General features: G+C 45.7%; 1 protein-coding gene across 1 annotated transcript; it reads right to left on the bottom strand.

Moving 5' to 3' along the window:
* Nucleotides 1-148,479: 148,479 nt before the first annotated feature.
* On the bottom strand, nucleotides 148,480-273,462 carry LOC138528063 (cingulin-like). The gene is made up of 7 exons (XM_069639506.1): nucleotides 273,289-273,462; nucleotides 256,458-257,257; nucleotides 164,124-164,151; nucleotides 158,404-158,475; nucleotides 158,288-158,358; nucleotides 156,045-156,115; nucleotides 148,480-148,766 (listed from the first exon to the last, which is right to left on the bottom strand). The coding sequence occupies exons 1-7, from the start codon at nucleotides 273,460-273,462 to the stop codon at nucleotides 148,480-148,482; spliced, it is 1,503 nt and encodes a 500-aa protein (XP_069495607.1).
* Between the last annotated feature and the right edge of the window lie 14,896 nt (nucleotides 273,463-288,358).

Below are 288,358 nucleotides of genomic sequence, written 5' to 3'. Positions count from 1 at the left end.
TCAAACCCGACTAACTAAATCTCCAAAACCTATCCTAGTTGAGGGAGAACTCGAGTTTGAAGTCAAAAGCATTCTGGACTCCAAGATCTCCAAATCTAAACTATTTTACCTAATTGACTGGAAAGGCTACGGCCCCCAAGAGAGATCCTGGGAACCTGCTGAATATGTCCACGCTCCTCGCCTAATCAAAAGATTTCACCGAACATTTCCTGACAAGCCAAAACCCCCGGAGAAGCCCGGTTTGGGAGGGGCCTTGAGGGGGGGTACTGTCATGATCTCTGCTTCCAAAAGGTCAGGGTTTTCCCAACTCCCTTGGAAGCAGATCCATAACCCCGGTTCCGAGTGCCAACCAGTCCCAATTGGGACCTTTTGGACCCAGTCCTGGCGCCAGTGGCACCAGGCTCATAAATATGCCCAGTCCCAGCGATGGAAGCGCCGGGCTCATAATGCTTGGGTTGACTTACCTGCAGCAGACCATGCTGCTTACTTGCCTGCCAGTTGAGCCTCTGATCCTCTTCTGTTTGGAACTACTTTTCCTGTTGGGTGGGGCAGGAGCCACTCCCTAGATTCAGAACACTGGAACTCTTCTGGAAAGCAGGAACTCTTTTCTTACCTAGGCGTGGCTGTGGAAGGAGACACCTAAGCACTACAGGAGGCTATTTAAAGCACACCCGATGGATGAATCTTGCTTTGCGTTATTCTGCATCCTCTGCAGCAGAACGCTCATTGTGTCTTCTGCATCTGATCCTGGGCCTAAGGAAAAAGGCTTACCATCCTGAATCGAGTCTTCAGCAACACCTATAAAGACAAGAAAGAACAGGTTAGCATTACGGGCTTCAGTGATGGCTCTTCACTTACCTGGTCCATCGGCTGTCACCAACGCCTCGCGCTGCATTCCGGCATCTGAAAACAAAGGCTTACCTACTCTTCGTGCGCTCCGGAGGTCTTCACACTGCATTCCGGCATCTGAAAGACAAAAGCTTACCAACTCTTTGCACGCTCCGGAGGCCTTCAGCGCTGCATCCCGCATCTGAAAGACAAAACAAGGTGCGTTTAAAGACATTGGGGAACTTTAATACTCACGTGCCATTACTCCTTTCCACATCTAACCCAGTGGGTATTCCGGCACCCTGCAGCCGCTCCGAACTTGTACCTGCAAAATAAAAAGACAGTTAGAGCGCATCGTGAAGCAGGCAACAAGCGCTTACTTACGTGCTTCCAGGCGCTTCTATTCATCACACGGGCTCCATCTTCAACTCACTTCAGCCCGTCATCCGCCATCGCCGGAACCCTGCAAAACAAGAAACATCATTACTAAAGACTTTAAAGACATTAGAATTACTCGAAACTTACCGTTCGTGCAGTAAACGACGGACAGCAGTCCTCTGAAGTCAAGAGGCCTGCTCCCCTTATCCAGTGAAGAAACTGGTTACAGCACCCTGCCCCGAGGCAGATGGAGAGCGCGGCGTTCACTTACCTAAGGTGAGAGCGTTAACCTTTGGGGTTCTACAGGAGAAGAGAAAGGGAAGAAGAGAGAGACATTCAATAACCCAGTTCCTTAATCCCATATTTTCTATCTGCAGACATCTTACCCTTCAAGTCAGACATACAGTGCACAGAGGTCCAGCCCAAAGAGCCAGCCGTGTGTTACACATCACCTTTGAAGATACGGTATACGCCCAGTCAAGACCGGCGCCTCTACGGGAATCAGGTGAGCGTTACAAACATTACACATCAAATAATACAAACACGTTCATCAAAAATACACATCATGTCTGTCATCAAATATAAAACAATTATCAAATACACAATTTCATTTTTTTTAAATCCCTTCATCTTTAAAATCAATAAAGGAAAAATAATTGTCATATAAAATAAGGGAGATATTACTATTTATTTGTTGGTGTGTGTTTCATTCCATATGTACTTTTGGGGGCAAATATGATTTTGATTCATGAACGTTTTAGGCATACATGTATATTTGAAAACACGTTGATTCATTATCCTTTTTTAAAAGGTATATATTTAATTATGCATATTGTTATGTGTTTTATATTGTTCATAGTTTTATTGTTTATGAGAATGAGTTTGGTATGGATCCTAAATTCTGTCTAAGAAGTGTTCTGTTTTCTATGGGGCATGGATCAGCATTTTGAACTAAAGTATGGTGGGCAACAGTTGGTATTTTTAAGGTGACTTACTTTTAAGTTATTGATTTGAGTCGGCTTGGTAAGGGGAGACTTTTACCCTGTTTGGTATCAATGTTTATGTTCCACCAGAGTTCTTACTTTGCATTTAAGTGTTTGATGATTCATGATTATTTAAATAGAAATATGAAGGTTTTAGGTATAGAATTATATTTTGAATTATGATTCTGTTAACTAAACTTAGTTTTATTATCAGAAATGTTTTAAATCATAATATTGTTTGTGTTCGTTTTCTGTGTTTTTTAAGATTCATTTTTCCTGTGGGGCTTGGAAATTTACAATGTTAGCCTTATTACAAGTATGGTGGTATTTTGAGAGGCCATTTTGCCCAACTTGTTTTCTATTACCGCTAAATTACGAGTGGCATGGTAGCAGTTATAGGCTCCACTGGGGTGTTGAGCATTTACCAGAGCAGTAATTCTGGATGTGGCAAATCCTCCATTATTGAAGAGGAATACTGCCTGCCAAGTGCAGGAATGATCTCCTCATACTTACCTCCAAATCTGTGTTATAGTGCTTCAATAATAATAGAAGTAATTCCTTGATGGTGACTTGACTTTTTTATCTCAACCACCATACCCATCACACAGGCCTCTATATTTTGGATTTAAGGACATTCCACACGAAGGTTCTCTCTTTGATATGGCTTAGAACTTGGAAGTGGACTTAGAGATGCACTTGCACTTCATGGTGCACCATTGAAATGGGAAGAATTGACATTGCCAATTAAATGTTTGACTCACTTGCAAGTACTGTACTTTGTATATGAGCAACATTTCTCCTGCTCTGTTGATCATTTATTGCTTCAGTGAATATATTTATGTTTTTTTTTATATATGTGACCTTGGTACATTGTATGTATTTCAAGCCATGTCATTTCCCCTCTGAGTATGATGTGTTATGTGGCATCACTTTCGATCTATTGACCCCGCAATATGATCACATGATGTGCATTGTTCAGACATTTCCTTTTAGTAAAAGTCCCTTAGATGTTTCATACATTGTCTGTTGTTGTATGAACAAGTAACATTGGTTGAATAGTACTGAAGGTATGGTATGTTTGTGTGGGTGAGTGCTAGGGGGTCACTATAGAAGGCTTTTGCGTAGTACATTAAGTAGTTGTTTGTTAATGTACAGGAGATTCCCTTTGAGTCAGTGAACATTCATCTGATTTTTCAGACTTCTTCGTTGGGATATGAATGTGTGACATATGCATGTTTGTGAGTGATTTGCATGAGATATAGGGGATTACGTATCACTCTTTGAGCAATACTAATTGTTTGTATTTAAAGCTTAGTATAGTACATTTGGTGGGGTGTGAGTGCTGGAGAGATAGTATGGGATTCCATGTCGCTTGGTGAATAGTCCTCTGATGACACCTTTTTGGTGTTCTATGAAATTGGGACATATGTATGTTTGTGAGAGAAAATAAGCTTGAGAAGAGGCTGGGACTAAATCTTGAGTGGGAACTGTAGAAGGAACTGGAGACCGAAAACTGGAGCAGATCTCTTGGGGGTAATTCATAGAATTCAGCGCACAAGTGGCGCACGCGGCTGGCGCACAGTGTGCGCGTGCGAATCCCTGCGCCAGCCGCGTGTGCCAAAACCCATTTCCGCGCACAGCGTATTCATGGACTCCAGCTACCAAAACCAGCCGTGGCGAACAGTGGCGCAACGACCCTGCAGCAGCGCCAGTTACGCCCCCAAGAACGCCTCTCGCGCAGGGAAAAGCCATCAAAATCCCCAATCCAGCGCAAAGGGCTGCGCTAACCCTGTACCAGCACGGCAAGCGGGCTACGTGTATCACTGGGTTGCGCGGGAAGTACCTCACGTCATTTCAGCTGGGTACGTGTATTTCAGGGGTGCGCTTGAAGTTCCACACGTGATTCCATCAGGGTACGTGTACATCAGGGGTGCGCGGGAATTTTCACACGTGAATTCAGCAGGGTACGTGTATATCAGGGGTGCGTGGGAAGTTCCACACGCGAATGTCCTGGCTACGTGTATTTCGGGGTGCGCGGGAAGTTCCACACGCGATATCAGCAGGGTACATGTATTCCAGGTGTGCGCTGGAAATTCCACACGTGAATGTCCTGGCTACGTGTATCTTGGGGTGCGCGGGAATTTTCACACGCGATATCAGCAGGGTACATGTATATCAGGGGTGCGCGGGAAGTTCCACACGCGAATGTCCTGGCTACGTGTATTTCGGGGTGCACGGGAAGTTTCACACGCAATATCAGCAGGGTACGTTTATTCCAGGGGTGCGCGGGAAGTTCCACACGTGAATGTCCTGGCTACGTGTGTCTTGGGGTGCGCGGGAAGTTTCACATGCAAAATCAGCAGGGTACATGTATATCAGGGGTGCGCGGGAAGTTCCACACGCGAATGTCCTGGCTACGTGTATATCGGGGTGCGCGGGAAGTTTCACACGCGATATCAGCAGGGTACATGTATTCCAGGGGTGCGCGGGAAGTTCCACACGCGAATGTCCTGGCTACGTGTATCTTGGGGTGCGCAGGAAGTTTCACACGCGAAATCAGCAGGGTACATGTATATCAGGGGTGCGCAGGAAGTTCCACACGCGAATGTCCTGGCTACGTGTATTTTGGGGTGCGCGGGAAGTTCCACACGCGAATGTCCTGGCTACGTGTATTTCGGGGTGCGCGGGAAGTTTCACACGCGCTATCAGCAGGGTACGTGTATTCCAGGGGTGCGCGGGAAGTTCCACACGCGAATGTCCTGGCTACGTGTATCTTGGGGTGCGCGGGAAGTTTCACACGTGATATCAGCAGGGTACTTGTATATCAGGGGTGCGCAGGAAGTTCCACACGCGAATGTCCTGGCTACGTGTATTTCGGGGTGCGCGGGAAGTTCCACACGCGAATGTCTTGGCTACGTGTATTTCGGGGTGCGCGGGAAATTTCACACGCGATATCAGCAGGGTACGTGTATTCCAGGGGTGCGCGGGAAGTTCCACACGTGAATGTCCTGGCTACGTGTATTTCGGGGTGCGCGGGAATTTTCACACGCGACATCGGCAGGGTACGTGTATTTCAGGGGTGCGCGGAAAGTATCACACGCGATTCCATCAGGGTACGTGTATTACAGGGGTGCGCAGGGAGCACCACACGTGAATTGCACGTGTGGGTCCTCCCAGGTGTTCCCTCTACACCCTCCACGGCCCCTGCAGGTGGCCCACACCACAGGGGCCTACCCTGCACATGTCCTGCAGGCACCCCATCCACCATGGCCATGCCCCCCAGCCAACCCACATGTCAACTTGCACTACTGCCCACCAACGCATGTCCCCCTGTACCCCCAGCCACCAGGGGCAGCCTCCACCAGGCCCCCACCCATGTCTCCCACCACCCCCACCCCCCAGCAGTGCAGGGGCAGCCTCCACCAGGCCCCCACTCATGTCCAACTCATGTTCCCCTGCACCCCCACCCCCCAGCACTGTGGGGCACCTACCAGCAGGCCCCCACCCATGTCCAACTCATGTTCCCCTGCACCCCCACCTCCCAGCACTGTGGGGCACCTGCCAGCAGGCCCCAACTCATGTTCCCCAGCCAACATGTCATCACAATCTAGATCCCTGGTCCCTATGGTCGGCCTCCAAATACAAAACACCCACCCGAGTATTGCATCCACCCACTCAGAAATGGCAATAACATGACAGAACACCAATTGCAAGTTTGGAAACAAACACATGTCCCTCACATACACCCAATGGGTGTCAGTGAATCTCAAAACCCATATCATGATATGCATGAAACCAATGAGATGATACTACACATTGAAGTTCGATCAAAAAATATGTATTAAAGGAAACATAAATTGAATCAAAAATAAAGAAACAGAAATGGGAATGTACAAAAATGAAAAGAAGCATGTCTGTGAAAAAAAGCAAAACCAAAAATCATAATCCAAAGGAATGGTGTCCAAAGTCACAGTCCACAAAAGAAAATCCAATGGAAAATTATAATTGAAAGCCATTGCTCCATGGGTAAATTGTGAAAGAAAAAGAAAATCCAACAGTGAACTATGTACAGACGAACAAGTCAGGGTCCATTATCCGAACAAAAGAAATGAAACCTATCTAACAACACTAACTAATAAAAAAAAACTATATACAAAAATGTGGCCCATTGTCCAAAAGGTCCAAAATAAATTAAAAAACAAAGGAAACCTAACACTAACTACATAACTATTTACAAGGGCAGCGGGCTAGTCTGATGGCTCACTTTTGGATGTCCCGGGCCAGGGCATCATCAAACTCCTGCTCAATGTCCCGGAGGCGGTCCTCCTCCATGGCCCCCAGGGTCCGCAGGGCCATCGACGTGTCCACCTCCAACACCCTGCGGATTGCCTCGAGGCACTCGGCCCGTCTCAGGGCCCTCCGCATGGAGTTCTCCGCCCTGACCATTGTGAGCCGTGCCTCTTCCGCCCGCTGCCGCTCCGCATCTATGGCGTGGCTCAACTGCTGCCACACAGAAGACACTCTCTGTGCTGGGTCCTCCTGCCCTCCGGCCGATGTCTGCCCCTCCGATGTTGAAGGCCCCGAGCCTTCATGGCTCCCACCACGTTGCTGCTGTGCCTCTGCCCTGCACTGCCTCCTGCTGCCTGCACATCCTCCGCCGGCTGGGGTGCAGTCGTTGATGTGGCCACCCCTGCTGGACGTCTGACTCCCGACTGTGGCAGGGATGCCTCCTCCACCAGCCTGGCCGCACCGTCAGAGGCAGCTCCACAGGGCACCCAGGTGACTGATGGGTGGGAAGATGGCACGGAGGACGACTGGCGCATACGGGGTTCAGTTGAGGAGGGGGTCGTAGCAAGCCCCATCAAACGGAGGAATCCGGCCTGGGTGACCTGTCCCAGTAGGCCGACACGGTCAACGAGCCATTCGAGATGACGTGCAGTCTCCTCATGAAAAGACTGCAGGTCACCTCGCATGGCCCGTTGACGCAACGCCACACCAGTCAGGACAGGCTCAACCTGGACCCGGATAGCCACGTCCGCAGGCAGAGGAAGGCCAGTTGTCGTTAGCTCATCCCCTGCCTGAAAACGGGTCTGGACGTAGGCATCCCTGCTGGTGCAAGATGATGCAGGGACAGGATTGCACACAGGCACCTCCGCGGCGGCCTGTGCTGCCTCCTGTCCTTGGTCCTGCACTGCACCACTAGCACCAGTGGGATCCCCACCTCCAGGCCCCGTCTCTGTTGCTTGCACGGCCTCCTCCTCCACCAAACCCCCCACCAACCTGGATGACTCCGTGCCATCTTCCCCCGTTGGGCCCTGTGGGGTCCCAGCTGCCCCTTCTGCTGCCGAGGAGTCCAACTCCAACCTCCGCCTCTTGGACCTCCCCCCGGCAGCTGCGGCCTGGGACGCGGCACCGGACTCCTTACTCCCCGACGAGATCACAACATGGGAGGGGAGCCGGGCCTTGCGTCTCCGGCTGGCGGTGGGATCCCTGCCGTTGTGCTCCACAGCACCTTCTCCGCCCTCTTCATCAGTTGACGCTGCAGACAGGGAGAAATAAAACACAGGCATCAGGGCACTGTACAATGGACACATACACACATGACAGTTGTACATGAGTGGCATTGGCAAACCTCAGACATGCCATCACAATCCCCAACACACATGTCATTTCAACTCGCACACATGAGCCATACCACAGCCATATCACAACTGCCAGCCCCATCCATACACATACAACAGCATGAGCAGGCAAAGCTGAGCCAGACATCACATGCAACACAGGAAGTGCACTACACATGTTCACACACCACCACACTTGCATGCATGTGTACACCTCTGCCAAGTGTCGCAGTGTTCAGATGGGCATCCATGTCACATCTGCCAATCAGGCTTCCACATCCCGCTGTCACATGCATCCATGTTGCATTACTGTTGCACCCTTGTCAAATACACACAAATGCACATGTACACAGTGCTGATACATGCAGCTGAAAACAACATACATGCGTGACATCACAAACATGTCTACTTACATACACATTCATCCAAACATGTGTGCCCACACAACTGCATTTGGCATGCAAGCCTACACACACAAGCACCATCCATGTCTCACACATTACAGCCCTTCCATGTGTTAGCCTCACGGCCCTGTACACCCCCACCCATACTCCACCCCATACAAACAGATGTGCAACCTGCACACTACTGAAACATCACCACACGCACAGCTCACAATCATGATGCATGTACACTTACCGTTCGATTCCAGACGGGTCTGCCTCTCTAGGACATGGACGTGGAGCGCTGGGGATATGCGTTCCAGGACCCTCATCTGATCTTCCGACAAGTGGCCCCGGCGCCCCTTAGCATCCGCTGCCTTCAAGAGGCGCCGGGCCTTGTTCAGGGTCCTGGACCTGAAGTCCTTCCAGCGCTTCTTGACATGTTGTAAGTCGCGGACTGCCACCCCCTCCGCGTTGATGGCAGTCACAATGTCAGTCCAGATCCGAGTCCGTCCTTCCTTGTCGGCGCGGGAACTTCCGAAGAGGGCATCATACTGCCCCAGGACTTGCTCCACCTGGACACCAACTTCCCTGGCACTGAAGCTGGTGCCCCTCTGCTTCTCTGGCCGGGGATTGTCAGTGGTGCCAGATGTTGCAGTGCCCGACATGACAACCCCAGAGGCAGGAGTGGGTGGGCAACTGGGTCCTGGGGCTGGGCTGTGGAATGATGGAATCCCAGTCGGGAGTCTTCGGTTCCAGCAGGGGTGGTCACAGCAACAGCACCCCTGGCTGATGTGCAGGCAGCAAATGGCAGGGCACGTGGGCAGCAGGCAGTCAGGCAGCAGCAGATGGCAGGTGGGAGCGTGCTCGGGGCTCTGGGGGGCAGTAATTCGGCCTTCTGGGCAGGAGCATGGTCATCCGTGTGCTTACGCGTGGCCAGCTTGATACGGAGTGATTTGGCACATGAAAATTCTGCACGTCAGCGTGTAATTCGAGGAAAGGCCCTTAGCGCGTAAGCGCGTCTGCACGCATATGCAATTTCACTGGACAGAAGGCTCCTCAAGCGCAAGCGCCCCTGTGACGTGACGCGCACAGGCGTGCATGGGCATTTCAGCGTGCGTGAAAAACTGCACATCCGAGTGTAATATGAGGAAAGGGCCCATGCGCGTAAGTGACGCGCGCGTTCGTTTCCCTCAGCGCGGGTTAAAGGTGAGCGGGCCCAGCAGTTCGCTGTACGTGCCTTTCGTGGAGACCGACGTGTGTTGCTGCTTCCTGTTGTTCTGCGCGCCATCACAACTTCACAGCTATCAAGGACGTATCTCTTCTTTTGGCGGGGGTATTGGCTATGCGTGTTTTTCTGCATCGTGCTAGTCAGACGGTGAGTCGCACACGCTCTTTTTCCCACTGCGGGTGCCCCTGTGTATCGCACCCATTTTCGATGTCATAGTAGCCTGTGTGTCCCACGCGTACGCGTTATTCGTGTTACTGGGTGCCACCGCGTACTGCGGGAGGTTGAATCCACGCACGTAGGCTGCAGGGTTGCGTGCACGGTTTTACTGCAGTTCTGGGTTGCCTGAGCATTGCGTGACCCGTCACTACATCACCGGGGTCACATACTGCCTTGCAGGTGCAGGGGGGCTCTTAACATCTTGCTTACCACCCCCTTCACCCCAATTGCCCAGGTCAATTGTGGTGTACACCTCCCATTGGCACCACTCCATCTGTGCCTGCACTACTACATCTGTGCCATGGTTGGGAGGCCACCAAAGGTGAGGGGCACCTCAGCTGGGCGTCCTCCTCGTGGTGGGCGTGGTCGGGGACGTGGCCATGGTGACCAGGGAGTAGGGGGACTCCAGGGTGTCCAGGGCGGCCACAGAGGGGGAAGAGGCAGGGGTGCGCCACTTGAGCACAATGTAGTGCCATGTGTCGGTGCAGTCATGCCACCACCCCCTGTGGTTCCGGGGGATGTAGCTTCTGCATCTGGCTGCCACGGGCCCAAGGGTAGTGGTAGCTGCAGGTGCAGCTGTGGACACCGCCACCCAGGCTCGGGGTCTGCCAGCGCAGGCTGCGTTGGCACTTGAGGAGCCCTTGGTAGATCTCCAACAGGCCAGGAGGGAAACCATAGGGGCAGGCCGGGCTGCTCAGACCAAGACACGTGTCCCTGGGCAGTCATGTCATCTGCTGCCCCGAACAGCCGGGTGTTGGCAAGTGCAGGGGCAGATGCACCCAGCAGCACCCCGGTTGTGAGTCTGCCAACCGGGACCGTTGCGGTCAATGACCCTGTCCATTAGTGGGCACCCAGCTGCCACTGACACAAGTCAGGCTTTTGGTCATCCCTCCACCTGCCACTCCCTTGGCTCAATCCACCGAACCCACTGGCCATACTGGTCAGGGCGGCATTAGCCAGCCAGGGTCTGCGCCACAGTCCAAGAGGAGGAAGGTTGCACCTGCAGCACAGGCTGGGACCCCACACACAGCCACGACCTCCTGCACGTCGAGGAAGAAGCCTTTCTGTAAGCAGGAACTGGACTTCCTCGTGGACTACGTGCGGGGCGACAGCCGTGACATGCTAGTGGGTGCCAATAATCAGACTACGGCTGCCCAACGTGACACCCACTGGAAGCATGTTGCGGAACACGTCAGTTCATTCGCCATGAGGTGCGCACAGCGCAAGAGTGCAAAAAGCGTTGGAATGACATCAAACGCAGCACTAAGGCTAAGCGTACCTCTAATTACAACTTGACTCTGGTGACTGGCGGTGGGCCTGCACCAGAGGAGGAAGAGCTCACTCCGCATGAGGCACTCGTTGCGGAGTTCATACCACCTGAATTGGTCGAAGGAGTGGGAGAGATGCTGGACTTTGATGCCCAGTCCAGTGAGTGTTGATGCACGTTTGTTGAGGACGTGTGTGTTTCACTTGTGGGATGTGTTGTGCATGATTGCCGCTACATGTGACGTGTACATGGTTCTGATGTGTAAGTAATGCAATGCTTCCGTCATGCATGTCTCCTCTGCCTGCATGCGGGACTCCATGTAGGCATGCTCCCTTGCCCCTCCTCGGCCACTCTGTACCCCAGTTCCACCTTTGCACTGGTGTTCTTCGATCTTGCCAATGTGTACTTTCTTGTTCATGCGTCCTGTGTAGATGCTAACTTCCAGTGTAGAATCTGCCAAACATATGCCGTGTGGTACAGCCTTAGTACTTGATGCAGGGTATCTCACTTGTACTGTGCATAGGTCAGATGTCCCGCGGGCACATGAGTGCCCATTCATCCTCCATGTTCATTGCACGCATGCCCCTATGTGTCCTTCACTGGATGATCACTGTAATACAAGTCCTTGGTTACATACATTGCCTGCCATCTCATCAGCCTTCCCATGTCAACTGTGGCTCAGTCCTGCGTTGCACACATGTTTAGGGTCTGACAATCTGTGTGGCTCACAGGCCTCAGCCTGTTCAATGGCCAATGACTCCTGTCCAACTGTTGTTGTGTCTTCTTCACACATGGGCGGAATCCAGAGTTTTCATCATGTGTCCTGCTTACTGTCCCAGCATCATTTGCAGTGTTGTCACTTGAATCACATTAAGCTGTTGATGCCAGTCAACACTGCCTGTCAATACACAGGTGTATGGTCAGCCTTTTGATACCATGCTAGGCATCCCTGCTTTGGTACTGGGGTGGAGGGGTGCTTGGCTTCTAGATATGGTACACATTGAATGCACAATGCATGTGATGTCTGAATTTGACATTGCACTGCCTTCACATTTCCTGGCACACACCATGGAGTCCTTGTACATGTAGGTAGTGAGTGGCGTACACATTTTCTGCACTGCATAGACCCACTTCCATGGAAACTGCCACCTTTCAACATGTCTGATCTCAGAAGCAATTCAAAGTTGACCCAGCATGCATGCCAGGTTCTATGTTGTGTGTCACATGTCTGTCTGATGCGTTTGCTGTCGGTGTGTGTGTGTGTGTTGTGTGCTTCTTACATGTGTAGTGACCTTTTTTCTCTCTATTTTTCAGGTGATGACGCAATGGAGGCGGAGGATGGTGTTGTCATGCCAGACACAGGGTTGTTACCACTACATCAACCCGGCACTAGTGGGGGTCGTGGGGTGGTAGGCCACGAAAACCCCCAAGTGCTACAGTCCATCTTGTCTCTGGCTGCCTATGAGTCCAGCCTTGATGACGACTCTGACGTCCATGTTGAGTTGGATGAGCATCAAGTCCATGTGTCAGGGGTGAGTGATTCTGATGTGGACACTCCTCTGTCTGCGACACCTGCACTGAGGGATCAGACAGTCTTGGTTCCTCCGCCCGTGGTGGATCGGGACGCAGGGTCACCCTCCACACCAGTCACTGATGTGCCTGGGACATCACGTCGACGGGGGCATGTAGTCGTGCAGCCGCGGGCGGTGCCAACACAGTGAGGACCCCCGGTCCTTGGGTCCCGCAGGGGTCAAGCCCGGCAACGCGGTCGCTGCGCGCAACCGCAGTATACTGAGTGGGAGCAAGACATGACTGCCAATTCAGAACGCCAGGGGGCAGCAATGGAGAACATCGCTGAGAGCATGGAGCGTGTGGCCCGATCTGTACTCCCCCCTGCTAGGCAGGTGCTTCTCCAGCAGCAGGCGGCACGGTCCACGGCCCGCTCGCTCAGGCTGGGCATGGCAGCCTCAGACAGGGCACGCCAGGCTGAAATGTCTCTGCGTCAAGCAATTGCTGCTCACGCAGAGGCGCACATGGATGCCCTGAGGGAGGAGTATGTTTCCCTCAGATCCACTCTGGGTGTCCTTATGATGTCCCAGAGGCAGCAGGCAGAGGAGAGATTTGCACAGCTTGAACGTACCATCTCGGCTGAGCTACAGGCTTGCTGGGAGGTGCAGCGGTTGTCCAGCCAGGCCTTGCAGGAGGAACTCCGTGTTACACGTGCTACCTTGCAAGAGGAAGCACGTCTATCACGTGAGGATCTGCATGCAGACCTACGTCACATCGCCACACAGAACCAGTCTCACCTGTCTGGCAGACTTGCTGCCGACGAGGTGCAAGCTGCGGCTAGGCGTGGCCAGGCTACTGTGCCACGTCCTCCTTTACAGGATGAGCCAGACTCGGACGACCATCTATCTCCCACATAGGTCGGGCTGTGCAGGCGTTGAGCCCATGGAGGTTTTTTTTTGGCTCAGCATCACGCCATGTGGATGTTGAGCAGCACCCTGTACCTCCCCCCTCCTGGGTGCCTCCCCTCCCCCCCGGGTCGTATGTGGCCATTTTTGATTTTTCTTTTAGTTTAGTTAGTTAAGTTTCTGTTTGATAGTTAGTTTAATTAGGTAATGTAGGTTTTCCATAGTTAGTGTAATTAGTTAATAGTTAATATAGTTTAAAATTGCTTGTCTATTGTGCTTTCATGTGACGGTGCGGTGCTTTGTGGCTTTTGAAGGCATCCACTGTCTGTTCCAGCTGGGCCCTTCAGGCTTGTCTTGTGTATGTGTTTGCTGCTTGGGGTCCTTGACTCACATATGCCACTCCTGCCTCCCTTATCCATGGGCTCGCAAGGATGGTTCGGTGTCACAAACTTTTACACAAGGGCTTTGGACTGTCATATCTGTGGCATGTCTGGTGCTGTGTGACTTGTGTTTACACCCCTAGTGGGGATGATTTTGGTGTTATTGTCCACTGTTCAGCTTTTGCTAGATGGGGTGTTTCATGATTAATGTGTACATTAATTGCTATGCATTGTGTAGTATGTTTCTTATCTTTACTGTACACGTGCTTGTTGCAATTCATGCTGTAGATAGTGTTCCACACTTTGGATGTGAAAGACGGACCGATGGTGTGATTTATGATGTGACTCTCTGACATGGTCAAGTAATGAGATGCCTGAAGAGACACACACAGATGACTTTGAACCATTAATCATGTGTTTCATGCCCTTTCTGCAGGGGGATGAGCCTCCAGAGCACCTTTGCCAGCAGACATGGCCCATTGGACGACGGAATTCTGGACACGTTTGTTGGTGCCCACATGCACATGTGTGCACAAGCAGAGGCACAGGGATTGCAGACCTACATCCTAGAACTGCTGACGTGTTCCAAGGAACTCCAGGCAAGGTGAGCAGCACAGGGGGGCCACAACACAGCAAAGCTTTCACCAGGCGGGTTGCACATGCAGGCTTAGTCACAGCACTGAGGGTGAGCTTGGACGAATATTGGTGTTGAATCACACAATGCAGCTCAGATGTGTTGGTGGACTGATGGCTGTTGATTGTAAGGTTGTCTGGGACACCTGCAGGGGCAGTGGCACATACCCTCCGGTACACCAAGGTCCATTGAGGCACTTGTATCAACCATGTAGCCTTCCGAGACATGGAGGCAGCTCACAGGGACATACAGCAAGGGACATACTCGGGTGCAGTGCATTTCATTTCCATGTACTTTATGATAAATGCACTGCCAACTTTGTTTCGGTCATGGTGGTACGCAACTTGCTTTGAAGTCATGGCTTGCTATATGGGTCTGTCCCCAGGGAACATTGCATGTTGTGTGAATTGTGACACATTGGTGTTCCATTTGCCACGCACCGACCGGCGGCTGACTTACTGCATTGATTGTGTATGACCCGTCACAGGGGTAATGTTATATATGGGTACGAAGCATCTACACCAGATTGTCTGTTTGTAGAGTAGTTTGTTGCTATGGGGCATGTTTGGTGGTGTGTTTTTGTGTAATTGGCACGTACAGGTTGTTGACTGTGGCTCTCTTTGCAGCATTGCAGTGCTCCTGTAACCGGACCTGAGAGTGCGCAGGCAGGAGGCCAGCACTCAAAACCAGAGCTAAGTGTCTTGTTGTTTTTCTTTCAAACTGCTCTGCATAGGCTTGCTGGGGGGTGCACTAATGCATGGATGTAAGTGTGATTCAATTTGGTATGTTTTTTCCCCCTAATCACCTGGAATCCTATGCAATTCTGAACCCTGTACCCTCTACCCGGTGTTCCTGCTTCCCGTACCTATCCAAGCAACGTTCCCTAATCCTCTTTCCCCGCTGGGGTTGCGGATGCCTGTCTAAGCCCCAAACTTGCAGGCGCCAAAACCCTAGAGGGGGTGGTTGGTTCGTACCACTCCTAAGCCTGGACTACAGAACGCCATGACAATGATGTCCAAGTTTGTTTGGATTGTGTATGTGTTCATGCAGGTAGTACATTTTCGTGCATTCCCTACTTTCCTGTGTCATTCCTCCTCCCCTCTCCTGCCACTCATTCCAGTTATCCAGTGTGCCAACACCTATCCCGACTGCATATCCCTGAACCTCCTTCCCCACCAGGGTCTCAGGGGCCTGTGTGAGTTTGACCTTGCAGGCACCCGGGACACGGTGGGGGTGGTTGTTTCGTGACACTCCCGTGCCTGTACACGGGACCTGTGACAGTACACATCCGTTCATGGTGCCTCATCCGATGTTATGTACCACACATGGTTCACATCCTGTTGTGACATTGTTTTACTGTACTACCTTGGTTGTTGCATCATTGTGGTAGTACTTGGCCTTTGTGAGGTACTGCTACGTCAAGTCATCTACTGGAGGGTGTTCTGGTTCGTTTTTATGCCTTGGATTTTGTGATTTTGGAAATGAGTGTGGATTCTGAGGGTGCAGGCACCTTTTTACACACAAGGTGCGAGATGGTGATGAAGGGTAAAGGTGATCCTGTGGCCAGGTGGAATTGAGGGTTGAAGGCTCCATGACCCAGGTGCAGTTGTTCAGTGGGTCATGGTCATTTGTGAGGGAGGGGGGTGTTGTTGTTGATAGTTGCCTTGCCCTGCAGTGTGATGGGAACCCTGATATTGTAATGGTGGTATCCTATGTACATGTGTTCTGCTGATCAATGCCTGTTCATGTGTGGTGTTTACCTTTCAGGTGCGAGGGGATAGTTATGGTTTGACATGCTGGGGTGTACACATGGTGAATGTTCACATGTGATGTGTAGAGAACACTGATGGTCACTTGATTGCACATGCATATGTTGAGTGCATGTCCTTGCTGACCCACACACTTGCACTCTGATGCACTACATGTACTCCCACCCTTGCATATCCACGTGTACACTGTTTGCCTTCTGGTGCCCACTGTGTCCCTGCAGCACATGTTCTGTGACCAATTATGGATCCTGTACATGCCTAATTTGCTTTTTGATGTGGTCTGTCGCTTAGATGTGATGCTCAGGGTGTGCATCACAAACAATGGCTGTTCACTGTGCTGTGCGCTGAGCAGTGTGTTGCAGGAGTAGGACACAGCACACAGAAGCTGCAGTGTTGATTTTGCAATGCACAATGTGGATGTAGACAGGCATTCATTGTTATGTTACGTCTACAACTCTTGTAATGCATTTGGAAATGACTTATTTTGTGTGGGAGGTTGTTGGTCTGTCATTTCATCTGATTCCAGGTCAGGCATCATTGTCTGATGCCACTGTACATTTTGGACATGGCAATGTGTACCTTATTGTTACTGTGTTGGTGTATGGGTATTGCTTGCCATGTCATGTTGTGGTTTGGGAGGGTTTGAGTGACATAACAGTGATGGCCATGGCCTGTTTTGCAGGTGTGTGTGATGCACACCTTGCATGTCAGGGTCATCCGCTTCTCAAAGCAACTAGCTGGGGGTAGATCTCTCTCCGCGGCAGGGCCCTCCCTCTGGAACAGCCTTCCTGCCTCACTGGAACTTGAGGGGAACCATCTCCGGTTCGGGAAGCACCTCAAGACCTTCCTATTTGCTTCTGCTTTCTCTCTGCCTCTCCCTTGCAAAATTCTTCACTGGAACTGCACTGGATCTGCAACTGGGCCACTCTCACCGACCTCAGTCCCTGGGCCAGCCACTCTCCACTTGCACTGCCTCCCTGGCAACCCCTGCACTGCGGTACTGTCTCTCTATCCCTACAGCGCCCCCTTCCCAGCACTTGTCTGCACTTACCTTTGCAGTTGCCACCAGCTGGCCTATGTATTTGTTTTTTGGTCTACTTCCCCTGTACTGCACTCCCCCCTCCCCTTCCCCTTGCACTTTTTCCTTCCCCGTGCCCCTGCACTTGCACAATCTAAATGACACCTGTCCTAGTAGTACCGTTGTCTGTCTTCCCTTGTTCCCCCCTCCCTGCCTCATCGCACCTTGAAATACTTGTGTATAGGCCATATCATGTCATGCCATATGTGTGCCTTTTGGTCACTTTTGGTCACACAGGAGAGCTTGTGTTTAAGTAGCTAGGGATGCAGACAATGTGGCACTTCCATGGCAACTATCTCAGGGTGGTAGGGTTGTGACAGTTGACTGTCTCTTTGTCATCATCGATTGTCACCTGGTATGTGCCAGGCCTGTGTGCACTCCGCAGGGGTGGGAGTTTAGGTGAAAAATGTGGCCACAAGCTGGGTCCGGGCTTCCTCGCCACGTGCCCTGTCCCCTCCCATGGGCAGCGCCTGTGGTTGGGGATGTGGGGGCACCACCATGTCCACCGGAACGCCCTGCCGCGTTGCAACATTGTGCAGGACACATGCTGCCACAATGATCCTGCACACTACTGGTGGTGCATAGAGTAGCTGCCCGCCAGAGCGGTCAAGGGAGCGGAAACGTGACTTGAGCACTCCGAATGTGCGCTCCACTATGGCCCTGGTTGCAATATGGGCGGCGTTGTATCTTACCTGGGGTGGTGTGGTGGGGTTCCGGATTGGCGTCATCATGTGGTTGCTCAGAGGGTAGGCACTGTCCCCTGGGGAGGTGTAAATGGTTGTGATTATTGTGGTTTGTTTATTTGTGTGTGTGTGTGTGACATGCATGCATGTGCAAGGGCATTTGTACTCACCTAGGAGCCATGTGTCGCCATGCTGCCCAGCTTCCAGGGCCCGGCTCAGGGCAGACATTCTGTATATGAAACTGTCATGGGTGGAGCCAGGGTAGTTTGCATAGACAGAGGTGATGATTCCCTTTGCATCGCATACCACCTGTACATTGATGGAATGCCAGTGCTTGCGGTTTCGGTAGATGTGCTCAGTGGCCCTAGGTGGACGTAGGGCCACATGGGTGCAATCTATGGCACCGAGCACTTTGGGGAAGTGTGCCACCCTGAAAAAATCCAGGACAACGGCCTGACTTTCTGCGGGTGTTCTGGGCATGTATATGTGCCTGCGGACTGAGGGGCGCGCAGTCATGATTGCCAGTACCTGGTGTAGGCAGCGTGACTGCGTGGCCTGTGAGACCCCACCCACTATGGCAGTAGCCCGCTGAAATGACCCAGTGGCCAAAAAATGCAGGACATTGAGCAGCTTCTCCAAGGGGCTCAATGCTTGGGAGCAAAGGGTGGGGGATGTAAGGTCATCTTCCCACTCCCTGACCAGGTCTAGGATGATGTGGGGTGGAAACCTATACCTGCCATAGACCTGGTCGTCAGGTATCCCAAAAAGGTTTGTCCGTGGTGCGAAAATGCGTGCCCTGGCTATTCTCCTCCTCCTGCGGTGTCCCACGATCAGTGCTGCGACAAATGGGGCATTCATCGTAGCTGTATATACGTGTTTGTTGTTTGCGCTCACTTTTATACTGTGCGCGGGGACGCTTCCGCCTGCCTTCGTGTGGCGGACGCGTTGACGCCTGTGTGCGTCTTTTGCCGTGCGCGGGTTTCCCGTATTCGGATCCATGAATACGGGTTGTTCACGTGCGTGTGGGCGTTCCGTGTAGTTCCCTGCAGTACTTCCCCAGTTACGCCTTCTTTTTCACGCATTATTCCCCATTCCGCGTGTTATGCCCACTGTTCCGCCCACTTTGGTTGTGTGCGCTGCGTTATATGCGCTTTTGCTGTTCGCGTAGCGCACGCCGTGTATGCCTGCGTGCGCCATGGCTAGATTGGGCGCACGGACAGCGGGAAACACGCGCAGCGTCTTCCTTGAATCGCACATGTGCGCGTGCGCTGCGTTTCTCGCGCTTGCGCTACCTTGCGCCTGCTTGCGCATGGATTTTCGGCGCACGTTTGTTCCATGAATCGGCCCCTTGGAGTCTGGTGAGAGCAGGATGCTGGAAGAGATGCACAGAAAGGTGGGGTAAGGAGGAGATGGTCCAGAAGGCTGTGGAAAGGAGTGGAAAGGTAAGAGCCCTTGTGAGGTGTGAGAAGAAAAACCCAGGGGTTGAATAAAAGAAGGTCAGAAGGTAGGAGTGATAGTAAAGAACTAAAGAACCATGTCCTGTACATACAAGGTCCCCAGAGCTGGGAGGAAGGGACCCACAGGGGAGAAGAAAGTGGGAGTAATATTACAGATTTAATGACTCTTAAACATTCAATTCAGGATGCCCATAGGTACAACTGGCCATTAGGGATTAGAAAGGCAGGAATGATAGTAAACAACTAGAGGCTCAGGGCTGTTACATAGGGGCTACCCAAGAAAGTGAAGAATTTAGGAAGGAGAGCAGTCAATAGGAAAATACTAATGGGAAGTGAATAAGAAAAGAACAGTAGATAGAGAAAAGAGAACCAACATTGGTGGAAGAGTTGATGAAGGAGGCATAACAGGTGACAGAGAGGAGGCAATAGAAATAAGTGAAGGGGAAACACTGGGTAACAATAAGGAGGAGGTTTTAGAAGCAGCTGAAGAGAAGAAGTGAAGGTGAGGACCATTAAAGGACTGGATATGGAAGTGTGAGAGAGAGGTGCAGAGTGCAATATTGTTATAGAGGAGGTGGTAGATAACACCCAGCCTTACAACAGTATTGTGTCCTCCTGTGGTGCTGCTCCTTGATGAAATGCCTTTCACACACGACCCCACTAACACAGTCTACCAAAAGGCTTCAATCTTAAGCTGAAGGTAGGGTGGAGGCTCTGTATCATAAAGGAAGGACTAACTGTGGGAAACAGGGTGCGTTAAACTTTAAAACAGACTGAAAACTAAGAAGAAGGGAGCCAGGGGAACTCTGGGGAAAGGGTTGGGTTGAGAACCCCTCATAAGCCAGCAATGAGAAGGACTAAATGTAGAACATTCACCACTTGACATGTGGTGACACGGCTTCATTTGCATGTGCTTGCAGTATAGGTATGTGTGGATTTGTGTTGTTTTCTAGTTCATTGTTTGTTCTGCAGATCATTTTTTGCATCTATGCTTGCATAGCATTTTAGCCTGCTGATATGTCCCTCGGGTTATCGATCATCAGTGACTCTTTGACCCACTGACTTCAATGCTATGCTACATTAATAAGTCTATTTGTGCGATCATGCAGAGTCAAAGCATTTCTGTTATACACCTGTCAGACATCCACAAAAATGACCCCTTGTTTTCTATGTGGACATTGCCTATTTAATGTGTTGGTTTTTCATGTGAACGTTGTGCATGTTCACTGTTCAAGTGAATGTTGTAACGTGTGTGTGCATTGCGTCTTTAGTGCAGGTAACATATTTCAACTATATATCTTTTACTTCTATTTACTTAGGTGTTTTTTCCATTGAAAGGATTGGGTGGTGGTGTCTGTGTGTATGTCTTGGTATCTTTGTATTTGTCTATCTGTGCATGCTTGTGTGTGCATGGTGGGGGCATCAGATTATCTTGGGTTTTCCCACTGTGTATTTTTCATTTCATTGTGTCCCTTGGGCCTACTGCTCCTGTTTGTATATAGTGTTACATTATTTTCAATATCTCAAGTTTTAATTATCCAACTTTTAAAATGATTGCAACATTCCACTTAAGGGCTAGATGTATGCCAAAAACTTAAAAATCGAAGTTGAATATTTTGCCATATTTATCCTAAAAATAGGTTTTTTCAGGATATCCCCAAATCGTATTGCAGTGATTTGGGAGTAAGAACATATTTATGAAACTTAACCAAATTTGGCATGGGAGTTTGGAATTGGCTGGATCAGTTACATGCTAAATTTTGTGAACTTTCACGGATGAGAACAAAAGGTACAACAGAATGTTTTTCCTTTTCCTATTTAAAGTGTCATGTAATCTGAAAAATAGAACTGTGATTCTATGACATCCATACGGAAGTGGAAGATTACAAAAAGATAGCTAAGCAGCAACGTGCTGCTTAGCTATCTGGAAGCAAGACAAAACTAAGCAACATAGGTTCAATCCCCAGGTCCGCACTTATAAACCTCTGGGTATTAAGCGTGTTATAAATAACGTATCATATCATGTTAATAACCAGAAAAATCTTCATATCTTTAAATGTTTGAAATGCTAATGTTGAGGTTTGACAAATTGTAAAACACTAAATCTGACTAAACTAGCATTGCTGAAACCATAACTGACCCTCTATTGTTATTTATTTTTAATGTGTGAATGTGTTCATGTGTTAAATGTATGTTATATTTAGACTCCATACTGATGCTATATCTTTGTTCTCTTGTACTTCACATGTGAATGTTGGTTATTTGGTGTCAAATGTTGTATGTAAATGGCAGTGAGAGTATTTGTTGTGAAGTAGCTATTTTAGTGTTGGTGGATGCATATTTTCAGCTAATTTAATTGACAGCAGCGCTAGAGGTGTATCAGCCACTTTTACTCCCTAAAAATAAAAAAAGGGAGTAAAACTACTCCAAACAAAAATAAGAAAAAGACACATAGAATCTTTTTCCCCTACTAGCACCTGTTTGGACATGTTGTGTATGTAGTATCAAAGGAAGGAACTACTATTATAACTACCTGATCAGAAGAAGTAAACCTGTTTTTAATGTGCATGAATATCCAGGGGCAAAACAATAATTATTACAAAAACATTTCAGTTTTTCAGTTAAAACATATATTTACTCGCTTATAGAATACTCTCATTGGGAACTGGATTTACATGTTACTCCTTAATAAATAATTTTACTCCCAACTTTAAAAAATAGGGAGTATAATAACACAACTTCCAAATCTTATCTGGAGAACTGAGTAAAAGTGTGTATTAGAAGTATTTAAATGAAATGGCAATGCTGTGTGTCATTTTAAAATAGATGCTTGCAATGTCTTTTGGTTTGTTGGTGGATTATTTTATAAAGTTAAACATATGTTCTGATGCTGCTGTTTACTTGTTATTTGGGAGTGTGATTTAAGGTTCCAAGAATGTTGATTTTATTTCATGCTATGTTTAGTGTTTAATAATTTGTTAAATCTTAATGTTAGCATTCCCAACATTTCAATCAATCTATCAAACAGTCAATCAATACATTAATCAATATTTGCTTTATTCTGATTAAGAAGAATCATAAAAGCCAACAGTGCGAATTCACTTGGAAAATAATACATGATAATATATGATTTCAGATAGAGATATAAAGTTACCTTTTTTAATTCTCCAAGTATTTCCTAATTTTCTAAGTAGAAGATGTGTTTTTTCACATGCATGTGTTTGTACTTATAAGTTCTTTCTGATGTGTTTGTGAACTGACCATTGTAGGTACATTTCCTGGTGATTGTGTATAATGAGACTCACATTAAATGGCATTTACTCAGTGTAGTAGTACAAGTTATACATATGACTATGTCACCAATCCAGAATTTTTTTATGGCGCTACTGTGTTTATTACACTACAACAAGTATCATCTTTTAATGCATTTTGATTTTTCGTCTGCCACTGCAAGCACATATTACAAATGGAGGCTGTCAAGTTTATAATACAGTTTTCTCCCATTGCCTCTTATGTAACAGATACACATTGAGGAGCGAATTTTCAGCCTGATGGTAGGACTTTGACTCTTGAAGTTAACAGTGCATCCCTTATTCCATAATTTGCATGGTGGAGATGAGAGGCAGAATTCAACTTGCGTTCGTGCCGCTGCCTTCCTCTCTGCCTTACAAATACTCACAGCATCTGCGCCTCCATGCATTTTCATACGGGTGCAAATGCTGGAGATCCCTATGTAGTCAGTCAGCTTTATGCTCTATCAAAAAAGCAGGCGGTCCTCGCAGGGATCCATTGTAAATGCTTCCTTCCATGCATACATGGTAGGCAGAGTTTACTTCATTGGCACGGCTGAGTACAAAAGTGCACGGCAAAAAGCAGATTTGTATGCTGCCTTTTGCCCTGCATTTATGCACCCCACTGCAAAAGTTCAGCGGAGGGGATCTGTACATGCCAAAGTGTATGAGTACAGGTCCCTGCTGCCGAATTATAAAGGGACTCCAATATTATCCTTTGTGTTTGCTCGTTGCACTTATGTACATTACAACAATGTATGCAAAGATATAGTAATATTGTAAAGTTATTCAATTTTGTTATGCTGCATTTTTGGAATTCAAAGTGAGATAATATCATATGTGTTTGTTCAAGATCCGAGTGCATATTTTTCTCTGTGTGACCTCTCCCTTGGGATTGGTCTCCATGTGAGGGTCTACAGGTGCGGATGTGAATCAGGGAAAGGCCGCGATTGGTTAGCAATATTTAGTTCACTTGTGTATTGCATGGTGGTCTGCGGCTTGACCAATCTTTTAAATGGCTCACCAGCCATTTTGTTTTTCCCTTTTCGATTGGACTGTTTTGGAGATGTGTTCATGCTCGGTGGGAGAGGATCCTTGAGGTGAATAGATTGCAATTTTTCTTATTTTTGCCAATGTGTCCTTGTTCAGGTTCTCCTGGCTCATGCCAAATAGACACAAATGAGGCATCCCTACCATTGACGCTCTCACTAAGTGATCGCAAGGAAAAGGTGCACCCCGGTCACAGAGCGAGCTGTATAGTCATGATGTGTCTGATACTCAGGCCAGGTGGCAAAGCTAGTGCCACAGGAGATAGTGGTGTGCCAGGTGGCAAAGCTAGTGCCACGGGAGATAGTGGCGTGCCGCTTGAAACTGTTCTGTGCCCCTGACATTCGGGCACACATGCAATGGCAGGGCCGGGAGAAATTGCAGTCTGTCTCTTAAATCTGCTCGGGTACATGGTGTCTGTTTTGGATAATTTAATTTCCTTTGTTGTAGATTATTTTCCCTCAAAATTCAGCACTTAATTCAGCTCCGTTCTTCTTTTATTGGTAAATTTAAGATACACCAAGCACAAATATGCAACTCATGAAACCATTAGACAACAAGAATGACAACAAATATTCACAAACATAAAGTACATCATACATTGTGATCTGCAAGATTAGAACGATCAGCTAGTACAATCATTAACATAAAAACGACATAAACACTGCATAATTTGACCCATCTAAAACACATTAAAAGATGCAGATTAGGTTAAAAGAATAGAACCACACAGTATATTGAATATATGGAATGTAAATCAGACTTGTAAACTAAATAGTAGCCGCACTGTACATGCTGACTCCTCAACATCACAATACAAAATATTTAAAAATCAAGAAGTTCATGCAATGTGGTTCTAATGATTAGGGCCTGTCTTACAACTAGTTTATATAAGTCAGAGTGAGAACTTAGAGTGAGCAGAAACTTCATGGCTGAGATATATATATATATATTTTTATTTAAAATGTTTTGTTTGAGTTTACAAACTTTTCATTTCTACATAACAGATCAATGAAGAATAAGAAAGGAGAGAAAGAACAAAGGGAGAAAAAGGAGAGTGAGAGTATCAAGAGTATCAAGAAAATCAATATTTATGTTTCATTCATTCCTTTTGAATTTCCCTTAGTAATTGCCAACCAAAATTTAATTATTGTCAGAATTAGGTTTTTATCTTGTCCTCTTAACAAATTGTCCCATCTTTCTTCGGTTGTCAGTTGCTTCCTCAATAACCCGAAATAGTCTCTGTGCAAGGATCTTTGGTCCTTCAAGGCCGGGCAAATCATAATCAAATGGTATAGAGTTTCCTTGCAGTTTGTGTCTTTACAAAAACGACAGTGAGGACTTGTTTTATTTGTTTTGTCCATCATAGAATGGTAATCCCGAGTTGGTAAAATGTTAAACCTAAATCGGAGAAACAGATCACGAATGTTACAATCTGGAAAGAGATTTAAATAAGCAGGCAGCTCATGGAGACCTCTAGCTTCTGTTTGGCATTTTAAATATCTATTATATTTATTTTGGTCAGCTATGGTTTGGATCCAATCATTGGTCTGTATTCTTCTCTTTGCGTGCTGAGGTCTATTGATCAACATTTATTCAGAGATATCTTCGGTTTGCATCTTCATTTGGATTTCAGAAACCCATTTTGATAATGCTGTGATGTGGAGAGCTGTTTTTTTTTCTTTCAATATTTCCAGTGACAGGATCTTGTCTTTGGAGATTATTTTCCTGAGAAGGTCCATTTGTTTCCACAAAACTATTGATTTGATGGACTGAATAGCTAGTTCGTAACGGTTTCTTGCCATTGGAAACGACTTTGGGAGAGATAGAGTTTTCCTCCAAAACAGTGCTTCATACCTGGTCCAGTTTATGGTTTCTTGGTTGACCAAGGACTCAGTTGCATACATCAGGATCGGGATTACTTTTTGTTTATACAAGGCTATTGTAGGTTTTATAGAGTATGTTCCATACTTTCTATGAAAGAAACAGCCTTGTCTGGCCAGGGATCTGGCTTTTTCCTCGATATAATTCTTCCATTCTTGTTCATTAGCGGAAGAGTCGATCATCATACCCTGATATTTCATTGAAGTTGTTACAGTGATCACGTTACTTTCTAGATATATTTTCAGAGTTGATTTATTATTTTTACGCGAGGCAAGTTTCATTGTCTTTGTTTTATTGCCGTTAATCACCAGGTCGTTCTCATGCATGTATTCTTGAGTTTTATCTAAAGATTTTTGTAGCCCCGATATGGTTTTGTCCAAAATGATAATATCATCAGCGTATATTAATGTCTGAATAGATTTGTTGTTGATTTTTGGCGGGTTTGCAGCTGAGTTTTGGATTTTCTCACTAAAGTCGTAGGTATACAAATTGTAGAGGCAGGCTGCCAATGGGCATCCTTGTTTCAAACCATTGGAGGTGTGAATGGGAGATGTTACCATTCCGTCATTGGTTAGCCGGACTCTAACCAAGGTATTTGAATATAGCTGCTTGATGGGATTCAAAATAGAGGCTGGACAACCCCAAGTTGTAAGTTTGGACCAAAGCTTTGACCTGTTCACTGAATCAAAAGCCATCTTTAAATCTATAAAGATGGCATATACTTGATGTTTCTTGATTATCGCTTCATGTTTAATCAGATTCAGTAGCAGTAGATTGACGTTTGTTCCAACTTTCTTAACAAAGCCAGTTTGCCTTTGTTCTTGTTTTGCATTCTCCTCAGTCCAAGTGTTTTAACAAGAAATCCTGCAAATAATTTACCCACGGGATCCAGCAGGGCAATGGGTCGGTAGTTAGTCGGGCTTTTGCGATCACCAGCTTTAAAGATAGGAATCAAAACGGCCAAAGTCAAACTATGAGGGATTTGTTTCGTTTTTTTGATAAGTTGAAGAAGCAGAATGAAGAATGCTGCCCATTCGTTCGGATTTGCTTTGAGCATAGCATTTGAAAACCCATCAGGTCCCGGAGCTCTGGAGGGATTCAGATTCATGATTGTATTTCTTATATCATTAACATCCCAATTGAGATTCCAAGAATCCTCGTTCTGTGTTGTAGCGGTTAATGAGACATTGGGATAGGGATTATAGAGTGCTGTAAAGTGCTTAGTCCATTCTTGAGCTTCCACTTCTTGGATCATAGATGTTGCTTTGGGACTGGCGTTCAATAGAGACCATAAATGCCTTGTGTTTTTCTATTTGAGTGCAGCTAGGATTGCTTCAGCATCATTCTGTTTTATTTGGGCCTTGATTGCTTTAATTGCATTTGAGTATTTTTGTTTTTCTTTTTTTATTTTAATTTCAAAATCGGATTCTTTCAATTTTTTTTATTTGCCTAATTTGCCTTTGGAGAATCTTTTTCTTCAGTACAATTTCTGAATTGAATTGATGTTTGTGTACGTTAGTAGATTTATTTATCTTATGGCACGGTTGTTGATATTTCTCAAGAATCCAACCGTAGTTAAGTTTTGCTTGGTCCTGAAGCAGGGACTCTTTAAAAATTGATAATAAGCCAGGTATTTGATGGTTTTTGATACAGAGTTTATTAAGACCGTTATTGATCTCCAAAGATGGCAAATTTTTACGTGGATATTTTGTTCTTACCGTGTCCCATGTGATTCTTATTTGATGGTGGTCTCTGGTGGATTGAGGAGTGTTGTCAGTAGAAATGATTAGGTTTCTTATCCCTTCTGATGTAAAGATATAGTCAATGATGGATGTTGAATTTTCACGTGACCATGTCGGGAGAGGCACTCCTTTATTGTTCACAGTGGGATCAATTAGTAGAATATTACAAATGGATAATTCTTTGACCCATTTTTTGGCTCTGGCTGATAATGAATTTGACTCCAATTTAAGGCCTTCTTTATCAAATAAATGGATGTTAAGGTCCCCTGTAATTATGAATTCTGCTCCATGATTGACTGAGGCAATATTATCAATTTCGTCATATATGGAATCGAGGAACTTGTTGTCATTCATCGCAGCCGGATTCCAATATATATTGAAAATGGTAACATAGATGATTTTTATACGTTGATCTCGATCTTTATTAGGAGTTGGTATGAGAATGGTCATGTACTGGGCCCAAGGGTGAATGTTCTTTCTTGATACAATTGTCCATGTAGGGTTAATTTTTACAAGGATCAGCATGCCTGATGCCGGTCGGCCTTGTTGAGAAGAGATCGCAGGATTTGTTAAGGTTATAAAGCCTTCACATACTACCTCTTCTTTTAACCAAGTTTCTTGTAGGCATATTATATCAAGTTCAGCAAGTGCAATTGAGCCTTCAGTAAAAAGGTGTTTATGGCCCCTAGTATTCCATTAGCATAGAGAGACTGTGCACGCCTGGGTTGGATGTCCTGTTGGTTGTTATAGGTAGGTTGTCTTGTTCAGGGGCCAACGGTCTTGGCTCATATTGGATCTTGAATCAGTGTCAGGGATCCACTCTTGCTCGCGCCATATCCCTCGTTTTTTCGCAGCCTCATTTGTATAGGTCAAATAATTTTCTCCATCGTTATGTTTTGGATTAACAGACAGATCGTTATGTTTTTTCTGTGTGTTTCGGACCTCTTTATGTGTGTTCGTTTTATTGTAGTGGTAGGAATCCATCATCGCAAGTTTATTGCTGCATTTGTCCCGAGCCATTAAACTCGACACAGTAATTTCTTCAGCTTCAAAACCTAAGATTTCCAGTTGCTGGTTAGTGGATAATACGCGGTACATTAGTTCTTCACAATAAAAATCAATCTGTACTGATTCCATTTTTTCTTTGTTGGGAAAAAGAATCACATCGATGTCTCGTGATTTGATGTCCGCCGTTTGTGGAATAGCATTTAGTAGTCGTAGAACATTAGCTCTATTCAAAATTACAGGCTCATCAATATTTGTTGAACTGGGAGCTAAAGAGATTCTAAAAGCGTAGGACCTTTTTTTCGGGTTGAAAAAAGTTGGTCTGACTAGAGGTAGATGTGAATGAGGGGGAAAAGTAGTGTTATTGCTTGGTTTCTTTTTCATTTCTGAATGGGGCCATGGATCGTCATTTGACACCTCTGAGTAATCCAAAGAAATGTTCGAGGAGTCCTGAGTGGCCAAACTCATATCTGAGTAATCAAGAGATGAATCTTTGCATTCATCAAGAACGAGAATGGGGATGGAAGAGTCACTTTAGAAGAGGAGTCTTGTTTTATTACTGCCAATAAAACGTCTAATGGTTCAGACAGTGGCTGGTCCGCTCTTTTGCTCGGCGAGTTCGCTCTAGTATCAGTTGGTATGGTGGCAGTCACAGCTACCGAATTAGTGGGCTTTGGCGTTGTTTTAACTACGTTCTTGATTGTGTTCTCTTGCAAAGATTTTTGTACGTTTTGCATTTTCCTTAAGAAGCCCCGCAAGCCTGTTTGAGATTTTTTTGGGATTTTCCTTGCATTTGGTTTGGAATGAAGTTCTTTTCCCACCAAGCCTCATTTGGTCAGGTCAAAGATATCAAATGGAGTACATAATGCCGGTTCAGCATTAGAAATGGGTATATGATGGTTTGGGTCCAGAAGACCATTGTTGAATGGTTGCATCTCGTATTGGGTCCAATGATCTATTTTTGGAACATCTATTTGAACAGTACTAGATACAGTTTGGGTTTGTTTTGTTGTCCAAGCAGGTTGAGGCAACACCTGTGACTATTTTTTGATTTTTTCATCCATCATTTTTTTAGTAATGGAAGATACGGTCTCCATCAGGTTTTGTTTGTCAGCACGGTCGACTCTTGCCACTTCAGCCAGACGGCTTTGCCACAATCTTGATGCCTCCGCTTCATATTTTAGTTGTTCCTGTAAGGTTCCAATAAAACTTTCTAAATGAGTTTGTTTTGTCATAATCATAGCAAGTACAGTAGCTTGATCTTTGGCTGAGTCCACCATCGCTTCTTGTAATTTAAGAAAGGGGATCATAGCTACAGATAGTACAGCTACTAGCGAATTTTGTAGGTCTAACATCTTGGTTGGTAGTCTTTCAGGTAGTTCCGGAGCATCATTTGATACTTCAGAGATCTTATGTGATGAAAAAGAGTCATGCTCTATGAGGTCTTGAGCGGACTTTGGTGAGTTTTATATGGTTACCTGGGGTCCTTTTGAGGCAATTGGGGTTGAAGTATTGAATTTTGGAACTGGAGTATGATTCTGGATTGCTCCAAAGACTTCCTCTCTTTTTTGTTGTGAATCCATAATCGCATCGATCTCAGTTATATCGAGTGATAGACGCGCAATGCGAACTGAAAGTGGTTTGGATTTCTTGCTATTTATTGTATCCATTGGTAAGTAAACAACAGCCAAAAACAGCTGCGCCCTTTACACCACTGCGGGCTTCACGCCGCAAGGGCCGCGGCTTGCAGTTTTTTTGATAGTTTCCTGTGGGAGTGGCAGGAGCAGGTCATGTGACTCAGGTCACGTGGGAAACCAGGAAGCAGCAGGACGTAATTCGCTCTCTTCAACTGCTGACGGCTCCAGCCGTCAGACTCACGCGAGTCGGAGCAGGATGATACTATAGATCAGGTAAGCAGACAAGAGCCAGCAGGGACAGCACAGTGAGAAGTCCAGCCGCACAGCCAAAAACAGCCGCGCCCTTTACACCACTGCGGGCTTCATGCCGCAAGGGCTGCGGCTTGCAGTTTTTATGATAGTTTCCTGTGGGAGTGGCAGGAGCAGGTCATGTGACTCAGGTCACGTGGGAAACCAGGAAGCAGCAGGAAGTAATTCGCTCTCTTCAACTGCTGACGGCTCCAGCCGTCAGACTCACGCGAGTCGGAGCAGGATGATACTATAGATCAGCTAAGCAGACATGAGCCAGCAGGTACAGCAAAGCCAGAAGTCCAGCCGCACAGCCAAAAACAGCCGCGCCCTTTACACCTCTGCGGGCTTCACGCCGCAAGGGCCGCGGCTTGCAGTTTTTTTGATAGTTTCCTGTGGGAGTGGCAGGAGCAGGTCATGTGACTCAGGTCACGTGGGAAACCAGGAAGCAGCAGGACGTAATTCGCTCTCTTCAACTGCTGACGGCTCCAGCCGTCAGACTCACGCGAGTCGGAGCAGGATGATACTTCCAGATCAGGTAAGCAGACAAGAGCCAGCAGGGACAGCAAAGCCAGAAGTCCAGCCGCACAGCCAAAAACAGCCGCGCCCTTTACACCACTGTGGGCTTCACGCCGCAAGGGCCGCGGCTTGCAGTTTTTATGATAGTTTCCTGTGGGAGTGGCAGGAGCAGGTCATGTGACTCAGGTCACGTGGGAAACCAGGAAGCAGCAGGAAGTAATTTGCTCTCTTCAACTGCTGACGGCTCCAGCCGTCAGACTCACGCGAGTCGAAGCAGGATGATACTTCCAGATCAGGTAAGCAGACAAGAGCCAGCAGGGACAGCAAAGCCAGAAGTCCAGCCGCACAGCCAAAAACAGCCGTGCCCTTTACACCACTGCGGGCTTCACCCGGCTTCATGGCTGAGATATAACTAATGCAATCTGTAGATACCAATAAGGGAATAAAAAGAGTTTTCTTAATTTAGAGTACCAGTCTCAGAATAAAAGGCAATGGCTCATTACGATTATAGTGGTGTGGGAAAATTGTGTCGGTAACGGAATAACCACAATTTTCCCCGCTATGCCATGCTATCAGTATGGCCCTGTAGTGGGGTAGTTACCTCCAGCATCAAGCTGTAGGTATATCCTTTCACTTCCTGCTGAAAGTTGGCGAAATTGCCTGAATTACTGCAGCTGTAATTCCGTCTGTGGTAATTCTGCCAAAAATGCTCCATAGAGTCCAAAGGACTCTCAAACAATTGGGATTAACTCCACCACCACCACTTGTAATCCCGCATTAATTCTGATGGACCAAGTGGCAGTAACGGTAATTCTGTTAGGCGGTATTCTGGCAGATTTACCTCCAGAATACTGTCCAACTCAGGATGAGCCCCAATGTCTTCTTCCTTTTCCAAACCACATTCACATGTTTTATGCCCAGATTTTGCATGATCCCAACTAGCAATATTAGATAAAGGAAACTGGTACAGACATTAGGCCTCATTATGAGTTTGGTGGTATCTGGGTGCTAAATCCGCCCAGATAACACCAAACTGTATTACCGTTACTTCCACTTGGTCCTGCTGTATTACTGTCGGAGTACAAGTGGTGGTTTAAATCCCCATTTTGGCGGTAATTCCACTGACATTTGGCCAAAAACAACTGCCATATTTACCTCCAGCTCATAGCTGTAGGTGAATCCTCCTACTTTTCATCAAACCTATGTGTGATGCAGCGGTATTAGGTGATGCAGTAATACCGCCGCATTTAACCCACACCGCCCAACTGGTAATGAGGCCCATATCGGATCAAGATAAGAAAGCCAGTCATCATGGTTTGCAACATACATATATCTTGTTGACAAAGACATAGTTTGGCCTGAGACCAATTATCATCTCTTAGGTCAGCTAAAAGGATGGCATTCAAGTACTGCTTAGCATTACTTGGACTCTGTGTAAGAAACAAAGATCAAGACTCCTTACCAACAGAATCATGAGTTTGCCACATATGTTTAAAACAAGCCATTTGCCGACATGTGCATGAGTGATTCGATAATCAGCTAATTAATTCTGCAAAGTGCAACTCATTTCTGTCCAAAACTTCAAACATTATTTGATTGCTCCTTCCATGCTCATGCCCTATGTCCAGGAACAACAAGCTTGTTATTTATAACAATGTTGGTGACTGTTCAGTACTATTAAAGGGCTAGTGTTCAACTTTCTTAGAGGGTGGAATATCTATATAGTTCCCTATGATAGGAACACTTAAAAGGAACCTTTTGGGGTGTATGGAAAGCCTTCAATTACTAGCTTCAATTACTTGGCATATTCTTTCCAACGCTCAGACCTGGAAGCTGTTGTGCTAAAGGGTTTGAACCCGTGTGCTCAACACACTTATGCCCTTTAAGATGAGGCATCAATACATAGAAATAGATGAGAATGCAGAATATACTCAAATATCAATAATCAGACTGACTCAGGGAGTTGGCAAAGTAAGTCTGTTTTAATAGCAATTTTTTAAACCAGGGAGTACAACGAACATCAACGAATACACGCTTGATCTTCTCACTCAGCGAGTTTCATAAAAAATACTGGTTATATAGTAAAAACTTGTCATCACTGATGTCAATCTACGTGGCAAACTACAAAAACCTACTTGGGAAAGTTATAGGCTTAACGGGAACATCTAGGTATACGTTCCATACTTATCAGGGAAAGTGATTGGGTCTCTAACATCAGGTGGGCAACTAAGCCTTCCTCTAGTGCATGTCACTACGAACGTCATCAAATACACAACGTCCCATTGGTTATACAAACTATAGGGCTCTTTGATACGTGGCCCTCTATAATTGGTTGCCACCCTCGTACCCCTCTGTACTATTCCACACACGCTAGCAGCATGCAGGCTGGCACCCAGGTGCTGGTGGGCTGGTCTTGACCACAGCTTCCCACCTAATTAGCCTGCCATCTATCATCACTCTTGCCGTCTGCCAGTCAATTAGCCTTTCATCCTGGCCTTGGTTCTATACTTTGTGCCTGTGAATAAAGATGGAGTATGGGCATACTCTGTCGCTTGGTTTCGGTGTAGCTCGTCCCAATATATATTTTCATCCGACCACGTGACTGGAGACCATTTTTCAGAGCTTTTTGTATTTAAAATACTAATAATTGATGAACGTCTGATGTCCTTCATGTTCTCGTACCTTACTTTGGCAGGAGTTTGTTCTTTTCAGGCGTTTTGTAACCACTGCATGAACATCCAGGCTTAAGGCGGCCTTGACTTGTTGGTGCTGGGCCACAAAGCCTTTCTTAGATTAACCTCCGTCATTAAGCCAGTTTCTAACTGCGCCACACTGAAAAACCCTTTTGTGTTCGCTGTGCCCAAGCTCTGCTAAAGTGCAAATGTAAAAACACTGATGATCCACAGTGGATCGCAGTTGAATGGTTCAAAATGTCAAGGAGAATCCTAATCTGCAAATGCAATATGTGAAAAGACTTCCTTACTGTATTTCTTTATTTTTAACTCTAAATCACTGTCAAAATAAATCTTGCTGCCCTGCCCAACATAACCTTACCTGTAGATGGACGTATTAAGTCAATCTACAGGTAAGGTTATGTTGGGCATGGCCATAACACGCGCAACGCCACGGATCCCTATTATTTGGAGGATGAAAAAGCTAGAGGTAAAAACTCCCATTTTCTGCCGAACTCGATATTGCGCGGAGCGGTAAATGAGGTGCTAAAACTATTACTGCTCTGCCCAACTTGTGATGAGGCCCATAGTCTTTTATATATGACTGAAAAAGAGTGTTGGTATATGTGTGTATGTGTTTATTTGAGGATCCAGATTTGTTTGTGCATTTTAGGGATTGTTGTAATTCTTTTTTTTTCATTTCATTTTATTCCTCGGACTTTCATTTGCACCTATGTTGGCTTTTTCGCCGAGTTTGCTGCAGCAGACGTTCCTGTACATTTTGAGGAATTGTGACAAAGCAACTTCCAGGGGTGAATATCGGTTTCCAAACCATCAATCAGCCCCACACCTCTAATACACCAGAGGAGATCCAAACATATTGGAATAACAAGCAAATTATAAAACTCTTTTTCCATTTTTGGTAATGTGACGGAACAGCAGGCTTATCTCTGAAAGTTCATGGATCGTTGGTTAATTGCAACACAGTGAAAATACAATTGTTATCCAATGATAAAAGGAATGTCCAGTCAATTTGTATTACAAATATCGACTTTATTAATCACAACAGCCAGTCTAACAACACTACGAAATACAACCCACTCTGATAAGGAATGCAGAGGACATTTTCAAAGAAGGAAATGGGATGCACTCTGGAGGACGGTAGTCGGTATGGTTAATAACTACAACAGTTTGTTACGGTTTCTTGGCTTTAGCGCAAAGGAAGCAATTGCTCTTGAAATGTCTCAAGGGGCCTTCTGGGAAGGAACAGTGGGACATAACCACAATGTAAATTGTGCTGTAGATGTTCTTGGTGCTTGAAATCGTCGAGTCAGCTTCAGGGCACTTTATAGGCTTCTGTGGCAGAGTCTGAGATGCGAGTCAGCTGTGGGTATTAGGTGGTTCAGCGAGCGAAGCTGGACAAACGGCTACCCGCTGGGCTAAACGGTGGCTTGGAGTTAGGAATCATCTCAGAGATGATTGTCTGTTTGTAAACACTGGCCGTTATGTCTTGGATTTCTTTAAGCAACTGTGGCTTGATAACGGTCAGCGTTGCAGTCAGTTGCGGATCGAGGAACTCAACTTGCTAGAAAATGTCATTAAAGGCAGACAGCGGTAGATGCTCATCGAGGCACTTCTCCCAGCTTCTTCAATGGGCTTGTGTCATACTTTAAGGCGGACGGCTCAAATCTGAGGAGTGTGTTGGAAGCAGCTGCCTTTTCCTTGGTTGTAGGATCGGAGACATTCTGGCACTTCCTAGCCAGGAAGCTTGCTGCAGAGCCTAGCAGTGCATGCTGTGTTCTGGCTGGGTACCAGTTCTGGAGTGGCTGGAGGGTCCTCTGAGTTATGTATCTCCCTCTGTTCCCTGTGAGATGTTTAGGGGAGAGATCTTGCTTCCCTCTTTGGATATCCTGGCCATCCTTCACTGGCGGAAAGATGGAAGGCGGACTGTAACTTCAGCCAGGGTCCAAGGATGAGTTCTTCTTGTTAAGTGGGCCACAGTGATTGGTGCAGGCTAAGCCTACCTTAATGAACCAATACTGGGGTCCCTGCCAAGAATCTTCTGTATGTGTGAGACCATAACCAGTGTGCTATGCAACATAAAAGGGTAAGGGGTGAAAACAGGAACAAGGTGTGCCCCAGAACTATAATGGCTGAACACTTCTCTCAACAGGACCTCGAAAATGTCAAAAATACATGTACATATGGTATAACTGTTCGAATTTTGGCTGCACTACAATTTCAAATAATTATACAATACTATGACCCCTTATAGCGAACAGGGGGAGTAGGAGTTTACTGTGGTGTCCCCATATCCCCTTTGTATCAGGGGTTCTGGGGGTTTCCCTCACTTTCACTAAATGGAAAGCAGGCGGGGGAAAATAAATATTTTAAAATAAAATAAACAGACCCTGCAGCGCCCGTTCCCCTCCACGTAAGTGAGGGGAACTGGTGTTGCAGGGAGACAGGGGAGTCGGCAGCACAAAAAGTGCGCTGCCAAAAGGTAAGTAGGGTGAGGGTGTAATGGATAAGGGCTTGTGGAGAAACCTAATCTGCATGATTACACTGTGGCATGATATTCGAGTTTGAATCTGAAATTTCGCACTGCAGTGTAATCATGTAACCAGCTGACTCTGTTGTACTACTAATTCCCACCTATCTTCCTGTCTGTTGTGTTCAAAGAATCTCTCTGGTTAATGGTCCTTCCTGTGTGGTTCTTACTAAAGCAGCTGGTCTCCCTGAAGCTGCTGAAAGGCCCGACTCTCTGGCTCCTGCAAACCACATTCCTGTGCCTCATGAATGGGGCCCCCCGTAGCGGGGTGGACTACTGTAAACAACAGACCCGGACATAACAGTTCATTGCCATCGATACTGAGAGGCGGGACCTGGCTTCAGTTTGACAATATGAAAGGTTGTTGGGTTTCCTGTCTCTTTTGTCATCCTCTGCAGCCAGGCCCAGTGTGGGCCTGTTTGAAGTACCCCCTGTTGGCATGATAATTGCTGCTACCAGCTGCAGGCGCTAACAAAAGAACAGGGCAGTGCCATGGATACTTTTTCAGTTAATCAGGCTGACCATGGTAGGGGTAAGGTTTGGTCTCCTCCTTTTTAGGGATGACATTGTGCCCTCCTTGTCTGTCACATGCCAACTAAATATGACAGGGGCGGATTGCTTCTGTAGGCGGTGTACATGGGTCAGTTCCTAGTGATTGTTTCGAATGACAAAGTCGCGAATGGCAAAGTTTTGAAAAAAATGCATTGAAAAAATGCTTTTTTTAAAAAAATGTAATGGGGGTCCCCTAACCCCTGTTTATTTTTCACCCCTTAACACCCACTTTAGTAAAAAAAATAAACCTTTACCTACAAAAAAATGCATTTTTTCGATGCATTTTTTTCTGAAATTTTGGCATTCAAAACTATATATTCGAAACAATGCCTGGATACCAGATGGGTCTATGCTTTTGTTATGGTGTGAGCATATTGTTACACTCACCTGGATCCCACAGGGGCGTCGATCGGACCCAGACAGCTGCGGCCTCCTCCAATGTGAAGCGTGGTGCAGAGATGGCAGACTGGACTGGACCGCCTAATCTCGTCTGCTTGACCTGTAGAAGTATTCTCCTTATGTTTTTAAATGATGAGCTCTCCATTCTGCGTGGAATGCAGGGGCGCGCAGATACCATTTACTTCACTGGTTTGAAGGCGCTGGAAGAGTTCCGGATTAATATTGACTCTGAGGTTCCAGGCGAGAACCCGTAAGTATAAAGTTCAAAGAGTTCAATATGTCCGATGTTCACTCTTGTACATTCCTTTCTTGTGTTGCAGCTGGATCCAAGGGAAGATTGTCTTGTGGCAGCTGATGGTGTTCAGGTAAGAGTCTGTATTACCCAACACTGTCCGGTAAAAGATGCGTGTATTTAAATTGCTGGTTTCTCTCTCCTTACAGGTGCGGCGTATGAAGTTGCGGTTTGTTGCAGAATAATGCCTCTGGTTGTTAATCAGGTAAGTCTATGGCAGAGAGGTTGTATTTGTTGGCTCTCTCGGCTCACCTTATGTTTCTTTTGTCCCCTAGATGGTGGAATTCGGCGAAGAAAATGATGGAGGCTGCGCCGGATCGAAAAATGCTGTGAGGACTGGTGAGTATGGCGCGGCGCTGCAGCTGGCGATGCGTGTAGAATAATGTCCTTTTCAAGTTCGAAGACGTGATGGATCTGGAATTCAGGTAAGGATTGAAATAATATATGTGTTCTAACCTTTCCTTCTTCTTTTTTCTTTTGCTAGGAGCTCTGGATTTGAGACGGGCGTAAGTGAAAACTGGATGCTGACTGCAGGCACGGTGAGCGTTACGCTGCTGGATGCAGAATAACACGAAGCATGTGCTGCTGTTCAGGCGTGGTTTAAATAGCCTCCAAAGTAGTTCCAGGTAAGAAGTCTCTAGAACCACACCCGAGTAAAAAATAGTCCCCGTAGTAAAATAGTCCCATCCAGGCCTCACGTTGGCTTGGATTCATTTGCAGCATGGTCTGCATGAGGTAAGTAAAGTCTATGAGCCTGGCGCCTATGGCGCTAGGACTGATTTCTATTATGAGCCTGGCGCCTAAGGTGCCAGGACTGAACCCAGACAGCCCCGAGCCGGCGCTGCTGGGGTTTTATTAAATATCTGGATGCCTGCTCCCGGGGCTGATGGGCTTGATCCGGATGCCCGGGGGTAGGCATCATGACAGCACTCCCCCCCAAGGCCCCTCCTAAAGTTGCTCTTCCCCTTGGTCCTGGTTTGTCTGGGAAGTTCCGATGGAATTTCTTCACCAACCGAGGTGCAGGAACGTGGTCACTAGGCTCCCATGACCTTTCTTGTGGTCCGTAACCTTTCCAGTCGATTAAATAAAAAAGTCTTGATTTAACCATCTTAGAGTCCAGGATATTTTTTACCTCAAATTCAGGTTCTCCATCTATTAGGATGGGATCAGGTGGTTTTGTTAATCTTGTCCCAGGTTGAACTGGTTTTAGAAGTGAAACATGAAAGACAGGATGAATCCGCATATTAGAGGGTAATTCCAATTTGACGGCCACCGGGTTGATAATGGCCTTAATGGTGTAAGGTCCCAAATATCTAGGATTCAAAGTTCAAGTTCCCTTTAGAGGTATGTGTTTTGTAGCCAGCCAAACTTGATCTCCAATCTGATATTGTGGAGTTTCACTTCTATGTCGATCAGCATTTTTCTTGGATTTCTCCTTTGCTTGTTTCAAGTGTTCTATTGCTTCCTTAAACGCTTGTGTAATAGTAGATTGCAGATGAGTCACTGCAGGCATTTCTAAGTGTTGAGGCGAATCGAGTTCTGAGGTTCGATGATGATGTCCATATATGGTATAAAAGGTGCTTTGTCCGGTTCCTGAATGTACGGAGTTATTGTATGCGTATTCGGAAATCCATAAAATATCTTTCCAATTGCTTTCGGTTTGGTGTAGCATACAACGTAGGTATTGTTCAAGAGTCTAGTTGGTCCTCTCCGTCTGACCATCAGTTTGGGGGTAGTGACTGGTTGATAGCCTTACGTCGATTTGCGCCAATTGACAGCATTTCTTCCAAAATTGCGAAATGAATTGATTACCTCAGTCAGAGACCAATACGGAAGGAAATTCATGGATTTGAACAATGTTTTCGAGAAATTCCTTGGCCAAAATCGAAGCGGAAGGTAATCCTTTTAAAGGAATAAAGTGGGCCATTTTGGGAAAAAGATCCACAATAACTAGAACGGTGTTAAATCCATTGCACAGAGGTAGATCTGTAATGAAGTCTAAAGACAAGGTGTGCCATGGTGTAGGTGGAATATCCAAAGGTTGTAAAAGGCCAGCTGGTTTTTTCTTCTGACTTTTGTTTTGGGCGCAGATACCACAAGACATCAGAAATGACTTTACGTCCTTTCGCTAAGTGGGCCACCAGAATTGTCTTTTCATTTTAGCTTCAGTCTTTGCGATACCTGGGTGTCCTTCCATAAGGGCGTCATGATAATTGGAGATGATTAGTTCTTGTAGTTCCTTGTGTGGTAGAAATAGACGTCCTTGATAGTAAGGTAGGTCATTGATGACTGAATAATCTTGGCCTTTCTTTACCCAGTCCTGCAGGGCTGCTCGATCGAAAAGTTGTTGGATTTTTAAATGAATGTCTTCTAGAGTCTGTAGAGTAGTTATGCCAATAATTCTTTGTTCTGAAATTATAGGCACCGGTTCCGGGTTTGAATATACTTCTCCCATCCCTATTCGGGATAAGGCATCTGCCTTGCTGTTTTTACAACCGGGTCGATAAGTGATCACGAAATCGAATTTGGCAAAGAATAATGCCCACCGAAGTTGACGCGATGATTGGGCCTTGGCTGTTTTCAAATACTGCAGATTCCTGTGATCGGTGATTACAGTGATGGTATGCCTGGCACCGAGAAGATAATGCCGCCAAGCCTTGAATGCGGACTTGATGGATAATAACTCCTTATCAGTAACCGCATAGTTTCATTCGGGTGCTGAGAACTTTCTTGACCAGAATGCTACTGGATGAAGTTGACCGGTTTCAGGATCCTTCTGGGACAGGACAGCTCCCATAGCTAAACTGGATGCATCGGTTTCAACTATATATGGAAGCTCAGGCTGTGGATGCTTTAAGACAGGTGCAGACGTGAATTTCGATTTTAGCTCTTGGAAGGCTCTTTCAGCCTCTTCAGTCCACAAAAAATGTTTGTTTTTTCGCAAATGTGCTGTGATGGGGTGTACAATATGTGAGAATTCAGGAATAAATCTGCGATAGAAATTAGCAAATCCAAGCATGCTTTGTACCCCTTTAATTTAACTGGGTGATGGCCACTTGAGGATTGCGTCCACCTTTCGTGAGTCTATTCAAACTCCTTTTGGAGTTAGGATAAATCCCAGGAATTCAACTTCTGTAGAATGAAAAGCACATTTCTCCAATTTTGCGTATAACTTGTGCTGGCGTAGTTTCTCAAGGACTGCACGAACGTGCTTCACATGGTCTGATTCTGAGGAGGAGTACACTAGAATATTGTCTATGTATACAACAACACAGACGTCAATGAGTTCACGAAGGGCATCGTTCATAAAATACTGGAAGGTTGCTGGTGCATTGCACAACCCGAAGGGCATCACCTGGTATTCGAATAACCCGTACTTGGTGCGAAAGGCAGTCTTCCATTCATCGCCTTTCTTTACACGTACCAGATGATATGCGCCTCGGAGGTCTAACTTAGTGTAGATACAAGCATCCTTTACTTGGTCTAGTAATTCGGGGATCAGAGGCAATGGGTATTGGTTTTTTACCGTAATCTGATTTAATGCGCGGTAGTCTATGCACGTTCTAAGGTCACCTTCCTTTTTAGGCACGAAGAATAGAGCTGAGGATGCAGGAGATTTGGATGGACGAATGAAGCCATTAGCAAGGTATTGGTCCAGATATTGTCGCAGGTGAAGATTTTCAGGTTCCGTAAGGGCGTAGATTCTACTGCATGGAGGTTGTGCACCGGGTACTAGGTCGATTTGACAATCGTATGATCTGTGAGGTGGTAAGGTATTTGCCAGTTCTTTTTGAAAAACATCCTGAAATTCTTGATATTTCTGAGGTAACTGCACAACTGGATTAGTGACTGTGGCCAGGCTTTTGTTCAAGGTTTTTTCCGGGTAACAGGTGTGTGCACAATCTGGGAAGGTCACTCTCTTCTCTCGCCAATCAATACAAGGATTACGTGTTTCCAACCATGGCATTCCCAGAATTATTTGGAATTGCGGGGCCTTGATTAAATCAAACACAATAGTTTATCGATGCCCATCTTGACCCAACAGTGTCAGCTCAGTAGTGGAATGAGTTACATGCCCAGAAGCAATTTCAGTTCCATCGACTGTAGTAATGACATCCGAAGCGGTCTTTTTGCAAAGGGGTAGATTCATCCTTGAGGCCAATTCGTGGTCCATGTAGTTTCCTACGGCCCCGCTATCAATGTATGCCCTTACTGCGTGCATGCGTGATGGCTGCCTTGGATCAATTAGGACCATTGGTGCAATTAGGTGGGAGGTCTGAGTGTCCTTCTTTAAGCTCGGCAAGCGGACCTCTACGCTTGTCGGGCGTGGTCGTTTCCCGAATCAGGCTCTATTTGACTTTTGTCAGCAATCTTGGGTGTTTTTATAGGGCAATCCCATAGAAAATGTCCTGCGGTTCCACAGTACAGACACAATTGCATCTGCCGTCTCTTTTCTCTTTCCTTTTCAGTTAAGGGTCCTTTAACCCCCACGATCTGCATAGGTTCTGATGCATCTGTTCCTTTGGGGGTAACATTGGGTTTAACCCATGCCCGACTCTCGAACTTAGCTCGATCAGCCTTTCTATTCTGAAGTCGGTGGTCTAACTGGACTACTAAGTCTATATATTCTGCGCAATCCTGAGGTGGGTTCACAACTTGAGCCAAAACATCTTTGAGTTCTCCCCGAAGCCCACAATGAAATAATGTAATTCGTTTCTCCTCTGGCCATCCGGTTTCCACCACCAACCTATTGAAGGTTGCGATATAGGTTAGCAGATCCTGATTACCCTATCGTAGGGATAAACGCTCGTTATCCAGGGCCTGTCCCTGTGAATGTCTGGCAAATAGTCTTTCCATGCTTCTTTGAAAACCCTGAAAATCCCGAAGAAGAGGGTCATCCTGGTTGACTAGTGGAATTGACCAGTCAGCTGCGCTGCCACTAAGATATGATAGTACAAAGGCTACTTTGGCTTGGTCATTTGGAAGGTCTGCATAAAAAGTGCAAGCAGTATTGATTCATAAACACTGCAAACCTTTTTGGGTTCCCAGCAAAGCGTTCGGGTGGAGCTAAAGGAATAGCCCCTGGTAGGATTACTTGCACAGGATTGTTTGATGAAACAGGAGCTGGGTTTCCCCCGAGTCCCGGTAGGGGTGTTTGCCCAGCTTGATTTTGCAGCAGTTGTCTAGCAAGATCATCTGTGCGTTCCTTTGACACAATCAGTTCTCTCCTGAGGGCATTAGTCTCTTGGCACGCAGAGTGCACTTCCGCCATACGTTCCCCTAATAATTGGGCTAGTTGGTCTGTTTCAGAGGTTTCCATAACTCCGGGTGGGGATTTGTAGATAGGCTTCGCGTTCTGTTACACTCACCTGGCTCCCACAGGGGCGTCGATCGGACCCGGACAACTGCGGCCTCCTCCAACGTGAAGCGTAGTGCAGAGATGACAGACTGGACTGGACCGCCTAATCTTGTCTGCTTGACCTGTAGAAGTATCCTCCTTATGTTTTTAAATGATGAGCTCTCCATCCTGCATGGAATGCAGGGGCGCGTAGATACCAGTTACTTCACTGGTTTGAAGGTGCTGGAAGAGTTCCGGATGAATATTGACTCTGAGGTTCCAGGCGAGAACCCGTAAGTATAAAGTTCAAAGAGTTCAATATGTCCGATGTTCACTCTTGTACATTCCTTTCTTGTGTTGCAGCTGGATCCAAGGGAAGATTGTCTTGTGGCAGCTGATGGTATTCAGGTAAGAGTCTGTATTACCCAACACTGTCCGGTAAAAGATGCATGTATTTAAATTGCTGGTTTCTATCTCCTTACAGGTGCGGCGTAAGAAGTTGCGGTTTGTTACAGAATAATGCCTCCGGTTGTTAATCAGGTAAGTCTATGGTGGAGAGGTGGTATTTGTTGGCTCTCTCGGCTCACCTTATGTTTCTTTTGTCCCCTAGATGGTGGAATTCGGCGAAGAAAATGATGGAGCTGCGCCGGATCGAAAAATGCTGTGAGGACTGGTGAGTATGGTGCGGCGCTGCAGCTGGCGATGCGACGCATCTAGAATAATGTCCTTTTCAAGTTCGAAGACGTGATGGATCCGGAATTCAGGTAAGGATTGAAATAATATCTGTGTTCTAACCTTTCCTTCTTCTTTCTTCTTTTGCTAGGAGCTCTGGATTCGAGACGGGCGTGGCTGAAGACTGGATGCTGACTGCAGGCACGGTGAGCGTTACGCTGCTGGATGCAGAATAACGCGAAGCATGTGCTGCTGTTCGGGCGTGGTTTTAACAGCCTCCAAAGTAGTTCCAGGTAAGAAGTCCCTAGAACCACACCCGAGTAAAAAATAGTCCCTGTAGTAAAATAGTCCCATCCAGGCCTCACCTCACGTTGGCTTTGGCTTGGATTCATTTGCAGCATGGTCTGCATGAGGTAAGTAAAGTCTATGAGCCTGGCGCCTATGGCGCCAGGACTGATTTCTATGATGAGCCTGGCGCCTAAGGCGGGGGCTGCTGGGGTTTTATTAAATATCTGGAGGCCTGCTCCCGGGGCTGATGGGCTTCATCTGGATGCCCGGGGGTAGGCATCATGACACATATGAAAATGTGTGTTGGATTAGCCCGACACATTTTCCTCAGGTACGTCTACCCTCATTCCATTTAATAAAACATTTCAAAAAAGGCCAGGCGAGCCAACGCCCACTATGCGGGTGGTCGAATTCCTCACAGGAATAGTGTTCATTTTGCTGTTTTATTTTCATTTCATTGTGTCTCCTCCTCTGTGCCTTTATGGCGGCCCTACTGTGTATTTGTTCTGGCAGTTAAGCGTGTGCATTTAGCAGAATATTGTTTATTTTGCAATAATGTTTATTCTGCAGTATAGTTTTCATTTCATGATTTCCTCCCAAGTCCACTTGCGTGTACAGTGGCTCTACTGGTGGTTTGATGAGGTTGATCATCGTGTCTCGTTTGCATAATATTTTCATTCCGTGGTATATTATTTCTTAATTGTCTCCCTCTGACCCTACTACGCATGTAGCTCATCGTGTGAGTGTTGCAGAATACTTTCCATTCCTTGCTATATTTGTTATTTTGTCCCTCCAACCTTACTGCCCATCATTAGAAGATGTCAGCCTGTCCCGTCCTAGTACTTATTAGCATAATAATTCTGGGATGTGTGTGGTTGGGTTGTGGTGTGTGCTTGGTTGGGTGTGGTGCATTGTATTGTCGCCCTAGGCAAGGATTTTGCTTGCAGTATCTGACCAAAAAAGGCACAGTGACTTTAAGTAATGAAACGAATGCTGCAGAACCGTATGTGGGGAGCATCCTCCCGAGGCTGTTATTGCGCATGCGTGGGATCTCCCAGGAGCGTGCAAGACTGCGAGTGAACCGGGATATGAAAGGACGCTTCCCGGCGCTCCTCCTTGATACAAGCTTGAGGCCTGTGCTACACGCATACTTATCAGACTTCAAGATCCCAAGTTTATGAACCCCAGGCCAGCAGTGAAGAAACAGCTGAAAAAGACTGGAAACGTACCTAAATGTCGCCCTCATTTGTGCGCCCCCACAGTCACTGCGACTTTGGAGGCGCACAAAGGAGAGCACATCCATTACTGTGCCCAAGCAGAGCAGGGGTCGCAAGGCTGTCCCGCGCGCTACTTGGACGCAGTAACAATAGTCGGGGGTTGCGGAGGTGTCCCCCGCTTACCATTGTGGTAACCTGGGGACAAGAAAGAAGAAAAAAAAAAAAAAAAGAACACGCTACAGGCATAATGGAGTGTAAAGGTATGTGGGGGTCCTGGGGGGGGGGGGGTCGGGAAGGCGAATCCAGGTCGGTGATGCGGTGAATTTATCTACTGGATTACTGCACCGCGCCATACATGGGGTCATTTTCTTTGGCGCAGTTACGAGCGGCGCAGTGATCACATTTGAAAGACTGAGTGACTCTTGCAACTTTTCCCCATTTCAACATCCTGTACCCTGTAAATAAAGCCTTCCACCCATAACCTGGCATCCAGCTGTACACCACCCTAATTACAAAACTAGAGCTAAATGAAACGGTGAATGATACATTGCAGTTGCAGATGCCAACCTCCAGATTCTGTGACATGTGTTCTGCTCCAATCTATTATGCAAAGGTTGCCAGAGACCTTCGGAAACAAACATGTTCACTTTACCATCCCGATTCATGTGCAGAGATGTCCCTGCGCCTGGATTCCCCTCGTTGTTTACTTCTTGCCAGGGGCACTCCCCGGAGGCCACCCCGCCGCGCGCGCGTTTTATTCAGTGACACCGCGGCACCCCCACACAGTCTGCACATCCCCTCAGCTGCCTGTCCGGAGCATGCTCCTTTATCTCGATATGAAAGCCGAAGAGGCAGCATTTGTTTCGTTATGCGCAGTCTGGAGGGAATATCTCCATTAGACAAACACAAAGGACGCACAGCGCGGTTACGCAACACGCCATGTTTGCGTTCTCGCCGATGCTCTTTCTGCTGCACTGCGTTACCAGTTTGATCGTGGTCTTTCATCAGGACTGAAGCACTCTGTGTTCACAGCGGATGAGACGGCGGTTACATCAACCCCAGCCTCTCTTGTCCTTTCATAACTAGAGTACTTAGCCCTCTCAGGAGCACTCACCAGAACAGACCTTGCTGACTGAAAGCGGGTGGAAAGGTCAGCCATGGACCGAGTGTATTATCAGGTCGTGCGGAGAAATCACAAACAGCATTCATTTGGCTTTTCTGAATACTACGTTTTAAATATGTTTAATATCGTCCCTGTTCAGCTTGTCCTTTGTAATAAGTCTCTTCCAGAAAGTTTCAGTGCTTTTCCGCAGAAGGCTGTGGCAGGAACACAGAAGGTGCACTGTGTAGGTCAAGTTTGTATCGGAGATAGCTCAGTGGGTTAAGCGCTGGCTGCAGAGATCTGTGTTGATCTGTGTCGCAGGTTTGAATCCGGGCAAGGTCAACACAGCCTTTTATCTTTGCGAGTTTGATGAATGAGTACCAGCATCAGTCGGGTGATAATAATTGCATGTTCTATGTACAGTGCGTTGGTGAAAGGGCGATATAACAGACATGTTCTTTTTATTGATGAGAATATTACTATTGTGAATAAAATAGGCCATACAACTGAAGACAAAAAAAAACATGCAGTCAAAGCTAAATGGAATATAAGAGTGTGTTACAGCACGCTCACACAAAGCACCCTTATGACAGCAAAGCACACCACGTCTGATGAATCTCACCAAGCCTGGAAATGTTTTTGTGCTGGGGAGTGGCATGCGGGTGACGGGTGTCATGGATGACAAGTATGACATGACAGGCAATACAGTAATGACAGTTGCAGGAATGAGGAGACTGAAAACCAGGATGTGAGGTGGAAAACTTTTGGCCACAAGCTTTATTTTAGTACCAGCCATGGTGCAAAAGAAAAAACAGCCATAACATCACATAAGGACAACAATACTATATTTTGGAGACAGAGGCAACAGGTGAGCGGGGGGCCGTAATCCCAATTAGGGGCCGCTCGAGGCTGATCCCCGCCGCCATTCATATGAAAGCTTGTGACAATTGTTTGGCCCCAGCGTGTGAGCTGTGACATGTTCATAAATTGCTTGTCTTTTGGAGGAGGTTCTGCCTGCTTTCTCTTTTCCTTTCCAAGTGAGGTTGGGAGGTGTGCGCTTATGTGCCTTTTATTGCTGTCCAACCTGACCAGGTTTAGCACGTGCGCCCTCTCTTGCTCACAGGGTGATTTTCGCTGAAGTTATAGCTCTTGATCCACATTTCTTGATAAAACAAAACCCCCCGTTGTGAAGCCTTTCACTTGATACTCCTCGGGATGTGTTCTTAGAGCCATTTTGATTTTTTGATCATGTGTTTTGTAGTTTTTCATGGATGGAGGCGTTTTAGCCTCTTGGTCTACTCTTTGGAGATGAATTTGGCACTTTCTACACCCATGATCCACTTGAGTTTTTGAAGCCCCCACGCTCCGTTTGTGGGCTAGTTATTTCCTTGGGGGTGGGTTCTAGGAGCCTTACTAGGGTCTTCCCTGCTCCTGATCCACTTGTGTTATGAGACCCCTTCTGCGCATTAGGCTGCTTGTTTTTACAGCCGGGGTGGGTTCAAAGAGCCTTACTAGGTTTTTACCCAGCTCCCGATCCACTTGCATTGTGAGACCCCCTCAGCGCTTAAGGCTGCTTGTTTTTACAGCCAGGGTGGGTTCAAAGAGCCTTACTAGGTTTTTACCCTGCTCCCGATTCACTTGCGTTGTGAGACCCCCTCAGCGCTTAAGGCTGCCTGTTTTTACAGCTGGAGTGGGTTCAAAAAGAGAGCCTTACTAGACTTTTACCTGCTCCCGATACACTTGTGTTGTGACACCCCTTCAGTGCTTGTGTTGTACTATTTCGCTGCTGGGGTGGGTTCTAAGGGCTTAGCTGGGAACTTCCCCTGCCCACGATCCACTTGCGTACCCCAGTGCGCTTATCTTGGATAAAAAATGCGAGGAGGTGGGTTCCGGAGCCTTACTAGGAACTTACCCTGCTCCTGATCCACTTGTGGTGAGACCCCCCCTCGTCATGCATGGAGGTGGATACTTGAGGCTTACTAGTACATGTTTCTGCTCAAGTTCCTCTCTCCTTTTCAGTTTTGTAAGACCCCTAGAGCTCCCACCTGTATTGATGTTATCTGAAATGGGTTCCTGGAGACTTGAAGAGGGTCTTTCTGCCTCGTGAACCGCTTTTTTTTTTTTTGATGGATTCTGAGCACCTGGGTCTTCTATAACTGTATTTTCCTAGAAGATTAACTAATAGACAAAAGACCCCCCGGTATCTTTTAAAGCCCTTCTTGGAGTTGAATTTTTATGTTTATTTTTAAAGTGAGGCGTTTTAGCCTCCCCTATTATTATGATTGTGCTCCATGTTCTACCTGGCCCTCGCTATAGCTTTCCTTACAGTTATTTGCAGGGTGGGAGGGATGGTTTTTTAGACCTGCAGCCGCCCTGCTGCTGTTCGTGGCTGACGGGGAGGAAGCATGAGAAGGGCCACCTTGCCACCGCCAGATAAAGGCAAAATTCGGCCTGGGGGCAAGGCGGCCCTTTCTTTGAACTTCAAAAGGCCCCCACTCAGCATCCGACAGGATGGGAAGGGGGGCCTTTGAAATATGGAGGGCAAGGTGACAGAGGGCAGGGACTACCGGTTGTCACCTGCCCCTCTCACCTCACCCTCCTGTGCGAGAGACGCGCTGTCTGGGTTCCTATTGTTAAGGGACCCAGCAGCCCGTCCCCCACCATGTGCATGCTAAGTGGGGCAGCGCCAAAAGGCACTGCCCCAACGGACTTAGCACAAACCCCCCACCTCCCAGCTTACGGCCCCGGGCCTCCCATCCGGGTGGGCCGGGTATATAAGCCTGGAAGTGTTTTTGTGCTGGGGAGTGGCATGCGGGTGACGGGTGTCATGGATGACAAGTGTGACATGACAGGCAATACAGTAATGACAGTTGCAGGAATGAGGAGACTGAAAACCAGGATGTGATGTGGAAAACTTTTGGCCACAAGCTTTATTTTAGTACCAGCCATGGTGCAAAAGAAAAACCAGCCATAACATCACATAAGGATAACAATACTATATTTTGGGGACAGAGGGAACAGGTGAGCGGGGGGCCCTAATCCCAATTAAGGGCTGCTCAAGGCTGATCCCCGCCGCCACCCTGAGGGGATGCTGACCGGCGTCTCCCAGGTCCCCCCAAAATAGGAGATTATGAATTAAGTACAGCCTCTGGCTGCCAGGGTCCAGAAAATATTCCTGGTGATGATGTCCATGCCTTCAATGGACAGGTGAACCCCGTCGCTGCAGAACATGGCCTGATTGTGTACCGAGATCCCATGTTTAATAAATTTGAGGCCTGAGAAAAGGCAGAAATTGGCCACAGCTTTGTTCAGTTTGCGCCTAGAAATCTCCATGGCTTTGTTGCACTCTGCCCCATGCGAATGTTGGCGCGGGATGATTTCTGACATCATCACTTCTGTTTGAAGTCTTAGCATGGGGGCCAGGGATCTGAGGGAGGAGCAGATTTCAGCCAGAAGAAGCTTCCTGCCCAGCTGAGGCAAGTCATTGCCCCCGAGGTGGATGATGAGATACTCAGGGGGGGAGCAGGCCCCCAGTAGGCCAGCCAATTTGTTGTGTAGGTCTCCCCAGCGCATGCCCGGCTTGCCCCACCAGTAGGTGATGGTGTCCTGGAAATGCATGCCGTCCTGGGTTTCCTCCAGCCATCTGCTGGCCCTGGTAATGAAAGAGTGACCCACAATCCACGCCGTCTGAGACGGGGGGTAGCCTGTGGTTAGAAAAAATGGGGGGGGAGTAGGATACTATTAGATCAAGTCTTTCCTGATGTATCTTTTGTAAGCCCCCGATTTCCAACCCCCAATCCCCTTTATGGCTTTCTCTTGCAACCCCCCCATCCAGGCTGAAGTGGCTGCTCCTATCCTGAAGGAGTGGGATCCAAACTCAGTAGGATTCCATCCTATAGCTATTATGGTCTTCTTGAGGACAGACCTCACCTGGAATCTACTGAGGGCAGACCCATTTTTGTGTGTGAATAATTGCCCCCCCGGCTGGGGCGCTTGTTCATGAAGGCCCTGGTGGTGCAGATGGGGCAATATTCTGTTTCCTCAATGCAGTACAGGTTGATGATCCTCCCTTTTCCTAATTGGTCAGTTTTGGACCTACACAGTTTCACAGCCATGGAGTCCTTCCCCAGGTGGATGTCACCTATATCCAGCCCTTCCTCTGATCCTGTGTTTTTGGAGGCTATCTCGCTGATCCTGAACGCCCCAAAGTAGTTGAGTGTGAAGGCAGCTCTAAATAGTGAGGTCTCGTAGGCATTGTTGCACACTGCAGGGAGGGTGTCTAGCAGAATTTTTAATTTAGCAAAATTGAGGGGGCGCCTGGTCTGTCTTGACCCCTTCCATTTTGGACCAACCCTTGAGAGCATATCTGGTTAGTGCGCCGTGGGTGGGGTCGGGTGCCCCCGCTAATCGAGTGTAATATGAAACTGCTGCCAGATGGGATGAAGCCCATGCCTTCTTTTTGCTTTGTTTGAAAGCCCACTCCATAAAGTCATTGACATGGCTCTCCTGTATATCCCTGATGTTGGTGACTTTTGTGATGTTTCCAAAATCAGTCAAGCACTTATTGTACATTTTGGCAGTTTTCTGTGCCAGCGCCTTTTTGGCCAGTTCCCTTAGGACACCTTTAGGCTCACCTGTAGGAGTGTGGTGCCGGCAAAGGCAACCCCCTTTGCCTGGGCCCAGAGGGGAGGGTAGAGCTGGGAGCGGGCATCTCATGGAAGAGCTGTGACCGGCTGGCTGGCGGGGGCTGCCTTGGATGTGTCCATGATGGCCCAAACCTCTTCTGGAAGTGCTGTCCTCCTGGCTTCTGCCTGTGGGTTTAGTGCCTTGAAAGTGGAGAACTGAAAACGGGACAGAGCGTCAGCGGCCTTATTATCTTTGCCTGCAATGTGCCACCCAATTATTACAATGTTATTTTCCAGGGTGACTTTTGTCATTTCTCTCAACACTTTTAGCACCAGAGGGCAGGAGGCAGCACCCTTGTTTAAAATGTGTACAACCGCCATGTTGTCTGACCATGTGACCAGTTCTGTGTTGGCCAACAAGTCCCCCCATAAGTAGAGTGCCAGCCATATGGGGAATATCTCTAGCAATGTGATGTTCCTGGTCCAGCCCCTCTGCTGCCAGCAGGGCGGCCAGTGGCCGGCGCACCACTTGTTACCAAAACATACCCCAAAGCCTCTGCTGCCAGCCGCATCCGTGAACAGGGACCTTTTGTCTGCCCCATTCATGGGTTTGCGCCAAATCACTTGGCCATTGAAATTGTTAAGAAATGATTCCCACATGGCCAGGTCTTGTGTTATCTCCTTGCCCAATCTGATGTGGTGGTGTGGCTTTGTAACCCCCCTCATTTTTAGTTCCAGGCTCCTGTGAAAGACCAGGCCTTGGGGCATGATTCTGGTAGCAAAGTTGAGCTTCCCAGCAAGGGACTGTATTTCCCGCAGCGTCGCCTTGTCCCTGCCTGTCATCCGCCTTATTGTCTTTAGAAGGTCCTCTAATTTGTCCCTGGGCAGGCGGCACTCCCCCATGGAAGAATCAATCTCTATTCCTAGGAATGACAGGGTGGTGGTGGGTCCTACTGTCTTCTCGGGTGCCAGTGGAACCCCTTATTCCTGCATGGTTTCACTGAATGTTTTTATGGATGAGCTGCATAGGGGAGACCCTGCTGGGCCAGTGAAGAAGAAATCATCCAGATAGTGTACCATTCTGGCTCTGGGCATGGCCTGTTGGAAAGCCCACTGTAGGAAAGAACTGAACTGTTCAAAATAGGCACACGCGATGGCGCAGCCCATGGGAAGGCATTTGTCAAAGTAGAATTTATTGTCAAAATGGAAGCACAGCCACTGGTAAGTGCTCTTGTGCACGGGCAGCAGCCTGAAAGCTGACTTAATGTCCACTTTTGCCATGAGAGCGTGTCTACCTGACAGTTTTACTAGGTCGACAGCATCTTGCACGCAGCTGTAAGAGACAGCGGCCTCTGTGGCAGGGATGCCGTCATTGAAAGAGCTACCGGGTGGGTGTGATAAATGATGGATCATCCTGAACTCCCCCGGCTCTTTTTTGGGCACAATGCCCAGGGGGGGGGGGCATAAAAACTCAGTGAAGGGGGGGGTGTTGGAATTGGAAGGGGCCCTCAATCCTCCCTAGTTGTAGCTCTTTATCAATTTTTTCGCTTATTATGGTAGCTAGGGATGAGGCAGATTGTAGGTTCTTGGGTATGGTGGGAGATCCCTGGCCCTTGAATGGGATCTGGAAGCCATCTTTGAAGCCCTGAGCCAAGAATGCTCTAGCTGCTGGGTCAGGGTAGTTCTCTAACATTTTTAGCAGTTGGTCAATTTTTATTGGTGAGGCCCCTATTTTATAGCTAGTGCATGTTTTTGCCCTCAGTGACTTTTGGGCTGGGCCTGGAAGGAGAGGCTTTTGTGCAGTTGTTGCTGCTGTGGCCACCATTGCATGTGCTGCATTGGTGCTTGTATCTGCACTCAGTGCCCTTGTTATATGACCCTCTGTTGAAGTACCAGCAGGTCCCCGGTGTGCTTCCTTTGGCCCCCCCGGTGCTGCGGTTGCCAGACTGCCGCTGATTATGCCCTGTTTTTTGCCCCCCTGGGGGCGGTCTTCGAAAGGGGGGTTTGTTTTTGTTAGTATTTATACTGTCTTGTTGAGGCCTGCGCTGGTTATGTTGCCTGTTTCTACCCCTTCTATTATACTGATGCTCATGGTCTTTGCTGCTCTGGGCGCTCCTAGCTGAGTTTTCTTTTAATACATGAAAAAGATACAATTTAGGGTCTTCCTCCTCCCAGCCCAGGTCAGGGAATCTCTGCATCTCCTTCCTGAACTCTCTATCATAGTTCAGTCAAGACTCCCCCCAAAGGTATTGTGAATCTCCAAAATTCTGTGGTGGTAGGCAATCAGTGCAGTGCCCTCTTCTGGGAATTTTTCTAGAATTATTGAGGAGGATTTGAAAAGAGGCCTCCCAATTCTGAATATTCTTCTCCAGTGTGGGCCTCTTTGCTCTCTCTCTCTCTTTTTCTTCCTCTTTCTTATCCCTTTTTGAAATGCCAAAACCTAATTCTTCATATTCCAAATAGGCAAAAAATGTCAATAAATTGCTTTTTCCAAATCTTTCTCTTAATTTTCCACTCAATGTGCCATGCACTGGTCTTTTTTAGGCTTCTATTTACACTTTTGCCGGCAGTGCGCCTCCCATATTTAGTCATATGTGGGATTGGAGACAGTACTTCATTGCTAGGCCAAACCCATGCTTTAAGGTGGCCCTGGTCATCCTCGCCCCCAGATTCCGACTCTGTGTCTGTGCTGTCACTCTCGCTGCTGGAGCTGCTCGAGTCATCCCTGTGCCTCTTCTTTTTCCCAGCACCCGCACCCTTGTGCCATTTTAAAAATTGTTCTAGCATAGGCCCCAAATCATTGATTTTCAGAGTACCTGATTTAGCTTTTCTTTTGGTGCCTGGGTGGGTGTCTGAAGCGGCGGGCATGCTGCGGACGTCACGGCGCTGCTTCTTCCTGGCCGGCTGCTCCCTTTCTGCTGGCACCTCCTCGCCGTCGACCTCCTCTTCCAGGGCCCCTGCGTCATCCTCGTTGAGGCTGGTGGATGCGAGCTCTGCCATTCTTTCCTGCACCACGTCCATGCCATGGACTGCTTCCGCTGCTTTGGCCCATTCCAGGAGTAATGTTTCTTTCAGGGATAAGGCGTTGGCCATCTCTTGCCTGTTTGGGTCTCTGCGTGCTGGTTTGTAATGGGCTGTCCTTGTGTTTCCCAACTTGCTGTGTGGGTCAGGGTACTCTTCCCCCCCCTATTGTAGTTCCCAGGCGATGAGTACTGGGGCTCTGTGTCGTCCTGCTTCCAATGCAGGAGGACAGAAATGCACGCTGCCGCACTGGATTCTGGTGACCCCGCTGCCTTCTGGCCAGCAGTGAGTGCTGGCGCTCTGTGTCTTCCTGCTTCCGATGCAGGTCTACCGAAATGTGCGCCTCCGAAAATTATGGTGTTCCGGTTGCCTACTGTCCAGCTGTGACTGTTGGGGCTCTGTGGTGTCCTGCTTCTAGTGCAGGAGTTAAGAAATGCAAGTCGCACAAGATTCTGGTGACCCGGCTGCCCCCTGCCCAACTGTAAGTGCTGGGGCTCTGTGTCTGCCTCCTTCCATTGCAGGTCTGCCGAAATGTGCGCCTCGGAATTCCGGCTGCCCTCTGTCCAGCTGTTAAAGCCGGCGATCTGTGTAGTCCTGCTTCCCAAGCTGAAACACAGAAATGCACGGCCGCCGCGAATTCTGCTCTGCTCCTTAGCTGCAAGTTGCTTGTGACCTTTGACTCGGTCAGGTTTGGAATGCTGTGGCCTGTCTGTGTCAGCCCGCAGTCCCCCGCTGTATCCCCAAGAAGGTATTTTTAATTTATCTTCGCCGTCGTAGCACAATGTCAGATTAGGACAGGTCTCATACAGCAGTTGTCCAGCTGTACCGTATCCTATGCATGTGCAGCGTTGATTTCCTCGCAAAACACTGGCATCAGCCCCCCACTGTTGAAACAATCACCTGGCTGCAGCTGGGCTCTTTCCTCTAAGAAATTCGCTCTGAGTGCAACAGTGTAGCGCAGCGTTAGTTTCTTTAAAATCCCACTTCGATCGGAGGTGCAGGAGGGGCTGGGGAGCTTTCAGCCTTCTCTCCTAGGAAAGAACAGCAGCAGTGTGCCTCTCTGTCTTGTTGAAGCCTGCGGGGCTGGGGAGACCCACGCGCCGACGGACCTTCACTGCTGGAAATATGTCAATGTCCGCTTTTTCTCCGCTGCCAGGAAAAAATGTCAGCTGGTCCCAGCAAACGGTGCTCCGTCTCATCCTGGTGCTCTGTGTTGTCCTGCTCTTCCAGAGACCTGCAGCCGTCCTGCTGCTGTTCGTGGCTGACGGGGAGGAAGCATGAGAAGGGCCACCTTGCCCCCGCCAGATAAAGGCAAAATTCGGCCTGGGGGCAAGGTGGCCCTTTCTTTGAACTTCAAAAGGCCCCCACTCAGCATCCGACAGGATGGGAAGGGGGGCCTTTGAAGTATGGAGGGCAAGGTGACAGAGGGCAGGGACTACCGGTTGTCACCTGCCCCTCTCACCTCACCCTCCTGTGCGGGAGATGCGCTGTCTGGGTTCCTATTGTTAAGGGACCCAGCAGCCCGTCCCCCACCATGTGCATGCTAAGTGGGGCAGCGCCAAAAGGCACTGCCCCTCCGGACTCAGCACACACCTCCCACCTCCCAGCTTACGGCCCCGGGCCTCCCATCCGGGTGGGCCCGGGTGTATTCACTCTAATGCAGGCCTCTTTACCGCGGATAAACACCCAGCTTTGCCTCACGCGATGACTGCAAGGAGCTGGTGGAGATTGCGCAGGAGGGAGATTGCAGCCTTGAGGCACGAAGCCTTTGCGGGCAGCATCCAGCAACCGCTGCAATTTCCACACCAGGCAAGCATTGAGGTTTAAATACACCTCATTCCCATAGTTGAATCATGTCGAGGCAACTGATTGGACCCATGACTATAGGACATATGACAACAGGAATCGAATTAAGAGCATGCATGCTAAGTCTTTCATCCAACAGGACAATGAGGTAGGTTTCATACCTGGGCAACATGGATTAACTAACGGGAACTCACACTCACAGTGACGATTTTCTCTCAAAATTCTGAGGTGAAAATATTTCTCTCTCGCAAGGGTTCCACTTTAGGCAGTTAGCCTCCACGTGACAACTTTAGCCAGACAACTTGTCAGTACTTCAAGTTCCGACTCAGGGCTCCCGTGGAAAGAGGCGTGAATCTGTGTGTCGTCAGTTTATTGATGCATCTCCCAACAGCCACACATACACATAGGACAGCAGCGGGAGAGGGCTGAGCCCGAAAGGACGCCATCATTCACAGGACCCGCTGGCGCGACCGAAACACCATGCTCGCTCGTTAAGTCTGCTCTCCAGGAACGTGGTGTGCCATTTAAGAACCTTTTCCCAACCCCCACCAGGTTCCGAGTTGGGCCATGCTCACCAGTGTCAAAGGGTGCTGAAAGGACCAACATGACCAGGACTAAAGAGCAACCAATGACGATGGTCCATAGTAATCACGTGCCACACTGGCCAGGAAGGATTCTGGCAAATCAGCTCTAATGCTAGACTGAAATGCAAAAATGATCCTCTTGCAATCCCTTTTTTAATTTGGAAAAACGGGTTATTAATTGCCTTGGACCAATAAAGTCATTGTTATCCACCCCAGGTGTGGACTGCACGTGCTGATGCTATTCAAGTGCCACTTGTTAATGGACCGCAAGGAACTGAGGCAAGCTTGCATTAGAAATTACCTTGTTCCATTGACATTTGCTCAGATACCTGTGAGTTTCTGCTGATCCATGTTTTAAATTCAACAATCAACCAAAGCAAATCATGCCAGGCCCAGGCTGGGGAGAACTTTAGACATGATAGTTTAGAGCATGGAGGTTTGACGCACTAGAAGTGCAAGCTGGCTGATTGTGCCGGTGCGAATGTAAAATTGAAGAACTGTGAAAACGACCATTTTTCTTGGTATTCCAAGAAGAAAAACGTCACGTACCCTCCAGATGCAAAAGTGTTGCAGTTGTCATTTGCACTTCAAGCGATATGCAATTCAATGGCATGGCGGTGTCACCCGCAGCCGCGGTGTGGTGGTTCAGAGTACTGCCTGGCATTTGGAGGGTATTACAAAGTTGCATAGTGAGGTGCTAAATGTCCAACCACCATGAGGGTCAGATAAATTCAATACCTCTCCTTGGGGAACATTTGCTCTTACATGTGCCGCCATCTTGTGAGTGTGCTGATGCGGAAAGGGAATTTCATTCTGTGCATGAGGAAACAGCTATCAGAGAAAGTCTGGGTACTAACTTTGCAACTTTGTTGCTCAGTATTACAGGAGTGGCCACTCGTGTATGTTGCATCGTCTGAAACATGCACATTGTGCCAAAGAAGAGCTAATACTGGATGCTCTTACATGTGCCGCCATCTTGTGAGTGTGCTGATGCGGAAAGGGAATTTCATTCTGTGCATGAGGAAACAGCTATCAGAGAAAGTCTGGGTACTAACTTTGCAACTTTGTTGCTCAGTATTACAGGAGTGGCCACTCGTGTATGTTGCATCGTCTGAAACATGCACATTGTGCCAAAGAAGAGCTAATACTGGAACTAAATGCTCACTGTGTTGCAGGAAGAACTTTTGCAATATTCCCACAATATTCACCAGGATACAGAACTGCTCCTAAATATTTGAGGATCTGCATTCACCTTGTAAGGTAGGAGAGGAAAGCAACTATCCAGGGCAAGTAGTTTGCAAAGATCCACATTTTAGGTGTGTTAACTTATCCCCACACACACACAATCAGACACATAGCTTGACCATGTTCAGCTCCATCTGTTCGTACATAAATAAACCCCTGAGCTAATCCCAAGAACACTGTACTCCCACACATAAAATCACTCTGTATCCAAGCTGTTATTGCACGGCACCATGTGCAACAAGGTAGAAGTTAGTGATAGCAGAGTGTATGCATTGAACTAGTTTTTGTGAGCATATGACACAGGCCAGTTGGCTTTGACAATTTCCACCTGGTCCATGCAACATTTCTGGTTTGCTGATAGGATACCACAGTTCTGGCCCATGCCATGTCACCCAAATGCCTGGCATCTGTCGCCTCCTTTCTTGCCTTGATTTCCTCCTGGTGATCCTCAAAGACATTCTCCAAGATGTTCACCCTCAGCATGTTGGAAGCTCTCCTCCACCTTCTACAAGCATGTTATGATATCTCTTTTGGTATTCACTAGGTCATAACCTCCATGCCTGGCCAAAATCCTTGCAAGTAACACATGTAAGGCTAGGTTACTATATAGTATGATGAGATGGGAGGATGGTGATGGCTGGATCTTCCATAGGTGTCACTTCTGATAAACTGTGATCCCTCTAACTCTTGAAGGATACCTCCTAGGATGGTATGCGATACCCACCATTGGAAACACCTTCAGCACATGCATTGAGCAGTGGTTTTACAGTGAAGCAGATTACCCATTAGGATGGCAGCAAGAGGGTTTTGCACAGTATTAGCTCTGGGGAAATATTCGGCCTAGTCCAAAAACATATGCTTTATATGCATTTTTGCCCTAGTGCTAATGTAGTTCCTTGCTAGCACTAGAGCAAACATGACCTTGGTGCAAACATGCATTGAAAGAACAGGATTTCTACACTAGCTAATACAGTCTACAATTTCAATTGGGTCACTGCAAGTTTCTTTGATATGTTGGGTGGAGGACTCCCTTTGGCATGTGGAGGAGACAAGGGGCAGAAAGGAGGCCGGCCTGATGCAGCAAGGCAAAAGTATTTTATCTTCTATGAGAGTGTAATCAGGTGTTTATTTTTGGCGAAGGGTAATGGTGTGATTTCCCTCTACCCCTTTTAAGGGGTCTGTGTCCTAAATTGGATTTTCTTGAATTTAGCTAATGATGTGCCTGGAGGCTGTGCTGTCCCCCTTCCCTTAGCCGATTGAATTGTTGGGGCAAGTAGCTTTGTCGCATGTGCCTTATAATGGGTAAACATTACAAACTAGATAATTCTTACTATCATAACAATCATTTCATATTAGGGATTTTCTTGGACGAAAATAACAAACTTCTGTGTATACATTTCAATGATGTTTTTGCTCCCTGGACTCCAGAGAGTATGTCTTATTATTATTATTATTATTATTATTATTATTATTATTGTTGTTGTTGTTGTTGTTGTTGTTGTTGTTGTTGTTATTATTGAGCGTGGACTTAGCTTTAAGAAGCAACAGAGCACTTTACAGAGGTAAACACCAATACAGATACATAACGCTTTACAAAGGTTACAACAGAACCGATATGCAGCGGGGGTGGGGAGGTGGTAGGATACAGAGGGGCACAGAAGAGGGGTACAGATGTACCGGGTGGCAGGGAGGAGAGGGGTGGGCGCTGTCTAGCGAGTCAGGTGGCGCCAGGGGCGACCTGATGGCCTTGGTGATCCCATTATGGTGAAACAGGCAGTTCTCGCCACTGGGTATCTTTCTGGCTGTCATCACACTTTGAATGCTGCATTGATTGAAGGCGTCAAGTGCATGTAAGCCTTTGCTTGTGCAGGTGTCCTGCTTTCGTGCACTAGCTACATTATGATTTTGATGCCTCTCACAGTTTTATATTTAATAACGTGTGGCATCCCATCAAGAAATCCCTGATACATTATTTGTGAAACATAAATGTACCTCATGCTACATTTGTTATTAGATAATACTATTTTGTTTTACATTTTTCAATAATCATGATTATTAATTTTAAATTAATTGTATTATTGATTACGAGTTTGTATTATTATTAAAGTGTACTATGTATATTGGATTTAGTATTAATGGGTACATTGTTAGTTGACCAACATCAACTTTTTATACAAATTGTTAATGCAATTATATACGAATAATAAAAAAATAAAAAAATAAAAATAATGGGTACATTTTGTGCACTGGAGTGGAGGTAAATTCTGTCAGAGTAGAATGTCAAAAGATTATAGAAGGATAACTCAAGGGTTATAAAGAAGAAAATTAAGCCTGAGACTGTGGCTATTTTGTCAAAGTTGAAGTAGTGCACACCTAAACGAAATTGGAGCAATCAGTAATGTGTCCACTTTTGGCTTTCATGCAATCTTTGGTTGAGTAAGGTCCAGCCGTTCAGTCAGTTTCACACAGATGTAATACATGTCTAAAGAAATGGACAATCTAAAGCTATTCCTCAACATGTGTGTTTTTCCTATGAAACCCAGACTGCTGCATAGTGCATGCACACTTCTATTTTTTATCTTCCTGGTAGTCATGATTCAATTCTTTGAGAAGCCTAATTGAAACATGGCACTTAATAGAAATTGTGCAAGCAAGGGAATTCCCCATCCAAAAAACAAGCAAGGTGGATCAGTCCAAGACAACCACCACAATTCTTCAGAAGCAGTCTTCTGCAACAGTCACCATCTGGTGTACCTGGTGTCTCCAGAAGTACCAAAGCGGCAGCGAACAGGGTGAACGAGCTGCTGAGCATTGTCGTGGGTCCTGATTTCTCTTCTGGTGGGAAGAATGTTCCTCTTTTGACTGATGCTGTAGTGATGTAGACAGTATAAGGTGGTGCAGTACAGTCCCAGGAGGAGAGGCAAGTACTGGAAAGAGAGCAAGAAGGTCCAGCTGTAGTTGCAGGCAAGGCTATGTCCTCAGATGAAGATGGAAAGCATGGGAAAGTGAGAACTAGTCCACGCGATGCTATTCCTGGCCATTGCACCTTTCAGGTGATGATGCCCGTGACTCTATATGGACCCCTGCAGATGCTGGTAAAATAAAGATGTACATATTGATGATGCACTCTAGTGATGACACTGACAGCAGTGTTGCTCCTAGCCTGGACATGTCAGTGCAATAGAAGCATGCCAAACAGCTAAGTGTATCCGTGGTACCCATCAAATGAGGCAATAGTAGGGCAACAGTAGGGCACATAGTGCAAGTACTAATTCAAGGAGAGTAAGAGCAACAGACAGGATTCAATAAACTTGTAAAGGAGGGGTTCATCTGTGTCCACTGAATCTAACAGCGCCACCACCAAAATAGGAAGCTTTGTCACTGACTTTGCCACTGAGACAAAGAGCCAAATCATGATAAGGGCAGTCTTCACATTGCAATCTGCACAAACTATCAAAAAGCTGTGAGTTTGAGGAAACTGGGAGCAAATTTGCATGGGCAACTGTGGAGGCACTTGGAAAACAATCATCAACGGGAATTGCTGCAGGATAAATTGGGGAAGGAGAGAAGGTTGCATGAGAGCATCAAGAATAGCAAGAGAGAATGGAGCCAGAGGAAAGGGTGAAAGTAAACATCAAGATGAAGAAGATGAAAGAGAGCACTGAGGAGGTGGGTGAGTAAAAGCAGGTTGGAGAGGAGAAGATATGGTGTGCAGTTATGACTCCTCTACAGACAAGAGTATGGTGACCCAACGGGGGAGACTGAAAAAGGGGGATTGCGAGACGATGGCAGTTCCTCAGTCACAAGGAAACTGGAATACAGATTGTAGCCCCCTCCCCACTCCCTGGAGTACTGGCTTCTTTGTGAATTTTGTGGTGTTTTGTGCGCCACTACCAGATTCCAAATTCTGCCATTTCTTGTACCAAACATGTAGGTGTGAGAGGGTCCAGAGTCCATAGAAAAGAGGACTCCATGGAACAAGTGCTAGGCACAGAGGACCAGAGAAGGTGAACCAAGGAGACACGAATGATATGTGACGACCATTTATAACCCTGAGGACTTTTTAATTGTGAATTTTTGTCTACCCCAGGAAGTGAACTCAGAATGAGATTTGCAAGCTAAAAGACTTGAACTAGTACAAGCATGGAAAAGCCATTTTGTTGTTGTAAATGACATTTTATGTTGGCTTTTTCAGGATTTGTCCTAAAAATTTAATTATCCACAAAATATCTGTGTTGCATTATAACAGCACTGTGCATGCAATGATTAATTGCAACTACTACTATGTGCCCTGTTTCATGAAATGCTTGAACACTTACAGTACAGGACTGCTGATAAAAGACACAGCGGTTTCCAATGGCCCTAAGTGACAACATTTGCAGCAATTTCAGCCATTCTGTCAAACCACAGAAGTTGCACAGAAAACTGCAAACAGTGAGTGACAATTCCCAGATTCCCTTAAAAAGGAGATTTCCACTAATGAAAAGAAAACCTATAAATGGTTAAATTCCTCTTTGAGTACTATCCCATATCTGGCCACAGCTGAGTGATACATCTGGTCAGTGGGACATCATCTCACGTTTTACAATGGTAGGGATGCAAGGAAGGGTGTCAGGGGTTGACAGTATAGTGCTTAGTGAGCAGGAATGGTGAGGGTGGCAGAACAGGAGGTTGGGGGGCTCATCCCATACAATACACTGCAGTAAAATGTGGTCAGTTGTCCCATGCATCCAGATGTCACAAATCCCTTTGAACAGCACAAAGCTAATGTAGAGAAGGGGCTAGACCTGCTAGACCCCACGCCACCCCCAAACTGAATGCAGATAACTTGTCAGGCTGATCAAAAGTTCCATTATTGCAAAAATCAAAATTGTAGCACTTTTTAAGCCAAAAAGCACATTTTAGTGTCAGAATGCCTTACGAAGTGGAGGGTATCTCAGGTCCTATACAAACACACATACATTATGGATACCAAACATCTATGCTGAAAGTTTTGCTAAAAAGTAGAGTGTTCAGCCATTTTGATTGGGACAAGGTCAGGCAGATTTTAAAAAAATGTTTGCCAAAAAACAAGATGGTCGAATTTCACATAGTCATGCTGAAATAATGAAATAGTTCTCTAATAGCAGTTCATTGAAAATTCACTGCTCTGTGCCAGCCAAGTGAGACATGCCCAGACATGTTTTGTGGAACTGATGAGTGGCATTCAAGCCAACCAACCCTGGAAGCGAAAAGTGTTTGTCTTTAGTTGTCCGACTCAATCAGAATGCATTGTCTAATACATTATTAAATGACACCAGCTTTGAAACAGTATATAAGGAGCTGATGTTAAGAGCCCAGTGCTGTTATTTTCTGATATCTGACTGAAGATGATGTTCTCAAAATCAGTCCAGGTACCTGTTCTCTGACTCCTTGCATTTGTATCCTGCTTCTGCATGCCTGATCCAGGGGTGTCAATGCCAGGGCCCTCTTCTTCACTTAGCGACCATTAAGGGAACCTGAGAACTGTCCTTCCAGAGTCCAAGAATCCAAGCAGAAGTACATGCTGACAGGACTAGGAGATGGACCTTGGTAAGAGTGGAGGGCTAAGTAAATGAAGCTGCAGTATGCCCATGCATTGCCAGGAGGGGTCTCCTAGAACAGACAGCATGCCAGGGCGGTGCTGCACCTGTGGAGTTTGGTATGTATGAAGGAATGGAGGTAAGGAGTGAGAGAAAAAAAGACGTGCATTGTTAAGCGGTAGCTTAAGATAAGTCATAAAATGGAAAGTAACGGAGGGGTTGTCTTAGTGTTCAGTTAATGATCAACAGAGTTAATGTAAAGGTATACGAGGTGACGAGGAGGGATCCATAAGATAAGCCCAGAATCCTATGTCGAGGGACGTCTAGAAGGAATTTGTCTTAAAATCAGAGCAGGTAAAACTAGGCTGCGCACAAATAGATTTGTGAGAGAAGACAATTCACACTCCGATCGGAATCATTTAGGGGCAGAGAGATAAGTCACGAGGAGCATTTACATAAGTTGTATGTGAAGCCGGTTTGTGTGTCTATGTTGTTGTGTGTCTATTTGTCATGTGCTATGTGTGAAAAGAGATATATTGAGGACAAAAGATCAGGTGTAAATAATTGAAACAGGTTAAGAAAATAAAAATAATTGGCACCAATCCAAAAAATAAGATGAAGAATAAGTGAAGAAAAAGGACAGGTAAGAGTAAGTTATTGATGACAGTCCACGTATGTCCATGATTTAAAAAGCAATTGAAGAAAAAACTAGACAAAATGATGAAAAAATAGCCAGAACATGAAGTCACTTTGAAACCTTGCAGTAGATAGGCAGTGGTAGATACAGGGTTAATTTTTATATTCATGCATAGTAGACATTCTTGGCCAGCCCAAAAATATAACACAACAAAAATCTGCTTTCCGTTTGACAGAAACGAACGACACAAAAGTTTGACATAGCAGGGAAATTAATTTGGCTTTAACACAGCTAGCTATGTAGTTTCAAAGGAAAAGCTTTTAGGAACCGTAAATCAAGATGAAACACAAATTCACCAGCACATTCCTTTCTTGCTTAAAAAAGCAGAGCTAATAAGATGCAGTACATGTATTAGAAGTAACATTTCAAAGAAATAAAGTGTCACGTCCCTCAGTAAGCGCTGGTCCCTTTGACATTGTTGGTCTCGAATGCATGTGTCATTCATCTTTACTCCCAGGATGGTGGAACATGTTGGAAGCAGCAGTCCTGTCTTTAGGGACTCTGTGGACAGGGAAACTCTGCCCCCTCTGTAGAGCTCTGCATATCAGGCATTTTCCACAACGTGCAGACGTGTTGCTGCTCTCTTGCATTAACGCTGAGTGAGTATGAAAACTAGGCTTTCACTCTCTTCACTGTCTTTTCCGTGATCTCCCTCTCAATCTATCATCTCTGTCTTATTTTCCAGACCTGTTCAGCCGCTAGTCCGGATTCCCGCGGCTCCTTTCAGAAATCATCAGAGCTTCTCTCCCTCAGCATACAAGAGCAGACTCCTTCCCGAGTTCTGCAACTTGGCTACCCTCTCCTTCGTGATTCGAACAACCTGGTGCGCACAATAGGGCTAGTATTGCAATTCCAACAGAGCTCTCTTCCATATACTAACTCTGCAAGGCTCTTGTTTACATTGACAGCCGTGAGCCGCTACAGTTCCCGGAATTCACCGGCTTACTTCAACGGCTAACATACCCATCTATCGGCAGTGCAGGCAGTGCCACTCACACTTCCAGGTACATTTGAGGTCTCTCAACCGTTACATACTGTTGTGTTTCCTTCTATCTTTTTCTAACTTCTTATGGTTATGCTAGTGGCACTTATCCAGACATGGCTTCCCAGAAGATAGACGCTGCTGTTAATTTGAGTTTCTTAGAGGGTATAACACATTCAATCATCTTCTTTCCATTTCTGTATCCAACCCTTCCTGGAAGTAACTCTCTCCTCTCCTCCCTCACTCTTCTATTAGACACACATTCTGGAACCTCCTCAAAGAGCAAGCTCCACTCGCCATCTCATCTGAAGAAGACGTCCATCTGGAGCCAACAGCGTTTTATTCCCCAGAGTGTTTCCCTGGAGCTCTTCCCTCCTTCTGGCTATTATTGCCATGGAAGAGGGAGAGGTGAATCAGGGGAGCTACTATATTCTTCTCATCCTCCTTGCCATACTGCATACCCGGGAGTGTCCGAGGAATTCTGCCTATCGGTGAGTCCAGTGGTGATGGTATAATTTTTGCTTCAATCAATCTAACGGATTATAATTACAGTTAGCAACGCCCGTGATACCATAGGAATTGGCCACACCAATTGTGGGTTAACCGGGCATGGACAAAGCACAGCAGCAACTGATCACGGCCGTCCAGTCTTTGACGGCCAAAGTGCAGCCCTTGAAATAGGAGAATGCAGTATTACAGAAGCAAATAGGGCGAGCCCCCAGCTGCCCCAAACTCCCTCCCAGACCGATGCCAGGGGGTCAGTATGATGGGAATCCCCACAAGCTGAAAGAATTCCTAGAGGCCTGCACCATCCAGTTCACATTTAAAGCTGCCTTTTTCTATAGAAATCAAGACAAAGTAGGACATGACATATGATTTCACATCTAACTGGCCCAGCATTGGCCTGGGCTACACCCTTGGTCACCACTCACAATCCTCTGTTAGACTCATACCCTGCCTTTCTGAATAGTTTTAGAACCATGTTTGCCAGACAAGGGATCACTTTCTCAGCCCAGGAGCAACTCCTTGACTTCCGACAGAGATCTCAAGACCTGTTATCAAATATAACCAAATTGAAACAATTAGCACCTGGAATTGCCTGGGCAGACGATGCGCTAATCACATTGTTCAGACGGGGGTAAAACTAGGAATTAAAAGATAAAGTGTCCAGAGTGCCTCGGCCTCCGAATCTCGTGGAACTCATTTCCCTGGTGATGCAAATGGATTACCGGTTGCAAGAGCAGCATAGAGAGTGACAACTGGCCAGGAGTGGACGATATCCTTCTGATTTCTCTTCTGTGGCTACTAAAACCCAAACCACAGACAAGCCCATGCAAATAGGGAGAGCGCGAGGACCCTGGTCACTGGAAGAGCGTAATAGGCGCCGTGTCCAGGGTTTATGTGTGTATTGTGGTGCAAAGGAACATGCTGTTCAGAATTGTCCCATTGCTCCTACCAGAAGGCAGGGAAACGCTTGCACGCTACCATCTGGGGAACCTCGGTCAGGGAATCAATGAGCGGTTCCCCTACTTCACATATGACTTCTCATGTCACTGAGGTTCCAGAACTCCCCATGGTCGTCCTTCAAGTCACACTAATGTTGGGGTCTTCTGAGCGGTGGTAGTGCCACCTTAGTCGACAGCGGAGCAGCCCGAAATTTTATTGACGACCTTTGGGCAGCTAAACATGGTATAACTCATACTTTGAAGTTAGTCTCTATCTCGGTAGAGTCAGTGAATGGTAGCCTGCTGGTTTTCGGCCTGATTACGGATCAGACTAGGCCGTTACAGATGAATATAGCCTCCCATAGCGAAACCATTGTACTAGACGTTATCCGAACCACGCATTATCCAGTGATACTCGGCCTGCCATGGCTTCGGGTCCACAACCCGTACATCAACTGGACCACAAGAACTTTCTTTATGGGTTCGGAGCATTGTCTCTCCTGCTGTCTCAGCGGCAACACCTTGGGATTTCATCCTGCTTCTTATCTCACTAAACAAGGCCCAAAGACCGCCGTACTTAACCATATCCAGGAGATACCTGATGCTTACCATTCCTTTCATACAGTATTCTCCAATGCAGAGTATGCTGAATTACCGCCTCACCGGAGGGATGATTGCGCCATATAATTAGTGCCGGATGCACCCATCTTATATTCTCGCAAAAAGGAAGTGCTTAAGGAGTACCTCCAAAAGAATCTTCTTAATGGCCTAATAGCAGAATCTACATCTCCTGCAGGGGCTTCATTATTCTTTATTCTGAAGAAAGATACTACAGTACTCAGACCGTGTATAGATTTCCACGGCCTGAATAAGATCACGATTCCAGACCGCTACCCAGTGCCCTTGATTCCCGCTATACTCGAGGCTGTCAAAGGGGCAACTGTTTTCACAAAACTGGATCTACGTGGAGCTTACCATCTCATCTGTATCCGGGCAGGAGACGAGTGGAAGGCGTCTTTTCAAACTCCTTTCGGGCATTACGAATATTGCGTAATGCCTTTCAGATTATCTAATACCCCAGCCGTCTTCCAACGCTTCCTGGACCACATCTTCTCGGATATTCTACACACTCAGTCATTGTCTACTTAGACAATATCCTTGTCTTCTCTTCATCAATAGTTGATCATACTCGACACGTCAAGGAGGTACTCGAAAGACTATCGGATAATCATCTGTATTGTAAATTGGACAAGTGTGAGTTTCACAAGGAAAGAGTGGCATACTTGGGGTACATATTGTCGGCCCAAGGTATATCCATGGATCCTCAAAAAGTCTCTGCCATCACAGAATGGGCTCCTCCTGGCTGTGTTAAGGAACTGCAGCGATTTCTCGGCTTTGCCAATTTTTATCGACGCTTCATCCCCAAATACTCGGAGGCTATACTGCCGATGACTGCGCTCCTCAAGAAAGGAGTGATTTTCCATTGGTCCAATGAGGCTCAGCAGGCATTTAATTCAATTAAGAATCGCTTTGTGACTGGCCCGATCTTGCTCACACCTGATCAGACAAAGAAGTTCATTGTAGAATCGGACGCGTCTCACCGAGCCTTGGGAGCAGTTCTCCTCCAAGAAAATGACCAAGGGCTGGAATGTCCGGTGGTTTACTTGTCGAAGACACTCTTACCCTGCAAACTGAATTACACATTCCTCGAGAAGGAATTGCTTGTGATTAAATGCGCCTTCGTGGAATGGTGACATCTTCTGCTAGGAGCCCATCATGCCATTGAAGTTCGGACAGATCACAGCAACCTCCGTGCTTCACAGTACGCACAGACCAGGAACGGTAGACAAGCCCGCTGGGCTCATTTCTTTTGCCCTTACGAAATAATGTTCACATTTATTCCTGGCAGAGTCAACCTCAAGGCAGACGCCTTGTCCAGAAAATAATCCACCTTTTCCACTCCTTTCCGGGCTGAACCCCTTTTTCCCAGGGCTCGGTTCCTTCATACAGTAACAACTTTCCTCCAGCTAGTATCGGAAGCCACATCGCGACTACAAAGGGCTGATCCCACTGCTATGAATGCCCTGGGACTTGTTTTTTCCCAAGGCTGTGCCTACCATGGCAGGCGATTGTTTGTTCCCTGCGAAGATCTCAGGAGATTGGTCCTTCAGTTATCCAACGATTCGCAGATGGCAGGGCATAGGGGTATCGCCAACACCACAGAACTGGTCCAACGTCATTTCTGGTGGCCGAACTTGTTCCGGGATGACCAAGATTATGTCTCGGCCTGCTCTGTATATTTACAAAGCAAATCCCCTCGTTGTGCCCCCCTGGGCTTCTCTCCACAATGCCGATCCCGGTCTTCCCTTGGCAGATGATCTTGACTGATTTTGTCATGGATCTTCCTGTCTCTGAGGGCTGTAAAACATTGATGGTCACTGTCGACTATTTCACCAAGATGGCTCATTTTGTTCCTCTCCCAAAAGTGCCCAATGCCGCACAGATGGCCAGGATCTTCATTGCACAAATTTTCACCCTGCATGTGCTTCCGGAAACTATTGTCTCGGATCGGGGATCGCAGTACACCTCCGGGTACTGGCGTCAAGTCTGTAAGAGCCTTGACATCACCCAGGCCTTGAGTTTGGGTTTACATCCGCAAACCAACGGCCAGACTGAGTGCCTTAATCAGACTTTGGAGGGGTACCTCTGTTGTTATATTTCTGCTTCCCAGGACAATTGCTGTGAACTACTACCATTGGAAGAATTTGCATAAAACAACACTCGTCATGCTGCCCTAAACATCAGTCCTTTTTTTTGCTCCTATGGATTTCACCCTTCCTGCTTCCCTGTGGAACTTACATCTCCTTCAGTGTTTCCTGATGTGGATAGTTTGCAGCTGGATATCCATAACTAACACCGGTCTGCCCATGCCTCCCTTCTGACCGCCCAGGAACGTGTCAAGCGCTTTGCAGACAGGCGCCGTACTCCAGCTCCGTCATTGGTACCTGGTGACCGAGTGTGGTTGGCTTCTCATTTTTTACCTTGGCATTTGGTGCCTTCCAAGCTCTCTCCTAGGTTCTTCGGTCCTTTTCCCATTCTCCAACGCTTGAGGGCTGCTGCATATCGTCTCGGACTCCCTCCTTCCTGGTCCCGGATTCAACCTGTTTCTCACATCTCCCAGCTTAAGAAAGATGTGGTGGACCGTTTCGCCCAACACCCCAGCGCTCGGCCGTCTCCGATCTCAACAATATGGATTTGTTAAATGGGTTTTAGCAAGATTATGGTGCATGAGCATTTATGTTGAAAAATAGGGAGAAACTATTCAAAAGATTGTGAAAAATGTTATGAGACATTGATTTAAATGTAGTAGGATTAACATTAGCATACGTTTAAGAATGTAAGGAAAGTGTTTAAAAATGATTTTTGTGCAATTTTGAGAAATCTGTGTTTTTTAATGCCAGCCTAGAACTAGCCCAGGGCTTATCAGAACGTGTATGAAAATATGGGTTTGAACAGAGATGCATTCAATTAAATTGATATTTTATGGGTTTTTATCATACATATGGGTAGTGTATTTGCTCAGTTGTAGGGGCCCTTAATTATGGGTTGATTTGGCTGATACCTGTTAAGTAAATTGACAGAAAAGCACGTTTTGAAAAAAAAAGCATTTTTTATGAAAATAATTGCATGGTTGTTAAAAAATCAGATGCTGAGAAAAAAGCAATGGTTTTTATTTCATTTGTTTTAATTTGATATGCTGCAAGGTGAGTATCCCTAGTTGCCTAACCAAGCAAGATCCATATTTTGAACATTTTATTTTTCATGTTAAAAAAGTGATGTATAGTTGAACTTTGTTGTGAATACATTGCCATTGTACTAGAGCTGGCTCCCACTTGTTATATATGAGAAAGCTGGGGGGCCTCATTAAGATACTGTTTGAGGATTGCATAAGCCAATTCCCATTTTTTAGGGGGTGGGCTGGTCATTTAATGTGGTAATGATGGATGCTTTGTTATTGAGTATAGAAATAGAAGGTTCTCTTAAGTTGTTGATTTTATATGTAGAAAATGGCTGTCCCTTATTAAAAAGGGAATGGGATATTTAGAATGGACATGGGTTATTGAAATATGCACAGGTTAATTGTGAGAATGAGAAAAAGAGAGGAAAACATATTCCTTTTGTTAAAATAGCCTTCAGTGCACTATGAGAAAAAAAAAGACAGATTACCAAATAGAAGTACCAGAGGAGTGTTTTGGGTAATCACAGTGGCAGGAATATAGGTAGTTAAGCGATAAAGAGAAACCATGGGATATGTATTCCATGTAGGTTTAAAAACATGCACTGAAAATTCAGAGTACATTGGAGAGGTGTAAAGCAGGGGAATAATGTTTACCCCACTATATATTATATCTCTGATATATGGAGACATTTGGAGAAATAAAATTGAAATAAATTGTCTAAAATCACACAAGTTGGAAAAGGAGTTGCAGAGATAAAAAATGTAATTTTGGGTGCAAATTGCAGTAAAAAGCAGGCCAATGTATTAGTGGATGTTATCAAACTAGGCACAGTGAATATCTATGGGGGATGACGAAGCTAAATAAGAAAAAATAATTTTTGAGAAAACATGAGAAATGTATGAATAAATGCACTTTTTTGTATTTAGCATAAGGAAGCAGTGAGTAACGAGGAAAGATGCTTGCAAGGTGTACTGAGTCTAAAAGCACACACAAAATGAGTAAAAGACATGATACATTTAAAACAGATGGATTGAGAAAACTTTAGGTTGAAAAAATATTTTTTATGGAAGTACACATCTTGATGGTCTGGCTTCTAAGAATAAGGAGAACATTATGTAGGAAATGTTGAAAGAATTGTTTGAATGAAAATGTATTTATGAAAAAAGTGCAACTAGGCTGAGGCACGCACATACATGAGAAGGAATGCATACATATATGCATGCACATGGACATACATGAGAAGACATGCATACACACATACACACACACACCCATGCACACATGCAAGCCCACACATGTGCACACATGCATGCACATGAAGAGGCTTAAATGCACACAGGTACACATGATTTTATGGAAGTATAGGTGATCAATGAACTATAATGTATTTAAACACACACACACACACAGAATGCTTTTGTTTTACATTTAGAATGACAGCTGGCACGGAATATAAGAGTAGCTGGTCTTTTTTGGAGAAATATAAAGAATAGAGATTTGGTATTCAGGAGCACTGAATTGTTGTAGAGTGCAAGCAAGGGTGAGAGCAGTAATTATATTTCACCACGGTTTTATGTCAGAAACTGTTTTAAGTAGGAACTCAGGAAAGTGAGTGGGGCGGAAAGCAAGGTCATGAGTAAAGATAGTTGACTTTTGCACATTATCGTAGGCTGTTGAAAGAGGAAAAAATAGAAGAAGAAAAACAATGGTAGGAAAACTCAAGGACACGATGGTAGTTCACAAGAAATGCCCTTTCTTCAAAGTTATTTTGATAAATGGAAGAAGATTGGGAATGCGGTAAGCAAGTTGATGCACCACAGACGGATAATCAGCGCCAAGTAAATCAAAGAAGGAATTAATTCATGCCACGGGGCAGCAAAATGAGAAATAAAGAAAGAGGTGGTCTGAAGAAAAACCAAGTTAGATATCAGAATATGCAGAATGGTAAATGTACAAAGGGGGCTAGTCAGAAGAGCTCCTCCTGTACATTAAATGTATGGTCTAACAGAGCACATTGTGCAAGCATATGGAAGCCAAGACGATGCACGAGATGGTCAATTCTCAAGAGGGGGGACAGTGTATCAGACATAAGCGCTGAGAGTAAAACAGGTACGGCAGCTAGAAAAGTACAAAACGGATTCACTGTAGAGGCAAGAATAGTAAGCCTCTTGCACTCGGACTGCACGTTCATGAACAAAGACAGAAAGGTGTTTTAATGATGGGAATTGTCAGAGGATTGAGGGTTCTTGTGGAGCTACAAGTGGAGTTTCTTTTTATTGATGAATTATCAGTCTCTGAGGGTGAGTGTGTCATGACTGATCTTTGCTATATTTGCGACAGGCACCTTTCAATGTTTTGGGAAGGGATTGGATGAAAAAAACTTAACATGATGATTTTTCATTTTGATTAAAGGTATAGTGTGTTCCATTTTTGGGGTGCACTATTTAAACGTGGGTGAATTCATATTGATGTGCACCGGGCAAGAGGCACTCTGCAAGGTGTTTTTGGTAAAACTAGAGGTTTGATGACCAAATTCAAGGAGCCCAATAAAAAAATAAAAAAATAAATAGAAAATGAATGAAGGACTGAATGAATGAATGATTGGATGAATAAATTATTGGATATTAAATCAGCAAGAAGCATAAATAAATGTTAAAAATGAATTTGGAAAAATAAAGAGCACCATTGAAGTTGCTGGCCATAATTGAAAAAATGTAAAGGAATTTAGTAAAAGAGACAATCTGATTAACAAAGGAGTATGATGGGCCAAGATCATTCTTATTATTTAAGAGAATTCTTTATAGAATTTATTCAAAGAACATGTAAGAGTAAGTAATGTATAAAATTATGGTGATTTTTGTTTTATAGATGTACAGGTAAAGAAGAAAGAGGTGAGTATTGGTTCACATCGCAGTGTGTGCACACACTGCTGATCATTATTAGGAGTAAGAGGAACCAGGTGAGTACAGAAAAAGGCAGTAAGGGATACAGTCTTCTTGAATATGTAGCATTTCCCAAAATAGGTGCAAATAGGTGTGAGTATAGAATAGTATATAGATGCAAGTAAGGCCATCACTAATGACAAAGGACGTAGAAAAATTCAGATAAAAGGTAGAGTAACATCTTTTGAAATGTTGACAGCTGGTAAGATGCCAAAAGGGTAGATTTGGCAGAAGTGAAGGAAATGTATAGAATAGGCAAACAATGTATTTCTTATGACAAAACTTGTAGGCACTTAGTAGGAATAGTGCTGGATTCTAAATCACAGGGGTAGGCTAGATTAGGGTAGGGCGAGTAGCAAGCAGCAAGCAGTAAGCGGTAAGTGGCACACAGCAAAATATGTTTATTATATTTTAACGGGATCAAGGCGCAGTAAATAAGGGAAGATGACTGCTGTCCTATGCGACCAAAAGGAAGACATCGAAATAACAAAGAAGAAAGTTCAGCTAAGCAGAAAGAAGCCAAGTACAGGCCTGAGTGATACGTTAATAAACTATTTTAAAATGTGCACCAACGAGCCAGAAAAGGCAAGCCTGTAGTTCAGTGGGCTGAGAATATCAGAGAAATGATCTTAATAAACCTATTTTTATTAGAAGACGGGAGCAAGGGTGTATGTTAGGGAGAACCCTGACCTGCTTGCCAGTCCCAAATGACTTTTGCCTCTATTTCGGTTCTCTACAGAAAGCACGAATCCGCGCCAGCGTTGTCTTCTCCAGCTACGGATGCACCAAGAAGACAGAAGGAGAGCAACACAAGAAGAAGACATCCCTTTTTAAAATGTTTTTTATCTGTTCTGTTTGTTTGTCATTTGTTATTTTTGACTCCTTTGTCTGAGAATGTCGAACTTAGAGGAATGATGTGTGCTTTAAAAGGATATGCAATTTTTTGAAGAAAACAAGCCCATAAAAAGAATGGCGATACCAGACACAGGTGGATGTATTTATTGCATAAATCCAGTTTATGAGACAGGTCCCAACATCAGCCAGCTTGTATTGGAATGCAAGTTAAAAATGAGTGAAAAGAAAAAGAAGAGTAGTTATTTTAGTATATTAGAACACTCTTTATATAACATCTCCTTATATGTAATAGATCACAATTTATATTTTACCTTGCTTTACTCCAAACAAGCGCCTGTACACATTTTGGGATGCAACATAATGAGCAGACTAAACATGATCATCTCATTCACAGACAAATTGTTCAGGCATATTGTGGCATATTGTGGAAAACACAGTGCAGAGCGGGGAGCCAACTGATCCAGTATGGGACGGACAAAGCCCTCGCATGTTTGCCAGGAACTGCAGGCAAGGTAAGGAGGAGACAAGGTGAGTACTTATTCAGACCAGAGACACCATCAGATGAGGAACATGTATCCATAGACATTGAAGGGGTTGTGGCAAGACAGGATTGGGTTTCAGTACATGCAATAGGTTACCAATGGAAGGCATGGAGGGCCATAATTGCAGTGGTAGAAGGGTGCAGGCTGACGCAAGTGACAGATGAGGAGCTGTTTTCAAAAGACAGAGTGGAGGCAGAAATGATGTTGGAAATGAGTGTGCGCTTCTGGCTACACATCACATGCAGAGAAGTTGTGCAGAAAATGGCAATGGCACTAGAGGTGCCACCATCATTCTGGGAGGAGGATCTGGCCAATGTACCCGACAATTTATGGACCACAAGTCCTTATGATGTGGGGTGCATAAAAAGCACGGGGGGGTGAAGATACATTTGAAACCAGGTGCAATACGAACATGGGTAAAACAATATCCCCTGACGAAAGAGGCAGATGAGGGCATTTATGAGACAATCAACGCCCTAATTGAAAGAGGCATTTTGGTATCATCAGAATCTCCATGCAACACTCCAGTGTACCCTGTATACAAAGTGAACAGGGGGTCATGGCGTTTTATCCAGGATGTGCACCCTCTTAACCACATTGTAGAAGCAGAGTATACTGTAGCAGCAAACCCTGCAGCAATCCTATGTGGCATCCCAGCAGAAGCAACCTGTTTTACAGTAATAACTATGAAAATGCCTTTTTCTCAGTACCTTTACACCCAGACTCACAAGATCTGACCAGCTTCATGTACTGCAACAAGAAATGGAAACACACTAGGTTGCCACAAGGGCACTGCGAGTCACTATCTATCTTTAACAGATTAATACAGATGGACCTAGGGAATGTCCGGACAGAGGGCACAGTCTTGCAGTATGTAGATGACACACTCATCTGTAGCGAAATAGATGAAGAGTTTAGAAAAGACTACACATGCTCACAGTACTAGAAGAAAAGCAGTACAAGTTAGACAGGGCCAAAGTCCAGTACTGTCAAAAGGAAGTGCTATATATTGGGCAGTTAATATCCAAAAACGGTAGGCACATTGCCCCCAAAAAGATCTCAGACAATACAGAACACACCACAACCTAAAACAGTGAGGGAGTTGCAGCAGTTCCTCTGATTGTGTAATTACTTCAGAGCTTGGGTTTTCAACTACTGCTCTTACACTTGTCCACTTCTAATTGCCCTCAAGGAAGCCCAAAAGGGAACAAAACCACTGGGTTGGACAAGAGAAATGACCACGGCATTCAACGAGCTGAAAGAAGCAATATGCACAGCTCCAGTATTAGGGACCCCAGACTACAAAAACAAATCCTTCCTGTTTTCACATGCCAATGGTGTGGTTATGAAAGCAGTACTGACTCAGAAGACAAGCATGGGCCATAACCCAATTGCTTACTACAGTGGACAACCTGACCCAGTAATGAAAGGACACTTTCCATGCGAACAACACTTAGCTTCTTCAGCCGTCGCAGTAGAAAAGGCTTCATCAATAAGAATGGGGTTCACAACAACCCTTTATGTGGAACATGCCCTCTTTTCAATACTGCATAAGCCAAAGAGCACACTGACAACACAAAGAGCATCAAGGTATGAGTTCATACTATCAAGACCAGAATTGAAGATAGTGAGATGTAAAAATTTAAACCCAGCACTATTCATGGCAGATGTTTACCAACCAGGAGAATGGGCTCACGACTGTACAAAAAATATTGAGTTCTTCACTGAAACCCGCAAGGTAGAGGATGACGCACTTGAGGGGGGAGAGGTACTGTACATTGACGGGTCTTCAACTATTGATCAAACTGATGGGCTCAGAAGAACTGGAGCTGCTGTAGTGAGGTTGAAGGAAGATTGGACAAGTGAGGTAGTTCAGAGTGCTCGCTTGTCTCCTCATTATTCAGTACAAGCCGCAGAACTAGTGGCACTAATATTGGCACTACAAAACTGTGTAAGGAAAAGGGTGACAATTTACTCAGAATTTATGTCACCTCCACAGTGCATTCAGGATTGGATTGGCAAGATGGCTCAGGAGAGGGTTCAGGAGGGCATGGGGGATTCCAGTACAGCACGCTTTTAGGAGAACTAAGTGATAACATACCCAGATGAAATAGAAGTGGTGAGGTGCCAAGCACACACCAATGGGGAGTAACCAATCTCAAGGGGTAATGAAGCCACAGACTATCAGGCAAAATGTGAATCATATTTTGGAGAAATGTGGGACCTGAAGGAGAAGCAAAAACAAAGGGGGGGATATGATACATGCTATTGAAGGATGGATACAGGAAGCTGCAGAAAAGAGATGAGAAGGAACTTTGGGTAAAGAGAGGATGTTCTATCTCCCCCACCGATGACCTATGGTGGCAAAACAACACAGGAAAAGTGGTCATGCCACTTGCGCTACTGAAAAAAGCATTAAAACAATTACACCACCCCACGCACACAGGGAAAGAGGTCATTGCAGTACGCATTGATTGGGGAATCATGATTCCGTCCCAACCAAAACGGCCATTTAGCATACTTTGTTAGCAACTGTTTGACGTGCCTGCAGTTCACTTCTGGGCACCCAATGAGAGTTGTGAGAGGAACCGTACCTACACCTGAAGGCCCGTTTCTGCACCTCCATGTTGACTACGTGGACATGATCCACGTATGTCAAGGATACTGCTACATGATTTTGGTGGTCTGTCCCTTCTCGAGATGGATAGAGGCTGGATCATGTTCCCATGCTGACGCCCTCTGAGCTGCAAAAGTTCTGGCCCCGAAAGTATTCCAAAGGTTTGGTGTTTGTGAGGTCCTGTGGTCTGACAATGGGCCTCACTTCGCCAATGAAATGCTCCAGTATATCACTGCCCTGCTAGGAATAAAACACAAATTTGGTTATGCGTACTACCTGCAAGCAAACAGAGTGTGTGAACGCCTCAATGGCCTCCTGAAGAAGTGCATTGCCAAAACTCAGCAGAGCACCAAGAAGAACTGCCTCCACTGCCTGCCTTTAGCATTTTTCGAGCTGCCCAATAAACCAGGGTCCGACCACCATTTAACACCCCACGAGGTGGTGACAGGTCGGCGCATGCACCACCCGCAAGGGCCCTGAGGGACTGTGATAGTGTGGCTGATGTGTTAGCACAAGACATTTTTTTTTTTTTTTAAATATTTATTTTAAACAAACAGGATAAAGTGATACAAAACTTAATCAGTCACGACATATGGTACAAAAGCAGTACAGTTGGTTGCTCTTCCCTCCCCTCCCCTTGGTCTTAATGTTCCTCTACCTGTCCCAGCTGCGAATTCTCGTCCCGTAAGGTTCTCCTGGCTAATTGGGGCTTGTATGTCAGGGCTGGATAATTCTGATCAAAGTCCAGGATCGGGCCCCAGATGTTCTCGAAGCGATGTAGGCGGCCTGCCCCAGCAGCCGTCACCTTCTCCGCGATTAAGATGTCCCAAATTTTAATCCACCAAAAAGGCATTAGTGGTCCTTCTGTGGTTTTCCAAGTGCGAGCTATTACATTTCTGCCTGCCAGTAGACATTGGGACAGTAGTTTGGCCATAGGGCCAGATCTAGGGTAGATCCCGGGGACCGGGGCTCCCAGGAGGATGGGCTCGGGCTCCAGGGGAAGTCGTATCTGAGTGATGTCTGCGATTGTTGCTAGGCATGGTTTCCAAAAGGTCTGGGCCCTCGGGCAGGAACACCACATATGAAAGAAAGACCCTACTTGGCCGCATTGCCTCCAGCAGCTCGGGTTAAGTGTGGGGTTCATATGGTGTAGTCTCAGGGGAGGATAATACCAGCGAAGAAGGATCTTGTATGCGCCCTCTCTGTTCGTAATGCAAGATGAGGAAGTGTGCGCCCGCGACCAAATGTCAACCCATAGCTGGTCCTCGATTGGGTGGCCTAGGTCCGCCTCCCATTGGGCCATGTATCGGGTTTTAGAGGTTAGGAAGTCATTTTGGAGACGTTTGTATAGAGTGGAGATTCTCCCCCTGGTTGGGAGGTCATTTAGGGTCAGTTCAATGGCCGTGGGTGGGCGGGTGGCGGCTTGGCGGGTCTGAGGATGGGAGCACCAGTGGCGCAGCTGAATGTACGTAAATCTATCCTGTTCCTGAAGTTGGAAGAGTTCTTTACAACGCCCAAAGGTGCAGGGTTGTCCCTCTTCGAATAGTTGCCCCAGGGTCTCCAGGCCCCCCGCAATCTAGGCTCTGAAGTTCCGGGTGGACCAGCCAGGGGAGAAAGCTGGGTTCAGGAACAACGGGGAGAAAGGGCTAAGTCCCACTGGGGTTTTCTTTTGTTTCAGCGCTTTATCCCAGACAGCAATAGTGTGTTTGGTGGTCCTCAGGAGGTTCTGCCACAGTCGGCGCTCGGAGGGATTGATGTGCGGGAGAAAACGTAGCGGGAGCGGTAGTTGCGCCTGTTCGAGGTCCACCCATCTCGGGCGGTTGGTAAGTATCTGCCATGATCGGATGCAGGCGAGTTGGGCCGCCATCTGGTATTTTTGTAGATCTGGAACTCCGAGGCCACCCAGTCTAGCATTGCCAAGCATTGTGGACCTAGAGATTCTGGGCTTCTTCCCTTTCCAGATAAACCGTGACATTTTATTTTGTAGATTCTGAAGAGCAGGTGCCGGAATTGGTACTGGAAGCGAAGAGCAGGCGTATAGGAGCCTTGGTAGCAAGTTCATTTTACAGGCCGTGATGCGGCCCATCAGTGAAATCTCTTGTGCCGCCCACCGCTTTAAGTCTGCCTCGAGGTCCGTGAATAGTGGGGGAAAGTTTGCTCGATAGACTTCCCCAGGGTCAGCTGGGATCTGGACACCCAAATAACTGATGCTCTTAGTCGTCCATTGTATCGGACATAGTGGGGCCAGAGCCTCCCGGATCTCTCGGGACAGACCCACCCCCATGGCAGCCGACTTCCGGAAGTTGACAGCAAAGCCTGTGACCTTTCCATAGCTCTCTATCTCAGCTAGGGCCTGAGGGAGGGAAGTACGAGGTTCCGTGATGGTTAATAGGACGTCATCTGCGTAGAGGGCCAGTTTGTGGTGTGTTGTATTCGATTGGAAGCCCTTAATCGCCGGGTTTCGCCTGATCCGTTGGGCGAATGGTTCCATAATTAGTGCGAAAAGCAGTGGCGATAACCGGCATCCCTGTCTGGTTCCACAGGTCAGGTCGATAGGGGGGGAGAGGATGCCATTGACTCTGAGAAGGGTCTTGGGCGCTGTATAGTTAGCCAATGTCATGGCGCAGAACTCTGGACCAAAGCCAAAGGCCTCGAGGGTAAGCCTCATGAAGTTCCAGTCCACCTTGTCAAAGGCCTTAACTGCATCCAGGCCCAGAAGCACCAGCTCTCGGGAGTCTCGGGAGGCAAGTTCCACCAGGTTCAGAGCCCTACGGATGTTATCAGCGGTAGAGCGGTGAGTGATGAAGCCACTCTGGTCGGCGTCGATTATCTCTGGCAAAACCCGGGACAGGCGGGTTGCTAAAATCTTGGAGTATATGTTGGCATCTATATTGAGCAAAGCAATCGGTCTGTAGGACGCAGGATTCTTCGGGTCACCGCCAGGTTTGGGCAGCAAAACTGTGATTGATTCTTGCATCGATGGGGTTATGGTACCTGTGTCCCTGAATGAATTAAACAGCTGTACCAGAGGTGGCACGAGTTGGGGTTTGAAGACTTTATAAAACTTCGTCGTATAGCCATCTGGGCCTGGGGCTTGGGATTTAAGGGATTGTATCGCCTCATCGACTTCCTCATTGGTGATTGGGGCTTCCAACGAGTCCCGAGCTGCGTTTTCCAGTCGGGGGAGCGCCGCCCTTTGCAAGTACTCCCTCTGTTCTTTGACGTCTCGGGCCGGGGCGGTCATTACCTGGGTCAGGTGGGTCGATGCGATTTGAAGCTTGTCGTGATCCAAGTATTGAGTCTTGCCCTGCTGATCCCGAAGGCCCACAATTGTGTTATTCCTTCGTGTCTTGGCAAGTTTAGCCACCAGTAGCTTGTTTGCTTTGTTGTTTTTGGCATAGTAGAACTGTTTAGCCTTCGTCATTTGGTGGGCGGTATGTTCAGCGTAGTGTGCTTCAATTTTCTTTTTTGCTATTCGGAGAGCTCGCTGCGTTCTAGGGGTCCAGCCCTTCTCCTTATGGATCCTCCCCGCCCTCTCAAGTTCCTCTTCAAGACCCTGACGAATCTGTCGTTTATGCCTATGATAGGCTACCCCTCTGGCAATCAGTTCTCCCCGCACCACTGCCTTCATTGCATCCCAGTTGTTGGCTAAGGAGGTATCTCCTCTAAAGTTTTCTTTAAAGAAGTTGTTGATCGTGGTTGCGATTGTGTCTCTGAGTGGCATCTCATTAAGGATGGGATCATATAGAGTCCATCTACGCCTCTGGGGATCCGGGGGTCCCTGGACTCGGATTTTCAAGGTTACTGGGGCGTGGTCGGATAGGATTCTGGAGCCTATAGTTACCTCTTCAGTGAAAGCGAAGATCTGCGGGGATATCAGTAGAAGATCTATCCTAGAGAATGTCCGGTGAACATAAGAATAGAAAGAGAAGTCTTTTTCAGATGGGTGGAGTACCCTCCATGAGTCCACCACCCCTAGGGTTCTAAATAATCGCAAAAGGGCTAAAGCCGTAGTGAAGTCCCCGGTGGAGGGTGGATGCGATTTGTCTTTTACGGGGTCCGGGACCCCATTAAAGTCCCCACCGATCACTATCTGGCCCTCCAGAAAGGGATAGAGGGTTGCGGTTAGCAAATCATAGAAGGGTGCCTGGCCAGAGTTCGGTGCGTACACGGAGACCAAGGAGAACAGCTGTCCCGCTAGCAGGCATTTCAATGCTATGTAGCGTCCCTCCGGGCAGCTCATGGAGTCCAGAATCTGGGGATTCAGTCCTCTCCGGAACAGGATTGCTGTACTGCCCCGCTTGGAGCTTCCAGATGCGAAGAGTTGTTTTGGGAAGTCGCAAGAGTGTAGGCGGCCGAAGTCTGCCGGGAGCAGGTGAGTTTCCTGTAGCATGGCCACATCGGCAGAGTCATTCTGAAGTTTTTGTAGAATTGATTTGCGTTTAGGCGGTGAGTTTAATCCCCTGACGTTCAGAGAGACAAACTTCCAAAACTGCTGGTCCGGGGCAAGACCCGGGGTCGCTGATGAGACTTGTGGAGGGGGGGGAGCCACTGAAGAATCAGCCATTATGTCGTGGGAGATGTGACCATCTGTTATCCTGCTTTTGGGGTTTTTTCTCGGACCGCCAACGGGAAGTCCGAGGTTTAACTGGGGGAGGGGGACCCGTTATGGGGTCAGGCCCTCCCCTGGCCAACGGGGCCGTGTAACAGAGAATAGCCAACATGGCTAAAGGTATAAATAGTCTGAGTGAAATGCTCCAAGGACTCATAGGTGGAATGTACCTTGGAGCTGGGCATGGGCCGTGGGGGGAAGCCCGCTGCATCGGGGATGGAGATCATCTATGTTTTCAGAGGTGGCGGTCGGCTCCACAGCGCCGGGTTCACTAAGCCGGGTCTCAGGGCGCCGAAGAGTCCCTCGTGGGGTCGCTCCGGGTCATTTCCTCCTCCTTAATCTCGGAACCTTCGACCATGTGTTTTGCGTGGGCCTAGGGGAGGCTATAGGGTCCGGGTCAGCCGCCGCTTCAGTGGCCTGTTGGGACGAGGTGTTAGCGGAGTCCGGATGCAATATACTTTCAGCATCGCCCAGATGTTTGATCCTACGCATGGTACCCTTAATGGAGAATTGCAAAGCTGTGGGAAAGAGCCATCTGTAGCAAATTTTTTGGGCTTGGAGGAAGGTGGTTAGTGGGCGGAGGGCTCGCCTTTTCTGAAGGGTCAATGGAGATAGGTCTTGATAGATCTGAAGGGGGGTCCCCTGGAAGGTGATTTCGTCGTTGGAGCGACTTATTGCCGATATGGCTTCCTTTGTCGTAAAGAAATGCACCCTGGTGATAACATCAGGCGGGCTGTCTGACTCCACTCCACAACGGGGATTTAGCCTGTGAGTGCGATCCAGTAGCAATAGCGAGTCCTCCAGATCGGGGAGAAGAGATTGAAAGAAAAGGCCTACATATTCGGCCAGCCCTTGGTCTGGGACTGAAGTGGGAACCCCCCGAATGCGGAGGTTGTTGCGCCGGGCTCTGTTCTCCATGTCCTCCTGCTTATATTCCAGGATTTCGTACTTGTCCTGCAGAAGCCCAACGGAACGCTGGATCTCAATCAGGGAGGAGGCGTGGTCCTGGGCGCGATCCTCAATCTCTCCCACTCTCTGTTCCACCTCCGAAACCCTTTTATCAGTATTTTCCAGCTTGGCAGTAAGCTCAGACATACATGAGGACCCAGATCGCCACGGGAGTCAGCGAGACTGTTGGTGTTGGTGGTGGCCGTAGACGAACTATTTCAAAGCGGATTGCTCCGTAAAAAGGGCGACAGAGCACGGCGCCGCTGACCGGAGCCACGAGCCAGTGGGTCCACTCCCGCAGAGGTGTCGGAGGCAGTAGGGTGTTGCGGCCTCCTCACAGTTGAAGGCAGGGGCGTTCTGCGGCGCACCCCCGAGAACCCTCCGGCCTCGGCCCCCTCTTCCGGAGTGGAGGCGGAGGGATACAGGAGAGGGCGAGAGCAGGGAGGCTGTGGCTGTGTGTCGTGTGTTGGGGTGGCTGCCGGGTTCTATCCCCCTGCGGGTGTCCGGGGAGGTGGGCCAAAACCGAGGAGGCCCGGGGTCCGGTGCATCCACCGCACCCTCCGCTGTCCGTGCTTCTCCGAGAGGGCCGCCCGAAGCACCGTCGGGAGTATCAGCTGGAGTGTAGACGTGTGGCTCGGGTCCCTCCGATCATGTGAGGCGAGAGACGCATGGATCTAGATCGATTCAAGGGTTCACAGGGGGAGCTCCGATGGCGAGGCCGCGTCTCGGTCGTTGTCGCTGGGTCCCGTCCGCCATCTTGGATTACGCGGCGGAGGGGCCGCGGGATAAGAAGAGCCCGATTATCTTCATCTTGGCGATTCTGGGTTCCAGCAGCACCCCGGCAGGGCTCCAAACCCTCTCACACCCTCTCACCTAGTTGGGTTCGAAAAACGCGGCATGGGAGCCTTAAAAAGCTGCGATGCAGCAGGCGTTCCACTGAGGCCATCACGGGAGCGACTGCATAGCCAGCGCTCCAGGCCACGCCCCCCACAAGACATTTTTGATTATGTAACTTCACTTGTCTCTATTGCTTCTTTTATTTCTCGCCAGATACAGATACCAGCAACCAGGAAATACACAAAGAACCACTAGTTCAAATAAGGGACTACGTCCTCCTAAACATTTTTACTCACCGCTGGAATGCGCCCCGCTTCACTGGCCCTCACCTTGTTGAGGTGGTCACTAACAGAACAGTAAAGCTGCAAGGGAAAACCGTCTGGAATCACCTACAGGACATCAAGCACTACAAAGCATAGGCCTCACCCCAATATGCAACTGCAGAAATCGACAGGGCCAATGCTGCATCAATTAATGATCAACAAGAAAGCACAAATGTCCCAAACCCCAATGAACTAGAGACTACTGGCTACCCTATGGACAGACGCTCCCAAGTCCCTGAAATCCCACAGCAACACTGGTGCAAATTGACCAGTGAAGAACATTTCCCCTGTCCGCAAGACATTATTGCCCTGCCCAAATTCCCTCCCACGACCTGGAACAAATATGATGAATACATTGTAGTAGCGTGATTTAACTTGTCCATTCCACACGCACAGTTCGTACTGCCGACTACAGCAGTAGCACTGTCTTAACATTTCTCCTTCTTTGCACATGCAGGGTTCTGTGACTGTTTATGTGAATAGTTAGTAACATTGCAAGTATTTGAAATTCCTTGATGTTGCCTCCTGTTGACCGCCCTGAAGCATTCTCCAACCAATGTGTCCATGCTAAAAGAAGACCCAGACATTTTAGAGCTCGATCACCAGAAATGTACTTCCTAGTATTAATAGAGTACCTGGCCCAAGCAAACACACAACCTGAGCAAAGTGCATACCCTGTCCTACCCACGCTCCGAAACTCATCCATACAGAAGATTTGGGAGGAGATATTTTCATTATTTAGTTCACGGAGATTGAACATACTCACAAACACTAACATAATAACCCTTTTTATCGCGATTTTGAGGCGGGCAACTTTATTGTCTCATCAGCTGCTCAACAGAAGCGTAAGTAATTATGGTAAACATAATAAAAATGGTTATGTCTGCTGTGTGGTTACTGCACTCTACTGCGTTCTCAGCCACTGCCCTCTGGCAGCTATATCTTGCCTTGTATGTCTCCGCTGTATCCCCCACTAACACTTCCCAGACCAAGCTGCACAGACTGCTGTGTCAGGTGGTACAGATGACACTGCTGATAAGGTAAGGAGAGGTAAGCACAGTGTTGGCACAAAGACATGAAGGGATTGGAAACATATCTCACAGACACTGAACACATAACAAACATCTGGTATAAGCACATCTCCAAAATTGGTAGGGGCACAACCGGGGAGAGCTACTATGTCTGCTCATTGATCCCCTATGCCATGAGAGAAAATGACATGTGTGACAACATACAGTCCGATAAGCTCGGCAATAAGAAAGAGTATATTGAAGCACTGGACACTAGTGAATACACCAGATTTCAACCCAGTAAAACCCAGATTTTCATTTAAGAAAACAAATAATCTGAGACAAATTCTGGTGCACACCTATAAGGAGGGTCTGAAATTAAAATGAGATCCAACTACACTTGGGGCATTACCGCCCGTAGTAGGCCATTATAAGTGTGGACAATGCTCAGTGTGATTTAACAACTAACACAAAAAGTATCGATCTAACCCACATAAAGTTGAATCTGAATGAATTTACCAACTGTAAAACACTGTGGGCAATCTACGGCATACAATGTCCCCGTAATTTATGGTACATAGGGAAAACTAAAAGACCAGTGTGACAGCGCATATGTGAACATCAGTCGTGCTTGAAAAATAATGTACCTGATAAACCTCTTGTAGACCATTACATATGGAAAAAACACAACTAAACCAAGTTTAAGTGGATCGTGATTCAAACTGTAAAAGCAAGAATACGAGGGTGAGACAGAGATTTGGAAATAAAAAGACTAGAACAAAGATAGATTCAGAAAATGGACAGTGTAAGGAACAATTTGAATTCAACCATAGAATGGAGTCTATTCTTTTGAGGATTATAACATATGTGAACAATAAGAACATAGTTCCTCTCTTGCATGTTAAGACAAAAATTGAATGGAAGAAAGATGGTATATATATATACATAATGTCACACATATAAACAATGTCATAAAGGCCATAAACAAGATATTGTAGATGTGACACTAGACATGAACATGGGTAACATTCATGGAAATATAGATTTATATGTGGAAATGTATACACTGTATCTAGTGGTGAAGAACAAACCAAGAATATCTGTATAGTAGATGTAGTAAAGCGGACAAGCGATAAAGAAAGAGTGCAGCCTAAAAGGCCAAATCAAGAAGTTATGCTGGAAAAGAACTTAAAAATAAAATGTGAAATAAGTACTTCTGAATGAATGTAAAATATTTGCAATGAAGTTGGGTAAATGCAGATCAATTTAAAACAAATATTGCCACTATGAAAACAAAGGCATAAAGGTTATTTGGCGTCATTGGTTTCTCAAGCAAATACGTAGATATGATGTTTTGATGTCTGATACATTAGAAATATAGCTTTTCCTCACCTATGTTGTCAAATTTACCAACACTACACTAAGTATACAAGCTAAGGTTCGATATGTCCACAATCTTAGTCCTCTTTCTATCACTATGCAAGAGAGAGTCTGATAAGAAGTCATCTAATCCTACAAGCATTAGCAATAGATCTTATACCCCATTTACACTATTAAAAGTGTAACAAATTGCATAGATATACTGCACACACAAATTAAGGTTGAAAAACTTTTAAACGCAGTCCTTTTTCTATCACCATGAACATCACGGCAACGAGAGTCCTTTAATAAACGGCGCCGGTAACAAGACGCAAGTTTCTAGTTACTCAACGTTTCGTTCACTTCCCGTGTATACATGTGGGAAGTGGTTCCAGATACATCGGACACAGAGCCCGCATGAAAAGAACACGAAGTAAGCAGAATTGCACAATTGTAGTGCTGCGAGGGAAGAGGCTTGTCCCCGTTTCCGGCAGCACATTTATTTACATTAAGAATGCATGATGTTATGACTCGTGCCGTAAATTACGCAGGTTGAGTAAAGTAGACAATATGTGTTGGACGCTTCAGTATAACACACCACTACAATTTTTATGTGGTTGCGAAATAGAAAAGAATGCAAGTTCCACAAAGTGGACAATGGGCCTCATTACAAATCGCCCGGTACGGAAACAAAGGTGGCGGTAAACCCGCCGCCACCGTTGTTTCCATGCCGGGAGATCACAACTCCTGCAGGCGGGAGGTGATGTTCCCGCCAGGTCTGACCTGGCGGGTTTAACACCGCCAGCCTGCAGGCGGACGAGGAAACACTGGCAGCATTACGAGATGCTGCCGGTGTTTCTATGATCCCGATTCCCATTGAGTCCCACAGGACTCAATGGGAATGGGGATTAACACCATTCCGCCTCCGTGATTCCTGGAAAACCGGGGTTGTAATGCCCCGGTAATTCCGGGAATCACAGAGGCGGAATGGTAATACGAGTCCGGCGTAACCAGGCGGTTTTACCGCCTCGGTTACCGCCAGACTCGTGATGAGGCCCAATATGTTTTTGCCTTGTAGCACAACACAGCATTACACAATAATCATTTGGCTGTGAAATAGAAAATAAAGCTCCACAGGATCAGCAAAACACTTTGTTATGAACCTGAGTTGAAAAAAGTAAATGTCGAAGATGAAACATGTATTTGTAATAAGAAAGGAAATGATGTGAGGCCATACTTAGCCATCTTAAAAAGAAAAATTAATTATCAGTCACCGCAAGTAAGGTATGTTCATAAACCAAAAATTAAATGCGTAGAACAACATTTGGAAAATAACTTAATCCACAATAAAATAACAACTCTGTATGCTTGTCCAACAGTGTTAACAAGTGGCTCCATAAACAACATGCCCATTTGATAGTGGTCCCTGTTACAAGTCTACCAAAAAGATTAGTAGACTAGACCTACGTATGACACTTTTAATTGAATTGAACAACCCAGTTAGCAAAGTGCTTATTTTTATTCATTATTTTTATTTTTTTCTAGAAATATAGATTGAGGGGTAGACGACTCAAAAGCACCATTTGTTCTGATGAAGGCCTTGGGGAAAATATATTTGAAGATGGGGTTTATCCCATGAGAGAAAGGCCGAAACGAATTGACACATCATCTGAGAAATATATAGCTTGAGAAAAACCTCTATAGGTTGTAAAGTGACAAAAGAATTGGTCTTGATATAAGAACAATGTTTGTAATAAAAAGCTATGTGAAGTGAATTAACTTATGTAAAACCCTTGAAGAAAAATGTATTGTGTATTTATAGGGTGATGTTTTGTATAAATAAAACTGTAACAAAGATATTTCTGTTGAAAATAAAATGAATCAAGCAACAATTATACTTGCTACAAGCAAAAAGCACCGAGTCTGGGTATTTGAATATGATGGTATAGATCACTATCATTTGATGTCACTATCATTTGCGTCACGAAACAGGAGATAGGGGTAGTTTGTGTTTCACACATATTTCTTCTACATATTTGCTGCAATATTGTTTTTATAATTAATATATTATTGAATGCACACTATAATTGACCAATACTTTTTCAATGTATTCAGTGTGGGCCTCATTACGTGTCCGGCAGTAACCCTGCCGGTGCTATTGGTGGGTTGCTGCCGGACATGTAATAATTTACCGGCACCTGACTTCCCGGTGCCACCGGGCTATTACAAGTCCGGTGACCGGTAAGTCAGGCGGTGGTACATTTGTTAATCCCCATTCCCATTGAGTCCTATGGGGCTCTATGGGAGTGGGGACACAGGAGCACCAGCACCGTTAGCAATGGTGCAGGTGCTCCCGTGACAAGTCTGCCTACAGTGGCCGCTGCGCCCAGCAGGGTGAGACCTGTCGGGAACAGCAGCTCTGGCAGGAAGACTTGTATTTTGCCGGTCCAGAAAAAAGGGTGCCAGTGAGCTTACCAGCACCCTTATGTCCAGACCGGCCAACATGTAATGAGGCTGTTGAAATTTAAAATGTAACTCACCATAGAAACAGAATAGCAGATTTAATGAGCTATAGAAGAAGAGACCATTATGCACTTCTTGAGCCAACATGACTTACACCCTACTTCAACCATACATCCTGCCTTCCACTCACATAGGCTGTGGTAAGCGGGGGGCAAGAAAGTAACAAAAAAAAGATAAAGGACCCTGAGGCGTCAGTTCCTCCCACAAAAGTGGGAGGAACTGATGCCGCTGTGATAGTGGGGAATAGGCAGCGCAAACAGAAGTGTGCTGCCCTAAAGGTAAGTGGGGGTGGGAGCGGGTAGGACAATGCGGGATGCAGGTAAAGTGATCTATCTGATCAATGCACCGCATCATAATGGGAGTTAACATTTCCATCGTCGGCATTACGGGCGGCACGGTGATCACATAAATCCGGCTTGAAGCCAAGGATAAACCTTGCTGCCAAATTCTGGAATGGCTGGAGGAGTCGTAAAGCGGAAGAGGGTAGGTCAGGATAAGGCTATTGCAGCACTCTATCCTAGAGAGAACCATTGCTCCGGTAACATTGAGCTTCTGGGGGAAAGCTTGAGAAAGAGGTAGGTGAGGTGAAGGTGCCCAGAATAACCTTGGATGAGCGGTCAGTTAGAAAGTAGGTCAGCCAGTCCAGTGCCCGCTCAGAGATACCCAGACCATCATGGAGCAGTTTTATGAGGATGGTGTAGAGGAGCAGCTGCATGCCTCTGCAGGAAGTCCCGCCGCTCTATCTCCTATATGTTGGTAGTCTGAGACTGTGCCAGCAGTTGGGCAAATACTACAGCGAGTGTTCGAGAGAAGGTATCCACTGAGAAAACCCTATCAAATGTATCCCTGAAGAGACAACAATCTGAGGGAGGAAATCCCTGAAAGAATATGAAAAAGGGTGAAAGAGAGAAGCTAGTGATGTCACAAGAGACGAGTGTGACGCCCTGAGAATACTGGCTGAAGATAATGTATGGATCCTATGGAAACTGATGATGAAGTTAAGAAGCAAGTAAACTTTCAGATTTGAAAAGAAGATTGCACATGTGTGAAGTGTTACAGAAATGCAACCATTCAATAATTGTACAGACGCAGAAACTCAAGTAGATTAAGTAATAATAGAGGCTGGCTATACATAGGGAATAGACTACAGGCAAAGCCACCATTGTGTAGGAGCTGGACATCAGGATCTTGAATTTAGTGAGCTTGTACCCATGGAAAGGAAAGGCAGAGAGTTGTGTTGCAGCAAGAACAAGTTGAGATTGTGGACGTGCCTGGCAAGGCTGTCTGGCCTGGCATCAAAACAGAAGCAGCCAAGGTTCGTTATCTATTCTTGAAAGCAGTGAATGTGCAAAGGATGAATCATTGCTTAATAAGGTGCAAAGAAAGAACACAAAGTGCTATGTTTTATTCATTTAAGACATTTAAATGCTGCAGAAAGGACCAAGATCATGGTCTCCTGTCATGTGAGTCAAAGATGGAAATAGTGTTCAGCTTGGAGTCAAGGATACTTTGCAAGGCGACGTTCAAAGACAATCTGCATGGCAGAAGGCATGGGTGATGATAGATGTTGGGCTAATTGTGTTTGGAGGTAAAGTCAAGGCCGCCTTCTGGCACCTGGGTATGAGCTTACATGCTGCTAAGTGAACCAAATGTTTCAGACATGGCACAAGCATGCCAACCAATTGTAGAGGGCCATATAACCAAGGGCCTTATAGTGTGAGAGCCATTGATAAACTGTGTACTTAATAGTGTTGCAGATTACATGTTTTAGAGGTAGGCATAAGTTGTCCACCTGACTGTAGGCAGACAATCACAATCCTAGTCCCTATAGAGGGTATACATAGGTGTTCCCCTTGAACCAATTATAATCGCTTGTAGGTTTTTCTTATTTGCAACGTAGTATGACATCACTCCTGACATATTTTTAGTATAAAGTCTATGTTTTATGAGAAATTCGTTGAGAGCTGAACAGCAACCTTTGCCATCTTCCTGAGTTGGTTTGATTATTTGGATTCAGAGTTAGTCTGTGAACCTCATCCATTGCATGAACGTTACTAAAGAATCATAAATTCAGTGGAGTGGTTGACCGTGTCAAAGGCAGAGGATAGATAGAGCAGAATGAGGACAGCTGGAGAGTTAGAGTCCAGAGATGCAAACAATTCTTCACGGGTGTTCCGAAGAGCAATTTCTGTGCCCCTGAATTCTCAGAATCCAGATTGATGGTCGTGGAGATTGCCAACAAGTTCAGTGTGTTAGGTAAATTGGGGGAAGAATACAGAAAGAAAGGGTCAGCCGTCAACAACGGCGGACATTACATATGCACACTTTTGCGCTGACACTCAGCCAAGCTATTTCCTTGAACTTAACGTATAAACTGAAATTCTTTTTTTGTAAAAAAATGCAAAAATATAAAAATATGTGTGTCTTTATTTTTCCATTTTTTCTCTTTAACACAGAGTTCTTAACAAGTTTATGATTCACTCATTTAGACCTTCAACAAAATTTCCTATCATTATATACATAATTTGTTTCACCGTCCTAACACATATAACAAAATGTGTGACAACAAAATTTTTTACTATAAACAAAATTCAATTCCACTTGAATACAATAAAATGTTCAAAAAAAGTGTTTCTGATATCCTGTATCTGTTGTTCCAGTATAACTGCCCTAATGACGGGCTTCTGGGATTTCCACTATGTGTTTCGGGCACTTAATAAGCCCTTTTTCAGGTGGGAATATCAGATTTTTCTGTCTTTTTTGTACAAAATTAAATGTAGAGAGGGAGCTCAATTAATATATTTTTCTGTTAACAATATATTTAAACACATATTTAAATCAAAATACCAAAAATCACTACTCTGTTCCATGTGTATAGAGGCTCACACTGCTATGTCAGAAATAGGTAAATGTGGAGCAATCACGGGTGGGACCAGTCGCTAAAAACAGCGCTGGGTCCCACCCTGTGATCACATATTAGGGAAAGTCAATTCTTCACTCGGTGCGACAGCTCGAAATGAGCGCTCATTTCGAGCGGTCGCACCGAGTGAAGCAGACGCCTCCACGGAAGACACAGAGCCACCAGCCAGCTTGCGACAGACAGACCTCCTCCAGCACACAAGGAGTTACCTGGCCCCGTTTCAGACATCTCTGAAACTTTCGGATTTATCTTCCTTTTTTGGAATCACGGTCCTGAGGAAGATGGCCCCAATTACGAGTGCCATCGAAACCGGTCGACCCAATAGGTCATGAGGGCTCTCATGACCTACACCAAATATCTGTACGGAAAGGGATAAGATATTGCCACAGAACAACTACTCCTGCGCGCACCCAGATGAAAAGAGTGTGCAATTTTTACAAGAGCTTCACCTCACCAGTTTGGCCCCTCGGCCACTTTTATTTGTGCATCTCCAACTGTTGACCCCTAAGTATTTCTACGTACCTGTGACCCACGGGAACCATTAAAATAAATAACACAAGAAAACAGAATATGAACAGTTGACCTTTTCTAGGTTGAAGCACCATCATACAGTTACCGTAGTTAATCTTTGGATTTGCCGCTTTGTTGTCACACCTTGCACTTGAGCTTGAGGATATGAACTTCCAGTTTTACCTCAGATATTTCGAATAATTAAACATTTTTCCTATAAAACCGTTGTTTTTGTGCTACCACGTCTAACCCCTTTTAATGGTTAACAGGAAACCAACGGCTTGCCCGTGCCCTCCCTTGCTTTTTCCACAACAATGTAACCCTGTTTGTTGTTCTGGGCTGGAGGAGGTGCAGTCAGAGGGCCGAGGGGACCCAGGTAAGAGGAGAGGAGAAAGTGGTCTGAGCAGGAGAGAGGGTTGATCAGTGGGGGGGGTGGAATATCAGGGTGAATAAGAGCATCAAGAATGTGTCCTGCCAAGTGGGTTGGGCCAGAAGAGAGAATGTTAAGGGAGAGTGAGGTGCAGAGGTCAAGGAAGAGAGTGGATGCTCTGACAGAGGATTCCAAGTGGATGTTGAAGTCGCTCAAGAGAAGGAGTTTAGAGGTGGTTGCGAGGAGAGAGGAGCAGAAATCAGCCCATTCAGAGAGGAACAGGGTTGTAGATCCAGGTGGCCTGTAGATAGTGGCAATAGTCAGAGAGGAGGAGGGCTAGATGTCCAACTTGCACACCAGGCTCTCAAAGGAGAAGTAAGGGTTGGTGGGTATGAGGGAGGAAGGAATCCACTCAGGAAAGATTAAGGAAGCCCCACCCCAGCAGGGTTAGGTCAGGCTTGGAAACTATCTTGTAGCCCTCTGGGAGAAGGGAGTCAAAAGCAGTGACTGGGCTGGCGTTGAACCATGTCTCGGTAATTGCGAGAATGTCGAGGTCAATGCCTTCAAGAAGGAGGTAGATGTCGGCTGAGTGTTTGTTGGCTGAGTGGGCGTTGGGTGTGGCCAGGTGTAGGAGGTCTCTGACTTTGAAGGTTTTCCAAGGAGCAGTACAGGGGGGTGGTACACCAGTCAGAGGGGGGGGCATAGAGAGCGGTTGGTGGAGAGGCCGGTGAGGGAAGGAAGTTAAGGAGGGATGACAGGTGCCGGCCAAAGAGTAAGAGGTTGGGTTGAGGACCCTGAACCAAGATAGAGCCATTGTGGTAGAAAGTAATGCTACAGAGGGATGATGAGAAGCTGGCCAAGAGGGCTTCCCACTTGGTGCCACTATTGATGGCAGAGATGAGATGAGGAGTCCATAGATCAGGAGAGGAGACAGGGAACAGGATATCAGTGAAAACCTGCCTGGAAGTTGCGCTGACATGGGTGTCTGCGATGGGTAGGCCAGGGTTGGCATTTAGGATGTCTTTTTGTGTTTTTTTTTCCAGACTTCGTTAGAGAGGGAGAATAGGTGATAGTGTAGCAGTTAGAAAAGATAGAAGAGATGTTGAGTGTCATTAGGTTGGTAGAGGATAGTTGAAGGAAAGAGTAGTGGTTGCACTGCACAGTCCTAGCCCAAGCCAGTGGCCTAGTAGTTACAGGGGGACACAGAATGCAAATGCAGCAGTGGTGTGCAAGATGCGTTTTTGGGGGGATGAGTTTATACATGTGAGCGATGGGTTTTAACAGCATTTCTAATTGGTAGGTAATTGTATCCACTAAATGCATGTTGCAGGCAAAAAAAGTCTCTGTTGTCATAAGTGTAAACATTCAGTAAACTTTGCAACTTTGCATTTTTGTGAAATTGGGAACACTGGTGGAAAAAAGAACTTGGAACCTCCCTAATAGTGTAACTTTCTATGCATCATGTCACGCCTGGTATTTTTGCGCCATGTTTCATGCAGCTCGACTCCTTGGAAGAAGGAGGGGCTGGTTCCGTCCTGTTGTGCCGTTAACATTGGGTCCTGCAGGCAGAACACAGGTCCCAAGGCAAGTGATTTATTCTCCATGACATCTAAACGATTACATATACATTTCCCTATGGGGTATGCTAAACAGGAAGCACATTTATAATGAAGTCATAAGGATGATTTAGTGCACGTTTGTTTCTCAGATCATGTTTGGGATAAACTCATGAAGAAATTCAGCACACTCCTTATTAAGAAATGCTCACTTTAAAAGCATCACAATTTTAAACTCAGATGGGCTGATGACTGTATGTTTTACCATACACTGCTTTCCATTTGGGACTAACTATTGTTTTGCAATTGATATTAATGAGGCCTTCTGACCGAGACTTTGCTTCAGAGCATGATCATCTGATTTCAGTAATGACACCCCTGGAAGAGAGCAGGGGAGATACACAGAGCACAGGGACAGAGGGGTGGAAGAAATCACAAAGACAAAGCATACACTTGAGTTTTAGGTTTTAGGTGGAACAGTTTCCTTAAAAGACATAAGACTACTTCACTTTTCCCTTTTCCGTAGTTACTGGATTGTTCGTCCCTTGTCATGATGTCAATGTAGCCTGGACGGGGAGAGGTTTAAACAACACTTGACATGAGGAATTCATCTTATGAATTCCCTGGGACTTTGGAACACATAGACCCTAAATGAATCACCTTTAAGTCAGAAGGATACCATGCATCCTAACTGTAACTTCATATGTGTCCCATGAATGGGCAGGTTCCTTTTAGTTCCGAAAGTATGGTGGAGTCTAGACATTGGGATTCAGTGAAAGGGGTGGAGGATGCCATGACTCCTGAGATGGGTGTGCCCAAACAGTTGGCAATCACTAATGCATTAGGGGTTCCGACCCAGAATCACAAATTCTACTCTTGTTTCATAAGCTTGTCAATCATGCTCTACTACCTCGCTGGGAGAAACTAGAAATTGCACCACACGCTGTGGTTCCTCCAGAATGAGCGCCCACCTTGTCTGAGAAAACTAAACAGAGTATTTACTAGAACATTGTTCCTGTTAATTCCTTGGCTAAAGCATTGCTACTGTCTGTGCTTCAAAGATATTCAAATGTCATCCCTTCGTGGATTATAGGTGTTTGGAAAGATCACATTAATGAATTGTCCTCAATTGTCTCTACTTTATTATATGATGTCTCCTGCACAAGGTGCTAATATATCTACTGGTAAGGATTTGCGGGGGCTTACCACATTCTGAACATTAATTATAGAGATGAATACAAGGCACATTTTGGTACCTACTTTTACCATTATGAATAACACAGTGTGCCATTTGGCTTAGGTAAATCATTGTTTCTTTTTGAGAGATATTTTAATTCTAAGCTCTATCATCATGGGTCAACCTATCATTGTATTTTCAGGTGTATTAATCTGCAGCACACTGTATCTATGCAAGTCATCAACAAAGCCAGAGACGTGACTTTAAGAATAAACGTGATACATTTTTGAGATTCATACATTTTTCTGTGGAGTTTATCTCTGGACCCTAATATGATGTCAGTAGTTCAACTGCAATGTCATTCAGACACCCACGTGTTTTTTTTTAAATGTCTAATTTTTATAGTCTCTACTATATTTTTGTGCGAATATGAATGCTAAAATTCATAAAGAAACCTTTGTGATTCAGATGCTGTTCCATGCATGAGGAACACGCTTTTCCCTACCACCACATTGCAATCAGTTTATGGATACATTATCATAAGTTGTGTTGCATTTGTGATCGTTATGGATAAAGTACACATACATTCAGAGTCTCCAGACATGCCACCCATTCACATAAGAACACATTTGAAAGGATGACTCAAAATGGTGCGTAAACCCAACAATACATTAGAATGATTTGCTGGGATTAATACATTATCGAAGGACACCCTTACTGTATAACTGTTGATCATAAGATAAAGGCTTTGCTAGTGGCTACCATTATAGGCTGTAACATGATGCAGATGTAGTTATACCATTATTGTTATATAGAAGAACATATGTCCAGTCAGACAGACGAATGAGGAAAGGGAGCGCAAAATGCAGCATCACTGAATGAGGTCTAGTCAAACTGGGTGACTGAAGCACAAACAAGACCACACAAAGTTGTAATGGAAATCCAGCCTGTAAAAAGAGGGAGCCACAAGCAACACAAATGTGGGGCCGGGCTTCGAAAAACAAGATCACATATGACTGAAAACAAGTTCTAAGCAGACCAGGTGGAGGGATGCAAAGGAGGACACACATGGCTACGCATGAGAACCAAAAGAGACTTTGGTTATGGGAGTGTTCAAAGGAGGCCACACAGGGCTACATATACATCTGGGGCAATGGTACATAGAGAACTGAACATTTTGTGTCACTATCTACTGCTACCGAGGTTTAAACGAAGACAAAAGAATTATGTGAATTTCCCAATCTATTTCTGTTAAGTGCAACTATCATTTCCTCAATAGTATCTTGGTGGGGAATCAGTAACTCTTACCTAAGGATTATCTATTTAAGTAAGATCCAAGCAAATAGGCAAACCTTCACAGCCATCCTGAAGACAAAATGGTCATTGCTTTACCATATTTTAACGGGCAAGGGAAAATGGCTATTTCCCAATGACTACCTCCCTAGCACTGACATGGTCCAGTCATTCCATTCATGCACAATGAACAGTGCATCAGTGAAGTTGTGTAGATGTTGCTTGTTCATCAAGTTGGCCAGAGGCTAAAAATGTTGTATGAATGGCTACAATGAAAGAAATTAGCACAGTAGAGGAGTGAAATTTGAAAAGAGTTCAGGAGAGGTTCCATTGCGATCACAGAAGAAAGTGATGTATTCCATGATATCCATGCAATTCCATTCCATTAATCAAGTTGAGATGCAATGAACTCAAACAGGAAGTCTTCAACATTTTCCGAGACAGAAATTGACTTTAGAATTGCACTAACTAAAGGGCAAGGTGTCAGTTGAGAGCCCACAATAGGCCTTACAATCTGAGAAATTAGGATAAAGCCCCATAACCACTAGCTTGAACCATGTGGGATTTATAGCAGTGCACAAAAAGTCAATCTTGGAAGGGTTTCAGGTCAATTATTTTTTATGTTATTTTGTGCCACAGACTTCATAACACATTGAGCTGTACCTTTATAGAGCTCGGACACTTTATCCAAACAGAAGAGGAGCTGTGTGTAATTTGACTCTATTCAAAAGTAGTAGTCTGCAAGATTATGCATGCATGAATTACAAGTTAAGGCAGAGATTGATGACCACTTTGGAATCCAAGAAATAAGTGGCAGGAGAGGACTCAAAAGGTGGAAGAGCGATGGCAGCTTCTGTTCAGGAAAGATTGAATCTATGCTAATTGGAGCAATCTAATCAAAAAGAACCAAACCATATGGTCAACAGTGAATAAGGACACAAAGAGACTTTCCAAAATAGGAGTACTTAAACTGCCAATAGCTGCAAGCCTCTTCTATTCGAAGTCAACACAACCCGATAGGCACGTTCAAGCTTTCCACCTAAGGTAGAAGCTTAACTCCAGGGTAGGAGCACATGCCTAATTGATGGAAAACACCTACACATCAACCACATTCACTCCAAGCTGCACCGCAGATGGTGCTTATAACCTGTCTACCATACAAAGGAATCCTACAGTACACCAGGAGCAGAGGTAGCTGGGGAAACAAACTCATATCAGGATCATTCAACTCCTACACTTACAAAGAGATGGCCATGGAAATAGTCCAATGTCCAGAGCCCAGAACTGATGCCATTCACAACTGACCCATGGGAAGGAACTAATCAGGGCCATTCTCTCATGAGACATGTTTTCTCCACCAGGTGAAATCAATTTGTGCAACTCCACAGGTGATGTGGAAGCCTCTGCCCTGGTGTCTTTGCCACTGGTCTGAGGTAGATTCTCTGTTGATGTCAGGACAACCAAAATCATGTGTCTTTCTGTTATGGATTACATAACGCCTTGCCTAAAGATTGTAGGTGGTTTGAGTGAGGTTTACTGTTTGTATGCCACTTCCACGCTGGTAGCCTTCTGCACCACCTTCAGGTTTCCACTTGTATCAGGGAGGAGCACCCCATGGTTCAACATTTTATTCATCATTGTGTGTGTGTTTACTACTCTGGGGGAGACCACTGATACTGGGCAGAGGGCATTGTTCCTGTCCCCTAACTGGGCAGTGTCCCCCCTCTCATTCCAGGTCTAACCCATGTCCTTACTTCAAGCAAACATTACCACCTTAACATGTGCAACCTCTTCCTTGGATACCACATCATCACTCCTTCATATGATTCGCAGGTGAGAGATGAGGGATGTGGGTGCTCATTTATTTCCAGGCACCTGTGGGAAAAGGGACTATCTTCAGATATGTGGACGCCTCATGTACGCACCTGAAACTACTAGCATCAATCACAGGAGCCAGCTGGCTTAGAATCCCAGTTAACAGTGATTCATATGGGATTGGGCCACCAGAATGTTTGCAATTAGCTAATTTCTGCAAAAATTAACTGGTTGGCTGGGAAAGTGTCAAATAGCTACTTTTGTCTTGAATCTCCTGGACCATTTCACCTTGCCCCCGCACAATACCTTTGCCCTTTATCTTAAATGTAACAAAAACACACAGCATCCATATATGGGGAAAAGCCATTCTGAGAGGGGAACGCGTGATCCCAAGATTTGCCCATGCACCTTTATACCTCTGTAATGACCTTTGCCTTATTCCTGTCTGACTTCAGGGGCATCTTCCTGAAGAAATGTATATTTTAAATGTTAGAACCGAAAATGAAGCCCTTAGCGCTATATGCAGATTCTGTAATATGCCCGAGACTGTAGAAACCTTGAAGCATATAAGATGTCATTGTTTGCACTTCAGGGGGAAAAAAAACTTATTTTTTAAAGGATTTTAAGAGAATTTACACTATATTGTGAGGATAATTTTGGGCAATGTATTGTAACTGATTCTTCCATCTCGATCATAATTGCAGCTTTGGGATTTGTATGCCATCTAAGTTTCAATAAATTGTAGTGAGAGATACGTGGGATCCTATGCGTGAGGTCTGGATAAGGGCCTATAAATCCACTCTTCTTAATAACACTTTAATTCTGGGTTCTAGTTACTAGGATGGTATTTTCTTTTTTATGATGATTTGATCTTTATTAATATGTTTGGACCGTATTCACATGCTGTATCCATAGTGTTTTATTCTTATGAATTGTACTGTAGTAATGGGTTATTTGTCTATAATTCGGAAAATGTTTATACTTTTGTTAAAGTTTTGTTATTAACCAAATCACAATTTAAAAAAAAAAAAGATTTGAAAGCTTTTTTTCCGTTAAAGTTTTGATTAAACCTCTCAAAACAAGGTTTGCACACTTCAAATGACCTTAGCTTATGAGTTCCATATAGTGCAGATTCTTTTATTGTCATGTGAGTACTTAAGGTTTTTTAAGTCTGCACTCAGTCTTACTATATTTTATTTTAGCTCAATTTCTGTTAGGAATGATTTTTCTCTACAGTAACTGTTTTCACTGATTTCGCACACTAGCATTTTCTTTGTCTTATGTGAGGGGTCAGAAATGAAAGCTAGACACAAATTATCATGTTATTGGTTATAGACTTTTATTCGATTTAAATGGGTTAGGAAAGTGCATCTCTGATCCTATTCTAAAAAGTTTCCCTACTTAAAAAAACTCAAACTAAGGATCTGTCTGTGTCAGGATGTCAGAAATCAAAAGCCAGCCTTGTGTCCAAACGTTCTATCCTGACCATCACATCAAAACAAAAGGTCAGAGGGCTCACTGATAGTCGTTGTGATCGGTGCAGGAGTGTTGGTACTGGAGTGGGGGGTCTGAGTCCTGTGCCCCAATGTGCTTCTGGTTGGCCTGCAGGCAGAGTGTCACAGACTCAGCAAGAGTAGACACCCCCTCATTGCCTTCCTGGACCCTCTGTGCCAAGAGAACAAGGTCTGAGGTTGTGTGGCCCAGGGCATGGCACAGCACCGTCCGTTTGCATGTACAGACTCCTGCATCTGATGCTCACGTGGTATTTCCACCTTTTTTTATTATGACAGACCTCCATCGAATTGATCCATTCATCCATCTCATAAATATTGAGTATAGGTGATTGAGGGGGGCTGTGGAGGGTTGAGAGACTGAAGGTGGGGGAGGGATATGTGCTGCAGTCGGATGAAGCATCACTGCCTTCCCCTCCACTCGCTACCTCGGCATCATCGGAGGTGGTGCAGTGATAGGCGGGAGGCTGATGTAGAATGGGAGCTTTGTATGTGTGCCTTGGCTTTGCCACTGCCTGGGCCTGTGATGTCGGATGTTCTGCCTGGCCTGCTGCCTGGGCCTGTGGTGTCGGCTCTTCCATCTGGCCTGCTGCCTGGGCATGTGGTGTCAGCTGTTCTGCCTGCTCTGCTGCCTGGGCCTGTGGTGTGATGACGCTGTTTCCGGTGCCAGTGTTACCGTTGCCAGTGTTTCCTTTATTGAAAGCAACACTGCTGGTTTTTCCATCACAAAGTGAAATGGAAACGCTGGTACTGGCATGTTTTCTGCAGGTACTCAGGTAGCCAGAAATGGTGCTACCGGACTGACAGTATCACCAGCATCGTTCAGGGAAACTTGTAATGAGGGCCCATGTCTCTGTGTTTGCTTGGGTACTTCTTAGTTGGAAAAACACAGGTTTGGCAGAAAAAGTCACAAAACCACAGCGCTTGTATGAATAAATATAAAGAGTGCACATAGGCTGCAGGTGCCTGAGAGTTGTGGGAGTACTGCTAAGTACAACCCACTGTTGTGGAAACAATTAGAGCATGGGTAATTCTCAGTCGCACTGCGCCCAGGCTGCCCGGGCTGCTTCCTTTCACATCACTTTGGCTTTTCCTGCTGTGCTGAAATTACCGCAATTGCGAAGCCGTGAGAGTGTTTTCTGGCACTGTCCTTCATTCAATTTATTTTAGGTCCCATCTCCCATTTACAGCCTCGGACGAAGAGTGGGTTTAGACTTGAAACACGTGTCAGGCTACTTTGCAAATAAATCCATCGGACTTATAACCACATCTCTCTTCAATTACTTGCAATACATGCCTATATTGCACTCTTGGCAGCAGTGCAACTGAGAATTGCCTGTGCTCTAATTACTTCTTAGTTGGTCACTGAGTAGTGCACTGAGTAGTGCAGTAAGTGTCAATTAATTGTGTGGAATTAATTGCCTGTAGTAGCTAACAAGTGCCTATAATGCTTGAAGTTATTTTATTTTTTAAGCAGCCGGGATGGCACTAACAGTAGATATACTGCTGGACCATCCAATTTGACATTGTACTCAGCTCGACAGAGCAAATCCTTTTCTTTCACAAAATATTGTCCCACTTCTTTCTAACCCTCTTCTAGCGATGTAGTTTGGTCAAAGGCAGCCCAAAGTGATGGATCATTTCTTTGAAGTTAGGTCAAACTCGATAAAGGTCTGATAAGTCTCGTATGAAGATGCAAATACCATTATCATCTCTTCTGTGGCATTTGCTCAGTCTTTGTTGGGCAAGGGAAGTGTGAGCTATACGTACTGTATCATATGAGTAAGGTAATACAGTGACATTGCAATTACCCATCCGCAAAATAGCTGCCCTCATTTTAGAAACGGTTGTCCTAAAGAATTCATTAAACATTAAATAAGAGTTGAGTGACAGTGGTACACTTGCAGACACCTCACTCTGCCCGAATTAGTCTACCGGAAATAGTGGGGTGATCATTCCATACTGAACCACAGCCACATTACTGGTATGTAACTCCATTATTATTCTCAACATGTCAATTGGGATATATAGGTCATAAAGTATGTTCCATGGGTTCTTCCTGTTCACTGATTTTGTTGTTGTTGCAAGATCCATGAAAGACACTGTGACCAAGTCCCATGCCTGAATTTGGGGACCCATAGTGGGATGACCAAGTGAGCCAGGTGCCATCTGAAGCTAGTGGATGGTGGACCTGGAGGAGGTATTTGGGGATACTCCCAAGCACCTTGTACTACGTCAGGGCCAGTCATAGGGAATTAATCCCCTACTAACCCTAGTGGTTAACAACAAACAGGGTATCACAGAGCCACCGGCACTCCCCGAACCACCCCAAAACTCCAGAGCGGAAGAGAAGCCTATCCCTTTAAGGAAACATTATTACAACACTGCATCCCCAATCAGTTAGGAAAAGCATGTTTCTCTGAAGTATGGGTGTTAGAGAAATCACTTTTCATTGTGACTCATACAGACACCAGAGACACCCTGTGGTTACAAAAGTTATGTCTGAACAGTGAGAGGGTGATTCACTCAAAACTCACAAAGAGGAATAAAAACACAACATTCTCCCTGAACCTCTGTGATTACTAACTTGCAAGTTCTCTCTGATGAAGGAAGGTTAAATGTGGAGAACAGTTTATCACTTCTCATTCACATGCTAGGAAGTCAGAGGGAACCAGACCAAAGATAGCAACTACACCAGGGCTTCTCTGGGAGCCGAGGGATACTCCACGTCTACCCTAGTACCCTCTGAAAATGGTGCCAGGCATTCATGTAACCTCAAACCACATGACATCTTCTTGATAGATGGTAGATGTACTGCAGTTTCTCTTGATCAAAGGATTAAAGTATCAAAAGAAACTGCAGTACATCTACCATCTATCAAGAAAATGTAACTAAACTTGAGACCAAATTTCACCAAAGAGGATATAAGTTAAAGACTGTTAACCAAGCAATACGAAGAGCAGAACAAATACCCAGGGACTACCTTTTGACTGATAAACCAAAAAGAACCAACACAGAAACCTCTCCAAAATTCATAACAACATATAGTACGGAAGCAATCAAAATTTAAAAAGTTCTCAACCAATATTGGAACATCCTTCTGACTGATCCGATTTTAAATAAACATCTGGAGAATGATCCCAGTATTGACTACCGACGTGCACCAACTATTGCAAATCAAATTAGTCCCAGCTTTGTAAGACCCATCTCAAATCAATATCCAAGAGAAATCTTCAACCAATTCCCTATATTGGGAACTTACAAATGTGGGAAATGTAAACTCTACCCATATATACATCATGGCAAAAAATACTTTTTACTATCCAATGGAAAAACAAAACATATTAATCAGTTTATCAACTGCAATTCTAAATACGTAATATACAGGATAGTATGCAAATGTGGAAAAACGTACATTGGAAGCACGATTAGAATGCTGAAGACGAGAATTCTTTAACATATCAGAGCAATTCGAAATCAGGACCTCAGATATCCTTTATCAGTACATCAGAACTTCAAAACTGAGGACCTTCAAGTATATGGCTTAGAAAAAATGAAACAACCACCAAGAGGAGGAAACGAAGAACGTATCCTTTGACAAAAAGAATCCAAATGGATCTGCTCCATGGACACTTGCATCTCTGGATTAAACCATGATTCATAGATGTACACTTGGTTATAATAATCTTTGCACAAATAATGTTACGCCAAAAGTATGATCTTAGCCTGTATTACCAGACTAACATGTTTCCTTTTTTGATGCTTAAGTTATGAACAGAGATGTGTTCTTCATAATCACTTTTCCCTCCACAATACAACTGTGGCTCTTTCTTTTCTCCTTTCTTTCTTTTTTTTCTTCCTTTTTTTCTCTATTTCTTTTCCATAAAAATAACTTAATTGAACACGTTGTTTAAAGAACAGTATCACAGCCAATGATATTCATATTATATTAATTTTGAGTAATTGTTTCTCACATCCTTTAACTTCACTTTAGAACTACGATTAACAACCATATATTTTCGGGTCCCGCTCCAAAATGGCAGCAGTCGCGGAAAGCACACGATGACGTCCTGACGCACAGGCATGTAGCGCATGATGTGATTGCGCATTTCACGTCTTTTCGTGCTATATATAGCACGAATAAAAATTCTTTACCTGTGCCTCTGACTGGAATCCACAGGACACCAAGGCTTATCAAGGCCTTTTTCTGAATTCAAGGTAAGACAACTAACTCCAATCTCTCTTCCCAATTTCAATTCACAGCATAGGCTACCTTTAGTGCATCTAAATTAATCTTACATTTCCAGTCAGCTTAAACTCTATTTTTCCACCTTTCCTTTCCTCCATCTCCCTGGGCATCAGCTCTTATCTTAACAGCTTGTGAACTCACTTTGAAACAATTAAGAACCTTACCCAACAAGGACCCAGTTTCTAATCATTAAGAAAAGAATCAATACTGCTTATTATCATTGATATTGAGAAATCGGAGTGAGTCATACATTTCATGAGCCTTGTTTCAGTTACTTTTCTCTCCTGATGAACCATTTAAAACAAGAATGGGGAAACACGTTTTGAGAACCATAAACCATGAAAATCATTAAGATCTACATTATAGAAAAAACTGTAATTTACTAATTTGAGTGATGTTGGTGTGATGAAGAATAAATAGAAAAAAGAGCCCAAACTTGATAACAATTCAACTCTTGTGGCAGCTTGTTAATTGAACATTGGCTCACCTGAAAACTATATGCTTTCTTGAACTCATAGGTTGGCGCATTTGAGAATCACACCCATTCGAATTAACTTTCATATTTTGACTGTGTGCAGCCACACTTTTTTTGGGAACCTTCTCTGCTTGACGACCAACCTTTAAAATACAATCTAATCAACTGAGGAGTCGCCAAAGGTTAGCTTTGTTTGCCTGCCAACTTTACTAAATCAAACCACATGAACATCAACCCAGTCCCCAAAAAAAAACGAGCACAAGCATCGCTACACTTGTGTCCTCATTATTAGTAGGCACGAACACAGGGGTGGAGAGGGCATATTACATAATGCAGCCAGCACAGTCTGGCATGGTGGGGAGTTCAAGTAGAAGTGTTAGGAAGGAACTTTGCAGAGAGTGGTGAAAGAAAGGCATCCTGAGGGAAGAAAAGACAGAGGGAGCTGCAGGCTTGAGCAAGAGTCTAAAGCAGATTAGAGGAGGAGAGAATTGTCACCAGAAGTAGGAGTGTTGTTGGGGACTACAGCACAAGAACCATCAGAGGAAGAGAGAGAGTTTAGCAGGAGATTGGGGAAATGTGGAAAGTCATCAAGTGGAGAACAATAATTAGGGATTGGATTAAGCAGAGGCCCTTTACATCGGTAGCAGAGAGAGGCAGAGAGAGAAGGGCTAGAGAGGGAGACACCTTACTATGCTGAAGAAGGTGGGAGGAACACAGGCATCCCTAGGGATATCCAGTGATTTAACCAAAACCATTTTTTGATGGATTTATTACAGAAGTATATCCATCAGAAAACATTGATTTAAATATATGGGGGGATTTAATGGGTTAAAATGGGTGGGGATGGGTTAGGATGGTTTAAAACATAGGGAAACAGAAGTCATGGGGGGACCCCCCAAATAGAAAATAATAATGATAATAATTCAGTGATTTTTTTCGATGGATGTTTTTCAGTAAAAAATCCATCGGACATTGTATTTCTTGATAATATCACATAAAGCCGTCCCTCGGAAGCCAGAACTTGGAGGTTCCAACAGGTCATTCCAGTCCAGGGCAGAACTTAGCAAAGTGGAAGGAGGTATGAGATATTGCAACCTCACTGAGTGCCAGGGAGTCTACTATAAAGAGATATGGTGAGGAAGTTGTCTGGAGCCAAGGACCCTGGAGCAGGGAGGTGGTGAATTGGCAGAGAGTACCCCATACCACTTCCGAAGAGTGCAATGGAGTAGGGCCTGTAAGACCTGTCTAGTGCCTGGCCCTTCTGGAAGATACCCGCCAAGTCACAGAAACCTGAGGTGTATTAGCTGTGGAAGACCAAGACCAGCATACTCAACAGACAAGGGTTCCGGTACCCCATAAAACCAGCAACCTAAGACAAAGACCAGGGTCATAAATTGGGCTTGCAAGCAGGAGTCGAAGGCCTCCACTACTGTTGTAAGAAAAATTCTTTTTGCGTCTTGACAAAGACATTGCCCTCCTTTTACTTTATCTGAACAAAATAAATCAATTTCTGTATACATTTCTGTCATTTCCATCTAACCTCACATCAGTCTCTTTTTTGCATTTCCACTGCCTACGCTTTTATAGGTGGTTCCTCGAGGGGGATGTAAAAAGGCTGTCTAAGAGGCCCACCAACTCTCCTCATGGTACACAGTGCCAGAATGGCGAGGGTACCTACACTGGCTACCCTAAACTCGGAAGGGTGGGGCTTATATAATATCAATCAATTGGTTATCCCTCTGAGGTTTGGGTCCTAATCTCTACAAGCCACTGGGTTGCATTTCCTGAAGGGACGTGTGGATGCATATGCCTGCAGGCCAAGCCTGGCCATCAGACATAGGATCAATGTGGGTGCTGGGAGATTGAATGAGATTACAGAGTAGTCATTACAGATTTTCTGTTCAACCACAGGGCACTGTTTTAATGTGGAAGAAGGTAATACTATTGCCCAACTTATTTGTGGGGTCTGTGTCCCTATTTACTCAGAATAAGTGATGTGGTTTGAAGACACAGAAAGGGGTGGACATGGGTTTGTATCTTTAAGAGTGAGGGCCAGATATTCCAAGGACAAACAGAAACCCTGTTTCCGCTGAACAGCTGCAGCTATATCATCCACTCTGCCTGAAAATACAATTTTGTAGTGCAGCCTTAGAGGAATTTGGACGTGCCCAGACCAGGACACAGCCCTTCTCTGATGTACGTGTGATAAGCACAGGCATCCATATGAAGCAAGATCAGGAAGGTTCAAGTAGGCCTGTTTGGTCCAGGACAGAACTAAGTTCAGAAAGGAGGTATGAGATAGTGCAATCTCACCTGTGGCCAGATAGCTTACGCTAGAGAGCATTGGTGAGGAAGTATCTCAGGGACAAGAACCAGACATCAGGGATGTGGTTAACCAGTGGAGACCACTCCATGCCCCGTCCCAAAAATCTAAGGGAGTGGGGCCCACCTGGAAGACTTACTCACTGCCTGACCCTTCTGGAAGAGACCTGCCAACTCACCCACGTCCAGAGTGCATTGACTGCAGGAGTCCCAGATTAGAGTACTCAACGGACAATGGTTCGGGAAACCTGTAAATCCTGCAACCCGAAGCACAGGGTTATTAATTGGAATTACAAACAGTGTTGGACATTCTCTACTCCTACGCCAGAGACTTCCTTTTGGTTTTGTGACAAAGACACTGTCTATTTCTTAGTCGTGAATAAAATAAATCAATTTCTGTGATTACAATCTATCCTTGCATCAACCTCTTTGTGCATCTCAACCTGTCTCCCCGGCTACCCTGTCACACCACAGAGACAGACTCTCTCTAAACAAATTGATTCAGTGAAAATTAGAAACAAATGCAACGCTTACTGCATCGTGCCAATACCTTCTTGAAACCCCAATTGGATTGGTGCTAGAGTCTTCTAATTGACCGCCAATTTCTGTAGCCTTGATAATGCTATTTTCTGAAAAGATTTTAAAAATTATCCACCAACATTTTATATAGGTGAATTGCTTCCAGAAAGAAACTTGCCCACCTTGTTTAATTTATGAGAAAGATAATGGGTTTCTGACAAGAATATTCTATTCTGACCTCAGTATTGTCCCATCTCAGGATGTAGTCAGATAATGTTGTACAGATGTGTGAATTCAATAAATTGAAGAGTAATGTTCTATCTAGCCATCTGCTGGAACGTTTGTTCTATGTTGTTGATTCCATTTTTAATAGATTCTGACACTACGAATTCTCTGAATATTCTGGAATTGTGTTCAATGGGTCCTCCAAGTAACTTATCATTAGTCAAAACAACTTATTCTAGTTTTCTTACATTAATACATAAAGTAGAAGATTTACATTTCCTACTGAAATGTTCCTAGGAATTAGATTAAAGTCCCCAGCCATTATTATTATTATTAATAGAGAGTAGGGTACTACATAATTATACAACATAGAGGTCAATTCTGTCTGCAACAAAGATAACAGGGGTTTTCTCTTTCCTTTTCGTTGCACATTACAGAAATTTGCCACAGTTCATTTTTAATTTGATGGACTGATTACGCATTTGAAAATATTCTGATTCTGCTGTTAATGGTGGGTTGGTGAAATTAAGCTCCAAGGTGTAAAGAGAGATGTGACCCAAAACCTGTACGATAAAGATAATCAAAATTACCAAAGAACCACAGCACCGCTTTGCAAGGGAAAACAAGGTTTATTACATTCAAAAAGGTCTCAGAATGGTCCTGTGAACTGACATGGAGCTCATCATGCCCCAAGAAGTTACAAAGTTATATAGCAGAAAACAACATATTATCATTCATAGGTTACAATGTTATCCCGCCACCCTCATTGGCTACCACCTATAGAACATGCTAATTCCCTCTATATTCCCTGCACCGATTGGCCACACCTTATCTAAACCCATTCCCTATCCATGGGGCCCACTACTTCATCAACAATGGACCTTCTCATTATGCCAGATGCTGCGGTGTACACAAGCTGCACCCCAAACCGTGTACTAAATGTATTTGCATCACCTCTGCTCCTCCTATCCCATATCATGGAACGTTCCAGACACAGCTTCCCCTTATCTCCTTCAAGCCCCAGGTGCCCAGTAATGATGGGACCGGAGCACCAGTCTTGAGTCCGAATTTCATGGATTTATTTGCTTTGGTTACGCATCTTTTATTGTTTAAATAGAGTGACCATTCCTTGGGTGAGCGCAGTAGTACTCTAAATCTTTGGCCTGTTGGCATCACAAAATGTCATGCGCTATTGTCATGAATGTGTCCTTCAAAGGGCGCATCCCTACCTCCCCTCCCCACAGCTAACATTCTGTTCCCATCGCTTTCAGGCTCTGCAGCTGGATACAATTAGCATTTATCAATGCACCGCGGGTGCCTCTGACTTCGGCTTCTTTCTTGGGGAATGGAAAAGTGATTCAATTTGTCACTGAGCTAAACAGAGCCGCAGTTCCACACCAAGGCCTTCATTCTATTCATTGTGTACTAGACCTTAAAATCCAACATGGCGGCACTCCTGCCATGAGGGCATGCTGACCTCGCTCTTAGCACAGTACCTTTCTGACTCCATCTTCTACTTTCTTCAGCTCACTCTTCGCACCTCACTGAAGAGCATAACTTTGTATACTACTGCTAATCACACGGCCTATAACGGAGCCCTGTCTATGACCTCAGCAATAGCAACATGAATATCTTTGTTGCTCCTTACGTGTTGCTATATGTGGGTATCTAATGTGTATCAGAACTAACTACAAGTGATTTGTACGCCTTCTGCCACGCAAAACTCAACCTGCTCACACTGTGGTATGTGCTAAAAGGTTTTCCTCAGCCTGAACCTTTTTGCCTGGCTCGGACGCTGTAAGTAATCCCAATAAAGGTCACCAACAAATACACCCCCACAGGCCACTAGCATTTCCCTCCCGATTATTCCAGAAATGGTGCAGAGAGATAGAGAGACCATACATCCTGCAGGAATACCATGAATTGTAATGTTTGAGCACCAGGGGCAACTTGCTGGCAATTCCAGCTACAATCTAAGTAATGAATGTTAACTAATGCAGTGATTTACTTTCACTTCGAGAAATGGAGTGTTCGATAATAAGCATTGATCACGTTATACGTTGCCTGCATTGCATTAAAGTATGCCATATACCATCACAAAACGTATTTTTTGGTAAAAGGCATACAAATAAGTATGCCAAATAATAAATATATTACACTATACTTGTGATAATGCAGCTTCCTTTGCAGTCCTTAATCTAGATACCGAGAAAGCGTTCAATATGTTGGTGCAACAAGAACTTTGGGAAAACTACTTGGGAGGGCAAACACTGCAATAGATACTATTTGAGATAAACTCCGAAAAATCTACGCATGCTTTTCTAGAACTGATTAACAACACATGTACAAGCTCTTTTACACACTCTTTAGGATCTGCAATGCATCTGAAAAATGTAACGACAAGCGGATCTCTAAAGCCACATGAAAAAACCCTGTCACGAAAGTAGCTTTCCACGGCAGAACCACCAAAGAAAGGGCCAGCGCCACAACAATTCACTAAAATGAAAACCTCTCTCAAAACCAGACAGACACGAATGAACAGTGTCACATGGAACCCGATACAATGGTCCCCCGATTTTGTTTGAAAGTTACCATTGGACATATTTCTTATAGGAACACAGATGGTGTTTTTCTATTCAAGCCAATACGGTCTAAGTTCTCTTCTCTGGAAGACGCCTTAGGCAGCGCATCCTTTGTTCACTAAAGTATGAAACTGAAACGTAATTTCAATGTAATCTCGTCTGGTACTCAATCTATTTAGTGCACAATGCCTCGGGTGACCTTGCTGCAATCTGACCCAGTGACACCAGGGTCACAGGGAGTGCCAGCGTGTGATTCAATCAGATCCCACCAGTTCTTCAGCATGTTTCGACCAAATCATTGTCCTGCTTCTTTCTTCGCTCTCCTTTCATGCTTCAGCGCTTTGATTAAATGTGAGTGATATATTGGATGTCAAGAGCTTGCAGCAATGGATTATTTCCAGTTGCTGAAATGCTAAATGTTTGCATCAGCTTAGCCGGACCACAGGTGGGCAACCTTTCACATTATTTTCTTCTACAAAAATATATTTTCTGGAATGTGCTTGAGGAAGCTTCCTTCCTATATTCATATATTCCCATAAAATAACATTACAGAAATGTGTGTAGCTTTTTACCCAGCGTGGTCCAAGCTCCCATAAATGCAATAGCTTTATGAATATTTTAGTGAATGCCAGATTACCATTATGATAGACCATATAAATTTATGTTTGCCAGCATGTACCATAGGAATCTTACATATCTATATCAGACCACATGCAAAGAGAGCTATTTGTCCGAAGACACAATTTGCAATAAATCATATTGAAATTGCTATGAAATCACCAACTAGTAATGCAACGCGACACATAAAAGCAGCTCATTAAAGGTAGCTTCTTCTATCATAAAATGCCAATTTTTGGTCAGCTGTTTGGCGGCGATTAAGCACCACCTACAAAGCCAAAACGATTGTAATGACAGTAGAGATAAGAGGGAGATGGGATGTGAGGAGGGGCATCCAGCCAGTGGGTATTGTTTTGGCTTGTTGCCACCCCATTAACCCATGTTCTTTACATCATGGGTCTGCGAACCTTTGGCTCGCCTGATGTTTTGGACTACAACTCCATGATCCCTTACCATTCAATGTAGTAGCTACGGCTGATGGAAGTTGTAGTCCAAATCATCTGGAGAGACTAAGTTTGCAGAGCCCTGTTCTAGGGGAGTCACACCCACTAGCGGACCCTTCATGCCCAAAATACACCCACCTGGAATCTATTTGAGGGAGTCCTTTCATGCAGTAACTTCAACCTATGGGCTTTTACGAGGCTACTGTTTTCTAAGAGGTCTGAAAGGTAATGGATCAAATGCAGTGAATCATCAGCTCATAGTGTACATTTGAGTGCCTTAATGCTCACTTGGTTAAGATAATCCTCTTAACCAAGTGTACCTCAAGGGACTCTATATTTAACCAATAGGTGCACCCTCACATTTAGCCCTTTGATTGATTTCCTATTAAAAACAAACAATGCCCATGCCAACAGTTTTGGTCCTTTTATAGGCTTTTGATAGACATCTGCCAGGTAATGCTAACATATGCTTAGGGACTCAAGCCGTTTGCCAGCTGTTGGCCTCTTTTGGGCAGGTATTATCATATTGCAGTGCCTGGAAAATCTCTATCCCATGACTATGCAAATCGAAAACTGTTGGGTTTGCCAATGCTTGCTATTTGCTGCAAATTGGGAGGCTCAGCACTGTCTTCATTTTTGCCTTTGTCTTTCGGTCAGGGTGTCTCAGGCCTGTTATAATTTGATTACTAATTGTGTCAAAATTGTTCTTGCGCAAAGAATATTCCTGTTATATACCATCCTTTTGTAAAGAAGACTTTCCATATAATACTCCCGAGCCTCTCCAAATACGTCTCAACCCATGGCCGATTGTTCTTAAAGCACACATCCAATAAGTATGTATGCCTACTTTACTGTACTCTCTAAATGGAAGTACCATGTACAAAGACAACAAGAATTGAATATAGAGCACAGAAATCATACATTTGTCGCGCTCTGAAACACTTGTGTACGAGCGCGATAGAAATAAAATATCAATCAATCAATCAAAGTAGGAACACTGGCCTAGCCAACAGTATGAAAAATCTTCTGAGAACAAAAAAAGTAAAATCACTTGTTCTGCAAAACACTCATGAGGAACTAAGTTTCATTTTGGCTCTCGTTGCGGTGCCGGAGGTGAATACCCATTTGTATATCAATCCGATTCTACCTTTGAGACCAACTGAAAATGCTAAACAAATCTCCTCTGAGGAGAGGCGTAGCCTGAATTAACAACAAGTGAGGCCTGAAGCTAGTGTAGATGGGCCCACTGCAGTGACTTAAAAGCAAAACTCAACACAGATCAGTTAGGAAAAGGGACATGGCAAGTATGGCCATTTAACAACACGTAGTACATGATGTGCCTTAAAACATAGCTAGAGAACAGGAAAACACAATATTTCTATAGAGAGTACATACACATTAAACAGAGGAAAAGGGCGAGGCAAATTTGCATCGACTAGTCTGGCACTAGGACCCTGCACGCCTTACTATGGAGCTCCAACCAACCGGAATTCTTGAACTCCTCTAAACTGCCTGTGAGTTGCATGAGCAGAGTATGTGAGATGGATGCTTTCCACAAGAAAGAAAACTGGGAAAATGTTGTGCTAAGATACCACAGAGGGGGAGATGCACCCTGGAAGCCCCCAAAACCAAATGAACATGCCGAGCTGCTAAAAGAAGCAAAAACTAAGAGGACCTTTCCTTAATCTGATTGGAGCCTAATTGTGTTATCGAGTATATTATATGCTATACTAAGTTACAATAGTTGTGGTCTGGTTTGACAGGATCTGCACCAGGAAGGACTTTGAAAAGAATAAAGATTGTGCTGGGTGGAAGACTTTCAGCACTACGTGCGGGGGTCTGGTGATGGCGACTCCCCCAATATCAGGGACATCGTCCTCAATCTGGTGGGGGGGGGGGGTACAGACAGTTGTGAACACGATTCCCGCAGCTCAACAAACCATATTCACAAACCTGATTGGGGCGCTAGACAAACTCCTCATCATCGAAGTCAACCGCGATTACGAGCGATATCTATTTAACAAATGCACTCAATTGCCACAAGAGACAGTCGATGAATTCATTACGCGCTTGAGAGTGAAGGGAGCAAACTGTCAGTTCGACATATTTTCCCTAGAAGAAGCGATAAGGCTGAGGGTCATAGAAGGGTGCCTGTCCCCCGCACTCAAGAAACAGCTACTGAAAAAACCCCTCACGATCCCAGAAGTCAGCGAGCTTGCTCGCATACATGAGAGGGTTGATGCCCAAGCGTCATCCATGAGCAACACAGGCAACCCTAAACAAGACACCAATGAACTCGTCGCAGCCATACAGCCCCCTCGTCAAGGCGACAGAGGGTCTCAACCTTACAGAGCACAAGCTACACAGGTTCCACGCCAACAGAGACAATGCTACCGTTGTGGGATGTCCTTCCCGCACTCCGGGTCATGCCCAGCTCTATCCCAACGATGCACAAACTGCAGAAGAGAGGGACATTTTCACTCTGTATGTAGAGAAGGTATACCATTTCCTCCAATGCGCCCCCAAGCGCCTGCCAGGACGCCCCTCCGCTCGCCGTCCCCACAATACAATCAACCCAGATACTAGCAGCAAGGGCAAGGACAGAGGTGATACGTCAGAGCCATTGACGAGTACCAAGCAGAGGGGTACCCACCACAGTTAGACCAGGCAGACCAAACCAGATATTTCACGGATGAGTATGACTACCCACCGGCAGAATATAGGCCTGAAACATTCTACCACGACGAGCCGGAAGCAGCATACAACACGCCATATGATCAATTCGACCAGGACAAATACGTCAATCTTATACTTGACAATGAAGAGGCCAGGGAAGCCCCCAAAATCCCGATCAAAATGTGGAATTGCCAATTCCAATTCATGGTCGACTCAGGCGCTACTGTTAATATCATGGGCAGACAGGACTACGCTAAAATACCAAACCCGCCGACGCTCGAACCATCACACTCGAGAATTGTTCAATGGGGAGCTGCCACCCCTCTGCAGACAGTGGGGCGTTTCACACAACGGCTCCTCTTGAATGGTCGGCAAGTGGACACGACCATTCACATCATCCGCACATTTGCCAGAAGCCTATGCCTACTCAGCTATCATACGGCATCCCGCCTCAGGCTGATTGAGATACACGTGAAGGCGGGAGACACAATCACTGCAACCTCGTACAGACTGAATCCGAGAGACTCTGTCGGCACTATAGCATGCTACCAATCCCAGAACCTCATCACACAAGGCAACATCACTAGAACATTTCCCAACCTATGCACAGGGCTGGGTAAACTCAAGGCCCCTCCCATCAAACTCCACATCAACCCCTTGGTGAGACCGGTGCCACAACACCCCAGAAGAGTGGGGTTCCACATGTAAACGGCTGTGTCGGAAGCCCTCCAACAACTACTTTCCGATGGTATCATCGAACCGGCAATGGGGCCAATGCCATGGGTTTGCCCTCTCATGGTCGTGCCCAAGGAAGGAGGCAAGATCTGGTTGTGTGTGGACATGAGGGTAGCAAATACCGCCATTCAACGGGAGAGGCAACCGGGCCCATTGAAGACATGATTGTGCAACTAAACAATGCCCGGATGTTCTCCAAGCTCGACCTAATCCTAGGCTACCACCAGCTGGAGCTGCATCCTGACTCCAGGCCCATCACGACGTTCGCAACGCACGACGTACTCTTCAGATACTGGAGACTGAATTTTGGCATCTCGTCCGCCGAGGAGATCTTCCGGGAAGCCATACGCCAGGTCATCAGGCCCATAAGAGGTGCGCTGAACTACAGCGACGACATCCTCGTTTTTGGGTCTTCAAAAGAGTCCCACGACAAGGCACTACACGCAGCGCTCCAGGAGGCGGGCCTCACACTCAACATCACCAAATGCTGATTCAGCAAGACAAAACTAAAATTCTTTGGACATATCTTCTCCAGCGAAGGGATGATGCCGGATCCCGACAAGGTCGACACAATCACCAACCTCGGTGAACCACAGCAGGTTGCGGATGTTCGCTCCTTCCTCGGCATGGCGGGATACTGTGCGAGGTACATACCCCATTACGCCTCTCTCACTGACCCATTGAGGAACCTACTGCAAAAAGACTCGACATTTGAGTGGAGCCCCGCATGCCGCCAGGCTTTTACCAGCATCAAACACGCCCTAACAGAAGCCCACCACCTTGCCTACTTCAATCCCTCATGGCACACAGAAGTAGTGGTTGACGCGAGCCCGGTTGGCCTTGGTGCCATTTTAGCCCAAACCAGCGGCGAAGACATCAACCCCAGACCGTGGTCGCTTGGGCAAGCAGGGCATTGTCAACCCCAGAACTGGCCTACTCCCAGGTGGAGAAGGAGAGTTTGGCAGCGGTCTGGGCATGTGAGCATTTTCACAACTTCCTCATTGGGAAACGGTTCACGTTGATCACTGACCACCAGGCGTTGTTGTCACTATTCGGGAACCCGCACACCAAGATGCCCCCGAGGATTGAGCGGTGGGGCATCCGTCTACAGGAATACAACTATGACATTATACATCGTCCCAGGGGTGGCCTCAACCCCGCTGACTATCTGTCGTGACATCCAGTCGGATCTCCATTGACCCGGAAAGGCGATGTCGCCTATGTGCAGTACGTAGCATCCAACTCGCTACCTCCGGCCCTATCCCTTGAGATGGTCGCCACCGCATCAGCTGCTGACCCTACGACAGCCCTCGCTATCAGCCTCACGTTGACCAACAAGTGGAAAGACCATCACAGAGCAATGCTGGCACACCCGGGAGTGAGCAGGCAGGAGATCGAAAGACTGGCGAGGGTACACAAGGAACTGGCTGTCAAGGACAACAACATTCTTCTCAGAGGGTGCAGGATTGTCATCCCTTCCACACTAAGGAGCGAGGTTGTCCGAACGGCCCATGAGGGGCACAGAGGGGCCGAAAACACCAAAAAACAGCTGAGGTGCCACGTCTGGTTCCCTTTCTTAGATGCAGCAGTAGAGGAATGGGTGAAGATATATGTTTCTAGGTGGATAGAATACCCTAGCTGTGGAGCATTTATGTATACAGTGAGAGTGTGAATGAATGATGGAATGAATGGTGGTTTATAAATGTGGATGTTGAGAACAACAAGACGTTTTTTAGGTTACACATATATAAATATATATTTTTTGACAAGAATTGGTATTGTCATTTGTAACAAATGTTCTGATCTCATTTCGCCAAGGTCATTTTTTTGTGTTTCCACTACATTTTGGAGCCAGGCCACCTAACCGTGCCAAACGTGGTAACCGCAGTTTATCTGGCAGGAAAGGGTTAAAAATAGATGAAAATATAAGCTGCCACCAGCCCTCTCCAATGCACATCTGCACTTCTCCTAAAAAATCCTTTGAGGGTAACTAGGGCTTTTAGAAATGACAGGAAGTGCTAGGCCCTGAAGACCCTCCACATATGGGAACCAAGGCACAATCACCATATACTAGTGATACGACAGACACGAGGCTCGATTTCCAAGTACTAGGACGTATTGCAAAAATATGCTCATTGGGCCACTCGGTCTAACGTCTTGCAACGTGTGTCACCCAGACCTCGTGAGACTCAAGAGAGCGAACATCATACAAACAGTTACATATATACAAAATATTAGCCTTCAAGGCACCTCAGAACTGCCCATAATGTATCTTCTTCAACTAGGGCTCGGTGATTGACAATTATGACACATATGACACATTATGAAAAAAAAAGAGGGTGGATGTTCCCAAAATGGGAAACTCCTGTTCCCTGCACACTATCTATAATCTGTATATACAGAAAGATAATTTGGCAATATGATGTACTCTTATAAGGCAATGTGTTGTGATACTGTCCTATAGAGTCACCCAATGAGCTTCATATATTTTAGGTAAATTTATATAGTCTTAATCTACTGTGAGTCAAATTGACTAACAAATTTCAGTCAAAGCAAGATATAAATGAAAAACAGTAACAAGTTTTTTAACACAAGAACTTGACTTTAATCCATAATGTGATCACCCAACGCGTTTCGAGATTTTTCTCTTCATCAGGGGTACATAAATCGAGAATGTTCATAGTTTCTATTAAAACAATAGAAACTTACTTGAAAAGCATTTTCAAACAATGTTTGAAACAAGACGCGGTAGCAGACGCCGTCGCGCTGGAACTTGATTGTTCGTCACTCTTATGACGTTATAAATAGTAAACAAACGCCGTAGACAATCAAGTTCCAGCGCGAGTTCACAAAAATAAGGACATTTGCCACAGCAGTCATCAAAAGTTAACGCTCTGAAATTTGAACTGATTGTTCGTTGCTAACTAATTCGCACTTATATAATTATGTTAAAATTGATATTATTTCTTTGTTGCAAGGTGCAAGGGTAAGTTTAGGCACCAGGTGTCCAAAAGTGCAGGTAGGGGGGCTCTAGGGTTGCAGATACAAGCCCAAGTGCAAGGGTTGCCGGGAGGCAGTGCAGGTGTGCAACTGTGCGGGCAGGGAGCTGGGCCCAAAATCAGAGGGTAGCCAGGTGACCAGTGCAGTATCAGACAGGAAATCAGCAGGGGAGAGGAAGAGGGAAGGCAGAAGCAAAGAGGAAGGTCTTCAGGTGCTTCCGGAACCGGAGATGGTTCTCCTCACGTTTCAGAGAGGCAGGGAGGCTATTCCAAAGGGAGGCCCCAGCCGAAGGAAGAGAACTACCACCAACTCGTTGCTTGGAGAAGCGACTGACCCTGATTGAGTTGGAGGTGGAGGAGCGAAGAGCTTGAGTAGGGAGGTGTTTACGAAGAGAGAGTTGGAGGTATTGAGGACCCAAGTCCCAGAAGGCCTTGTGGACAATACAGAGGGTCTTGAACTTAATCCTCGCAGCCACTGGGAGCCAAAGCAGAGATTTCAGTGCTGGCGAGATACAATCCTAGGGCTTGAGGGCAAGGACAAATCTTGCAATCCTGTTCTGGATGAGTTGCAGAGGGCAGGGAGCATAAGCTGTCAGATTTAGAAAGAAGCTGTTGCAGTACTCCAGCCTAGAGAGAACGAGGCTCTAGAGACAGTGAGATTCTGGGGGAAGGAGAGGAAAGGAAGAATACCTCTGAAGAGGTGCAGTTGGTAGTTTCACTTCTTAGAGACGTCAGAGATGTGAGGAGAAAAGGAGAGTGTGGAGTCGAAGATGACCCCGAGGTGCTTAGCCTCAGAGGTGGAAGCAGGAAGAGGGCCAAGGGAGGCCGGCCAAAGAGTGACAGGAAAGAAGGGTGCAGGTATGTTGATGAGGAGAATCTCCATCTTACTGGCATTAAGGAAGAGATTGTTGGCAGCACACCACTCCTGGATAGCAGACAGAGATGAGAGAAGGAGAATAGGTGGAAGAGAGGAGCCCGAAAACAAGCTGAGTGTCATCCGCATAGCACTGAAAGTTGGAGCAGAGAGTGGCAATGCGGTCGGCAAGAGGTCCCAGGTATTGGTTGAACAGCCAGGGAGAGAGGTTAGGCCCCTGGGAAACACCACAGGTAGAGAGTGAGACAGAGGAAAGGAAGGACCCAAAACAATGTGTGTAGGTATTCTTATTTGTGCTTTACCACGCTACTTTTAGGGTGCTATAATATATGTGCCTTTCCATCTGTTTCTTGTACTGAATTCTTCTTCAACACACGCATCGGCAAGCCAACACTTTGCCTTTTGTATAGGGTTTGGGTCGGCATTTATCCGATGCTGGCATTATATGCCTTGTTAATCACACCATTTAACAGCTGAGGTCACCAAATCACCATGTAGTAGTTTCAGATATTTAATTCTCAAAGCGCAAGTGCCCTTAAAATGTAAACAGGATTTAAATAAATGCACTGTCTCAGTAGAGCTTGTTTTTAATCTGGAGCGCTCAATAGTGACATCAGCAATGGCATTCTGTAAGTTTACAACTACCTTTCTCTGTTGTAATTAACTATAAATACCACAATATTTGGTTTCTGCGCCAGATGTTGAAGTCTGTGTCACTTTATCGTGAGTGGCCAGCTCATAGGAGACCAAGGGAGATTTAGCTATTGTGAGGAGCCCAGCCCTGGGCGCTATGATGTGATGGTGGGTTTCAAAGGAGATAGCCCTGGTAACCTGCCATGATAGCCAGGCAACGCAAGGGCTAGGCATGTGGAAGGCTGCTGACCCAATTAACCATCAGTGGGTTTTGTGTTTCCAGTGCAGAGGGACTCAGACCTAGGGTGTTGAGGCCACGGTGAGCTACAGCAATACTGAACAGCCTGAGGAACTGTGCAGGACATCCAAGAAGATCACCTTCCACCCATGATGTGTTTGCGCCGTCCAAGAGGGTTAAGTCCTTGCGAATGGGTGGGTTACAGTAAAGCCCACATTTTAAGACAGTCTCTCTGGGGGTCTATAACCCTAGAGATTGCCCCAAGATTGCTCTTTACTCCGTACCCCATTATTGGCTCACTGCTCGGTGAACCCTTAACCTCACAGAGAGGCAAGACCATGGGTGGAAGAAGAATCATCACAGGTGTCTTCAAGAAGAGTAGGAGTCAGGTCATTTTGCAGTACATAGGTGAATAGACCATTCCCCCATAAAAAGAATGCCAGAGGGTTGCTATTCTCCACACATCATTATAGCATGGGCACCATGGGGAAGTCTGAAGGAACTGGAGAGAGCAATGCGACAGCGACAAGAGAAATGTTGAAGGCCATTTTAATTGTTTTGCTTGTAAATGTTTCATTCTTTGTGGAAAGCATGTAGGACTGGGATTCAGATCTTTGGTTACGACACCCATGTGTCAAGTTATCCGCACCCCTATACTCTACACAAGCTGTGTTGCATATTGGCTGGCTCGCATGGGCATTTCAATGACTCAATCATGCCAGGGTATCCTGCGCCCTCACGGGGGTCCCCTATGCCAGACGAGATCTGTGTTGGAAGAGGCAAATTACTCCTTTTTGCTATGCCTTTAGGCCCTTCCGGATCTTGAGTGGCATGGCTTCTATCCCTGCTCAGTCAGTTTGACAGAAACATGCAGAATCCTTTAATGAGCGTTTTTAGGCAGAATGATGGGATAAACATAGTTAGATAGGTAAGTAGAAACAGTTACTGAATAGGAAAACAAAGAAAAAGGACAGAGGAATTTTAAAAAAAAGAGAACAGCTATTGAAAAGCGATAGGGAAGAGGGAGTTAAACCCTCATATTGAAAAATGAATGATACATTTCATAAAAGGTGAAGTTGTTCAAAAGGGGCCATTTCTGGCACATCATTAATATACTGTCCTTTCGTCAGTGGACACACTGGGCCAGATTCTCATAGCGTTTTTGGCGCAAGTAAGGAGATGCCAAATTCACAAAAGGCTTCTGAATTAATGCATCTTAGAGGCCTTATCTGCCCAAAGGGCCAGATTCTCAAAAATCAGCCCAATTAAAAAAACGGCAGTGGATGCGCTCTTTTCATTTGTGCTCATTGCTGAAATGAGCAGGTCACTTTATTCTCAAAGGTGACCTATGTGTTTCAGGAGGGGCTCGACAGTGGCGCAAACATTAGTGGATCGCAGGCTCCCAGCAACCGCATGGTTCCTGGGAGCGCATATCACAGAGAGGGGCCCTTACAAAAAAACCTTACCCCTGACAAGTAGTTGCCATCTACAGCTGCTAGCGCAAGATCACACAAAGTCCCATCTAATAGGATCCCTTTTTCTATGGTCTTCCAGCACAGCAAAAAATTGTTGCATATATGGCATGTGTCCTGGCTCTATGCCATCTCTTTTGGAGAAGGAGATTACTTCCTTGAGTCACGTGGAACAGAGGAGAAGGAAGGTAAACCTCTGAGATTTGCAGATGCATGGGTTGAGGGTATTTCACTTATTTTGTTGGAGGTTTAAAAATGGGCCAGGTGTCTTGCATTTTTTCAGTGTTGTACAGCATTACTTTACTTGACAAAGTATAATTTTAAATGTCAACAGAGATGAGATTTTGTCCAGTGTAATTATGTGCTGCTGATTTTTGAATGCCAGTGATTAGCACATCATTTAAACCAACTAAGCACAGTTCCATGCCTTTTAAATTCATACCATTAGAGGAATTTATAGTAACGTGTTGAAAAACAAATTTGAAGCCCAAAATCCAAATTTGTTTGAATTATTTTAGCCCATTTCACCACATATATATGCGGTGGGGTGGGTGGTCCCCTGCAACTCCTGCAACATACCCCTCCACCTTTTTTATTAACTTAACCCACCCCCGATTTATATATGGTGAAATGGGGCTCTCGTAAATTCGCTATTTTGGGCTTCCCAGTGATGGGCTGAGGTATTTCGGTATGAAACCCAATATACGTACTGCTATTTTAATTTTGTGAAAAGATGAGTTCTTTGACTAAAACACAATAAACAAATAAATAAATAAATCAAAGTCCAAAGGTGTCCCCTGTCCCCCCCCCCAGATTTTATGGGTCTCCTACGCCCCTGCTTTAGCCCTAATGAGTGATGATTTCAAGCAAGAGCTTCAAATCTGAAAGCTACACATGTTTATCCCCAGAGCAAGACCATAGGGGTCCCAATTGTAAAACCTGTGTCAGAGGGACTTGACGGATGGGCATCTGGTGAGGGTGTGAAAGCCCTGACTTTTTTATTTTTATTAAATAGTTAAATGATGCTGGTAAATCTGTTTCTGAAAGGAGAGCATGCTAATCTGCCCACCTTTCATAAAGCCACATACCAAAAACATAGTGCATAGATGTGCGGCACCAGTGACCTGACAACTGTAACACCTGTCCCTTCAGTGGCACAAGGCAGGTTCAAAGGCTACACATGCCTTCTTGTTAGCTGCTAAAACACCATATTCTTGCAAACAAAGGCTTCATTCAACTTCTGAAACTCTGATCCAAAATATCCTAATTTTGGTTCAAGCAGTCTGGTGGCATGTACACTCTAAGAATAAGCCATACTTGGTTTTGGTAAGCTGACAGATAGGAGCCCTCAATTATTAAAGCTACACACTATTTGATACCCTACAAGTGTCAACCCAGCAAACCGAGGTCATCTATGTGAAGGCTACATCAGCAACTGTAACAAAAGGCAGAATGCTGCTCTCCTTTGATTACTTGGGAGGAAGGGTAACACCTCCCCTGATGCACAAGTGCACTCAGCAGGAGATCTCCTGGGAAGCATACTTCAAAGACACACATGTATAACAATTAGAGTACCCAGATAGGAAAGAGGGGAACCCAGAAGGGTTTCACAATCTTTTTTTTTTTTGTGGAGATCCTTTTCTTCCTTTCCCTTCCACTTCCTGCGGAACAAATCACTCTGGATATGATACAAGAAGGCAAAGGTCACTTGGTATAATAAAAGGGATTAGACCCCTCAGAACACACTTTCTTTTATCTAGTTCCCTGTGGCCTTTAACTTTTATGAGGAAGAGGTCTCTCACTCCTTTTATTCTCTCCTGGACATCAAGAAGATGGCATCTATAGACATTGTTGGGAGTGCAGTCCATTCCAAAGTCCTCTGCCATAGATATGAAGACAGGTACATCCAAAGCAGGGGAGAGTTCTGTCTCCTAAACATCCCCACGGAACATTGGGGATGAACTACTGTTGACAAAGGCCCGCAATCTGCCATCTGTACCACGACCAGGCTCTTCAGTGGAAGTAAAGGAACATTTGCAGATCTCTGGACTGGGAGTGATGAGTATGAAGGATTCACATTGTTTTAGAGCCCCTGCAGTGGGACTCACAGAATCCTGAGTGGTCTTAAATAGCTGTGACACCTGTTTCAACCTTTGTTACTGTCTTGAACTGATTTGACCATGATCAAAGCCTTCAAATCACACAGGACTTGTCATGTCATTGGAACGCTTGCCAATCTTTGATCCACTGGTTGTATCCTTCGAAGCTGATTGATGTAACACGCTAGCACCGCTCATCACTGCTTGAGCTCAAACACCAGCGCACCACTGCAGAACCAAAGCATTGCAGAAGCCTTCAAATTACTGCAACTTCCAGCAACGCTCTGAACCACCAGGACCTTCATATTAACCAGACTTGGACCTGAACCCGTTCCGCTGAAAGCACATCGATGTGCTAACTTGACCCATCGTTTCAAACAATATCAACCATCATACTGACCCCGGTGAACTCATCAAACTGCACCACTGGAATGCCACATAGAACTGCACTAAGCTTTTATTCTAACCCAACTCGCTGCTGGCTCGCCACCTGGATAAACACAATTTACAGCAGTGAAACAGGGATGTCATTTGAGGCCGCTAGGGGTGGCAACCGAGACCCCTGGCAATGCTTATGTGACCCCTGGCACTGCCTTTGCGACACCTCTTGGGGTTGCAGAGGCAACATGATCTAAGCCTTCAAATCACACAGGACCTGTCATGTCATTGGCACTCTTGCCAATCTTTGATCCACTGGATGTATCCTTCGAAGCTGTTTGATGTAACACACTAGCACGTCTCATCACTGCTTCAGCTCAAATACCATCTCGCCACTGCAGAAGCCTTCAAAGCATTGCAGAAGTCTTCAAATTACTGCAACTTCGAGCATCTATCTGAAACACCAAAACATTTACATTAACCAGACTCAGACCTCAACCCGATCCGCTGAAAGCATTGTCATGTGCAGACTCAACCCATTGTCTCAAACCATCTCAACCATCATACAGACCCTGGTGGATTCATCAAACTGAACCACTGGAATGCCACATAGAACTGCACTGAGCTTTTAGTCTAACCCAACTCGCTGCTGGCTCGCCACCTGGATAAACACAATTTATGGCATTGAAACAGGGACATCATTTGGGGGTTGCTAGAGGTTGCAACTGATAACCCTGGCAAAGCTCATGCGACCCCTGGCACTGCCTCTGTGATCCCTGTTGGAGGGCTCATATTTAAAAAGTAAATCATTTCTTATTGAAGTCAGAGTAACTTCACAAAGAAATTATTTCAGTTTGAAATCCGAGCACACCCTCAGGCCCCAGGACATGAATGGCTCTGGCTCCTGTTTGTGCTCTGCTGCGGCCGACAGGCCTTGCATGCAAGCTGGGGCATGGAAGTCAGAGTCATGCCTACAGAGGACGGATTCTGGAAGTTAGGGACATTTATATTTTTATGTAAAAATGTATGTGTGTGTGTATAATCTGTAATGTACATGTGTGTATATATCAAGTAATATGTGTGAATGAGGGCCTGGTGTTTGGGTGGCTGGGCGTGCTTGTGAGTGAATGGTGAATGAGTGCATGTGTAAATGAGAAAGCGGTGTCTGCATGCATGTGATTGTTTTAAATACCAGTAATCTTTACTACTCCTACTCCCACTCTTCCTCACCCCAGTATTTGACTATGAAGCACCTTGCCTCATACATAAGTACTGGGATGAGGAAGAGGGTTGTTGAGATAATACTGGGCAGAGGAGTTGATTTTGAGGGTTGCAGGAGGTGAGTGGGAGGGACACGGGACATATGGGAAGGGTGACACAGGAGAGGGGGTGCGCTAATACATAAAGGTCATCAATGATAAAGCAGGCATGATATGTATTACTGGCTAGACTAGCATTTTGGTATAGCAAGTCTAGTAATTTCTTACTGTGGCATGACATTTTTGTTGGGCATCTATAATAAGTAAGTATGATAAGGGTTATTACCTGTTTAGCCTGGCATCTGGATGCAGCGAGTATAGCCTTTTGTTAAGGTGTCAATGATATATTGTCTAGGCATATATAATGAAGTAAGCATCATAAGTGCTATTGCGTGTCTAGACTAGTGTTTTGGTGCAGCTAGTCTAGCAATTTCTTAGTGTGGCTTGACATTTTGCACTGGGCATCGCTGATAAAGCAATCATGATAAGTCTAATTACCTGGCTAGAATGGCATTTGGGTGCAGCTAGCCTAGCCTTTCCTTACTGTGGCATGCTATATTTTTCTGGGCATCTATGATAAAGTAAGCATGGCAATTGTTTCTACGTGGTTAGATCAGCATTTTGGTGCAACCCATTTAGTTATGTCTTACTGTGGATGGAATTCTTTACTGTACACCATCAAGGCTACAGGAAACATGAAAAGTCTTATTACATTTCTAGAATACATTGTGCAGCCAGTTTTAACATTTATTGTATTGTGGCATTGCATTTTTAATAGTAAAGCATTAAAATAATTCAGCGGGCTGAGTGTTCGCTGCTACAATCTATGTGTGATCTGCAGGTTGCAGGTTCGAATCCCAGCAAGACCAACTCAGCCTTTCATTCTTCCAAGATTGATAAATGAGTACAAACTTCGGTTAAAATGACAATTGTATTTAAATATGTGCTTTGTATAATGTTTTTGCAAAAACACTATATAAATAACAAATGATTATCAATTAATCAAAGCATTATTGTTCTTTTGCATTGTTGGTGACTGGCATCTGTTGGATTTTTTGATACTGTTATATTGCAGCAACCGGCAATCTAGAAGCTCGCTAATGACAACTATAATATGGAAGTAACTGGATATAAAATGTTGACATGACATATCTTTTGCAGTGCTTCTGCCTATGTTGATTCTATTGGGTCTAAAGCTATCATATCATTAACCCCATCCATGGGGTGTTGGTTGATTACTGTGCATTACATTTCCTCGCAGAAGAATTCATCGTGTTTTTCGTAAAACATTTTGCTGTATATATGTGTGGGGATGAGTTTAGGGGAATAATGAATGTAGTGGGTTTAAGGGGGAATTGTGGGGGATCTCCCCCACATGTATATGCAGCAAAATGACTCTGACAAAAAAGAAATTGACAAAATCTCCTACGATTAAATGTTTTCGACCAAATTAACCCAAATCATCCATGGCATGTATGACAGCACCCTTGTTAAAATGTGGTTGATATCTATAATATTCTTGTCTGCTTTAGTACCTATTTAGTATTATAAAAATTGTACCTTTAAGTACTTTTCTTTACCCCTGCAAGCCACTTCCGGTGATGTCACCAGGGTTAAAGAGGAACCCATGGCATCCAGGTCAAAGGTCATGTGACATCACTTCCTATAATGTCATCAGGTGTGTGATGTCACTTCCGCTACTCATGGCAATTTGGTGAATCGACGTCCCTGCATTCAAACCTAGTTTACCTGCAAGCACAGTGCCTAGAAGCATGTAGAAACACACAAGAAGAGGAATAAGGTTATGTTGAGAGGCAAACCCCCCCTGGTTCACCTTTGGGAAAACACTGACCCATTTAGACTTTGACTGATAAGCCACCCTTGTGCCAATTTTTCGATTAAGACATATCGTTTTCATGTGAGATTTCTGCAATTCCCTGCCTATTCACCCTTGTTTCAGTACCAAGGATGTTCTGCATTTTCTGCGTTCTTTTCAAAAGCATGGTTTTAGTTAGTATTTCTGGTTTAGTTATTTGGATTCTTGAGTGTTGAATTCAAATTAATTTGTTTTTATAGAACCTAGATTCAACATTCTTATATTTTGGAGTCTTTGTACTACTGCTGTTTGAGTTGCAACTGTTATTATGTTCTCATCCCTCTTAAGCCTGCCCACATTACCACAATAGGCAAAGGAGTTGGGAGTAGGAGGACTGAGTAGGCGGTTTAGCCACTACTTATCCTTGTACTTCTGCAGAGCAGTAGTTCTTTCATCACAAAGGGATTGTACAGGGTACAGTTTTTCATTATTTGCCTCAACCTTCATCCTTAATCCTAACACCTGGTCTAATTACATAGGGTGGTACCATTATTACAATATGTATGTCTATGCAGACTCAGCTCTCGTGCTGTAAGGGTTATAAGCAAGATCGATAGAGATTTGAGGTACCACATGCTTACATAATGTTATCCAATGCAATCATTTTATCACTGGCGAAATGTCACTAGATAGTTGCAATTCAAGGATGATACTGAAAGCAGCACTCTGGATGCATTGGAGTCGATTAACGTCAGCTCTGGGTTAGTCCAAAAATAAGGCTTCTCAATAGTTAAGGCGACTAGAGATGAAACTATTAACGAATGTCACCCCGCCAAAGAACAAAAAGAAAGGAAGGCAGAGTACTATTGTCGGCAGGAATTCTGATTGCTTGTGGCTGCTGTTTCCGAGGAACTGGTTTTGGTGCTGCACTGAATATTTCCCTCAAACACTGTCACGGGGTGTGGAGTACAATTGTCAGCAGTTGGGTGCAGTTGTCTGTGGGGGTCTGGTGCTATTTTACGAGTTTCTTCCCTTCTCCATCTGGTTTTGAGTGTTTCTGAAAGTAAGTGGTATTGTTTTCATACCTGCTTATTACTGCTTTATAGCTTACACCCTTCATAGTAAGATGTTAACTCTGATTCAAACGAACAAGCTTGTGAACAGGACTGCTACCACTTCCAACAAGGAGAAGGATAAGATTACAGAATATTATGCCTCTGTGACAATTGACCCTAGACAGACCCTGAACTCTAGTAAACTTGTACAACCCATATGCCTGAGCGCGGCCTCAATGGCTATCGAAAATACCAATTCTTTACTCAGTCTATGCTACAGTTTACAAAAAGAAGGTCAAGTTGAATATAGTGTGGCAATAGAACAAGCTGAGGAAAATGCCCTTTTCGGCTCAGGGTGATATATTATAAGCTAATGCGATTCCATTCGATGACTTGAGTGGCACTCCAGTCGTATTACATGTTGACAGTAAAGTGCTGTCTAGCATTACTTCCACACCTAATAAAACTGAGTTTCACACCATTTTCAGAATTCTGCCCTGTCGCTTGCTTTAAATCCTATTATTAAAATGTGTCTCGTTTATCCTTAACCCTCGTCACCCTTAAACGCAACTGCATGGTGTCTGAGAGGAAGTGGGGGGGCATCAGGTGCACCCCCTGACAAACTGGCCTGCCGACTGCTCCAAAGGCAGTATAGAATCTCTGTCCTGACCTAGAAGAGAGCCCACATCAAAGCACGCGTCTCTCCGGCAACTAACAACTCAGCCAAACTCTTCAAAATCTGCAAGGAGCTGGCCAATCCTGCTGCAGCCTCTACCTCTCCAGTTCTCTCTTCACAGCCTTGGCCTCTCATTTCATCACTAAAACTCAGGACATCATGTCCACCCTCCCTTCCTCAACGTTCTCCTCATCCATTCCTGGCACGCCTGTGGCCGTCTCTCTTCCTCCTTCCTCTTCTTTTTCCTTATCCACCCCAGACGATGTTTCTAGAAAAGTCAGATCTATGAAAGTCGCATCAAAGCAGGTTGTCCACTGTTCATCCAGAACCATCAAGGACCACATCGACACCCTTGCTCCAGACTTGGCCAATTTCTGCAATCACTCCTTTGCCACTGGAACCTTCCCTTCCACCATTAAGCACTCCCTTGTGCACCCCCTTCTAAAGAAGTCCTCTGCCAATCCTTCCTCTCTGGCTAAGTATCACCCGATCTCCATCACTCCTTCCCTGTGCAACCTCTTGGAAAAGCTGACCATCTCCCAGCTTAATCTTCACAATGAATCTGTTGGTTGTCTCCACAACCACCAGTCTGGCTTCAGAGCTGCCAGAGCTGCATGGAAACTGCTCTCCTGAAAACCTGTGAAGACCTGCTCTCCAACCTTGAGTCTTACATTCCTTCTGTCCTCATTCTCCTTGATCTTTCTTCTGCTTTTGATGCGGTCAAACATGCCATCCTGCTCAATTGCCTCCATGATAACCTGAGTATCACTGATCAGGCCCTGATCTGGCTGACCTCCTTTCTCACTGACTGACCCTCTCAGGTCCAGATTGGCTCTTTCCACTCTTCCATATATCTCCCTACTTGTGGTGTCCCCCAGGGGTCTAACTTTTCTCCCTGGCTTTTCAACCACTACCTGGCACCTCTTGCCCACTGCACCGCTACTTTCTGCTCCAACTTTCAGTGTTATGCAGATGACACCCAGCTCTCTTTCAGGCTCCCCTCAGACACCTCTTCTCCTTCTCTTATACCAGACTGCCTGGCCGCAATTCAGGAATGGTGCGCCACCAATGATCGCTGCCTTAATGCAAGTAAGACTGAGATCCGGCTCATCGGAACACCAGCTCCCTCCTTTCCTCTTTTTCTCTGGCCGCCCACTCTGGGCCCTCTTTCTGCTCCTACCTGTGAGGCTGAGAACCTTGGGGTCATCTTCGAATCCAGCCTCTCCATTCTCTCTTCACATCTCTGACGCCTAAGAAGTCAAACTATCAGCTGCACCTCTTGAGAGGTATTCTTCCTTTCCTCACTTTCCCCAGAGGCTCACTGTTTCCAGAGCTATGGTTCTCTCTAGGATGGACTACTGCAACAGCCTCTTTCTAAATCTCCCTGCCTCTACTCTCCAACCACTACAACTTATCCAAAACAGGACTGTGAGACTTGTCTTTAGCCTTGAGCCCAGGAATCGTATGTCTCCAGCTCTGAAATCTCTTCACTGGCTCCCTGAGGCCCTTTGCATTGTTCATAAGGCTTTCTGGGGACTCGGGCTGCACTACCTCCAACTCTCTCTTCCTAAACATCTCCCTGCTCGAGCTCTCCACTCATCCACCTCCAACGCTCTGAGGGTCAGTTGCTTTTCCAAGCAGAGAGTTGGGGGCAGATCTTTCTCTTCGGCTGAGGCCTCCCTCTGTACCAGCCACCCTGCCTCTCTTAAACTTGAGCAGAACCACCTCCGGAAGCAACTCAAAATCATCCTTTTCACTTCCACTTTCTCTCTTCCTCTCCCCTGCATGTCCCCTTGCCATTTGAACTGCCCCTTGGCTCCCCCAGGACTTGTGGTCTGTATCTGCAACCCTACAGTCCTCTCGCTCTGCACTTATGAGACACCCGCTGGCTGCACTTATTGAGTTACCTGCACTTAGCCACCTGCTGGCTGCACTTTAAGTTTCCTGCACTTCTCACCTCCACCTCGGCACTTCTCTGCTTCCTCTTTCCTGCACTTACACAATCTGAGTGACACAAGGCCTAGTAAGATCGTGGTTTTGTCCTCCCTCTGTTTCCCACTCGTCTTGTTGCGCCTAGAAACAGTTGCATACAGGCGCGTTATGAATGCCATATCATATCTCTCAATTTGTGACTTCCAGCAAGCACAATGCAACCTGATAAACAAGATTGTCTATAACATGAACTCTTGCATATGTAACTGTAACTGTGAACAGAGCCTTAACCCGAAGTCAAAATCTATGCATTGTGGGATGTTTTTACCCATGCATCCGAGCCCTACCACAAGAACTGTGCCTTACTGGCATTGAAAACATCATGATGGCCAGAACTTCCCAGAAAATGCACAGGGAAATGCATTAAGAATAGGCTGCCACCCATTTTTGCCGATGTTGTGGGCACAGAAGGGCACTGCCTAAAACCACCATTGGGCTACACACGGTAGCCTGACACCATTGCAAAAGGGGCAATGCTGATTGCCAAAAGCAACCACACCAGTGCCATATGCTGAACCTGGATAATATACTTCCATGTAAAATCTCTTGTTTGAAATGCATTAATTCAAGACTGATCCAAAAAAAAAATGCATGCAGTACCCGCTTTGGACTCAAGGCGGCGCTAGCGGTTTAAACTCTGACAGGAGAACTGCTACTTCAGAAGCTAATCAGCCTTCTGTGACAATTGGGACTTCAAAAGACTGTGGGTTAATTAGACATCTAACCACCTGCTGTTCCCAGAGACAATCTGATTTGATTAACAGGCCAAAAGGCTGGGAAACCTTCTCACCTCAGAAAGCCCAGGATATCACATGGTCATGCTAACCAAATGCAAAGTGGCCCCCTGGTCTGTTGACCTCAGCTTGCTGGAGCCCACACTAAAGACCTTTTCCCTTGAATAGGATATGGTGATTTTGACTGTTTCCTGTCAACAAAGATCTGCCAGCCAGGAGAGACATGTGATCACTGTCATCCCCAAACTTTGGGGGCGGACTCAAACACTGCAGTACTTTGAATTGAAAGCAAATATATATTTTACAGAAACACTGATAATTCTTGGTAACCAGATGACAGAAATGTGAAATTTGGGGATCCTTACAATGAAAACTTTGCCCACAATTCAAGCCCAAATTCCAATTTGTGTGATGTTCTGGGGCAAAACCCCGCTGTTTATTGATACTACAGACTCTGTGTTGAAGCTAGAGACATGGGAATTTACTGGAGTATGTATGGACAGGCCGTGTATAGGTGTATAATTTTTAATGAAAAACCAATGTTGCATAACCCACTAAAATCGAAAATAAGTTGCCATTTCTTTACCCAAGCTCCTAGAAACGCCAGAGTCGGAACAGTGCCTACCTCATGTGATATATGATCACATGATGTGTGTAGGTGATGTAAAAACAACTGTGTATTTGGGAAAATATGTATTTGGATCCAATATAGATTTGGGTGCAATCTGACAAGGGGAGGGCCCTCTGGCCATAAAATCTACCTCATCACTCTGACTCACAACTCAGTTCCCCCAATCAAGGGAGAAAGGAAAGCTTGGCCAATGATAAATTGAGAGAGGGGCTGGCTTAGTGATGCTGCGCACACACCCACTTTCTAAACACATAAAAGCAGACAGTGCAGGACAAGTGGAGATCCCTTTTTCACTTTCCGCGGTACGCTCTGCCGGGAGACTTCAGACTTCAATCCATCAATCTTCAGAGACCAAGACTTTACTTCAGAATTTGTAAAGAACAGGCCTAACCCACAAGCTGAGTTCTCTTCAGCAGGCCTCAAAATCATTTGCAGACTATTCACAGCTGGGCTGAGCTGTTGATTCTGGCCTGAAACCCTGCGCCAGAAAGATCCAGAAGCAGTGCTGTACCCAGAGAAAGCAGAGACACCCAGAAAGCAGACCAGAGATCCAGAGAACCAGAGGCCGCTGTATCCGGGGAGCTGACCCAGATGCTGTGAGCAGAACCGGTGCCTGACAGACGCAGCAGAGCGGAGCTGACCCAGGCGCTGGGTGCAGAGACCGTCCGTGGCGAGGGAACCGCAGCCAATCCTGACCCGATCCGTGGCGAGGTCCAGTCCTTTCAAAGCTAGGAGTGAGTACTTAGATCAGATTGTGACAGAAATAAGCTCTTAGTTAAAATAATTTAATCCAACTATTTTAATCTGATTAGAACTGTCTCCTAGAAATCGTGTCACCTGTCATTTTCAAAGCTGTCACCTGTCAATTTGAGTTACTTTAAATCCGAAAAATGACCTTTACAAAATCGTTCATATCTCTGGAACCGTTTGTCCTAGGAACTTGGTTTAACTTTCCTCTGAAAGCTTAGTATCTCAGCTTTCCAAGGAACCTAGAACCGACTCCTTATACTTTTGCTGTAATCGCGATTCACGCACTCGCGAATTTTGCTGCGACTTGCGATTTGGCCTGATTTCTTTACCTGTAAAAAGATAGCAGCTTTTTGCTTTCCTCAGCTAAAAATTTGTTTACCTCTTAATAACCATCCCTGAATCATTGCTAAAGTGAGCCTGAGCTCATCCCAAGTATCTCTCACTCACCCTGAACCTCCTAAAGGGAATTAAAAGCATTTTCAGCATATTTCTCACTTCATTGCCACCACATTCAAAGCACTTGGGCCTGTGTTTTAAAACTCATACCTGTTTTCTCTTAGCTTGCTGGGGTGGGAATTGAATTTCGTATTGTATTTGATTGCATTCCTGAGAACTGTGTGTGTTACTTCCATCTCCTTGCATTGCATATAGGGGGGGCGGGGTGAATTGCCACCAGGGGAAAAGTGAACATATGATATCTTGTGAAACCATATTAGTTAGTTTCTGTACTGCAATTTCATTCAACATTGCATCCATTTGAAACCATAAAAGTATTTTCGCTGCCTTATCCATCCTACACCAACTCCTCATTGATTATAAAGAAGTGTGCTAGTGTCAGATTACCCATTGTTGATTAACATTATATTTATAAGGGCGATATCGATTATTAATTTATTATAAAAGCGTGGTATCTATATTTTGTTTTATTTCTCAAATAAACCTTTTAAACTTGCAAAACTGAACTACTTCTTGGCTCAGTGGGGTCAGGGGGATTCTAAGAGAGGGGTGTTATATAGGGGTAGTCATCCAGAACTCATGAACTGGACATAAAGATATATCAATAAGGGTTTCCATTCAGAATCCCAGACTAGGCATTGACTTAGCTGTAGTGTTGAATTGAATCCTCTTACAAATTGGGGGCTCGTCCGGGATATTCTGGGTTAGATTTACCATTTGTGCAGATTAATACAGTGTGCCAACTGACCAGATACACATATCCGGTCGGATCACCACGCTGTGTTACGCTGTAAAGCACTCCTCAAAAGGACGCTCTAAGGGAAAGGTCTGTTTTGCAAAAATAAAATACTAATTTCTGTAAGTCAGGACGGAAATCAATTTCTAGAATGACGACCTTGGTAGACATGAAAATAGCGAGGGAGCAACTCTTACATAAGCTATTTGTGAGAGGTGAGTGGACTCATCAGGACCAAACGGTCTGGTTGCAGGCAATCGCGCAACAGGTCACTGAAACAGGGTCAGATACATGGAGAGATCAGGGTCCATTACATGTGGCCCTGAGTGAATTATACATGGCTCCTAAAGTTAAAGATGAACACGACAAGATGGTTAGGATAGCGGCATATTTGTATCTATATATGGGAGCCATGCAGGACAAATGTGCTGAAGTCCAAGATCTGGCAAGTAGGCAACAGCTGGCGTTAGAAAAGGCCCAATCTGACCTGGTCTCTTCTGAACAGAGGCTGCAGAGGAGCCAGGAGTCAGAAAATGATAGTAGGCAGTATATCATTAAAATAAAAGAGGACATGGATAGACTGCAACAGGAGAAGGCTGACCAGGATACCAGATTTCTGGCCTTGCAGAAGGAGTACCAAGAAGGTTTGGACTCCCTTCTGCAGAGCCAGAAAAAGCTGGAGCAACAACTGGACTTCAACAGGGCATGCACATAGCAGGTAGTCACCCTGCAAATTCGATTAGACAGAGAGAAAGAGGAAAGCAATAAATTGATTCTGAAAGACCTGGATACCCAGGTAGAGTTTGATCAGGAGCGCCAGAAAGCTGGTGGCATTCCAAAGGCAAAGGGACGACCTGGCAGCACAGATGCAGGCTCTTAGTCAGGAAAGGGATACCTTAGGCCAGGAAGTCTGCCACTTAAAAATGAAAATGGAAGAAAATCACCTGGCCCTCCAGGGACTGGGTGACCTCCAAAAAGAACACCAGAACTTGTTAGAGCACACCAGGAGGGTGGAGGATGCTCTGGCAAGAAAGGAGCAGGCCAATAGGGACACAGCTCAGGAGGTAACCCTCCTGCAGCAGAGACTGGCCCAGTACTCCAGGACCAATCAGGAGGCACAGAGAGAAAATGGGGCTCTCTGTCAGCACAATGGTAGGCTCCAGCAACAGGTAGCCATGCAGGAGAGACTGATAGAGTCTAGTAAAGCCTTAACTGAGGAACTGAAAGTGCAGGCTCTTGCATTGCAACAGGAAGCAGGGGCGGATAGAGATGAGGTTCCCTGGGAAAGAGAAACTCCTGAGCATAACCTCAGGAGCCCTAGAACCAGAGGTCTTCATCTCTCCCAGTCCCTGGACTCTGCCACCCCCATGTCCCCTCGCGCACATGAGCCCAGGGCCACGGGGATGGCAGATTACTATCCAGCTAGAAGTATGGGGCTCATAGGCCAGTACCTCCCAGGAATGGATGGGCGGGCATCCGGGTATGGGCACCCAAGCACAGTCCAATTTAGTGGGGAACCCCAGGAGAGTAGGCCCATTAAGGGGATCCTGAAAACCTCTGCCCAGTTAGGTCAGTGGGGGTGCTACCCATCAAATCCTGGCAGCAAGGAGGGGTCTGAAGACTCCTCTGAGCATTACAGGACACAGGAGACCAGGTCCCCACATTCTGCCAGCCATTCCCAGGCTCGCAGAATCCGGGAAAACCTGGACGATCAGATGGGCACCTCTGGGAGCAGCGCTTCTGAGTCGGAGCATGAATGGACCAGGGTTACCCGAACCAAAAAGGCCAATAAGGCAAAAAAGGGCCTTGCTTAAGCACCCTTTGAAACAAATAAAGGCAATAAGGAGTGTCATCACGCCTTATAATAAGAACGCCAAGTACTCTGTTTGGGAACACGTGGAGCTCTATGAGCAAATGATGGAGACTTTCCATTTGAAGGACAGCCAAAGCTGTATTCAATATGTAAAGTGGACCTTCTCACCAGAATACTCCAGTTTCTTTGCGGGGATGGAGGATCAAAACCATTCAAGGTGGTCCACATACAGGGCGGCCATCTTGAAACATTTTTCTGTGCACAGAAATCCTCAAGAGGCTCACAAGGCAGCCTACAATTTGCAATGTGGGGAGGATCAGGCCCCACAAGAGTTTGTGCAAGAATTAAAGCGTGCTTTTGCGCAGACCACCAGAAGGGTGCGCACGGATAGCAGAGAATTTATCAATACGTTTTTCCATGCCTTACCCAAATACATAATGACCCAGCTCGTGAGAGATTTTCATGAGAAAAGATCTTTAGACTGGGTCATTGAACAGGCTACCCGGATCTATGAGGTGCAGAAGCCCATCGAAAATAAAAATAACGCGCCGAAAAACCCCAAAACCAACAGCACCCCTGCTGCTGCCAAGGTGGCAGAGGTAAAGTTTGCCCCCGTTTTAGATTTGGAGATGGGGGGGCCTAAAAACCTGCCTGCACCAAATAATTCACAGCCCAAAAGGCCCTCGGGCCCGTCACAGACAGGGAGTCGAGGAGGTAGTCCCACAAATGGGATCCCCTGCTCCCCTGACTATTTAAGTCCCCGCTACAAGGGAAACCGACCAATCCTGGATTATGTGTGGACTCCTCCAGCCCAAGGGGGGGATCCAGCCAAGCACCTAACCCAGGGAACTTCCCTCCCAACTTCCCACAGGAGGGCAGACATTCTCCAAATCCTGGGCAGAACTTTTTCCCCAGGTATCCACCCAATTTCCAGCCCCAAAATCATCCATCCTTCTTTCCCCAATTCCCTGAGCCCAGACAACCTAATCCGGGAGAGGGGAGGCCAAGGGTGGAGGGGTACCAAAATCTTCCCAACCAGGGGTACTACCAGAGAAGGGATAGCTACCCTTCCCGGGATCAGCCCAGGGGAGAAAATAGAGCCCCGTATCAGCCTGAGCGGGTTTCACAACTTGAGCGCCAGGTCCAAAATATGGCACGAGATCTGGGTCACATACTGAGGGCTCAACAGAACCCTCAGATGAGCATGCCACCGCAGAATGCCCCAAACTCTGGACCGGGTGCTCCAGAACAATGACGGGGGCAGCACCCCGATAACCCACCGGTTCCCAGGGAGGAGGCACAAGGGGAAGGCGGGTGTAAAGCCTTGGAGGAAGCCTCCTTCCCAACTTGTAAACAGCCCCTGGAAAACCAGGAACCGGAAACAAAATCTCCTGCCCCTGAAAGCCTGCCTCCCAAGGAGCAGAGAGGAGGTAGGAGAAACAAAGTACCCAAACAGACCCAGTTTGTGGAGGAGGTACAGATCTTCCAATTTGAGGGAGAGGGATCCTCAGAGGATCCTGGGGAAAGGATCTTCTCCTTTAGAGATGGGGGAACTCCTCCCAAGGAAAAATGGGTCCCAAGGGACGCCAATTCAGACTGGGGAGATGTGGAGACTGAGCTACCGAAGCCCATCATCTCATCCCAGAACCGACAATACCAAAATCCCCTGGTTCAAACCCATCCTGGTGACTGCCTCCAAAAATGGGGGGGTGGCCCAGAACCGGAACCAGGGGCACCCACAATGGGTCTGATCTCCAGTTGCCAACTTTTTCTTTCAGATTCCCAAGACTCTCCACAGAATTCTGCCCAAATCTCTTCTCTCGCCATGTCCAAAACCAGAAAGTTAGCCCACCAGTTGTCCAAAAATGTGCATTATCTGTGCCCCCTTGAGGAGAAGGAGGGAAGATACTATGCCCCGGTACAAGTACAGGGGCAGGGTACAATTTTGGCACTGGTGGACACTGGATCCCAAGCTACCCTTCTGTCCAAAAGGGCCTTTGAGGAACTAAATGCAGGAAGGGGGGAGAATTACCGAATTCCTCTCACCTCTCTTCCTGGACAACTGCAGAACTTTGACGGGAAGGAAATTCCCGTTGAGGGGACTGCAGACTTGGACATTAAAATTGGGTGACACAAGGTGAAACACCCGGTCATAGTAGTGACTCCAGAGGGCACCCCTTGTTTACTAGGGAATGACCTCCTGAGAAGGTTGTCACCCCTAATAGATTGCGTAAACAAGGTCCTCTGGACCCAGACTAGCCGACCAATAAAATTAAAACAGAGTGTCAACCATGTTAGTTTAAACGGCACCTGCCACATGGTTGAACAAAAATCTGACCAAGTAGAATTTCACTTCCAGAACAACCAGATTCCAGACGTGACAGTTATAGCAGTAGGACAACAGACTGGTAATGGGGGGTCCTCTCTATTTCTGAAAATCAACCTTCCTTCCAGTTTAAGGTGGTATTCCACACTGGAATGAAACACTCTGAAATTCTTCACCAATCCACAATCAGACACTCCCACTCCTATAGTCCAGAAAGATGTGAAATCAGCTCAGAGCCTGGCTGATATTCAGCAAATTGGAGATCAGTTATTCATCCCTGTTCAGTTAAATGATGGGAAGGACTCGCTCGAGTGTGTGTGAACAACGGTAAGAGCTTCATCAGTGAAGCCATGTTCCGCCAACTCCCAAAAGATCCAGCCATTCCCACATTCAAACTGATAGACAAATGGGAAATGGACCTGGAAGCACCTAATTCCAAACATCTCCTGCCAAGCAGGTGTATGCTCAAAATCTCCATTGCCAACAAGAGGATAGTCCATAATTGTTGGGTCGTGCGAGACGTCACTGCCGCCTTTTACTTAGGCAGTGACATTCTCAATCGCTTTGCCATTAGTTTGTACCTAATAAACTTCAAAGCTTGGTCCCGATTAGCGGATAATCCCATGGTCTTTGATGATTCAGAAAAAGCATTTAGGTCAGCTCAACTGCTACCTTATGCAGTTGAAATTCAGATTAAAGAGGAAGTCACCATCCCAGAAAGGACCCGACAATACTCCCTGGGAGTGAAAGTTAAAAGAGGACAAAAATTAAAAAACCCTGATGCTTATATACATCTAAATGCTTCTCTCCAACAGCAAGGGTTGGGGGTAAACCCAACTCCATTAGTCAACATAGAACATGACACCATTCCAATAGAGGTGGATAACAGCGACTTAAAGAGTATTACTCTAGCCGCAGGCACCATTATTGGAATGGCGGTTGATGACCGACATTTTTACATTGATCTAGGAAATTAACTGTTAGGACCAATCCCCAAGGACTGTTTTGACAGTGACATTGATGACAATACAACACCAGACAGGATTTTCACCCGGCATCTTGCCCTTATGGTAAGGAAGATGTGACTTGTGACTTCAGGAGGGATGAGGTGATTTTCCAGGTCCAGGAGGGCTGCCTTTCCCACCTGAAGCCTCCAGTCCAAATCAGCACTCTGACCAGGGACTTCTCCACCCAGCTGGAGGAGGCCACTGAGATAGCCAAGCCAGAAGTCTTTCCAGGCTTCAGGCAGATGGTGGAAGAAAGAGTCAACCTAGCTGATGCCTGTGTGACTCTGGAACAGAAGCAAAAGTTGAAACAAGTTTTCTTGGATTTCCAAGATCTCTTTGCGGTAGACTCATATGACTGTGGTCGCACCGACATCCACACCACAACAATTCCCACGGACCCTGGAATGACTCCAGTGTTTGTGAAGCAATATCGTTTGCCTCTCGCATCCATGGAGTCCCTTACTGAAATAATTAAGAACCTTGAGTCCCGGGGAATAATCCGTCCAGTCCACAGCACTTTCAATAATCCGGTGCTGGGAATATTGAAGCCAAACGGCCAGTGGAGACTCTGCGCCGACCTTAGGGAGCTCAACAAACGGGTCCATACTTCCCGATGGCCTCTTCCCTACATTGACCAAGGGCTGGCCCAGATTCAGGGGTCACAGGTATTCACAGCAATAGACCTGACCAATGGATACTGGACCGTGCCTGTCAGTAGGGAGGACCAATACAAACTGGCTTTTACCTTTGGGGGCCCGCAGTACACATGGACCCGGACTCCCTTCGGAAACCTCAACTCCGGCAATGAATTCAACATTTTCCTACATAAGGCCATGCCCGACCTGGGTGCGAGGGGCAACCTGGCTTATGTAGATGATGTCCTCATCAAAAGTTCATCTGTGGAGGAACACATAGCGGAGATCCGTTATGTTCTGACACAGTTGAGGGCCGCCGGAACAAAACTTTCCTTTCAGAAAGCACAGTGGTGTAGAACCCGTGTTAATTTCTTGGGGCATGAGATTACTCCTCAGGGTCTCTGTCCCCAGGAAAAGAAAGTGGAAGCACTTTAGAAACTGAAAGACCCCACAACTCTGCGGGAACTAAGGAGCCTCCTTGGACTGACTAATTACAGCAGAAAGTTCATTGAAGGCTACGCAGAGATCACTAGAGCCCCTATTCATCTCTTGAAGGAGGGGGTCAAGTGGGAATGGGGTCCAGAACAATCCGAGGCAGTAAGACAACTCAAAAGAAGCCTCTCACAAGCGCCTTGCCTAGCTTACCCTGTCAGAAACAAGGAGTTCTTCCTGGAGTCAGGGTTCTCTAATACGTGCTTGACGGCAGTATTTTACCAAAAGCATGACAAGATCAATAACGTAATCTCCTATGCGAGCAAAACTTTATCCTCTGTGGAGGAAAAGTTCAACGATTGTGAGAAGGCACTCCTGGCAACGGTGTGGGCATTGAAGAATTACCGCCCGTTTATCCAGGGGGAACACATCATAGTGGAGACTCCACACCAGCCTCTGCAATATCTCCAAAGTGACAGAATCTGGGCCGGAAATGTGAGTAATTCCCGAATTACTTCCTGGATTCTGTCAATGCAAGGCTTTCCTGTGGAGGTCAGATATGGCCAAAACAAGAAGAGTCCCCTCGCGCAAGGTCTGGCTGTCTTGCATGATTGTGCCAGAGAAAACTGTCTCGAGGACGAAAGTCTAAAAATCAAGGACAACATGGAGGCATACCTTAATTCCCCACACAAAGTCTTTGAAGAAGACAAGTGTGAGGGAATGCCCACTCTCTATGTGGATGGATGCTCTTACCATGTTGACAACGACGGGGAGAAAGAACTGGTGGCTGGCGTAGGGAATGCATGGATGAAGAAGTTCCCAGAACCTTCCGCTGGATACAAAATTGGTCCCCGAAGTAGTCAGGTGGCAGAATTGATGGCTGTGCATCAGGCCATCCTCACTGCTGTCCAGCATCAACTCCACGAACTGGTCATAATCACAGATTCGGATTATGTACGGAACAGGTTCGTGGAGCACCTGGTCAACTGGAAAACCAGAGGCATGTTATGCGCTAATAACAAACCCTTGAAACATGCGAAGTTAATCCAAAACATTGATGATCTGGTCACCTCGAATGGGATGACCATCTATTGGAAAAAGGTCAAGGGTCATTCCAAAGTAGAGGGACCAGACAAAACTGGAAATGACTTAGCTGAACAGCTGGCCAAAACCGGGGCCATCCAAGGGGATCTAATAGAAACAGAGTCCCTATTGGGGGAAATCCAGGTCACTGCTATCACTAGGTCCCAGACAAATGCTCACAATGATCTTTCAACTGCACAATGGAGTAAGGAGACCGCTGATGCTGATTTAATTACAGCTCAGAAGGGGGATCCAATTATTGGTAAGTTTTACCAACACCTTGAGGACCCTGAGAACTTTCCCCTGACGGATACCGATTACATTGGGAAAGAGGACCTAAGAGTGTTGATGAAATGTCCAAAAATGTTCCGAATCCAAGACGGTTTGCTGGTAAGGAAATCCAAAGCTGGCCACGATCAGTGGGTGGTTCCTACTTCATTCCGAAGCCTGATGTTAAGTCACGCCCATGACGCAGCCACCGCCGGTCATAGGGGGTTTCACACAACACTAGAAATCTTAAGAGAGGTTGCATACTGGCCACACATGGGGCAGAACCTCAACCAATACTTGAAGGGGTGTCTTGTGTGTGCACAATTTCAGCCATCATCCCTCACACACCGTGCGCCTCTCCAAAAGAGGGGGATGACACTGCCATGGTCAGATTTGCAAATCGACTTTGTAGGCCCTGTAATCCGCTCGTCTAGAGGAAACAAGTACATGTTGACCGTTACATGCTTGTTTACCAAGTGGGTGGAATGTCACCCGGCACCAAACTGCAAGGCAGAAACAGCAGCTGCCCTGATGATTAACCACATCTTTTCCCGTTTTGGTCTACCTCAAAGGATTGAGTCAGACAGAGGTAGCCACTTAACCAGTGAAGTAATGACAAAGATGTGGGAGATACTGGGGGTCAAAAGAAAGCTACATGTTGCTTACCGGCCAGCTTCTTCTGGGGCAGTAGAGAGATACAACCAAACCATTGTGAGCATCTTAAAAAAGTTTGTGGCAGATTCTGGGCCAAGTTGGGATATCCGATTACCTCTGGTCCTAATGGCCATCAGATCTACCCCTTCATCTGCAACCAAAATGTCACCATTTGAGTTGATGACTGGACGCAAGATGGTGCTTCCCCAGCATTTGCTCTACAGAACCCAAGAGCAAACGTTGATAAATGCCTCCACAACTCATGAGTATGTGGAGAATTTAAGGAAACACCTTCAGCATGCTTTTGCCTATGCTCAGCGGAATCTAGAAAGATCAGCCGAGAGCATGAAGACCCACTATGATTTAAAAACTACCCGAAAGGAATATAAGGTGGGTGATCGGGTCTATCTATACAATTTCCAAAGGAACCAGGCCAAACAGCAAAAATTCTTGCCTACATTGAAGGGACCGTTTGAAATTATAGACAAGATCTCCCCTGTTGCCTATAAGATCTGCATCCCCAAAGGCAGTCTGGCGGAAGGGGAAGACAAGTGGGTCCATATTAACCAGCTAAAGTGTTGCCATCCCAGGCACACTTTGCAGCAACTGGAGGAGTCCTCTGCAATACCAGAGGGGACCGCTCCAGATTAATTCAGTTCCAACCCTAAAATATCCCACATATAATCTCTAAAATATTATACTCTTGTAAGCCACTGTCTTTGAATGATAACTTGTATCTCAAAAGTAAAATGTTAGGTATGTTAAAGTATAAAATGTATATTTCTGCCACAACATTAGTAGTGATGGAAAAATGTCTACGAATAGGTATTGCCGCTTTTCCTTTGTCGTCCTAGGAGAAAGAAAACCTGGAGACTGACCAAGGAGGACGACCGGGGACCGGGAGCAGAGACCCAAGGGGCCGGGGTACCGCCCAATATTCCCATCAGGACCGGCGAGGAGAACCCATCAATCTAACCGGATGGGGGAAAAGATGCTGAACTGTGCCATCTACCGGAAGAAGATGAGTAGAACATCCCAGATCTTGCGAGTTCCATCTGTTAAGGTTCAGAATGGCCATCGCAAGAAGGGGGGGCTTGTGGGATGTTTTTAACCATGCATCCGAGCCCTACCACAAGAACTGTGCCTTACTGGCATTGAAAACATCATGATGGCCAGAACTTCCCAGAAAATGCACAGGGAAATGCATGAAGAATATGCTGCCACCCATTTTTGCCGATGTTGTGGGCACAGAAGGGCACTGCCTAAAACCACCATTGGGCTACACACGGTAGCCTGAAACCATTGCAAAAGGGGCAATGCTGATTGCCAAAAGCAACCCACAACTATTGGGAATTCATTTCTTCAATGGGCACAAAATTATTTTACTGCAGGACCACACCAGTGCCATATGCTGAACCTGGATAATATACTTCCATGTAAAATCTCTTGTTTGAAATGCATTAATTCAAGACTGATCCAAAAAAAAAAAAAATGCATGCAGTACCCGCTTTGGACTCAAGGCAGCGCTAGCGGTTTAAACTCTGACAGGAGAACTGCTACTTCAGAAGCTAATCAGCCTTCTGTGACAATTGGGACTTCAAAAGACTGTGGGTTAATTAGAAATCTAACCACCTGCTGTTCCCAGAGACAATCTGATTTGATTAACAGGCCAAAAGGCTGGGAAACCTTCTCACCTCAGAAATCCCAGGATATCACATGGTCATGCTAACCAAATGCAAAGTGGCCCCCTGGTCTGTTGACCTCAGCTTGCTGGAGCCCACACAAAAGACCTTTTCCCTTGAATAGGATATGGTGATTTTGACTGTTTCCTGTCAACAAAGATCTGCCAGCCAGGAGAGACATATGATCACTGTCATCCCCAAACTTTGGGGGCGGACTCAAACACTGCAGTACTTTGAATTGAAAGCAAATATATATTTTACAGAAACACTGATAATTCTTGGTAACCAGATGACAGAAATGTGAAATTTGGGGATCCTTACAATGAAAACTTTGCCCACAATTCAAGCCCAAACTCCAATTTGTGTGATGTTCTGGGGCAAAACCCCGCTATTTATTGATACTACAGACTCTGTGTTGAAGCTAGGGACATGGGAATTTACTGGAGTATGTCTGGACAGGCCGTGTATAGGTGTATAATTTTTTTTTTTTTAAAACTTTGGTTTTATTAGCATTTTTCATAATATAACAAACAGGCTCGAAGCTCGGTTAAAGGCACATAAACATTCAATACAGCCTGTGACCCCCTCCCCACCTCCCCCCCCAAAACGAGAATGAAAAGAACAAAAGAAGAAAGGAAGAAAAAGTGGGAGATAGCAACAAAAGTTCTTTTCTTCTTCATATGAAACGACTGGGAGACGCATTGTGTGTCTATTTATAACCGGAGTTTAGAAGTGGTTGTGGCCGCTGAAGTTTTCCATGGCTGTAGTTCAAATACCGTTCCCCGGGCCGTGGAGATCCACCCTCCCTCAAGCTCCTTGTTGCTCCCCTCATCCGCCACCCCCCGTCGGGTTTCAGTGAACATCCCATCCCCAGGACTCCCGCACCCCATACCAGTTCGCTTGGAATGAGCTAGAGTCATTGTTTACCATTGCCGTCAATTTGTCCATCAGGAACATTTGTTTCACCTTCTTTAGCCAGTCCTCCTTCGAGGGGGTCTCCGGGCTCTTCCAGTTCTGGGCCAAAGCTACCCTCCCAGCTCTCAGCATTGTTTCGCACATTCTGGGGTATCTATACGTGTCTGTGTCCTCAGGGGGGAGACCCAGCAGCATCGTCAGGGGGTTCTGGGGGAGCAGTTCCTCCGAGACTTCCGCGATCCAACCCCTCACCCTCTCCCAGTAGGTTTGTACCTTCGGGCAATGCCACCACATATGGCCCCTCAATCCTCGTTGACCACAGCCTCTTGGGCATTTGGGTGACACCCCTGAGAACATCTTGGACAACTTCACCGGGTCTCTATGCCACCCTTGTAAGATTTTAAAGTTATGTTCCATATCTGCCGTGAATAGGTTTCCGTGGAACGCTATTTTAAATATTCTCGACCAGGCATCCTCCGAGATCTCTTCCCCTGCCAAGTCGTTCCAGAAAGTACGGAACCCCCTCCTCTCTGCCAAGTTGATGGTATTAAGAATCTTGTATATACCAGATACCGCACCCTTCCTAGAGGTCGCAGAATCAAGAAATTTTTCAAAAGGGGTCAGCTGTCTTTTCAAGTCCAGAACCCATGACTGATCACAGAGGATACCTTTCAGGCGGAGATATTCAAATATGGAGAGAGACCGCTGCCCCAGAGCATCCCTTAACTCCTCATATGATAGGAAATCCCCATCCTTAAACAGTTGACCCGCCCATTCCATTCCCAAGTCGGACCAAGTCTGAGCTTTTTGGAACCCCCTGCTCCCCAATCTGAGGGGGTGTCCCCAGAGTGAGGTCATCGGGGATGGCCATGACGTCAAGTGTGCAGTCTGGGGGCCCTCTTTCCAGATTGCCCAGAGCACCGCCAATGTAGGGTGGGACTTCAGTCTACTCGGTATCAGCCTACAGGGGGCCCACAGAAGGTCCCGTACTTTCAGGGGGTGCGCATCCATGTCTTCCAGGTAAGACCAGTAAGTTCCCATCCCCTCTTTCATGTGCTCCAGGAGGACGCACAATTGGGCAGCGCGGAAGTACAACTGGAAGTCCGGGAACCCGAACCCTCCCTCCTCCCTCGGTAAGGTCAGGACCGCCTTCGCGGTCCTCGGGGTCTTGCCCAGCCACACAAACTCTCTTACCGCTTTCTGCAACGCTCTGAAGGTGTGGTCTGGGACATTAGTAGGGAGAGCAGTGAAGAGATACAGTAAGCGCGGCAATATATTCATTTTTACCGCCGTCATGCGGCCGTACCAGGAGAGTACCATCGAGCCCCATCTCCTGAGGTCGGCAGTGATTCCGGCCATAACGGGATCGTAGTTGGCGGGGGCTAGGTTGGATAGGTCCCTGGTAAGGATGACGCCCAGGTAGCGGATAGAGGCCTTCCCCACTGTTATACCATTGAGCCTGCCCAAGGGATCTAGCCCCGGGTCACATACCCGCATGGGAAGCAGAACTGATTTGGATGTGTTGATCTTCAATCCCGAGAAACGCCCGAAATTGGTCATCAGAGACAGGAGAGGGGGAAGCGATGTGACGGGGTCTACCAAATAGGCCAGTATGTCGTCCGCAAACAGGGACAGTTTGAATTCGACCTCCCCTCTCCTGATCCCCTTGATGTCCGGGTGTGCTCGGACTGCTATGGCCAGAGGCTCCATCGTTAGGACGTATATTAGGGGGGAAAGCGGGCATCCTTGTCTCGTTCCCCGGGAGAGGGCGAAGGATTCCGACAGCCTGCCATTCACTTGGACTCTTGCCCGCGGGGCTCCATACAGTGCTGCCACCCATTCACTGATATGTACCCCAAAGCCCATTTTCTGGAGGAGGAGTTGCATGTACCTCCACTCGACCCTGTCAAAGGCCTTTTCCGAATCTAGTGAGAGGACACTTGCATCGAGATCGGTCCTCTGAGCATAGTGAAACAGATTTATGGTTTTCCGGATGTTGTCCGAGCCCTGCCTGCCTCTGATGAATCCTACCTGATCTCCGTGAACCAATTACGGCAGTATCCCCTCCATCCGCCTCCCGATTACCTTAGCTAGGATTTTAACATCGATATTTAATAGGGATATTGGGCGGTAGGAGGAGCACTCCGTGGGGTCCTTGCCTTCCTTTGGTAGTACTACAATTATGGCTTCCATCATGGAGTCCGGGAGAGTGCCACCCTCCAGGACTGCGTTGAAAACCTTCACTAGGTGCGGGCCAGGGTCGAGCGAAACCTTTTATAGAAGTATACCGAGAAGCCATCCTCCCCCGAGGAAGTACCCGCCTTCATCTCGCCAATCACTTTTTCAACCTCGTCCTCCCGCACTGGACTCTCCAGCCCGTCTGACATCTCACTAGTCAGGGCCGGGACTCGTATAGAATCCAAAAACCTTTCTATCTCGGTCTCGCCCCCAGTGTATTCCGATGAGTACAATTTCTCATAATATTGGCGGAAGGCCTCTCCAATGTGGTCCGCTTCATGGCCTATTGACCCCACTTCATTCTTTACGGCTCTCACCATTCTACTTCTCTGCACTCCCCTCAACTTCCAGGCTAGGATCCTATCTGCCCTGTCCCCCTTTTCGTAATATTTCTGCTTAACCAGCTGGAGGCTCCTTTCTGTTTTGTGGAGGAGGAGGTCCTTCAGCTGAAGTCTGTAGTCCTCTAGGGCATTGATTTGTTCGCGATCTAAGGGCTCTGTTGGGAGGCCCCCCGGCTGGAGATGGGATATTTTTGCCCTCAGGGACTTCTCTTGAGCCTCCCTAATTCTTTTATTCTGGGCTCCCTTCTTAATGAGAACACCCCTTAGGGTAGCCTTGAATGCATCCCATAGGGTGTGTGGGCCCACCTCCCCATTGTCGTTGAGGTCGAAGAATTCCTTTATGGCATCCAATATCTCCTGCGCTTGGACCTCATCCCTCAGCAAGGAGTCATTGCATTTCCATCTACCCCTGCGATCGCCGGTCCATCCCCCTGCTACGGTGACTCGGACCAGGTCATGGTCCGACCAGGGGATAGGGTCCACCCTATGGCCGGCGATAGATGGGTATAGGGTTTCATCCACTAAGATGTAATCTATTCTTGAGAAGGAAGTATGGATGGCTGAGTAGTATGTGAAGGAGGGGGCGCCCTGCCCGGGGGGGGTATCGTGTCCTCCAGGCCTAGTTCTGAGTTCACCCTCTGGAAATTCCTTGCCATGGTCTCGTCAGCCGCCCTGGAGATCTGGGGGCCCATGCGTTTCCTGTCTCTGGACGGGTCCAGACCCATATTAAAGTCCCCCCCTACCACCATCGGGCCCTGGGCAAAGAGCTTAAGTTTATCCCTCACCTCTTCCCAGAATTGAGCTTGGCCTTCATTTGGACCGTATACTACAGCTAAAGTTAGCGGGGCGCCCTGCAGCGACCCCTGAACCAACAGGTAGCGGCCTTCCGGATCTTTCAGTATGGCCTCTTTCTCGAAACCCACGTTCCTTGATATTAATATGGCCACTCCTCTTTTCTTGCCCTTGTGGGATGCACAGTGAACTTCCCCTATTCCTCCACCCCGCATTTTGGGTTCCTTCCCCCGGGCCCAGTGAGTCTCTTGCACGAAGAGGAGGTCGAGGCCTGCCCTTCTAAATTCCCTGCAGATCAGGGACCTCTTTGTGGGAGTGTTCAAACCACGGACGTTGAGGGATCCCACACCCAGGGACGGCAGGCTTTCAGCCATTATCCAAAAGTTCTACGATTCCAGGCCACCACTTCACCTCCCCCCTCCTCACTATCTCCCTTAGTATTGTATTGTCCTCTCCCCTTTCCCCTCCCCCCCTGGTGGGCTTAAAACATTTCCCCAACTGCCCCCCAGACCCGACCCCCAACTGAACAACCCCAACAATCCCGTGTCCCCCCTCCCCCCTCCCCGGCGTCCAGCCAGTTAGTTCTGCCATCGCTGGCTATTGGCCGAACCACCAGCCTGCCCGCCTCGGCCAGGCGATCCATACACTGCTCGTCCTTATGAGCCCCCCCTTCCGCCCTGTGGTGACATCCCCCTCATGATACCCCCTTACTTTCTGTCCATGGGGACGCTAATACTGGTAACTTCCCGTAACAATGTTCGGCGGGTCCCCCCAGCCTTCAGTCCTCAGGAGCGTTCCGCTCTCCCTCCTTAACTGGCGACAGAGTGTTCATTTTCCTGTATTTTCTCGCGCCCGTTTTCCTTCTCCTCTCATTCGATGGGCCTGGGCCTCTCTGAGTATCCCTCACCGGCCCCGATGGGCCCCTCCGGGGATTCGAGTCCTCTACGTAATCCTGGATGGCTTCTCGTATGTCATCTTCCGTGATAAGAGTCGACCTCTGGCCCATATACTCAAAGGTCAGGGAGAAAGGAAAGCCCCAGCGGTAGCTGATCCCCTTTTCCTTGAGCAGGAGCGTTAGGGGGCGACACATCCTGCGTTTGGCCAGGGTGTAGGCAGAGAGATCCTGGAAGATCGTGATCTGAGCGTTGTTATAAGTGATCTCCCGAGCCTTCCTGGCCTCCTCCAGCACCTTTGTTTTTTCAGAATAGTAATGAAACCGGACCAGAATAGATCGAGGGCCACCCGCCCTGCCCCCGGCTCTATGCACCCTGTCAAATGTGGGTTCCGTGGTCATTTCTTCGGAGAATAGAAGGGTAATGATGTCTCTCACCGTTTGGGTGATGTCTCTCTCCGTTTTCCCTTCCACCTCGGGTACCCCAAAAATTCTGAGATTGTTCCTCCTTTCCCTATTTTCCCTCATCCCTTTTCTCCAAGGCCGCCAGCCTCAGCTCTACCCCCATTTCCTGGGTTGCTGATGATGACTGGTAGGTCTCCACCTGCAGGAGCCTGTCCTCGACCTTGTCCACCCTTTGATCAATTTTTTCAAATTTCTGGGCAATGTCGGATCGCATGTCCCTAATTTCCTGCAATATGGAGGCAATACCTTTTTCCATGGCCGTCATGGAAGGTGCCTGGGCCTCCGACTGGGCCATACCTCTGGAGGGGCTTGGGCTCCTCTTGCTGCTCGCCGTCTCTTGAAAGCGAAAGTTTTGCAAGGTTTTCCACCAGTTCATCTGGTCACCCCCTTCTGGGACGGCCCGTGGTTATTTCCTAGGGTACTCAGATGGGGGCCCCAAAGAGTTTTGGGGGGGTCCCGGGGCCAGGCTCGCCCCCACTTTGTTATGGTGTGACTTTGCCGAGGGAGTCTTTGTTGGGCGGGCACACGCCCCACCACGTTCCAGTGGGGGCCTCACACCCCGTTCCGAGTCGTCGCGGTCCACTGGTCTGTTCGGGCTACTGGTTCCGTGGTCCTTGCCCCCCAGTCTCCAGAGGCACGCGCCCCGCCGCGACCCGGGCTGGGGCCTCGCTGGCCTGTTGGTGCTTTCCCCATGGGGGGGGAGGGAGAGCTCCCCTTGGCACTTGGGCCTGCTTCTTGACCCCCACCTGGATCTCTCCGCCCCCACGGCGGACAGGAGACTGGATTCTGGCTGTGATGCGGGTCCTGCTGTCTCCCTCTGCGTGTTTCCTTCTCCCGCCTGGCCAGGCCCGTTGCACTGCGCGCCTCGGAAGCCGGGGGGAGGGGCGAGGCTCCGATTCACGAAGCGGGGGGAACCCCCCGTCCTGCTGTGGCCCCCGCTCCCGGGGCCGAGAGCGCTGGAGGATCAGTAATCGGCCGGGTGAGGCGGGGGTGGGGGGTGGGGGACTCCTCACCGTGTCTGCGCGGCTCCCGCGGGGGGTCCTCTCCGAAATCTTACGCCGCGGCTGCGGAGGCCCAACCCTGGGTCATCCCCGGGCGCCGTCGCAGGTCTCGTTCTCGCGTCTCCCGGGGTCCCCGAGCGTCGCTGTTTCGCTCTATAGGTGCCCGGGGGTGTCTCCACACTGCGCCGACGTGCTGGATCCGCCTGGGGGGGTCCGGGGGGGGCTCAATCCCCTTATTCAGTCCAGTCAAGGGGGAAGCAGTACGATCAGGCAGCCATTGCCTGCGCGCCCCCTGGTGGCCTCCAGGTGTATAATTTTTAATGAAAAACCAATGTTGCACAACCCACTAAAATCGAAAATAAGTTGCCATTTCTTTACCCAAGCTCCTAGAAACGCCAGAGTCGGAACAATGCCTACCTCATGTGATATATGATGTGTGTAGGTGATGTAAAAACAACTGTGTATTTGGGAAAATATGTATTTGGATCCAATATAGATTTGTGTGCAATCTGACAAGGGGAGGGCCCTCTGGCCATAAAATCTACCTCATCACTCTGACTCACAACTCAGTTCCCCCAATCAAGGGAGAAAGGAAAGCTTGGCCAATGATAAATTGAGAGAGGGGCTGGCTTAGTGATGCTGCGCACACACCGACTTTCTAAACACATAAAAGCAGACAGTGCAGGACAAGTGGAGATCCCTTTTTCACTTTCCGCGGGACGCTCTGCCGGGAGACTTCAGACTTCAATCCATCAATCTTCAGAGACCAAGACTTTACTTCAGAATTTGTAAAGAACAGGCCTAACCCACAAGCTGAGTTCTCTTCAGCAGGCCTCAAAATCATTTGCAGACTATTCACAGCTGGGCTGAGCTGTTGATTCTGGCCTGAAACCCTGCGCCAGAAAGATCCAGAAGCAGTGCTGTACCCAGAGAAAGCAGAGACACCCAGAAAGCAGACCAGAGATCCAGAGAACCACAGGCCGCTGTATCCGGGGAGCTGACCCAGACGCTGTGAGCGGAACCGGTGCCTGACAGACCCAGCAGAGCGGAGCTGACCCAGGCGCTGCGCGCAGAGACCGTCCGTGGCGAGGGAACCGCAGCCAATCCTGACCCGATCCGTGGCGAGGTCCAGTCTTTTCAAAGCTAGGAGTGAGTACTTAGATCAGATTGTGACAGAAATAAGCTCTTAGTTAAAATAATTTAATCCAACTATTTTAATCTGATTAGAACTGTCTCCTAGAAATCGTGTCACCTGTCATTTTCAAAGCTGTCACCTGTCAATTTGAGTTACTTTAAATCCGAAAAACGACCTTTACAAAATCGTTCATATCTTTGGAACCGTTTATCCTAGGAACTTGGTTTAACTTTCCTCTGTAAGCTTAGAATCTCAGCTTTCCAACGAACCTAGAACCGACTTGCTTGGCCTGATTTCTTTACCTGTAAAAAGATAGCAGCGTTTTGCTTTCCTCTGCTAAAAATTTGTTTGCCTCTTAACAACCATCCCTGAATCATTGCTAAAGTGAGCCTGAGCTCATCCCAAGTATCTCTCACTCACCCTGAACCGCCTAAAGGGAATTAAAAGCATTTTCAGCATATTTCTCACTTCATTGCCACCACATTCAAAGCATTTGGGCTTGTGTTTTAAAACTCATACCTGTTTTCTCTAAGCTTGCTGGGGTGGGAATTGAATTTCGTATTGTATTTGATTGCATTCCTGAGAACTGTGTGTGTTACTTCCATCTCCTTGCATTGCATATAGGGGGGGGGTGAATTGCCACCAGGGGAAAAGTGAACATATGATATCTTGTGAAACCATATTAGTTAGTTTCTGTACTGCATTTTCATTCAACATTGCATCCATTTGAAACCATAAAAGTATTTTCACTGCCTTATCCATCCTACACCAACTCCTCATTGATTATAAAGAAGTGTGCTAGTGTCAGATTACCCATTGTTGATTAACATTATATTTATAAGGGCGATATCGATTATTAATTTATTATAAAAGCGTGGTATCTATATTTTGTTTTATTTCTCAAATAAACCTTTTAAACTTGCAAAACAGAACTACTTCTTGGCTCAGTGGGGTCAGGGGGATTCTAAGAGAGGGGTGTTATATAGGGGTAGTCATCCAGAACTCATGAACTGGACATAAAGATATATCAATAAGGGTTTCCATTCAGTATCCCAGACTAGGCATTGACTTAGCTGTAGTGTTGAATTGAATCCTCTTACAGTATATGCTCAAAGAAAGTTTTCTGAAGGAAAACGCCAAGGAACCATAAACCCAAAGCAGATTCCATGCACGAGGTTTAAATGATGAGTCTAAATGAAATGGTTCGGGAGAGTGCCTCGCTCTCAAAGTCCAACTCTAGTCAATGAACAAATCATCCGAGAAATCTAGAAAAGTCAACTTGATGATGAGTCATGGTTTATTCTTTTGTGATGAAGGAAAACAGCCGACCTGTGTTTCGACCCCTGGTCGTTGTCAAGGCTGTACATATACACAGTAAGTATACATATTCAAAATGGTCAGTCTCATTGAGCATAAACATCATAGTGAATGTTAACATAGGCAAATAACAAAACCATTTAGCAATGAAACATTAATCGACCATACCGTGTTGAAGTCACATGTCAGGCCAGGATTGGAGGGGTGGCATCAAATGTAGATGAGAAATGCAAAAAATAAAAGAAAATCAAACAGGTAGAAAAACACCATTAATTAAGTGTTGGCATTTCTTGGACAAAGCATCTATTTTAATTCTATAGAGCCCCTTCAGGGGTATTATGTGAGCAATATCTAGCATGTGGCCATAAAAACATGCGCACCAGTAACCCATGGGTAATATAGTGTGTCAAATCCAAGAAGTGAGATTAAGTTGACCTAAACTTGGTACAGAAAAATAATTGTAATCGTTATATACGACTCACCCTAAATTAGTTCCATATAACGTAAGCCTGGTTCAGGAGATTAAACTGGAGTCTTCCAGTGCAGATTGAGCTTTGATTCCTATTATTAGTGTATCCAAAGTTTATGGAGATCCTGAAACACTATAATTAAAGTTGGAAAAGTTATAAATGTTGCTGTAGTTTAATTTAAGTACAAGAAGCCTTATTAAGGATGCCAAAATAACATATCATGCATGGCTAAAGAGACCTTGCCAATCTTCATGGGCGGCTGATTGGCAAACCATGACATGTGTTTTGGCAATGCACGATAATAGGACCTTTTGGAATATTTATGGTAAAAGCCATGAACAGGTGGAGGTGGATCAAATAAATCCAATTGATAAAATGGCTTGGACTTCGTTCCTTCAGTAGTCTCCTCTAGCACCTCCCCTCTGACTTTTCAAAATTCTCAAACTTTTTAACATGGACATTGACGAGATTACAATTACAAATCGTATTGTATAAACATTTCGTGCCCCTGGTCCTGATGTCCTACAGAATGGCAATTTAAACGCAGTGAAATTTGGCTCCCTGTTTTATGGAATATATTCAGTAACGTATTGTTAGAATAAGTGTGGAGGGGGCATCACCGCAGCTGAAGAATGCATGCCCTGTCAAGGCCCTGCTGAAAGGGTGAGGACAACCCACAGGACTTGGACATGAAAGCAATGCTGTATTAAGTCGCCAATGTATATTGACCTGACAGGCTAGCAACACTCAAACGCAGGACTACAGGAACCACAATGCAACATCAGACATCCCTATCCATGGATTGACACAGTTCATCACTGCACCAATGGAATGCAATGCTGGCAGACGTAATGCCATGTACTCAGGTAACCATGTGTATGAAGCCACCATGGAATAGACGCAGACAACACAAACCTGCAGAAGTATAACTAATCACCCATCAGGGCACATGCATGAAAGCAATGCACAGGCCCAACACAGGCACCATGGCATCCTGCCATGGCAATCACAGACCCTGAAAGTGATGACTGCTGGCCGTGAGCTGTCTGCATGGTGTTACACAACAAAGTAAATGAACCCCCATAGTGAATGACTCCACATGCAAATAGTGTGATTGTAAATCATGTCGTGCAACAATACTAATAAAATGCATGCACAGCAACATGCTGTTGTAAAAGGCAACACATCCACAATGCCCTGTGAGTGACACCTATGACCTCTGCCCTTGCTGGTGACTCTGGATACCCCCAGCTACCATGGCTGATGACACCCATCCGGAATCCACAGCCGCCACAGGAGGTGGCCTACAACAAGGCATCCGTCTAGACAAGGCTCTCCATCTAGCGCACCTTTGCCCAGTTGAAGGCTCATTACGGGTGCCTACACCAGACTGGAGGGGCTTTCATATACAGGCCAGAGAAGGTCAGACAAATTGTTCATGCGTGTGCCATTCTGCACAACATTTGCCTCAGGAGGAATGTCCCCTCTGCCTCCTGATGAGGACATGCCACCCCCAGAAGAGGAGGACTCACTGCATGCGGGTGCTGCACTGCCATGCACTGAGTGTGAAGGGGGTAGGAATGGACGTCTTGTTTGGCAAGAACAGAAGGACAATTGTTTTTTAAGCACAGTGATATTGACATGCTACGCACCTCTGAAAATATAGTCATGTTATGAATGAAACAAATGTACACAATTTGAATTTTGAAATTTGAATTATTTATAACGCGCACGAATCCTGGCGCAGATGGAACAGTAGACTAAATTAAGAAAATTCAGCATAGTGCATATTATTGCCAATGAAATTCACGAAAAAGAGGAGTATAAGAACAACACCTATTTAAATAGATGAGGAATGAGGAATGTCCGAGCATTGCTTCAAATGAACTATTGTTTAATTAATAAATGTAAAGAAATCGTCCACACCCACCTCCCCTGTCCACAATGCCATCCGCAACACACCCTCTCCTCCCCTCTCCCTCCCCACAACTCCTTCCCCAACAGACGATCACCACCCACCCCCCACAACGCTATCCCCAACACACCCTTCCCACCTACCTCCACTCTCCCCACAATGCCATCCCCAACACACCATCCATGCCCACCTCCCCACTCCCCACATCACCATCCCCAAAACACTCATGGCCCCCCACCTCCCTTGTGCCTATGTACAAAGTGCTATTCACAGTCACTTGTGTGGCCCCTTGCTCTTAAAAGCCTGCTCCATCACTGTTGGAGCCAGATGGCGTGTGGAGCGGCACATTGGGGGCTGGGCATAGATCCCTCTGTGGGCATGACGGAGGTGGACTGGTCTGATTCGGGCCCCCGGATTCCAAGGATACATTTCCTGATTTATTTAATAATGACTTTTATTTATTACATAGGTTATGGCTGATGGATACCCCTTACTTAGATGGCTAATCCATATTTCCTAAAATGGGAAATAAATAGATCCAAATGGTCAACCGTTTGGAGGCATTATGATTCGAATAAAAAATACTTTGGGTTTTATAGCTAAGGAATGGGTATCCTTTCTGTATAGTCTACGTGCTGGGGGCCTAACATTTCAACATGAATATACAAATGAGGACTTTAATGTGATATTTATTGCAATCTATTGGAATCCCTTCAAACACATTCAGATTCTCCTTTAGATACGTAGGAGATGTGTTGGAAAAATGGTACACGGTCATGAAATCTGACAGCATTTTAAATATAGGTGATTTAAACTGTTTCTGCCCCACTCTATTTGATGGGGTGGAGGATGATGAGTTTTATTATACCAAGAATGCATGACAAGTTAATGGAAGCTTCTTGTTACAATTCATGCCAGCATGGAGTTTGCAAAAACTAAATGGAAGCATTGTGGGTGATATTTCTAAGTCAGCCCACAAGGAGACGTGCTTGACTGATTCAAATGGTGATTATGCCTTTTGTTCATGGTCTTTCTGGTGACATATATTCAATGTGAGTAGACCCCTCTCTATTGAGTGACCATGCTTGCATATCTATAAGTTGTCTCCCTTTGGATTATCATACAAGATCTAAGGGAGCTATATTAGTGGAGCCTATTATTGGCAGCACTGGAATAATGTGGTTGCCTACTAATATAAATAAACTTAACAAGCAAATACAGGTATTACTAGATAAAAATTAAACAAACATATTACAAATTTGAATCTAACGTTATTTAAGAATCATTCTGGGTACATAATTACAAGCGAAAATGTGTCACGATCCATGCCCCTGAGACCCCTCACGTATAACAGCCCCCTTGCAGCAGTGGGGCTAAAGCCCTTCACACTGGCCCCAAGGGCCTTAAAACTACATAAGAAACATACATAGAGTCAGTCTCATTTTTCAGGAATAAAGCAATACCAGTTTTGGACCTTTATCCAACATGGAGGCCTATGACACAGCTCAGTTCTTTAGAACCAAGCCATTCGTTCTAGTGTTTTGGGTGTGGCTGGGCCTGAGACTACTTGGCCTGGAACTACTTTATTTGGGCTATTTAAACCACACCCAAACAGCAGAACGCGCTTTGGGTTATTCTGCACTCCTGCAACGTAACGCTCACCATGTCCAGCTCCTGCTCATCTGCTTCTCCGGAGGCCCGATCCTGAAGCCCTAGATCCGGATTACATTAATAACCAGTAGAACAAGAACAGCATTAGCAAGCAAGAACACTTACCTGTGAAGGAAACGGCCTTAAATCCATCCTGCGCTTCGCTTACCTCACCCATCTCCGGAGTTTGCCGCAACCTGCAAAGGTAAAGAAACAAGGACAGGATTAATAACAATTCTTACCTGGGCAAGCAGCGAGTCCTGGCAGCACCCTGCGCTTCTCTTACCTCGCCCATCTCCGGGTTTCACCGCATCCTGCAATGGAGAAGGAACAAGGTCAGCATTAACAAAGCACTTACCTGGACAAGCAGCACTTTGATCGCTCATCACTCCGGAACATCACCGCAACCTGTACAAAGAAGAGAAGAGAACACAGGTTAGCAATTAACACCAATAAACAACGCAGCGCTCCGCGCATCAATAACCCACCGTGGTCTTCGCCATCGGCGCAGCAACTCCGAGATCACAACCATCTCTGTGAAAACAAAAAGAGACATTGTTAGGGAACACTGTAGTGGAGCTCTTCGCCATCGGCGCAGCAACTCCGAGATCACAACCATCCCTGCGAAAACAAAAAGAGACATTGTTAGGGAACACTGTAGTGGAGCAAGACGCAGAGAAGACAGAGAAAACAGAGGGAAAGAAAGAGACAGAATAAAGACGGAAAAGACATTATAAGTCACCTGGAAGACAGCAAGCAGAGTCAGAGTCACAGCCTCTCTGGACCCGACATAAGGGCACATGGACCAGTGAAGCAAGTAGGTCCACGGAACGCCCGCACCAACCACGCGCCCCTGCACAGAGACGCAGGATGGAGAGTTCAACGCACAAAAACCTATGGTGAGCAATAACCCCAAGGGAGGGGATTTGGACCAGAGGGAGGTGGGAGTCCACCCATCACAGAACCAGTATCTTAACCCTCCATTCTCCTCTTATAGGCGTTACCCAACGTCTGGCACATTACCAAGCATAGAGGGCTCCGGGATAGCTCTTAGACCTCCATTCAGTATCGTGTGGCGTGCCCGTGGATACCAGGTGAGCATAACAGAACTCGAAGCCTTAATTAAAACATCCACCTGGGTGTCATGGAAACATCAGAGACTGACCAACTAGCCCAGTTACTGGGAGAATTACGGGCAGAGGTGCACTCCGCCTGGCAAGAAACCAACGCCATTAGGAGGGAGTTCATTGTCACCAAGGACCGCACTGATGAATTAGCCAGACAATTGCTCCAAACACAGGCTGGGCAGGCTCCGTTGCCAGGAAGTATTCCGTCGGTTCCAGCCACATCCGTCAATCCAGTGCAGGTGGTCCTCCCTGTGGCAGTTCCTTTATCTGGCCCCACTGGAACGTTTTACGGGGACCCAAGAAAATATGCAGTATTCATTAACCAGTTCCTCCTCCATTTTCTATGTAGACCCGGTGCCTTTGCTAACGATCAGTCGCAGGTTGCCTTCATTCTGTCATATCTGAGCGACAGTGCCACGGATTCGGTTCATACCTTTAGTAAGCCAGGATGACCCACTTCTGCGGGATTTCAGGGGGTTTCAACAGGAGATGGAGAAGCTGTTTGCCCGACATACCCATTGCCAACCTCTGGATACCGAACTTCTGTCCCTCCGCCAAGGCAGCCAAGATTTGTTAATATATACCGCCGCTTTTAACAGACTTGTCATTGAAACTGTGAATAATGTGGTTGCCTGCTAATATAAATAAACTTAACAAACAAATACAGGTATTACTAGATAAAAATTCAACAAACATATTACAAATTTGAATATAACGTTATTTAAGAATCATTCTGGGTACATATTTACAAGCAAAAATGTGTCACGATCCATACCCCTGGCCCCCTCGGGTATAACAGCCCCCTGGCAGCAGTGGGGCAAAAGCCCTTCACACTGGCCCCAAGGGCCTTAAACCTCCATAAGAAACATACATGGAGTCAGTCTTAGCGCCTTTGGCGCCAGGCTCATTATCAGGACTAAAGTAATACCAGTTTTGGACCTTAATCCAACATGGAGGCCTATTACACAGCTGAGTTCTTTATAACCAAGCCATGCGGTCTAGTGTTTTGGGTGTGGCTGGGCCTGGAACTACTTGGTCTGGAACTACTTTATCTGGGCTATTTAAACCACACCCAAACAGCAGAACACGCTTTGAGTTATTCTGCACTCCTGCAGCGTAACGCTCACGGTGTCCAGCTCCTGCTCATCTACTTCTCCGGCGGCCCGATCCTGAAGCCCTAGATCCGGATTCCATTAATAACCTGGAAGAACAAGAACAACATTAGCAAGCAAGAACACTTACCTGTGAAGAAACCGGCCTTGAATCCATCCTGTGCTTCGCTTACCTCGCCCATCTCCAGAATTCTCCACAAACTGCAAAGGTAAAGAAACAAGGACAACATTAATAACAATTCTTACCTGGGCAAGCAGTGAGTCCTGGCAGCTCCCTGCACTTTTCTTACCTCGCCCATCCCCGGATTTCACCACAACCTGCAAGGGAGAAGGAACAAGGTCAGCATTAACAAAGCACTTACCTGGGCAAGCAGCGCTTCGATCTCTCATCATTCCGGAACATCACCACAACCTGTACAAAGAAGAGAAGAGAACACAGGTTAGCAATTAACATCAATAAACAGCGCAGCGCTCCGCGCATCAATAACTCACCGTGGTCTTTGCCATCGGCGCGGCAACTCCGAGATCACAACCATCCCTGTGAAAACAAAAAGAGACATTGTTAGGGAACAGCGTATGGAGCAAGACGCCGAGAAGACAGAGAAAACGGAGGGAAAGAAAGAGACAGAATAAAGACGGAAAATACATTATAAGTCACCTGGAAGACAGCAAGCAGAGTCAGAGTCACAGCCGGTCTGGACCCGACATTAGGGCACACGGACCAGTGAAGCAACTAGATCCACAGAACGCCCGCACCCACCACGCGCCCCTGCACAGAAACACAGGATGGAGAGTTCAACGCACGAAAACCTAAGGTGAGCATTAATCCCAAGGGAGGGGATTTGGACAAGAGAGAGGTGGAAGTCCACCCATCACAGAACCAGTATCTTAACCCTCCATTCTCCTGTTATAGGTGCTACCCAATGTCTGGCACATAACCAAGCAGAGAGGGGTCTCGGATAGTGCTTATACCTCCATCCAGTATCTTGTGGCGCCCCTGTGGATACCAGGTGAGCGTACCAGAACTCGAAGCCTCAATTAAAACATCCACCTGGGCGTCATGGAAACATCAGAGACTGACCAACTAGCCCAGTTACTGGGAGAATTGCGGGCCGAGGTGCACTCCGCCTGGGAAGAAACCAACACTATTAGGAGGGAGTTGATTGTCACCAAGGACCGCACTGATGAATTAGCCAGACAATTGCTCCAAACACAGGCTGGGCAGGCTCCGTTGCCAGTAAGTATTCTGTCGGTTCCAGCCACATCCGTCAATCCAGCGCAGGTGGTCCTCCCTAGGGCAGTTCCTTTGGCCCCACTGGAACGTTTTACGGGGGACCCAAGAAAATATGTAGTATTCATGAGCCAGTGCCGCCTCCATTTTCTTTGTAGACCCGGAGCCTTTCCTAACAATCAGTCGCGGGTTGCCTTCATTCTGTCATATCTGAGTGGCAGTGCCGTGGATTGGTCCATACCGTTAGTAAGCCAGGATGACCCACTCCTGCTGGATTTCAGGGGGTTTCAACAGGAGATGGAGAAGCTGTTCGCCCGACATACCCAGGACCAAGCTCTGGATAACAAACTTCTGTCCCTCCGCCAAGGCAGCCAAGATTTGTTAACAAATATCGCTACTTTTAACAGACTTGTCATTGAAACTGGGTGGCCTGAGTGGAAACGAACAATGTTATTCCATCGAGGATTACGGGGGGAATTGAAAGACATCCTAGCTCAGGTGGTAAACCAGCCAAAAGACTGTGCAGAGTTCATCAACCTATTGGTGCAGCTAAACCAAAGGCTGCAAGATCGAAGGACAGATCGAGCCACAACGGAGAATCGGACTGTGTATGTTCGCTAAAAGGAGAACAGTCCGCGTTCATCACAAAACACTTCGGACCCCATGCAAATTGGGGGGGTTATGGAGCCCATTAACCAAGGCCGAAAGAGACAAAAGGAGACAACATCAATTATGCCTGTACTACGGGAAATCAGGTCACTTCCTCAGAGAATGTCACGTAAAACCCCCTAGGAGAACAGTTGGGGATACAGAGAAAGAAGGAGGAGAACAAGAGTCAGAACACTTCCAGGCCTGGCGAGTGTAGAGGTCTGTTTGTCGAACGAAGGAAAAGAGCCACAGACCTCACACCTTGCCCTGCCTGTGATTATGATCAGTCACCAACAACCGTCTCGGATGCATGCTGTGGAGGAATACATAGCAAGCGGAGCCATTGGTAACTACATAGACCAAGGCTTGGCAACAAGGATGGGGCTTCCCCTCTGTCAGAAAACAACAACTGAGAAGGTCACCACTGTCGACGGCACAGAGATAGCTTCTGGTCCTGTAACTCAACGCACAGCAGAATTTACCCTTCTGTGCCAAGACAGACATTGGGAAGCCATTGCCTTCGACGTTATCAAGGCCCCTCAGTTCCGGGTGATTCTAGGGATGCCATGGTTGGTGGCTCACAATCCTAACATCGACTGGCGAGCCAAGAAATTAGCCTGCTCCAATGAGTATGCTCATGCCTGCTACCAAGTGGAAATGCCATTGTCTGACCCAGAGACACCTGTCCAAGATAAAGAGGCATTGGTACTAGGTGTAACAAGTACACTACCAAGCGAATACCACGATTTCCAAGACATTTTCCAAAAAGAACAGGCTAATACCTTACCCCTCACAGGCCATATGACTGTCAGATCGACCTCGTACCTGGTGCACAAATCTTGTGTAGTCAAATGTATGCACTCACCAAACCTGAAAATCTTCACTTGAAATCATATCTGGACCAATACCTGGCAAACGGTTTATCCGCCCATCCAAATCCCCGGCAGCCTTGCCCCTATTCTTCATACCCAAGAAGGTGGGGGACTTGAGAACGTGCATCGATTACCACACATTAAATCAGGTAACAGTTAAAAAACCATTATCCCCTACTCCTTATCCCAGAACTGCTGGACCAAGTCAAGGATGCCAAATTTACACCAAATTGGACCTCAAGGGGGCATACCATCTCGTGCGTGTAAAGAAAGGAGATGAATGGAAGACCGCCTTTTCGTACTAAGTATGGGCTGTATGAATATCAGGAGATGCCCTTTGGGCTTTGCAATGCTGCCGCCGCATTCCAGTACTTCATTAGCGATGTACTACGGGAATTGATTGACGTATGTGCCCTAGATTACATCAATGACATCTTGGTGTATCCTCTTCTAAACAGGACCATGTCAGGCACGTTCGCTCTGTCCTTGCAAAACTCTGACAGCACCAGCTATACGCCAAACTTGAAAAATGCTCCTTCCATGTCACCGAAGTCGAGTTCCTTGGTTTTGTTCTCACTCCCGGAGGCGTCCGGATGGATATGCACAAAGTAGACGCCATCCTTAGCTGGCCATCACCATCTTCAGTCAAAGGTGTCCAAATTATGCTCGGCTTTGCAAACTTTTATCACTGATTCATCCCGGGTTTCTCCCAGATTGTGCAATCGATAACTTCTTTATTATGAAAAAACAACAAACTGTTCCATGGACAGAAGAGGCGGCGAAGGCCTTCCAGGAACTCAAGAAAAGATTTACCTCAGCCCCAGTGCTACGACACCCCCGCCCAGATCTCCCATATGTAGTGGAAACAGATGCCTCCAGCATGGCAATGGGATCCCAAAACAGGCCAGTTACATCCCGTGGCCTTTTGATCGCGAAAATGTACTAGACCTGAACTTAACTATGCAATAACAGACAAGGAACTCCTAGCAATCAAGGCAGCCTTTAAGGCTTGGCAGCATGACCTCCTAGGCGCCAGACATACCATGACAGTAATCATCAACCATCGTAACCTACAATACCTCAAGACGGCAAAGGCTCAATCATCCTGTCAACTCCAATGGGCTTTATTCTTCGCAGAATATGATTACATAATCACGTACCGACCTAGAGTCCAGAACGGAAAAGCCAAGGCCCTATCACCCATGGGTATTGATGAGAACGCATATTCAACCCCAGACGCGGTGGCCATTATTCCAGGTGACAAACTACTAGGACTTACAACAACGTTATCACTGGACGAACTCCAAAAGGAAATTCAGCTCCTAATAAACACAGAGGCTCTACAAGACTGGACCACTCAAGGTGAACATTACACAACAAAGAACCAACTCCCGTATTTCAGAGGGCGTTTATATCTACCGAATAAGGCACTTCAAGAACAAGTCATTTCTGGTTATCATGACCCCCTGATAGAAGGACATCCAGGAATTGCCAAGCCCCTAGCCAAGGTGAAAAGAAATTATTGGTGGCCGACCTGGCGAAAGTACATTACGCAGTTTCTTCTATCATGTGGCATTTGTGCACAGAATAAATCCCAGAAACAAAGAGCTGCGGGCCTTCTTAAACCCCTGGAATTTCCACCTGCACCTTGGCACACACTCTCCCTCGAGTTCATCACAGATCTGCCTCCCTGTCAAGGGTTTAACACTATCCTAGTGGTTGTTGACCTATTCTCTAAAATGGCCCATTTCATTCCACTTAAGGGTCTACCAAACTCATCCAGTCTGGCAAAGGTGTTTGTAGAGAAAATAGTACAATAACATGGTTCCCCCTCCGTCCTGATTTCTGACCGAGGGAGTCAGTTCGTGTCTAACTTCTGGAGGAAGAGTTGTGCAATTGTCCAAATCGATATTCGCCTGTCCACTAGTCACCATCCCCAAACTGATGTCCAAACGGAGCGGATGAATCCAACACTAGAGCAATACCTACGGTGCAAGTCAAATCAAGTGGAAGAAAGCTGGAAGGATGTGCTGTGGATAGCCGAATATGCCTACAACAACTCACACAACTCACTACACACCAGTACCAGACAGAGTCCATTCTATACCGTATATGGAAGGCACCCACGTACTTCCAAATTAGATACCCCATGGCCTTGGAAATGCCTGCGGTGAAGACTTTACATATGACCATCACTCAAGCCTTCAAAAAGGCAGCAGAACACTTGATACAAGCCAAAGAAAGACAGAAAAGATTCTCTGATCAACACCGAAGAAAAGTTCCAGACTACCAAGTCGGAGATGAAGTCTGGTTAGCGTCTCGGCACGTGCCCATAAGAGGAGCTCAAACATTTCGTCTCAGATATCTAGGGCCCTATACCATCAAGACTATTATAAATCCTGCGGCAGTAAAACTAGCTTTACCACCAAATATGCAGATCCATCCCGTATTCCATGTGTCACTCTTAAAACCTGTTCAGCCTGGAACTCGGGTGAAAACACCACCAAATCCGGTACTGGTTAATGGAGAACCCGAATTCTAAACTCACCAGGTCCAAGTTATATTACTTAGTGGACTGGAAGGTATACGGCCCTCAGGACAGGACATGGGAGCATAGCGAGCACGTCCATGCTCCACGCCTGGTAAGACGATTTCATCGGAATCATCTGACCAAACCAGGCCAGCCAGAGAAAATACCTTGGGAAGGGCCTTAGGGGGGAGTGCTGTCACGATCTATGACCCTGACCCCCTCAGGTATAACAGCCCCCTGGCAGCAGTGCGGCTAAAGCCCTTCACACTGGCCCCAAGGGCCTTAAAACTCCATTGCGCCAGGCTCATTATCAGGAATAAAGCAATACCAGTTTTGGACCTTAATCCAACATGGAGGCCTATTACACAGCTCAGTTCATTAGAACCAAGCCATGCAGTCTAGTGTTTTGGGTGTGGCTGGGCCTGGATCTACTTGGCCTGGAACTACTTTATCTGGGCTACTTAAACCACACCCAAACAGCAGAACACGCTTCGAGTTATTCTGCACTCCTGCAGCCTAACGCTCGCCGTGTCCAGCTCCTGCTCATCTGCTTCTGCGGCGGCCCGATCCTGAAGCCCTAGATCCAGATTCCATTAATAACCTGGAAGAACAAGAACAGCATTAGCAAGCAAGAACACTTACCCGTGAAGTAACCAGCCCTGAATCCATCTTGCACTTCGCTTACCTCGCCCATCTCCGGAGTTCGCCGCAACCTGCAAAGGTAAAGAAACAAGGACAGCATTAATAGCAATTCTTACCTGGGCAAGCAGCGAGTCCTGGCAGCACCCTGCGCTTCTCTTACCTCACCCGTCTCTGGGTTTCACCGCAACCTGCAAGGGAGAAGGAACAAGGTCAGCATTAACAAAGCACTTACCTGGGCAAGCAGCGCTTCGATCACTCATCACTCCGGAATATCACTCAACCTGTACAAAGAAGAGAAGAGAACACAGGTTAGCAATTATCACCAATAAACAGCGCAGTGCTCCGCGCATTAATAACTCACTGTGGTCTTCGCCATCGGCACGGCAACTCCGAGATCGCAACCATCCCTGTGAAAACAAAAAGCGACATTGTTAAGGAACAACGTAGTGGAGCAAGACGCCGAGATGACAGAGAAAACGGAGGGAAAGAAAGAGACAGAATAAAGACGGGAAAGACATTATAACTCATCTGGAAGACAGCAAGCACGTCACAGCCGGTCTGGACCTGACATAAAGGTACACGGACCAGTGAAGCAACTAGGTCCACGGAACGCCCACACCAACCACACGCCCCTGCACAGAGACGCAGGACGGAGAGTTCAACGCACAAAAAACTAAGGTGAGCAATAACCCCAAGGGAGGGGATTTTGACAAGAGGGAGGTGGGAGTCCACCCATCACAGAACCAGTGACTTAACCCTCCATTCTACTGTTATAGGTGCTACCCGATGTCTGGCACATAACCAAGCAGAGAGGGGTCCAGGATAGCGCTTAGACCTCCATCCAGTATCGTGTGGCGCCCCCGTGGATACCAGGTGAGCCTAGCAAATGTGCACACATATCGATGATACAATTACCTTTTAAATTAAAATACCCTCCAATTGTGGAGCACCTATTGTTCAGCAGATGAAATAGAATACATGCACACATGCAAGATATATGGGCCCTGATGGTCTTCCAAATATGGTATTAAAAACTAATCATTGTATGTGGTCATTCTATTTGAAGAGGTTACTTGAAAATATTACGAGGAATTGCCTCATGCTGAATACGTGGAAGAAAAGTTGTATAGTGCCAAATTTCAAAAAGGGCAATAGGGCTTGTCCTGGAAACTACCTTCCAATGGCATTGCAAGACTATGTTGTTGAATTAATTAAATAAATGCTCTGATAAAATTGCGAAACCCATGAAATTTCAAACAGGGTTCAGTTCGAAAATAGGGACATCTCTTATTGGGTTTTTAGTAACACTCCTACAGTAACAAGCGTTAATTCCAAATTGCAATCCACTGTTTAGTGCCTGTGTTGACGTATCTCTTGATCATGTTGACGAAAATCACCTATGAAACAAACTCTGCTCTTGGGGTATACATGAAGTCTATTCAAATTAATAAGAGGCTTATCCCTCAACACCTCTGTGTGTATTAGAGTGGATACGGCAGGGTCGCTAGGTAAAGAAATATCAACATTTAAAGGGCTATGCCAAGGCTGTGCCCTGGCACCAGGACTATTACATTTATATGTCTCAGATTTAATGAGAGTTGCTGAAAACATTAATTTGTTTCTACTGAAACTAGGCTATTTGTGAATTCCTATATTATTATTTGCAGATGATAATATGCTGTTTGATAAAAACCCAATAAGGTCGATAGCGTGCTCTTTCTTAATTAGTGTTAAGAATGATGGAAGGCTCACACTCTGGTTCCCAGTCAAGTTTTCCTGCTGTAGCAACCAATTGTCTTCTCCTCCAAACGTTTTCCTGACTCCATCAATCATCAGGGAGGCTGTGTTTCTTTTCCTTTTCAGGCGTGTCTAGTTACATTTCCTTTTCAGGTTAATTCACATTGATGTCTCTAAGGATTCTGGTACTTGTAGTCTCTCACTTTTTTCAATTGCAGGTGACTGGGAAACAACTCCCTCCAAAGCACAAATCTTACCCTTGATAGGGGGAGGGGGAAAACCATGTTTATGGCTCTCCATAGTAAGGCATGATGGCCCTGGTGCTGCAGCCTCTTGAGCCCGGGACTCCTGGAACATAGTTTTAAGAATGATGGCAATGTGCGCACTCTGGTTCCCAGTCAGGTTTTCCTGCTGTAGCAACAAATTGTCTTCTCCTCCAAACGTTTTCTTGACTCCATCAATCATCAGGGAGGCTGTGTTTCTTTTCCTTTTCAGGCGTGTCTAGTTACATTTCCTTTTCAGGTGTTTCAGGTTAATTCACATGGATGTCTCTAAGGATTCTGGTACTTTTTTCAATTGCAGGTGACTTTCTTAATTAGAAACTTATATAATTGTGTGGGCTCAGGATCACTGCACTCAAAAGCTGATTGCCCGGACCTCCACTTGACTGTTAAACCCATATCTACAATTGACATAACTGCTCTTCTCTCCTACTCCCTCCCGTCTGAACTCGAGAAAAGTGCTGCTTGCACTCAATCACTCTCCCTTCTCTCTCACCTGATATACCCTCCTACCATTCACAATGAAGCATAGAATTACCACCGATGCCACGACACAAGCTTCAAAGAATGCTGCGGGTATGCCTGACATGAACACTGTGACATTTAACTCTCAATTGTCGGTCAACATAGCTGACGATAATGAATGAAATAAATTAATCTCACAGGCCTGAAGCTATGTTCACGCCTGGAGGTGGAAGCTCAGTGGGTATCAGTACAGACACTGATCCAACTACACAAAAAGGAAAACCAGTTTATGCTACTTGGTGTACATCGCAAAGCTGTCCTCAAAGGACGGTACCAATCGAGAATCCATTATCTCATGACAAGCAATATGCTAAAATCACCAACTTTTATCCGGCGCTGCAAGCTGTCGCACCTGTGGATCCTGAAGCCCAACATTCAGATATCATCACTGAGCTTAATGCAAAGCTCCCTTGCATTGGAAGCAAACTCATTGAGACATTTGTAAAAGCCTTGATTACCCCTACACCTGATCACATACCTGGACTTGCATGATGGCACACTGGACTTGACGAACATCTATGAAGTACTGATCTTGAGCTCTATGACCAGTCTGACAGCCTTGCAGCCAGAACCCATTCCTGACGCATGGAGATCTTAACCATCAAAAAGATTAAAAAGATGACTGCTTTTAGCCCTGCAAGGCCTTCACAGCTCTAACAGGTCATCCAGATGAGAATCCAATTAGCCCCTCTGCATCCATCAGGTCGTTGCCGGCCATCTTCAGGACTACTTCACTTACAGTGGAATACTCTTTTTCTGAGAACTCTAGTCACTCTGTAAATCTCAGAAACACTTCTGAGGCAATGTTTGGCATACAAGAACATCTATTGGCCGAACTAACTACAAAATGCAACATCATTGACCTAAAGCTGACCAAACTCAGTTCTACCATCGAATAGCAAATTGTCTGTTTGACCAACATGGCGGAAACACTAACTGCCACTTCAATACACACTGAGAACTGGACACCAGGAAAACCACGTTGATCAAAACTGTTACTGACCTTAGTGCTTCCAACAGAAAAGGCACTTCTCCGGAACACTTGCATTAATACCAATGCCTCAAATTCTGGTGCTTGGTATCAGAGGGAAAGAAACAAAAGTACTAAACAGGCGTAAATGTACAAAGAACTTACCAGGAAAAAGAAGAGGATGACTAGCAGAAAGAGAGACCTAGGTGAAAGCACTCAGCCGGCCACTAAAATGGAAAATGATCCCACTACTGATATGGAAGGAACCATACTGCTTGGCCCGATCACACTGGCTATAACCACCACCGTCCATGCTAATAATTACATCATGAATGCATCGCTTGAGATAGTGAACGACATAAGTACTTCCACTGTAGGCAGCAAAAATAGAGCAAGTGACCTGACTTCAAGGAGTCTGGAGAAAAACCAACCTGAAGCCAGTAATACTGGCAACAAGGAGGACACATCAGCCAGGCCTACTAAAACTACATCCGAAAAAGTCACTGCACGTGCTGCCTTTGAAGAGTGCACCTTGAGACAATTCACCTTGGTACTTGTCCCTAAAAATTTAATCAGCTGAGCTGGTGCATCCACTCAAAACGTGGCTACTTAGTTCAATCAGAGCGACGACAGCAACACTGGTCCAACAGAGGTGGAATCTGACAAAACAACACCCAAAGTAAAGGCTCTAAGCATAAGTGGCCTCTTTCATGATGCGGACAGCCATATCTTAACCGCATGCGGTTATTGGAATTGCTACATGCCATCATTCATTTGAGATTCCTCAGAAGTTGTGATATTAAAGTTGGGGACATATTGGAGGAACTGACACTCCCTGCTGTGATTGTCCTTTTTAATGCTGACTCTACTCTGTATTACATCATAGAGCATGGCACCTGTCTCCATAAATTGGAGCACGAATGTGAAGCAATCGTTACAATATATGGAAAACACCATGGCCCGTGCACCAATGCAGAGGACACCAGAAGCACAATTCACTACCTCTGTGCCTGGAGCTCTGCTTCCATCAGGCCTCGCTGGACGCCATCACAACCAATTTAACGCACCCCAACAAAACAACAAACTTCCAGTCTCCCAGAAAGAAGAGGGCCACTGGGAAAGGCTAGCCAACATGGTGAAAAAACGAGGAGCGAGCTGTACCTAATCAAGGCCACTCTCCCCCTTCCTATTACTAAGTTGAAACACCCGTGGCCATACTCACTGGTTGGAAGTGGACCGGCTCTTGGAACATATCGATCAACTAAGTGTGGTGGTGCTACAGGAAACCTGGCTAGTAAACCCTTTGACCATAGATGGGTGAAACTGCCTTTGTCGCCAAGCAACAGAGGGCCCTCGAGGCTGCCGGAGGGAGGCCTCATTCTTGGAGCGAGGCATGACCTTTCTTTGGAAGAGATTCCTTGCTCTTCTGAAAGCATACTTATAGGCAGGATCAACTTTACTAGTGAAACTACTAGTTGTGCTCTGCAAACATTAATTGTCATAAATATCTATGCCCCACCTTACGAAGGAACACAGCGACCCATGATCAAACTACTGGAGAAGATATTGGAAGACCTCGGCAATGCTCACACTCTCTTGATCTGTGGAGATTTCAATGCTAGAATTCCTGCCTTTTCGGCCTTTGAAGGCCAATGCTGGAGATATGAGCATTCTGACAAAATGAGCTCCAATCAACTGAAAATCAAACTGCGAGGCCAGAGATGGGCATCTCTGCTATTGGCTGCTGGGTTTTCCAAGTTTAATGGTGCAGTACCATCAGACAGCCCACCTAGGTGTACATGTGTAGGGAATGGGATGAGTTTCATCATTGATTACATGTTTTTGGCAAACAAAGGAGGGTTAGTAGAAGACATGCGTGTTAATCCCAGGGAGGAGAGCGACCACTAGACTTTTATTGCTCACCTTAACATTCCATCTAATCGCAAAGAAGTTATTCCTGCCGGAAATCTTATTAACTCTGCTCTCAATCGAATCTCCTGGAATGAACGAGACGATGGCACACCTAACTCGGCCCCAAATCAACTCAAAACCTCTGGCCTCAGAGGACATCTCTGCTCACGAGGTAGCACTCCGTGCCATTATTCGCTTTGAGCAAAATATGGACATAGATTAAGCAATTGTCCTTGACCAAATGCTCATCTACATCTCGGACAGCGGTCATATCTTCCACCGGACATCTTCATGCTTATGATCGCTGTAGTAGAGAGAAGAAAAGACTGCTTTGGAAGGAACTGCGTAAATTGGCAAACGACTCTCAGCCCGTTTGTACACGATCCCTCAGTCAAAGACGCCAAATGACTATACTCGAAATGGCTAAGGAGACACAAATACACACTGGGATGTGATCGATGGAAGGCCCTGGTGCACGCCTCGCTCTCACAAGATGCAAAAGAATTTAGGAGAATAGCCACTGGTCACAAGGCTGTAACTCGAGCCTCAAACAGAGTCTCAGAATCTGCCTGGGAAAAACATATGGCAGTTACCCTGGGAGCTAACAACCGGATACCTATTACCACTCCATATATCTCTAATGAGTGGAGGTACTGGTATCTACCCCTGGGCCCAACGGCATCTGCAGTTCACTGATTAAACTTGATCCCAACACTTGGGCTCATACTCTCTGCACGCACATCAGCAGTAATGAAATCACTCAATCAATACCATCTAGCTGGCAAGACAGAATTATTGTACCTTTCTGGAAGAAGGGGAAACACGAAAACCTATGCTGGATATTTCATTGAAAATCTTTGCCCGTATTTTGCTCAAGGATCTGGAAGACTGGGCTGACATAAATAACATCATACCCTTCAACCAGTTAGGGTTCTGCAAGGGATCGAGCACTACCATCCACAGCCTGGCATTAATATCACTACCATTGAGCAGGCCTGGAAGATTTGAACGATCCCGGTATATGCAGCCATGATTGATTTCAGTGCTGCTTTTGACACTGTGGAACGAGGTCGCCTCTGGAAGAAACTAAGTGACTGGGGCATACCTCCAGGCCTCTTAAAGATGATTGTTCTCCTCCATGATCGGACGCGGATAGAAATATGACTAGACCACCAAGGGAAGACCACAGCATGGATGATGAATACCCAGAGAGGCCTTAAACAAGGCTGCTCCCTAGGCCGAATTCTGTTCAACTTATAGCGCTGATATTGGTGCTACTCACCAGGACTCTGCTAGTATGCCACCAAAACTCAGCTCTATTCCATTACAATGGCTGGTATAAATGGATGATCTGGTTATCTGGGACCTTACCCCATCTGGTCTCCAGTGCGCGCTAAATAATCTCAGGAAGTACGCAGAGCTTAACTTCTTAAAGGTCAACATAAGTAAAACAAAAGTTATGGTCTTCAAACCTCTGAGAAAGATCCTTCAGAAAGCAACTTGGAGCTACAAGGGGGTATGCATTGAGGAGACACCCATCTATAAATATCTAGGGATAAAACTGGACAACAAACTATCAGGCCTGGAGCACCTCGAAGAAGTAAGATCATCCACCCTGTCTACTATGGGACGTATTCTTGCTTTCGCTTAACAAGGATGTGGATACTCCATGGCCACCATCCTGCATCTATATCAATCAAAGATCTGCTCAGTCATCACCTATGGAGGGGCTATTTGAGACCTGGGCCATCTTCAACAGGTGAATAAACTAGAGAGGAACCTACTAAAAAAACTAATGAGGCTTCCTCCATGGATATCTATTGAAAAGGTCTACTTGGAATTCAATATCTTGCCTATTTCAGAGCGAAACCTAGCCAGCTTCCTCAATACATATTGGAATCTAGGCGCAGCTCCAAGGAATGCGCTAGAGGCACACATTTGGGCAGCCCTGGAATCCAGAGTCTGCTTAATGCCCAAGAGCAGAATATCCTTGCTCAACCCCACTGGTTCTCTGCAGCTCCCTAGAATCCCTATGGTCAAGGTCAAACAAGTTTATTCGGATGTATAAAAACAACCATTAAACAACATAAATACACATTATTGCACAAATCCAAGTTACAACTTCAGAAAATTACATTTCCATAAAAATACAATCAATAAGCATTTCTAAAGGCGACATACAAATAAAATTAACTATCAAATGCTTACCTAAGCAGTCGTTGCATTAAAAATATGATTGAGTCATACAAAAAACAGTACTCAGACATTTGTCCCATTACGGATGATATTGTACTTTATAGCACTGACTTTCACCCCCTTCCAATTTCAGTGAACTATTTCTTAAGTACATTGCTCTTTTCAGGAACGTCAAAAGAGCCCAAGCTGTAAAAACTGTTTCGGCACTCAAGAGGAACACAAGTGCAGCCCTATGTGAGCGAATCGCTGTCTTCTTAAGGGCGGGAATCAAGGTCATTTTACGTATACAAACATACCCTAAACAGAAGAACAGCAAATGAGAGAGATCCTCTCGAGAGTGGCCACAAACCGGGCAACCCGCTGAATCGGGGAAACCCTTCCACTTATATGTGTTTCCTTGCGTGCCCTCGTAATCAGCCACCTGTCCTTTTTAAACGGGCTCCATAACAAGTAAGGTTGTATTCCAGTGAGGCTACTAATGCTGGTATGAAATTGCCCATTTTTATGGCCATACTCTAATAGGGTTCTTTTTCTTACTGTGATTACACCCAACGTTACTTTGTAAGCGATCCCCTCACTCTTAGTTATGAGCCAGTCAGGTGGAAAAAGGACACCTAAGTTGACTTCACCCAAGGTTGAAGAGACATACGCAAGCCAGGGAATTTTGTTCCAGCCAGCTTTATCTAGCACAGAGCGAATAATAAAATGACACAGCGAAGCATGCTCATTGGCCCACATTCTAACCCATAATAAAAGAGGGGCCAGCGTCCACTGGTCCTCCCAAAACTCCACACCCAGCTCTCTGTGGATGGCTATTCCAGAGACACTGGTCGGGAGCCCAAGCAAGTTTTAAAAAAATGTGCTCTCCTTACACTGGATTTCCGCCGCATTCTGGAAGCCCCAAATGGCTGCACCATACAAAGTGGATGCCGCAGTTTGAGTGCCATAGATCTTAAGAATCACATCCAAAGGCTGGCCCCTACACTTTGACAAAAATCTAAAGATTCCGCCTATCTGTTGGCTCATCTTGACAGATTGTTTAGCCACATGGTCCTTTCCATTTAAGGCCTCCGAAAAACTTATTCAAAGATAATCAAAGGACTTAACTCTGGGAATGGTTTCTCCTGCGCAAAGCATGGGTTTCATGGGCACAGGACGTTTTCTGCCAAAGCACGCCATTACTGCTGATTTCTTGGTATTTATTTTTAGGCCCAAATTATCCATGAACGTTGAATAGGCATTAATCAAAGCCTGTAAGGCCCTAGGCGTTCTTGCTAGAAGAACTGTATCGTCCGCATAGGCCAATACTGGGAACCTTCTTCCCCCCAAGGCTAAAAAATCAGCCAATACACCAATCAGATCCTGTGAGAGGCCATTAATGTAGAGGCAGAAGCAAATGGGGGCCAATACGCAACCCTGCCTAACACCACACCCCACCTGAAAACAGGCCGTGCAGTGCCCCCCTGGGCCGCTGCGTACAAAGGCCTCATTATCCGTATGGAAGTCAACCAGTACCCGCAATATTTCCCCTGGGCACCCTAAGGACCCAAGCACTGCCCAGAGCTTCGCTCTATCAACTTTATCAAACGCAGTACTTAGGTCCATAAAAGCCAGATAGACTACCTCTCCCCGACAAAACACGGAATTGGCCACCAACAAATATAAATTAAGGCTCTGTTCTATTGTGCCCACTCCATGCCGAAACCCAAATTGAATGTCAGAGAGAATTGACTGTTCCCCGATCCATGTTTCGATTCGGGTCAACAATATTCTCCCAAATATTTTGAACGAGGAGTCCAACAAAGAAATTGGCCTATATGCACCAGGGCTAGATATGTCCCCCTTTTTGAAGATTGGGAAAATGATCGCCCTCTTCCACAAGGGCGGATATTTCCTCGCTTTTAAACATGCATTAAACACCACAGTCAAAAGTGGAGCCCACAAATCTACTGGATCCTGGAATAAATCAGAGGCTATCATGTCCGGGCCAGGGGCTCGATTATGCGCTTGAGCCTTGATTGCCTTTACTGTCTCCTCCACCTCAAACATTAGGCAAGGTCCTATAAAATCTAACTCGGCATCTGGTCGTTCTGACCCAAACAGGTTACCAAAATGCGTTAGCCAGGCCCCTTCTTCCACATGGGTGCCACTCCCCACATTGGACCAATGCCCCTCCGGCCCACTTTTTACATATGCCCAAAAAGCCTTCTGGTCCCCTTTCAATGCAGCATTCAAAAAACCTTCACAGGCTGCCTGTTCTATCTCCCCTTTCCTTCTCTTTAGCTCCTTTTGGTAGGTTTTCCTATCTTGGGCAATCTTCAATCTGCAGCTGGTCGGGTCCTTTAGAGTTGTCAACAACGATTTCTTCGCCCTTTTGCATGCCTCATCAAATCATCCTCTTTTTAATACATTGCCCTTTGCCTTTGAGGTTATAGTAAATTTGGATGTGAGGGCAGCCAGTAGTTCTATACGTTTCTCTACAATTGCACACACAGGTTGATGATTGCCCAAAATGTCCATCACGAGGGGTTTATTCTCACTTAAGGAGATGTAATGTAACTCCTCCTCTAGAATGGTACCCCATTTAATTCTTCTTGAACCAGTGGGTACTCCCAACCGTGGACTGGGCCTGTGACCTGCGATGCCCCTTCCCCCAATTAGCCCTTAAGTATTAGGCAGATGGGCAAATGGTCACTATGTGTGTCCACCAACACCTCAAAGCTTACTAAACATTCCCAAAGATTCACTGAGATGCAGAAGTAATCAATTGTTGAACAACCTTGATGATTTTTAAAGGTCCCCTCACCTGGTATATCTGGTGCCATACGGCCATTAACAATACGAAAACCCCATTCCAGCAACCAAGAGCTTAGCTGTAGGCCCTTTGGGCAGACTCTCCCATCTCTCATACTCCTAGGCGGGATATTCTCTACCTGATCCTCAAGGGGGTCTAGAACATCCATGTCTACCCCCACCCCCCCAATTTTAATATTGAAATCCCCTCCCCGGATATAAAAAATGGACTTCCTTCTTCCTTTGGACAACAGATTCTCAGTAAACTTTTTAACCTGGGTTAGTCTATCTAAATCAGAGATATGAGGACTGTTATAAAAGTTAATGATACAAATTTCATCCCCCTTTCTGGTTGTTAAAAGCACCACATGCAAAAAGTCCAGCCCAGTAGGAATCACCTAAATCCTACACTCCAAAGCAACCTTGATCAAAATACACAAACCACCATACTGTCTACCTCTCGGTTTTTTATTAGCTGGAATATCAAAGGAAATAAAACCATCGAGGTGTGGGGGTTCTAATGCCCAGGTTTCTTGGAGTAGGACTACTGAGTTGGCTTGTAGGAGTTCTATCACAGGTCCCATCTTCAGTTTCCTAGTTGCGCCTGCAATATTCCAAGAAAGCAGGCGCAATTGCAGACTTTCATAGGCCAAACTCCCCTGGGATGCTAGGGGGGTTGGCACAGTTGCACCAGCCTCCGTGACAGCCTCTTGTCAATCCACATCCTCACAGGACGTTAAGATCTCAAAATGATTATTCAGGGGCAAAGGACTAAATCATTCCTTACCGAGGCATTTCGCTGGCTCTTTTTATTTGAAATTATGCTCCAACCACCCGATGGAATATTGGTTGGCAACTTCCGGCCCGTATTAGTATTTTGCTCTCCGTAACCTCCTCCTGTCCTACTTCCCATGGTTAGGTTCTGCGTTAGGTTCTGCGTCTTCCTACCCCCACCCTGGATGTAAAAATAGTCCAGTGGGAGAAGTTTACTGGACAGTATATTGCCATTGGGCTTAAGGCCCCGGGCTAAATTGGTATTCAGAAGAGATTCTGCGATCTGTGCATCAGAAAAGGTAATTACCACACAGTCCCCGCTCAAATTCTTGGGCCTGTTCCCCACCCAACCCACTCGCCTAGCCATACGGATCAATTTGGGATCAATCTTGGGCCCCATCAAATTCGAATTGATCCAGTGGGAGGCCTTGTTAATCAGGGAGAGTGTAGATTCAAAACTTCCCATTGGGAGCCCGGGCAGTCCAGTAATGATCCCCACAAAGGGGACCGCTTCCGGGGGTAGGTTCAGAATTACATCATTCCCCAACCCCCTCCCCCTTTACATTTGTGATTGTATCTTGTTTACCACTCTCCCTATCCCTCACGGGCCCATTCGGCCCCTTTTTAGTTACCAGTACTTCGTTGTGGTCTTCTATGACAACGTCGTGGAAGCTCCCTTGTGGGTCTATAACCTTATTACCACTGGGAGAGGTTTCACTGGATAAGGGGGTGGTTAATGGGCACTGGCACCGCCTGTCGCCTAAACCCCTTTCCTCAACAATACCAGCCAGGTCAGACAGTTTGAGAGATACAGCCCTAATAGAATCATCCATGATAGCCAAGGTGATTAAAACCCCCTCTTTTAGCCCCCTCAAGGAGTTTAACAGCAGCTGTAATGGTTTAAGCTTCTCCTCCAATAAGGCCCCCAACCACTCTTTATCACCCTCACTAGCTATGGAGCAATCAAGTAACCCAGATTCCCTGTCTTCCGCGATCCTAACATTGGCTCTGCGGACCCCCTCCAAGGGGTACAAGGGTTGTGGCAATGTCTGGCATTTCCCCTTCTCCAGATTAGAAACATTCTTGGTATTTATTTTTAGGCCCACATTATCCATGAACTTTGAATAGGCATTAATCAAAGCCTCTAAGGCCCTAGGTGTTCTTGCTAGAAGAGTTGTATCATCCGCATAGGCCAATACTGGGATCCCCCTTCCCCCAAGACTAAAAAATCAGCCAATACACCAATCAGATCATGTGAGAGGCCATTAATGTAGAGGCAGAAGCAAATGGGGGCCAATACGCAACCCTGCCTCACACCACACCCCACCTGAAAACAGGCCATGCAGTGCCCCCCTGGGCTGCTGCATGCACAGGCCTCATTATCCGTATGGAGGTCAACCAGTACCCTCAATATTTCCCCTGGGCACCCTAAGGACCCAAGCACTGCCCAGAGCTTCGCTCTATCAACTTTATCAAACGCAGTACTTAGGTCCATAAAAGCCAGATAGACTACCTTTCCCCGACAAAACACGGAATTGGCCACCAACAAATATAAATTAAGGCTCTGTGCTATTGTGCCCACTCCAGGCTGACACCCAAATTGAATGTCAGAGAGAATTGACTGATCCATGTTTCGATTCGGGTCAACAATATTCTCCCAAATATTTTGAACGAGGAGTCCAACAAAGAAATTGGCCTATATGCACCAGGGCTAGATATGTCCCCCTTTTTGAAGATTTGGAAAATTATCGCCTTCTTCCACGAGGGCGGATATTTCCTCGCTTTTAAACATGCATTAAACACCAAAGTCAAAAGTGGAGCCCACAAATCTACTGGATCCTGGAATAAGTCCGAGGGTATCATGTCCGGGCCAGGGGCTCGATTATGCGCTTGAGCCTTGATTGCCTTTACTGTCTCCTCCACCTCCAACATTAGGCAAGGCCCTATAAAATCTAACTCGGCATCTGGTCGTTCTGACCCAAACAGGTTACCAAAATGCGTTAGCCAGGCCCCTTCTTCCACCTGGGTGCCACTCCCCACATTGGACCAATGCCCGTCTGGCCCACTTTTTACATATGCCCAAAAAGCCACCTGGTCCCCTTTCAATGCGGCATTCAAAAAACCTTCCCATGGTGCCTGTTCTAGCTCCCCTTTCCTTCTCTTTAGCACCTTTTGGTAGGTTTTCCTATCTTGGGCAATCTTCAATCTGCAGCTGGTCGGGTCCTTTAGAGTTATCAACAACGATTTCTTCGCCCTTTTGCATGCCTCATCAAACCATCCTCTTTTTAATACATTGTCCTTTGCCTTTGAGGTTATAGTAAATTTGGATGTGAGGGCAGCCAGTAGTTCTATACATTTCTCTACAATTACACACACAGGTTGATGATTGCCCAAAATGTCCATCACGAGGGATTTATTCTCACTTAAGGAGATGTAATGTAACTCCTCCTCTAGAATGGTACCCCATTTAATTCTTCTTGAACCAGTGGGTACTCCCACCCGTGGACTGGGAGCTGTGACCTGCGATGCCCTTCCCCCAACAAGCCCTTAAGTATTAGGCAGATGGGCAAATGGTCACTATGTGTGTCCGCCAACACCTCAAAGCTTACTACACATTCCCAAAGATTCACTGAGATGCAGAAGTAATCAATTGTTGAACAACCTTGATGATTTTTAAAGGTCCCCTCACCTGGTATATCTGGTGCCATACGGCCATTAACAATACGAATGGTAAAAATCGAAATAGACAAATCATCTTTCAAAACACTAGTGAGACGAATGTACCGAGATTATTCCAACGAGCAGCTAATGGTCAATTTAGTATCCCCTGATGAGAGGGCTGACATTTTACTGTATTTGGAACTAAGAAGGGCTAACCCCAAACACATGGAAAGCTTTGTCAGAAATGCACTGGTTTGGGCCAACTTTAAGATTAAATTACATGCTGTTAAATCATGGGACTTGGAGGGGAAATGGGTTGGCCGAATGCCAGAAGAGAGAGCATGCAGCCTCTATGGGGAAGACCAACCGGAAACGACTAAACACCTACTGTCGCCATGTGAAGCTCTGAGCCACCTACGATCCCAGGCTCTTATTTCTGCAGGATTATCAACTAATACTACAGCAGAGGAGCTGTGGGCCCGGTACCTAAGCAGCAATTATGAAGCATGTATCATATACTTGACTATTATGTGGAGGAAAGTCAGAGAGATTCTGCCTGTCCTGACATAGCTAGTGTATGGGGCATAGACCACCTTACCCTACTACTTCCAAAGTGTGATGTGATGTCATCTTTGATGTCCTGGGTGTTAGTCTTAGCAGTGCAAGGTGGTGGCGCAAGATAGGGTTGCTTAGCTTACCATAACTGGCGAATTTCTGAAGTTTTTCGGTTTTACGTGTAACCATAAGATCCCTGTAACAAAGTTTTCTCACTGAATTTCATAGGTTTTTAGTAGCACAACTTAACCATAATGTCCCTTTAACGAAGGCACCGGTAAGGGCACCGGTGCCGGTAATCCCTTAGCGCCATACTACGCGGTCCCTCAGTGGGTCCCGTCCTTAATGTGTGGCCAGACCACACGTTAAGAAAGGCACCCAATGAGGGACTTCAGGACAAATAACGGTACAGCTAATATCAGTACCGTTATTTGCTCCTTCCCCATTCCCATTGAGCCCTATATGGCCTCAAATGGGAATGGGGAAGGGCCTTGGTGAATGGGGAATTACCGCCCGCCAACCTTGGAATGGGGCGGTAATTCCCGCATTCACCAAGGCGGAATCGGTAAAATACCGGCGGCAACCATGGCGCTACTAGTGCCATGGTTACTGCCTTCCGTGTAATGAGGCCCTATATCTAGCAATTCTTCACTTAACACACCAACAGTGCAATCCTGCAACATATAAAACATTATGGAACATACCAAAAACAAAAGTAACCTATGCCTCCACCAGAATTACCTCACAGCTCCTTCACATGAAAACTGTGAACCAACTGTCAACAGCGCACTTTCCAGACCTCTAACAGCACAACTGGACAACACATTGGTAAGTGCACTATGGTTATTCCTACAGAAGAGCACTTTCAATAGACTACAGTAAAAACAGTTAAAAAATAATTTCTCTTTTTTTACATAGAAATGTCTTACACCTTGGACTGGCTTGAACAACATTTTCCTCACGATGAAATGACTGAAGGCAATCATACTATTGGTACACAATGCATTTTGGAAAATAAGAAAATTGATACACATTGAACTACATATATTTAACAATTTTTTTACATACAGAAAATAACAGCAGTACCAAAGAAACCGAGAATCATGTACAAGTAAAAGAACATATCAAAGAAGAAACGGACACTGTGGAAAATCATCTACAGCATTTGGAACAAAAAATGGATCTATTAATGACCAATTTCATTATTTTGAAGAACTTTGTAGAAAACCATAGCATGGAGAAAAAAAATTAAATATCACTGTCCTATATGCACCTGTACCCCTTCTCCATGCCCCAGTCAACCATCCCCAAAAATTCCCCATCACCAAAAACGATATGATGAGACCTCAATCCCTTCCTCACCTAACACCCAACCTCTAGGATCCCCAAATTACCCTATATATGTCTCCATTTCTGCTTCCCCCTCTCTTTTATAATTCAAATTGAATATTAATGTGTGTAAAAAAAGTTACATGTATTCTGATTCTGTATGTGTCTGCATATTTTTTTTTAAAAGCCTGTTTGGGTGTCTGCGGACAGCGCAACTGTCCGTAATGTCCGTAATAAACCAAAATGGGGGTGTCATAAGGACACTCTGCCTGTTTGTACTGCTAACAATCAAAATGGGAGTGCCCGTAGGACACAAACTGTTCGCCTGTCCGCAATTAACCAAAATGGGGGTGTCCTAAGGACATTTTACCTGTTTGTAATGTCCGAAATCAAAATAAGGGTGTCCGTTGGACACATAACCTGTCTGCTTGTCCAGAATTACGCAAAATGGGTCTGTGCTAAGAATACTTTATCTGTCAGGGCTGTCCGTAATCAAAGTGGAGGTGTCTGTAGAACACCAAGCCTGTCCTAATGTCCTCAAAATTGTGACGCACCTTTAATTAGTTCGTGGACCCCAACCCTGTCTGACGGACACTTGTGCGCATGCGCATAACACCCTCAGGGTTCTACGAACATCATGCCTGTGCGTAACTGCCAAACTTTGAATTAGTTTGGGGACCCATATCCTGTCCGTAGAACACCCACACGCATGCGTACAACCATTGCCACGTAATAGGTGCCCTACGTACAGACGTTCCATTCGGGAACGTGTCCGTGATGTCATCATGTGACCGCACCCATGCTGAGCGTAGGCCTTGTTTGCGAACACTGTTTGGGCCCCTGGACATCCAAAAAGTGATTTTTGGGGCAATCCAACGTGTTTTACTGTGAAACCCTTGCAAATGTCCCATACCATGCCCTTGACGATCTGGATATTTTTGGGAACTTTTTGAGCCCTTTTCTGTGCTCAAAGTGTCCGCGGACAACACGGCTGTCCACAAAGCTCTCTCCAGCACCCCTATAAAAGGCCACACCCCAGAGCTGCTCTTCATCCTGTTTTTGGACTTCCAGGGCAGACACTGCTCCACAATGCTGGTTTGTTCTTTCCTGTCTGCTGATTGCTGATGTGTGGGAGGAGGGGTCGCGGCGCCCCCCCATCCATTCCAAATCATGCACACTTCCTGGTCGTATTTTGGCACAGCTGCTTTGGGCACAGGGCCTTGGCTACAGAGCACCCGTGTAGGAATGCCACCAGTGAACTGTAGCCCTTGAAGCCAGCCCAGACTGCAGCCTATCAAGACTCCATCTTGTGTGCCCTCCAACTCCATTTTGTTTTCATACAATGGCAGGCCCAGCCATGAAACCAGATAGCAGGGCTGCAGCTCTCCCCCTTGAGCCACGCACCGTGAGCGAGCTACTCCCCCCACCTTCCTCCTCTTCATCATCTCTGCAGCCGTCCGGTTCTCATGGGAGACTGGCCGCGCGAATGAAACAAACTTCACACTGTATCTTATGCTATTTGTCTTACCTAATTGACCCAGCCATGGCTCAGCTCAAGGCCTGGCTGCAGAAAGTCATTTGTCTTTATAAACCTACCCCCAACATGCAGACCCAGGCCATAAAGAACACTGCCCCCATATCCTTTGAACATGCCTGGACAGCTAATAGCGACCCCTGAGCATGTTGTGTTTGCCTACGTTTTGATATGTTGTAGTAAATCCCCTTCTAGCAACACATTCAAGAATGGTTCGTTCATGAACTGCTTCTATGCATTTAAGCATTAAAGGGATTATAATGAATTACAGTACATAGCCCTTCTTTATGAAATATGTAGCAATGCAATGTTGTCTGACAAAATCCATTCGTATAACATGACGTATATTAGATTATATATACAATTAGGTGTGTGAAAGAAATAGACAACAGTAACGGAGTGCAGAAGCTAACGCGAAATGTAAAACTGCACGTGTGAAAAAAAGCTACCTCTTTGAGTTTGATATGAATACATGCATTGAATCGTCTGATAATGATTAGGTATTCACTTGCCATGAAAGTATAATTGCAATGTGATAAACGTGTGGTAAAACCAACACGTAAAGAATCTTTTCAAGAAATCCTGTCTCCCCATGAACACAGGGCTGCGCCTTAAAACGGGCCCCATTCCTTTCCCCTCTGCCCACCATGCAAGGGTTGACCAAGAGACATCATATAATGGTGTTTAGATGACCTGACCTCTGCCTTGCAGTAAAACCTACTGCTACTATGATATACATTGCTTGTGACTTGTCCTTTACAATACACCCCAATCCTGTGCCCTCATTTTATGTACCAGATGGACATTCCAAGGTAAACATCTATCTTCAACCTGTGAACCCTCGAACAATGTGTCTTAAAGTGCAATGACATGCTGTTAACCAATCCATCACTAGATCTAACACCAGCCCCGTTGATGCACCTCCAACCTCTAACCTGGGATAAAATAACTTGAATTAATGCATTGTTTTTTCTCTTGATGTTAGATTAACGATTTTTAGGATTTGCAGGACATAGTAATTTGTAGTCATTAGATGAATGGGTATGTGTGGCTACAAGGGATATATAAATCGACATGTATCACTGTGAGAGCCGTCCAGTACAGCATGCCAAACCGATGAGCCCAGCTGACCGATTGACCCGAGAAGCGCCATCCCAGCCCCACAAGAAACTCTGCCAATCACCAAGCACTGACTATATGGAGCCTATACGTGCCAACCCTTAATAGCCAATCACAACTTTTAATGTGCCCCCTAGGCCTACGCATCACAAGTGACGCAATACTGTATTAAAACTGAACTGTAACATGTTTTCGGCAAAGCGCTCTCGGAGTTTGCAAAGTAGATTTTGCTTACCCTATTTTATATAACGTTTTTGATATCACCAGCACTTGGTCTGGGTTTCATTACCTTCGGATGTGCATCCTATTTTACTCTTATTGGGATTGGTTAAGTGCATTTTGGGGGACTTCTCACTTTCACTGACTTCTTGGTGGTTCCTGAGAACTTTGGAGATGGCATCCATGGCTGCTCCTGCTGCTGTTGCTTCTGCCTCAGCACCACCCTCTCCACCACCACCACCTTCCCAAAGGCCTGGAGAGGGGAACTGGTGTGGAGATGCAGAGAAGGATGAAGAGGAAGATGAGGATGAGGTAGAGGAAATACCTACTAGGGCCAGCCAGTGTGAGGCTTGGGTGTGGAGTTTTTTTACCACCGTTGGAGGGGTACCCAAGGCACGTGCAAACAAGGTGCGCTGCACTGAGTGCCAGATGGAGCTCAGTTGTGTCAAACCAGGTTTGTATAGCTATGGGACCACTACCATGCGGCGACACATAACTCCTTCAACAAGGCGGTGGAGGGTTGTCCCTTACGATAGAACTAGTAGGTTGATTTCCTCTACAGCATCCTCTAGATCTGTTCCTATCACCACAAGAGACACTCCTGTGGGGCAGTGCATCCCTGAACCAGCCGCCTCGGAGGCCATACAAGATGCAGTAGTCCCTTACCTTTCAAGGGTCACTGTATTATGTATGTACTGCGACGTGGTACTCTGCAGGGGGGAGTCATTTCGGAATGCTTTCGAGGCTGCGGTCCCGGAGCATGAGAAAGAATGCCAACTACCTAAATAAGGCTCACCCTACATCTTCCTCTCTTCACCTGCCTTTTCTTATCCCCATGGTTGGTGTCCCTTCCCGACCCTCCTTACCTTTCCTTTCCTGTCCTTGTGTGTCATGTAAAAAAACACCAAAATAAATACAAAACCATAAAAATCAAAAACAAAAACAAAACAAACACCACAAAAAGGCTCTTTTCAGAGCCACCTTTCACAGTTTAAAAATAAAAGTTCCAACGAAATGCTGCAGGGCCCTGTGCATTTTTAGAAGACTGTGGACAGTCCGGGGACTTTAAAAAAAAACTGCTACAAGGGTATCGAACACATTGCACTGTTTTTCAAGGTCAAAGAGGTGGCTCTGAAAAGAGCCTTTTTGTGGTGTTTCTTTTCAGAAAAGTTGAATTGGTCAACTCTTACTGCTAAAATTGTTGCTATACTTCCAAAAAGAGCTGTAATGCATTTTGAAAATTTTGCAGAAAAATCTGATTGCCAACATCATTTAGGTGGACTCCATCCCTGCGAAAAATGTTTGTGCTGCGAAACATAATATTTTCATTATGGAAAGTGGACATGCCATCATCTCTCAAAAAGGCACGAACAACCTTGTTGACATTGCGTCTCACTTTCTCCATTTGTGGACCAAATGAAGAAGAGCGCAACCACATTTGTCTCTGTGCAATATGAGAAAAAATTACTCTGGAGTTTGGAAACATCTCCATCACTTTCCCAAGTCCTTCTTTCATTGCAAACTACAACGAGATCCAGTAACATGTCCTAAACTATTCCCTCCACAATGAATAATATTAATGTCTGGATGACGGTGTGTCACCAAAGAGGCAGAAAAAGGGACCAATCCAGCCACTTCATTGCACGCACTCCACACCACTGCACATCCACATGATGGAATCCAAGATCTGCAGCTACTCCATATTTCTGTGCATGCACCTCCAACCAATGTATCCACGAGGCTCCAAAAATCCAAACACTGTGCTTCTTAAAAGACATAGCCATTGTCATAGGCATCAGCTCTCCTCTAAACACACAGATCTTCTGACACAATCTCTCCTTACAAACCACACCCATTAAACCTTATTCACCTATCCCCTAACATGCAGAGTCCCATTTCCATGCCTACCAACCATAAAATCCCTGGATGTGACACGCGCGGTCCATGTACTACCGTGGTGTCCGCGGACTTATCGCGCAATTTTGGGGAAAAGAGACACATATTTCAACCAGGGTGGTATATTTTGTAAAGGTGCTTGTAAACACACACCTTTACTTTTTTATTTTTTCATATTTTCCTCTGCTTCACATTCTCACAGACGTATAGGGACCTTTTCAAAGCATCCCTTAGATTGTACAACCAAATAGCATTTCCAATAGTGGATAGAGAAATGCCATCTGCATTGAAAATGTTCAAATTCTGAGGATTAATATTGTCATTGTCACAGGAGAACATTCCACAACTGCAAAGAAATGCCGACATTCCCCTGTTAACAACACACCTTCCAATATTGTGCTTGGAACATAGACATTTGGATTATTCCATAGTGCTCTAGGTGTTATATAAGAAAAAAACACCTTCATTGTAGGGAACAACAACATCAGTTGCTGTACCAACTGCTTTAAATCTAGAAGCAAACTTGCAGCACTAATATATCCCAAATGCTCTCCTCCACAGTGTAGTATCAAAACATCAGGACTACCAACAGTAGCCATATCTCTGCACAAATCAAACAAAGCCTACAAATTACAGATTGGCACAAAGTTCAAAAAAGCCTGCACACTTGGAAAAACCAAGATCTCCAGAAATGCCTCTTCCTTCAACATACCTCTTCAGATAATGCAGAAAATATCTCCCACTATCCACACAGTAATACTCTGTCTCTCTTCAACACTAGCCATCTTCACTACACTGCCAAAAAAGGAATGAAAAAAACTATAACCCTCTGTTCCTATACAACACAGTGTTAAAATTTGATTGGCTAATTTTCAAGTATACTCCCATTTTCATGCAAAGCAGACACAGAAGCCCCGGATGTGGCACGCCCTGTCTGCAAACTCCCGCGGTGTCCGCGGACGTCTTAACGTCTTAACACAGTGACAGCCCTTCTTCCCTTTCCACTTCACTCTCTACAGCACTCTATGATTTGCTACTGTTAAACAGTCACTCAACTATCCATCAATCACATCCAAGACCTCTATATCTAACTCTATCATCACAGTTCAGCAGATTATATCTACTGTTGAACACTTTCACTGCAAGTCTTCTTTCAAAACACCTACAGCAAAAACTACTGTAATATTCTCCAAGATTTCTGCTTCCAGATTGATCTACATATTGTATATTAGAATTGCAACTCTATTATAAATGCAAATAAACAAAATATCTGCACTTACCCTGCAAAGCCAACAAAAAAACATACTGTATTTTCTCTCACATCCTATCATCAAGTTTCACTTGCAAATCTATCAGCTTTACTAGTTTGTATTTACCAAAATCACTCATTGTAATATGCAAACTATATTTTTCTTCTTTCTATTGCTCATTTTCACAACCACTTACTCCTTTACACACATGTTATGAAATTTCTACAATGGACATACAACTGGGAACTAGTTTGTATTTTACCAAACAAAGTAAACTGCATATATATTAGCAAACCATACCAAGTGCATCCGTTGCACAACTAACAAAAGGCACCATTCTTGCAATCATATATATAGAGAAAGATTAATTTATTTTCACAGACAGAAATATTCTTCTCTACAAACTATATATCTTTCTAAACCTTTTTCTTACACTCCTACAACTTTCAATGATCTATTTACACAATAAATGCTACAACAACACATATTATTTCAATAGTGCACAAAATACAAAATAATTACAAATACTGCACTAACCACCTTACAATGATACTTCAACTCAAATAACCCATTCATGTACACACCTCCATAATTTAACACACACAGTACCTCAACTTGACAATAAATCTTTTTGCAAATTTAACTCATCTAGTTTTTCTAAAGCAATTGTGTCACAGTTAACACATATATGTACTAATTACTTCTTTTGCAATTACAGTGAAGACCACACTCCTCAGGGCCAGTGGTGTCTCAGGTGCAAAACAGAACCCAGAAGAAACTTCCTTTTAACAGCCAACAAAGTACAATACTATTGTACTGTTCTGCCTATTACTAAGATAGTACAGTGTTCTTTTATTTCAAGACATAGAAAGACATACAATTGTATAAACTCAACCTTATTTTATGCAGTATTACTAATTGCACCTCAACAGGTGCACACATTGTATTATCATGTGAACACCAGCATAGTAACATACAGATACAAGTACAGCCCTCCCAACCTAAACATGCAATTGCACAAGCATACACCTCTACATTATGCCTACTCTCATACTTAACAATGAGCCCACAACACCACAAGGGAACCAACTGGATTGGATCCTATCCCATAATCTTCCGACTTATATGTGTTCCACAGAACCTTGTATCTGGAGTGACCATTTCTTAGTGTCCCTGGACATAGTATTGCAAACTCCTCCAAAACAACACAACTTTCACATCAAGGTTGCTAGTAGAAATGTTTAAAATATGAAGATAGACCAACTTCAAGAGCTAGTTGATCAGGTGGCTCCACTAAAAATCAAGTTCACTAGAAAAGATAGTAAAAACCAGAAATGGTATAATACGGAGTTAGATTCAATCAAAATGGAAAAAAGGGCTCTTGAAAGAAAGTGGCTCCAAGACAAATCTAAGGAAAACAGAGATAAATGGAAACTAGCTAACAAGACATACAGAGATAATATAAGGCTAGCTAAGGCAAATTTCTTTAATAAAGAAATAGAAGCAGCAGCTAACACTACCAGTAAACTCTTTGAAATTTTGAAAAGTGTTGAGAAACCAAAAATCTCATCCCACCATTTTCACCATCCAAGGAAGATTGTGATACTGTGCAAAATGCTTCCTCAGCCAAAATAGCAAAGGCAAGACAAAACATTATTAATGCTAGTAAAATATTGAGTCTGGAAACTCCGATAAAGGAGGACAATAAATATGGTGGACCGGAGAACTTTAACTTTGCTACCATCACCGAAGCAGAGTTACTGGAAGTCCTAGGTCAAATGAAACCCATGTCATGCGCCGAAAATGTGTTACCTCCCAATATCATAATGCAAAATAAGGAACAATTTGCTCCTATTCTTTTGAGAATAGTCAATGCCTCATTTAAGGATGGAATAGTACTAAAGGAGATAAAGAAGGTCTCTATTACACCATTTGTAAAAAAAAGTTGGTTTGAAACCAATGGATCCAGGCAATCTTCGCCCCATCACAAACTCAAACTTTATACTTAAAATTATGGATAGAATAGCCACATTGCAATTGCAAGAAAATGTAGAAAAACAGACCTCCTTACATCAACAACAATCTGGATTCAGGGCTTCACACAGTACCGAAACAGCAATGTTAGACCTTCAAAATCATATGTTGGGTCTGATTGATAAAGGAAAAATAGGGATATTGATGCTGCTGGGTCTAAGCGCGGCTTTTGATCTCGTAGATCATCAATTATTAGTAGAGGCACTGAGAGACAATGTGGGCTGTTCGGAGGTTGCTCTGCAGTGGTTAGTATCCTTTCTTACAGACAGCCAAGTCAAAGTGCATTGTGGAAATAACTTCTCCGATCCAATCTCTATCATATTTGGAGTCCCTCAGGGAGCAAGTCTCTCGCCAATGCTACTTAACATTTACATGCGTAGTCTGTGTAACATTCTGGTGGAAACAGGAGTGTTCTTTACCAACTATGCGGACGACACACAGCTTATTATGGAATTAGAGGGGTCCTATATTAAGGATAGTGAGAAGATTGCAAAACTGTATTTTAAAATCAATGAATGGATGCAGCTTAATTGGATGTATCTTAATGATACCAAAACTGAACTTACGTTGTTTGGGTCCAGACGATCATTAGCTAAGCTGGGGATGAGTATGAGACATTCAAGATAAATAAAGCCAAAATCCAAGTATCCAAACAGGTTAAAAACTTGGGTATGATGGTTAATTCCTCTGTCAATTCAGAAGCACATTTGAATTATCTGTATAAAAATACAGCTTACCACCTCTGCCTTATGAAGGCCATTAGTCCCTATCTAAATGAAAGCAATTTAGCCACAATTGCAAAGGCTATTGTGTTATCTAGGTTGGACTGTGGCAATGCCTTGCTTATTGGCGCATCTGCTTAGGATCTAGCCAGATGTCAAGTCATAGAAAATGATGCAGTGAGGATAGTGAAGAAGATAAGGAGAGGGGAGTATATTACCTCGCCCAGAAGATCGTTACATTGGCTCAGGGTTGAAGAGAGGATTAAGTTCAACGCTATGTAAATTGTTCACAAGTGCCTCTTTGGGAAAGCTCCCAGTTATCTCAAAAACAGTCTGGTAATGTATACCCCTCAGAGACAGTTACGTTCTGATGGTAAGAGTCTACTCGTAGTACCTAAACACAAGCTCAAGACAAGACAGGTATGGGCAGATCGTTTGTAGTATTAGCAGCACAGCAGTGGAATAGACTTCCGCTGGAACTCAGATCAGAAGAAAATCATCTAAATTTTAGAAAACCTTTGAAGACCCACCTGTTCCGTTGACTCTGGCTCCTCTCTCAGTGAGTTATGAGTTATGAACTTTGATACATGTGGTGTTATAGTTTTGTTATAGTCTGTAAAAGCACCCTGATCCCTGTGGGCTGCCGTCACTATATAAGCTGACATACATACATACATACATAAATGCATACATACATACTCAGACACTCATGCACAGTGCACACATGTACAATACACAACCTTCAAAACCCACAGTTTTTTTCTCCAAAGAATGCCTACCAAAAAGCAACTCCGTAGAAAGCAACGCAGAAGTAGAGCAGATCAAACGAAAATCGTACAAAATAAGCATCCTCCTCTAGCAGAATTTATCCAAAAGGTTAAAACAAAATAGCATTACATTCTCTAAGCCAAACTATAACACCTTGTAAGAAAGAAACTGTGATTCCTATTTCAAAATGTAAGAATAAAAAGAAATTCTCGAAGAAGCTTTCAACAACCACTAGTGGTAATACTGCACTTACGAATGTTGATATAGCTTCAAGAAAACATTCCAAAAATTAATTTTACAAAATATGTTCCACAACAGAATACTCTCAGAACCTTTTAAAAACAGGCAAAAAGCCACGCTCAACCCTTAAAACTTACCGCACAAAACTGATCGTGGAAGCTCTCATAGACAGTGCAATGTTGCTCAAAAGGAAAATCTTTATGTTAACTTTAAATAGAATGAAATCACTATCAAAATTAATTACTAAACTACAACAACTACTTCAAAACAAACACAATATCAGCAGAGATAACTTTGGAAACATCTGCACAGGTAAGTGGTGTCACACCACCAGCACAGAACCATATTTCAATGAAGAGGTATACAAACAAAAGCAAACAAACCAATTTGCCATACATAGTAGTGGTCGACGGTATGAAAAAGTAGACAATATATTTATGGAAGAAGAAACACTTATTTCAACAATACCCCCAACAGACTTAGCATCAACTCTCCAAAGCACTGAACCAATACGCCCTGTCTACAAATAGCCTTGCAGATCAAAGTGCAGAAACAAACTGTCAAATCTTTGCAAGAGTTCCTCTAGCGACATGTAAAAGCCAATGACAAACCACAAATTAAAATACTGCAAAGTATGGATTCTTGTCCAGTGCGCAAACACACAGGACTATGAAGACATTCGTTAGCCTGCATTTCTGCAACTGCTTGCAAAAGCACCTTCCACCATATCAAAATGTTAGCAACGCACCATTCTGGTGTAAGACATCTCATTCATAAGCTGTAGCTTTGCAAAAAGTCCTGCTTTGGCACTGAACCATTTCAATAATATTCTCCTTCATGTTACACCCAAACAACTCCTCGAAGAAATAGAGTACATCAAACACAAATATTTTTGAAATAAAGAGCTGTCTGAAAATTCAGTAACTTTAGAAAAAAATACCAAAGCTCATCCCAATGTCAACCTTCTAATACAGACATTCAAAAATGAAATAACAAAGTACCAAATGAAACATGCGTATGTTGCCACAGAACTTTTTATAAAAAAAGCTGCACAACTGTAGATATAACACACAAAATAGAAGACAATGAGGAATCCAAATGGTTCCAAATAGCACTCTACCTTATAACAGAAAGCAAATATGAAATTAGCAACCCCTCGGTACTGTCCAAATACTGCACAACAAAACTAGACTATAATGAAATGCCTTCATGAGCAATCAGTTACTGCCATGCACCCAAGACTCCAGGCCCTGACCTTAACCACGGCAGCATAATACAGCCATACACACAAATATCTATCCACTTACCATAGTACAAACACATAAACCATATACTGCACTCCGATACCCTAATAAACCCTGCTTACAATCACTAAAGGAACAGTTAGCCTAAGGATCTGTCCGCGAACAACCGCCATGTCCGCAAACCCCGCGAACATAACAGTGCCGTCTCTCAATTAAACAAATGCACCTTATGATCCTTATGATCCACCTTTCACTCCACCACCCTTTCCAGACCTCCTTCCAACACGAAATGACCCAAAACATGTTTTTCAGGCCCTTTCACTACTGCACTGTCTGCGGATATCCGCAAACACAAGATGGTGGGCATTTCTCAAAATGATAACGCCCTTCACGCTTCCCTCCAGCCAATCAACGACTGCGTCGGGTGTCCGCGGACATGACATAGAGCGCTGAGCCAATCGGTGTCCTGTCCATGGAAAGAACAGGGAAATGAGTCTGCGGACCGGACAGAGATATCACTAATTTCTTTTCACTTAATTTTGTCATTTTTATATATATATTGCATGGCCACAGTAGTGGCCATGCAGTTATGGTTAAATTGGTGTTTCCATAGGAAGAGCACTTTTTGGGTGGCTTATAGCTTCGCTCTCCCTGGATGAATCCTCACCAAACTTTGCAAAAAAAAGTATTTGGGTCACTCTGAATTTTTTAGCAAAGTTTGGTGAGGATTCGTCCAGGGGGGGCAAAGTTATAGGGAGGGTCCCAAAACTTTTTTTTCCCATAGACATAATGAGAAAAAACTTTGCTCACGCCTACAGCCCAAACTGCTGGACGGATTTACACCAAATTTGTGGCAGGGGCGGCGGCTTGGTCCCGAAAGCGTGCTTTGCTTTATTTGGTGTAAATCCGTCCAGTAGTTTTTAAAAAAATGACAAAAATGTAAGTGAAAAAAATTAGTGATATCTGTGTTCGCTTCGCGGACACACTTTCCTGTTCGCTCCGCAGACAGGACGGTGATTGGGCAAGCAGCTTGCGTGATGTCCACGGACATCTGACGTGCTCTCTCATTGGATGTGGTGGTGCAGTGCGTCTGGCTTCAGAGACGCCCGCCATCTTTGTTCCTCGCCGCCTGCACAGTAAGTCTTGTGTCTGTCTCCTGTTCCTCCCACCCCCGCTCATGCCCCGTGTGTCCTTCTTGTTCCCCCCACCCCCACTCATGCTCCGTGTCTCCCCTGTTCCTCCAGCCCCCCGCTCATGACATCAGCACACGGTGGCCAGCGGAGGGCCGAGGAGCGCGATCTGCCACCTGCACACAAATGCCGTGTGTCTCTCCCCCCCGCCCCCCCGCTCATGCCCCGTGTGTCTCTCTCCCTACCCCCACCCCGCTCATGCCCCATGTGTCTCTCTCCCCTTCCCCCACCACCCGCTCATGCCCCGTGTGTCTCTCTCCCTCCCCCCCACCCCCCGCTCATGCCCTGTGTGTCTCTCTCCCTCCCCCTCCCCCCGCTCATGCCCCGTGTGTCTCTCTCCCCTTTCCCCACCCCCCAATCATGCCCCGTGTGTCTCTCCCTCCCCCCACCCCTGCTTAGGCCCCGTGTGTCTCCCTCCCACCCCCCACTCCCCGCTTATGCCCCGTGTGTCTCTCTCCCCTTCCCCCCACCCCCCGCTCATGCCCCGTGTGTCTCTCTCCCACCCCCCTGACCCCTGCTCATGCCCCGTGTGTCTCTCCCCCTCCTACCCACCCCCCGCTCATGCCCCGTGTGTCTCTCTACCTCCCCCCACCCCCGCTCATGCCCTGTGTGTCTCTCTCCCTCCCCCCACCCATGCCCAGTGTGTCTCTCTCCCTCCCCTCCACCCCCGCTCATGCCCCGTGTCTCTCTCCCCTTCCCCCACCCCCCGCTCATGCCCCGTGTGTCTCTCTCCCTCCCCCCCACCCCCGCTCATGGCCCGTGTGTCTCTCCCCCTCCCGCCCATCCCCGCTCTTGCCCCGTGTGTCTTTCCCCCTCCCGCCCACCCCCGCTCATGCCCCATGTGTCTCTCCCCCTCCCGCCCACCCCCGCTCATGCCCCATGTGTCTCTCCCCCTCCCGCCCACCCCCCGCTCATGCCCCGTGTGTCTCTCCCGCCCACCCCCCGCTCATGCCCCGTGTGTCTCTCCATCTCCCGCCCACCCCCTGCTCATGCCCCGTGTGTCTCTCCCCCTCCCGCCCACCCCGCTCATGCCCAGTGTGTCTCTCCCCTTCCCCCCACCCCCGCTCATGCCCCGTGTGTCTCTCTCCTTCCCCCCACCCCCACTCATGCCCCGTGTGTCTCTCTCCCTCCCCCCACCCCCGCTCATGCCCCATGTCTCTCCCCTTCCCCCCACCCCCAGCTCATGCTTCGTGTGTCTCTCTCCTTCCCCCCCACCCTCACTCATGCCCTGTGTGTGTCTCTCCCTCTCCCCCGCCCCTGCTCATGCCCCATGTGTCTCTCTCCCTCCCGCCCACCCCCCGTTCATGTCCCGTGTGTCTCTCCCCCTCCCGCCCACCCCCGCTCATGCCCGTGTGTCTCTCCCCCTCCCGCCCACCACCCGCTCATGCCCCGTGTGTCTCTCTCCCTGCCCCCCACCCCTCGCTCATGCCCCGTGTGTCTCTCTCCCCTTCCCCCACCCCCCGCTCATGCCCCGTGTGTCTTTCTCCCTCCCCAACCCCCTCTCATGCCCTGTGTGCCTCTCCCCCTCCCTCCCATCCCCCGCTCGTGCCCAGTGTGTCTCTCTCCCTCTTGCGCACCCCCGCTCGTGCCCCGTGCGTCTCTCCCGCTCCAGCCCACCCCCCGCTCGTGCCCCGTGTGCCTCTCTCCCTCCCGCCCACCCCCCGCTCGTGCCCCGTGTGTCTCTCTCCCTCCCGCCCACCCCCGCTCATGCCCCGTGTGTCTCTCTCCCTCCTGCCCACCCCACGCTCATGCCCCATGTGTCTCTTTCCCTCCTGCCCACCCCCCGCTCATGCCCCGTGTGTCTCTTTCCCTCCCACCCACCCCCCCGCTAATGCCCCGTGTGTCTCTCTCTCTCCCGCCCACCCCCCGCTCATGCCCCGTGTGTCTTTCTCCCTCCCGCCCACCCCCCGCTCATGCCCCGTGTGTCTCTCTCCCTCCCCCCACCCCCGCTCATGCCCCGTGTGTCTCTCTCCCCTTCCCCCCACCCCCCGCTCATGGCTCATGCCCCGTGTCTGTCTCCTGTTCTCCCCACCCCCCACTCATGCCCCGCATCTGTCTCCTGTTCCCCTCATGTGCCGTGTCTGTCTCCTGTTGCCCCCACCCCCCCGCTCATGCCCCGTGTCTGTCTCCTGTTCTCCCCACCCCCCGCTCATGCCCTGTGTCTGTCCTGTTCCCCCCACATCCTGCTCATGTCTCGTGTCTGTCTCCTGTTGCCCCCCACGCCCCCGCTCTGCCCCGTGTATGTCTCCTGTTCCCCCACCCGCTCATGCCCCATGTCTCTCTCTTGTTGCCCCCCAACCCCCCGCTCATGCCCCGTGTCTGTCTCCTGTTCTCCCCACCCCCCCGCTCATGCCCTGTGTCTGTCTCCTTTTGCCCCCAACCCCCGCTCATGCCCCGTGTCTGTTCTCCCCACCCCCCGCTCATGCCCCGTGTCTGTTGTTCCCCCCACCCTCCGCTCATGCCCCGTGTCTGTCTCCTGTTCCCCCACCCCTCGCTCATGCCCCGTGTCTGTCTCCTGTTCCCCCCACCCCCGGCTCATGCCAAGTGTCTCTCCTGTTGCCCCCCACCCCCAGCTCATGCCCGTGTCTGTCTCCTGTTGCCCCCACACCCCGCTCATGCCCCGTGTCTATCTCCTGTTCTCCCCACCCCCCGTTCATGCTCCGTGTCTGTCTCCTGTTCCCCCCACCCCCGCTCATGCCCCGTGTCTGTCTCCTGTTGCCCCCCACCGCCCACTCAGGCCCCGTGTCTGTCTCCTGTTGCCCCCCACCCCCCGCTCATGCCCCGTGTCTGTCTCCTGTACCCCCCACCCCCCGCTCATGCCCTGTGTCTGTCTCCTGTTCCCCCCACCCGCTCATGCCCCGTGTCTCTCTCCTGTTGCCCCCCCGCCCATGCCCCATGTCTGTCTCCTGTTCCCCCCACCCGCTCATGCCCGTGTCTCTCTCTAGTTGTCCCCACCCCCTGCTCATGCCCCGTGTCTGTCTCCTGTACCCCTCCACCCCCCTGCTCATGCCCTGTGTCTCTCTCCTGTTGCCCCCCACCCCCTGCTCATGCCCCGTGCCTGTCTCCTGTACCCCCCCACCCCTCCATGCCCCTTGTCTCTTTCCTGTTGCCCCCACCCCCCCGCTCATGCCCTGTGTCTGTCTTCTGTTCCCCCCACCCCCCGCTTATGCCTCGTGTCTGTCTGCTGTTGCCTCCACCCATGCCATGTGTCTCTCTCCTGTACCCCCACTCCGCGCTCATGCCCCGTGTCTCTCTCCTGTTGCCTCCCACCCCCCGCTCATGCCCCGTGTCTGTCTCCTGTTGCCCCCCACCCCCCGCTCATTCCCCGTGTCTGTCTCCTGTTCTCCCCACCCCCGCTCATGCCCCGTATCTGTCTCCTGTTCCCCCATTCCCTGCTCATGCCCCGTGTCTGTCTCCTGTTCTCCCCACCCCCCGCTCATGCCCCGTGTCTGTCTCCTGTTCTCCCCACCCCCCGCTCATGCCCCGTGTCTCTCTCCTGTTGGCCCCACCCGCCGCTCATGCCCCGTGTCTGTCTCCTGTTGCCCCCCGCTCGTGCCCCGTGTCTCCCTCGTGTTCCCCCCACCCCCCGCTCATTCCCTGTGTTTCCCTCGTGTTACCCCCCACCCCCCTGCTCATGCCCCATGTCTCCCTCGTGTTCCCCCCACCCCCCGCTCATGCCCCTTGTCTCTCTCCTTTCCCCCCCACCCCCGCTCATGTCCCGTGTGTGCCCTGTACCCCCCGCTCATGCCCAGTGTCTCCCTTGTGTTCCTCCCCACCCCCCGCTCATACCCCGTGTCTCCCTCATGTTCCTCCCCACCCGCTGCTCATGCCCCGTGTCTCTCTCGTGTTCCCCCCAACACCGCTCATGCCCCGTGTTTCCTTTCTTTTCCCCCCCACACCCTGCTCATGCCCCGTTTGTACCCTGTTCCCTCTCACCCCCTGCTCATGCCCATGTGTCACCCCTGTTCCCCCCACCCCCGCTCATGCTCTGTTGTGTTCTTTATGCACCCCGCCTTCCCTTTCCATGGTGGCCATCTTGGTAAAACATTTTCCTTCCTGTAGGAAGGAAAATCCTTTTGTTTTTTTTTACCACCCGGCGTTCCCACTTTGAGGACATAAGATGCTAGTGGTCTTCATCTATTGAAAAGGATGTTATGGTGACGTTGCACTAATAAAAACCTTTAAAATTTAGTAAACAAAAAATGTTACAGGGACATTATGGTTAAGTTGCACTAATAAAAACCTATGAAATTCAATGAAAAAACTTTGTTAAAGGGACATTATGGTTAACTTGAGCTACTAAAAACCTATGAAATTCAGTGAAAAAACTTTGTTAAATGGACGTTATGGTTCCAAGTAAAACCGAAAAACCCTTGAAGCTCGCCAGTTATGGTAAGCTAAGCAACCATAACTCACGCCACCACCTTGCACTGCTAAGACTAACACCCAGGACATCAAAGATGACATCACAAATGTCATTGATGACATCACATGTCTGGCTCATTCTTTTTTCTTTTGCTGACATATCTAGGCCACATGGTTTTCTTCAGTAACAATCAGAAACTAAACATTTTATTTTATTTGTAGATGTAACCTTCAAGTAGGTTCTTACAGTAATTCCCTTAGAGTCCAGTCACATCATATGAAACATATACATACAGGAAGACATAAGCTTGAAAGACAGCAATCCTTTTTGTGCATAAAGATAATCAATCTTTTATGAGCACTTTCTGATAGTTCTGTTGTTTTTTTTTATGGCTGTACTTTCCCTGTATATGGTCATATTTGTATACATTGTACTCACACTACTTTCCTTAGTAGGGTCCAATCACATCAAGTGATACATATACCTACGGTAGATAGCAGCTTTGAAACAGAGCAATCATTTATTTGCATGAAAATAATCAGTTAAATTATGAATTGTTTCTGCTACTACTTGTGCTTTTTTGCTAATTTCACTTTCCCTGTATATACCCATATTGGTATGTGTTCTTGTGTCTTTGGGCCTCATTACGACCCTGGCGGAAATCGAAAAACGATGGCGGAAATGCAATACCGCCATCGAATAGCGCTCGGTGCGACTATGACCCGTCACCGCAAAGTACGATGCCATTAGCGACACCGTAGTGAACGCCAACGCTAACTGCACCAAATACGCGCGCGCGCGCCATGCCAAACCGTAAATACCACCATGGCGCAACGGTACGCGAATTCCGACCCTAGCGGACATGTACCTAACGCCATCAAGCACGGCGGAAAGTACCATTCCGCCATGGCGAGAAGTACGGCATCGCGAATCAACCGTAAACGGCCCCACTGAGTGCCTGTACACCGCTCCCTGCCCACAAAGTACAACTCCCCGTAGGTGCAATGAAGTCACAATGCAACCAGGGAAATGTACAAGTCACCCATGCATGCCAACGAACAAAAGAATCACAAGAGGGGCCAATGGGAGCTGCAGGGCACAGATGGCACGAATACAGAAGCCATCCCAATGGACATGACCACAGTTCCCCACCAAGAAACGCACGCAAACACAGGCACCTGTGACCAGCAATATTCCGAAAATCACATCATTCCACCAGTCCACCTGGCTGACCGGCATCTGTTACACAAAACCCAATCCCCCGCCCCTGAGCATGACAACATTCAAACAGTCATATTGGCAGCCCCCATCCCTGACCTCACTGGGCTTTGTAGGCAAACGCGCCCAGCACAGTACCACGCAACTAAACTCCGAAGCTGGAACCCAATGCAAATCTCCTCACAATACATCGCTCCCCAAATAGGAATATGCCACATCACTTGCAAAGAAGAACGCTACACGGCCCATATCAGAATAGAAATTTAATGCACAACAAAATCACCAAGCCCATACAGCCATTAGGCCATGAACTCCAAAACACATTTCCCCATTGTGGGCTGCATCCGCAAGAAATGACCAGCTACTACTTGTGCGACGCCCTGTTCCATCATGGTACACAGAGCCACATTCACGTACGAAAAGGCAACATGGAAGCGCACAGAACCGCAGGGCCGTCCCAATGGGGAGGCACTAGTCCAGCTGAAAGGCCGAAATGTTGCTCCGAGCCACTAGTACTGCGTAAGGGCATGTGGCCCATTGGCGATCGTCCCATAAGATCGTAATGCTGCTCCACTGATTAACACGAAGCAGCAGGTGTCGGGAGTAAAAGCCATCTGCAGGAGTGGCATACAGATGGCAGTGGCAAAAGGGGAGGAGATACCTGTCAACCAAAAGAAAAGAAAAAGAACAGAATGGCCATCAGAACTACATTCGAACAACTCACTTCAATGATCACACTAAATCCACAGCCATATGCATGCTAGCCCACTCCAAAGGATCCTCACCACCCCAAAACCACTTGCGACTCATAACCATCTATATCGAGGTGCAAACACCATCACAAACGAGTGTACCTGTGCATGCGTCTGTGAAAACAGAATCCATCAGATGGGAATGTTAACGTGCATGGACACAAGTGTCTGAAGGCGCGTCGAGACAGGGAGGGCTCAACAAGGCCAGATAGACGATGGTCCCACTATGGCAGCCCTGCATCACATAGCGCAGGGGAGGCGGACAGATTCCAAGAAGCCCTGTACATGGCAAACTCTGTATCAAATCATCTGCCCATGCATCCATTCATCATTCCCTCATCCCGGTATAAAAACGCCTGAATATTTACTCACATAACATTAGAAATATCCATTGAGTCTGTGCGTTATGCAGCCTGCAAAATCCACAGTGCCCCAGCCCGGAATTCCAGTGTTGTGAAGTAACATGTATTTGGGAACGTCCGGCCTCATCGCCCACGTCGCTATTGCGCATCCCAAACTATTCATATCAATCATTGCATCCTCGCCATGGCCCCTGTCTCAAGGACATTGAACAATAGAACGTTATATTTGCAGTCAGACCTGTGGGCATCTCCTCGCCGCTAGCTGAAAACCGAAAGCGCCGCCCTTCGAATTCCTCATTTGCAACATCACGTCGAAAAGGCATCTGTGGCCGCTTGAAATCACAAATTAATCCATCTAGTGCGGCTGTGTGTGAAAATGGCAACTGCCTTCACCCACAAATGGGACGCCCCGCCCGTCGGTGCAACTCGGTACAGTGATGCATGAGGGCCCACCGTTACTCGAGTACTACGTTCCACTGACCCTTCACAAGTCTGTTCGCGACTGCAAAGATTGTATGTGAAACAATGGGACCATAGCCGAATGTACATATCAACCAATGTTACACGGCCATCGGGTACAAATACATGATTGCAATAGCAAGATGCCATTACTCGAATTGCAGCGTTGTGTGCGGGACGTGCTCGGCCAAAGGGGAGAGCAGCTTGCACAGGTGGAATAAATCACCACAGGTGGAGGCCATACAGCCTGAAAACACATAAATTGCACACCCAGTCTCCTCCCACAACCACACCCACTCCGAAATGCTACCGGCAGGACTCGCGATGTTGGCCCTGGGGGACCTGATAGCACTGCAAGTACTCCAACTCCAAGAAGAAGACGAACACCAACTACAACCGGCCGCACGGAGGAGACGCAGGAGGAGGAGGAGGCCAAGGCAGGGCCAGCAAGGGCCGCCAGCACAGCCACTACCACCACGCAGGCAGCCCGCAATCCCACGCCTCCGAGCACATCCGTTCAACCTCACTGCTGAGCAGATCCACACCCTCTACCGTTTGGACCGGGACACCATAGCCGCCATTGTGGACATGACACAGGCTGACCTTGTCAGCATGATAGATAGCCCAACCGCCATCCCACCCCTACTGAAGGTGGTGTCTGTACTCCACTTCCTGGCCACAGGCACCTACCAGCACACAGTCGGACAGTTGCATGGCATTTCTCAGCCACTGTTCTCACGGACACTATTGCAAGTGCTCGATGCCCTCCTGCAGCACGCAGACGACTACATCTCTCTACCACGCTCGGCGCAGGAAATTACCAACACAAAAGTGGGATTCCATGCACTTGCCGGCATACCGGGTTGCATTGGTGCCATCGACTGCACCCATGTGGAATTGGTCGTCCCACATGCCATGGAGGCCCAGTACTGCAACCGAAAACAATTCCATTCCCTGAATGTACAAATGGTGTGTGACTCCAACAGGATCATTACACATTGTTGTGCCCGATTCCCTGGATCAACCCATGATTCTATGGTCTTGAGGAACTCTACAATACCACGCTACATGGAGCGACACGCAGGGAACAGATCCTGGCTACTCGGTGAGTCTCATTTCATGCATGATGATGTGGGGTATGTGATTCGGCAATGACCTGGCAGGAAGGGGGGGGGTGTGCGTACGTAGCAATGGCATTCCACATCATACGTTTATCGTCCACATACAGGTGATGCTGGATATCCACTGAAGAGATGGCTCCTCACACCAGTCCGGAACCCACGGGACCAGCATGAGGAGGACTACAACCATGCCCACTCACGTACCCGTGTAGTCATTGAACAGGCATTCGGCCTACTGAAGACTCGTTTCCGCTGCCTCAGCAGGTCTGGCGGGGCACTCCTGTACCGCCATGAGAAGGTTGCAAAGATGGTGATGGCATGTGTCATGCTCCACAACATGTGCGTACGTAGAAATGTGCCCATGCCCCCTGACGCAGAACTGCAAGCACCTGAAGATGGTCATGATGAGGGTGGGGATGTGGCAGCACCTCAAGGAGTCTGCGAGGCACCGGAGGGCCGTGACATTCGTCAGCATCTCATTGATGCATGCTTCTAGCACTCACGCCTGGTGGCTGATACATGGACACGGTACTCGTGGCACTGTGTGTGTCTGGTACATGCACAATATGGACTGTACGCCTATGATGGCCTAGTACACAAAGATCATTGTCCACACATCTCATTGGTTGATCGTGCATTGTTTATGGCATATGTGATATCATGTTGAACACCCTATCGACCCGCCACCCAAGTGAGCCCAAAACACCCCCTCCACCCTCCTACCTCCCCCCCGAACACCAGTGTCCAAAGATGCTCATCGTCAGTGGGCAGTCGCTATTGCAAGCCCCCTCTGCGGGTATCAGGGGCACCCCTGCCTGTGGAGCGCAGGTTCCTCCCAGATCTACGTTGGGGGCTGCCCTGGACGGAACTTGCAACGGATGATGTCTCTGCCTGCTCACGTCCATGCATGTCCCTAAGGGTTTGTGAGAGCTCAGTGAGCACACGGCGCACTGCTGCAAGTTAGGCACATACGTTTTTGGACTTTGCATGCAGTTCCCCCCTCAGGTTCTCGGTGCTTCTCTCCATTTGGACTCTCAGGCTCTCGGTGCTACTCTCCATTTGTACTCTCAGGCTCTCGGTGCTACTCTCCATTTGTACTCTCAGGCTCTCGGTGCTAATCTCCATTTGTGCCCTTAGTGTCTCTGTACTTCTCTCCATTTCTGCCCTAAGTGTCTCAGTTGATGTTTCTATGTCTGCCTTAGTGCCCCCACATTCATCGGCATGGTCCTTGAGGAGCGTGGCCAGTTGCTGCTGTTGCACGATTAACTGGTCGAGGGACTGTTGCCTCTGCTGGGCCATGGCCATTTGCGGTGGTGTCACAGAGGGGCTGGTGACCTCATGTTGCCTTGCCACAGGGCTTGTGGGGGATGGCCAGTCGTCGTCTTGTGGGTGCCCCTGCGTGGTATCCTCATGGTGTACGGGATGGGACAGACAGGGGGATTGGGACAGGTCATGGATGGATCTGACTTCGACATCCCCGTTTTCTGTGTCGGAGCATGCTGCCATCAATGGGGTGTCACCTATGGTGCTGCTGCCACCAGAGGCAGTGCCTTCTGTGGCATCCATTGGGGGGACCTGTGGTGGTGGTGTTGTGGGCATGCTGGCTGCTGAGGTGCCTGTTGATGTTCCCTCCTCTGTGCTGCCACCTGATTTGTGCTGCTGCCGTGTCTTGATCCGTGCAGCTGAGGTGGAGGGTCTTTGGCCGTTGGTCTTGGCCCTCTTTGCAGGTGTGCTGGTAGGGGTGTCCTGATGCTCGTCGTTTGGATCGGACCCTGTGGTGGAGTAAAGGAGGGCGAGGGTTATTAATGGGTCTGTGGGAATTGGAATGGCATTGTATCACATGCATTGGGGTGGTACCTGAGGGTGATTTGGGTCGGGGCCTTGGAGGTGCTTTCATTTGTGTGTGGAGTGAGGGTGCAGTTGTTTGGCAGCCTGCAGTTAGGGTGTGCCTGCTGCACGTGTAGTGGGTGTTTTAGGGGTTTTTAATTATTTATGTATTTTTGTGAGTTTTAAAGTGCGCTATCAGGCCAATGTGTGTGGACGTTCTCCTGGACATGTGTTTCTGTTGCACTATGGGGACACATGGTACTTCACATGATTGGAAATTGTGGATTTAGCATTGTTTTATTTGGGCCACCTACCTGATTCTTCGGATGTCTGCACTCCTTTCTCCATCCCTCCGACTCCCTCTATGCTCTCCATTCCAATGGTGGAGGCACAGATTTCTTCCCAGGGGGTCAACTTGATGGGTGATTCAGGACCTCCCCCGGTGGCTGTGGCAATGTTGCGGTTGGCAGAAAGTATGCTACGGACGCGTATCCGCAGGTCGTCCCATCGCTTTCTGCATTGCTGTGGGTTGCGGGGTGCGGTCCCCACCGCACTTACACGCTGTGCCACCAGGGCCCATATGGCCTTCTTGTTCGCAAGTGCCGTCCTGGTCATTTGCGTGGAGAAGACGACGGCAGCATTCTCCTGGAGGGTCTCTGTTAGCACGGTGAGTTCCTCACGGGAGAAGTGGACCTGCCGCTTGCGGTCGCACGCTTTCTTCGCTACTTTTCCCATTTTTCTTGGTTTCGCTAGGGTGGATGACGGGTTGGGGTGTGTCTCAGGGTAGTGTTTTTAGTGGTTGTGTGGATTTTGTGGTTTTATAGGTGTACGGCGGGATGTTTCCCGTTCCGGGCCCATGTTTTTACTTCCGTTTCCGTATATTTACGGTCACCGTACTTTCTGGTTGGCGCTCACTGCGGTGTCCGCTGAGATGGGTGGCGGTATTGCACCTAGGGCGCCGTACGGCGGCGGTGTGGGCCGTTTTGGGGTCATTTCCGCCATCGCGGACTTTGCACTTCCGCCATGCCGTGGTGCTCGTGCCCGATGTGTCGGAATGGGCCGCACTTTGCTCCTTCGTGCAATGGCGGAAACGCTATTTACTCTGTGGCGGTCCGGTCAGTCACTTTCCGCCAGGGTCGTAATGAGGGCCTTTGTGTTTTGTCTATAGTAATGCAATTATGCAATACATGTGTTTTATTAGCTACTTATTACATATTTCATAGTACACAAAAATCTATTAAGAAAACAATTATCATTTCATTATTCAACATATTAACATTACGAATATTATACCTTCATCTTGTACGCTGCACACAATGTTATGTTTCTGTATGAGTAGCTTAGTATACTAGATAGAACCCCATAATAGAATGCTATTTATATCAGTGCATCGTTCAATGCACTAATTAGGGTATGATATTTATTGCAAAGATCCTTGACACTTGTTTCGCAACATTATAATAAGAATCCCTTGTACACATATTTCATGAAAAATACATACACATGTGATGTCATCAGTGATATCATCAATGACATTTGTGATGTCATCTTTGATGTCCTGGGTGTTAGTCTTAGCAGTGCACGGTGGTGGCGCGATTTATGGTTGCGTAGCTTACCATAACTGACGAATTTCAAGGGTTTTTCGGTTTTACTTGGAACCATAACGTCCCTTTGACAAAGTTTTTTCACTGAATATATATATATATCTCACTGGCAAAAAACGTTGTTAAAGGGACGTAATGGTTAAGTTACACTAGCAAAAACCTATGCAATTCAATGGACAAACATTGTTACATGGACGTTATGGTTACAGGTAAAACCCCCGAAATTCGCAAGTTATGGTAAGCTAAGCCACCATTACTCGTGCCACCAGTGTGCACTGCAATGACTTACACCCTTGACATCAAAGATGCCATCACAAATATCATTCATGACATCACTGATGACATCATGTGTGTGGCTCCCTCTTTTTTGTTCACTGGCACAAGTAGGCCTGGTGCTTTTCTTTACTAACAGTCAGTAAGTAAGAGTTGAAAAGGTTCTGTATTTGTGTACTGCACCCTTCTCATATGTTGTTACAATACCTTCCTTAGGGTACACTCAGATGATGTAATACATATAAATATAGGGGAAGAAGAAAGCTTAAAAAACCAAGCAAGTATTTCTGTGCATGAAGGTAATCAGTTATGTTATGAACAGTTACTGATAATAGTGCTCTTTTTTTGCTTAATTTAATTTCTCTGTATATGCTCATATTGATATGCAGTTTGGTGTCTTTATGTTTTCTGTACAGTAGTGCAATTATGTAGTTATTAAGAGAATGGTAGCTATTTGTTACATGTTTCACAGTACCCAAAACTGTAAAACGAAAGCATTCATGATGTCACTATGTGACATGACAACATTTTCAATAGTAATGATAATGATAATGATGATAATGATAATGATGTGTTATTTATTTAGCGCCTTCATCCAAAGCGCTTTACAGAGCACATATTTACATACAATATCACCCAACCAAAATTGGTACTCATAGTACACCTCAATGGGACATGGTGCAGAGAATGGCTTCATTTCAAGCATGACTTGGTTCATGTACTGCAAAGAAGTGTGTAATACAATGGTGCGTATAGCTATGCATTGCTCAATTTCCTACTTCTCTCTTGGTAGTTCTTCCAATGATGTTTCATAGTTTTTTGCCACCATAACAATAACAATCCCTTGTGGAGGCTTCCCATGAAAACTAAATGCATATGTGATGCCATCATTGATTTCATGAATGAGATTTGTGATGGCATCTTTGATGTCATGGGTGTTAGTACTTGCAGGGCACACTGGTGGCGCGTGTTATGGTTGCTTAGCTTACCATAACTTGTGAATTTCGTTTTTTTTTGTTATACCTGTAACCATAATGTTCCTTTAACAACGTTTTTTGACAGTGAATTTCATTGCTTTTTAGCAGGCTATGCTAAGAAGAGCTCTCCTACATAGTGAAACTGCGGATGCATGGTAACGCAGACAGCAGTCGCAAACTATGCAACTGGTTGCGCACTTTGGGTGGCATGCAACCTGCTCAGGAAGGCACCTGCTCTCTTACAAAGTGGTGCCAATTACCAATCAAAAATAATATATGAAAACAGCCGCATGGCAAAAAATGGCAAGACAAAATGGAATAGGTGTTGAAAATGTGTACGTACAAAGCAAAAAGGAGAAATACATTGGGAGGACACCATAAGGGAATGCATCAACAACAGATTAACGTCTCCCTTAACCAATCGTACTGCACTGTAACTGTACATGGGAAGAAAGAAGTAAGGGGCAGAGTAGCAACTGGCAAGAGCTTACAGCAAAACGTTGGTACAATGTAGTAAAGAAGCAGAACAGTTTCTAATGATTGCACAGGTGTTGCAGTATGCAATAGTACATATGTCTAACGTGTGTTTTTGGAAACGCACCTTTGAGTTGCAGGAAAAAAAATGTCCCTCATAACAGAAAGACTTTGTACAGTAACCTCATTGGTACGCACTGTAGTGTGAAGCGTAGATCATGTACTATATATTCCGACATGTACATCGAGCAGATTCTGCTTTTTGTAAGAAAACATATTGGAAAGGAAAGCAAAGGAAAGGAAGGCAATAGAACCACAATCCTTTCACAACACCATTTGCGCATAGCAAAGGATAGAAACTGTGCAAATAGCAAAAAAAGAGGCTGGAAGGCAAAGTAAAGAAAATGGCGAACAATTATGCCCCCTTACAAGGTGCGTAACTGAAAAGTGAACAGGTGAAATCAACTACCCCTTTCACAATCTGCTCAATTAGAGGCCAACAGGTATAGCGCTTACAGTATCGCAAACCATTAGAATAGAAAGCATGGCTTCATCAATGTTTTGCATATCACATATTTTATTCATGAGGCAATACAAAAATAGTTAAAAGCAATAGTTTGCCTTCATACGTTTAGCACTGTAATTCAATTTCATATAAGCACTTAGTGCAATCTGTGAGGTTACTGCATGACAAATCTGTTGTTCATATACAGATAGTAGCTGGTTTATTTAACTTATCATAATATGAAGCCTTAAGATAAGTTGCATACAAACAAATGTTTTGGACAAAATGAAATGGCTGTGGCACACCTTCACGTATAATCCTCCACCATGTCGCAGACCGCTATCCCCTCAAATCGTGTCATGGGAGACGTGAGGGTGACACAGCAATCTCTTCCTTCCCTAACAACCAAGTTCTAGAAATCTGCATTTCCCCACAGTAAGTATAGAATTCTGCTACCCCCTCCCTTCCCTAATGGGTTGTAGGAATGTGCAAAAGTGAACATTAATAATGATAGTGTTGCTAAATGTTTGGGTGATATACTTTTTTTCCTGCAATTGCGCTCATGTTACAGCAGCACACAGTCCTCCTTGGAATGCTTGCAATTAAGCAAAACATAAGTATACTATGGAATACCCACAATCACAATGGAGGCATCCGTACGACGGCAGCAGGCTCTGATTGGCTGCATGTTGTCAACCAACTTGCAATGCGTGTGGGAACGGACGTTTGTGCGTACTGCAATTGCAGGCATGTGTATATGTGCCTCTGTGTCCTGGTAACATCAGCACTCTGCAGCATATGCAAAAATGTTTAATGCGGTTGGTGGGGTGCACCCACGTGCTACAAATAGCTATGCAAATAAGTATCCGACCTGGTGCACCCTATAAGTAGGCAGCAATTCCCAAAATGGTCGGCGTGCATGTTGCACACTATTAGTGTGTAGAAAATTGGCATCAGTGTGCATAGTGCACCCAGACACATGCACACAACACAGTGCAGCCAAAACGCGTCCAGTGGACAGTCATCCAAAATCATACATGCCAACATTCTGTGCCCACAAATGTGTAGGGATGTTAATGTTTCAACAATCGTACCTACCATTTTGATGACATAACGGGAAATGATGCCACATCAACTTCACGCAACAAAATGACAGTACATAGCATCACAGGAAATGATTTCACATTAACTGGCACCTTATGACATCACAGGAAATTACCTCAGTTGGCATAAGGCCTTCAAGAGATCACAGGAGCGGAGTGCCTGGTGGGCTCAATCCCATATCCTCTGACCCATCATGATAAAGAGAAGTACCAAATGAGTGACTTGTACTTAGTGTCACCAGTTTCTTCCTTAGCACAACACGATTTCCTCTTCAAACCTACCAATAACAACAATATAATTCATCATTCACTTTTGATTTTTAGAACTCGATCAAACCTAGTGAACAATGTATGAGATGAAGACACATGTACTACTTCTATACAAATGAACAATTTGAATAGGTCTTGGTAAAAAAAAAACGACATTTCAGTAAGTAAACACGAGCAAGTAAAGAAAGTTATAATAGGTAAATACAGTACATTTTTAAATAGCAAAGAGTACCTTGACATAAAACAGATTTTGTTTTGTTGTTTTGCAGAGGCCTAACAAAGGCTACACTTTTTAACAAAAAACAAGTGTACTTGGTTTTACAAACTGTAATGTTACATTGAAATAAGTAAGCATCACATAAATGAAGCCAAACTGTGAGCAAACATACAATACAGTGTTCCAAAAGCAGGGCAGCTGTGAACAATGTACATGCTACTTGTAGCAGAGAAGGGCCTGCCCAGCTTAACACTGAACAGTTAGCAGGAGCTACATTTCACTCCCACACCAACTACTGCCAAACAAGCACACGTATGTCAATATGGGACAATCTGTAATTAAACATTATGACACATCAACATCACAATAATTCCAGAAAACAGTCCTTAGTTATTCACAAATAAATCCTCTACATGTGTTTCACCACAAAGTGTGGATCTTCAGGAGGTGCAAAGTACTCTTAGGTTGATTTATCCTATGTATGATTTCCCAGCTTCTTTTATAATTCCACCAGACCATTTATCAATGCTTTTTTTACTAGTTGAATGGAATGGGTTTCATAATGCAATGTTTCTTTGATGGAGAGGAAGAAGGAGATACTTCTTTCCTTGGTGGCCGTGAGCAGGAGTGTCTTTACTAGGACAGTTTATGCCGTAAAGTGCTTTTCTTTTGCACATTGATTGTATTCTTGTGTTTCGGATTGGCTAAAGGATTGCATTGTGTGTAAGGTCTTTGTAAAAGTATATCACTGTAACCAAGAGCCAAGTATCCCTATGTAACTAACACAAATCCATGTAACTAAGACAATATCATGGAACAGCACCTCAAAGCCCTTGGGCTGGTAGTGCACTTTGGAAATCCTAATGATTAAATAAAAAAATAAAGAAAACATAATATATCACTCAGTATCCTACACATGCAATGTGATCTCACAAGGAACAGATACAGTAGTGGGGGTTTGTGAAATGTGCATAAAGGCTCAAAGAACACATCACTGACTTTCGTACACAGTCACTCAGACCTCACAAGATACACATACACTGGTGGGGGTTTGTGCAAAGTGCATTAGTGACTTTCATAAGATATCACTCAGTTCTCTATACAATCAGTCATACCGCACACAATACATAAACACTGTGGGGGACCTCTGAATATTCTTCCGCAGTATGTCACAAATGCATGTCACATGCCTGAGTAGGCTGGGGTGCAAGAGTGTCTCTTGAAACCATTTCTAGAACAAATTGGGTGTATTTCACTTTTCCCAATGGTGGAATGGCTAAAAGTGGTGTCCTACAGTGCGTCTGCAACTACCACCAACCATTTCACTCTAGCTGAATACGCACAGTAGTGGAGAAAATTATTCCTGTCTCCCACACCCGCAACATCAACAGTCACCATTGTCCCAATGTCATAGGTAGCTTGCAGAAAAAAGGAATGTACGCACGTGCGTTTACCCAAGGATGGCGCCGGCCTTTGCTGAATGAAGCTGAAACATTATTTCTTCCCTTTGCAATGTCTCCTTTGCAGCACAGCGACATTGCATACTCTATTCCTCTCCCCTTTACACAATTCCAATATGATTTTTGACTTAGATTTAAATAACGCTTATTGACTCTGTTGTACTCGGCTTTGACATGTTCTTTGCAAATTCGACGTACTTTTCTCAGTTCACCGATTTCTTGTACATCATTGTGTTCTTATTTAAAAGCAGTGGTCGAAGTGAGCGGGAGCGGTCGGGAGCGGTGCTCCTATACTTTTTTAATTTACCTTGTACAGCTCCTATACTTTTATTTTAAAAAGAAACCGTTCCGGAATGGTTTTGTTTTAAAATAAAAGTGTAGGAAGGAGTTGAAACCTTCACTTTCAGTGCACTGCACTGAACGTTCCCTTAAACAGCAGGTGCAAGTGTTTGGGGGGTGTATTGTGTGTGGGAGGGGTTGTGGCAATGGGGTTTGTGGGGAGCGGGGGCAGGCCAGCAGCGAACATAGCTCCACTACTTCTTTTCGTACACTTCGACCACTGTTTAAAAGTAATAAAAAAAGTTAAACTCAAAAAACGTGCACACGCTTCCACGAATAGCATTCAACAGCTCTCCATGTCACATTATTAGTTGTTTACAACAGCCCTCTGCGTACACACCATGACCACAAACGTAGTTTCGCATTCCCTGTGCCTGTACAGTCCCATTTCCATAGCAGCTATCTGCAAAGTCACCGGATGTGCCTTTCCAGCTGCGTAACTACACCATTGCCAACTTGACCAGGCGACCACACTGACGGTGCGCATGCGCACTTAGTTCGGGTACAAGAGCCAGACTCGCCGGCAGCGGCAAAGCATAGGGTTGAGCAATGTACGCAGTATTTTTTGGAAAGGGCAGGCTTACAAACACATCGCTATGTTTCATTTCACATGCATGCATGTTTCCGAACAATATACAGCTGCTTTCCACGTGAAAAATCTCCACAACAACCTGCCCAAAAGGCACACTGTAAAAGTGCTGTGTAATGTGTTTGCGCCTTTTCAGAGCAGCAGAGTGCGGCTCATAGGTTTGTCCGGCAAGTAATGGGGCACATCTGCTCACCTACAGTGCGTCTGCAAATAGTACCAGCCATGTGACTGTGCCTAGGTATGCACAGTAGTTGCAAAAATGATGCACGAGCCTTGGTGGCAAACACACCCACAGCACCGATAGTCCCCAATGGCGCAATGTCATTGGTAAATTCCAGAAAAAGGGAGTATACGCATGTGCATATACCCAAGTCCGGCGAGGCCTTGCCTAAATGAAGCACAAACATTTCTTGTAGCATTGCCAGTTTCTTCTTTGCAGCACACCGTCATTGCGTACTGTTAAAAAGTTCCACACGCTTCCACCAATGACAATGAAGAGCTCTGCATGTAACAGTATCAGTTCTGTAAAATAGTCCTCTGCGTACACATGCTGCCTAGACATGTTATTGCGCAATTCCTATGGTTCCATAGTCTAATTTCCATTGCGCCATCCTGAAAATGTCCGGATGTGGCTGTCCTGCTGCGTGCAAGAAAGGGGGCATAATGTGCAACCAGGGTAGGGTACGTTTGTTATAAGGGTCGGCTCTTAAAAGAGCTTTCTTAGTTTTTCTTTTGTAAAAGCTTCTAGAGGGAGACCTTCTTTTAAAAAAATGTCTGTTTTCTTGTGCGGACATTGTTGAAGCAAACTCTTCACTGCATCTTGTAGACAAGCAAACAAAACAGCATTACCAATGGGCGACAAAGAAATGCCATCTGGGAGGAAAAAATCTGCATTTCCACCACTAATGAGGTAATTGTTGCAGAAGAACATCCCAGCAGTGGACAAAAAAGTATTCATGCTTCTGTTGATGAGACACCTTCCTGCGTCTGGCTCGGAACATGATCAGTGGCCCACACTCTTCGTGGTGTTAGCGATGAAAACAGCATGTTTGCAGTGGGGAAAAGCCTCTTCACAAACTTTAGCAACCTCTTTAGTCGATGGAACAAGCCTAAACAAGGATAGGGACCCACGTGCATGCCACTGTAGTGGATGATGATCACGTCGCCTCTACCTAAACTTGCCACGTGTTTGCAAAGTGCATCCATGTCAGTGGAACTGCGCTCGTACACATCATTCACAATGTGACCACTCTTTCCAACCCGAAATTCCCATCAAAGTTTCTTTCCAGGGCATAGTCATGCAGATGTAGTAGAAAGGCATAACCTATAGACAACACAATAGGTTTTGCCATGTCAACCTGTCTCACCACGCAGAGACTAATGTACAGCAGTGTGAACGCCCCTTTCAGTGAACCACACCCACAGTACCTGATTGGATAATGTTGAAACTCCCATGTTCATTGGACAACAACGTAAATAGTGTGGATTCTCGCACGTGCAGTTCCCAAAGTACTGCAAGGGCCGCACCTCAGGAAACCAGAAACAGTCCTTCTTCCCTTTCCACTGCCTTTTGCCCAGCACCACCTTATTGGGTACGGGTAAATGGGCACACACGATTCCACAAATGCTGTCGAAGACATTACCATCTAACACTGGCTGTGCTGCACAAGACTTCATAGGTACCGTTAGAAAATCAGCCTGCTGCTGTACTGTCACTTGCCAGCACCTTTACTACAAATGTCGGTAATACACTCCAAGATGTGTGCTTCCACATTTACCCACCTGCACACCCACCACCACAAATGTAAGGTACCAAAAATGTTTCTGCACTATGCGTATTACTGTGTCATACGAACCTCTGCACTCGGTATCTGCCACTGAGCGGCCATTACGGTCTTTAGAGGAGTACTAGTTTTTTTCCCATCCCCTGCCATGAAGTGGCACGTTAGTGATATGTGCTTGCAACGTTTGCATTGACCTATATCATACAGTGTCCACACACAGAAATTCCTTTTTTTCCTTCCCACAATGGTACAAAATATTTTCCCCACTAACCCACCTCCTACATGAAATGTACAAATATGGCATCAATAGCAGCATTAATTGTATCAAACTGAGGGAAAGCAACTTCCCAAAAGATCATTGTCTGCACAGCTGTACGTCTAGGTAGGCTACACTATTACAACAGGCTCTTGGAAAATGTGGGTCCTTGCACTCTCTGCCCTCTGGAACGCATCCAGAAAAGGAGTGTGCGACTTGGAATGGTATCTGTCTTGCACTGAAATGTCACCAATAGCTCCCAGTGGCAGCAAGCAATAAAGGTAGAAGACTGCATTATGCAAAAGGCCTACTGGCCCCTGGGACCACAATACCTTCAAATCTAACTCCCTATATATGTGTGTGCGCAAGCCCTTCCCTCATCCATTTCCACCTCCCTCAGGGTCACGCGCATCTACAAAAAAGCAATTGTTGGTAAATGTGCTTTTTCACCTGGGGCCTCCCTCTGCAACATGCTCTCTACTTCCTTGACACATTAGCGGAATCATCGCTGGGTCCAGAAGCACCTCAAAGTCTTTGAACTGGATGGACCCAAGCCAGCCCATAAGACTGGGGTCTCCATACAGCCCTTTAAGATGAGAAGCAGCACCCTCGAGATAGATGGGGATGCAGATTCGTACTCTTGTACCAAATAATTATGACAACTCAATAGTTTGGCAAAGGGAGTCCGTTTAATGACCAGTACAAAAAACGGGGAGTTCAATGAACATAAGGAACCGCTCGATCTTCCTTCTCGCTTCAACTCCACTTAATTTCAGAAAAACACAGTATTTATATCAAAAACTCATCATCACTGACTCGCAATCTTAAAAACCTAACATGCAACGTGATTGGTAATAAGAAGGTAACTTTAACATAGGTACTATAACTGTATGAGCTAACGGGGAGAGAGGATTGGATAATCAATGTCAGGTGGGGCAACTAAACCCTCCCTTCAACATGGACACTATAAATGTCACTAAAAGTACAACGTCTCCTTGGTTCTACTCGCTATAGGACCCTAGATTACATGGTCCAATATGATTGGGTTGGCATCAACCTCACTCATACTTTTCCACTTGCGCCTAGCAGCATGCAGAACAGCCAGCCAGGTGCAGGGAGTAAGTCTGCTCCCCAGCTTCCCTCTAATTATGTTACAATCAATCATCGCCTCAGTGGTCATGTGTCAATTACTTCTTTGTAGTTTGGCCTGAGTCTGCTCTTGGTCTGAGACAGTTAAGGAGTACAGGTATGGCAGGGATCCATGCGTAGGTGTGAAAGTCTCATCCTTCCTGCCTGCCTTGTCGCGTGAATAGGACACTGTGAAATCGACCTCTTCTTCATGCCATTTCGTGTATTTGATTAAATTCTGTCAGTCTTCTACCATCTGTGGCTTATCTTGACCTTTCTGAACAGGAAACTCTGTTATTTTTCTCTTTAATTGTATCCACTGTTGGCCTATTCCAGCCAGATACGACCTTGGATTCTTGGCAGGCATGGTTACCTTCAGCTGGGTTTCTCTCCGTCTTAATTCTCGATTTGTTTGCTGCAACACTCTCCACTTGAGACCTTTAGTAACCTTTGTTCAGTTCTGCTCATGTGCGTAGTGCATTTACACTCATCTATAAAGTGCTTTTGAGGTATATATATATATATATACATATATATATATATATATATATATATATATATATATATATATATATATATATATATATATATGTATAGTTGGCGCTTGCTGCAATCTATTTTCTATGAAGCATAAGCAAGCTTCACAATGTCTTTGCTTCTTGCAGTTTCTTGCATCTGTACACGTTTAAACAAACTGAATATCTTCATCATGCATATGGCATAGGTTTCTGCATCTTGACATCAATTTCTTCATCTTAGGCTCAAGATGTCACTTATCCATGGTATTTTATCTCATTGTCAGTATTCTTATGTCATTATATCTTCTATATGTACTTCAATCCGATTGCTCATGACGTCACCATTCGTCTTCCTTTAGTATCTTCTTGGTTTCTTCGCGTATTACATTCTGAAAACCGTCATTTTGTCTTGCCTGTAGATATGGTTTTCTCAATGGGTACCTTACTGCCCAGGTTTTCTTAGGTGTCGGTACTTCAAAAACAGGATAAGGAGTTTGGTTTGTAGTACTGTCTCAAAAAAGAAATGTTTTTTTTTACTTTCTTTTTGTCCTGTTTTTGTTATGCACATGCTTGCTTACACATTCTTTTGTTTTTTATGTCTTTCGATGTATTCCTGTTCCCTTCTCCTCCTCACACTAGTACATACTGAAGGTCAATGCTTCTCATACAGTTCTACAGGATTGTATGCAATGCTGCGTGCAGACTGGCAAACAAAACAGCATTGCCAATGGAGGGCACAAAAATTTAATTTCCTTGCACCCAGTGCAAATCTTGCTCCTTAATGCTGTCATAGTCAGTGCTGAACATCCCTATACTGCACACATGCTTCTGTTTATGAAACACCTCTCGACCTGTAGCTGTGGGCAAATTACGGCCTAATGTGCAGCACATGAAATTACATACAGCATATGCTTGCGAACGCATTGCACCTCACTGTGGTTGTTCCACCAAGAGTGAAATGCTCTCCACACCCATTACTCAAAGGTCACCATCCTTGTAGACAAACAGAGGCAACTGTACATGGCTGCAGTATGGTATGGTGGCTGTCGTTAAGCGATGTACCCAATACTGTAGGCCTTACCTACACCCAGCACAACATAGTGGCCTCATGAAACAAAACATTTCCCACATACCACAATCCAGAAACTTAACATATGATGGGTGGTGCTAAAGGCAACTGATATCAACCTCAAGTAGTGCCATGTAGCTCCCTAATGTGGGAGGTGGTGCCATAGTTGGTACCATATGGTACCAGATGCATTTCAGGTCACCTGTGCTGTTCAGCCACATCTACAAGGTCCTGCACAACCATTTTTTCAACGTTGCCACCAGCGGAGACATACATACTTAAAAGTGCATGTCAGCATTATGGTGGCGTACTATTGCACAAGCCTAGCCTCTTCGGAGAGTACCCTACGGGCTACAGGCTTTTTGGCATACACCCAACAGTTTTGCCCTTGTCCACACCCAGCTCACCATAACAGACGCATGCAGGTGAACAAGTGGCCAGGTAAATGCAGGTCACCCCTAGCCACCTCTAAGCATCCACTAATTCAACAATTCTCCCACAGGACACACTGGAGGAGTCGGCAATCCATCAGGTCCAAGCATATGCTACACAGTGTAATAATTGCAACCAATCCCCACAACCATAACAGCAACATTTAATGCACTGATCACAATCTGCACATCGAGGCCAGGATTGTAAATCCAACTTCACCCCAAAGCATTCTTTTGCCAGTGCAAGGTGGCCCCCCATGCATGGACAGGTCTACAATCTTAGCACACACAGCATACCATATTTCAGTGTAGGAAGGGGCGTAGGAGACCCATAAAACCTGGGGGGGGGACAGGGGACACCTTGGGGACTTTGTTTTTTTTTAATTTATTTGTTGTTTTTTAGTCAAAGAACTCGACTTTTCACAAAATTAAAACAGCAGTATGTATTAAATTACAAATAACATCACTGTATAAAACAAGAGAAAAGAAGGAAAGAAAACAGAAGAAAATTAAGAAAAAGAAAAGCAGTTCAGAGTATAAAATCATCCCGGAGATGGACCTTTAGAGAGCTCTTTGATAATATTCTCACCTGAGCTTTAAGTGCAGATGCTTTATGGAGTTTCACCAACCCTTCCTATCCTATTCCACTTGAACCCTCAATGATGGAACATGAGTGTGCCCCTTTACAGCAGCGTATGGGCTGCAATCATACCTCGGCACCAGGGTATTCACTGGATTTACATGGATAGCAGAACAAGTGCTGTTTTGAATCTCGAGGCTCTGCTTTATTTTTTTCTGGGTCACCCAGATGGCTTATGATGGCCTCTATTAAAACTTGTCTACAACTCATAATTCAGCTGGTGTTGGGTCCCAAAAATGCTGTTGCATCCCTATTTTCAAACCAGCATTGGCAACGCCAACCATTTGAGCTTTAATGTAGGCATGGAAAAGGCCCTTACCAAGCACTGCCATAGTGGTATTAGGTACCCACTGATGGTAGCAGCTGCAAAATGGGGCAAGTACCTGAACATTTAATAGCAGTGCCTGGCAAAAGCCCAATAGGTATGGACAAGCAAACACTTGCCATTGCTGGTTTTTAGCAGAACTTCAGTGAAGGAAATGCATAGTGCTAATAGAGTGATTGATTTATTTTGATTGATTGATTGTTTATTTGTATAGCGCCTATGCACAATGTGTTTCAAAGCACTGCAAGGGGGGAGGGAGCATGGGAGAAATACAGTTACATTCCTACGGGTCCTTGAAACAATTAAGTATGTGAAGAATAACTATCATAATCAGCCTGTTGACATTTCAGATAGTGCAAGTGCAATGAACAATGAATGAGAAAAGGAGTGGATGAAGGCATCCCTGGATAAGACATTTGTATTACACCAGTAGTATGCTCCCCGCTCCAATTAAGTTATTAACTACACAGGGCTTTGTAGTAAACATCCCTAAATCAGTGGCTTTATCTAAACAAGAACTGGCACTTTATGTGCCCTTTATAGATCATTCTAGTGTTTTTTTAAAGGAATAGATGGCATAAAATGTGTCTGCGGCCCGTGTGGCGTCCATCCACCAAAAACCCATGAAAAATGCTAAAACAGCCTAAATAACATGATGCTGTGTCGCAAGGCACGATGCCATGCACCCTGGCACCAGCTCCCACTACAGGACAGGTCAGAGGTGAATATATACCTCATTTAAGGTTAGTCCTGACTTCAGACCTAGGCTGGAGGTAGGAATGAGTGAAAAGGGAGTTGATGCAGGAACAGCCTGCTGTGACTGTCTCTTCCTGGAGAGGAACCAGACAGCAGTGCAGATGACACTGGGGCACTGGGAGAGCACCAAGCCTGAGCTCCCACGTTCACTCTAATCAATCCTCCCCATTCCGGCCTGCACCTGGGAGAGGGGGGTCACTTTGTGTATTATCAGGCCCAAACAATGTGCAGACAGATATGGGGTAGTGTATATATCTGCAATTATTTCAACAAACGACTTCTAATCGTCCTCGTGCAGGCCTCATGAGCATGGATCAAGCGTTAGAAGAAGACGTATTGGTGATTGCACCCTTTATCTGGGAACATGAGGCAAGGCACCATTCTTCCTTGTACAAATCTCCCCTCTGTACCCTTCTCTACTCCGCATTCTCTTCTGCTGTGCACCCTTTTCTCCCAAGTCCCTTCCCTGCACCCCACACCAAGTCACTCCTCTGACACACTGCCTTCTGCACTTTCTCACTTGTCTGTACTTCTCTCTCATCTGCAAAACACAAAGCACCTCCTATGCCATTTCTGCCCTATACCACTCTACCTGTGTTCTGGTCTTTCCTGCACCCCTCTCTCCCCCGGACACACTGGTCACCCAGTGCTGCAAACCATCCCTATCTTTCATCTGCACTCTGTTCTTGTTCCCATCTCTCCCCTCCCTTGCTCCTCTCTTTTTCTGTCCTCCGCACCCTTTCTACCCTTTTTCACTTTGCAGTCCCACACTCTACTGCACCCAAGTCCCTCACTTCCCATTCCAACATACCCGGCACCCCACAAGTCTCATCTACACTTACTCAGAACTTTCTCCTCAGTCTTCAGAGCACCCTCGATATACTGGCTTACATTTCACAGGTTTTCTCTTGCACTCCGTGCATGACCAAGCACTCCACATAGCTTCTCAGAATAAGCTGAAACAGTCACGCCAGATCCATGACCTTAAAAGGGCCCATTGATACCTGCAAGCATTAACTCTTAAGAAATAGTCAGGAGCATAGCTATTTGGAAGGGGGGAAAGACACAGAAGTCACTAAATCCACGGACTGCCGAGGCTCTACCACCAAAATCTGATCGCACTGTGACCACTCAAGTATGCTGACAGAAACAGCCAGGCTGAATAAAACAGGGTGAAGCTTAGCCAAGACCTACAGAATATTAGAACTTGATTTCTTTTAAAAGATGCGCAGGATAGGCTCCAACAAATGTTTTATTTTGGGCAGGGACAGAGTTCATGTCTGTGCTGGTAATAGTTTGCGTTATGAAATATAATAACACTTTGGTCATAGCGCTTCATGCTAGGCAATCTAATAACAGATATTATTACCCTCATTTGAACAACACTGAATTTATTAAAGGTTAAGTGGACCCTACTGCTGGGTTTTAACTAGCAAAATGCAGATAGCCCTCATGTCAGAGACCAAGCTTTAGATGTGGTACCATCCAAACTTCAAGCAGGTATGAGTTGGTGGGAAGATGTGGAGGGGTGTGCCTTAGGTGAGGCCTACTGATATTAGAGTATACATCAAGTATTTTCCCTTGCCTACCTTAGACATTACTATGGAAAAGAGCACACATCCCATGTAGTGGCCCTTCTTGAAATTGACTCATCCTCATTTTACTTTATATGGTTTCATGAGGATTTCGTATACAATGTCAGGATGATATCTCAGGCAGTGTCTGCACTTTGCAAGCCAGGCATGGGGTATAGGGACATCTAGGAGAAAATTCAGTCTTCGCCAGATTGTGTGATCCTGGGCGAATCGTGTGACCTCCCCACTGTGCATTATTTTCTATATATGTTTACTTGGGATCACCTAGAAGTGACTCAGTTGGCAGTGTACACAATACTGAAATGCCTCAATCGTAAATGTTCTAACAGAGTTTCTTGTTGCTTCATGTATGCTAAGCATGTTGAGTGAGTGTGAAGAAGGACACAGTGTCACAGCAATAGATGTCACCTCCAGCTGGGAGACCAGGTCTCATTTTGTGAAGCAGTTATAGATACATAGAATTTGTAATTTTTTTTGTAGAGAAACTCATTAGGTGCAGTTAGCGTGATCCAACTCTAACGAAATAAACTAGAAACAATCTCAAAGTAACCTGACGGTAAGGGGTACTAGTATAGTGTAAGCAGTAAAAATAATCGTCACGCCCTTCTCCTTAAAAAAGGCAATACCTAATATATTAAATGATGGTATGGCATTTGTATAGAAACTGCATGTACATTTCACTATATACCGGCTCCTATTGTGCACCCTTGATCCTCTGCTGTATAGGTGAATGGCCTCCATATTTTTTTGTGCGGACTTGCAAGCCTGTGTTGGCCAATGCTTGGGGCTTAAATGTGAGCCCTCGCTGCCCATCAGTAAGGAACGAACAAAGAGCCGTTCCGAAATGTGATGTCCTCTTTGGCAGGGGCTTTGGCACACTTTCATTAATTGAAAAACATGAAGGCAGCATTGGCAGGGCCACATGTTTTTCAATTCAACGTTCAACGTTGCAAACTGACCAGGGAATCCCGGCTTCTTAATGTTTCATTGAAACATTAAGAAGCCGAGATTCCCTGATGTGTTTTGCCATGCACCTCACGTGTTTTGAAACTGTATATCTGACATTGGCACATTGAATTAACCCCAAATAAATTCACTGCCAATGTCAGATATACAGTTTATAAACACATGCGGCACATTGCAAACTAATCAGAGAATCCTGGCCTCTTAATGTTTCATTGAAACATTAAGAGGCCAGGATTCCCTGATCAGTTTTGCAATGCGCTGCACATGTTTAGAAACTATATATGACATTGGCACAGCCACACATTTCCTCCAATAAATCCTCCCCATGCTGCCATGCACCTCGGAGAGGAGGGGGGACACTTGACTCACTTACCTTATGGTAGCTGCTGCCTGCTCAGCCTGTTCTCACCTCCAGTTCGGCAACAAATCATGGGTCGTGCCACACTCTGGGCTGGCCTAGATTACTACGCTTGTTTAATACGCACGAGCGTGCTGCTTCAAGGGTATGCTACACACAGTGCTTGGAACAGCATACATACGTGTGTGTTTTAATGCATTAAACAGCACATTTTCTGAGAAAAAACTTGGAGTTATGGAAATATATGTTTTGTATTGTTTGGGTATGCATTGATTGTGTAAGGTTTCTATGTATAATTAATAAACTGTGGATTTCTTTAGATATACAGACACTTTACCAGAGTACCATGGAGAGTTTACTAAAATAGTAAAATCCAGAATGATGTAGCTCAGAAAAGATTATGGCACTTTTGCGGGGCAAACATTCATAGGAAAACTAGATGGCTTACCTATTTAGATACAAGCACACATTTCCCTGGAAGCTACAGAAGCAAAAGATATTAAGGTGGGAGCCATCAGAGTTGAGTTGGCATAGTCAAATACAGATGTTTCAGTCAGTGATAACATATCCTCATAGGAATCCATTTCCTAATGAAAGTACAGATTTTCTCAACAAAGAATGGAGGAGCTGAGTCACAAAAGGTACGAGTCAGGACAACTCAAAAAGCCAGAGATTTTGGTATAGAGAGTTCCAGTACAACTCTCTAGATCCCCTAGAGATATCTTCTGCTTGTTAAATTCTGACTGAGTAAATCTGAGTAAATTAGCTGTTCCGGTATAGCATATGCCATTCTAGAATATCTTAAAGGTCAATATTGGTTGGTAATTCATAGGGTCACTTCTGTCCGGCATCCCAGGAAGGGGGTGTGGGTCCCTGTGGCTTATTAATGGTCATTGAATAGGCTAAATGTATCAAATGGAATGTGAGGTATGCACGGTATAAAAACAGTATCTAAGTTCCATCGATCACACAGGCCTCTATGATGTGTCTTAGTAGATGCTTAATTGTTATCCTTGTTACATTGCAGAGTCCCCGAGACGGCATACAATTGTATGGTAGCATAATTACAGCACCTACTTTCAGTTTTGGCTCGTTAGGAGACATTCATCCTACAGCGTTTGACTCTCTAGAGACTGAAACGTTGAGTTGATAATGATGTGCCATGTGTGAAGAGAAGTGGGGTGGAACAAAGTAACTTCTGAATGTTTGCAATAGTGGAAGGTGAAGGTGACCACATACAACTGTGTTCATTCTGTTAGTTGCAATGATAGCTGTTGTTAAAAGGGGTGCACTTTTCCATTTGGACAGCAGATGGCAACCTTACACTGATAAATTGCATCAGCTGAGTATGGAAACATACCTAAGTGTTTTCTATATATTACAGTAGTGGCCGTGTAGTTATGGTTAAGTTGCTATTCCCAGAGGAAGAGCACTTTTTGGGTGGTGAGGTTTGACCATACCGATTTGTGTATCCACGTTCTTTTTGTCTTTTTTGAGATTGTTTGCTTTGTGTGCTAATCGTTAGTTTAAACTGTCTGCCGAATTAAGAAATCAATAGATGTATTGTAATAAAGGTTGGGTATTGATACATATTTTCTGTTATATTTTCAAATAGCAACATGCTGCCTTACTGCGATTGCCATGGATTCCAGATGCCAACTGATGGATTTTTCAATCGCCAGGTGCATGTAGTCGTCAACGGCTGGATCACCGTGACTGTTTTGTGGGATGATCGCCCAGGGCCCATGTGTCCATATGCTGCAGTAGCGATTAGGAGTAACATAACATCTTTTATGGTGGTCTAGGCCCAAGTTCATGCCGACGCCCTGGAATTCACTGTGCGACCCAAGCGGTTCCTTTATCGAAAACGAACACTTTGTGTATGGGAAAAGAACAACGTGTGCCTCACGATTGACATTTTAGATCACGAGCAAAGAAACAAATTTGCAATTTGATTGAATATGGGAATAATCGGATGTTCTCGGAGAGTTTATTGTGAAATAAAAGTACTTCACAAATTGTACAGTGTTATTGTTTCCTTTTAAAGACCGGTTTAATATTTCGAATTGTGACGTGCTATGTTGTTACTCGATGTGTGTTGCTTTTTGGGTTCTGCGTCACAGCACGTAGGTGATTATGGGAGCATTTGGCTACGCTGAAGAGAAACGTCAGCGAGAAAGGTGTTGAATATCACTAGGGTTGGTTATGTGAGGGTCAGGGGCGGAGCATATAATTTAGTGACGTCAGGGTAGTTTACCTTAGGCAGATGCAGCAATGGATAAGAATAGCACAAGATGGATGCGCCCTGCTGTCACATTTCGTATGTTTCTAAAAGAGGAAAAATGAGGTAAGGTGGATTGCAAATGTTTACTATAGATCAACGTATGTATAAAAATACATGGTCGAACCCTTGGAACAATAATATTTTCTGAGCGTTGCACTGGTGAAACTTATGAAATAATGTTTGGGGAGGTGAGAGGTAATGCTGATCGGTGGAATATTTCTGATGTGAATTCGAATGAGTTTACATAGTTTGTTGGGATTTTATGCACATTTTATATGACGAATCATTGTGTATTCTTTTTACAGTTTTGAAAAAATAAAACGTGGGTTGATTTCCAGAAAATTTGCATAAGGCTCATTGGCAAGGATCGAAAAGCATGGTTTTGCAAATGTGGCAGTGTTTTCATATTTGGCAAATGTCATAATGTAGTTAAAAAAATAGTAATAATAATTTAGTGACTGAGGGTTAGGCTGTATCCTTGGGCAGTGGCCAGAATGTCAGGGTCATGGTATAAGGTCATGATCCTGACAATGTGGCTACTGGCCATGACCAAAAGGAACAAAACATAGGATTAAAGTGGGCATGGCCACCTGGGCCACCTGGGACTGGCTTTGTGGTAAAGTTATTCGAAATTAGGATACATTTGAAAGGGAAGAAAATTGTGCTCATGGTAATATGGGCACAGGGTTTTGTTTTTGCCTTTTGTAGGCTGCCATGGAAAGCAAAGAGGGCCCCTGTATGGAACCTCTGCCTTCCCTTTCCATGGTGGCCATCTTGGAAAAGGAATTTTTTCCTAACCTAGGACGAGAAATCCTCTTTTTTAGTGGCACGGGTTACCAACTTTGGAAAACTAGCCTGCTAATGGCATTCATCCCCCATTTTAGGGGCTGGAATGGGGGATAATGGTCCAGAGACCGCGTTATCCACTCTCGTTTCTATTGGGCTGATAACTTCGCCTGCTTTCCTTTTATTCCACCGTTCCAGTCCCTGGGTCAGAGGATGAACGCCACAACATTCTCATTACCATAACACAAAATGCAAATGGAAATGTTGGAAAATCTTATTGTGTCTAAGTACTTTACTGAGAAATATAAAGTAGATGGAGTGTATGCAGGTTTTTTTAACTTCTATTTTTTAACTGTGAAAGGTGGTTCCTAAAGGAGCATTTATTTTGTTTTTGAATGGCTTTTTTTTGGCAGGAGAGGTAAGCACGAAGGTTGGGGAGGGAACTGAGGGAAGAGGCACCAAACACTAATATGGAGGGCTAGTTGCACTAATAAAAACCTATGAAATTCAATGAAAAAAGTTTGTTAAAGGGACGTTATGGTTAAGTTGGGCTAATAAAAACCTATGAAATTCAAAGAAAATTTTTTGTTAAACAGACGTTATGGTTCCAAGTAAAACCGAAAGACCCCTGAAATTCACCAGTTATGGTAAGCTAAGCAACCATAACTCGCACCACCACCATTTTACTTGGAACCTTAATGTCCTTTTAACAAAGTTTTTTCTTTGAATTTCATAGGTTTGTATTAGTCCAACTTAACCATAACTTCCCTTTAACAAAGTTTTTTAAGTGAATATATATATATATCAAAGAAACAAAGAGGGGAAAGGGAACCACACTCTCCGTGGGCCAGATGGAGAATCCATATGAGTAGAAGTAGCATAGCTCACAGCAAAGTATTGGTCAAAAATGTAATGTTAAATACAGCAAAAAACATAGATAAAAAACACGGTCGGAAAGGCAGCAGCAACAACAGATGCAGGATGCCTGTAAGCATGACCCACACACAACGCGTTTCACACTCAACTGAGCACTTGGTCACATATATATATATATATATATATATATATATATATATATATATATATATATATATATATATATATATAGTGATACTGAGTAAATATGTGAACTAATGTGCCTTCACCACTTTTATACACAAGGCATTTATGTAGAGAGTGAACCACAATGTATTCGGACTGAGTCAAAGTTTTACTTGGAGAATGTTCATTTTCTGACCATGAAACACCAAGAGATAAATATTTGTCTTCACGTTCACTATAAATTATGGAGCAAAGTTCGAAAATGGTCAAAATTGATATCAGTATCAGTAAATCGCAATGAGAACTAGATCTGAGGCAGGAGATTGAGGGATCATCTTTTTCCAAGATAATGGTAATATTCTCTGAGGTATTGATGATGACAGCATATTTGTGATGCCAGAGGTAGATCAAATTGAACACTACTTTGATTGGACCAGTTTAAGTGCCGGACCCTAGTAATGCAACGGCCAATATCAGGAGAACAGAATAACAGGTCTAACGTATAGCAGTCTGGTAGGTTGGGATCTTTCCACAAAGCCCAAAAGAAACCAGGTAATCAAGAATGTGTTTAGTGAGACAATCACTAGTCATGGTGTATCAAACCATGAGTTAAAATCCCCTGAAATGAAAAGGGCAGTTGACCCAGGAGACCACAAAGATGATCTTAGAGGAAAGTTTAATGCTTTGGAAGAAGTAACATAAAATAATGTTCCCTGCTAGTTGATCAGGTTACTCACACACAGTTGAGCTTCCACAGTTTTAAATGTAGGCAATTTTAGACTCTGGTAAGAATTAGTGTCATGGAGGATAATGGCTACTCCACCACCTGTACAACCATGACGAGCAGTTAATATTGTATAGTATGGTAGGACCAAATCAGTAATTATTGGATTAGAGGACTCAGTTAGCCATGATTCAGTAATACAAAGCATGCCAAGAGGGATATACGATCAGAAATATTGTGTACACTTTTTTACAACTAAGAAGGCATTTGATAGCATACAAGGAAAAGGTGGAGAAGTGAGAAAACTCAATGTGTGTTAAGTCAAGGGAATGCTTGAAATCCTCCTTCCTTAGACTATCCTTTTTTAAGCATTCCAAGGAATAGTGTTGGGGAAAACAGTTTGCAATATGTCAGTAAGTGTTGCAATATGGTGAGTAATTTCATTTGATTTCGTCATTTGTATAGCAACTTTCACCATGGGTATGGTCCGAACGTGCTGTAGGCTGAACGCCCTCAGAGGGACTGAAGTCCAAAGTCTGGGAAAGTTAGAAGATTCTAGTATGCGTGTGTGCATAATGCCCATTACTGGTTATGAGGGATTGGCTGAGTCCCTGCTTGTGTGTAAGAGGATAGTCAATTATGTGTGTAGCTACAGTTTTAATTTTTGTTGTGAAAGGTAGCTGTGTTCTAATGGCAGCGGTGTTGTGCACACTGCAATTTGAGTTGTATGTGAAAGCAGATGCATGCAGAGTGAGGTGTGCCTTTGGCTAGTTCCAAACGTCCGCATTGCAAGTGTAAAAAAAACATTGGTTATAATCAAATGAAAGCCTAAAATTGGTAAATTCAGCAAACGTCGAATACATCTGGGTTGGTAACTTATGGCGTGTGCATTCTGCATGGATCCAGCTATCATTAGGTGGTTACATTGAAGACCCCACTTAACATCATTCTGCCAATACCTGCATTATATGTAGTGGAACACATTCTACAATTGCCTAGAAACTGTAACTTGGTCACTCTCATAGAGTTGACTAGGTGCAGCATCCTGGTCAACTACGAACCGTAACCTGGTTGTCCTCATGGACTTGACTAAGTGCAGCACGCTGGTGCCCTGCACAACCCTTCCAAGTGCTATACAAAGGCTATCACCAGCGACTCCATCTAAGTGGAAAAGCTGCCCACTCTCAATATCAATCTAAGAGCAATATATTGCCCACCCTCATTGTTCTTCTAAGTGCGATATGCAGAGAGAAATCCCACCTCAAAATGCATTAAAGAGTAACCAATTGCCCACCCCTAAACAGTCCAAATGCAGTACATAGTCTACCCATAAGTCCATCCAGGTGCAACACATTTCCCGCCCTCAAGAATGTTAAGGATTTCAAACAGGCGACGCACACCTTCGTCTCGGGCCAGAATGCGGCGCAGGACTGAAATGCTTCTGTTTTTATATTAGATTCAATATTGAGATGGTACCCCACTCATATCACACCCCCTTTTCAAATACACCGGGTCGTAATGGACCATGAACCAGGCTGGTTAATCAAATGTAATATTTATTTATTTATTTCAAAATTCAAAAGAAATCATGCCATTTTTAATATGGGGCAGCAATCACCAATGGGGTGATAAGAACAATAGGAATGTAAGCAATTCACTCAGTTAACTTTCTATTGACATATCTACAAAACACCAGGGATAGGGGCACTTTTTGATTTTAGGCAAGATAGCCCTTGAGTCAGAATATCCCCCTGCAATGTTCCCTCAACCCACAAATAATCAATTCTAAATGGATATGAGGAAACAGCAGGTAATCAGTAATGACAAATGGAAAACAGAATTGAATCTGACCTTCCCTAACCAAACAAGAAAGAAAAATTGATTTTAAACCTTACCAATGCGCAAAATGACACTCGGAATTGGATGAATTAATAAATGAATGAATGTATGTAAAAACCTTGAAACAAATATTATTCCTCACTACAGCAACCATTTAGAAATACAAACAATCACAAGCAATGTATAACCAAGAGCATACAGTTTGAAAATGAGTGGCAGGTTTTAAAACATGTTGCAGCAAATAACACGTTGAGAATTTGGCAAACTTTGCAAATCCTGCCTGAAATTACCAAAATGGTTTTTTAATAAAAATGGTTGAAATAGTGTTGGGGTGTAGCTATAGAAAATAGGTACAATATGTAAGTAAAATGAGGTCTCTAGCTGGTAAATTGAGTGAGTTATGCAAGATCTAGAAAGGTGCGTTTTGAGTAAAATGGAGCAGTGAAAAAGGAAAGGAAATCAGTTTTGACAAGAACCGTTTTACTCTACACTAGAGCATTCAGGCTAGGATACCAAAGATGAACACAGTAAGCTCCAGGGTTGTATCGTGAATTCAACCCTAGTTTTACAGTGCCCACCCTGGCGGAACCAGTCCAATCACTCGAAATAGGATTAATAGTTTAGGATTTTACAAGACAAAATTACTAAAAGATCTGGCGCTAGCACTAGAAATCAATGACAGGGTTTCAAGAATAATTCTGACAATATTACAAGTTATCAGGATAAGGATAGGATGACTTAGAGAGGGCAACTAAGGACAAGGCAAGGTATACTATGGTTTTCTATGGTTCCTATTGATACTCACAGTCCATTTTTTAGTTTTGGATTTTGGGCAGTCAGCGGTTCTGGTCACCACAAGGATCTGGTCTAACAAAGGACAGCCAGACAAAATCAGCGGTACAGGATCAGCTGGGCATGGACTGGATACCGGGTAGCATTTCTGGACTGGCAATTCTGGTTACTGGATAATATAGGTGATCAGGGTAGCAGGATGGCAGCAGCATGCAGTGAGTGGCAGCATGCTAATCTGGATCAGGGTGCCAAAAGTACCACAGTTTTTCCCTTTGGTTATTTGGGAATTTTAGTGGTTTTCAGGATTTGAGGCCTTTGCTGGAGCAGGATCAGCAATGCTTGGCCTTGTAGTTGGGGTCTGGATCTGGAAGTTGACGGGTACAGGAACGCAGTGCAGGAATTAGGAAGAGTATGTGTCTAGGGTCTTGTCAGAGACCCTTATTTATAATGCCTAGTGACATCATTCAAGTATATGACTAGGGCAGGCTTACCAAAACACACCCCTAGCAAAGGGATTGGACAAGGGTGCTAGTCTCCGCTTCACTCTAAACTGGTTGGATTTCTAAGGGAATTATGTCAGGTTTATGAGGTGAGTTTTACAATGTCCAGAAACTACCGCATTTACTTTACTGAAAATATGATTTTGCCAAAAACATACATTTCTTCAATTGCAATCTCTTGGCAAATTATACCCACAGGTTACAAATTATGTGCAGCACGGATCAGTCCAATCCTCAGGTCTGTGCGACTTTGTTTCAGCATTCTGATACATTTTGGTAGTTTTAAACATGAAAGATTTGGCCTACAATTCCACAATTTTATATATATAGATGTAAATTATCCCCAGGGATGTATGTATAAAATTTGATGTTTGCAACATTAACCTTTTAACTGCTATGGGGTTTCCCCCCCAGTGCCAAGGCCTTTTTTGGTGATTTTGGTATTTCACTATTCAAAGCCTTCTAACATTTTCTCCTTCATTAACCCCTTAAGTGCCAAGGATGAGCTATCTTGTCCTTGGCACTGGGGAGGTAATCCCAAGGACGAGATACCTCGTCCTTGGCATTTAAGGGGTTAATACTTTCCTTGGAATCTGTCATATTTTGTAACTTCTGTTCCCCATGCAGCAATGAGTTCTACCAAGTTTTAAAAGACAGCACATAAAATTAGATTTGAAACTGCAAACTTTATACTAATTCTTGCTGCAGGGATAAAAAAAGTCTTTAAAGTTTCTTTATAAAATAGTATTTGTAGCCAAAAGGCAGTCCATTGTTTCTAGATCCCCTTTTTGTTCTCCAACTGCATGCAACTGTCATTTCCTTCAAGGCAAGGGAGGTTTCCCATCTTAATTGAAGGTGTTATTGCCCATTACACTTGACAGGTTAGTGTCATAGGACTTCCATTGTCCCAGCCTGGAGTACAGACGAATGTCTGACGAGCGTGTGAACTTGCTTTGACCTGGCCGATACAAAGTTTTTCAAGTGGGCAATTTTCACTTACGTGTCCTGGATTTATGGTGTCTCCCTTCCTGGGGAAGTTTCATGGCAGGCAACTGGAATGACTGTTTTTTCTGAGAGCTTTCAAATCCAGCCCATGTGTTTTAAACTCTTTAATGTCTTATTTTGGGTCCTGAATTAAAACAACCTGTGAAAGAAGATAGCCCATGTGTGTACTATCACCACTGAGATAATCCCTTTACGTTGCTAAGTAAGCAGGCTTTTATTCAACAATTTATTTTTAAACAGGCCAATTTTTCTTCAGTCAGCAAATCCCATTTTTCCACATGTGTTAAAAACTGCTAGCGTTTCTTTCTTTAAATTCGGTTTGGCAACTCCCTTGGATTACCCACACTGTCTTTGCAGATGTAGTCATTTCCTTGAAGCAGGAGTCTTATCTAAAGTATAGATACATTTGCCACTGGCCTGTCTCAGAGAATTAAAGTCTCTTTGAACTGCTGCACCTGGATACATTTGGAAATAAATAAATGCGTGTTCCTGTGTGAGTGAAAATTAAGTTGCTTCTTGATTTCTCTGAGAGTTGGTTTTGACTGGGCCTGTCACTCAGGAATTATGCCTGGTTTGGTGAAGCGCAGTGAAATATCCTGGGCATGACAGGGCCTTTTCAATCACAAAGGTTTCAGAATGAACAGATGGAATTGGCATCAAAGCAGCATGTTTAAATGGTGGACATATTTCATTTTGAAGGGGATGTTTGCCTTTTGCAGCAATGCAGTGCTGCCTGTTCACTTGATCCCATATATGTTTCAGAACACACTGGCATCTTTTTTTCAGTGTGTCCCCTTGTTCCATTTTGCCTGAAGTGTGCTAGGCAGGGTGGTGCAGCCATTTTTTTTTGTTGCTTCCAAAATGCAGTACAGGAGCCAGCACAGCCAGGTTGCTGTTTATTGCACAAATGCAGCTTGGTGATGTGATGGAGTGCCATTGAGTGGTTCAATATATCCCACACATCCCCCCCGACTTCTCCTGGGCTTTCAAGTTGAGGGGGAGTTGGACAAGTGGAATTTCTCCATGGGCCACAGCAGGATCCGACAGGTATGAGTCACTCTTCCATCAGAGAACGGTGCGTCCTGCTCCTCTTGTTGTCTGTGGTCGGAACGTGGAACGACACCCTCTGTTTTCCCTCGGATCTTCCTTTCATGGTGTAGAGAAACACTTCGGATCTCCTTTGGTTTCTCCCTTCCAGGTTGCTGGGGAGGTACTCCTTGGTTGTTAGATAGGTGCAACCGGAAACAAATCTTTGAAAGAGAACACAAACTGGTTACAACAATTTCCCACTAACTGCCTACCAATTGTGTTGACAGCAGTGCGATACACAGGCATTTAGTAATAACAATTGATAATGAAAGAAATACTCCCTGTCACATGATCCTATCTATAAATCCTATCGGCTCCCTTCTGGTTCGTCTTTTCCTTATTCTCAGGTTTCCAATGTCTCCTCTGCTTGATTCTCTCTGGGCTCCTCAATTTGTTGCAAAGTGTGCCTAGGGTGACAACTCTTTAGTTGATTAATTTGGACCCATTTCTCTTCTGTCAATTCGCCTTTGGGGATGCGGATTCTCTAGGCAACAGGTGAGATTTTGTTTACAATTTCAAAAGGTCCTCACCAGCTAGGCAAACATTTCCGCTCTTGGTCTGGAAATTGTACAAGTAGACCCTGTCTCCTACTTGGTATTCCTTTTTGGTGGTCTTTAGATCATACTGAGTCTTCATCCCCCCTGCAGATCTTTCTAGATTCCGCTGAGCGTAGGCAAAAGCATGTTGAAGGTGTTTTCTTAGGTTCTCAACATACTCACGAGTTGTGGAGGCGTTAATCAGTATCTGCTCCTGTGTTCGATAGAGCAGATGCTGAGGTAGCACCATCCTTCGTCCAGTCCTCTGCTCAAATGGAGAAATCTTAGTTGCAGAAGAAGGTGTAGATCTGATGGCCATCAGGACGAGCGGTAATTGGATGTTCCAACTTGGCCCAAAATCTTTCACAAACTTGCTAGTTGATCAGGTTACTCACACACAGTTGAGCTTCCACAGTTTTAAATGTAGGCAATTTTAGACTCTGGTAAGAATTAGTGTCATGGAGGATAATGGCTACTCCACCACCTGTACAACCATGACGAGCAGTTAATATTGTATAGTATGGTAGGACCAAATCAGTAATTATTGGATTAGAGGACTCAGTTAGCCATGATTCAGTAATACAAAGCATGCCAAGAGGGATATACGATCAGAAATATTGTGTACACTTTTTTACAACTAAGAAGGCATTTGATAGCATACAAGGAAAAGGTGGAGAAGTGAGAAAACTCAATGTGTGTTAAGTCAAGGGAATGCTTGAAATCCTCCTTCCTTAGACTATCCTTTTTTAAGCATTCCAAGGAATAGTGTTGGGGAAAACAGTTTGCAATATGTCAGTAAGTGTTGCAATATGGTGAGTAATTTCATTTGATTTCGTCATTTGTATAGCAACTTTCACCATGGGTATGGTCCGAACGTGCTGTAGGCTGAACGCCCTCAGAGGGACTGAAGTCCAAAGTCTGGGAAAGTTAGAAGATTCTAGTATGCGTGTGTGCATAATGCCCATTACTGGTTATGAGGGATTGGCTGAGTCCCTGCTTGTGTGTAAGAGGATAGTCAATTATGTGTGTAGCTACAGTTTTAATTTTTGTTGTGAAAGGTAGCTGTGTTCTAATGGCAGCGGTGTTGTGCACACTGTAATTTGAGTTGTATGTGAAAGCAGATGCATGCAGAGTGAGGTGTGCCTTTGGCTAGTTCCAAACGTCCGCATTGCAAGTGTAAAAAAAACATTGGTTATAATCAAGTGAAAGCCTAAAATTGGTAAATTCAGCAAACGTCGAATACATCTGGGTTGGTAACTTATGGCGTGTGCATTCTGCATGGATCCAGCTATCATTAGGTGGTTACATTGAAGACCCCACTTAACATCATTCTGCCAATACCTGCATTATATGTAGTGGAACACATTCTACAATTGCCTAGAAACTGTAACTTGGTCACTCTCATAGAGTTGACTAGGTGCAGCATCCTGGTCAACTACGAACCGTAACCTGGTTGTCCTCATGGACTTGACTAAGTGCAGCACGCTGGTGCCCTGCACAACCCTTCCAAGTGCTATACAAAGGCTATCACCAGCGACTCCATCTAAGTGGAAAAGCTGCCCACTCTCAATATCAATCTAAGAGCAATATATTGCCCACCCTCATTGTTCTTCTAAGTGCGATATGCAGAGAGAAATCCCACCTCAAAATGCATTAAAGAGTAACCAATTGCCCACCCCTAAACAGTCCAAATGCAGTACATAGTCTACCCATAAGTCCATCCAGGTGCAACACATTTCCCGCCCTCAAGAATGTTAAGGATTTCAAACAGGCGACGCACACCTTCGTCTCGGGCCAGAATGCGGCGCAGGACTGAAATGCTTCTGTTTTTATATTAGATTCAATATTGAGATGGTACCCCACTCATATCACACCCCCTTTTCAAATACACCGGGTCGTAATGGACCATGAACCAGGCTGGTTAATCAAATGTAATATTTATTTATTTATTTCAAAATTCAAAAGAAATCATGCCATTTTTAATATGGGGCAGCAATCACCAATGGGGTGATAAGAACAATAGGAATGTAAGCAATTCACTCAGTTAACTTTCTATTGACATATCTACAAAACACCAGGGATAGGGGCACTTTTTGATTTTAGGCAAGATAGCCCTTGAGTCAGAATATCCCCCTGCAATGTTCCCTCAACCCACAAATAATCAATTCTAAATGGATATGAGGAAACAGCAGGTAATCAGTAATGACAAATGGAAAACAGAATTGAATCTGACCTTCCCTAACCAAACAAGAAAGAAAAATTGATTTTAAACCTTACCAATGCGCAAAATGACACTCGGAATTGGATGAATTAATAAATGAATGAATGTATGTAAAAACCTTGAAACAAATATTATTCCTCACTACAGCAACCATTTAGAAATACAAACAATCACAAGCAATGTATAACCAAGAGCATACAGTTTGAAAATGAGTGGCAGGTTTTAAAACATGTTGCAGCAAATAACACGTTGAGAATTTGGCAAACTTTGCAAATCCTGCCTGAAATTACCAAAATGGTTTTTTAATAAAAATGGTTGAAATAGTGTTGGGGTGTAGCTATAGAAAATAGGTACAATATGTAAGTAAAATGAGGTCTCTAGCTGGTAAATTGAGTGAGTTATGCAAGATCTAGAAAGGTGCGTTTTGAGTAAAATGGAGCAGTGAAAAAGGAAAGGAAATCAGTTTTGACAAGAACCGTTTTACTCTACACTAGAGCATTCAGGCTAGGATACCAAAGATGAACACAGTAAGCTCCAGGGTTGTATCGTGAATTCAACCCTAGTTTTACAGTGCCCACCCTGGCGGAACCAGTCCAATCACTCGAAATAGGATTAATAGTTTAGGATTTTACAAGACAAAATTACTAAAAGATCTGGCGCTAGCACTAGAAATCAATGACAGGGTTTCAAGAATAATTCTGACAATATTACAAGTTATCAGGATAAGGATAGGATGACTTAGAGAGGGCAACTAAGGACAAGGCAAGGTATACTATGGTTTTCTATGGTTCCTATTGATACTCACAGTCCATTTTTTAGTTTTGGATTTTGGGCAGTCAGCGGTTCTGGTCACCACAAGGATCTGGTCTAACAAAGGACAGCCAGACAAAATCAGCGGTACAGGATCAGCTGGGCATGGACTGGATACCGGGTAGCATTTCTGGACTGGCAATTCTGGTTACTGGATAATATAGGTGATCAGGGTAGCAGGATGGCAGCAGCATGCAGTGAGTGGCAGCATGCTAATCTGGATCAGGGTGCCAAAAGTACCACAGTTTTTCCCTTTGGTTATTTGGGAATTTTAGTGGTTTTCAGGATTTGAGGCCTTTGCTGGAGCAGGATCAGCAATGCTTGGCCTTGTAGTTGGGGTCTGGATCTGGAAGTTGACGGGTACAGGAACGCAGTGCAGGAATTAGGAAGAGTATGTGTCTAGGGTCTTGTCAGAGACCCTTATTTATAATGCCTAGTGACATCATTCAAGTATATGACTAGGGCAGGCTTACCAAAACACACCCCTAGCAAAGGGATTGGACAAGGGTGCTAGTCTCCGCTTCACTCTAAACTGGTTGGATTTCTAAGGGAATTATGTCAGGTTTATGAGGTGAGTTTTACAATGTCCAGAAACTACCGCATTTACTTTACTGAAAATATGATTTTGCCAAAAACATACATTTCTTCAATTGCAATCTCTTGGCAAATTATACCCACAGGTTACAAATTATGTGCAGCACGGATCAGTCCAATCCTCAGGTCTGTGCGACTTTGTTTCAGCATTCTGATACATTTTGGTAGTTTTAAACATGAAAGATTTGGCCTACAATTCCACAATTTTATATATATAGATGTAAATTATCCCCAGGGATGTATGTATAAAATTTGATGTTTGCAACATTAACCTTTTAACTGCTATGGGGTTTCCCCCCCAGTGCCAAGGCCTTTTTTGGTGATTTTGGTATTTCACTATTCAAAGCCTTCTAACATTTTCTCCTTCATTAACCCCTTAAGTGCCAAGGATGAGCTATCTTGTCCTTGGCACTGGGGAGGTAATCCCAAGGACGAGATACCTCGTCCTTGGCATTTAAGGGGTTAATACTTTCCTTGGAATCTGTCATATTTTGTAACTTCTGTTCCCCATGCAGCAATGAGTTCTACCAAGTTTTAAAAGACAGCACATAAAATTAGATTTGAAACTGCAAACTTTATACTAATTCTTGCTGCAGGGATAAAAAAAGTCTTTAAAGTTTCTTTATAAAATAGTATTTGTAGCCAAAAGGCAGTCCATTGTTTCTAGATCCCCTTTTTGTTCTCCAACTGCATGCAACTGTCATTTCCTTCAAGGCAAGGGAGGTTTCCCATCTTAATTGAAGGTGTTATTGCCCATTACACTTGACAGGTTAGTGTCATAGGACTTCCATTGTCCCAGCCTGGAGTACAGACGAATGTCTGACGAGCGTGTGAACTTGCTTTGACCTGGCCGATACAAAGTTTTTCAAGTGGGCAATTTTCACTTACGTGTCCTGGATTTATGGTGTCTCCCTTCCTGGGGAAGTTTCATGGCAGGCAACTGGAATGACTGTTTTTTCTGAGAGCTTTCAAATCCAGCCCATGTGTTTTAAACTCTTTAATGTCTTATTTTGGGTCCTGAATTAAAACAACCTGTGAAAGAAGATAGCCCATGTGTGTACTATCACCACTAAGATAATCCCTTTACGTTGCTAAGTAAGCAGGCTTTTATTCAACAATTTATTTTTAAACAGGCCAATTTTTCTTCAGTCAGCAAATCCCATTTTTCCACATGTGTTAAAAACTGCTAGCGTTTCTTTCTTTAAATTCGGTTTGGCAACTCCCTTGGATTACCCACACTGTCTTTGCAGATGTAGTCATTTCCTTGAAGCAGGAGTCTTATCTAAAGTATAGATACATTTGCCACTGGCCTGTCTCAGAGAATTAAAGTCTCTTTGAACTGCTGCACCTGGATACATTTGGAAATAAATAAATGCGTGTTCCTGTGTGAGTGAAAATTAAGTTGCTTCTTGATTTCTCTGAGAGTTGGTTTTGACTGGGCCTGTCACTCAGGAATTATGCCTGGTTTGGTGAAGCGCAGTGAAATATCCTGGGCATGACAGGGCCTTTTCAATCACAAAGGTTTCAGAATGAACAGATGGAATTGGCATCAAAGCAGCATGTTTAAATGGTGGACATATTTCATTTTGAAGGGGATGTTTGCCTTTTGCAGCAATGCAGTGCTGCCTGTTCACTTGATCCCATATATGTTTCAGAACACACTGGCATCTTTTTTTCAGTGTGTCCCCTTGTTCCATTTTGCCTGAAGTGTGCTAGGCAGGGTGGTGCAGCCATTTTTTTTTGTTGCTTCCAAAATGCAGTACAGGAGCCAGCACAGCCAGGTTGCTGTTTATTGCACAAATGCAGCTTGGTGATGTGATGGAGTGCCATTGAGTGGTTCAATATATCCCACACATCCCCCCCGACTTCTCCTGGGCTTTCAAGTTGAGGGGGAGTTGGACAAGTGGAATTTCTCCATGGGCCACAGCAGGATCCGACAGGTATGAGTCACTCTTCCATCAGAGAACGGTGCGTCCTGCTCCTCTTGTTGTCTGTGGTCGGAACGTGGAACGACACCCTCTGTTTTCCCTCGGATCTTCCTTTCATGGTGTAGAGAAACACTTCGGATCTCCTTTGGTTTCTCCCTTCCAGGTTGCTGGGGAGGTACTCCTTGGTTGTTAGATAGGTGCAACCGGAAACAAATCTTTGAAAGAGAACACAAACTGGTTACAACAATTTCCCACTAACTGCCTACCAATTGTGTTGACAGCAGTGCGATACACAGGCATTTAGTAATAACAATTGATAATGAAAGAAATACTCCCTGTCACATGATCCTATCTATAAATCCTATCGGCTCCCTTCTGGTTCGTCTTTTCCTTATTCTCAGGTTTCCAATGTCTCCTCTGCTTGATTCTCTCTGGGCTCCTCAATTTGTTGCAAAGTGTGCCTAGGGTGACAACTCTTTAGTTGATTAATTTGGACCCATTTCTCTTCTGTCAATTCGCCTTTGGGGATGCGGATTCTCTAGGCAACAGGTGAGATTTTGTTTACAATTTCAAAAGGTCCTCACCAGCTAGGCAAACATTTCCGCTCTTGGTCTGGAAATTGTACAAGTAGACCCTGTCTCCTACTTGGTATTCCTTTTTGGTGGTCTTTAGATCATACTGAGTCTTCATCCCCCCTGCAGATCTTTCTAGATTCCGCTGAGCGTAGGCAAAAGCATGTTGAAGGTGTTTTCTTAGGTTCTCAACATACTCACGAGTTGTGGAGGCGTTAATCAGTATCTGCTCCTGTGTTCGATAGAGCAGATGCTGAGGTAGCACCATCCTTCGTCCAGTCCTCTGCTCAAATGGAGAAATCTTAGTTGCAGAAGAAGGTGTAGATCTGATGGCCATCAGGACGAGCGGTAATTGGATGTTCCAACTTGGCCCAAAATCTTTCACAAACTTTTTTAAAATGCTCACAATGGTTTTAGTATACCTCTCAACTCTACCACTAGAGGACTGCAGTATGCAATGTGAAGTTTCCTTTTTACCCCAAGTATCTCCCAGATCTGTGTCATCACTTCGCTGGTGAAGTGACTACCTCGGTCTGACTCAATCCTTTGGGGTAGGCTAAAATGTGATACGATGTGATTGATCATCAGGGCAGCTGCTGTTTCTGCCTTGAAATTTGGGGCCGGGAGGCATTCCACCCATTTGGTAAACAAGCATGTTACGGTTAATATGTAGTTGTTCCCCCTAGAGGAGCGAATCATGGGCCCGATGAAATCTACTTATAAATCTGACCAAGGCAGTGCCATCCCCCTCTTCTGGAGGGGAGCTCGCTGTGTGAGTGAAGTTGGCTGAAATTGTGCACACACAAGACACCCCTTCAAGTATTGGTCGAAGTTCTGCCCCATGTGTGGCCAGTATGCAACCTCTTGCAAGATTTCTACAGTAGTGTTAAACCCTGATGACCGGCTGTGGCCGCATCATGGGTGTGACTTAGCATCAGGCTTCGGAATGAGGTAGGGACCACCCACTGGTCACAGCCAGATATGGATTTCCTTACCAACAAACTGTCTTGGATTCGAAACATTTTTGGACATTTCATCAACACCCTGAGGTCCTCTTTCCCAATGTAATCGGTATCCGTCAGGGGAAAGTTCTCAGAGTCCTCAATGTGTTGATAAAAACTTACCAATAATCGGATCCCCTTTTTGTGCTATGATTAAATCAGCATCTGGGGTCTCCTTAATCCACTGGGCAGTTGAGAGTTCATTGTGAGCATTTTTCTGGGACCTAGTGCTAGCAGTGACCTGGATTTCCCCCAAGAGGGACTGGATCTCGAGGAGCTCCCCCTGGATGGCTCTAGTTTGGGCCAGCTGATCAGCTAGATCGTTTCCAGGTTTGTCTGGCCCCTCTATTCTGGAGTGACCCTCGATCTTCTTTCAATAGATGGTCATCCCACTAGAGGTGACCAGATCATCAATATTTTGGATGAGCTTGCCATGTTTAAGCTGTTTATTATTAGAACATAGCATGCCTCTGGTTTTCCCATTAACCAGGTGCTCCACCAACCCGTTCCGGACATAATCTGAATCGGTGATTATGACCAGTTTGTGGACTTGGTGTTGGACAGCAGTGAGGATGGTTTGATGAACTGCCATCAACTCTGCCACCTGAATACTGCGGGGACCAATTTTGTACCTAGCGGAGGGTTCCGGGGCATCATTCACCCAGGTATTTCCAACGCCGGCCACCAGTTCCTTTTCCCCATTGTTGTCAATATGGTAGGAACACCCATCCACATGAACTGTGGGCATTCCCTCGCACTTGTCCTCTTCATAGACTTTGAGCAGGGAATCAGGTATGCCTCCATGTTGTCCTGGATTTTAAGACCTTCGTTCTCGAGACAGTTTTCTCTGGCACAATCATGCAAGTCAGACAGATCTTGCGCGAGGGGACTCTTCTTGTTTTGGCCATATCTAACCTCCACAGGAAAGCCTTCATTGACAGAATCCAGGAAGTAATTCTGGAATTACTCACATTTCCGGCCCGGATTCTGTCACTTTGGTGATATTGCAAAGGCTGGTGGGGAGTCCCCACTATGATGTGCTCCCCTTGATGAACAGGCGGTAATTTTTGAATGCCGACATCATTGCCAGGAGTGCCTTCTCACAATCATTGAATTTTTCCTCCACAGAGGATAAGGTCTTGCATGCATAGGAGATGCCTTTATTGACCTTGTCATGCTTTTGATATAATACTGCTGTCAAGCATGTATTCAAGAACCCTGTCTCCAAGAAGAGCTCCTTGTTTTTACCAGGTAAGCTAGACAAGGCGCTTGTGAGAGGCTTCTTTTGAGTTGCTTTACTGCCTCGGCTTGTTCTGGACCCCAATGTCACTTGACCACCCCCCCTCAAAAGATGGATCAGGGGTCTTGTAATCTCTGCGTAATCCTCAATTAACTTCCTACTGTAATTAGTCAGTCCAATGAGGCTTCTTAGCTCACGCAGATTTGTGCTGTCTTTCAGTTTTAGGAGTGCTTCCACTTTCTTTTCCTGGGGACAGAGACCCTCAGGCGTTATCGCATGGGTCCTGCACCACTTTGCCTCTTGAAAGGAGAGTTTTGCTCCGGCAACCCTCAACTGTGTCAGAACATAACGGATTTCCGCTATGTGTTCCTCCACAGTTGAGCTTTTTATCAAGACATCATCCACATAGGCCAGGTTACCCCTTTCACCCAAGTCAGGCATGGCCTTATGTACGAAGATGTTGAATTTGTTGCCGGAGTTGATGTATCCAAAGGAAGTCCGGGTTCAGGTGTACTCTGCCCCCCGAAGGTAAAGACCTGGTCCTCCCTATGTCATGAATCGCAGGGTGCGCCCCTTTTGGGCCTCATGGTCCCTGTCACAACGGGCTTATACACATTAATACCTCCAATATGGCCGTCCAACGCATTCCCTTCTTGCTCCCTGCGTTGGACGTAACCTTTCTCTATTTCTAGACCAGGCCTTCCGCGGCTCCGCGCGTCTCAATGCTATTGCGAAGTAGCGACCAGACGTGTGCTCCGTAGCTCGCGGTTCTTCTCCTTTCCACTCCGCTTTCCCTTCCTTGAACCCCCCACTTCTTCTTCCTCCTGGATTCCAGTTCTAGCAAACTTACCTTGCCTCCTGGATTCCTGGATTCGGCCTCCTGGAAAACTGAACGCATTCTGGATTCGGCAGAGACACTGGCTGCCTTCTTCAAAACCCGTTCCATCCGAAAGAAGGCAGCAACCAAGGACGCCGGTAAAGAACGGATTCAGGTGAGAAGGGTGGAACTCCTTGACAGTTTGAGACGCCACCCAATCAAAAGCGATATCGACATGGAGGCTGCCGTGCAGGACTTGATGCGTCGTATGCAGGAACTATCAACCGAGGTACAGAATCTGAAAGCGGAGAACGCCACTCTCAAACAATTGGTCCTAACCCGGGATTCTGCTACAAAAGAGAGTGTTATACTGGGCGGAGTCGTGGATAAATACGACGGCTCAGCAAAGACCCTTCGTGCATTCCTGGATTCGTGCTTGGTTCACTTTACCTTCAAGCCTTACTATTTTGCGACCCCCAGGGCCAAGGTGGGTTTTATAATCTCTCACCTTTCAGGGAATGCCTTGACTTGGGCCACTCCCCTCGTTAACTCTAGTGATGCCCTCCTGGACGATTATGATGGGTTTATACGGGCCCTAAAAGACATGTTTGACTGCCCTGAGCAGGTCTACAGCGTACAAGAACGCTTGTTAGACTTTCAGCAAGGGGCCCAGGATATGCTCACGTATGTGACCTGATTTAAACAACTGGCAAAGGAAGCTGACTGGTCCACTGAGGTGAGTTTTACCCTGTTCAGGAGAGGATTGAACGAGGAAATTAAGGATGAGCTGGCCAGAGTGGCACGACCAAGCTCATTCCAGGCATTAGTGGATCTTGCCATGCAGATTGACTTCCGTATCCAGGAAAGGAAGTCAGAAAAGAAGAAATCCAGGGGAACTCCTTCCAAGGTATCATTTGAGGGTACCCCCAGACCGGAAATCAACCCAAGCCCAGTCTCAGAATCCGAGCCCATACAGATTGGGGCCTTTCGTGGACCCATATCTCCACAAGAGAGAATGAGGAGAATTCATATGGGCTTGTGCATGTACTGCGCCTCAGATAAGCATTTGGTTAGGGAGTGTCCTTTAGCACCCCCTCGGCGTTTGGGAAACGCCAGCTCCCAACCCTAGATGGAGCAGAGCTTCGGGAGAGAGACGTTTGCTCCACATCCATTGCATCCTTGAACTCTCCTGGACAAAACAATTTGGTGGTACTACAGGCCTTTTTATCACCATCCAAGAATACAAACTATTCCATTTTGGCCCTGGTAGACTGCGGAGCTATGGGAATATTCATCGATCATGAGTGGGTTGATAAACATCAGATTCCCTACGAAACACGAAGCACCATGCAACCTGTGGAGGCTATCGACGGAAGACCCCCTCACATCAGGACCCATAAGCCTTCAGACCAAGGAGATCCAGCTTTCAATAAATCACCATCGAGAGCTGATCAGATTTGACATTATAAAGTCAGCTCATTACCCCTTTGTATTGGGCATGCCCTGGCTACAGAAACACAACCCATATATCAACTGGTCTGCGGGTTCCCTATTCCTAGGCTCAGAGTTTTGCATGTCTCATTGTCTATCCCTAGAACCTCCATTAACACACCCAAAGGAACCAACAAAGGAACAACAGACACCACTAATGGTATCCAATGGCATGCAAGTTCCTGAAGTCTACCAAGCATATGATGATGTGTTTTCGACTGCCATTGTCCAGGCCTTACCCCCACACAGACCAGAAGACTGCGCAATAGATACGTAACCCTCTGCAGTGATTCCCTTCAGCAGGATGTTCATTCTTTCCGAACCCGAGAAGAAGGCCCTAAGAGAATACCTGGATACCAACCTTGAAAATGGCACCATAAGACCTTCGAAATCTCCTGCTGGTGCTTCTCTATTCTTTGTTCCCAAGAAGGATACCAAGGAACTCAGACCCTGCCTTGATTATCGCGGGCTAAATCAATGTACCCTCAAGGATCGGTACCCGTTACCCCTGATTTCGGATATCCTGGAAGCCGTGAGAAGCGCAGTGATATTCACCAAATTGGATCTCAGGGGTCCGCCTATCATTTGATCCGTGTCAGGGAAGGAGACGAATGGAAAACCGCCTTCAGAACACCCTTTGGCCATTTTGAGTACCTAGTCATGCCCTTCAGATTGGCTAACGCCCTGGCAATTTTCCAACGCTTTATGGATAGGGTGTTCTCTGACATGCAGTTTCTCTTTGTTATTGTATATCTGAATGACATACTGATCTTTTCCAAGGATCCTAAACAACATGAAGAGCACGTGAAGGCAGTTTTGCAGAGACCCCGAGATCATAAACTCCTGGCCAAACCTGAAAAATGCTTGTTTCGTGTGACCTCCGTTCACTACCTAGGGTTTATTCTTACCCCAGAAGGAATTGGTATGGACCCTTCAAAGGTAAAAGCCATATTGACCTGGCCTGCTCCCACTTCCGTGAAACAAATTCAATCTTTCCTGGGACTTGCCATTTTCTACTGGAAATTCATATCTAATTTCTCCGAGATAGTTCAACCGATTGTTGCTCTCCTGAAGAAAGACACTCCTTTTTTCTGGTCAACACCACAAGATATGGCTTTCCAGCGTTTAAAGACAGAGTTTACGCAAGTTCCTATCTTGGCTCAACCCGATACTGGCCGTCCTTTCCTGGTAGAAATGGATGCTTCAAATTATGCCATTGGCGCAGTCCTGAAACAAGAATTAGGAGATAAACTGGAACACCCAATTGCTTACCTCTCACGAACTCTGACTCCTAGTGAAACACATTATTCAGTCCTGGAAAAAGAATTGTTAGCCATTCGCCAAGCCTTCACTGAATGGCAACATCTACTTTTGGGAGCTAAACATCCAGTTCAGGTCCGTACTGACCACCGGAACCTCCAGATTCTACAGTCTTTGGAGTGTAGGAACAGTCGTCATGCGCGTTGGGCATATTTCTTTGCCCAGTACCAGTTCCATATCACTCACTTTCCTGGATCACAAAACCTGATCGCCGACGCCTTATCTCGAAGACCTGACTACGAGCCCACTGAAGACAAGGCATATCCTCAGATGTTTTCCCCCACAATCTTTGTGGCCCAGGCAGTCAACCTCCGCGAAGAAATCCAAGCCCAAACCCAATCCTCTGATCTGTGGAAGGACAAATCCAAAAGAAATCCTTGGAATGTAAAGGTCCGGGAAGGTTATTTGTTCAAAGACAATCTGTTGGTCATCCCTACAAAAAGACTACAACAGAGAATAATGAATCTCTGTCACGATACCCTACAATCCGGACATCGTGGTGTCACCAATACCCTCCGTCTGATACAAAGGCAATTCTGGTGGCCTAGGATGAGACCCGACGTACGGCAGTACATTCAATCCTGTGTTGTCTGCATCCAAAATAAACACAATAACAAGAAGCCAGCGGGCCTTCTACTACAACCTACATTGCCAACTAGGCCTTGGGAGATTATCGCTACGGACTTCATTGTGGAACTGCCACCCTCTCGTGGGTATACCACCATCATGGTTACCATAGACTTGTTCACTCATATGGCTCATTTTACGCCCCTGCGTAAATTACCATCCTCTTCTGAACTAGAAGGAATCTTCCTGGAACACATATTCCGTTGGAATGGACTCCCTTCCAAGATCATTTTGGATCGCAGACCTCAATACATCTCACAATTCTGGAAACATCTCTGTCAATGTTTAGGGATCCAACGTGCCCTTTCGTCAGGTTACCACCCTCAAACCAACGGAATCACAGAACGTGTCGATCAAACCCTGGAACAGTATCTTCGATGCTTCGCCACCAAGGTTCAGGATGACTGGTCGCTCCTGATACCCGTGGCTGGATTCGCTTACAATAATTCTGACCATTCGGCACTTATGATCAGCCCCTTTTATTGCAGTCAAGGATTTCATCCGTCGGTCCTACCTTCTGTTCTTCCTCAATCTACACCAGTACCTACAGTTGATTCCTGGATCGAAACCCTTGTCAACATACATAAAGAAGCCAAGGAATTTTTGGAGAAGGCCAGGAAACAGACCAAGAAATATGCAGATTCCAGAAGAAGACCTGGTCCTTCTTATGCAGTCGGAGATCAGATCTGGTTGTCCTCAAAATTACTACCCCGACATCTACGGCCTGGTAAACTGGCCCCTCGGTACTATGGTACATTTTCCATTAAAGAAATTATAAATCCTGTTTCTTATCGGATCAAATTGCCTGAATCCTGGAAGAAGATACACCCAGTCTTTCACACATCTTTACTGAAACCCTACTATCCATCCTCCCAAAAACCCTCCAGACCTCCTCCTATACTGGTCGATGACCAATTGGAATATGAGGTATCTCGGATTTGTGATTCCAGGTATAGAAGGGGCCAGCTTCAATACCTGGTTGAATGGAAAGGATATCCTCCTAGCGAAAGAACCTGGGAACCTCTCTCAACCATCAAGGCCCCACGGCTGCTCAGAAGGTTCCACCTCATCCACCCGGGCAAACCGGGAGGGAAGGGTCTTCGGAGGAGGCATGCTGTCATGAATCGCAGGGTGCGCCCCTTTTGGGCCTCATGGTCCCTGTCACAACGGGCTTATACACATTAATACCTCCAATATGGCCGTCCAACGCATTCCCTTCTCGCTCCATGTGTTGGACGTAACCTTTCTCTATTTGTAGACCACGCCTTCCGCGGCTCTGCGTGTCTCAATGCTATTTCGAAGTAGCGACCAGACGTGTGCTCCGTAGCTCGCGGTTCTTCTCCTTTCCACTCTGCGTTCCCTTCCTTGAACCCCCCCTTCTTCTTCCTCCTGGATTCGAGTTCTAGCGAACTTACCTTACCTCCTGGATTCCTGGATTCGGCCTCCTGGAAAACTGAACGCATTCTGGATTCGGCAGAGACACGGGCCGCCTTCTTCAAAACCCGTTCCATCCGAAAGAAGGCGGCATCCAAGGACGCCGGTAAAGAACGGATTCAGGTGAGAAGGGGGGAACTCCTTGACACCCTACTGACAGGCACGGTCCAGTACCCATTGGTCAGGTCAATGGCAGTGTATACCTTTGACCCCTGGACCTGGGCCAGCCCCTGGTCAAAGAAGGGGAGAGGCCATGGAGATGTAGGGACCCCGTTTGTTTAGCTTCCTAAGGTCATCACCGACTCTTCACTGGCCGTTCGGTTTTAAAATTCCCAGCACCGGGTTATTAAAGGTGATGTGGACTGGACAAATTATCCCACGGATTCAAGGTTTTTGATTATTTCTGTCAGGGACTGCAGGGATGCGAGAGTCAAGCGGTATTGCTTCACAAACACTGGAGTAATTCCAGCGTCCGTGGGAATTGTGGTTGTATGGATTTCGGTGCGACCACAGTCATACGAGTGCACCGCAAAGAGATCTTGAAAATCTAAGAAAACTTGTTTCAATTTTTGCTTTTGCTCTGGAGTTTCACAGGCATCAGCTAGGTTTACTCGCTCTTCAACCATTTGCCTGAAGCCTGGAAAGACTTCCGGTTTTGCTATCTCAGCAGCCTACTTCAGCTGGGCGGAGAGGTCCCTGGTGATAGCATTGACCTGGACAGAGGGTTTCAGGCAGGCGAGGCTGTCATTGGGGACCGCGAAGATCACCTCATCCTGCCTGATGTCACAAGTCACCTCTTCCTCCCCGTAAGGGCAGGAAGAGTACACCAGGAAATTCCCCCCTTGCCAGGTGAAGATCCTGTCTCGTGGTACGTCATTGTCACTATTACTGTCAAAACAGTCATTGGGGATTGGTCTTATCAGTTAATTACCTAGATCCATAGAAAAATGTCGGTCATCAATCGCCATTCCAATAATGGTGCCTGCACCCAAAGTGATACTCCTAAGGTCGCTGTTATCCGTCAATATTGGAATGGTGTTGTGTTTAGCATTGACTAATGGTGTTGGGTTTAACCCCAACCCCTGCTGTTGGAGATGGGCATTGAGGTGTACATATGCATCAGGATTTTGCAGTTTCTGTCCTCTTTTAATTTTTAATTCGAGTGGGAATAGTCGTGTCTGTCCTGGGATGGTGACCTCCTCTCCAATTTGAACTTCAACTGCATAAAGCAGCAATTGGGCTGACAGAAATGCTTTCTCTGAATCATCAAGATCCATGGGATCGCCCCCTAGTCGGAACCAGGCTTTGTATTTGATCAGGTCCAAATTATTGGCCAACCGATTGAGAATGTCACTGCCTAAATAAAATGCTGCAGGGACATCTCGCACGATCCAACAATTATTATGTACTAAGCTTTTTTTCCGATAGAGATTTTGAGCATACACCTGCTAGGCAGGAGATGTTTGGAATTGGCAGTTTCCAGACCCATTTCCCACTTATTGATCAATTTAAATGTGGCAATGGCTGGATCTTTTGGGAGCTTTCGGAACATGGCTTCGTGTAACGCTCACCTGGTATCCACGGGGACGTCACTCAGCCTGTTCTGACCTCTTACGACCTCAAACCCTTCCCTGGAGTCTACTCGACTGGAGACTGGGCCTGAAACACAGGATTGGTAGAGTGTAACTCCCTATTGTCTCTGTGAGCTTGAACCCCTTCTTCCCTGGGGTCCAACCCTTCCCTTTGATCCACAGCTCACCTTGTTTTCTTGGAAAGTGTGATTCCGTCCTGGTTTCAGCGCAGGGGCGCGTTGATTGATGCAGGCTCGTTGCTGCCTCATTACTTCACTGGCAAGAGTCTGATAGGTAAGTATAATGAGTCTTTTGAACAGTTCTCTAACTTCGTTCCTTTCCTTCCTTAGATGATGGCCGGCGTCTGAGGATGGCGATGTGCTGCTGAGATGAGTAGTGCTGAAGGTGAGTGAGAGTGCGATGCGTGATGCGAGCCTTTCATATTTGTATTGAACTGAGTTCTTTTTCTGTGTCTTTTAGGTGCCACAACGTTTTCAGCGTGGATGCCCGTTATGAAGAACAAATGCGGTGAGTAAGCGCGGTATGCAGCACCTTTAGATTTTTCCACGCTAACCTGAAGTGTCTTTTCCCTCTTGCAGATGGATGAGAAGCTCCGGAGACAGAGTTCCCCCAGAGCGGCTGGGATTCAGGTAAGCGTTTGAAGCTCATACAGTCTTTTAAAAATAAGTGAAGATTTGCTGAATGCTTACTAATGCCTTTTTTTCTATTCTTTTCCCTTTTCATTAGGAAGCGGCGTGCCGGGATGGGAATGACACCGGCTAAAATGCCCGCAGAACAGAGGAAGCGATGAATGATGGGCAGAAGCGCCACAAGGTAAGGCTGTTCCTAATGGTGTTCTTGTTCTTGCAGGAGCTTAGAGTAGAAGAAAGATGCAGGCCTACTGGAGACACTAGACTGCACATGCAGTTCTGGGAACAGAAATATGTGGGGGCATCCATCTTGTCCCCAACAATGCACTACAAGTCCAATCCCCAATGTTATCCTATGGGAGTGAGTGAGTCTGGTGTCACAAGCACCAAGTCTGACTCCAAGTGGGTCTTTGGAGGGATGGAGAGGCCCTTGAGGGCCATGTAGGTGATCGTGGCCTGGCTCCAGCCTGACATCTTGGAGGGCTGGGGACATGAGGGGCAGGAATCATGACATCACTCCCCCACAAGGCCCCTCTCAAGGTGGCTCTTCTGTCTGGTCCTGGTTTGTTTGGATGGTTTTGATGAAATTGTCTAAGCAAGTGAGGTGCATGGATGTACTCACAAGGCTCCCATGTCCTGTCTTGTGGACCATACCCCTTCCAGTCTTCTAAGTAGTATAATTTGGATCTGACGTACTTTGAATCCAGGATGTCCTTGACTTTGAATTCTGGCTCCCCGGTGACTACGACTGGCTGCGGTGGCGTTGCTACCCGGGTCCCAGTTTGAACAGGTTTAAGGAGAGACACGTGGAACACAGGATGAATCTGCATGTTTGACGGCAAAGCTAGTCTGACAGCCACAGGATTTATCACGGAGGTGACGGTGAATGGACCCAGGTATCTTGGACGGAAAGTTCAGATTCCTTTAATGGACACATGTTTAGACGCCAGCCAGACTTTGTCTCCCACTTGGTAGTTGGGGGTCTTTGCTCGGTGTTGATCAGCAAACTTCTTTTGGCGATTCTTAGCTTGAAGTAGGTGTTCAGCTGCCCTTTTAAAGGTTTGAGAAATGGTTGTGTGCAAGGTTTTGACTGCTGGCATTTCCAGGGTTGTAGGAACGTCCAACTCAGAAGTACGTGGGTGCCTGCCATACATGGTATAAAAGGGTGTCTGCCCAGTGCTGGTGTATAGGGAATTAATATAAGCATATTCAGCTATCCATAATAGGTCGAACCAGCTTCCTTCAACTTGGTGTAACATGCAACGCAGATACTGCTCGAGCGTCTGATTTGTCCTCTCAGTTTGACCATCCATTTGGGGATGGTGACTGGTGGATAGCTGGATGTCGATCTGGGCCATAGAGCAGCATTTTCTCCAGAAGTTAGATACGAATTGAGTACCTCGGTCTGAGACTAAAACTGAAGGAAACCCATGGAGCCGTACGATGCCTTCAAGAAATACCTTTGCCAGAGTGGAGGCATTTGGGAGCCCCTTAAGAGGAATGAAATGTGCCATTTTTGAAAATAGGTCCGCAACCACAAGAATAGTGTTAAACCCTTGACTGGGTGGTAAATCCGTAATAAAATCAAGGGACAACATGTGCTGGTGGGATTTCCAATGGTTGTAATAGCCCAACCGGTTTCTGCTTGGATGACTTGTTTTGAGCACACACTCCACAAGATAGGATGAATTGGATAATTTCTTTACGCCACGTGGGCCACCAATAATTTTGTTTTACCCTGGCTAGTGTTTTAGCGATTCCGGGGTGGCCCTCGATCAAGGAATCATGATAACCGGACATGACTTGTTCTCGTAGTTCTTGGTTTGGTAAGAATAAATGATTCCTGAAGTAGGGCAACTGATCTTTTATCATGTAATGTTCTCCTTGCGCACTCCACGCTTGTAATTGCTCCAGACTCATCAGGTTTTGGATTTCTTCATGTAATTCTTTCCGAGTTATGGTTGCTGTGATTCCTAGGAGCTTGTCACTCGGAATGATTGCTATTGGGTCAGGGGTCTGATACCCTTGCTCTTCCACCCCCATACGGGAAAGGGCATCGGCCTTCCTGTTTTTCACCCCTGGTCGAAATGTAATCACGTAGTCATATTCAGCAAAAAAAGAGCCCAACATAGTTGTCGTGAGGATTGGGCCTTTGCCGTTTTTAGGTACTGGAGGTTCAGGTGGTCAGTTATTACGGTGATTGTGTGTATGGCGCCCAAGAGGTAGTGCCGCCATGCCTTAAAGGCTGACTTAATGGCCAGGAGTTCTTTATCTGTGATAGCGTTATTGAGTTCAGAGGGTGTGAATTTACGCAACCAGAAGGCAACAGGGTGTAACTGGGCCGTTTCAGGGTCCTTTTGTGAGAGGACGGCTCCCATAGCCATGCTTGAGGCATCCGTTTCCACCAGGTATGGGAGATCAGGGCGAGGGTGGCGTAAGATTGGGGCAGATGTGAATCTTGCTTTGAGTTCCTGGAAAGCTTCCTCGGCTTCTGTTGTCCACTGGAACTTTTTGTTGCTTTTCCTTAGCAATGACGTGATGGGATGCACGATTTGCAAAAATCCTGGGATGAACCGGAGGTAGAAGTTTGCAAAACACTGCATAATTTGAACCCCCTTGAATGAATCTGGAGATGGCCAGTTCAGGACAGCATCTACCTTGTGTACATCCATTCGGATTCCATTTTGGCTGAGAATAAAGCCCAGGAATTCCACCTCAGAGACGTGGAATGAGCACTTTTCGAGGTTGGCGTAGAGCTGGTGTTGACAGAGTTTCTCCAATACGGATCGGACGTGTTTAACGTGGTCCTGCTTTGATGCAGAATATACTAGAATATCATCGATGTACACTAGAGCACATACATCAATCAATTCCCGTAGGACATCGTTCATGAAGTATTGAAATGCTGCAGGTGCGTAGCAAAGGCCAAAGGGCATTACTTGATATTCGTACAAGCCGTATTTGGTGTGAAAAGCGGTTTTCCATTGGTCCCCCTGTTTTACGCGAACAAGGTGATATGCCCCCCTCAGGTCTAGTTTTGTGTAGATTTGGGCATCTTTGACTTGATCAAGCAATTCAGGGATCAGTGGCAGGGGGTAGCGTTTTTTTACGGTAATCTGATTCAGTGCGCGATAGTTGATGCACGTGCTCAAGTCCCCTCCTTTTTCGATACGAAGAATAGAGGAGTGGCTGCTGGAGACTTCGAGGGACGGATGAACCCGTTGGCCAGGTATTGGTCAAGATAGGCCTTCAGGTGCTGGTTTTCTGTTTCCGTGAGTGCGTACATTCACCCACAAGGGATTTGTGCGCCAGGTATCAGGTCAATTTGGCCATCGTATGGTCTATGCGGTGGAAGGGTATTAGCCTGTTCTTTCTAAAAGACATCTTGAAAGTCCTGGTATTCACTTGGTAGGGTGCCGATTGCCACAGTCGCAAGCGTGGAGGTTCTGGTGTCTATTGGTTGTTTCTCTTGGCAATAACATGTGTGGGCGCAAGTCTCGGGAAAGGCCAATTCTTTTGCTCGCCATTCGATTCGAGGATTGTGAGCTACCAACCATAGCATTCCCAAAATCAACCGGAACTGTGGTGCCTTAATGAGGTCGAAAATGATAGATTCTTGGTGTCCATCCTGGCACAGAAGGGTTAAAGCTACAGTGCATTGGGATACTGAACCAGAAGCTATTTCTGTGCCGTTGACAGTGGTAACAGTGTCGGTGGTTGATTTAGGGCATAACGGAAGCCCCATCTTTGCCGCAAGAACCTGGTCGATGTAATTCCCAACGGCTGCACTGTCAATGTACGCTCTTGCTGCGTGCATCCGAGATGTTGTTGGTGATTGATCAAGACCACAGATAGTGCAAAATGGGAGGTCTGTAGTTCACTCTCTTCGCTCGACAAGTGGGCCCCTACACTTGCCGGGCTGGGGAGTTTTCCTATTCCTTTGGCCCTACGATTATCCTAGGTGGCTTCACAGGGCACTCTTTAAGGAAATGACCTGACCTTCCACAGTACAGACATAACTGCTGATGTCTCCTTTTATCCCTTTCTGCTTTAGTCGAGGGGGATCTGACCCCCCCAATTTGCATTGGTTCTCCTGAACCTTCTGTTGTGCGGGCAATGTTTTCCTTTGAAAGCACATACATATGGCGAGGGTCCAGTCTGGTTCGATCTGCTCTTCGGTACTGCAACCTATGATCCAGTTGAACAACAAGGTCAATGAATTCTGAGCAGTCTTTCGGGGGGTTCACTACTTGTGCGAGAACATCCTTGAGCTCCCCCTGCAACCCCCGATGAAATAATGTGGTTCTCTTCTCCACTGGCCATTCTGCTTCAACTAAGAGTCTATTGAATGTGGCTATGTATGTTAATAGGTCTTGATTCCATTGGCGTAGGGACAGAAGTTCGTTGTCTAACGCCTGCCCATGAGTATGATGGGCGAACAGCTTTTCCATCTCCTGCTGAAAGCCCCTGAAGTCATGCAGCAAAGGATCGTCTTGGGCCACAAAGGGTACAGACCAGTCTGCGGCGCTACCATTCAGGTAGGATAGCACAAAAGCAACCCGTGATTGGTAATTCGGAAAGGCCCCTGGTCTACAAAGGAAGTGCAGGTGGCACTGGTTCATGGACATTGCAAACCTCTTGGGATCCCCCGTAAATCGTTCGGCTTGGGCCAAGGGAACTGTCCCAAGAAGGGTTATCTGAACGGGATTGGCTGGTGGTGCTGGCATCGAGGGCACACTTTCCGGCAATGGTGCATGCCCTGCTTGTGACTGGAGAAGTTGCCGGCTTAAATCATCAGTGCGTTCTTTGGCTACTATCAGCTCTCTCCACAGGGTGTTGGTCTCCTTCCTGGCTGCATGTACTTGGGAACGTAGCTGCCCCAACATGTGGGCTAACTGGTCGGTTTCTGACGTTTCCATGACGCCCAGGTGGATTTTGATGTGAGGCTTTGTGTTCTGTAACGCTCACCTGGTATCCACTGGGACATCACTCAGCCTGTTCTGACCTCTTATGACCTCAAACCCTTCCCTGGAGTCAACTTGACTGGAGACTGGGCCTGAAACACAGGATTGGTAGAGTTTAACTCCCTATTGTCTCTGTGTGCTTGAACCCCTTCTTCCCCGGGGTCCAACCCTTCCCTTTGATCCACAGATCACCTTGTTTTCTTGGAAAGTGTGCTCTCCATCCTGCTTTCAGGGCAGGGGCGCTTTGATTGATGCGGGCTCGTTGCTGCCTAGTTACTTCACTGGCAAGAGTCCGACAGGTAAGTATAATGAGTCTTTTGAACAGTTCTCTAACTTCGTTCCTTTCCTTCCTTAGCTGATGGCGGGCGTCCGGGGATGGCGATGTGCTGTTGAGATGAGTAGTACTGAAGGTGAGTGAGAGTGCGATGCGTGATGCGACCCTTTCATATTTGTATTGAACTGAGTTCTTTTTCTGTGTCTTTTAGGTGCCGCAACGTTTTCAGCGTGGATGCCCGTTATGAAGAACAAATGCGATGAGTAAGCGCGGTATGCAGCGCCTCTAGATGTTTCCACGCTCATCTGAAGTGTCTTTTCCCTCTTGCAGATGGATGAGAAGTTCCGGAGACAGAGTTCCCCTAGAGCGGCTGGGATTCAGATAAGCGTTTGAAGCTCGTACAGTCTTTAAAAATAAGCGAAGATTTGCTGAATGCTTACTAATGCCTTTTTTCTGTTCTTTTCCCTTTTCCTTGGGAAGCGCCGTGCAGGGATGGGAATGACACAGCCGAAGATGCCCGCAGAACAGAAGAAGCGATAAATGATGGGCAGAAGCGCCGCAAGGTAAGGCTGTTCCTAATGGTGTTCTTGTTCTTGCAGGAGCTGAGCGCAGAAGAAAGATGCAGACCTACTGGAGACCGATCTGAACACGGTGAGTGTCACGCTGTAGGTGCAGAAAACACAAAGCATGTTTCTCAGCTTGGGCGTGGCTTAATTAGTCTCTGGGTATCCCAGGTGTCTCTGGGCTGAACGACACCCAAAACACTAGACTGCACATGGGTTCTGGGAACCGAAATATGTGGGGGCATCCATCTTGTCCCCATCAATGCACTACAAGCCCAATCCCCAATGTTATCCTATGGGAGTGAGTGGGGCATCCATCTTGTCCATATCAATGCACTACATGTCCAATCCCCAATGTTATCCTATGGGAGTGAGTGAGTCCGGTGCCACAAGTGCCAAGTCATACTCCAAGTGGGTCTTTGGAGGGATGAAGAGGCCCTTGAGGGCCATGTAGGTGATCGTGGCCTGGCTCCAGCCTGACATCTTGGAGGGCTGGGGTCATTAGGGGCAGGAATATGACACTTCGCTGATGAAGCTCCTACCGTTGTTCATGCACACTCGGGCGAGAACAGATTCCTTCCCCTCATTTAACTGAATAGGGAGGAATAACTGTTCTCTAATTTTCATGATGTTAGCTAAACTTTGAACTGGTTCCTCATCACTTTTGACTATGGAATTGGGGTTTTCAGATTGTAAAGTAGTATAGAATTTCAAAGAATTTCCTTCCATTGTAGAATGCCACTTGAAACTGGAAGGAAGGTTGATTTTCAGGAATGAAGAGGAGTTCCCTTCACCAGTTTGTTGTCCTACATTACTGTCAGGTCAGGTATTTGGTTATTCTGGAAATGAAACCCAATATGATCAGATTTTTGTTCAACCATGTGGCATGTGCCATTTAAACTAACATGGTTGACACTCTGTTTGAATTTTATTGGCGTGCTAGTCTGGGTCCAGAGGACCTTGTTCACACACTCTATTAAGGGGGACATTCTTTGCAGGATGTCATTCCATAGTAGACTGGGTGTGGCCTCCGGAGTTACGACTATGACAGGGTGTTTCACCTTATGTCGCCCAATTTTTATTTCCTAATCTGCAGTCCCCTCAACAGGAATTTCATTCCCATCGAAGTTCTGGAGTTGTCCAGGAAGAGGGGTGAGAGATCTGGTATCTCTTCCCCTTTCCTGAATTTAGCTGCTCAAAGGCCCTTTTTGACAGCACAGTGGCTAGGGATCCAGTGTCCACCAGTGCTGGAATTGCACTTTGCCCTTGCACTTTGACTGAGGTGTAGAATCACCTTCTTTCTCCTCCAATGGGCAAAGGTAATGGGCATTCTGGGCAAGCTGGGTAGTCAATTTCCTTACTTATGAGTCCGACACAGGGGTAGTTTGGGTATAAGTCTGTGCAGGAGTTTGGGAATCTGTTATGTTACCTTCACTTATAAAGCACTCGGTCGCCCGAAGGCATCATGGCGCTGATGAGCAAGCTACCAAACAGGAAGAACAATAGTAGGCAGGAAGCTAAAAAAGAGTTGTTTTCTGAAAGAAAAATGTTGCACTCTGAGATTCAAGGAGTTTCGGGCTCCTGCTTTTCTGATTCTCGGCTGCCCCCCCTTTTTGGAGGCAGTCACCAGAATTGCTTCGGGGAATTTGGGAACCCCCTTCTAAAATTATGTCTTCTCGATGCTCATTCTGGGGTTCTAGGATGGGCGATTCAGAATCAGTCCCCACTCCCACCCAGTCTTCATTAAATCCCTTGGGACCCATTTTTCTTTGGGAGGAGTCCCCTCTTCCCTGAAGGAGAAGATCTTTTCCCCAGAATCCTCTGAGGATTCCTCTTCTTCAAATTGGAGGACACTAACTTCCTCCACAAAATGGGACTTGTTGGGTTCTTTATTTCTCCTACCCGCCCTCTGTTCCTTGGGTGGCAGGTTTTTGGGGGCAGGAGATTTTGGTTCCGCTGTCCTGGGTGTTCAAGGGCCTTTCACGAGTGAGGACGGAAGCTTCCTCTAGGGCTTTGCACCCCCCGTGCCTCCTCCTCTCTAACCAGTGAATTGTCAGGGTTCTCACTTTGTCATTGTTCTGAGTTGCCAGATCCTTGGTTTGTGGGGTTCTGAGTCGCTATGTTTGTCTGAGGGTTCTGTTGAGCCCTGAACATGCGTCTCAGATCCTGGGTTAGGTTTGGGACCAGGCGCTCCAGTTGGGATACCCGTTCTGGCTGGTACATCGGTCTCTGGTCAACCCAAGGTGGATCACGGGAAGGGTAACTATCCCTTCTCCCATAGTACCCTGGATATGGCGGATTTTTGTAACCCTCCACCCTGGGCCTCTCCTCTCCCGGATTGGGTTGTCTGGGTTCCTGAAAGCTGGGAATGAAAGGAGGGTTATCCTGCAGGTTGGGGTTTTGTAGGTATCAAGGAAATAAGCTTAACCCGGCATTTGGGGAATTCCTGCCCTCATGAGGGAAGTTAGGAAGGAAGGTTCCTGGGGCAGCACTTACCTGGTTGGATCCCCCCTTGGGCTGGGGGAGTCCATACATACCCCAGGATTGGTCTGTTGCCCTTGTATTGGGGGCTGATATAATCAGGGGAGTTAGGAGTCCCATTAGTGGGATTACCTTTCTGACTGCCACTTTTTTTTTGACTGGCCAGAAGGCCTTATGGGTCTGGGATTCTGCTGACTTTGTGCAGGTGTTTTTTTAGCCTCCCCCATCTCTAAGTCTAACATGGGGGCAACTTTTACCTCTACCGCTTTTGCAGCAGCAGGGTTGTTGGCTGGTTTGGGGTTTTATTCAGATTTTTATTTTCTGCAGGTTTTTGGACCTCATAAATGTGTGTCGCCTTCTTTATGACCCAGTCCAGAGTCCTTTTCTCATGGAAGTCTCTCACCAGCTGGGTCATAATATACTTGGGGAGTGCATGAAAGAAGGTGGTTAAAAACTCCCTGCTATCTGTGTGCACCCTCCTAGTTGTCTGGGCAAAGGCACGTTTGAGCTCCTGTACAAACTCTCATGGGGCCTGATCTTCCCCACATTGCAGATTGTAGGCTGCTTTGAGGGCCTCCTGGGGGTTTCGGTGGGCGGAGAAGTGTTTCAGGATGGCCGCCCTGTAGGTGGACCATCTTGAGTGGTTCTGGTCCTCCAGTCCAGCAAAGAAACTCGAGTATTCAGGGGAGAACGTCCATTTCACATACTCAATACCGTTTTGGTTGTCTTTCATTTGGAAAGTGTCCATCATCTGCTCATAAAGCTCCAGGTGTTCCCAAACAGAATATTTCACATTTCTATGGTAGGGGGTTATGACACTCCTAAGGGCCTTAATCTGCCTAATGGGGTCTTTTTTCATAACTCGCTTGAGTTTGTTGGCCTTCTTTGGCTTAGTCACCCAAGTCCACTCGCTCTCAGGCTCAGAGGCGCTACTAGCTGAGGTCCCTCATGATCATCTAGGCCCTCCCGGATTCTGTGAGCTTGAGAGGGGCTCACAGAATGGTGGGGCCTAGTTTCTCCACTCCTGTGGGGCACAGGAGAGTAGTCTTCTGACTCCTCCCTACTCCCAGGGTTGGCAGAGTATTCCCCCCATTGCCCTAAATGGGTAGAGCTCTTCAGGATGTTCTTTTTGGGCCTCATTTAATTGGGTTTTTCATGAAATTTGACCAATTGGTCCCTTGGAAAATTATATTTTGGTGGATCTAATTCCCTGACCCTCCCCTCATAGAAGACTTCCCTGTCAGAGACATCAGACTGAATGTTTGGGTAACTATACAGGGACGCCCTTCCATCAATTTCTGTGGCGCGCTGACCTGTCAGTTCATCATGCTGGGTCTATTGAATTCTACCGGCCTCATGGTTTCTGGCTCATGTGAACTGGTAGACATGAAGCTGGCAGTGTTCACAGCATTAAATGGGTTGGAGTCCCTTAACATAGAGGTCCTTATACTATGATCCGGAGTTACCATGTCCCTCTCTGCCTGTTCGGGGTCTCTCCAGTTAAGATTACATCTAGCACCCTCTTGCTCCAACCTTGCTAGTTTCTCATTTTCCGCCCCTGCTTCTAGATGAGAAGCAAAGATCTGAACTTTATGTTCAGCTATCAAGGTTTTACTTGCCTCTATGACCCACTCTTGCGCCGCCACTCGTTTGTTGAGCCCATCATTCTTTTCACAGAGAGCCTCATTGTCTCTCTGCACTTCCTGTATGGTCTGGAAATACTGAGACACTTTCTGCTGCAGGAGACTCATCTCCTGAGTTTTAGCATCTTTGGTTTGGGTGTTCTCTTCTAGATCACCCTCTACCCGTCTGGCGTGCTCCAGTAGCTTCCCATACTCTGTTTTCAGTTCCTTTAGCTCCTGAAGGGCTAACTCGCTTCCTTCTAACTCGGTTTTTAACTTGCTTATTTCCTGGCCTAGGGCGTCTTCCTCATGATTTAGAGTGCACCTCTGTTCAGCCAGTTCATCTCTTTGTTTTTTGATGATATAGAATTTCTGGCTCTCTTCAACAAATTCTGTTTGAGAGTGGAGGTCTCTCAAGATTAACTTATTATTTTCCTCTTTCAATTCATCTATCTGATTTTGCAACATGGTTATTTGTCCTGAGCAGCACCTGTTATAGGTTAACTGTTGAGTCAGCTTCTTTTGACTCTCTTCTAGAGAGTCAACCTTCTGCTGACACTCTATTTTTGCTGCTTCTAGTTGGGCCTCTTGGTCTGCATTATTTTGCTGTTGGCAAGCCAACTCCTCTTTTAATTTTATGATGTAGCTTGCAGATTTTACCACCAACTCTTGGCTCTTTTCTAAATTTTGTTCCGCTAAACTTAAATCAGTCTGGATTTTAATTAACAGTTCAGATTGATTTTGTGCTAGAGTTTCATTTTGCTCCTGCTTTCCCGCATCACTCTCGTGTGGAGATACATGTAGGCCGTGATTCTGGCAATTTTGCTTTGCTCTTCTTTAATTTTTGGGGTCATATATAGCTCACTCAGAGCTTGGTGTAAAAGGCCACTGTCCTGCCGTGTATCCAGGTCCATGGCAGTGACCTGTTGGGTTATGTCTTGTAGCCAGACTTTCTCATCCTGTTCCGGCCACTCACCTCTGACAAATAGCTTGTGCAGAAGGTGCTCCCTTGCCATCTTGATCTCTACTGGAACAGCCATTTTGGAAATGTTCTTTCTTTATTAATTATTTCAGGGTTGATTTAATTTAACTTTTAGAGACCTGGTACTTAGAGTATTTGCTTTGGGGGGTGCTTGTACAGTGTAAAACAGTATTCTATCCACATAAAGTATTACTACCCTGCAGGTTAGTCTGCTGTGTTAGACTGTCACGGGTGGTAACCCAATCAATCCCCGGACTCGAGCCCCCAAATGTGTTAAGGATTTCAATCAGGCGATGCACACCTTAGTCTCGGCCCAGTATGCAGCGCACAACTGAAATGCTTATGTTTTTAAATTAGATTTAATATTGAGATGGTACACCACTCATAAAACACCCCCTTTTCAAATTCCCCGCGTCGCAATGGACCATGAACCAGGCTGGTTGATCAAATGTAATATGTATTTATTTATTTTAAAATTCAAAAGAAATCATACCATTTTTAATATGGGGCAGCAATCACCAATGGGGTGATAAGAACAATAGGAATGTAAGCAATGCACTTAGTTAACCTTCGATTGACACATCTACAAAACACCAGGGAATAGGAGCACTTTTTGATTTTAGGCAAGATAGCACTTGAGTTAGAATTTCTCCCTGCAATGTTCCCTCAACCCACAATAAATCAATTCTAAATGGATTTGAAGAAACAGCAGGTAATCAGGAATGACAAATGGTAAACAGAATTGGAATCGGACCTTCCGTCCCCAAACAAGAGAGAAAAACGGATTTTAAACCCTGGCAATGCTTAAAATGACACTCGGAAATGGATGAATAAATCAATGAATGTGTGTGAAAACCTTGAAACAAATATTATTCCTCACTACAGCAACCATGTAGAAGCACAAACATTCACAAGCAATGTATAACCAAGAGCATACAGTTTGAATATGAGTGGCAGGTTTTAAAACATGTTGCAGCAAATAACACGTTGGGAATTTGGCAAACTTTGCAAATCCCGCCTGAAATTACCAAAATGGTTTTTAATAAAAACGGGTGAAATAGTGTAAATGCGTTTTTTGTGTTGGGGTGTAGCTAAAGATCATAGGTACAATATGGAAGTGAAATTAGGTCTCTAGCTGGTAATTGAGTGAGTTATGCAAAATCTAGAAAGGCGTGTTTTGAGTAAAATGGAGCGGTGAAAAAGGAAAGGAAATCATTTTTGACAGGAACAGTTTTACTCTACACTAGAGCATTCAGGCTAGGATACCAAAGAGGAACACATTAAGCTCCAGGGTTGATTCGTGAATTCAACCCTAGTTCCCCAGAGCCCGCCCTGGCAGAACCAGTCCGATCACTTAAAATAGGATTAATAGTTTAGGATTTTACAAGACAAAATTACTAAAACAGGTGGCACTAGCACTAGTAATCAATGGCAGGGTTTCAAGAATAATTCTGACAATATTACAAGTTATCAGGATAAGGATAGGATGACTTAGAGAGGGGAACTAAGGACAAGGCAAGGCAAGGTATACTATGGTTTTCTATGGTTCCTATTGATACTCACAGTCCACTTTTTAGTTTTGGGTTTTGGACTGTGAGCGGTTCTGGTCATCACACGTATCTGGTCTAACAAAGTACAGCTGGAAAAAATCAGTGGGACAAGATCAGCTGGGCATGGACTGGATACCGGGTAGCACTTCTGGACTGGCAATTCTGGTTACTGGATAATATAGGTGATCAGGATAGCAGGATGGCAGCAGCATGCAGTGAGTGGTAGCAAGCCAATCTGGATCAGGATGCCAAAAGTACCACAGTTTTTCCCTTTGGTTATTTGGGAATTTTAGTGGTTTTGAGGATTTGAGGCCTTTGCTGGAGCAGAATCAGCAATGCTTGGCATCGTAGTTGGGATCTTGGAGTAGGATCAGCAATGCTTGGCCTTGTAGTATGGGTCTGGATCTGCAAGATTACGGGTACAGGAACACAGCGCAGGAATCAGGAAGAGTTTGTGTCTAGGGTCTTGTCAGGGACTCTTAATAATAATGCCTAGTGACATCATCCAAGTATATGACTAGGGCAGGCTTACCTAAACACACCCCTAGCAAAGGGTTTGGACAAGGGTGCTAGTCTCCGCTTTGCTCTGAACTGGTTGGATTTCTAAGGGAATGATGTCAGGTTTATGAGGTGAGTTTTACAATGTCCAGAAAGTCCCACATTTACTTTACTGAAAATCGATTTTGCCAAAAACATACATTTCTTCAATTGCAATCTCTTGGCAAACTATACCCACAGGTTACATATTATGTGCAGCACAGATCAGTCCAATCCTCAGGTCTATGCGACTTTGTTTCGCCTTTCTGATACATTTTGTTAATTTTAAACATGAAGGATTTGGCCTGAAATTCCACAATTTTATATGCAGATGCAACTTTTCCCCAGGGATGTATGGACACAATTTTATGTTTGCAACATTAATACTTTCCTTGGAATCTGTCATATTTTGTAACTTCTGTTCCCCATGCGGCAATGAGTTCTACCAAGTTTTAAAAGACAGCACGTAAAATTAGATTTGAAACTGCATACTTTTTAAATTTTTACTAATTCTTGCTGCAGAGCTTAAAGATTCTTTATAAGATAGTCTTTGTAACCAAAAGGCAGTCCATTGTCACTAGATCCCTTTTTTCTTTCTCCAACTGCAAGCAACTGTCATTTCCTTCAAGGCAAGGAGGGTTTCCCATCTTAATTGAAGGTTGTATTGCTGTTACACTTGCCAGGTTAGTGTCCCAGGACTTCCATTGTCCGAGCCTGGAGCACAGACGAATGTCTGATGAGCATGTGAACCTGCTTTGTCCTGGCCCATTCAACGTTTTTCAAGCTGGCAATTTTCACTTACGTGTTCTGGATTTATGGTATGTCTCCCTTCCTTGGCGAAGTTTCATGGCAGGCAACTGGAATGGCTGGTTTTTCTGAGAGCTTGCAAATCCAGCCCATGTGTTTTAAACTCTTTTATTTCTTATGTTCGGTCCTGAATTAAAACAACCCATGAAAGAAGATAGCCTATGTGTGTATTATCACCACTAGCATAATCCCTTTACATTGCTAAGTAAGCAGGCTTTTATTCAACAATTTATTTTTAAACAGGACAATTTTTCTTCAGTCAGCAAAGCCCATTTTTCCACATGTGTTCAAAACTGCTAGCATTTCTTTCTTTAAATTTGGTTTGGCAGCTCCCTTGCCTGAAGTGTGCTAAGCAGGATGGTGCGGGCATTTTTTTGTTGCTGCCAAAATGCCGTTTTGAGGTCCTGGTGCGCACAGGAGCCAGTGCAGCCAGGTTGCTGTTTCTTGCGAAAATGCAGCTTGGTGATGTGGTGCAGTGCCGTTGAGTGGGTCAATATATCCCACAAGAATCAAAGTGCATTATATTTCCCACTCTCATTGTTCTTCTAAGTGCGATATGCTGCCCACTCTCAATTCCGTACATCTCCCATACATTACCCACACCAAGACACTTCAAATGCAGAGAAAATGCCCACTCACAGAAAGCATTCAAGAGTAATAGATTGCCCACCCCAGGACAATGTAACACATCCACCCCCAAATCTATCCAGGTGCGACACATTGCCCACCCTCAGGGAATAGTCCAAGTGTGACACATTACCCGCTCTCAAACCCATGCAGGTGCAATACCTATCCCACTTTCGAAGGTCTTCCAAGTAGGGGATGGGGGATGCTGGACACCCACAAGACTCCTCGGGGCCTTATACCTTGGCTATTCTGATGGAGTGGGGGGAGCATTGGCAAAGGGGCAAAAAAGAGTGAGAGGGCTGGAAAAGGGGCCCAGATGAAAGATAGAGGGTTAAAGCAAAGTAACTAAATTGGAGAGACAGTAGAGCAGGGAGTTTAACAGCTTCATGCCTGTGCATGTGTGTGAAGGGTTGCGGCAGGGTTGCAGGTTGGAGGGGATCCAGGTTTTGAGGGCCTTCTTGAAAGAAAATAGTTGTAACCTTTCACAAAACAGTGCAAGGATCAAGATTGTGGATCATTTTGGGATCTTGGCATGGTCCAGGCACAGGCAGGAGTCGGCAGGCTTGCCTTTGTCATGGCGTTGCTGTGTTCAATGCACGTGACTGCAAAATGTGCTAGACACTCTCCAGAGTCAGCGTAAATAGAGAAAGAATGAGAACCCTACGGAAATATACTTCAAGAAATCACATTCTAAAAAATACTGCCCTTTCTTCACAAAATTCTGAACATACAGTGTAAACATGGCAAAATACGAGCTTACAAGTTAAATTGTGCAGTGGGTGGTTAGAATATCATAAAGGATCAGCAGGGAAGCATTTGGCACTTACGTCCTGCGTTACAAAAGCGTTTTACAACGGCACAATCCCATTGAAAACAAACCGCTTTGTAATTCAGGCCCTTAGTGTTCAGCAGTATGTCATGTGATGCTTCCATGTATCTGGACTGTTTTTGAACAGTGTGTAGTCTGCTTATGAGTGGCCCTGATGCAATCTCGGGAGGAAAGCTCGGGGGCAACGTGCTCGCCTTGGAAGCAAAATGACACAAAGCAACAAAGGTTCTATCCCCGGATCCGCGCTTAGGAAATATCCGGGTATGTACCCTATCATATCATACATAATATAGAACGCCCTTCATACAGACAAATGTATTCTGCAACATAAAGCTCTACAGACATGCATTTTTGTAACTTATGTTTATCACTGCACCAGACTGTTACCTTTTTTTTACTTCTGTGTAAAACGGATACAAATTGTTGTTTATAGTGTTGTCTTGACATCTTCTGACACATTCTACATGATCAGGTCTAAAATATTTCGGGCTAATGTTTTATATCTCATTGCACGAATTGTGTTTATTCTGCTGCCACAAACATTAGTTGAAATGATCTGATGTCTTTGTTCTGTGTGCCAGGAGGCGACTGCGCATGTCTATTGTACCATTATAGTTGCTTGAGGCTAAATATGGTTTGCGTTGTTTTTTCTTTTTCTTTATTATACTTATCTATCTCATATCAACATCTATTGTTCTTTCATCTCTATGTGTTTCTCTGTCATTAACATACATGCCCTATTTATTTTTTAGTTACTTTTCTCTAACTCTGAAATCCTTCCCTTTTCCTGCTTCATAACTGCTACATGCCAACATAACATGCCTCTTGAGAAGACTTTTAGAGACTGCCAAATTGTGCTCTGACCAGTCATTGCGCTCTTATGTATCATCATAAAGTTTGTAATACTGAATGTATTCTTTTGGTTAGATCTACATTTTTTACAGAAATAAGTTAAATCTCCATGGTGGTCTCTCATGGATTTTCACCTTGCAGGAAGAGGGCTACACCAGGGGAGGTTTTCCAAGTCCTGATGTGAACGTCCGGTGTCTTTGCCAGACTGCTGTTTGTCCTGCAGAATTCTATCCAACATTTCTGGCATAAAACGTTAACCTTCTGGAATAAGTGATAACGTATGAATAACACATGGAAGCACTGCAAAACAAGTGTAGGAATAGTGGGAGCTGCTGGTGACACTGACAGTGTGGAGGTTGCCTGTGCTAGCTGAGCACTTAATATTAGACCTCACTCTCTTGACATTCCATGATCAGGATCCTACTTTAAAAACCTCAAAATTTGTCATAAAGGGGCTAATGATACACATTTGTGCGTACGGTTTGTTGACACCGTAAACCATGGCTCAGCCTTTCATCATTCAGAGGTTATGGAATTGTGCACCCTTACATTTGGTAAAATGAGCACACATTCTGACAGCACTAAGAAGTGGGCGGACGCCAGCATGAAGCAATATACAGAAACTTGATATTAATCTTATATTAAAAAACCTAAAACCAATCAAAAAAGGCACACATCGAGAGATTTTACAGAGAAAAAATGCCCAATAAAGATATGGGGAATCGAATATGATGCATTTTAAATGTGAAATATATTCTGGATGTGCCGTCAACCCAGTGAAAACACTAGCAAGCAGCTGAGGGAGTGCTCCTGGCCTGCCTTGAACTGAGTTTGTCAACACCAGCGTGCATGTCCAATGGACCATTCAAGGCCAGGGTGGTATTGCTTCTCCAGCCTTGTATGGACCATTGGGGATGCAGGCTGGAGTACTGTAGCACTGAATGTGCAATCATGAAAAATATTATGTGGATAGACTGGCCTACATTGCTAAAGGCAGTCTGGTTACGTTTTCTGACTCTGGCATGCCATTTTTCCATGGGCATCAAGATTAAAGCAATCGCAATGAATGCTATTTTGGGGTCTTAAATGGTCTGCATTGGTGCAGGTGGTCTGATTATATTTTCTAATTGCGGCATAGCATGTTTTACTGGCAAAGCCAACAGGAGTAGATTCCTAAATAGTAATGTTGGCATGTATTGGTGCAGCCTGCCTGAACATGTATGTGCTCAGCCGGCATCAAAATGTTTTTTATACTGCCATATATTGTGGGTAATTATTGTGGGCAAAATCATCATGAAGATGATTTGGACAATGCTCCTTTGCACTGTTGGTGACTTGCATCTATTTGATTTGCTCATGTGTTACCCTACAAAACCGAATGCAAGCTGTCTGGCGTTTGACCCACTTTTTCATAGAAAGTATGTTGTAAAATGCACCAGTTTAACCCAATATTTAAAATAATTTGGGGGGGAATTATACCCCCCCAAACACTCCTCTTGGTTGGCTTGTGCTCCCTCGATATGATTGATCGGTTGTGCATTTTCATGGAAAACATTTAAGCCCCAACAACCGCCACTGCTAGTCTGTGTATTTTCCTGTATTCTTGCAGTTGTACAGTAGCACACCATAATGGATGCAGGGGAGAGGGGACAAACGAATACGATTAAAATATGAACACAAATAGAAATAACGTTGCGTTTATGTGAAAAGACGTGCAGTATGGACAAACGATTCTGCATTCCGAACAGCAAAACGAAAAACGAGTTGGGCCTATTACTACAAGCACGGTCCCATGAATAATAGTGCACTCATCCTCTGAACAGGCTGCTCCTGAGCCCAGAACACTGCTCGTACAAAGATGTCGGATTGCCCACTTAGCCTCAGTCCCATTTAAGAGCCAGTACGGAGAATTTTGGTCCACAGCTATAATTATTTCTTTCAATGGCATTGCAAAATAGGTGTTGTTGGTTACAGTCACGCCGCTCTGAAGAGGCACGTTGTCGAATATAAAGAAACATCCTGGCGAATTCTGGCTGCCTAGAAAACTGTCGTGGGCAGGCCTGAACACGCCTCTTTTTATTCCCCCAGACAATAGCAGCTAATTCAATACGTGTCGTGTTCAGCACAAGGTTCTCAGCACAAGGTTCTCTCAACATCCCTTCAACGCGCTTTGAAAGGAACCTAGATTCCTTTTCAGAAATGTACATGAAAAATATTTGCCCGAGGCGTTTCTGTTTTGTTTTTTTTTAAAACAAAAAAAGGTAATTGAAATGCACATTGTTTTTATCCCCCTTAAATACATAACCGATTCAAGTCTGTCAGGAAAACAATACGCTGCTTGGAAGGCATCGCTGCTCCATTCTTCGGCTCTGCCCTTATGAACGCCGCCCATTGAGGCTCCTCTGTAATTGAATAGAACAGCAGGGAATAGAACATGCCTCGTTCTTTTGTGCGCAAACACATCCAAGGGGATTATACTTAAGTTACCTTGGTCCCTCACCTCAATAAAAAAACCCTGTAACTTACATAAAACAAAATGATGTAAACCAGCATATTATTTTCCAACAAAACACTCCATACACAGTCAAAGAAAACATTATTCAGAATGTATCACAGATTGCTAGGTATTCTGCCGCTGGGGTTTACAGCATTTTGTTCACGTTAATCTAAATATCTTGAGCCAGAGGTATTCACATCCTGAGCCAGAGGTATTCACAAAACCTGCCAAGATAACCTTTGAGGGAGTAGTGAGGGAGCGTGAGGGAAGTTTGTTGGCGGCAAAAGAGTGAAAAAGACAGACTAACCTTAAGTTTGAAAGTCATGTAAGGGGAGGTTATAGATAACAGTGGTATGTAGGGTGGTGTGGGGGGAAAGGATTTGCTTGACCCGTGGCTGTACGACAATACTGTGACAAAGTACGTGGATATTAATAGAAATATTTGATAGAAAGACGGTCTGCACGTAGAGCCCTGAATCTGAAGAAGCCTCCAAGCTGAGCTGGCCATTTGAATGGTTTTAAAATGGTGGCAAATTCCCATGCTGCACATTGTGTCTGTGAATCCTTTCCACTCGTCTCTGTGAGTCTCAAGTGGATCCATCTGTTTAACTTAATCAGCCACTTGTCTTTGTTGTTTTTCAATACACCATCAATTTTATATTGGATTTTGGAAAAATCATTGAAAAATGTCTACTTGTAATGTGAGAGTCGAAAAGATAATTTCAGCCAATAAGATACAGAAGACACAGCACCACCTGGTAGCCATCACTGAGAGTTCACATCCAGATCAGAGCCAGACAGTAATGCACCATTTGTAGTTTGTGTCTACAGGTGTTTGTAGCAGGTGTTGCTGAAGTGGGGTGAACATAAATGTTTGCAGGTTTAGGAGGTGTTGCAACCCGCTGGCCTCTAGGCCCAAATAGAAACCATGTTCTTAGTCCAACCATGACGAGAACAGATCCTCCACTGGTTCTGCTCTCTCTTTCCCTCTATAAAGTAGGAAACAGCATATCCTTTTATTGTTTTAATAAGAAAATAACCTGGCTTTCACTATCTTCGTAACGTGAGTCTAAGAAGAGGTCTTATTCAAGCAAAACCACTAGATTCTTCACCAGCTCTGTTTGAGAAGGGCACACGACCAGTGATATCATACACAGTTATGTTATGTTATGTTATGTTGATTTATACTGCGCACCGCTACCACTGAGGGGCAGTCTCCAGGTGCTCGCATGACTCTGCAAGTGAGGGGGTGGAGAGGTTAGTGAGGATAGGATGGGAGGATAGTTTCAGAACGAGGGGGAACTGCCGTCTGTGTGTGATGTTTTCTATCTGGGAGTTGGTGCTGGAGGCCTTGTTCTTTGTAACCATACGGGCATGACTTAGTGCCTCAGATGTGTGCTAATGTTTGTGTTGCTGTTAGTGTGTTGTGTGATGATGGGGTGGGTTGTGGGCACTGGTTAGCATCCATAAGGGATCCAGACTTGCGGGTGGCCATAGCTGTAAGACTATCAGGTGTCTTGGTGTGCGCTTGCGTTGTTGAAGGTTTTATTCACTATGTGGGGTGGTACACTCTAGGTGTGCTTCCCGCATCTCGGAGATGGTGGTGAAGAGGGATGGGCAAATTCGCCCCCTCCTCCCCCTCCTATAAGGTACATGTCGCGGAAGAAGGCCAGGAGATATCGTGAACGCCCATACTATTTCGGACCAATTCCTAGTGCTCCAATAATCGATAAGTATGTTGAGAGGTACTTACTCAGCTAGCCCTACAGATCAGGTGGGGTACAAATCTTCCCCAAAGTGGATGAGGAGCATCAGGCTGCAACTAAAGAAACCTCAATTGACAGTATCGACTAAAACGCTGAAAATCCAAGCCACTTACATTGGTAGAGACACACTGACGTAGCAGTGTTAGACAGAAAGCACACGTGCCATCCGCACATCGGTACACAAACACACACTCGAATACACGAAGAACATGAGCGTACAGTTCTATAGTTAGAGGACAGATACATATACATATTGTGATTGCTTTATTGTTTTGTCATTAGCTTATTGCAGCAATGCAGAAACCGCAAGAAGCAAGAGATCCTGAACGACGCTTGCAGATGCTGATGTGCAATTAACCTTATGGAACTGCAGGATCACCTATGGGACCTGACAGAGCCCAGTGTGACTAACATACCGAGAATATAGAATAGCATGGACATCGTAGGAACCACATGATGGTTTAGGCCACAAGCATCTCAGCAAGAGCTGAGCTGAGGTAAATTCAGGCTGGACGAGAGCAAACATTTGAGACAGGACCCGCTTCCAAGGCCAGCAGATACGAACGACATTCCATTCCCTGAACGACAGTAACACCAGCTGCAATACGTGCAAATAATTCCTCATAATTCAGAGATGCAGAAGCTCCAAATCATGGTCTCCGAACATGTGACCTGGCCGACTCAGACAATGAATAGAAACCAGAGCAGGGAAAGAAATCTGATCTCAAACCGCCAGATAGAAGCTTGCAACAAGATGTTACACTATAAGACAAGTGCTGCATGAGATGAACGAGCACTCTCATAGTCTAAAGTGGTGCACACAATTTACAATGCAGACACATAGTCATTCTTATTACCTTGAGAAGGTACGTGAAGAGCTGAGAACAATTGCGGATAACAGCCCTGGGGAGATCAGCTCTAGCCAATCACAGTTCAGACTCCTAGGTGTGGATAGCAACGGGCAAGAACCAATGGGAAGACCCTCACACTGCAACATTCTTTAGAGGTAGCAATTTGGGGATGACCAGGCCAGCCACCTGACATGCGAGAGCCAGTAGAATAACTCATATAGGGGATTATATAGGTTATTAGGCTCCTGATGACCAATCCAGTATGCCGATAGGTTTTCTGGAGAGGGGCCCTGGTTGTGACATCACTATGATGTCATTTCAGGACAAAACTGGCCTGCGAGCCAGGAGACGTTGAGATGTCTGTGGATTTCTTCTATCCTTGTACTGATTGTCTGGCTGGGTCTATGTTTCTTTTGGGGGAAGGTGTTGGGCCTTCCAAGAGTCCGCAAACTCCTAATAACCCTCAAACCTACCAGGGAGTTTCTCGAACCTACTGTTACTCACCACACTTGTCAGCTCGGGCGATGGTTAGTGACCCAGCAGGAAGTGTAGGAATCAAGGTGTTAGCCAATCTCCAGTACTCCAGACCCCTGAATTAAAGATTCAGGCTTCTTCTAAGAGGCACTCTTCTTTACGATACACCTCTCTGCTATTCCAAAGTGGACAGACAGAGGAGTTGATCGCACAAAAGAGCGGGGAACTTGCGCACCGCCAAACCAATGCTGCAAGAAAACATAAAACAGTTAACAACGATAATCTTTGGTTGAATCTCTTTACACCAATAAACCCAGGATTCGTGAATACCCGATGGAAAGGTAGTGGTGACTTTAATTATTGCTTTCTGATTCTATGGCAGGACCTATAAATGATAACCCCCATTATAATCTCAACAACTGATAGAAGAAGGTTCTAAACTGAGGTTTGTTTAGTATTGTTAACTAACCTGAAGGTAGATTTGAGATGGAGTTAGGAAATATCCAGTTAGACAGTCCTAGACAACGACAAGGAAAAAATAATAAACAGGAAGATTAGTAAGGGGTACTAACCCGAGCGGCACGAGGGACGCACTAGTGACGGGTTGGTTCATAAACCAGCAGAGCGTTCGAAATGCACAGTACTCGAGGAGTTGAAAAACTGATCAGGTCTGAATAGGGTTTACAATCAGAAAAAAAATGGTTCCTAAGGTTGACTTCAAAGGAGAAACTGAGGCGGCTGTAAGAGATGGCAGGAAGTATAGCTTTAGCAGGTAGATAACTCCCTACTCGTAAATATGGAATGCAGAATAAAGTTATAGGAATTTCCACTCACGTGAACAAAGGACCACTTGTCTCTGGTTACAGGCTCAAGGATTGTAGCAAGTGGAGACAGGAGGGAGCAGGAGGCAGTCCATGGATGTTGCGCGGTCGGAATACCAGGTAAGCAGGACAAACCAGTGGAGAAGACAGAGGCAGTCCAGGGTCGTTCCGCAGTCGGAGTACCAGGTAAGCACGACAAACCAGTGGAGAAGACTGAGGCAGTCCAGGGACATTCCGCGGTCAGAGTACCAGGTAAGCAGGACAAACCAGTGGAGAAAACAGAGACAGACCTGGGAGGTTCCATGGGTCAAAACACAATGGCAAGCAAGGAAGTCTTCCATCAGGAAATCCAGAGGACGCAAAATAAAGTTAGTGAGGAACGCTACATTTAGCAGCACAGCACTTTGCATGAACACCAACTTTAAACCCCTTGGGGTGGGGTTACCGTGTGCGTGCATTGATGGAGTGCACGTAACGTGTCACGTGACCCGGGTGAGTCCTAACTGTAAACAATCTCCATGGCAGCCGATGCCTTTTCCAAACAGATGCTGAAACGCTATGCTTCCAGCGCAAAGCAGTGGAATGCAATGATGCAGTTGAAGGACCTTGAGGCCGAAACGTAACACCTCCCTGGGAGTTTTGTTCCTGAGAGTTTGTTCCCAACTGTGGGTGTGAACATAGAATTGATTCTTGTTGTGTTTATGTGCAGTGTGTCTAGCCCAATGTCTGGTGTAGTGGTGTAGGTTATGTTGGAGGAGCAGGAAGGAGGGGTGGGTTAGTAAGTTGGTCGGTTTGTTGGAGCCTCTGGTGTGATTCTTGATGGTATCTACCCACGTTCTTGGTTGTGGTTTGTTGGCCCATCTCACCTCCTCTCTAGCTGTTTGTCTCTGATGTTATTGCTGCTGGTGTCCCTTTGCGGTTGTCATTGTCTGTTGAATAACCAGGCTTTGAGTCATTTCCTGAAGGTGATTTGGTCTTCAGTGGTTCTAATTTATTTGGGCATGGTGTTCCAGAGGTTAGAAATTAGACGTGAGGATGCTGTTCTGCCAAATTTCCTATTTCCGCAATCTTTTGTCTCTATTTGTAGGTCATTGTTGGATCTTAGGTCCCTTTTCTTGGGCGATACCGGCTAATCTTGTCTTGATGGAATTCAGCTCCTTGTCTGTACAAGGCTTTGCGGGCGATGCAGGGTGTTTTGAATTTGATGTGTTTTTTACTGGTATTATGTGTGGGCTTTTCAGTGCTGGAGTGATGTGGTCTATTCTGTTTAGTCTTAATAGGATGCTGGCTGTTGTATTTGCACCCTTTGGAGTTTCTTGGCGAGTCTTTCCAGCATTCCTAGGTAGAGGCTAGTTGCAAAGACAATTCTTGTGAGTATCAAGGATATGATTGTAAGGGTTCTGTGAGTAAAGGAGAGCAAGGGGAATACTCCTCTGGGTAGTCTTAGGAGGAAGAAGCATTATCTGATGATTGCATTGACTTGCAGTTCCAGGGATAGTCCGTGGTTCATGAGTATTCCTAGGTTATTTACTAAATCGTTTTTCTCTGGTTGCATGCCCATGCCTACCAGCCAAGCCAGTTGTTGGTTCCCTCTGTCAAATCCTGTGGGTGAGAGCATTATTTCCGTTTTTGCTTTGTTCAGTTTAAGGTTTTTTTGTTGTCATCCAATTGTAGATGTCTGTGAGACAGTTGTTGAGGCAGTTTTTCTGTTTCTAGTTTCTGTTTGTTTACATAATCAATTGTGTGTCATCTGCGTAGTTGTAGGCAGTGAGTCTGTGGGTTTGAATGATTTTCATCACTGGGCACATGTATAAGTTGAAAAGCAGAGGAGAGAGGCTGGATCCCCGTTGGACTCATCAGGATATATTTTTGGTGTTTGAGGTGAACAGGGGTAGGTAGGTGCTTTCGGTTTGGTTTGTAGGAATGAGGTAAGACACTTTAGTGTGGATTCCTGTATGCCACATTCCAACAGTCTTTATATTAGTGTTGCGTGATAGATTGTGTCAAATGACACTTATATGTCCAGTAGTATGAGGGCCGATTGGGCGTCACTGTCTGTGTTTATTTTCAGGTAGTCCCATATCGATAGGAGTGCTGATACTGTTCCTCTCATTGGTCTGAAGCCAACTTGTGACCGGTCGAGAATTCCATTTGTTTCAATGTATTTAAGTAGGATCTTGTACACATGGTTCTACAGGATCTTTGCTGGGTAGGGCAGGTTGGATATCAGTATTTAGTTACTCAGGTCCTCTCCACTTTCTGATTCCTTTTTATCAGTGGTTTGATATATGCTGATTTGAAGGTGAACGGTACCATTCCTCTTTCGAATGATAGATTCATTAGGTTCCAGAAGTGTGTCGCTGGGGTTCTGTGGTTGAGGAGTCCTTTGAAGATGTCAGTGGGCAGGGGTTCCTTGGGGATACTGCAATGTTGGTGTCCTTGATCAGTGTGGCAAAGTTTTCTTCTGTGATTGGTTCTAGGAAGGTGAGTTTTGCTGTAGTCTGCGTTTCGTCTGGTGTCTGTGGTCTGGCAGTTGTGGTTGTATTTGCCCGGGCTGTTTATTTCCTCCTAGATTGTATCTATTTTTGATGTCACTTGGTTGGTGATGTTGTCACAAAGTGCTTGTGTCAGGATGATGGAATTCTTGCAAGATGCTTTTTTAAAATCTCTTTGATGATTTTGAAGAGTTATTTCTGTGGATTGTTTGCCGATTGTATTCTTGTGATGTAATACTTTTTTTTACTTTGATGACTGTTTATTTGATAGTTTGAGCTGTCTTTGGTATTTTATTTTTTCTTGTCAGTTGTATTGTTCTCTCCACTTTATTTCCATTTTGCAGTTATTTTTTTTTAGTTCTTTCAGTTCTTCTGTGAACCATTTTGCTTCCACTTTTTTGGGTGTCGCTTTGAATGTTGTTGCTGTTGCCAGCTACTCTAGGGTCTTGGTGAGCCAACTGTTGAGTGTGTTTTCTGCTTAGGAGGTTCAAGTCTAGACGGTTTGTTGGAGCCTCTAAGTCTAGGTTGTTCCAGTTTCTTTTCTTGCTGGCATGGAGGATTTCCTTTCTAGGACACTAGGCGGGTTTGGGATGGGATGTAGAATGATATCAAGTAGTGGTCGTCCATAAGATCGGTGCAGGTGGCGCAGATGAGCATAGGCCTTCTCTGCAGAAAATTGCATCCAGTGTGTGTCCTGCGTTGTGGGTGGATCCATTTACTATTTACTTGAAATGCAAAGCTTCCAGGAGTGCTCAGAGTAAGTTTGCTGTGGATTCATTTTCTTTTTCGAACCATATGCTGAAGTCTCCCAGTATGACTAGGTTGCTTTGGTAGGTTGATAAAATGGCAGCTGCATCTGCTAATTTTGTTGCAAAGTTGGGGTTGTAAGATGGTGCTCTGTAGATCAGGAGGAATAGTATGTTGGTTTGGTCATTGAGTTCATTCTTGATGAGGAGGGATTCACAGTCTTCTACCTGAGTTGTGATGAGTTTAGATGCTCAAATGTGTTCTTTGTGTATGATTGCGATTCCGCCTCCTCTTCCGTTTTTTCTATTTGTGTGTATTAATTAAACGTTTTCTGGTATGGCTTCTTTCGCGGTGGCTTTGTAGTTGTCTCATAACCAGCTTTCTATAAGGAAGAGCACGCCTGTGCCTCTTTCACCGTGAAGGTCATGGATTTCTATTGAGTGTTTTGCCATGGATCTAACATTGAGAAGGTTGCAATGTAGTTTGTTTGTATTTCCTTCCGGTTGTTGTTTGTATTGTTGGTTCAGTTGGGTGTGTTGTCGGTCAAGTTGGGTGTGTTGCTGGTGGTTCTCTCCTAGTTGTGCATGTTGGGAGGTAGCGCTATTTGGTGGTCAGTCTCTTTATCGAGTAGACTGATTAGGTTGATGGTAGGGTTGGTTGGTTTTGTTTTGTTCTGGCTTGTCAGTTGTGCTGGTGCCCATCCTTTGTTCCAGACTTTGGTGATATAGGACTTCTAGAGGGTAATGGATTCCAGTTTGTCCCTGATTCTAGTTGGGGTATTGTCCACAGTGTAGTGTGGGTTGGGGTACTTTATCAACTGTTGTGTTGCGTTTGGCATCCCTGTGAGGTCTGTATTAGTAACGCTTATTGCCTGACGGTTTGTTGTTGCTTGTTTATCTTTGCTTACCAAGCAGTCGTAAGTGGAGAGGTAGCAAGCAATGTAGTCTCTCTTTGCCCTGTTCTTTATATGTGTCCTTGGGCTGTCTAGCCTCTTCTTCACCCAGTTTTTCAGAGTTGTGGGATCTGGCTGATCGGCACCTTCCCGCGCGGTTGGGGTTTCCTTATTTTTTCTGTTGTCCATTCTGGTTTCTTTGTCTTTCTTGTGCGAGGCATGGTGTTTGGGTTGTAGGTTATATTCCTTTGAGTGGGCATCCTCTTTGGATTGTTGAGTTTCCTGTTCCTTGGGGGTCAGTCTTCACTGTTTGTGGTTATTTGTTGCTTGTAGCTGGTGAGATTGTGTTTGTTGAACCAGGGAATGTAAACCCTTGCGGTTCAGTCGTTTACTGCTATTTCTTTTCTGGCTCCAATGTGGAGTGTCTGGGCAGCACTTGGGGTGTGGACACAGCAGAGGAGGTGGGAACAAACTAGATTTGGGGCACTGTGCTAGGTGGGTTATGCCGAACCCACGGTGGGTGGAAGCGTCTGACTTGGAGACACTGCGATTACTCAAAGGGTACCTGTACTTTAGCTATCAGGGATTGTGGGGAGGCCCAGGCCGGGGCGCTGCAACAGTACTTACCTTGGAAATGCCTGGTAAGTAGGTGAAAGCCTAGAATTTTGTTCACAACCGTAAAGTGTTGATACCTAGCTTTGGGATATTTAGCAGGTGGGAGAAAGGCCCAGATTGAGGATGCAACAGAGAATGTGGTAACACCTAGATTTGGGATGTCTGGCTAGTGGGCCTATATAGAGGACACAAAAGACCTAGCTAGAGGACACAACAGGACGGTGCCCGTGCTGCACTGTAATAACGTTAAACAGCGTTACTGGACACCCGGCGCCATTAACAACCATGAGGGTTGCACCAGATGGTAATGGCCGCCGTCATCTTCGCCTGAGACCTGCGACCTGCAAACCTCGTCAACACAGCTGCGGTCCTGCTGATTGTCTCCCTGCATCAACATAAGGCAATTGATCTAGCCGGCAGGTGGAACCGGCCGTAGCAACGAAGGCGGTGGAAACAAAGGCTCCCCCTGTCCGAGCCTGTCAGAGCCAGAAGGGCTGAGGGCTGCACAGAACTCTCGCCACTAAACTGCCTGAAGCTAGCTGACTCACCAGCCTTCAACTCTTATCCATGACTTTACTTCCGCCTATACTATGCCAGTACTGTATGGGGTAAGAACAAGCCCACAGCATTTCAAAACGTTTGTGTTACAACTGTATGATAACAATGATTGTATAATCTGCAAACCTCCCTCCCATTACAGTAGCTCCTTTAGTAGCACCATGTTATTGCACTACCGTTAAATCAACTTTGCCATGGTCTGTATTATTTAGCAACATTTACTGTATATAGTACTTAGTTGCACCTGCCTCCAATACTATACTGCACTGCTACAACTGTCTAAATGTTTCATAGCATGTAATAACTGTAATCTGCCCCTACACTGCTGTCCTAGCTCAACCTGGCCGGCCCTAACATGCCCATATATGTATCCAACTGTATCCCTGCCTACTCTCAACCTATGTATTCTCCTACGGGTTACACACCAACCCTAGTGATCCCATCACAGTGATTTTTCCCTGCTCTCCCCTCTGCCAGACCCACCGCCATTCTCGCCAACTCTCACCTCCCTGAATAGCCCACTCTCGCACTATAAATGCTCCTGCCCTACCACCTCACTCCCGTGCCCACGCACGTCTCTATGCTTCACATCATGGCTACCACTACTCACTCCAAAATGCTTAACATTCCACCCACACTATCCCCCCCCCTCTTCACACAACACAACGCACAACACACAGCACAAAACACGACATCCACACCACCGGCATACCCCGCTGTGACAGTCAAAACCAGTAAAACCCGACCCAACATCACCACCCTCTTCACATGCCCCAGACCAGTCAACAGCAGAAACCAGCTCCTCAGGCTACGTTCACGACACACACCCTCCCAATCCTTACCCCCCACCATCCCTCTCAAGCCCACCCCCACTGCACAGAACACTGCCCCCACATGCTACCCTCAGAACCACACCTCACCCCACACAGCCCACCAAACACAACACCAGCACCACTACAACAACCACAAATGTTACCACTGAAATCCCACACCAACCCACACAACCTAGCACCACCACTACAGCAAGCATCGCACCCATTCTAAATACATCCTCCAAACCATCTGAATTCACTCACCTACAATGTGCACTCATTAAGCAAGATCCCTCCCTGCACACGCCACGGAAATCTTTGACATCATAACGAATCTAGACCTAGAAATCTTGGCCATCACAGAGTCATGGCTACACCAAGCATCAGGACCAGCCATCTCTTTAGCACTCCCACAAGGACACTCGATCTACAGACAAGATAGAACTACAACCAAAGGTGGAGGCGCAGCCTTCATAGTAAAAGATTCCTTGACCATAAGAGAAACTGCCCCAAACCTTGGTGAAAACACCGACTCCCTTACAATCAAAATAGCCAAATCAGCCAATAACACAATCACCATCCACCTAGTCTACCGCCTTCCAGGCCCCATAGCCAACTTCCACAACAACCTTATGAACCTTGCAAGTGACAACATTAAAACTTCTTCAAAAATACTCGTTTTAGGTGACCTTAATCTGGGCCTCAATGACCCTAAAGACAAACCAGCCAAAGACCTAGCCTTAGCTCTCTCGACACTCGGCTTCCAGCAAAGAAACCTCACACCTACACACTGCAAAGGTCGCACACTTGATTGGGTAATTGACCACAACTGCCAAGCAGATGTCAGCTCTAACACCCCTGTTCCCTGGTCTGACCACCGCCTCAGCCACTTCTTTATTCCCACGTGCACCAACACAACCAAAGTTAACGCTCCCATCCCTGAGGCTCTAGCCAGGAGTGCCCGAAACCTAACCAAGGAGAACATCCTCCCTCTCTTAGAAATGCCACCTCTCCTTCGCCCCACCTCCACTGACCCTACGGTACTTGCAGTCACATACAACTCCATCATGGAATACGCCATTGAAACCATTGCACCTCTACAGAACAAAAAGGCCTAAAAAATAAAACACAATAACACATAGTTCACCAATGAACTCAAAGAACTCCAATCACAAAAACGCAAAGCGTTGAAGAATTGGCTAGGCTCCCCACATTATACTACACTATCAGTCTACAAATCCATTGCCGCCACCTATAAAAAAGCCATAACATCCACCAAATCTTCATCTTATAACAACAGAATCGCTAATGCCACCTCCGAATCCAAAGAATTGTTCGCTATATATAGAGAATAAAGGGGGGTCTGGGAGTCTCTCTACTAGCACGAACACAGCCCAATGACCTGTTCTTGGGTGAATAACCCCTGGGAGAGGCTCTACCAAGTCTTTAGCTCACTGTCCCTTTCACAGAGAAAATATTTCCCTGCATATCAGCCGTTGTCCTGCCCAGGGGCTGTCCTGCACCGAAATGATGGGCAATTCTCCTCTGAACTTCTTGTAGAGCCTCATAACAGGGGCAAGGATGTGCAGCGTGTCGTAAACAGAGAGCTGGAGGTCAGCAAGTGCTGAGTTGTTATGAGAGTAAATGGAAGGGGTGGGAGGAAGAATATAGATGGCATCAAATGCTGTGGTTGACACATGCTTCATCGGTCGAATGACAGTGAAGGAGGTAGGTAGTGCAGGCAGAAGCATGATGGTTGGAGGGTTGGTTAGAGTGATGTCAGTGGAGATGAGCGCATCCAAGATGTGACCAGCAGAGTGGATCGCACCAGAGGAATGTATTGTGAGGGAGAGAGGGACGCAGAAGTCACAGAAGAGTAAAGTGGTGGCTCGAGAGAATCAAGATGAATTTCAAAGTCCCCAAGGAAGAGAAGCTTGGAGGAGGAGGTCAGGAGAGAAGAGGAGAAATCAGTCCATTCTGAGAGGAAGAGGGGGGTAGGTCCATGGGGCCTTTAGATAGTGGCAAGGGTGAGGGAGAGGGTGGAAGAGACACCCAGCCTACAGACGAGGCTCTCAAAGGAAGAGTAGGATTGAGTGGGAATCTAGTGGCAGGGTCCCATTCAGGGAAGATCAGGGCCACACCGCCCCCAGTGTGGGTAGGTCTGGGATTGGAGAGGATCTTGTGGCCATCAGGGAGAAGAGTGTTGAAAGCAGTGACAGATCTGGCCTTGAACCACGTTCAAGGAGCCAGGACATCAGGCCCAAAGTCTTCAAGGAGGTGACAGATGTCAGAAGAGTGTTTGAGACTGCGGAGCGTGAGTTGAGTGAAGGTAAGTGACGATGAATGCCCATCTTCAAGGTCTTCCTAGGGGGGGGGTGCAGGAGTGGGTACAGCTCCCGGAGGAGGCAGAGAGGCCAGAGGGAGGGCAGAGGGAGGGGTGGCAGGAGAAAGGAGGAAGTTAATGAGAGACGGAAGACGCCTATCAAGGAGGCAGAGGTTGGGCCGAGAGCCCTGGGCCATGATAGTGCCATTATGATGCAACTGGAGGATGAGAAGTAAGCCAAGACTTCTTCCCATCCAGTGCCGCTATTAATGGGTTAACAAGAGAAAGGGGAAGGGAAGAAACCATATGGGGGTCCATAGGTCAGGAGATGGTGTGACAAAGAGGATGCCAGTGATAGTCTGGCTGGAGGAAGCATTGACATAGGTGTCAGCAATGGGCAGGCCCAGGTTGGAGGCCAAGTGACTCTTCTTAAACATTTTCCCTCCAGAGTTCGAGAGAAAGGGAGGATAGGTAATCGAGTAGCAGTTAGAATTGATTGGGGAGATGGAGAGCACCATAGGGTGGGTGGACGGAGGAAAGGTTTCAGAGGAGGAAGGGAGATAGGGCACTGCACAGTGCACGGTTCAAAACAAGCGCAGCAGATTTTGAAATACCCAGATTCGATTTTGAAACAACCAGTTAAAAACTCGAACATTTGATGGCAAAGCAGTATTTAGCAACATCAAGATTCAATTTTAGGGAAAACCAGTTAAAACAATTCTAACACTTTACTGCCTGGCAATGCTTAGCAAATGTCAACCTTGGGTGCAACAATTAGATTTATAGAATGCACAGTCAGTGTTTCCACTCCAGGTAAGGAGAGCTTTTGTATGAAGTGTGCGGATGCAGTGCGAGTCAGCTTAAATAACTAGGAGCAGAGGTGGTAGGTGGCAAAGAAACTTGCAGTAAGTGGATGCTAGTAGCAGAAATAGGGTGGTAGGAAACAGTAACGGTGTCCAGGGTTGAAGAAGAAATAAAGCTGGGAGCCTGAGGTGGGAGCCAGTCTACAGCAGTCTATGCACCTATTCACATCGTTGTGTGAAAAAAGCAGGAAGTGCCTATTTCTGCCGAGATACACCGCGGAGAGGTGAGCGGAGCTGGGAGCCTGAGGTGGGAGCCAGTCTACAGCAGTCTCTGCACCTATTCACATCGTTGTGTGAAAAAAGCAGGAAGTGCCTGTGCGGTGAGCGGAGCTGGGAGCCTGAAGTGGGAGCCAGTCTACAGCAGTCTCTGCACCTATTCACATCGTTGTGTGAAAAAAGCAGGAAGTGCTTATTTCTTCCGAGATACAACGCGGAGCGGTGAGCAGAGCTGGGAGCCTGAGGTGGGAGCCAGTCTACAGCAGTCTCTGCACCTATTCACATCGTTGTGTGAAAAAAGCAGGAAGTGCCTATTTCTGCCGAGATACACCGCGGAGCGGTGAGCGGAGCTGGGAGCCTGAGGTGGGAGCCAGTCTACAGCAGTCTCTGCACCTATTCACATCGTTGTGTGAAAAAAGCAGGAAGTGCCTATTTTTGCCGAGCTACGCCGCGGAGCGGTGAGCGGAGCTGGGAGCCTGAGGTGGGAGCCAGTCTACAGAAGTCTCTGCAACCTATTCACATCGTTGTGTGAAAAAAGCAGGAAGTGCCTATTTCTGCCGAGATACACCGCGGAGCGGTGAGCGGAGCTGGGAGCCTGAGGTGGGAGCCAGTCTACAGCAGTCTCTGCACCTATTCACATCGTTGTGTGAAAAAAGCAGGAAGTGCCTATTTCTTCCGAGATACACCGCGGAGCGGTGAGCGGAGCTGGGAGCCTGAGGTGGGAGCCTGTCTACAGCAGTCTCGGCACCTATTCACATCGTTGTGTGAAAAAAGCAGGAAGTGTCTATTTCTGCCGAGATACACCGCAGAGCGGTGAGCGGAGCTGAGAGCCTGAGGTGGGAGCCAGTCTACAGCAGTCCACTGCAGACACGAAGCCGCAGCCGGATGGAGCCTGAGGTACGTCCCTTGAAAACCTTGAAAACCTCGAAAGTCTCTAAAAGCCCAAAAATATTCACGAAAGATTCCCAGGAAAAAAAACTATCTTTACCGGAGAGAAATTTAAGCCCGGAAAAGAGGCGGAGGAGGAGTAAATCCGACTCGACTCCCGGGCTAAGGGTCCCTCAAACAATGTCACCATCCATCTTAGAATTGCTTACCACGGCTCAGACATCCACTAAGCACGCCGTAATTACGGCTGTGAGGAACGCTAAAGACTTAGCTATCCTGGAGGAGACATGATCAAACAATAACAAATTAGAAATGGAGGCCGTACCTGATTCGCGAGTGGGGGAGCACGACATAGTAGGGGCCATGGCAGCGGGCGCCCAGCTCCTCCCGCGGTCAAGAAAGGACGAGAGGGGAAAAGCAGCGCGGAGGAGAGCGGACGATCAACTCGTTTCTATGCAGGCACCGCGGATGGTGGACAAACCAGCGTCGTATGTCGCCCTCAGTACACAGGGACTAGAACTGAGCCCGGTGCCGAGGAGTGGGTTTGAAGAAGAGCTCGAAGAAGACTCGAGTGGGGAGGGGGAAACATGCCAGATAAACAACCACCGGCGTTTGTCCCGAGAGGGGGGGAAAGAGCTGAAAGCCTTGAATGAGGCCAAATTTGAAGACACAAACAAGTGCCCGGGAACGCCTTCCCCCTCAAACCCATACGCTTCTGAAGAGGTGATATGGACTGGAACCAGGAATGCTATAACGCCCAATAGCGACCAAAGTGGGGTAAAGGTGTTACCGTTGCAAGAAAAAAAAACGGAAGACGTGGAAAAAAATGAAACACCAGTACAACGAAATCCCAGTGAGGAGAGGGTAAGAGGTCTCAGTGTAGAAGGAAAAATGGCACCCAAACTCTCTGCAACAACAACAATTGAAAACTCTGTCCCTAATGGGATAGCCATCCAACCCATGATTCATGCTACAGAACAGGACTCTGAAAAAACGGTGAAAGGTCTGGGTGTAAACCCACAAAAAACCATGAAAGGCTCGAGTGAAGCAAGAGACATGGTAATAATCCCTATCCAGACAAGGATACGGATTCTGATGATGAAGATGTGGAGAGTGGAAATCTCTCTGAGGGAGAGCCGGATGATTCTAATAAAGAAACGGATGGTGAACAACTGAAGACGGGTTGTGGCCCTAAAAGGAAAAAAAGAGGCAAACCAAATACACCGGCAAAATCCAGGCCGCAAGGAGCTAAAACTGCGAAAACAAGAGCACAAAAAAATACTAGTCTAGGTGATGAAAAAGCGAGAAAACCATACAAAAAAGGGCTGGCGAATCCGCTTCTATCACGCCCGCTAAAAGCGTTTTTTACATTGCAACAGAAAAGAAAGCAGAGCATCGATACGGAAGTATCTGATGCAGAGATGCTGGAAATAGCTATACAAACCCAGCCGGCTCAAAAACAGAGGAGAACTGAGCAGCCCGCAGGGAGATAGGAAATCAAGCCCGGCCTATGAGATCTGGGCAGGAAAAAAGCATAGAAGTACACAAACAAACCCGATCAAATGGCTGGGTGCAGGAAAAAAGTATGGTGCTCTTACAGGACTTAAGTAGTGACATCGAAAAAGCAAATGGGCCGGAATTTCTAGAAACGAGCACTCTATACACAAACGATCCCCCAACAGTTATAAATGAGATCCATGAGACCTTATCCAGCCCCAATGGGGCACATCAAAATATTGAGGAGATTCCCGATTCAGAAAATGATCAGGAAAAAGAGGGTGCAAGTGGTCTACATTATGACCGGGAAAACAATCAAAAGAACCAAACACACCTAAATAGAGAAGAGCGTCTGGCTTGGACAAAGCCTCACCTATCCAGGAGAGTTTCATCTGTATCTCCCACGTTACCTACGAATACCGGATCATTGAGAAACCCTTTTGAAAGCGATAGAAATGCAAGACCGTTAGGGATGTGCCAGGACCTCAATTCCTCAGTACCATCGAGAAGATCAGACAAAACCCTAACGCCACCGAAAAAGAGACGACTCAGCGAAATCGCCATGGCCTTACAAAATGAATCACCAAATAAAAAAACAGAAATGATAGCCATTATGTCGGCAATGACAATCGTCCTGGCCCCCTTTTGCAAGCTGTATGAAACTATCAAAGAGAACGTTCAAGGCCATACAGCAATCCTCTCCAATCTAATGACAAAACTAGCCCAGATGGAATCCTGTTTACTGGGAAATACGGATCTTATGCTAAACCAGAAACTTCAGTATGAAAGGAAACTGGAAACATTGGAAAAAAAGATTGAGAACATGAAAATGGGGATGGGGACCCAATTTGAAAGAGCATCAGATAGATCCCTGAACACTTTAAATAAGAAAACAATGTGGGAAACGAAAATTGAAGCTCTGGAAAAAAAGATCGAAAGGTTGGAAATTCTGAATAAAAATTGCGCAACCTATTGTAGGATTTCGGAAGATGGACCAGACGAAGCAGAGACTCAAATCAATGGAAAAAAGAAAACCGTGTTGATTCTGGCGCAAGAAAAATCAGATGGCAGGCCACAGGCCTTAACACAAAAGACAAACCCCAAAAATATTGAACTGGCTAAAACAATAACAAAGTCAAAGAAGGAAATCACAAAAATGTCCAAAGAAGACCAGAGGGATCAGGGTCCGAGCCAATCGCCGGAGAGCAAAAAACGACAAGATGTTTGCTCCAAAGTAGAGGCTCTGGGCAGCGAGAGATCGCCAAGAACAACAGAGGAATTCTTAAAAGGTAGCGACCTAATGAACATTTCTACTCACTCAGACAATGTCTCTCTGAAACCAAAGGAAATCGACAACGACCTGGGGGGAAAAAAGCCCAATGATCAAGAGGACGTATACACAGTAAAGCCTAAAAGGGACAGAGATGAACAGTGCCAGACGGAAAAAATCGCATCAAGTCTGGCAGGTGGAAAGGAAGCTGCCAAAAAACCAGGGCCGGAAAGAGAAAAACCCGAGATAGAGAGGGAGAAAACAAGAACAAGCCCTCCTAAACAGCGACAAAGGCGTGAAAGAGAAGACAGTCAAAGAAGTCCTTGTAAGCATCGAGTGGAAAGAAATGTTGCGAGAAACAAAAAGGTGTCCAAAGAAACGATACAAGTCTTTAAGCTCGAGCAAATGGAAGTGGAGAAAAACTTTTGCATTCTAAATAGACCTACAATTCTCCAGATAACAAAGAAAATGAAAACCCTGAAAAAGATGAGGACAGAGGACCTAGTGCTCATCAAACTCTACCACAGAGAAAAGAAGGCACAAGCTTTCATTCATCTGGAAGCAGCTGCCATCGATCTTATTGATGAGTCTGTCTATAAGGAATTCCATCAATTAGGCCTATCTTTGAAGGAGTACAAGAGATCTACGGAGACCGAAGCACCCAGAGAGATTTTGACAGAGAAATCTAAACGTCAAATCCATTATAGATCCAAAACGGAAGATCAATACCTGCAAACCGAAAGGCGAAATACTCCGGAAAGGCAAGAGACTCATAGTCGCCAATACCATCAAGGCAGGGGCACAAGATACCCCGCAGATTGGAGGGTGAGAGACTACTCAAATCAAAGTAACGGTCACCACTCCAGAAAATATTCTGATTGGACAAAGCACCCGATAAGAATCAACAGAGAAGACAAAGGATCCACCGAACATCGTACAAGGTCGGATTGCTTATCCCCCGAGGTTTTCACAAATGGAGTTGACACGCAGCAGAAAATGACGGAAGAAGAAAGACAACCGAAAGGGCCATGGAAATGGCTTATGGCAAATTGGTCAAAAAACAACGGCAAATAGCAACGACCTGGGTTAGCTTGTCACATTGACGATAACAAAACCTCCATCGATAAATGCAACGAGCAACCCATTAAGGGAGCCTATAATCTGGGCTCATGGAACACAAGAGGCCATATGCACCTTACTTCACCTGGAGATGTCGATCTGGGTTCGTTTGATATTCTTTGTTTGCAAGAAACCTGGCTCGTCCACCAACCTGCCCTCAATGGGTACTCTGTGCTGATTTCCCCCGCAGCGAAAGGCCTGCTAGGTAGACCGTCTGCGGGTTTACGAACAGCTATAAAATCTGGTTCGGGACTGAGTGAACCCAAAAAGTGGAAACAATCATATGAAATGCTAGTTGTCTTGACATCTCAATTACAGGGAAAGATCACAAGGAAAAATGGCCCCCAACAGATGGTGGCCATCATAAACTGCTATTGGAACCCCCAGCGAATGTCTACCAAATTATTCTGCAACAACATCGCCGAAACAATTGATCACCTTTATGCAGAATTTGAAATAATTGAGCTCATCATTTGCGGGGATATGAACGCCAAATGTACAGAAGCCCGGGACTCCGTTGCAAGCGGGCACCGGAGAGACCTGGATCCGGCCATTGAAAGAGGTAAAGCCTTAAATGAAGTGATCAGCAAAAGAAATATCCAAAATGTGTCGTCACTGTTCCCAAACCAAATAAACTATCCAACATGGGAACGGAACGACTCTAAAGCTACTCTGGATTATATCTTCATTTCCAACGGGCTCATCCATGAGCTAATGGGTTTCGAGGTCAAAAAAACCATTCACAGTGACCACAACCTACTCAGCTGTACACGGCGTTCCACAACCAAGACACTCAAATCAAACGATTGGATGATAGAGCTAAACCAGCAACAGACTCGCCTTCGGCTAAGTGAAAAAGACATCGAGAAAATTAAAAGCACCTGGGAGATGAATATAAGAGACCAAGTATGGGCTGACAAGAAGGAAAGACCTAACTACCTACCGTTACTCCTAGCTTTCCAGGTTAAAGGAGCAGGGAAAGCAAAGATCACGCCTACTACCAACCATTCGTATAATAAGACGGTGGATGAAAAAAGAAAAAGTGTACGGCGCTTACGAAGAATTGCAAAGAAATCTAACGATGAGCTTGATTGGGAAAACTGGCGATAGAAAATAAAGGCTACAAGAATTGGCATAAACACCATAAAGCAAATCAATACCAACAGGATGCCGAGGCGATGATGCTAAAATTTCAAACCAAAAAATCTAGCGAGTTTTGGGGATTGATAAAAGAAATGAATAAGCCCCTCTCGGGCCCTATGGTAAATGCTGTAGCCGAAGAAAATTGGATCCGTTATTTCACAGCAGAATTTGAAGGCCCCACTAACGTCATCCAAGGAGCAAACCAAAACCAAGCGTCAACCTGGGTCGATCTTTCCAATCCTGCGGATATTGAATTAGCGATACGGAACCTAAAAACTTCCAGAGCGCCGGGCCCAGATGGACTCACAAATACAGACCTGAAAATGTCCCCAAAAAAATGGGCAGAAATGATCAGTAAAATCTTTGCGGAATGTAGAAGAACAAACATGGTGCCGGAATCGTGGCAGAGAGCGGTAATCGTCCCAATCTACAAAAAGGGGCCAAGACAAGAACCCGCAAGCTACAGACACTTCCGAGTCTGGGAAAAAGAGAGCCAGGCCAAAGACAAACTACAAACTGGATTCCAGAAAAATGGGTGTACTTCGATCAATCTCCTCATATTGAACATATTGAAAGCAAAAGTTAAAGAGGGGGCGCAAAAAGTGTTCCTGGCATTCGTGGATTTGTCCAAGGCGTTCAATAAGATTGACAGACAGTGCTTGTGGGCAAAGCTAGAAGATTGGAATTGCCCTACTCAAATATTGGAGCCCATAAAAGCTCTCCATACGAACACCAAAATCAGAGTGAAACTCAAAACCCAGGGCTTACTTTCAGAGGAGATTAATGTTACACGTGGAGTAAAGCAGGGGTGCCCGATGGCGCCGGTACTGTTCACTGCCTTCCTAAGTGATTACCAGCGGTCCGAGGAAAAAGTTCGATCCTTTCCCCCCAAAATCGGGAAAATGGAGATCCCACGGCTACTCTATGCAGATGACATCATTGTGATTGATCAGACGAAGGTGGGCCTGCAAAGAAAAATCCGTAACTTGGAGGCGTATATCCTGCAGAACAATCTGGAAATTAATAAAGCGAAGACAAAGATCATGGTCCTCGAGAAAGTTCCCAGTAAAAAGATGAAAGATCTAAAGATCACCCTGGCCGAGGCCAAAATTGAAATGGTTACCAGCTTCAAATATCTAGGGATTCAAGTCGACAGTTCGGGTCTGGAAAAGAGTCTTGTCGATCAACTCTGGGAAAAGGTGAAAAAGTTAACAACGCAAACCAGAGCTGTGGATCGCAAGTACGGCAAATTTTCCTTGATCCCGGCTATAACCTTCTATAACGCTAAAGCTGTGCCGGCTTTGACCTATGGAACAGAGTGTGCGTTATATCTTCGGCGAAATACCTGGACTAAACTTGAAGGTCACCTCTGGAAAACAGTCCTAGGCCTACCTAAATCCACCGCCATGGCTGCTATAAGAAGAGAGCTGGGCCTTATATCATTAGCATCGACGGTGGATCAAAGTGCCATGCGCCTCTATAGACGAATCATCATGGCAGACACCCTACCCATTTATAACACCATACGGGATGAAATGGAATTAGGCAAGTGCGTGGCCTTGAACAAATGGGTGGAAATGAGAAAAAACGATCTGTTCAGTATTGGAAGTGCAGAAAATGACCTAAAAGAAAATCCAGAAAGAATTAAAAAAAAGATGGAAGATATGGATTGGATCGGGACAACAGAAAAAGCGGTGGGAAATAAACTCCTGAAACATCTCCCCCCCACCTTCAATAAGGGGAAAAAACCCCTATTCTACTGTGCCAAGTTTCCAAACAAGAAGATGAGAACGTCGGTCATGAGAGCGAGGCTCAACCTCCTCCCCACGAGAGAGATCATAACTATTAGAGGGGTAGGAACTGAAAATCATTGCCGGCTATGTAAAATCGACACTATCGAGACGATAAAGCACCTCATGATCGAGTGTCCCTACACAATTGAAATTAGAAAAGCATACCTCCCTTCTTTGGCTGAAAATATGTGGATCTACCAAGAAGATGAAATCTGGAACAGACTTATTTCGGGAGAAAAGACAAGATGGACTCAGGCTCTGGCCAAAATCATCGATTCGATTTTTGACCAGATAAGTACCCTTAAGACTGAGGGGGCCCCGATACAGAACATTGACCCTCAGGAATAATGCCCACTAGGTTTCGGGATAAGGTCGCCGATTTCGTGCGACAGGCCGGGCCAACCTTTCGAGGGAGGTATTTTTATGATTTGATGTGTGTATTGAAAAACAAGTAGATTGGAATAAGAAGTTTTTGACAAAACTCAGTTTTCACTGAGTAAAGCTCAAATAAATAAAAAAAAAAAAATAAAAAAAAAAAAAGAAGAAATAAAGTCAGGAGGAGGAATGGAGGAGTTAGTGGTTTCATTTCAGGCAAGAGCGCAATGTGGAGGATGCAAGGGAGAGGTAGAAGCAGGCTCAAAGTGTTAAGAAGCACAACAATGTTAAAGAGAATCAAGCAGCACAAGTCTTGGGGGACTCTCAGTGAGAGTGCTGACCATAGGTAGGGCATAGAGCCCCAGAGGCAGCCGGATGAGGGAGAAGTCGCCAGGCATGGTAGTGTGGCCCGAGGGCCACAGCCGGACAGGCCAGACAGGAAGAACGATGGGCCTTATGACAGGGCCTTGGGAGGGCACCAGATTTCACTTGCCGGCTCCCCTAATTGGTGCAAATAAATTGCTGAAGCCCTGAATCAAAGCGTGATGCGGGCTCCTGGGCTCGACGACAAAAGGATTCAGCAAACAAAAAAGGTGGCGGCCATCTTAGAAGTGGGCGGAGGCCCAGTAGCCCAGCTGGGCTTGATTTTTAAAATATGACCTAATGGCTCATTAAATGGCACCAGAAGGCATGTGCAGGTAACTGAGGCCCAGGTGGGTTAGGCACATAAATGTCGAATGAAAAACTTAACTTTCAGGCAATGGATCAACGATGTCTCCGGACTGCTTAACAATTGTAGGTTACCTCCAGAAGGATTGTGGGCAGAGTGGAGATGGCATCAGATGAGTCAGGAAGGCAGGAGGTGGAAGGTAGAAGTAGCGTGCTGCTAGCTCCAGGTAGCACGATGGACACGAGGGCAGACATGAAGACATGCTGCTACTGGTCGATGAAGTGAAAAACCAGAGAATTAACAGCTAGTACCTATAACTAGAATTCAAACAAAATAAAATAAACATGGCACTACTGGCTGAAAGCACAAGGCAGCTCTGTGCTGCAAACACAATGATGTTCCTTTATCGGTCAATTTCAAAAGTAGATTATATGGATTTAAGAAAAATGTATATTCACGACATCATATATTAAAGTAATAATTAAATACAAAGACAAAATAGGTTACAATGATTTTAATTTCAAATGAATCCTCTTGCCTGCTAGGCCAAGCATCCTACCAAGTTCAATACCAATGTTTCATATCACAATGCCTGGCATGCACCTTATGGAAGATGAGGCAACCCTGGGTCCTTTAATCTGAGTCACTAGAGGGGATTCCTCATACAACTAGCCTAAAACACTGTACTTATCCTGGATGTACCGAGGGTGTGAGGGGTGGGGGGAGGCACTGTGAGTCACTAGAAGGTAGAAACCTTATGGAAGTAGCCTAAACACTACGTCTCCTGGATGTACCGGGGGCGTAGTGTGAGTCACTCTAGGGGAAACCTCATGGAACTAGCCTAAACACTACATCTCCTAGATGTCCCGGGGGCGTAGTGTGAGTCACTCGAGGGGATTCCTCATACAACTAGCCTAAAACACTGTACTTCTCCTGGATGTAC

The sequence above is a fragment of the Ambystoma mexicanum genome, chromosome 7q (genome assembly GCF_040938575.1).
Source record: "Ambystoma mexicanum isolate Mex_15411 chromosome 7q, UKY_AmexF1_1, whole genome shotgun sequence".
NCBI classification, from domain to species: Eukaryota; Metazoa; Chordata; class Amphibia; order Caudata; family Ambystomatidae; genus Ambystoma; species Ambystoma mexicanum.
Note: the sequence above shows the minus strand (reverse complement) of the source record. Positions and strands in the feature narration are given on the sequence as shown.

Bases quoted from the DNA above. Each gene is read 5' to 3' on its own strand.
- LOC138528063 (XM_069639506.1), bottom strand. From the start codon at position 273,462: ATGGACAACAGAAAAAATAAGGAAACCCCAACCGCGCGGGAAGGTGCC. The intron at 158,476-164,123 runs GTAAGCGAAGTG...TCTCCCTTGCAG, and splicing joins GAACTCCGGAGATGGGCGAG to GTTGTGGTGAAATCCGGGGA. The intron at 158,359-158,403 runs GTAAGAATTGTT...TTACCTTTGCAG, and splicing joins AGGACTCACTGCTTGCCCAG to TTTGTGGAGAATTCTGGAGA.